General features: G+C 39.6%; 5 protein-coding genes across 19 annotated transcripts; 1 reads left to right on the top strand and 4 right to left on the bottom strand.

Annotated features, from left to right (window-relative positions):
* Positions 1–13,573: 13,573 nt before the first annotated feature.
* On the top strand, positions 13,574–78,010 carry PPP4R1 (protein phosphatase 4 regulatory subunit 1). 6 transcript variants are annotated; one of them, XM_088055589.1, is made up of 20 exons: positions 13,574–13,740; positions 14,010–14,054; positions 28,091–28,175; positions 35,262–35,368; positions 48,868–49,015; positions 50,397–50,538; positions 52,084–52,191; positions 52,957–53,022; positions 55,147–55,305; positions 56,506–56,636; positions 57,778–58,298; positions 65,548–65,723; positions 69,677–69,772; positions 71,046–71,231; positions 72,696–72,857; positions 73,445–73,545; positions 73,914–74,034; positions 74,136–74,270; positions 75,273–75,414; positions 76,960–78,010. In XM_088055589.1, exons 1-20 carry the CDS (start codon positions 13,734–13,736, stop codon positions 77,121–77,123), a joined length of 2,802 nt encoding a protein of 933 aa, XP_087911715.1. In that variant the 5' UTR covers positions 13,574–13,733; the 3' UTR covers positions 77,124–78,010. The 6 variants fall into 6 exon arrangements, with proteins under 6 accessions (XP_087911715.1, XP_087911705.1, XP_087911713.1 ...); XM_088055579.1 differs by having other exon boundaries at positions 28,040–28,175; XM_088055587.1 differs by lacking the exon at positions 14,010–14,054 and having other exon boundaries at positions 28,040–28,175.
* A 6,183-nt stretch (positions 78,011–84,193) lies between these two features.
* RALBP1 (ralA binding protein 1) lies at positions 84,194–117,054 on the bottom strand. 6 transcript variants are annotated; one of them, XM_005517257.2, is made up of 10 exons: positions 116,941–117,054; positions 100,192–100,485; positions 92,646–93,104; positions 90,508–90,857; positions 88,904–89,065; positions 88,306–88,437; positions 87,649–87,756; positions 86,781–86,902; positions 86,244–86,367; positions 84,194–86,007 (listed from the first exon to the last, which is right to left on the bottom strand). In XM_005517257.2, exons 2-10 carry the CDS (start codon positions 100,433–100,435, stop codon positions 85,744–85,746), a joined length of 1,965 nt encoding a protein of 654 aa, XP_005517314.1. In that variant the 5' UTR covers positions 100,436–100,485; positions 116,941–117,054; the 3' UTR covers positions 84,194–85,743. The 6 variants fall into 6 exon arrangements, with proteins under 6 accessions (XP_005517314.1, XP_087917916.1, XP_014112550.1 ...); XM_088061790.1 differs by having other exon boundaries at positions 116,891–116,962; XM_014257075.2 differs by lacking the exon at positions 116,941–117,054 and adding an exon at positions 114,870–114,993.
* A 4,539-nt stretch (positions 117,055–121,593) lies between these two features.
* TWSG1 (twisted gastrulation BMP signaling modulator 1) lies at positions 121,594–144,554 on the bottom strand. Its single transcript, XM_005517256.3, has 5 exons — positions 144,419–144,554; positions 142,264–142,429; positions 135,183–135,282; positions 131,266–131,532; positions 121,594–123,857 (listed from the first exon to the last, which is right to left on the bottom strand). Exons 2-5 carry the CDS (start codon positions 142,384–142,386, stop codon positions 123,676–123,678), a joined length of 672 nt encoding a protein of 223 aa, XP_005517313.1. The 5' UTR covers positions 142,387–142,429; positions 144,419–144,554; the 3' UTR covers positions 121,594–123,675.
* A 2,066-nt stretch (positions 144,555–146,620) lies between these two features.
* On the bottom strand, positions 146,621–205,126 carry ANKRD12 (ankyrin repeat domain 12). 5 transcript variants are annotated; one of them, XM_014255956.2, is made up of 12 exons: positions 204,989–205,126; positions 185,615–185,752; positions 179,172–179,319; positions 172,351–172,497; positions 171,138–171,338; positions 167,762–167,904; positions 166,455–166,602; positions 159,351–164,029; positions 153,115–153,213; positions 150,813–150,956; positions 148,243–148,338; positions 146,621–147,902 (listed from the first exon to the last, which is right to left on the bottom strand). In XM_014255956.2, exons 2-12 carry the CDS (start codon positions 185,699–185,701, stop codon positions 147,717–147,719), a joined length of 6,078 nt encoding a protein of 2,025 aa, XP_014111431.2. In that variant the 5' UTR covers positions 185,702–185,752; positions 204,989–205,126; the 3' UTR covers positions 146,621–147,716. The 5 variants fall into 5 exon arrangements, 4 of the variants coding, with proteins under 4 accessions (XP_014111431.2, XP_014111437.2, XP_014111444.2 ...); XM_014255962.2 differs by lacking the exon at positions 204,989–205,126 and adding an exon at positions 204,269–204,362; XR_001331755.2 differs by lacking the exons at positions 146,621–147,902; positions 148,243–148,338 and adding an exon at positions 156,506–156,563 and having other exon boundaries at positions 150,824–150,956.
* Positions 205,127–211,067: 5,941 nt separating this feature from the next.
* On the bottom strand, positions 211,068–222,756 carry NDUFV2 (NADH:ubiquinone oxidoreductase core subunit V2). Its single transcript, XM_005517254.3, has 8 exons — positions 222,591–222,756; positions 221,481–221,543; positions 216,226–216,288; positions 216,023–216,139; positions 214,265–214,433; positions 212,945–213,054; positions 212,143–212,219; positions 211,068–211,221 (listed from the first exon to the last, which is right to left on the bottom strand). The coding sequence occupies exons 1-8, from the start codon at positions 222,630–222,632 to the stop codon at positions 211,128–211,130; spliced, it is 735 nt and encodes a 244-aa protein (XP_005517311.1). The 5' UTR covers positions 222,633–222,756; the 3' UTR covers positions 211,068–211,127.
* Positions 222,757–269,690: the final 46,934 nt, after the last annotated feature.

Genomic DNA, 269,690 nt, shown 5'->3' with positions numbered 1-269,690 from the left:
GGCTTGGTTGCTGGCTGGGGTTAAACCATAATAGCCAGTCAACACCAGCTGTTGAGGTTGGACAAAGGAATCAAGTTAGAGCTCTTTCTGCTGAGATTGAAATTGTGATTTTATTAAATCAGTCCAGCAAAACCAATCCAGTTGCTGCATCCTGTAAATTCCTTATCATGCATGAATTCATTCAGTCAATTCTTGATGAAAGCTCTGTATCTTATTATCAAACTCACTTTCTGCATGAACCTTATGAAAATACTAATGTGAACTCACAAGGCTGCACGAGTCCTTTGTCATGTATGATTCCATACAAGACCATGCCTGAGCATGCAGGTGTTTGCAGTGTAAACACCAATCCAAACAAAAGGCTATTGTGATTTCCTGTAACAAGGCACAATATAAAAGAGGGGGTCACTGACTGAGGGATATTCAAGGGGTTGCAATTTTGTCATGTCCATAGCTCTTGTAACATGTTCCATTCTGCAGGTCCTCATTTTGGGCTGCCAATTTTGAGAACAGTTTGTAAAGACAGTGTGATGATTGTTCTGAATGAGTCCCTGGAGATGACAAGAACTGTCTCAGTTTACTTTTGGTGATGCTGGCATTGGTTAGCTTGGTTCTTTTCATGCTCCTGGCATAGGTGACACCTGTTACTTGCTGCTTGAAAAGGGAATGTGAAGATCAGCTTCACCCAACTATCAGTTGTCTGGTTGGAGTGATAACTGGAGACCTCTACTTCAAAATTCAGGGAGCCTTTGCAGCAGGTTGGTGATACCTTCTTGCCTTCCAGCTCACTGCAGGAGCAGCTCAGAGAGGTTCTCATAAATTACAACTGGATTTACTGAATATACATGCTGCTTCCTTCTAGTAGTATATTCCACAGTACACTATTCTTGTACAGAGTGGTGCAGTATCTGGTTTACCACCATTAGCTTTGTATGAGGTGAAGGAGCCTGTGTTTACTACCAAATGAAAGGAGAGCATACACAATTCTCCTTTTAATTAAGCTTAGCCTTACAAATGATGAAAAGGGTTTTATATTAAGGCCAAAGTTTTATTGTTGAGCAAGCAGGCTTCTATTGTGCAAACTGCCAAGGGGAGATAACAGGGCTCTTATACTCTCAGAAATTTGTCCTGCCAAGTGAGCATCAGGTTTGTCTAAAACACACCCAGTGTGTTTTGCCAGCCAGAGAAGGTTTGAACTTCACATTGGTTTTTCTCATTAAATCTGCAGGCAGTGAATGCACATTGATGGTGCTTCCTCTGGTTACAGAAGACCCAAACAGGGACCTTCAAAACAAGGCTCAAATGAAAATTTTCAAATGAAAATGCATCTATCCATCTTGACCTTATGGTAGTAAAAGCAGTGAGAAGGGTGTCTGTAGCCACCTTGTTGTGTCACTCCTATCTTTTTGTCTGTATCAGTGGAATTGGGTGTTCCTTAGGAACAATCATGAGGCAACTGCAAAGGAAAAACTAAAATCCAATTGTAAGCCAGGTGATGACAGAGAAGACTTACCTTATGTCTTAGTCTTTAGTCTTGCATACTAAAAGTTGATTCCTTTGTTTAGATTTAGCAGTGAGAGGGATCTTTGCACTCCCAAAATAAAATAGGAAAACAATATGAGAAAGGAATTTCAGAGGGAGAAAAGTCTGATCATTTTGATGATGAGAAAGAAATTCTCATCAATCCAAAAAAATCTACAGCATTAAACGATAGAGTTCCTTTTTTATTTTTCTTTTATTTTGTTTCTGCTATGAATAACATTTTTATGTGTTGAAATGAGTTTGAGTTTGGGAGTATGACCTCCCCTCTTCCCACCACTAGTCTAAACAGCCCTGCAATGCAAAGGATTTTTGATGTAAATTCCAAATTTCTTATTTGGATCTATGTCCCTTATGTGGATGAATTAACCCTTAAAGAAACCTGCAGTTTTGCAAAGTTTTGACCACACAATTTATAATTATTTCTGTTAATGGTGATGGCATTTTTCATTTCAGGACAACCCTTTGCTTAATATTTATTCCAATTTCCTTGTACAGCAGTGGTAGTGCTGCCTGTTTATGGACCTCAGAATCTGGCTCCAACACAGATAATCTTAGTTTGTTCAAACCTAGAAATAAATAAGAAGTTAGTGTGCTCTGTTTTGTAGGGTTTTTCAATATATATTAATGAAATATTTTATAAGGGGGAAAAGAATGCACTTTAATTTTCTAATTAATTCTAAGCTTTAATTTTCTAATGAGGAGTAATAATAATCTCTTCAAATAAGCAATAAATTGTCAGGACCTTAACTGCACCAAGAGGGGCTGATTACCCTGACATTACTGATAGCTAAGAAACTATCTTGAGAACAGAAACTGGAAATATGCACAGTGCAGCCTGTTTTATCAGTCCAGCTATTTTACTCTCATTCTCAATCAGTTCTTGTAGTTTCTTTAAAGATGATGGGTGCATTAGGTTCAAAAATCCTGCAGTACACTAGGAGGCTTTAAATGTTATTTTTAGGGCAATTAAATGCAAAGGAAAAGTTCTCTGCTAAGTCTGCACTCTAAGGGTCTGCAGACATACCTTCATCACACATAGATCATGGAATCATATCTCTCACTTTCACAATTAGAAAAGTTTTAAGAATAGATGAGAATAAAAACGTAATAGAGTAGAAAGTTGTGAAGGAATAGCTTAAAGAGAACTAGCACTAGTTCTTGTGCACTAGTTCTAGAGCAAAGGAATTAGCAAAGTGAAGGTCTATCTGCAGAACAACCTTAAAGAGAAGCTACCATGGTCATAATCTTTCTTATGATACCAGGAAAGTGGTAAATAGGATTAGAAAACAAATCTGATGCTCTGGCAGAGACAAAATAACATTTCACCAAAACCCAGAAAGAGTCAGAAATCTCATTTTGGTGTTAGAACAGATAAAAATAATTCTAATTCAACTCTTCAAGCCTTGGTTGGAGTGAGTTTGAGCTGATAGTGCCAAGTAATTCCTTTCAGTAGGACAGGTGTCTGGAATGGGGATGTGGTCCCTGACCCCCTGATTCAGCTGTTCATGTGGTCATTAGCAAGGGAAGAGTGTAGCCTGTGAGCAATTTGGACTTTATGTGAGCCACTACTGTTGACTTAACTTCTGGACATGTGATTTGACTGTAATTCCTCTTCTAAAAAAGCTCAGATGAACTGCATCTTGGTGGGAATATCCCCTTTGGCTCCTACATGGAGAATGGGAGCACTTGGGCATCTTGGGCTAGGTCATAGCAATCTCCAATAGCCAGAAAAGTAAGGAAATCAGACCACTGGAAATAGGAAAGGATCTGGGAAGCTGGGTCCCAAATGATTTGCACAGAGGATGGGGAAAAAATTGAACTACTGTCTAGCTTTATCCTGCAGGAAGGGAAGGTTAATGATACTGTGGGAGTTCAAAGACTTCCATCCAGATGCAGAGCTGCCCGGGTGTGCTACTCCACAACAACAGAAAGTTCATAATGTCTTATTTATTCCAGCACAGGAGAGAGGACAAAAAGATGTCTTTTGAGGAGGACGTCTATGGCACACCTATTCTTGGACTTGTCACCCAAAAAATAAGCTCACACTGATTGATTGATTTATCTGTCACACTGGTTGATTGGTTTATCTAGTCCAGGGGAAGAAGTATGATAGGCGTGTAATCAGGCTCAATGTACATATGCTGTGTTAGTGGCATATCAGGAGCAAAATGTGGAAGAAAAAAGAATGCAGAGATTTTTGAAGATGAGATTACCTAAATCCTACCTTAAAGCAAGACATGCTGTTTCCTGCTCCTATCTTCATGAAGGATCTGTCTGCAGATCAAAGAAACAAAGTCACGCTACAGCTTCTTTTTTTCAAGATAAGCCAGATTTTCACTGCCTCTCTAACTTGCACTGGCATGCTGTACACTGCTTGCTTTTGTGTTTGCTTATCAAAAAGTACCATGAGATAATTAATGCATATAATCTATAGCTTCTTTCCAGGAGAAATAGTTTTTCCTTTATTCTCAAGTTCTTAATATCCCAAAGTTTTGCTCCATGACAGTTCTGAGAACTTTACAGGTTAACTTTTCATGGGTAGCTGAAGGACACCACAGCAAGTGCAGCCTTTTATTTCATCTATTTCTCACTGAGGCAAATTACAAACTAAAATCTTCCCCGTGTATTTAATCTAATATAAATCTTAAAACACAATTGAGGGAAAGGATGTAACACATTATTTAAAACTAATCCATTAACCTATAGGTTAATAGCATTCAAACCCTTAAAAAATCACAGTTGGTAGGAAATTCTGAGAACTAAATAACATCTTTAGAATATTAGTTCTCTATACACAGGTCTTGCAAAACAGCAGACTACTTTTCAAAGCAAAAGGTGGGAAGCCCTTTGAAAACGTATCTGCCCTGATTGCTGTACCGAATCCTTTCCAGCGCTAGGGGCAGACCTAGAGTCCTTCTAGCTCCTGCCAGCGGGAGAGTTCACCTTGTCCCATTCTCTCTGTTTTGTACGAGCGTGAGTCTTGCAAGCTCCTTCTCCTCCATAAAACTCTTCCTCGTGAGACAGGGTGTCCACAGCCTTCCTTTCGCTAGTTTCCCGTTCATTTCAGTAAGCTGTCCTAGCTCACAAATGCGTGTATTTTGCCAAGGGAGCAGGTAGGACCAGGCAGGGCCAGACTAACAATCTCGTTATGCCCTCCAAGTGCATCTGAGTGGAGATAGCAGGGATAAAGGCAGAATACTCTGTTCCCACTGCTTAGCAAGCAGTATGTGATTAAAAAAAGACGTCATTCTTGATCAGGAGTCAAAGAAGAATCAAACGTAATATATTTAAACAGGTGTTTCATAAATGTAACAGCTTGATTTTTAATAATGGAACTCAGGACAGGATTATCCCTCTTACCAGTGTGAAGCCCTCTAAGTAGGGCTCAGTTTCTCAGTGTTAGAGCTCCTTGTTCTCAGTACGAGTGGCTTCTTAGTCTCAGAAACAAAATCAGCACTGTGGTTTTCAAAATACTGCCTGGAAGGAGATGCAAACAGGAAGAGTGCAGAGAGGACGAGGTACATGCATGCAAATGTACAGTCACAGCATACCCAGCTCAGTATGCTTATGGATGCCCAATTAACAGCAAAATTGCATTTAAATTAAAATGTTGCAGCCACTCTGTTAGGGAACAGATAGAATTTTCTTCTGTGTTGCAACTGCAGACAGTGTCCCTTTAAATCAATGTTATTTTTATAAATTTTAGTAGTTTTCCTGCCTTTTACGTCCAACAAGTCTGACTGTAGTCTCACTGCCAATGGAATATCTGAGGGTGAGTGATGCAGCTTTTTTAGTTTAATATTTTGAAAGGGGGGTTCACTGGAATAAATGACAGTTGGAAATATACTTGGGTTCTCATAGGATAAATCCATCTTCGTTCAGAGAGATTTCCTTTATGCTGTGCTTGACAACATATTACACTAAATCAGCACTTTGATCCCACCCAAATTCCAATACCACTGTGCATACTTTGTCTGTCTTACTTTATGAATCACTCAATAAAACACACCCAGTTCAAGATATTATTGGCAATGATACAGTGTATGCACATTAAATCTCATTTTAAACAGAAACCTTGGAACCTAGAATGTTGCCAGCACTTAAATCCAAGAATGTGAAATGCATAATGTAAAGCTTCTTAATATACCTGACACCTTTTAACTGTTGCCAGTTAAAAAATATTACAGCTTACATTTGTACCTCAACCAAGCACCCAGCAGGTCAAAGCCTATATGACTGTAAAAGAAAAGGAAATAATCATTTTTATATCAAGTGAGCAAAGATGATTTGGAAATTATTGAGAGAATCAGCCTAGTCAGGAGTTGCTTTAGGGCTGTAATTGCTCTTTCACATCTTAGCTAATTTAATTAAACAGAAAAACTATTTTTGGACCAGACAGCTCTTTAAACTTTTTGGTACCTTCTATTACAAACCATCTGGTGCATAGTCATATTTCTTAACTCATACTTTATCACTGTCTTCTTCAGAAATTATACATGGGATTTTGTTTCTATATGTATCCCCTCTAGTTTTGTGTACATTTATTTCAGATGAAAACCTTAATTCTCTGGATTCCCTCCCAGTTTAATAGCTGAAAATTTTGGTGTAGGAACCAGCATATGTCAAGAACCAGCACTCAGTTCTTCTCTTTATTTTGGGCAGCTTTTTGGTGGTTGTTTCCTCGTTATATAATCCTTTCCTCATAGTCTGTAATCTTTTTCTAACACTGTAAATAGGATAGTCTGTAATCCTTTTCTAACACTGTAAATAAGATAAGCATTGAATCTTTTTGGATATTTTCAGCCTCCACTTTGAGTGGAACAACAGTTTCAGTTTTAATTATTTCTTCAGTGAGAGGACCTCTGCTATATTTTGCATATAATTGACTAGTCTCCAAATGTTGTGCCACAGTCTGTCCATACCTCTCTCTGGGCTCAGCGCTACATGAAATGTAATTACACAGATGCTGATTGAGTTGGAGCAGAAGCAGGATGAGTTCACATCTACCCTCAAAAGACTGTACAAACACACATATCTGAAGGCTGCCTCCTCCAGAGGTCTAAAATACATGTGTGTAACTGACCCTGAAATTCAGTGTTCTTCCTGCAAGAGCCAGGGTTATCTAAACAAAGGGTTCTTAGGAAGTAACCTCTTGACTTCTCCACCCCTCACATTTTTAAGGATTGACAGGTCCTAGCATTTGCACAGACCGGGATAACAAGCTGTGTCCAAAACCAATCATTCTCCTGACATGCTTCCCACTGGCACCTACCACCCTTCAGATCAGCAAAAAAAGAGCTTGGCTGCCTGTATAGGCATGTACCCAGTCCTCCCTGACTAAATGGATTACACCGTTGTTGGCTGAGTAGGGTGCCAAGAGGACTTCCAGCCAGCTCGTATTCATGTGGGTTATGAAAGAGTGCTACTCCTGAGTCTGACCTAAGTCCAGTTAAAATATGACAAAGGTCTGTAGACAAGGTGCCAGACTCCACTTCTGCCAGGATTTAGGTTTTGTTTCTGTTTTATTTTGGGAAAATGCAATGTGAGTGTAAGAAAATAAGCAAGAAGGTTCAAAAACTGTCAACAAGAACAGAATTAAATGTGCTGTACACAGGAGCTCTCTGAGAGGAGTTTGGGATGGGGGCGAGTGGAGAGAGGAGTTTGGGATGGGGGCGAGTGGAGAGAGGAGTTTGGAATGGGGAAGAGTGGAGAGAGCTGGTGCTGAAGTAAGAAGAGAAAGGATCTTAGGAAGGGACCAGTTGGAGGGATGTGAAACTCATGGAAAAGGAGGTTTGGGAGTAGTGATAATTCAGTCCCGCTTGTCCCTTTGAGGTGCATTCTGGGATCTCAGTAACTCATCTCTGGTTCAGAAGAATGTGAGCCATCAGCTTACATGTGTCAATATTTAAGTAGCTCTAAAGAGATGCAAATTTAAACTAAGTAGACCAGGAAGTAAAGGAGCGAATAAATGCAAATATATTAATCTGAATATCAGGTTAGGTATTTCCAGGCAGGGACTATTTGGGTGGGGAAGGGAGAATGTGTGGGCTGAGGAAAGGCTGGAGAGCCTGGCTGGCCCAAAGGCTAATCTAACAAGGAGGGTCTGGCCTGGCATACAACTGAGAGCTGGCACATCTGGAACCATTCATTGGATTGCTACTGTCATATATGCTACTGCTACATATGTGCTACTGTGCTACTGGCATCAGATAGCAAAAAATAGCACAGAAGACTGACTTTTTTTTGTGTATTTTATTTTATGCACTAATTGCCATCTCAAGCACATCACTTTGCTTCTTTTGTTCTCGGTTTCTTTTCCTGTAAGATGAGAATAATTTAGTTCATTTCAAAATGATTTGGAGATCTAGGATGAAGGGTTGAGGGATAAACGTATCTACTGCAATAGTATCCCAGCTGCACATATAGGTGGTTGCTGGAATTTCTTGAAATAGCTAAAATTCACCATTTTTTTTCTCTTTTCAAAGCAAACAAAACTAAAATAACAAAACAAACACAAATGCTTCCCCCCACCCCCCCAGTAAAAAAAAAATCAACAAATTCCCCCCACCCCAGGCAATTCAGTGAGGAGAAGATTCAGTTTCTTGTTGCTCAGTCTTGTTCCTTTCTGATATGGCAGTGAGATAGACACCTCTGAGAACCAGGAAATGCAGAGCTAAGGTAGAGCAGTACAACCTGAACTCTGCATTGTTTGATCAGTGATTCAGTCTTCCTGTAACATACATATGCATGACACCGAGGCTTCTGAAGCAGAACATCTCAGAGCTGCAGCACTTTAAGCGCTCTTAAAGGAAAGCCTGTGTCCAGGTGTGTGCTACTAAATGAGGAATCCTACACATATGCTGCAGTCAAACTCTGAGACCCATCTCCTTGAAACAGCCCCTGATGAAGCAATTCTTTGTGTTCTTTCATCATCAACTTCAGCACCTGAAGGGTGAGATACAGACAGGGAATTTAACTTCACTGCTATTGAGATGACAGACCACTCTCTCTTTGGTCTTTGGCCAAAGGAGTTGGATATCATCACATTTAATTGAAAAATTAAAAAATGAGGCATCAGGACTTGTCACCTGACTTGCATGCCTCTCCTCCTTTTGCCCACACAGCTGCCATCTCCATGCCACCAGTGCAAGAGATTTGTTTGCAAATTAATGCCAAGAGCCACTGCAAGGTCCAGGTGCAGCCTTAATTCTGCACTGGGATGTACCTCAGGTGGGTATTTCCTAGTTTTAAGAAGATTGAGCATCACTTGAGCTTGTCACAGAATTTGCTGCTGACCTGGAATGACATGAGGAACCCACAAAGCAAACTTTTTATTAACCAGGCTTTTTGTCAGCAAATTTAAGTGTTAGTTTATTCATGGTTGGTATATTGTATGATTAAAATACTTCTGCATGGCCTTCTCTGAGAGCAGTGGTAGCTGAACTTTAATGCTAAGGTTTGCCAGGAGACACCAGCTCAAACTCTTGCCCAGGAAAAAGGAAAAATTAAATAAAACTGAATTAATTTTGGATCTTCCTGTGTGCTTGTGATCTCCAGTGGTCTCCAGTGGTCCAAAATAAAACTGAGTGATACACATTTTGCAACCACAAGGAATATATATATATATATATATATATATATTTATATATATATATATATATATAACAACCTAAAACAAACAAAACCCCACCCCCTCCAGTATTTTTATTGGAGAGGGAAAAAAGGAGTAAGGAAGGGAAGAAGAGAAGGAAAAGTGAAATGGAAAGGAGAAGAAATTAAACATTTTATGATGAACACCTCTTTTTAGGAGAAACGCTTTACTATATTTTCAAATGGAAATCGACTACAAATCCCAGACTTCAGCCACTGGGTTTTCATATGTATCCATACATATTAAAGGGATGTGTGTGCTTATGTGTGTATATGTATCTTAGTCTGTATATTTAGTTATGGGCCAAATTTGGTTAAACACTCTGTAAAGAACAAAACGATGGTCTAGAAAGCAAAGGATGAATGGTTGAACCATCAAGGACAACACATGCAGATGGAATCCTGGGGGCGGCCAAGAAGATGATGAGTCAGGATTATTCAAGAAGATAAGCAGTTGACTTGGTGCACCAGCAGTCTAACCCTGATCCATTTCTTGATAGGCTTCACAGGAAAAGAGTGTTTCTTGGAGGAATCCGAAGGCGGACAGAGAGATATGGCTGTGCAAATATTTATGGGAAGCTCTTCCCACACATGAAGGTAGCCTGGGAGAAATGCAAAGCAAGTTAATATATGGACATTGAAAGCTGACGCTCTCTGATCAGACCTGCTTCTTCAAGCAAATGAGAAAAAAACTATAATACCTTAGATAATAAATAAAATAACATGGGTGAGTTCCATGTGCAGCAGAGTTTTTGAGCCTGAGGTCCTTATATCCCAGAGCAGTTTTAATTGAAAAGATGTCACCAATCAAACTACAGAATAACGCGTTGCAAGTATTTCTAGGTGGATGTTTGGTATCTTGTGTTTAATGTGAAAGTTTGAAAGGATTTATGCAGCACTTTATGTAAATACTTTTACTTTCTGGAAAGCACTTTTACTTTATAGAAATGTCTTGCTGATTGCTATGGACTTTTTTGAGATACATCACATAGATAACAATGTAGTGTCTTTTATCACATCAAAGGATTTTGTCAAGAGTCTTCCATTTGTATCCTTCCATCCCGAGTTTGAAGCAGTGGTGTAATGTTTGTAGTGTGTTTTTCCCTTGAGATAGATTGTGAGAATGTGAGCTTATCATTCTTCAGTTCTTTACTTCCCAGCATCTGTAAGGGTTCTTAAGCTGACTATGAGAACTCCAGCACAAAATCTGCTAGAATGTTTTGGCAAGTGTTATATTACTTGCTCCTTAACACGTCTCGTCTAATAAAACAAGTCTGTCATGAAAATTTTCTTCCATAATTAGGTGTGCTGGTTTGGAACAGCCACTCATCTGCAAGAGTCAGCATCTGTCCTACACTCACAAGGTTCTCTGTCTGCCTCATCTGTACCAGTGGCAGGGAATCTTACCATCAACTTGAACTTTGGATCAGGCCCTGAAGGACTACCCCTGGATTTACTGAGGCCAAAAAGTTTGGAAATACCTGGTTACTTATTCATTAAATGGGATTTTTCATTGCATGTTGGCTTGAAGCCTTTTTTTTTTTTGTTGTTTTAAATACATTATTTTCCCCCTACCATGCATGTGTCACTGTATGAGCCAAAGGTTTTGCCAGAGCTCCTACTCATGGGGGAAGAGACCTTTCCTGATGGCTCCTAGTGACAGTGCTAGAACCAACTGTGCCTGAGGAGCAAAGTCTGATGTTCTACAGGTGACACCAAGCGCAAAACCCCCAGCAATTCCTGAACAATTATAATTTGTAACACAGATCCTTGTTACCTTGCTATTTAAATATCACATGGTCCTGCCTACAGAGAAAGAACCAAAGACCACTGGAGATCACAAGCACACAGGAAGATCCAAAATTAATTTATATGATCTTATGTTCAGTATGACTGCTTGCAATTCTCATTGCTTTATTCAAAAATCATACTTCCTCTCTTTAAAACAATACACACATAGAAATAACTAAAAAAAAAAAAAATCCTAAATACTCTAGAGGCAATTATATATGGGGTAATAATTAATTGATGATAATGAACACTATTAATAAATTTTTAAGAGCAGTAATTCTGATCATTGTAAACCCACTTGTCATAGATGTACCTCGTTAAGTTCTCCTTATGATGATAACTCTAATAATGCTTAAGGTAGCTTTGATGTTCTCAGACCACAGTAATTTATGGCTTGTGAGCATTAGTGCCTTTTCCTAAATGGTTGGAAAGAGGAGTCAGGCTCCTTGATTCATTCAGTAAAATGAAGTGCATCAAATTTGTTGTGAGAGAGATTCTTAGATTCACTTCTACTGAATTCAGTGGGAGAAAAACTGATTGTGGTGAATGATGCAGAGGATATGTGAGAAAACTTCCTGGAAATAACTTGCAGTAATAAAGAAAATAAAATGGGATCTTGAAGTACACCTAACTTTTCTGTTCTAAGTCTATTGCTATCACATCCAGTGTTGCCAGAGATTTGTGATGTCAAATATTTCCTCTGAATCTTTTCTTAAATTACACTGGCAGAGAATAACATGGTTCATGTTATTAACATTCATGTCATAACTTAGTCATGGTGAATTTACTTGATTTACTGAGATTTTGAGGTTATATATCTGAATAAAAGAAAATGTTAGATAACCAGTATCCAGTAGGCCCCAGTAGCTCATCCAAAGATTGAACAGGTGTGAAATAGGACCAAGCTTGTTTACAGGATTTTAAGGAAAGGGATGTATAGATTTTAAAAGAAGATTACACATTTTCATTCACCATGGCAAAGAGAATGAATGACTATAAAGGTTTAATCCTTGTACAATTTACCAAATAAAACCAAATATTGTTAAAGAGCAGCTTAGAAGACATACTGTCAAACACACGGTTAAAAACGGTGCTAATGAAATTGCATCTTTTTTTGCAAGCCAAAAAGAATTTATTTTGCTTTTCTGTGCACTAACAACTTCATCTCTCATTATGGAGATATAAAACAAGACTGTGGAAGACTCAGGTAATATTCCCAGGTAGCACTAATACCCGTAATGGTCATTTCCTCTATCAAGTGCCCTGGTTATCAACAGAATAGAGCATTTGTTTCATCCAAAACTTTAAATATTCCAATTTACAGTGGAAAAATTATATCAAAACAGTTGAAATGAGAACCATCAGCAGAGACCAAAAGGTATAGCCAAAAAAAGCAGAAAATTATGTGCACCTTTGTGTCTGTGTACAACTAAATTGCCTGTTTTTAAAGCAGAAGTCAGAAGGCACAGTGGGGCAATATCCTGTGTGTTTAAGCCACAGGATCCCAGCTGCAGAAACTTCACGTGAGGAGGATGCTCATGGGCTTCATGGTGACAGTAGGACGGCTGCCTGTCACAGAATCATTAGGGTTGGAAGGGACCTCTGGAGACCATCCTGTCCAAACCCCTCCTGCCAAGGCAGGGTCACCTAGAGCAGGTGAGACAGGAACATATCCAGGTGAGTTCTGAATGTCACCAGAGAAGGAGACTCACAGCCTCCTTGGACAGCTTGTTCCAGTGCTCTGCCACCCTCAGTGCAAAGTTGTTCCTCATATAGAAGCTCCTTGTGTTTTAGTTTATGGCCATTGCTTCTCATTCTGTCACTGGGAACGACTTAAAAGAGTCTGGAACCATCCTCTTAATATCTGCCTTTGAGATATTTATATGCATTAATGAGATCTCTCAGTCTTATCTTTAGACTAAACATGCCCAGCTCCCACAGCCTCTCCTATGAGAGATGCTTCAGACCCCCAATAATCTTTGTGGCCCTCCACTGGACCCTCTCTAGTGGGTCTTTCTTGTACTGAGTAGCCCAAAACTGGACACAGCACTGCAGATGTGGCCCCACCAGCGCCAAGCAGAGCAGGATCACCTCTCTGGACCTGCTGGCCACACTCTTCTCTTTGGTAGGTCACGGAACCTTTCTCCCCAGGTAACCCCACGACGCCGGTGGCAAGGATTTCTGCGGCCCCGCGTCTGGAAGCGACCCTACGGTGACCACGGCGAGGAGCACCTTGGGGCGCCTTCCTCCAGGCGACCGACCCCACAACACCCAAACTTCACGGCAGGGCAAGCTCCGTGGCCTCGCCTCAGCCCGTCGGCGGGCGGCAGGAGGAGCCCGAGCCCAAGCCCCGATTTGGCGGAGGAGCGCGGAGAGCAGGTGAGCGGGTCGGGGCGTGTGGCCGAGCCCGGGCGCTCTCCAGCCGCAGGGCCGGCCCGGGCAGCTCCGGTCGTGACTCAGAGCGCGGAGAGGGGAGGCGCGGCCGCCTGAGCGAGCGAGCAGCGAGCGAGCGAGAGCGGCTCCGCCGGGCGGAGGCGGGGGCAGCGTGTCCGGCCCAGACCCCTCCTCCCGCCTTCCTCCGCCCGCTCCCTCCTCCCTCCCTCCCTGCGCGGCTCTCCCGGGGACGCGGAGAGGCGCCGCCGGGCCCGGGGCCTGGACCGCAGGCGTGCCCGCCCTCTCCCACCGCCGCTCCCGTTGCCCGGCCGCGGGCTGGATGTAGCCGGGCGCCCCGCGGGGGCTGCAGCAGCAAGATGGCGGGTAGGCATCGCCCCCCTCCCCCTTCCCGCACACGCCGCCTCCCCGGCGAGGCGCCAGCCCTCCCTCATCTATCCCCCCTCCTTCTCCTCTCCCCCGCCCCGGCTTCGGCAGCGCTGCCCGCCGCTGTCCGGGCTCGGAGCGCAGGGGCTGCGGGGCTGGTCGCGTCGGGGGGTCGCAGCCCGCGGGCGGGACAGGGTCACGCGTGGCACCGAGGGTCGGCGGGCGCATTGGCACATGGTGCGTGTGTGTGTGTGTCTCCCCCACCGCAGATCTGTCGCTGCTCCAGGAGGACCTGCAGGAGGAGATCGACGGATGTGAGTGGGGACGGGGTGGGGGGGAGCGGCGGGGCGGCTTTCGGGCGAGGAAGTGGTTTCCGCGGGGGAGCGCCCAGGGTGCATTGTGGGAGGCGGCGGGGAGGAGGAGGAGGAGGAGGAAGCCATGGCCATGCTCCGCGCTTCCCGGTGTCCATGACCCGGTCCCGGTCGCGCGTGGGGCTGCGCCGGGCGGTCCCGCGGGGTGCGTTGGGCGGCGGGCGGGGCGGGGGCGCCGTTAGCGGCCGCCCCGGTGGGAGCGAGGGAGGGAGGGAAGGAGGGATGGAAGCAGGGGAGGCTCTGCCTGAGGGGCGGCGTTCCCTCATGGCCCGGGCACGGCGGGGCGCCGGCGGGGAGGAGCAGGAGGAGGCTAAGGCTGCTACATCTGCAGCAGCATGTGGGTTGCTCGTTCCTTTTATATCTCTGTATTTTGTATATAATTTTTGTGTCGCCAATCCTGCCCCCCTCCACCCCTCCCATCAGGCGCTGCCTTCCTTGTGAAGGCTCTGGAGCACATGTCCTGTGAGGAGCGGGTGTGGGAGCTGGGGATGCTTAGCCTGGAGAAAAGAGGCTCAAGGAGGGAGCTTACTGCTCTTTACAGCTACCTGAAAGGAGGTTGTGGCCGGGAGGGGGTCGGTCTCTTCTCCCAGGCAAGCAGGGAGGACATGGCCTCAGGCTGCGCCAGGGGAGATTCAGGCTGAACACCAGGAGGGATTTGTTCTCAGAAGGGGTGATTAGATACTGGAATTGACTGCCCAGGAGGTGGTGGAGTCACTGTCCCCGGAGGCATTTCAGGAGAGTGGAGGTGGCACTCAGTGGTATGGTCCAGTTGACAAGGTAATGTTTGGTCACAGGTTGGATACGACGATCTCATAAGTCTTTTCACACCCAATTGATTCTGTGAGTCCTGACCCCTCTGGAGAGATCTGTGGAGAAGAGTTAATGTCAGAGTGCAAAGTAGCAGAATTGTGGCTGGGGTAGTGCAAAAATTACAAACTCGGGGTGAGAAGCCTTAGCATGGCAGACTGAAATGTTACTTAGGTGAGGAGGTGTCTGTTGATCGTATCGATGTCGAGGGAGCTTCTTGGAAGCAGAAGAGGGTGAATTTTGGGAGGAAAGTGAAAATGGAGGTAGAGGCAGGCGCCTGCTGTGGGTGTGCAGACCCCCTGGTTGCTGCCTGAAGGTGCTTTGTCTGCCGTGCAGTCTGCAGGGCATCCCCTCACCAGAGCTGGAGTATAGGAGAAAATCCTCGTGTTTTGTGGCTTTCATTTTTAGAGGAGAGCTATTTAAACTTTTCAGGATTTAACTGATACGTCTTCTTTTTCACTTTTGTCAGCTGACATTTAGAAGGCTCCTATTGTGCTTTGCCTTGCACAAAGAGAGAGCCTTTCCCTCAGGCTTTTTTTTTTTTTTTTTTTTTTTTTCTTTTTTTTAATTCCGCATGATAAGTTGCTGTTTGAAAACTGTGATTACAGAGGACTTTTTCCAAAGGGACACATTTAAAAAATAAATAAAGTGCATTCTTACTTTTCCACTTAGATTATGGTTTTAGCTGACTGGAAGACAGGAATTGAAATTATCTGTAGTCATTGAAGGGGTGACTGAAGCTGTGGGTTCCTGGTGCTGGTCTTATGTTATGGTCTTTAGAAATGAAAAAAAAAAAAATATGCTTGGAGATATGACTCAGTCCAGAAGAGAGCATCATGAAGGCAGAAGCTATAGAAATATAAAGATTTGAAACCTCATTAAAAATTACTGAGGTTTTGATGGAAGTAGATAAAAGCAAATGTCTCAGTACATGTGCATGGTATTTTAAGAGAAAAAAACAGGAATCTGTATGAATCAGTATGTGCTGTCTGGATGTAGTTCAGTCACACAGTGGCTTTTATAGTTCTAAATTGTACATGATTTTGGTTTTGGATGGTGTCTGTGAGCCAAAGAAAAATAGTACAGATCAAGGAGACTGAAATACTGTTTCTTGTGCAGTATTATTTGAAATAGTTGTGTTTTGTACCCAAAAACTGTTTCACACAGTTATGAAAATGTTTCCAATTGATTGGTTTCACATATGAAACAGACAGTTAAATTAAGACGGAAAGTTGCAGCTCCTGCCTGAACCGCACCCTACAGTATCTCTATGTTGTAAATATTTCAAATGTTTGCAGCTCTTTCAAGTAACAGAGTTAGACACTGGTTTAGAGGTGAATTACTGGAGTAGTAGAATGCAATAGTGATAAAACTGGAAGTGCTGGCAGTTTTTATGCCTGTGTGATTCTGCCAGCTGCATTCTTGCTATTAAGTGTGTTGACTTATATTTAAGGACAAGTAAGAGAGAAATACTTGCAGGCTGTATTCCTGGTCATATAATTTAGGCGGAGGAATTAGATAAATATAAAATGACTGGCTCGTTTGAAAAGTGAACTATGTTTTCAATAAATTTTTGGGCTTTCAACTGAGCTGATATCAAGTAATAGCAAGACATTTTTGTGGGTGTGCTGGAGAAATCAGGACTGTTTAAGACCGGATGCATGTCTCAAGCTCTGGATTGGACATCTAAAGCTGAGTCTCTGTGCATATGGCTCAGGACATTTCACTAGATTAGGTATTCATCTGTAGCTCATCAGTGAGCCTAGGTTTGAGTCTGAATCATGAAATTTTTTTTTTGTTGTTATATTGTTTGTTTTGGTTTTATTCCTTTGGGTGATGAGAATTTCCAGTGTGATTCAGTGTTTCCTCCTAAAGAAGGAATCATTAAGGTGACTTAAGAGATACCTTTTGTTGGTCACGTTTTAAAGCAATAGGAGAAAATCCTGGAGCTGAGCAAACAACCATGCACGATTCCTGCTGAAAGTAATGAACCAAGCATCTGTGCAGCTTTTAGACAGGCAGAGTGAAGAACAGCTGTTTTATGATCTTTGTCTTTTAAGGTTTCTATAGTCAAGTGTTTTACTGGAAAGTTGGAGTTCAATCAACAACTTGTACAGCTGTACAATTTGTTCTTCTCCTCATTTGTTATGTCAATTTGTTGAATGCTAATTAACCTGAAAACATAGTTTTACAGAAGAGTAAAATACTATATCTTCAGAGGACTGGTTTAATAGCTGCTTGTGAAACAAAGTTTATCTTTTCTCTGAAGAAAACTTGATAAATATTTAGGTTAATGATACATTTCTAGATTTCAGCAGAGAGCAGTAAATCAGCTGTTGGAGTAGTGGAGACCTTTAGAATATATGCTGTGGAAGGCATCTATTAAAAAAAAAACAAAACCAGCCTTCCTTTTGTTGATTTGTTTAAGAGGTCAGAGATTAAACAAGAGTTTTTATAAGAAAGGCTTTCAGAGAGTGGTTGATAAACCAGCTGGATTGACTTTTAAATAATTAATTTCAGCTTTGGTTTGCATTTCTATTTTGAAAGCTTCATATTATTTTTCTGCTCTTGGTTGCTTGGTAACCACTGGAAAGCTCTGATATTTTTTTTCTTGAGGTAAATGCATACTTTGCACCTGGTACATTAAACAGATGATTGCTTTAAGTAGTTACATAGCTTGCAAATGGCATTTAAATATTTTGATTTTAGCTGATATTTCACTTCTGTAGACATAGCTCCTGATGTCAAAGGCTGTCATAATAATTGAAGAAATTCTGGTTCTTCCAGAATTCTTTAGCCAATAGCTTTTGCTTATTTGCTTGTTTGAAGTAAAAGGAAAAATAACCCAAAACCAAGATGGTGACTGTACCCTGGCTAAACATACAAAAAGGGTATAAAAGAAAAATTAATTCCTAGATGTCAGTTCTTCTAATGAAAGACAACTTAATTGACTCTAACCCCCCCCAAAAAAAGGAACATAAAATTGCATTTCATTTATGTGAAGATAAATCTAAGAAGAATCCATGTGTGATATTATCCATTAAAGAAAAAAAAAAAAAAGACACCACCCTCTAAAGAAAATAGGGTGAAAATTAAAAAATTCAAAGTGGAAGCCTGAAGAAGTATCTTCATCCCACTACTTGGATTGTTGGCTTCCTTGCTCTTCTGTCTGAAATCTTGCACAGTATGCGAAAAGTCAGGGAAAATCAGGCTTTTATTCAAATCTTTTGTTTTGTGCATGCAAAATCAAAATAGAGTAGTATAACTGTCTAAGATAAGTATAGAACAGAAAAGAAAATAGGCAGCAAAAATGGTTGAAAAGCAAACGTGGGCTTGTTGAAAAGAAAGTGTTCTTTATGACTCTTGCCAGACAGTTTGTGTTCCCCCCTCCCCTGGCTGTTTCTGGAGGCTGAACTGATCAGTACAGATAGATGAAATGAAACGTACCATGATGATGACGTCTTTGAGTCTGACCATTGATGTGTGCAGGATGTGTGCTCTGAAAAATAGAGCCATCTGCAATTAGAATTCAGATTTGGAAAGGGAATAGCTTTATTCAACTAACTATTTTAATTGTGATTTAAATCAGGAGAGAAAAGAAATTTTCATCTGATAACTGGTTTTAATATTGTTTTACATTTGTTTTTGGAAAAAGCCTTTGTTAATGATAGCTGCATTTGCATGCAACGTCAGGACTTCTGGTAGTTGCAAGTATATGAGCATGCTTTGGTGGTTATGTAGCTTACTCAGATTTTGAAACTTTACCTTTTTGCCATGCTGACAATGGTGAATTTCCTTTTTCTGTACAATTAGTTTCCAGGTGTTTTAACTAAAAATGCAGAAAAATGAGTTTTAGTATCTACACATTATTTAGACAGTTCTAGTTTATAACTGTTAAATGAATTTTTACATACACATGCCTATGTTTAAACTTGTTTCCTTTAACACAAGTGCTTAATGGTAAGATAGATTTAAAATTCAGCAATAAGGTAGTTTTTACAATTGGCAAATCTAATGTTACTGTTTGGATTTTACTAGTGGAGAAACAGTTCTAGAAACTGAGAACATAGTAGTGATGATCCAACATAGCTCTATTTTTATTATTGAGTTCTTTTCCATTGAGTAAAAGGGAGGACAGGTTTTCCTAGCCTCTCCTCCCAGCAGGCTTCTCAGTGAGTGAAACACTTATTTAGCTGAGTTGAAGAAAATTCTCTTTGTGCATCTGCAAATGTCAAAAGCTGTTTTATCATTGATGCTATGTTCTTTTTCCAGGTGATGAGCAAATCTTCTGGCATTAGCAGTGAGCTTGTGTTGGTTGAATGCTTTTAATTAAATTATTCTCTCAGACTTTGAGTAGTGCACAAGTCTCTTTCCAAATGGAAGCTAATTTAAATTTAATTTTTTTAACCTTTTTTAATTATAGTTTAAGTCGAAAAATGTGGGTTTTTTTCTTTTATGTTGTTTTGTTTTTATAAAATCAGTCTGTATTTCCCTGTGGTGTCAAATCACAGTCACAGCTTGATGCTGTGTTGTAGTTTTTATTCTCTGGCAGTGAATTATGCTGGCATAACATGTGTTGAGTATGTTAAAATTCACCTTCTCTTTTCCACAGCTGCACGTAGTAATATCAGAAGCTTTTGCACTGTGGTTTCTTTGTTCCTTCACCACAGAATAAGAATTAACAGATTTTGTTACGCTGGTAGTTGTTTTGTATAGACTGCACATTGTGTCACTTTTTAGACTTAATTCCAGCTGTGAGTATAGCTAAATTTCTAACATCATGTTCAAATGCCCTGTTGCAGTACTGACCTTTTGGTCCCATCAGAGTCTGAGCTCTTGTGAAAGAGTGCTGAGATAGTTTGAGTTATTGGGTTGGCATTTCAGCATTGCATAAAAGTAATAACAGGAATTAATGGCAGACTTTCTGTAGTGATTGGAATCAGTTCTCTAGTGTGACTGAGATCTGCTCCTTTGGGAATCCAGTAACCATTCCTTAATGCTAATGAGGCACACGTGTTAAGTCTGTTGTTTTCCCTGGAGATCAGGGTTTAATTCTCCCAACACTTCAGTTCATTTCTATGTCTTTTAATGTGGTGATTGACCCTCACAGAAACTGGGAGACTCAGGTGGATGGCTGTGTCCCCATGGAATTCTGGTGTTAGTGGTCTCAGGTGGGTAATGGTTAGTCTCTTTCTCTGGCAACCTCTTAGGATCCTAGAGAAAAGAAGATGATGTGAAGAAGAGATTGTGCTTGATTTGATGTAGGCTAATGAACATTTCTAATGCAGCTGCACATTTTTTCTCCATTACACCTAGTAGAGGATTGAAGAAGAAATAATTTTCTAGGCTTTCAGCTTTCCAAGGCCACAGCATCACTTCTGATGTGGGAATGTGCTCACCAGCCACCTTTCATTATCCCATCTCTGGCAAGGATTCTCAATTAAGGTTGCCAGATATCTTTTTTTTTTTTTTTCCCCCTGTCTCATGGTTTATCTTATAGGGCTTTGGGTATTCACCTCCTTCTCTCTTTCTCTCCCACTTGCAGCTGAAAAACAGAGGGAGTGAAAGAGTCACGAATGAGCTGGAAATGTTCAAAATCCTAGGCTTGAGATAGTGAAACTTTGGTGCTTGCAGTTATTTCTGGCTGCTGACCTGTTGTGGAGGTGGCAGACTGCAGCGTGTTGAAGATAAAATGCTTTTCTTTCCTGTGTGTGTGCCTTTTGCTGCTAAGACTTTCCCTCTGTGTGGGCAGGAAGTTTTCATTGCAAGAGTTATAACATGAACAGGACTGGATGAAAGGATAGCTTCTGCTTTGAGAGCTGGAGGAACAGTTCTCTCTTTGGAAGAGTGAGGCAGGAACAGCTGCACCTAAAAGTTGCCAGGATATCAGGGCTCCTCTGTCTGCTTTAGAAGGTACAGTGTAAGAGAAACTAATGTGGCTGTTCCTTGGTCTGAGAGGGATGCTGCAGTTCTTTCTGGCAGTAGGGTGTTAAAACCCTACCGGATAGGTTGAAAAATTGTCAAAGGGTGTTTGTTTGCAGCAGTGGAACAATGGCACTGACAGTTGAGACCACTGGTTTGGTGGGTTTTTCATACTGTTTTTAAGGTAAAATAGAGAGACAATTAGTACCATAAAGAGGCATTATGCTCTGTACAGAGTCTGGAAAAGCTAAATAGGTTAATGTATAAAATGGACATGGTATGTGAGTGATTTTGCAGACTGTTGAAGCATTTTTTTCTGATAAACAGATCTACTTAGGGAATTTTTCTTGTGGTGTTGCCAAATGCCTGAACAGTTCCCAAATACTTGAATGGAGGAGAGACTACCTTTTCCTTCCTCTCTAGGCTACAGGAGGAACAGCTTGATTAGTCTGTAGGGATGCTTGCTTGTGCAAGTAATGTAAACATTAAATTACATTGAAATGAACACCCATGACCGTTCCTACTTTTTCCAGGAGTGAATCCACAGCATTCTGTACTGCTCAACTTTCTCCCACAGACCAGTTTTATACTTTATACTGAGCACAGACAGGAAGTGTGTGGAGAGTTGCAGCAAGAATTTCTCTGTATACCCAGAAAACACAGAGGTTTATCCCAACATGAGTTTTGAAAGCTGTCAAGCAGCATGTCAAGAGCATTTTCTGGGATTTAGGCAGAGAAGAGGAAAAGTGCAGTTAGGAAGTTGAAAGGGAATTACATTGCAAAGCCATGTTTCATAGCTTATGGATGTACTGTAGTTTTAGAGCTTGCCTTCTCTGCAGTGTTTAGCCTAAGTAAGTATATTTTAAATTACTGTGATGATGCTGTCGAAGTACTGCACAGTGGAACAACACTTCATAGCTGATGTATCGTAACTCATGGTGTCACATCAAGCGCTGAAAAGCTTGCACAAGTCCTTAGAGTGTTTGAGCTTCAGCTGCTTGCTTCACATCTCTCTTCCTTCTAGTTAGTCCAATGTTTGGTGTTTTTGTGTGTACTAAATACCCAGTTGTGTGGCAGAATTTGAGCATGGCCCCAAGCACATTGAATGCACGTGTCCTATTGTAGGACCAGAGAGAACATGTTGGCTGAAGATGGAGATAGGATTTTCCCCCCAGTGCTACAAAATTCTCAGTCAGTCATGCAGTCAGTTAAAAATCCCATGAACAGCAATACTGTGCAGAGAGAAAAGGGATACCTTTCTTTGGCGGTAATGACCTTGTAGAGGAGAAAAAAGTGCCTTAGAGGAACTTCTACTTGCAGAAGCTGTTTTTTGCTTCACTCCAACTTCATTCCACAATTCTTAAGTACATGCAGTTGTTTGGTAGGGGTAGAAGACAGGGACTTAAATAGCAGGGAACTTGAGTGCCTTGGTGATGGGCGTGACATGCTCCCTACAGGAAATAGGCAGACTGAATATAAACTGTTGATTGTTTTAACTGGTAGCTTGGATATCCTTCTCTTTGTTTCAGTTTCCTTTGGAGCAGCGTTTGTGGCAGGTCAAACTATTAACCTGTAGAAGGTACATTCAGCTGTTGTGCTAATAAATGACTAGTGAGCAATATGAGATAGAACTAGTCCTTTTTTTTCCAGAGCAGATCAGGATTTTCAATGCTGCTTGCATATGCCTGAAAGAAGCAAACATGTGTAGCTGCACCTCTTCTCCTTGCTTAAGGAATTTTGTATTGCCCCTTGTTTCCTCTGATGCTTAATGAGAAATGCAACTCCTGTGGCAGCTTGATAGCTGTCTTTTTATGAAGGCCTTTACTAAATGAAAATATTCTCATAGCCTGTTACATTTAGACTACTGGGTCTTTGAAATTTGCTGTGCCATGCTTGCATCAGTTCTGTGTGTAAACAGCTGCTGATTTTTTGATTCCTGTGTATTTCATCTGATACATACTCCCTGTCCCTTGCCCCCAAAACCTTTACTGAAGCTTTATTTTAAAGGATTTTCTTTGTCCGCTTCGAGCTGTTAGCAAGGTCTGCTGTCAAAGTGCTACATGGGGGCTAGTATGGTAATTGCATCAGAGCTGCTTTGCATTTCCACCTTTCTTATCTTCTTCCTTGCTCCTGCTTTTCTACTCCTTCTGCCCCACCCTCAATCCCAGTCCCACCAAACTTGGAATTCAGACAACAAAGTCTGTGTATACAGGTGTGATAACTTCACATTCGTAAGAAGCTCAAGTCTGATGGTGCTCCACGGTTTGAAGGGCTAATGAATTAGAAATAGTTATATATCGAAATGAATGTGTTTGCAATATTGAAGGGCTATACTTATTGAATATTGAAGAGGATTCTACTTCTGCTCTGCAGAAGTCTGAATCTAAGGTGAATGTATTCTTTTGTAGCATGGAGGGCAGTAATTTAGAACAAAACCTGCTACTGTTATTTTGTGGTCATGATATCAAATGTCTGGACCCATAAGATTACAATTCTTGCTTTACAGTTAAGCAGAAAAATTACTTGCCTGAACAGCAGAACAGGACTTGGTTCTGCATATAAGTGCTGTATTATCTTGAATATCCATATGCTAACAATTGATGTAGAGTGTAATAAGTAGCTTATGCTAAAATTGAATGAAAATTAGTCCATTTTAGTAGATGTATCTGCCATATAGATTTTGCAATAGGTCTTGAGGACTCTGGGGATGCAGAAGATAAAATGAGAGAACTGTTAGGATTAGCTGGAAGTCTCAAATCCTTAAAGCTGTTTGTTGTTCAGCTTTCAGAATTGAATTGCTTATTTTTTTTAAATACACTTCTTGTCACCGAGTTTCTATGCCAAAACAAAGAAGAATGATTCTGCTCTGGCGCTCATAGCAAATACAGGAGAACAAAAAGAATACATATAGGCCTTGTTACTGAGCAGTCTATGGCAAAGAATTGTTCCTGCATTATTAAATAAGAAAAAATAGTTATTTTTTTTCAAATGTGATTTTGTGTGCCTCTCTGTAAAAGATTCCGTATGAGAGACCTTTGTGAAGGATTCTATGAGGATGAGATATGTAGTAGAAAAACCAACTGCCTTGAAAATTGGCCTAGAGGCTGTGGTTTTGTAGGGAACTGAGTTTTAAATGGACCTCTGTTTTGTTGTTGTATGCTCAGCCAAGCTTGGCAGTGGTTGACTAAGCACCTCTGCACATAGTCTGCCTCGGCAGGACTGCTGTATAGTTCATGTTAGTTAATAACTGTGTCAAGTTATTGTTGTATCCTTGCCATAAAACAGAGGAGAGCTTCAGGGAAACAGGAGAGCTTGAAGCAGGGAATGTTAATATATATTTTCACACAGTACAGTATGGACCAGATGCAAGATAGATAGACAAGCTTGAACAACTTCTCAAAAACACTCAAACAAATGTTTTGACAGGAAAATGAAGGTACACAGAGGAGAAATCACTTGGCTTCTGTAGTACATCAGGTTAATGACAGTCAGACATGGAAGCAAAAGGCAGTGTTGTTATGTGTTGTCTTATGTGATGCTTCCTTGTGTTTGGCAGTCATTGTGTAGAGTTTTGAAGAGAAACTTGCAAACTTTGTCTGGATAAATGATGAATGTATTAATTTTGTTCTACTTTGGTACTTGAATATACAGAAATAGAAGTGCTGTGATTGCTTTTGACATCACTGTGCAATTGCTGTTTGTCCTCCTGACACCACTAGTGACTTTAAACTCCCGGGATAGTGTGTTCTTATGGAGACGCCTGTTTTGTCTAGCTCTACTTCTGCATGCTGGTGTGAATATGTAAGACCAGATTAGAAGGTAGTTAAGGCTCTACACTTGCATTAGTTTTCAGTGGTGTCTTGTAGTTTATATGCTTTCTGTGGATTTGAAAAAGTGGAGAAAAATAAGAAAATTGACCCATAGTTTTTCTGCAGTAGATAAGTAATATATGGTCCTATTGCCTGTTCTGTGTTCTGAAGCAGGAAGAAATTTGTGTGTTCTTCATTTGAATTAGCCAAAATTTGTACTGGTTTTGACTGGCATAGAGTTAAATTTCTCCGTAATACCATGTATGGGACAATGTTTTGGGTTTGTGCTAAAACTAGTGTTAGTAAATCACTGATATGTTAATTACTGTTGAAGACAGGGCTTAAGCACTAACAGGACCTTTTCTGTTCCTCATGGCGCTCTCCCAGTGAATAGGTTGGAAATGTGCAAAGTATTCCTGTATAAGCTACTCTGAAGAACTTTAACTCCATCCCAGCCAAAACCAGTACACTTGTGTTGTTTAAGAGTGTGTTTTGCATTTGTAAAATTTACAGATGTCCTGTGGTACTTAATCAGTGCTCAAAGTTGGGTAGAAAGCAGAGTAGGGCTGAAGAGGCAGTACTCAGTTAACAGCCTTTTTGGTATAATGTGGAGGGAATAGCAGAGTGACTTGGTTTATTGAATAATGCAAAGTATGTCCTTTATGCATTTTAGATGAGAGGTGGTTAGATGTTGGTGATTTGTGTTTGTGGCAAGTGGAAGACAAACATCCACTTGAGGGGCTTTGTTGGAATGGGAGTTCTTTGTTAGAATGGACTGTCTATTTTGACTTGGATGGGTGTCATGGAAGTGAAAATGAATATGTAACGTAACTGTAACAGCACTTTACTAGAACTATAAACTGTTCATGTGCTGACTGGTTTATTTTTGCCACCCTTTTCTTCCCTGTATTATAGTTGTGTTAATCAAGATGCTGTCATTTGAATGATCTCTTCCGTGACTACGAGCTGAGATGCTGGAATTAGTTAAATAGTAATTGTTGCTTGGTAGCAGAGACACATCAAGCTCAATGCAGTGCTAAGCCTAATTTTACAATGCATAAACTCAGCAGAGCCAAGTCCACACAACTCAATGTTTGAACTAGTAGGAGGCATCAAACAGATAAATTGTGAGCAGATGCTCATATTTTTATCATTGGTATTTACATCTGATATGAGTGGATTTAGCAGTTGGGTTGACTTAACTGGTTTCATGAGGCAAAAATTGTAGAAAAGTAAGTGTAGGGGGTACAAGGAGGAACATAGAACAAAGCTGAGGTTGAGAAGAGAGAAATGGAGTGAGTAAAATTGGTGGTGCATGTAATGATCAGCATTTTATTTTTTTGTATTCTTGAGTTTGATAGCTAAATAATTGTCAGCAGTGTAGTTACTTATATGTTGGTATTTTGACATCATTTCTTCAATTTATGTTTTAAAATTTACAGTATGATCAACAGACACTGAAATAGAAAAATAGAACCCTGACATAGAACTAATTTCACTGTTTAGTTGGAGAGAAGGAGGCTGAGGGGTGATTTCATCATGTTTTGTAGATTCCTGAGAATGGGAAGCGATTTAACTTCTGTTCAGCCCTGAGGTGGTTGGGCAGTTGGACTGGATGATAGCTGAAGATACCTTCAACTGAAATAGTCTAAGTGAGAACAGAACTAAAAACACAGAAAAATCCCTGGTCTCAGTTGGATTGATGGGTTGAATTAAAGGCCTACAAGCCTGTGAAAGGATGTAGCCTGTTCCTTGTTAACTTAACCTGGCATAAAGTCCTAGCTTGCATTATGAGTTCATTTTTACTTGCCTCCCACTTCCTGTGAAAATAAAACTGATTCTTGCAAAGAGCCCAAACTAAACAACAAAAGTTAAACCCAAAGAAACCCACAAACCCAAACCAAACACAAGTTCAAACAGTTATGTAAACCTGGAGTTGCTAAACACTTTCCCTTTGTGTTGCAATAGCTTTTTGCAGCTGATCATTCTTTTCAGCCTTCCCTTCCTGCCCCTGCAGTTTATTATTCTATTCTCTACCTTAGACATATCTAACACTACTAATTCCTCTTCTCAGATTGCTCTTCCATTTCCTTTGGCTCCTAGTACACTTTCTTCCTTTCTCCCATGTCTTAAATTGTTCTTACACACTTGCTCTTTCCCCATCACTTTTTCATTTGATTTCTGGCAAGAATTTCATGTTCTGTCAACGACTGCAAAATCTGGTCCCTTGTGCAAGAATGGGATCAATTGATGTCCATGGATTCTCTATATAGAAAATGGGATCATTACTTTGTTGTTAAAAGGGTGCCATTAACTTAGTTTATATCTAAAAATATCACTCTGAGAGCTCAGTGTTTGTCTTTTGACATTTGCAGTACAGTAAGGAAGATATTCAGGCAATGGTATCTGTTTATGTATTCTGAATGTTGAGTATAATGACACACTATTTGGTAAGCAGTTTATATAGCACAGCATAATTGTATGGAGAGTAAGAGGACAATAATCTTTTCCTTTTGTAGAGTTCATTTAAAAAATCGTTGTTGGACTTGTAGATCCGTCTTCTGATCTCTATTTGCAAGTTTTGAAAAGGCATTTCAGAGGATTTGGCTAGACTGAAGAATAGGGGTAGTGTACTGCAGTGTTGTGTTTTCAGGACTAATGGAGATGACCTTTCCAACAGGGGATCTCATTTGCAGCCAGAAGTGTGTGTTTGCTACAGGACTGAGTTTTAGAGCAGTTTTGAGGGCATATGGAAACTAAAACGGGGGTAATTCAAATCCTAATTCTTAAGCAGCTCTTTAGAGCAGGATTGGACTTCTTTCCATGTCTTTGTTTTTGTGTTGATAAAGGGGTCTGTATAAGAATTCCCTGATGATTTGCTGGTTTATAATTATGCAGTAGGTGAATTGTGCCCATTTTATTTGGTAGTCAGATCTAGCAACACACTCTGATTTTGACATGCTTTATTTAGATTTTTCTGGTTTAGAACAAAGTATTTTTGGTCTGTCAGATCATGTTGTATAAACTCTGGGCTACCTGCATCTATGATTTGAGTATGTGTTTTCAAAAAGCTGACTTTACAATTAGATAGAGGTCATTTGCTTGAGAAAAATATAAGGTATAAAAATACTCAGGAAGATTAGTGATGAATCTTACTTGGGAACTTAGATAAAATGACTCAAAATCCATTTATACATCATCAGTCACATTTGTATAGAGAAGACTTTATGAGGGGCTGGGGAAGCTGGTGGGAACAATGTGATGCAGTTATTTAATATGCTGTCAATGGGACCTTGCCTAGACTTCTGTATTTCAGACCAACAACAGACATCAATCATTTTAGTGTCAAACTACTGTGATTATAAGGAATATTTCTGATGTCTCTGATAGTTGGTGTGGATGACTACAGCTCAGAGTCTGATGTGATTATTATACCTTCAGCCCTGGACTTTGTCTCACAAGATGAAATGTTGACGCCTTTGGGAAGATTGGACAAGTACGCTGCAAGTGAGAACATATTTAACAGGTACGCTTTTTAAATGTCCTGTCTGACTAATGGTATGCAGACTGTTCATGTGATTCAAATCTGACTGCAGTTAATTTGCATGGAATACAAATAATTTCAAAAAACCCAGCACCTCTAGGAATCTCTTCAGTTTCCACCCTTCCTTCTGTTTGCTCATGTGCCTCCTGCTTAGAGAGAGCAAAATATTAATGATAACAGAAAAATGTTAGTTCACCTTTTAAGCAACTTGTAGTAAAGGACTTGAACTTCTCCATTAATTGGAGCACATCGTTTAGGTTTTTTTGTAGATGCTAACATTCCTGTTGGCACAGGACTATAAGGTGATAGTAACTCCATACATAACTCTGTGTGACAGTGAGCTTCAGAAAATACTTTATGAAAGGTCAGGAGAGCATAATGAACAGCAAAGAGTTTGCCAAGAGAAACCCAAGAACTATTTCAGAATCAATCTCCTCTGTAGTTTATAATTTCAGTATTGCTGCTTCTAGTTATTGTAAGTGAACTTGCCCATTTAATACTTTGTTCTGCATTTTCCCCTTTTTTATTTCTGTAATGCCTCTGAAATGGTTGCTTCATTTAAAAGCACAGGTATTGTAGCATACTTCAGACAGACACACATCCTACCCCACCCCCTTGCACTCAGATGCTCTGCACTTGAATGGAGAAATTCAAACCCGTGGTTTATTTTAATTGGACCTGTAAACAGTAAGAGGACAACAGAAATGTATAAAATGAGATTTTCTGGTATTTTATTTGAACATGGTTTAGTTTGGGCTTCAAGTAAACTTTTAATGAAGTGTGTTTGCTTTAATGTTGAATTCTTGATACAGTAATACGTAGAACCAAAGTCTATGATCAGTCACCCAATAGGATAGCCTCTGTTTTGTTGTTCAGGGCCTGGGTTTGGAAAGTATTTAGCTCTGTTCTTAGCTTTAGTCACGTGAACTGTACTTAAAATTCCACACTACGTGTGTGAACATACCATTGAATCGAAGCTAAAAATTGCAGAATGGTTTCTCTTTGTTATAACCTGCATAAACCTGTATGCACAGATGAGTTCTGAATGTACGCCTCATTTTCAAATTTTGTTTTTTCCTCAAATCCAAAGTTTGCTGTATTTTACAATTTAAGATGAAATTGTCACTTATACTACCAGAAGGGAATTTTTGTAAGTTTTGACTTTTCATGGTGAGGGAGGGAAGAGGAGCCTTCAGGGCTCCAGATGATAATTATGTGATAAAAGATAGTAGGGAGAACAAACTCAGAAACTCAAGTTGTGTATGTTGAATTTTAACCAAGAATGCTGGTCCTAATATTTTAGTTGCCCACCTAAGCAAAATCTGTCTGATTTCTCAGTATGGATTGCATTGGATATGGGGCATGCATAAACTTGGAATCTCTTTAATTGCTCTATCCAGATTTATGCATCCTGTGCTTTCCTGCAGGGCAAGGTGATCAGAGTAGCTGTAGTTTTTCCTGATTTTTTTTTCCTGTGTTTGCTTGTTTGGATTCTTTTTGCTGGTACAAACATGTTTTTTTAATCCTAGCTCCCTTTGTAGGCCTATTGTGTTATGCAGCATAAGAAAACACAGGAAGTAGCAAATGATAATTATTAGTGGTATAACTGTGAGTAGCACTTAGATCACAATAAATGATAGTGACAACTGCAGTCATTTTATGATGATTCAGCATTAGTCAGTCTGAGAATAATAGGAGGGATTTTTGCTAAGCAGAGGAACTGGAGCATTTAATAGGAAAATGATAAATTAAATTACATTTGTTTATTCCTATGTCTTAGTATGGTATCAGCACATCCAGTTACTAATGAGTAGTTTAAAAGTTTTAAAATACTATAATTGAGTTAATAATGTTTCGGTTGTTTCTGTGACCTGGAACCTGCATTTCTCTGGAAGCTTCATATTACACATTCCAAACTCTTGAAACATAATCACTGAATCTGGGTAAATTAGGGTAAGATGGATTTTTTCCCCCTTTAATTGGATGAATTTGCCTTTAATATGGCAGTTTTTAATCTTTACATTTCATTTTAGGTATTATTTCTCTTTGCATTTGGTTTTATTATCCTTTTCTATATCGTTAATCATCTACCTGTGCAGCATATTTGCAGTCTGTGATTGTACTGAATGATTAAAGTGAAGAGATTTTTAACAACTGCTGCAGAAGTCTAGTCTCCTAGATTTAAGTGGATTCCTTGAGCACTCATGGTTTCTCAGCCACTTGCTGAGATGGGACTGGATCAGTGTCTGTGTCCTAAAAAATTTCAGGAGATGGGGCTTGGAAATAGGAATGTCTTCTTTGTTTAAATATGTAAGATTTTTGATAGGATTAACTGAAAAAGATAGAAAGGGGTAGGGAATCCTCTAATGGCTTCCCAAGTGGCAGAAAGAGTTGCTTTGTGACAGCTTTTGGTATGTTATGGTTTACATTTTTACTGGTTTAGGTGTTGCTCATAAGCATCACAGATATTGCCTTAGTCTATGAGAATGGAGGGGAACCTTACAAATATTACAATGAATGACCCCTCTTGTGTCTATAAAATAAGGCAAGTGTGGGAGTCTGGCTGTGATGTGATTATTGAAGGGGCAGCCTCCAGACCAGATCTGAGAAGCATCTCTAGCATATGCCTTAATAATCCAACATCACATTGCAGCAAGGATAGATGTGGAGCAGAAGGCCAAAGCCATCACCTTAAAACACAGGGTCATCTTGTGTCTGGTAGCACTGGTGTGTGTGCATATGAACAAGGACGATGATTCCCTTTTACTACTTGCTTTAAAAACCAGTTGCTAGTTGCTGGTGCAGTTTGGAGCATAGTTTTTGTCTCTTTTCTTTATTTGTGTTAAAATCCCTTGTGGATTCTTCTAATCTTTATTGCCATGAACTTGCTCCCATTCCTCATTAAGAAGGCTCAGAAGTGTAGAGCACTCACCAATAAATCTATTTGAATAGTGAGGCAGTTCCTGAACGCTGAGCCTTCATTTTCATAAGCCTATGAGAAATTATTGCTGCTTTTTCTCTTCAGACCAAAGCACATCTTGGCAGGAGGCTAATTCACAAGTATGGTCAGTCTTGGTTATCAAGACTAGATCTGCATATGAATGTAGATAATATGAAGCTGTCCTCTTGCCAGACTTCTTTGAAGTATGTCTGCTTTTCCCTTGGGAGAATACCTGAAATACTTTGAAAAAAGTTTTTTGGCAACGGTCAAATTTAAAATAGTCATAGAACAGCATTAAGTGAGGATATGTTTGATCTCAAAGAGGGATTAAGCATATGTGTGTACTCACAGCTTATAAGTAATGCTTTCACAGGAACTTCATTTAACTGTGTATTTCAAATTTGGGACTTGAATGCATGAAATAACCTCACTAAAACAGAGGAATGCTGTAATTACAAGATCGCTGCTGTAATGTATATGAAAAACCTCTCTAAGACAGTTTTGTCGGATGTCGAGACTGGCTTGCCTTATTTTTATTTAGGTATGATCAGATTAAATTTAATTGACAATTTGATTGTACACAGCTGCAGTTGTTTTTCTCTTCCCTTCTGTCCCTGCAGCCTAGCCCAGTGTAGTTTCTTTCTTGGGTATTTGTGTACTGACAGTAAGGAAATGCTAAATTCGTGTTGAAGACATGCAGGTGAAACTATACTGGCTTTGTTCTGACAGGGACATTTCTCATCATTTTAGTATAAATTAGGTTATTTCTTCTGATCTCTAGCTTTACTCTGTTACTGTCTCAGTGTTTCTGATCCTACTGTATGTCAAAAATTAAAATGTTGTAAAAGAAATGAAACAAACCTCAAAACATTTTTTTTTAACATTAATTTGCAGGTCTCTGTATACCAAACAAATTACTTAAATATAACAATATAGCTTGAGAAATTTTACCTTTTAAATGTGTGTTAAAATGATTTAAGCTGAACTAACAAAGGACAGAACTTTCCCAAAGCACTATAGAAAAGTTGTAATTAGTTCAACAGTGCTTGAATGTACCTCTTCATGTTTAGCCTTTCTTCTTAAGGGTACAAAGATGTTGATTTTAAAATTGGGAGTTTGTTCTGAGTATTCTCTGAGCTTGTTTGGGGAAAACACTGGCAGGCTCATTTACTGTTGCCAGTATTAATTTAAACACAAAATGTTATTAGTGCTCTCGGGCATGTGCTGTGACTCTTTGGGATGTCTTGTCCAGAACTTGGAGTTGGACTGAATGATCCTTATGGATCCCTTCCAACTCAGCATATTCTGTGGTTCTGTGAAATTTGATTTACAAGTTCTGAAAAAATGGGAAAAGAAAAAAAAGTATCTTTTTCCTTTTATTTTTCTCTGGTTTTGTTTCAGTTTTTTTAACATATGCTTATTAGCTATATGCACTCCTTATGCAGATGAAGTAATTTAAATTCTAAAGTAAAAAATTATTAAAGGGCAAATGAGGTTCAAAGGAGTTTGACTAAGCAAAGCAAAATTACTTATGGTTCTTCTCAGAGTATATTCTGACATCATGTATTATGTCTGTGTGTACAGTCTTCAAAATACCTGTCACCTGCGTGTGGCATAAAGGCAGGGTGTTTGTAATCTATTCCCATTTTGTCCTGCTGCCAATTGCAGTTAAGTGTACCTACAAGATATCTTACCAGTTTTTCCTAATGTTTGACAGGCTCATGAAATTCTGAATTTTGCTAAATAGCCTCCACTTCTGCACATAATATTGGAAGTGCTTGTACTGCATGCTACATTGTAGCCTTTGACCTCTGGCCTTTCTTTAGTGTGTGAACTGTTTAATGGATAAATAGATGTACTGCTGCTTAGGTGGCAGTCACAGATCAAGCACACCTTGGCAGAACTAGAGCACAGCCTGTAATGTTTGGAGAACATGAGTGGCCATCATCGGATGGATGGATGGATGGATGGATGATCAAACTGAGTTTTGTGTTTACTCTGTGATTACTGGCTACCTACCCAGTTAGGTTTGCTGAAGTGAATTTAGCTTACCCAGGTACCCTTCATTGTTTTGCTTTTTACCAGAATCTGTTTATTGTAAGAGTAGATCCATTAGTTCCTTTACAAGCCAAAGAGGGAAATACCATCTGGATGAAGGTGGGGGTCATCCTACATTTAGTGCATGGAATAAGTTTAATGGGTTTAATAGATAGGTCAAGTCTACTTCAGGTCAGGATTTCTGTGTTCTCCTCCTCTTGAGCAGGTTTATGGCCTTCTGCATAGCCACATGTCCAACCCACAGGAACTAGTGAAGACGCTGAGATTCAGCCACTCCGGTCCCACTCTATGAGGAGATTAGAGTCTTCTCAAAAGCATAGTAGAGAGCAATTCCATAGTACCCTGGAGTCAGAAGGGATTTTGAGCTGTTTGTTGGATGGGTTATAGTTCTGTTTACTGTGGTTCCTTACTTGCTGAGACTCAGTGGGTTAGTTGACTTTCCAAGACTACATTTAATATCTAAGAGACACATGTCCACACAGGCTGGTTTATGAAATTGCTTTATCTGTTCCTCTTCTCTTTTCAGAGGTGTCCAGCCCTTTAAAAGACCAAGTCAACTCTGCTTCTAGGTTAGTGTGTCATGCAGTCTGTTACCCTCTGTTAGGGTTTTGATGGCTGAGTTCTCAAGAAGTACAGAGATGTACTTCTGTCGAGTTGAAAGAGTTAGGGAGAGGAAATTTGAAAAAGGCAAACAAATGGTTTCTTCAATTTGTTTTTTTTAGATTTTATACATCTGTATGTCAAAACAATTTAGTTTAAAATAGTTCTGCAAGTGGCCAATGTGAAATGTTTGAATTACTGATTTTCAGTGGGAGAAAATGTGTGCTTAGCTTTGGGAATTCATGGAAACCTCCTGCTGTTCTCCAATTGCATGGAACTGTGAAGTTGTTGAGCTTCCCTTGTGCACTAGGAATGTAACCATCTGTTTTCTTACCAGTTGCTTACCACTGCTCATGTTCACTGCTTGTAGTGAACTTCATAAAGTTTAGGTATGCCTCTGCTCTAGTCTACAACAGTGCTTCTACCTAGGCTACATCCTAGGAGTGTTTCTGTCCTTCAGTTTTGGAAATACCTGGCACCTGACACCTTCAGCATTTTGTTGATTTGCTTCAGGGCATTACCAGATCTACCAGTGTCTTGGATGCTGTTCCTTGGCCCATTCCCTTTCTATTATCCAGGGATAATTCTGATAGCTCTCTGAACTGACGTGTAATCCATGTTATCCAATAGGGTGAGGAAAGATTTATGCCATTGCAAGCTGGTTTTGAGGAGAAGGGTTGATTGCCAGCTGCATTTAGGGCTGTCTAGGTACCTGATGGGTATGACTTTGTAGCATAGGCTGCAACAGAACCTCGGCGGACAAAATACCAAATCTGACTATGTCTCTTCAGTCATAAATTAATCCATAGAATATTTTCTTTTGCATTTGAAGTAGTAATTGGGTTGATTATGACTTATTTAATATTTTCTTAATGTTTTTCTACTTTGCTTAATGTACGTCTCAGGTACACATGGGTTGAGTAGTGTTATTTTCACATACAATATGTACCCACCACTCACAGTATATACTTACAGCATTCACATGAAGTCTGACTTTTAAATGTCACCATTGGTATGAAAATCTTCAACTTGAGTCTTCATGCTTTTGTGAAATAAATTCAGAATTCTGTTTAAAAACATTTCAACGATACTAGTGTTATTTTGTATGGAACAAGTCAGGGACTCCATAGATGAGGATGGAAGGCCAATTCTGACTTCCTAACATTCAGCTCCTGTTTGCCCACTTAGCAGATGATTACTGTTTCTGGTCTTGGTGGCTGGTTTTTCTTATCCTTGTAAATGAAAGGGATACTTTTAATGTTACATTTAAAGCATACGGTTCTTTAAGATTATGCCAGGTATCAGAAATAAGAATTCCCAAAGCAGGGCTAACTAAATATACTGACTTTAAAGTGAATACATATAAAATTCTATTTGATGTAAGAAACTTGTATGATTGCACAACTTTTTGATTTATCTATATTTCCAGACACAAATAATGCTGATTTTTAATCTCTCTTGTAAACTAGGCAAATGGTGGCTCGAAGTTTGCTGGACACTTTGAAGGAAGTCAGTGATGATGAGAGAGATTGTATTGCTGTGTTGGAGAGAATCAGCAGATTAGCTGATGATTCAGGTAGGTAGCACTAAACATTTTACTGGGTTGATGTGGGAAAGTCAGAGGTGCTGAACTTGTGTTTAGCACAGGAGCAGTATGTTCTTTCTCCAGTATTCAAACTAGGCTTCTGCAAATTCAATAAAATAGTGTAAAATTTAATTTTTCTTAATCAACCCCCAAAGATGACTTTTTTCCTTACTATTTTCATCAACAGATTTACACCTCTTCAAAATGTAGAACTGCAGCTTTCCACCAGTACATTTTTTAGTAACTTTTATTATGTACTTTTGCTACTCAAGAGATCTAGATGATTATTTTAGAGTTGTAGATCAAGATTAGTTTCTTGTCTTCAAAATAAACTTGGAAACCATCTGTGCAAAACTCCCATAAGTTTTGATAGAATTTAAATGCTGAAGTTGTTCCTTTAGACCTTTTTGGGCAACCAGGTATGAAGGTAGGTAAGAGAAGCAGCAAGAATTGATAAATATGAAATCAGAGAATGGTTTAGGTTGGAAGGGACCTGCCATGAACAGGGACCTTCTACAAAACCAGACTGTTCAAAGCCCCATCCAGCCTGATCTTGAGCACTTCCAGTGATGGGGCATCCATAATTTCTGGGTAACCTGCTCCAGTGCCTCACCATTCTCACACTGAAGAATTTCTGCTTTGAATCTAATCTAAACCTGCCTTCTTTCAGTTTGAAGCCATTACCCCTTACCAAGTCACTACATGGCCTTGTAAAAAGTCCCTCTCCAGCTCTCTTTCAGGTGTCCTTTGGTACTGGAGGGCTGCAGTAAGGTCTTCCCAGAGCCTTCTCCAGGCTGAGCAGCCCCAGCTCTATCAGCCTTCTCTTGTAGGAGAGATTCTCTATCTCTCTGATCAGTTTCATGACCCTCCTCTGGACTTGCTGCTCCAGGTCTATGTGCTTCTTTTCTTGGGGTCCCCAGAGCTGGATGCAGCACTCCATGTGGGGTCTCACCAGAGCAGAGAAGCAGAATCCTCTCCCTCACCCTGCTGGCCATGCTGCTTTTGATGTAGTTCAGGATGTGTTCGTCTTTCTGTGCTGCAGGTGCACATTGCTGGGTCATGTTGAGCTTCTCATCAACCAGCACCTCCGAATCTTTCTCCTCAGGGTTTGTCTCAATCCATTCTCTACTAACCCTGTATTGGTACCAAGGTCTGTCCAAACCCATGTGCAGGACCTTGTTTTAGGCCTTGTTGAACTTCGTGAGGTTCACATGTGCCTACTTCTCAGGCACATGTCCCTGTGGATGCCGTCCCTTCCCTCCAGCATGTCAATCCCACCACAAAGCTTGGTGTAGTGCTGAGGGTGCTGTCCATGTCACCAAACAAGATGTTGAACAGTGCTGGTCCCAATATTGACCCCCAAGGAGCTCCAGTTGTCACTAGTCTCCCCTTGGATATCAAGCTGTTGACCACAACTGTTTTTGAGTGCATTATCCAGCCAGCTGCTTATCCACTGAGTTGCCATCAGTCAAATCCATGTGTCTCTGATTTGAAAACAAGGATGTAACAAGATAGAGTCAGATGTTTTGCATAAGTCCAGGTACATGATGTCAGTTGCCCTTGCCTTATCCACCAACACTTTAACCCCATTGTAGAAAGCCAAGAAATTGACCTTAGTGAAGTTGTTTTAGCTCTTACACATCACCTTCTTAGTTTCCATGTGCCTTCTTAGTTTCCAGGAGGATCTGCACCATGATCTTGCTAAGGCATCAAGGTGAGACTGGCCTTCAGTTCCCTGTGTCTTCTTTTTTTCTCTTTTTGAAAATGAGGGATTTGTTCTCCCTTTTAAGTTTGGTGGGAACTTCACTGGACTGCCACAATTCTTAAATGTGATGGATGGTGGCTTAGCCATTTTCTGCCAGTTCCCTCAGGACCTGCAGATGCACTGCATCAGATCCTGTGGACTTTCAGGTACTTTAGATGATCTTGACCCTGATCTTCTTCAGTGGGCAGTTCATCATTCTCCCGATCTTCACCTTCTGGGTCTCGGGTGGAGAATTTGCAGCTGGAGACTGAGGGAGAAACATCATTGAGTACCTCAGCCTTCTCCATGTTCAGGATAACCAGGTCTCCCACTTTTGAATCTCCTAGAGAGAAGTTATATTTTCCCTAGTCTTCCTTTTATCACTGGTGTACCTACAGAACCTTTTCTTGTTGCCTTTGACATCCCTGACCAGTCTTAATTTTTTGGGGGCTTTAGCTTTCCTAACCCAGTTCCTGGCAACTCAGAGAATTTTTCTGTATTCCTCCTAGTTTACCAGTCCCTGCTTGCACCCTCTGTAGGCTTCCTTTTTTCGCTTGAGTTTGTCCAGGAGCTCCTTGTGCATCCATACAGGCCTCCCAGTGTTTTTGCTTGACTACTTCTTTGTTGGGATGCATTCCTCCTGCACTTGGAGGATGTGATCCTTGAATATTAACTAACTTTCTTGGGCAACTGTTCCCTGCAGGGCTTTATCCCATGGTACTCCACCAAGCAGATCCCTGAAGATGCCAGAAGTCTGCTCTTGACGTCCAGTATAGTGAGCTTTCCCTAAAGAGCACCACCTTGTTTGCTATGAGTAGGAGGGCTCTGTAGATCCAGTGTGTCTGTCTCTATAATCAATCAAGTCCCAATCTATATATTGGGACTGCTGAGTGTTTTGAATAAATGGCAAAAGCAAGAGAAAAATGAAAAACAAATGTGAAAGAAAAGGAGTGCTTAAGAAGTGGTGGGGGAGTGGATGAAGGGAAAAATGGTGTGGACAGAGCTGTGACAAAATTGTGGCTTAAAGATGCTCTTGAAAGAATTAAGGCCCTGATTTCAGCATAGCTGATATATTTGACACACCAGAAGGAAGAAAGTCTATCAGCAAAACATCAGAAAAGATCTGGTCATTGTTTTGTTATTGTTGGAGTGCTATGGGGAAAAATTTATAGTAAATCTTGAATAAGAAGAAAATGTTTCTTCTGTTTGATGTCTTCTAGTTTTCCTCCCTTCTTCTGGAACTGCAGAAGATAATGCTTTCCAAAAATGTATTCTGCTGATTTCTGTTATAACTGTCTTAATTTAAAATGCATGGTTTTATTTTTCTGGGGGAATGTCCTTGTTTAGCCAGGAAAAGTAGCCTGCTGTAAGCATTACATAATGATACTGAGTACCTCTCCAATGATTCTTTAAAAGGGAAAGAAAGTCACTATTCACTTACAATAAAATATGTCTTTAATTGAGAACAGTAGCATGCTACTGTTTATAGAGTGCTTTCCTAGCAAAGCTCTGCTGCTGAAATCTGCATATACAGTTGCCTGTTTTTGTGGCCCTGTGAATAGTTTTGAGCATCAGAGATTTCTGAAGCTCCACTTCAGTTTAGAAAATAGGACAGATGTGTCCAAGGGAAAGTGGCCTCTTGCAGCAACTTGTAGCCTTAGGCTTTTCATTGGTGACCAACTAAGTGTGTCAAATTGAAGTTTATTTAGGCAGAAGAGTAGTGGAAGCCAAGAGTTGAGCTCAAATCAATTTGTTGCCTTTAACAAGGGTGGGGTAGGTTTTTAGTCAGGGCTGGTATTTTCTCAGCATCAGTAAAAGCAGCAGTTCAGGCTTTTCCTGCACTGTTAAGTTGTCTCAGATCTGCCAAACTAGTAGCGCTGGATTCTGCAGCTGCCCCACAAATTAAATTTCTGCAAACTGTGAGTCTTGTGCCTCGAGCAGTTGCAGTATTGGACTTGGCTGGTTTCGGTAAGACAGGTTATTAGAATATCCTTGTGTTCTAAACCATGTGAAAATTCATTAGGGAACTAGATCTGCTTTGTATCTTCTTAATATATGAGCTTGACTATTATTCAAACTGTAACACAATGGGTTTTGTTTAATTTTTTTTGTCTTGGCTTTTTGGTTTTGTTGCAGGGGTTTTGGTTTTTGTGTGTGTATGTTTAAGGTAGTAACTATTAGACTTATTAATTTTTTGTCTTTCTTCTTTCCATTTACAGTATTTTTTTTCCCCAATTTAAGCATAAAACATAAAAGTTCCTGAATTTGGAATAAAAAACATTGTAAAAGTGCCCGTGTGTTTTAACTTCCCTGGTAAAAGCAAGACATTTGTATGGTTAGAGCCATCCTGAAGTCAAACCTTCATGTTTAATGTTTAAATAAATAAAAATAAAAACAAACTTGGAAGTCAAACTAAACTATGACTTAAGTATCTCAAGTTGTTGATGCTTGTCAGTCTTGCACCAGTTCTTTTAACATTTGGAGCTCTTTGTCTTCTCTTGTCAAATGAAGTTATAGAAAGCGAAGTACTTTTCCTTTTTCTTTTCAATAGTTGGTATAATCAGGTTGGAATTGAAGAATATACCCAGGATACACAGTATCTCTTTCTGGGCTGCTGATGCTGATTTCTAAAATAGAGGTACAGCAGTGAACTGGAAATACCAGCTATCCTAAAATTGCCAAGGGAGTCCTCTGTCCTGTTAATACCTTGCAATTTCAGAAGTCTTGTAGTTGGGTTGATGTTTTTCAGACATGGTCTTTGCTTGAAAAAGAATCAGTCTCAGGGTTTTGTAAAAATTCGTTGGGTTTGTGGTTTGTTGGTTTGGGTTGGTTTTTGGGGTTTTTTTGGGTTTTTTTTAGCTTTTTTCAGGTTTGTTTTGGTTGTTTTTAATACTTTTTAATAAGCTGGGGCTATGCTGAGACAGCCATTTCTGTGTTTAAAAGCAGGAGACTTTCTAATCATTTTCATTCTTCATCTCCTGTGATAAAACTTTAACAATCTAAATGTCATCTTGGTTGTACTAAATAGTGTATTAATGTGGAACAAAAAATAATCTTTACTAGAAAAATATCTGGTTCCAAATATATGATTGTATATGATGATGGAAGACAATTACGAGAGTATGGTTTGCTATGATTGTTACATATCTTGAGATACCAACTGGCTAGCCAAGACTCATTTTTTTGAGGTATCATAGCAAAAGTAAATATCAGCTCTAAAACTGGTTTTATAAAAGCTTTTTATAAAAAAAAAAACATTCTGGAAGAAATAGCTTTTGAAGGAAACTGATTTGGACCCTTTGAGTAGAGTTGTAGTGAATTGTATTTTGTGAAAGAGTTTTGAATGCCATTGCGTCTGCACATACAAATGGTATAAAGTGTGCATTCTCCTGACAGGGTAATTTGGACTCCGTTTGATGAATTAATTCCAGTTTACACTTGTAGCCTTAAAATCACTGTTGTGTTTCTGCGGGGAAAAAGATACCCACTTCAGGTGGTACTGGAAATGAGCTGCTCCCAGTGCTGGCAGAAGACAAGATTTGCTCTGCCCTGATGTCGTGTGCTGCTGTATGTACGTGGCAGCACAGAATAGCTGTTCCATGGAGGAAACCCATCAGTGGCATTGGGGAATAATCTTCTGCCCCCAAGGCCCTTACTTGCTTACGAAAGTTATTTTCCAAACCTGAGTTGTTTGGAAGACTTCAGTGTGTGTCTTCACTGCTGTAATTGGGGTGTTGCTGTTTAATCTGTTACTCTGCTGTGGAATTTGGGTATTTTTCAGTCCTAAACTGGACTTCCCTGCTGTCTTTGTTACTGAGTTTCCTACGGTAGTGACAGTTGAGAAAGATACATTGTACTGCTTTTGAATCTGCTGTTCAATCACTTTGTAATTTCTGTTTCTTTAGGGATGTTAGGTATGACTTTACACTTAGATGTTTTAATGGTGTCTTTGAATCTATACAAGCCAAGAAGTAGTTTGGCATATAAGCCCAGTGCTTGGCAAATGTTAAGTTATCTCACATAAACCCTTGTTAGATTAAAAATGCTTATCTTTGTATTAAGACAGCTGGGTGTTCTCCATTCTCAAATGTAGACTAGCCACAGGCTTGTGAGAGCTTGAACAAGGGCCTTGTGTCTGAGTTTTTCACTTAAGTAAATTAGTATAATTCATACTTTTTCTTTTTTGGTACCAGCTTGTGAATGGCTTAGATGATACAAGATTTCATCGTTGTGTGCTGAAGTGCATTAACTGGCTTTAAAAGTTGGCCCCAGCCAGCATTAGTACAATATTGGCATTTTGCTTAGAGTGCAAGAGGCTCCAGAAGATTTAAATCTTATTTTCTGAAGTTTCTTTAAGAGTCTGTATCTTCATTTCTGAAATCCATGTGTACTTTGGCTTACAGATATCTTTTTCAAGAAATGATGGGGGGAAAATAAACGTCCTGAAGGGCTGGTGCTTATTTGAGTATAGCCAACTAGGATGTTTTTCTTCTGAATGAAGAGTAATCTCTTTACTGCAGGAGTAAGTTGTAAATGCCATTTCCAAAACAATCTGATTTTGAAAACAATTATTAGGCTAATTGGTCATTAAGTTTTGAAGCTCTATAATCAGGCTTAATGTAAATGGCCTCACAACCCTAATTACTTAATAGTGTGCTTAAATGGTTTTATTAATGTAGGTTCAATTATTGCAGTTGGTATTTTGAGACATGCCAACATTACCTGTCAAACAGCACATATTGCAGCATTTCATATAACAAAAATGTTCATATGTATGCAGTATTAATGGGAATACTAATATTTGCCTTTCCCAGCTGCCAGTATCTCCAGCTGTATTTTCTTCCCTTCCCATCCTCATGTTTCAGGATTTTCACTATCTCATCTCCCACCTCATGCTATGCTAAGAATTTTCTCCTGTGCTTGATGTAAACCTCTTTTGTCTCTCCATGCATCTGATGAGTGACTAAGGGTGACTTTACCCTCCCTCATTAGTCTGTGTTTCACTCCTTGCTCTGCCAGTCAGTAATGAAATCCATTTCTGGAGAAAAGAGCCTGACTACTGAAGCAGCACATGCCTCAGACACATCAGCCTTTCTGCTGGACTCCTAAGCTAAAAAGAATGGGCTCTGGTTACAGTGTATTTCCACTTGTCTAGCTTTTCTTTTATCTTTGAAAGAGGTAGGAAAGTCAGAGGGAAAGATGAAATGGGAAATAGTAGAAACCGACAGGGAAAATATGTATGTTTGTAGAAGGAAAAAAAGAGGGTAGTGGAAAGTTATCTTTGGGAAGAGGAGAGGATAGATAAAGCTGTGTCAGGGGAGGTTTAGGTTGGATATTAAGGAAAGCTTCTTCACCCAGAGAGTGGCTGGGCACTGGATCAGGCTCCCCTGTGAAGTGGTCACGGCACCAGCCTGACAGTTCCGGAAGCATTTGGACAATGCTCTCAGGCACATGGTGTGACTCTTCGTGTTGGTCCTTTGCAGAGCCAGGAGTTGGGCTTTGATGGTCTTTTTGGATCCCTTTTAACTCAGGATATTCTGTGGTTCTGTGAATTATTCTTTTATAGAATGGAAGTGTTAATGCAAAGCCATGCACTTTCACCATTCCCTGTTGCTTACAACCCTTAATAAGAACAAAGGGCAATATTATTAATATTCAGATGTGCTAAAACACTTATAAAAATTGTCAGTTACAGAAGCTTTAATGTCATCAGTGGTTGTTCTTCATAAACAGTTTTAGAACACAAAAACCTTACAATCCCTCACAAATATAGTGGAATTTCACTGCTGCTTTCATTTTGGAATGTTCATAGTTGGATAATGAAAGCATTGCAGACTTTTTTCTAAATACTGTACGTTGCTGCAGAATAAAGCATTGTGAAATAAATCTAGTTGTTGGGTGGCTCTGGAATAATGACTCCATTTATAAATAACTGCTCTGAAGCAATTAGTTGGTATTATACTGTGCAGTTCTAAAATAATCCCCTTTTAATTCCAGTATGCAGCTGATGGTGATGCTTTACTTCCTTATAGCTGAAGTGGAATAGAGAGTAAACTGAAGCCTCAGCAGGGTTGAAATAAACATTACACATTTATATATACAAGCTGAGTGTATGTGCTAGGGGTAGCCAGGTGAACGTGCTGGCACTTTACATGAGAGATGGTGTCCGATTTTAGGGGAAATGTGTTATTTCTTGGATGAAGAGAAAATAGTTAATTACTTCTGTGATTTTGGAGTCAGTTTAGGATGTTGATTTGAATAGTCGTTTGTGTAATAGCTAAAACTGAGGGTTCCTTTATTCAGAAAAAAGTCTTCCCACTGAAGGAGGTACTGATTTGAACATTTTAATAATGGTTTTGTGTGGTCTGGAAATGAAGAGGTAGAACTGTGTCATTTTATTCTGGAAGCTTCTTTTCAAAATTATTTCATTAACAGAAGAAATGGAAGCCATTTTCACTGCCTTCTGTCATTCTCTTAATTTTGCTTGATTCTTAAAACTCAATTCAGTGTAATTCTGTATCTAGATAATACACAAGAGATGATAGAATGAAATAAAATGCTAATGAGTAAGGAAATCTAGTCTTTTATATTAATATTTCTTTTCAAAGTTTTTGTTTTAACAAATTGCAGGGTTTCTTTTTAGTAAATTGCTACTTTAAGGAATAGATAGACTTGTACTTTCAAGAGATAGTTTGAAAAGATCAGCATTTAAAAATACTTCCTCTACCAAATGGAAAAATTCAGGCAAATGTTATGTAGAACCTAGCTGTACACAATGTTTTTTCCAGACTGCCTAAGATAGAAACTTGACATGAAGTAGAATTCTGCTCCTGGATTTTGTTTATACTGTGTAAAATCCTGGTCCTTGACTATATTGTACAGTGCAAAAAACACAGAGTGCTGACGTATTCCCCGGCTGGATGAACTTCGGCTTTACGAAGCAACATGTAACTGCTGTGCCCTGTTCACTGTGTTGATAAATGTGCTGGTTTTGGCAGAAGTGGTTAATTTTCTTCATAGTAACTAATATTGGGCCATGTTTTGGATTTGTGCTGGAAACAGTGTTTAAGCTGCCTTAAATTTATGAGCATGGAACATAACGCAGGGTAATGCTCAAGTCTTCACTGCAAATGTGAGAGGAATTCATACACCACTTCCCATGGACTGGCAACTGTTCAGCCATTCCCAGGAGAACAGGGCTTCATCACACCTGACAGTGACTTGGGATGATAAACACCACCATTATGAACTTCCCCCCCATTCCACCTTCTTCCATCAGCTCTATATGATCAGCATACCACCATGGTCTGGGGTGTCCCTGTGGTCGGTTGGGATCAGCTATCCTGGCTGTGTTCCCCCTGTGCATCTCCTGCCGATTGCTGGTGAAGTGGGGTGAAAGGCAGAAGAGACCCTGGCTCTGTGTAAATGCTGCTCAGCAATAACTAAAACATCCCTGAGTTATCAACTCTGTTTCCTGCAAAAATCAGAAACATGCCCCCTACCAGCTACCCTGAAGAAAATTAATGCTGTGCCAGCCAAAACCAACACAGTGACCAAGCTGTAAATTTGGTTTTAAACAACAGGGAAGTTTAAACTGAAATGGCAGACACTTGTTATATATTGAAGCCTCCTGGAATCTCTGCTCGAAGCTGCCACCTGTTCAAGCTAAAGACAAAGCTGAGGAATAGATGAAGGGAATGAGAAAGCTCTCTGACTTAAGTGGATTTTTTTGGCATTGTTGCTTGAGTCTTAAGGAAACATAGAGCAAAAAAAAGCTCTACTGTAACTGCATCAGACTGCAAGATTAGGCTCTATTCAGTACACACTGGAGCATATGCTTCAGCCTTTGTAGAATTGAACTCTTATCTAAATTGGTAAGCTTAAGGTTCAGTTTCTTGCATAGCAGCAGTAATTCCCCAGAACAGCACAAACGCCTTTTGATGGTGAATTACGGTGTTGTGTTACACAGCCAGTTCCCTACACAGCACTCCTTGTTTGTTGCTTTGAATCGACCTTACAAAGATCCCAGAGCTGTGTACTTAGAAGTTAGGGAACATAAGAACTAAGGTGACTTTACAGTTCTAATTCATTCCTGGGCATGAATGTTTCAAATCTTTAATTGCATCGTCTTATCTGCCTGTGTTCTTCACAAAGACAGAGCTGACTTAGTGGCTCAAGAAGAAAGGAGCTCACTTTACGTCTGCAGGTCTTTAGTATTGTCAGGTGGCTGACATAATTGCTGCATAATAGATGAACCCTGTTCTGAAGGAAAAGGATCTCGTGGTTTTTGTACGTCCTGCACTCTTACTGGAGTCCTTCATAAAAAAATACATGAATCCAATTTCACAGCAGACTTTGTCAATTTGGGGAAAGGGAGTGTTGCCATTGCTTTATCAGTGGGTGGGCAAACTGTAGAGGTGTCAAAGAGGTATGGGAACAATCTCCCCATTTTGAGTGCCTAGTGTCCAAAGTATGTACACTGCTCTTGATATGCTTAATACAGAGTTGTTGTTGGCTTTGATTGCAGAGGTATTTGTAAAGCATCAAGACAGAGTTCAGACTGCAATCAAATGAGTGGTGTGCAGTTAGTTTCTGAAGAGCCTGGCTTGAACATTTTGCACAGCTTCACACTAGGCAAAGGAGTGAATTGACTTTCTCAGCATTTTGCTTCTTCCCCTCAGTTCTAGCGCCTTCTTTTACCACTGCTTACTTCCATCATCAGACAGTTCTGCTACTTGAGGGAATTGTGTGATTGCACAGGGAGATCAATATTAAGTGCCAGTTCTTGCTGTTTAATTATGCTGCTGTGGTGAAGTCAAAAGCTGCATCAGCTAGATCAGTTCTTTGATAGGGTTTATTGTCTGGCTTCATGAACAGTAGCATTGGCATAAATGGAAGCTGCAGGTTTTGTGTCTGGGATGGTGGGAACTGCCCGAAGCAAGTTCAGAAGCCATTTAAGAAGCGCTGCTGCCAAACATGCAGCCTCAGTCAGATTGATTTTGCTTACTCTCCATCTGCTTTCACCTTTGCCCTCCCTCCCTCCCTGTCCCCAGTCATCTTCTGTCTGCCACAAGAAATAAGGCATGAGTCCTAACATGGGAGAACAAGATTCTAGGGCTAAGTGTTGTTACATAAGTCTCTTGTACCCCTAGATCATGTCCTGGGCATGTTTTGAAATATGGGAAAGGTTGACACAAGTTCCTCCAGCCGTGGTTTTGGGCACTGGTTCCCATTTCTTGTCCATCAAATTCCCATCCTCCTTGCCCAGCCTGATGGTTCCTCATCTTGCTCTGTTTGCCATCTACACTCTTTTCAAACAAATGGCTCTTGGGAGAGGGGCTGTGTACAGCATGTTTGCAGAGGTAATGTCTTTCTTTGTCTCAAAATGTACTCAGGAAGGAAGGACTCTTCCATTTGTAGTTGCTCTGCCTTCAGTGGATACTGGGCAGCTGTAAATGGAGGGTGCTTGCAAGGCTTCTTTAACTCGGCCACCTTTGTGCAGGTTGTCACACAAGTGGAAAAAAACATACTGATGTGTCCAAGTTGACATGTAAAAGGACTCCTTTCTCAGGCACACTTCAAGCCCTCTTCCAGAACTGAAGAAGGTGGGCCTTGTCAGATAAAAGGACCCAAACTGAATTAAATGTAGGAAGAAAATAGATACCTTTGCCAACTTGACTCTTGAAATCACCCGATCTACTTTGGTTGATCACACACACACACACCCGCACCCATCACCTCATCCTAATGAACAGTTGCACCTTCCATGTGTTCTAAAGACTGCTCTGGCAAATTTTTATAAGGAAGCAAAAGATTGAGTTTCTACAATAGGAATATTTTCTTTCTTTGCATTAGTATGATATGGAGACTTCAACTTTCAGAATTAATAATCTTATTAACTGTTAGTTTGTCCTAGTTACAGGTGCATATTTTGGTCACTAGACTAGAGTTCAGCATTTTAAGGTGTGAATTTTTGTTAGATCTGCTAAAATGTGCACATAGTTTGTGTAGCATTCTTCAGGAGCTGAGTTCTTCAATACGAACCTCAGGATGTCTGTGCTGCTTATGGAGTTCAACCTGCATATGTTTCAGAACATCTGAAGTTTAAATAAAAATGTTTTTCTCCTGTGTGTTCCTGATAGCATTTGGGAAGAGATACAGAGCAGACTGGAAGACATTTTTTACTTTATTGTCATGAAAAGCAAACCTGTACAATACTGATTTATCTGAGACTTCATTTTGTATTTGCAACTTGGTCACCAATTCATAAACTTTCCAGAGGATCCCTGGAAATGTTCAAGGCCAGGTTAGATGAGGCTTTGAGCGACCTGGTCTAGTAGAACCCCCTATCCCCAGGGGTTGGAACTAGATGATCTAAAAGATCCCCTTCAACTCTGATTTTGGTGTGTTTTTCTATAGGAAAAGTAATTCAAGTCTGTAGTGAAAGAATTGGAGGCCAAAGGCATTTAGTTACTTCATGTGCAGTGATCTTCTCTGTTCTCATTGTCCTCAGTGAAGAAAAGACTGCACACAGCAGGGGACTTGCTTTGTCTTTGTTATGTTTTATTTAGACCTGAGTTTACACTTGTAGCCAGTGTTCAAGAAAGCCAAGTGCTGCACACATTTGCTGTGTTAAATACAAATGCATGTTGCATGCTTCTGTTTAACAAAAGGTTGTATTTTTAATGAATCATGTTAATTACAAGTATTCCAAGGAAGATGGTTCAAGTTATACTATTAAGTTTTACCTGAACAACTTCTAGGTAAAAATTCAGTAGGGCATACATATCTATCCTGTGACATATACATCTTATTATTTGAAGTATTGTAAATCAAATTAGTATAATTTGAGAGTAGTTGATGGGGTTTTTTATGTCTTTTTATAGGTAATCAGTAGACTTGTAGTAATAGCACATGTCAGCAAATCCTGAAAGGGCAGAAGTACTTAGTTCTGATTTTTTATCCCCATGGAGAAATTAGGCATGTAATAAGGTCCTGCTTCTTAAATTGAATCTGTTTTTCAAACAGTTGGGATTTAATCCATGCCTGTATTGCTTCTTTTGCTTCTTCTCTGATCCCCTAGATATATGTGCATATTCTGTGGGGATTAGGGTTCATCCAGGCAGCGTGCCATTTCTTGAATTTAAAAAGTGAATTAAATGTTTTCTAATTAATCACCAACTTTGGTGAGAAACACATCACAAAGGTTTAACAGAAGCAGCTGGAAAGATGCATAAGCTTTTTCCATCTGGCAATGACATCGGTGGCCTTGAAAAACAAAGAATGAAGAGCAGCATCTGTGGTTATGGCTGTCCTGTTCAGTGGGATCTTTCCTGTTTGAGAGGCTGTGGCCCAGACTCCCCTTCAGTTCCTTTCTTCTCACAGTGGTGCCAGTTCTGGGCTGACTTTCTGCGTAGGGGGTTTCTGTGAAGTAGGTGATGCACATAGGGAGTTTGGACAGTTCTGATACTCATGACGTTTGGTGGCTGGCTGTCTTACACCTCTTCTTGTTTTATTACTAAAAATGTGAGACATGACTTTTTAGTAGCTTGGCAGCACAGGGCGTAGTTTTATCTGGCTTTGTAAAAAGATGGTTAAAATGAAGCTTGACAAACACACACTGACGTGAACACTTGAGAACATACTTTGTATGTAGAGTCCTGTAAGAGGCTTACTCTGGCAGGATCTGGGAGCATGCTTGTTAACATATATTGTGCCTTTTTTGGTTTTGTTTTGACCCTTACAGAACCAACAGTGCGGGCAGAACTGATGGAACAGGTGCCTCATATTGCTATGTTCTGTCAAGAAAACAGACCTTCAATCCCTTATGCTTTTTCCAAATACCTGCTACCTATTGTGGTGCGATACCTCGCAGACCAGAATAACCAGGTAAGGTTCTTGTAGGAGCAGTCTACTAGCTGGTGAAATATTGCTGTGATGCCAAACTATTTAAATTTGGCATCATACAAGTGTTTTATATTTTGGGATATAAGGATTTGGATTGGACATGAAATACATGGAACTATGAATTTATTTTAAGGAAATAATAAAGAAAAACTTTTAAAGAAAATATAATGACAGTTTTTTACATCTAATGTGATCTGTCCTGATTTGGGGCCTTTTATCTGGTATTGCATTCGTATGGACAAAATCAGTTATTTAGACAAGCTTACATAAATTCTGGCAAAAAAGGAACAGTAGTAGTGAAAAACTGAGTCCTTTGTATAATTCATTTTTTAACACCATGATATATCTTCATTACCAGTTATTTGTATATCAGTCCAGTAAAAGTTTAGGATTGAATTCATGTGGTTTGTTTCTCTGAATGTATAAGTTAGCTTGTCCAAAGCTTTCTTGAGGCTTCTTCAGTCATTTCAGACTAGTCTAATGCTAGTTGATACATTATTTTCAATATTTTAGGCCTCTTGAGTTTGTCACTTTTTTCCCTGTCCTTTACATAGTAAAAGATAACTACCCAAACCTATTTTTCTTGGTAGTTGTTCTGCTAATTTGTGTATCACATGTATAGTACTACAACCATACTTTTGTTTGATATTCTCCTTCTAGAAGATTCAGTGGTTATTTTCATTGTTTGAAGCTCTGTTGAATAGTTCATTGGGCTGCGGATCTCTGAAACAAAGAGCACATAGGAGTTTCCAAAATTGCTGCATTGCAGTGTATGTAGTCTCTTGCTGTATGTAATGGTTTCTCTTCTGATGAAATTGTCCTTTTAGAGGCAGGGGTTAGCCAGCTATGAATGGGTATCTTACATGGGTATCTTAATTCTGTAAATTTTTTTTTAAATGAAACTAAGCAAAAATGTGTCTCAGAATTCAAAAGCATTGGAAATAAACACAATTTTTTCTTGCCAGCCTATTTCTTGTTAATCTCAGAAAAAGAGGATTTGTTTAGTAAAATTCATCTTCCTTAGAAATTTGTTCCGCTCCATTAGTTGTGCTGCTTTTTCTTCACACATTTGCTTGAGATTTGCCATGACTACTCTTTTTGACATTAAAACAAGTCGTGTGTGAACCCAAGAAACACTCTCACATTGTCAACTAAGGCAGGTGTCTGCCTCCATGCTTCCCAAAACACAGGACAGCAAATAAGAAGTTCTTGCACTTGTGGAGCACTTGTCCTCTAACTGTGTGCAGTTAGTACTGCTGTGTGTTGGTATATAGGTACAGGTTCCAAAATACAGAACACATGTATTTCAACAAATAAAACTCTCTTTGAGTTGCTTGGTTCAATTTTTGTCTTTTTATGGCAGGTAAGAAAAACAAGCCAGGCAGCATTGTTAGTGCTGTTGGAGCAAGAACTCATTGAGAGATATGATGTGGAGACCAAAGTGTGCCCTGTGCTGATAGATCTGACAGCTCCAGACAGCAACGACGATGTGAAGACAGAAGCTGTGGCTGTAAGTAACAGCAGTACCAAATCACACAGCTAAAAGTTAGCCTGAATGCTTGATAGTGCAGTGGTCATGGTGTGTTTCAAGTTGCACAGCCATTACTAAAAGGAAAATGCTATATTCCCTCTCTGTAACAAATCTGTAACTTCTGTGCTGTGTCGGTGCTGTACACTCTGGTCAAGTTAAGATTTAAATTCAGTAGCTTATATATGCTGTTAAAAAAAGTCTGGCTGGACAAGACAGTGCAGGGGATTAATTTTATTGACTCCTAAAGCATCTGCTGTGTTGGCTTTTCAGTTTTTTGAAGGTTTGTCTGTTTATTTTATGGAAGTTTAGATTGCCTGTGTGGAAAATTTCCATCAGTTCAAAAGCTTTAGTGCCTCAGTTCTATTGTTCCTTGCTGTATGTCTATTCTCTTTATTGATTTTGTTGTGTTTTATTGGACAAAGTAATAAGCATCTGAGTTGATTAACTCATGGTTGGTTGGTGGGGTTTTTTATGCATTAGACACAGCCTTCGTATTTAAAATGTATGTGTTGAATTAAAATAGTAAGCACATTAGTTAATTTATAATGTGGAAATAGCAGATGTATGCCCTTTTATTTCCTTTGTTTTTTTGCAATTTATATTGATGCTTTCTGCTGGGTGAATTTTTTTTCTTTTCTTTTTGCTTGAGAGAGACCTCATTTAATATTTTACTTTACTGCAGTGGCTGGACTGATAAACAATAAAAAGACTCCAGCACTGTTGCACTTGGCACAAAATTTCTACTGCTTCCTGATGAAGCTTACAAATACAAAAGGGAATAAAATATAAGCAGATTAGCTTTATCTGTCTTCATGGTTTTGAAGGTATTGAAACTTGATAGAAATTTCTGTACCTCATCAACCACCTAGAGGTTAGAAAAGTCATCATTTGTTACTAGAGGGGAATGAATGTAAATAGTTCTACTGACATGATTGGGAAGGATAAACATAAAATTATTTTTGCTTTTTAAAACTTTTTTTTTAAGTTTCAGTACAAATTAGAATGAAAGAACAGTTAGAGGGAAGAGTTCTTTTCTGGCATGATACATTTCTTTGGGAATTTTATATTTGGGAGTTGCATATATGCAGTGTAGTGTTGTAATTAATTTTAAACCATACAGGGCTCAGAAGTTTCTTAAGCATATTAATTGGCAATAATTTTCTGTTAATTGTACACATATGCATTTCGTATTGAAATAGTAAAAGAATCGTGTACTATTTTTTTAGAGGTCTCTTGGGTAACATAGAATAATTTCTAAGAGTCCAATTATCTTTGTTAGCTGGGAATTGGATTCAGTTTATTGGAAGATCAGTGTCATCTTCTACACCTGTGTTGTGTCATGACAAGGAAATGGGAAATTTGGTTCTCTGCAAAAGTGGCCAAGCCTTTTCAATACAAATTTTGTTTTCAATATTTTTCACAGTTTTCAGTAGAATGAAGAGTAGATGTAAAAACCCTCTGCTTAGCTGACACAGAATGGTGTGTTGTGCAGGCGTCTCTAATTAGTGTCTGTCTTGTCATTAGATTATGTGCAAAATGGCCTCCATGGTTGGAAAGGACATCACAGAAAGACTTGTGCTTCCCAGGTTCTGCGAGATGTGCTGTGACTGCAGGATGTTTCACGTTCGTAAGGTATGAATTACGAGCATCTGGTCTAGATTATCTCTGAAAAATATGTCATGTGCTTGGAACTTGTATGTGACTAAGAAACTTCCCTGGTAGATCTCATTTGTGACATGTGTAAATGAAAACTGTGGGGGTTTTTGTAGTTTGCATTTCCACAGGTTTTAATATTGACACTGATATCTTTTTCCAGAATCACTACCTTTATTACTAGAAACAAAGAAAGAATCTGCTTGTCCTTATGCTATAGATAGCTGCAGTGTAATTGGGCATACGTCCTTACGGTTGTGTTGGTAGCCAGGATAACATGAACCAGCTCTGGCTGATACAGCATCAGCCACCTGAGCTCATACCTCTGTGCATAGGTGGAATTAAAGATGCTCATATTCATTGAGGTAAACCAGTATTCCATCATGATGTTTAGGTGTAGAGGCTGCACCTTGATCTCATCCTGCCATTGAATAGCTTATTTCCCTTGATAGCTGCATGTATTCTTTAATTTGACAGCACTTTAAATACATTTTATCCTTTTTTCTTTTCATTTAAGTTCTGGCATTTTTCTATGATTAAATTTGAAGAAAAAGACTAGTTTTGAAGAAAAAGAAAATTATTTATTTTTTAAAAACCGTGGAAAGTGATGGAATGGGAAAGTAGCTCATAATGAGTTTACACCAAAACACAATTTTCTGATTTTAAAAGTCATTTTTTCCCCCTTGGATTTTGCTGTATTAAAACTGTGGTCTTAGTCTTTATTTCTTGCATTCTGTCTGCAAGGTATGTGCAGCCAATTTTGGAGATATCTGCAGTGTGGTTGGACAGCAAGCCACCGAAGAAATGCTGGTAAGCCATTTCTTAAAGGGTTTTTCTTCTTAATACAATTCAGGAGTGGAGCCAGACAAGCTACAGAAGAAGGGCAGTTCGTGAGAGCTTGCAGATACAGGGGGAGCATGGCTGGGGGGATAAAGTGCTGGAAGTGGTGAGGCCTATGTATTGATTTAATCTCTCCAAGTCAGTTTTCCTGCCTCAAACATCTGGAAAAGGAGGGAAAGAGAAAGAAAGGTAAAGGAAATAAGTGAATCTCAGAAATAACAAATGAAATAGAAGGAGGAGAGACAAATTTCAAAATGGAAAAGCAGGGAGCTGGATGGAGTAGTGAGAAGAGGATCCTTCAGTGGGATCAGTAGGATCAGTAGGAACTGTGCCCACATTCCCATGGTGGGTCTGGGGAGCCTAGTGGATGTTGATAATTGGGAGACGTGATAAGGCTAGGGAGCAGAAATCAGCTCGGCAGTCTCTGGGATCTCTCTTCAAGCTTTCTCCTCTTGGGAATGGGGACAGTGAGCTTGTTGAGGGCCAGCAGAGTCTGATGAATCAATGCTCTGAAGTAGTGAGAGAATTACATGAGTGGAGTATAAATGCAGGCATGACTTCAGCCAGAGGCTCTGCAGCTTTTTGCAGTTGTGGTGTTGGGACAGGTAGGCCTATTGTGTCTCTCAGGCCATTATGCTCTTAAAGCATTTGTTGCATTTTTCTCTAGCTATTGAGTGATTGAAGTCATTTGGTAGTGGAGTTTAGTTGTGTGGACTTACATCCCATATGCTTCCTGATTTGGGATGTAAATTGATTTTTCTCACACAACTGCCTTTTTAGTGATTAGCATAATGAATTTGGATTAAAACTTTGTAGAGGGTGCAGTTAGACTACTATGAAATAAAAAAGTGATGATTATTTCATTTGAAAGCAATAATGTGTGGCAGGACAGCTGGGGTTCTCTTTCTATAAAAGAAAATGCCATTTTCTGGTCTTCTGTGATTATTGTTAGGAAAAAGGAGGGGTGTAAAAAGCTGAATGATAAGATTTCATTTTCGAACCTAAAAGCTTTTTTTTAATTAGAGGCAAAGTCCAGAAAACTTGGCTGCAGAGAGCAGGAGCAGTTGAACATCAGTAACTGTGAACAAGGCTGTAGCAACAGCCATTGGATTACTCATATTTTGTCACTGCGCCTGTTGCAAGCCAAGGCAGCCCTGCATGTCTGTGCCTCACCTTGACTGTCCACCCTTACCATTATTCTTTCCAAAAAGCCCAAACACCTGAGCACCTTCAATTTTATTAGTAAAATCACTGCTCTGTTCAAATATGTTTTCTCTTGAGCAAATGCAGTCTTTCTCTCATTCCCCTGTTCCTCTTTGCAGTTCATGTCCTGCATTGTAGGATAGAGGGTGGTAGAGGCTGATAAATCTAACAAGGAGAAGTGTAGGTACAAAAGGGAGGTTTTTCTTTCTGAAGATGCTGTTCCTTTGCATTTCAGTAAGAATCTTAAAAAAAATATGAAGTGGTCTCTGATAGGTAAAATGTTAACCATAGAATCAAAAAATGTTCAGGTTTGGAAGGGACCTTAAAGATCATCTAATTCTAACCTCCCCTGTCATGGGCAGGGATGCTTTCCACTAGATCAGGTTATTCAAGGCCTTATCCACCTGGTCTTGAGCAGTTACAGGCTTGGGTCATCCACAGTCTACCTGGGCAATGTGTTGTAGTGCCTCACCACCCTTGTAGTAAAGAATTGCTTCCTAATAATGCATCAGTATTATTTTTCTTGTCCTTGCTTTAAAAGAATGGCGTAGACATGAGGTCTTGTCTTATAATGGGTTTGTTGGTCTTGGAGGTATTTTTGAAGTTGGGCTTTTTGGGGGCATTTTTTTGGCTATAAATCAGGTTGAAGAGTTAGTATTTTCTTGCTATTCTTCCGACAGGTAAATTTTCCTTATCTGTATCCATAAGTAATATGAAGGTAGCAGATTAGAAGCATGGCGCTACTGAATGTGTGTTTTGTCTTGCAAATGTTAAACTGTGCACCTGAGTATAAAGGTGGACAACCAGTTGAAGAAAATGAATGTGAGAACTTGTTTTGAAACAACCACTGCCTATTCAGACTTGCAAACTCACTGGCTATATTCCCAACAGCTGCCGAGGTTTTTCCAGCTCTGCTCTGATAATGTGTGGGGAGTTAGGAAAGCCTGTGCTGAGTGCTTCATGGCAGTTTCTTGTGCAACATCACAGGAAGTCCGGAGGACAAAATTGTCAACCCTTTTTATTAATTTGATTAGCGATCCTTCACGATGGGTAAGATTTGCTTTTTGTTTTTTTGAATAGCTGTCCTATTTGAAGGATTTTACTGCAATACTCCATGTAGGAGTATTTTGGGTGTGGATAGTCTAACCTGTTTCATGCACCTGAAGCAAAATTGTTCTTAGACTGGTTAGTTCATTGATGGGTGTAGAGAGTCCCTCACATTTTCACTGCAGCATGTAAGAAAAACTCTGTCAGTGGAGTAGCTTTTTTTAGCTACAGAATTGCCTGTGACTTAACATTGCTGAGATTCATTAGCAAAACTGGAAAACTGATATACCTGTACTTCTTTCAGTTCCCTAAGACCATGTCATTTTTAGGGGGAGGGGGTGCTGGCGTTTTTGGTTGGTTTGTTGATTGGGAGGTTGATTGGTTTTGGGTTTTGTGGGTGTTTCGGATGTTGGTGGTGGGGAGTTTTTTACTAATTAATTTTTTAATTGTTTCTTAGGTGATGGGTTTTTGGTTTTGTTTTTTATTTGTGGGGCTTGGGTGGGATTTTTTTGTTGTTGTTTGGGGGGGTTGGCTTGGTTTTTTGTTTGTTTGGAGGGTTTTTTTTTATTTGCTGTCTTGAAGATTTACTCTTAAACCTTAAATTTGTTACTGAGCAGACTACTTCCAAGAGCCAAGGATCATCTGCACAGAAGCATGAGTTCGTGGATCTTGGAAAATCCAAGTTGTAGCCCAGCAGAATTAATCAAATAACAAAAACTAAGAGAATTGTTGAGGAGAATGAATAGTAGGAGAAAGAAGGAGAAAATTCACAGCGTAGCCACATAGAAAAGGGAAAGAAATATAATGCTTATCAGTCAAATTTCTGAAAGTGAAATGTCTGTTTACTTTACATTTTTTTTTTCCTTTCGAGTTGTTAAAATTCTGAGCTGAGCTCTCAAATTTACCTGCTTCTATTATCTAAGCAGATTCTTCCTGCTTTGGTTGTGGGGAATAATCCTGTCAGTTTAGTTACCTGTGATTTAATTGGTTTCACCCTGCTTTTTCATTTTCTTTAACATTTTTTTTTAAACTTGGCAATCTGTATACATCTGGCTGATTCTTTCCAGATAAGAGCCTCTGCTTTTGGTTTCCTTAGTAGGCTGATGACCCTTTCAATTCCTAATAGCAGGCATTTTAGGTTTTATAGGACAGCAAGAATTACATATATAATTTTGTTTTTTTACCTTGGACCTTTTCCACTAGGTTCGTCAAGCAGCTTTTCAGTCTCTGGGGCCTTTCATATCAACTTTTGCAAATCCATCCAGCAGTGGCCAGTACTTTAAAGAAGAAGATGGTAAAAACCCAGAAGATTGTGGTTCTGCACAGGAAAACAGGTAAATTTTCTAAATCTACAAATTATTTTTTGCCTCCTTGTTCTTCTTTTGCATGAACTACATGTTAGAAAAATTAACTTTCTTGGATAAACTGAGTATTTGGTACATGGAAAGATCTGGATCTTCTGATTTTCACAGACCAGAATTAGCATACATATTCTGTGGTACCAGAATTAGGATATATATTCTGTGGTGGGATGACTGACTTGATAGACAAGGGAGAGCAGTGTATACTGTGTACCTGGATTTCAGGAAGGCTTTTGACATGGTCTCTTGTAAGACCCTTGTGGAGAAGCTGCTGAAGTTTGGGTCAGATGAGGAGATAGTGAGGTGGGCTGAGGACTGCCTGCCTGCCTGGCTGGGCCCACGGGCGCTGGTCAGCAGTGCGTAGTTAAAGGTTGCTAACTGATTGTGTGTGAGAAGGATCAGTATTGGCTCCAGTGCTGTTTAATATCCTCTTCAGTGATCTGAATGGTGGAGCAGGGTGTCACTTTAGCAGGTCTGCTGATGACATAAAGCTGGGAGGAGTGGCTGCTTCACCCTCAGGGTAATGCTGCCATCCAGAGGGAGACCTGGACATGCCGGAGACAGTGCACTGAAGGGCCACAGAATGACAGACTGAGAGAGCTGGGACTTCAGCCTGGGGAAGAGAGGGCAGGCTGGGAGGGGTCTTACCAATGTTTATAAATACCTGAGGGGAGAGTGAAAAGAGGATGAAGCTGGCCTCCTTTTCTGTAATGCCCAGTGACAAGACCAGAGTCACAACCCCAAACACAGGAGGTGCTCCTGAACATCAAAACCCACTTTTTTTTTTTTTTTTTTTTTTTTTTTAACTGTGAGGATGACTAAGCACTGGCAAATGTTGTCAGTGAAGGCTGTGGAGTATCCATCCTCTGAAATACTCAAAACCTGTCTGAACAGGTCCTGGGCAGCTGGTTCTGGTTGTCCCTACTTGTACAAGGAGGTTGGCCCAGGTCCCTTCCAACCTTGACCCCTCTGTGATTCTATAGTTTCTGTTTTGTTATGCTGTAAGTAAATTTACTTTAACAAATAAGAAGTTGATCGCATGTATGTGAATTTTCAAGAGTATAATAAGTCTATTTTATTTTTTTTAATGTCCATTTTCTTTGACACTCAACAGTGAACAAGTCAGGACTGCAGAAGATGTCACAACAGATGAAGAGCACAACAGGACAGAGGATCTGTCTTCACATAGTGATGATAGTGATGATTTTGCAAGAAAACTTGAAAATGTCATAGAAGATCAAAATACAGTGTCAAATAACTCTAAGAGGGAAAGTGATTTCCAGACTGAATCATCCTTCCATTGCACTTTGCCTTCAGAATCTTGTGGGGAAATGGCAGATGAGAATGAGCAAAGTTCTCATTGCTGTACAACAGATCTGCAGGAGGCTGAGCTGAATTCACAGGAAACCTCTCTTTCAGAGCAGGAATTATACAACTCTTTCCATTTCTGGAGGACTCCACTTCCTGAAATAGATATTGACTTTGAGCTTCAGCAGACTTCTGATATAAAACTCGATAGAGAAATTCAGGAACTCACTATGCCAGTGTCTCCAAGCATTCCTATGGCAACAAGGAAAGAATTAGAAGAAATGATAGAAAATTTGGAACCCCATATAGATGATCCAGATGTTAAAGGTATGGTAAAGATACTGAAGCATTTTTAGTGTTTGAAGATATGCATATGTTGCTTCAGCAGTTTGGGCTTTAACCTCTTAGTTGCTTTAAAAGTCAGAAGTTCTGTTTTCTCCTGGTCCTCAAAGAGATTGAGGAAAATTGATAGTGAGCTAAAAGGGAATTTGCATTTGTGCAAAGCTATTTAAAAGGAGTATAATTCCTTTTATGAACTGAATGCATGTTAGCAGAATAAAGTTGTGAGTGCTTGTTTTGACATTATAATCAAATAGATGGTTCAAAGGCATATGCTGTTGATAAGCAAGTTTATTTCTAATTAGCATACATGCAAAATAAGGCAGATTAAGAGGGTTGTTTTTTTTTTAATTATCAGTGTGAATAATAGTTTTCTTTTTACACATTATCCATTTGATTTTGGATTAAATAGTCTCCATTTTTTTCCTGCAAGGGCTTTGTTATTGCAGTCACATGTTGACAGCTTTAATGAGACAAGTTTGTCGGATCAGGCTGATAATTGATCCAAGATGAGTTCTTGATGTGAGCGCACATTCTCCATTTTAAAAGCTGTTGAAGAATGGAGAAGAGTTTCATAAGTTTGACAAGGTGGTGAAGCAGCACTTCAGAGACACCTCCTGAGCTAAAAGCACTTGGCTCTGGAAATAGGTTTTTCTTGGTGTTCATATGCTAAATAAATTCTAAGGCACATGGGGCTCGAGTATCACAGTCAAAAAGTCTGGAGGTACCACTGAGGAAGAAGCCATGTTATTTTGGAGTTAAAGAATCTCTAGGGGGAAAGCATGCCTCTATACCAGGAAATGTAGGAGGAAAAGAAGGGGCAAGTTGGGGAAAAACATTTTAGAATAAACTGACACTGCTTTCAACTAATTTTTATTGTTACTAGGTTGATAAGCTAATAACTTTTCTTAAATCCATTTTGTACTTTTGTTTAATCACTTGTGAAGTCAGCAGATAAAACTTTGCTTTAGGAGTGCTTTGGGTACTAAGGAAAGAGGTAAGAAAAAATTTCACCCTTGCTAATGACTTCAGTGTTCATATAACCCATCTCTGAAGCCAACTGCAGAAGCTTGCCCTGCTGTTTAGGTTTACTTTGTAAAACTGTTCTGTCTATAATTAGAGAACATATCTTAACACATAAATTTCAGTGGTTTATGTAAGTAGACAGTTTATGTAAGCATGTAGTTGTACATCCAGAATCATCCTGTGTTATGAATTTGTTTATCATGTGTGTTCATGTCTTGTTTCAGAGCAGGTTTTTGGAATTCTGTTTGTTTGTTTGTTTGTTTGTAGTTCTCTTGACTGGGTGTCAGGAGTATTTCTGTGGAGTTGTTGACCAACATTTGCGCATTTCAGTAGAAGAAAACTGTTACTAGGTTGTCAATACCATAGGTTCTCCAAGTCTGACTTGGTCAAGGCTGTGTAGTGAAGCCCCATAAAACACTCCTCTTAAGTCTTCTACTCTTCTTCCTCTTGCCTGTGCTCTCATTATTCAGTCTAAATACTTCAGAAGCTGGAATTTAACAACATGCCTGTTTCGATTTAGTAACATTGCAATTTTAATTTTGCACAAAGTGCAAGTAATATTAATTTTGCATGCTTGTCTCAAACACTGTGGCACACATAGAAGTGGTAGAAATCCAGACTTTAGTCTCTGAATAGCTGACTTAATGCCTGTGTGTTGAATCTTAGACTTCCTAAGTTGTGACAAAAGGTAGGCTTGCTGTGGGGATAATCCAGAAGATCAGAGCCCTGACTGTCTCTTTGCTCATGGCAATATAATCTAAAATCATTGTTGCAAACTGATGGTATAAATATTCAGTCAAAAGCTTACCTTAATTTGTTTTCATAGAAATTTTATGAAACTACCTAATTTTGCAGATAATTTTGTCTCTGGTATACATGGCTTACAAATGTATGCCAAACAGCCCTGGTCCCAAATGGCCCCTTGGGTCTTTCCCTGCCTACACTTCCCTCTCTGCAAAGCTGGCCATTATGTTTTTGAGTCTTGTACTGTGAGTAGGCTTTGCTTTGACAGCAATGACTGAGCAAGCTAGGAGGGTTTTTTTTCCTCTCTTTATTTCTTTTTAAATCCCTGTGATCTTTTTCTTGCACTTATTTTCTTCATTGGCTTGCTGTCACCTAAGTCCTGGACTCCTGCTTCCATGCTGTGCTCCTGTCTTTATTGCTGCATTCCCAGCCAAGGGATGGGAGTGGAAGATGCTGTGTTCTCTGTGGTGGGTAAGTGGAGGCTTGCCATACTGGAGAGCTTCCATGGGTACACATCTTCTGGCTTCTATAGCAAATTGGCCAGGCATCCTGAAGGCAAGCAAGTGATGGAGTGTGGTTTGGGAGTGAGACTGCGGTGTATGAGGTTTTGCATGTGTCAGGAAGATTAAGTTGTTCAGAAGACCTTGTCTCTGGCTGTGCCTTGACTCTCCATGTTTGACTGTGCAAGTTCAGCAGCCTTCTTTTGACATAGGTTTTTGGTTTTGTTTTTTTCTTTTAAGTGTTTTATAAATTTACGAAAAGAAGAAAATTAATTACTGTTGCATGGAACCATAATGGCACAGGGCTTTTGAAGTTTCTTAAGATCACACTGAATTTTTATTATTTCACTCTGCAGAATATGTAGTGATGGTAATAAGGTGCTGTTCTTCCCTGTTCAATCAGAAGAGGTTGATGATTTCTATTTTGCTAGCTGTTTCAGAGCCAGTCCCTGACAACTGAGGCAGATGTGGAGATTTGGTGCTGAAGTTCAGCAGGCAGTGTTTTTTTTCTGAGCCAGAGAAATATGATTTTGTTGGGGTTTTCTTGGTTTTTTTTTTTTTTAATTGCTGTTCCTTCCTCCTACCCCACCCTCTGCTTTGCACTGTACGTTCATCCCTAGCAGCTACTATACGTTTTTACCCCTATCCCCTCCCCTCCACATGTATTCCACTCCTTTTTCCTTTTTTTATTTTCATCTCTTTCTATCTGGGGTTGGCATTCCTCTACTTCACGTCTCACTTTACCCTTCTCTGTTGTGTAAGTTGCTTCTCCCCTCACCTGCTTGCATCATTATAGCAGAAGTATTGAGAAAAAGAATAACTCAGTTTTTATCTGAGGCGTACCTGAGTGTGCCATGCCAATGGGAAGAGTCAAAGGAAAGGCATCACCAGGTTGTGCAGTCTGGAGTATGGCATGTTCTGTGCATATCCTCATCTTCCAGATGTCTTGGATGCCAAGCAGTTACGGGATTACTGTTTACACACACACTGGTCATGGTTATGTGGTTTTGGTTTGGTGTTTTTGTGTTGGGTTTTTTTTGGGGGGGGGGAGGTGGGTGATACTGGTTTGTTTGGGGTTTTCTGCAGTGCACCTCAGTAGAGTTTCTGTTTCAAGCCTTAGATCTTTGCTTTAAGGCATGGAGACTGGTGAGATCTCCAGCAAAAACCAAAGACAATTTTTTTAATGGTAATCAGTAACCATCATAGAATATTTTTTCCCCAATCTTATCTCAAAAAAGGATGAACTGCTTCACATGAATCTCACTCTCTACCTTGGGGCTTTCCTTCTAGAACTAGCTTATTGCTAGTGATAAATCTGAGTAATAGGTGATTGAGCAGTCAGCAGCCAAGATAAAGACAGCCTGTTGTCTCACAAGCGAACTGCTGGCTAGCAGAGCTACACAGGCTGTACAGAGTTAAGCACTGGTATTGTAATCCCTGTTAAAAGGACCTTTCCAATCCACTGGCCAGACATCTGGAAGGTGTCAAACTGGGAGATGGGAACCTGCACGTTCCTGTGAAATATGCCAGCTTTTTAGAAATTATCACAGGGTCTTTTTTCAGGTCACGTTTTCCAGTTCCCTGAGGCTGCTGCTGTCTTTACTTCCTTCAGAGTTTGCTTTTCTTTCCTAAGATGTTTTTTATTTATTTATTTTTCTTTCCACAGACACTTTCTTCAACTGGCTTTATCTTACATTCTGCATAGAAAGGGCTAAATCATGTAATGTCAGCTTTCCTTAATATCATTTGGGGGAATAGAGGAAGCCTGACTTTCAGGCTACTGAGGGAGGCTAACTGTGGCTTAAGCCGGTTATAAGTTGCTTTGCTAAAAGGAGACCTAATAGGGACACACCAGCTCAGATGTGGGGTCAATTGATCCCATTCCCTTTTAAGAACTATGTTTATAAGTTAGGCTACTGACATTGCCTGCAATGAAAGTCTAAAATATGTTGTTAATGGAACAGGTGAGGAGTAAGTGGAGAAGAAAAATCTTATGTTTCAGTTATTTCATCTCTGTACCCATTATTGCAGCCCATAGCTTTTGCCTCTGAGTAAGAAGTGAGGGCAAGGAAGGCAGATCCTTTAGGAAAAAGAAAGAAAGAAAAATCAAAACAAACCATCAATGTCTTCTAGCAAAACATCAGGAGAAGCAGAAAACAATAATAAGGTTTATTGAAAGGCCAGAAACTCCTGAACAATCAGGAAATTCATTAAGACCAGATAAAATATGGTCTAGAATTTACTGATTGCACCAGTTATTTTAGGATGCAGGTACAGTAGCCAAGACTAAATACTTTCTTGTTTAAAAATACATCTCACCTCAAGCAGAAGTTGAAGAAAGAGTTAATTAATGGTCTGAGATCCGGTGAACATTGACTTTATCTGGGCAATGCGCAGTTCTGTGCTATGTGCAGAACTGACCTTTACACTCCGATTTTTACTGGTGGTAGTTGTGAAAACTGGTTAGCCAGCATATTCCCTTCTTGAAGCATTTCTTTGTCATTCATGAAAGGGGGGAGCCTTATCCTTTATTTGAATTTGAAATTATTTTCTGGAAACAATTGCCTGTCTCATGCCAGTAGGAAATCTCTTCACGAGAGATGACGAGCAGCAGCAATGCTTAGGCTTAGCTCTTCTTTTAGCTAGGACCTTAAGATGTTTATGGACTGCAGGTCATTCACCTTTCAGTGAATGGCAACATGAAGTTCAGTCACGAATAAGCACTGAAAGAAGAAAGAAGGCACTTGCCAGTCAGTGAAATCCTTGGGAGTTTGGCTTCACCTGCCCTTCATCCCCACATCTTGAGGTTATAGAATTGACAAGAAGCTGAGGAAATGCACATTTTTGTCATATTTCTTCTAGGGCAAGCAGAGGAAATCAGGATAGGTGTTGTCTCCATCCTGTAAAGCCCCTAAGCAAGGGTGGTCCAGAAGTGTGCAGGCTGACAATGGGGCTTGGGTGGCGAATATGACTTGGAAAATTCCCAATTACTGCTGTAGATACTTCTGTTACTAGAAGTAATCTTCAGAGCTCTGTGTGGATTTTCCAGAAAATGCATAAACAAGCAGTATGTGTTTACCTACTCAGTGTAAGCTTTCTTGACTTTTAAGTGAAGGTGAGAGGAATGTACATTTTTCATGAAGTTGACCTTCATGAAAGGTCTTCAAGAAAAACATCTCCTTAATGTGCAGCAGAATATAATAATTTTTCATTTCCTTGTTTCATTTCTCTAAATGAAAATGGTTTGGAAATAAGCCAGGCGTTTCTTGCCCTAGTATAGCCACCTATTTTGCCTGGTTTTGGGGGTGATTTATTTAACATTTAAGTTTTGGGGAAATTTATTAACCTTGATATTTTTTATTCTTACGGGTCTTAAAGTACATAAGTTTATTGTGAAATAATGCTTGAAGAGTAAGGCTGTAGCAGTCTCTTATTAATCTTAAAAATTGTAAAATTCCTTATTTTTATATATTTAAATTCTATTTTTCACATGTTTTATAGTACAAGTATTAGTATAATCTTGGTTGTACTTTTATGTTTTTAACAGTGTGTTTTTCCTGTTTCTTGTTGAGGAATACAGTTATACAGCAAGAATATCTTCGGGTTATTTTATCAGAAATTGGACACAGTTAGAGTTAGCATTGCATATTGTAAAGAATGGTCTTTCTTCCTGCTCATCAGACTCTACTAAGAAACCAGTGAACCCACAGTGTGTTTTCCAGTTTTTTGCTAGATTTTGCTAAGGCTTCTAATCTAATATTTTGCTGAATTAACAATTTTTTGTTTCTTGCAACAGTTGTATTTCATATCTGTTTCTTCTATCTACAAATGAGTCCAACTTTCTTTGTTTAGTTCTTGTTAACAACCATATTCAAAAAGCTAGAGGGAGAAATTCAGAATTCTGTAGTTTAGTATGGCAATATGGGATTAAAATCAAGCATATGGTTTGTTGTGTAATTTCACAGTGAACATTTAAAAAACCTTGGAAAAGACAAAATCTATGAGGAACAGATCTTCCGGATGGCTGGGTTAATTTAATAAGTGAGGAGATGATTCCTCCTTGCCTTCTTGGAAAGAAGTGGAGGAGGAGAGTAGCAGGGTACATTAATCTGCACTGAATTCTGTGTCACTTGCAGCTGAGATTGCCTCTGATACCTGATCTCAGGTCAGGCTATATCCAAGGAGCGTTGCTCAACAAAGCTTTTTCTAATTGGCAGTAAACAGAGGGATGGAAAGCAGAGCAGCCTCAGAACTGCTGGATCTTTTCCAAAAGAGTGGATAGCAGGGTATGAAGTGCTAATGCCTTCTTTAGATGAATAAGAGATCAGACAGTACAACCTTCTTATTTGTTTGGAGGATCCAAGGAGGCTGAAGTATTGCATCTGGCATCTTTCTATATAGACCTTGCTTTAGAGTTGCTATTAAAATGCAAGAATTTAATGAACATATATAGAGGGAGAATCAGCCTTCTAGAACTGAAATCCTTCATGTATTACTAAACCTTTTCTCAGTCTTTATTTGAATTACTTTGTCCCTCTTTCTTTTAGTCCCACCTCCCACAAATGGCCCAGTCTGTAAGTTAATATTAGTGGGCTGTTATGCCCCCAAAAAAACTACTTGCACCATTAATATTTACTAAAATTGTTAAAAAGAACCGATCCTGCCATAACAGCAGTCTCCTTATTCCTCTTGGGTTATGGGGTTCATTTGTTTATTTTAGCTTTAGGGACAAATTGCACTGGACTGTGGTTTGGTTGAGTACCATAGGAAAAGAGTGGGGTATTAATTTAGCACTTAATTGATCCTTAGTTTGGGATTTACCAAGAGCTAGTGATCTTAAGTTGGTTCCTCTCCTGTAGTTCCTCTGCCATCTTTCAGTTAGTCACTGTGTAAAAGTTGATCTGTGGACTTGCTAAAAGTTTTATTGCAGTTTAGTCTCTCACGTATTTCTCTTTCATGTACTGCAGCACAAGTGGAGGTGTTGTCTGCTGCACTCAGAGCATCCAGTTTGGATCCTCAGGAAGAGACAATGGCCAGTGTTGGCAAGGGAGCAGATTCGCAGACTGAACTAACCATCAACGACCAACAAAGTTTTAAACCTATACTGGGTGATATTGTGCCTTTAATTGGTGACACTGTTGAGGTAAGAAGAGAGTTTTGTACTTCATTTTTTTCCCATTAGGATTTTCAGGGCTCTAGTAAAAGAGCTGTAATTTGCATTCATGTGAGGATTGCAGCCAAATGCTTTCTACTTTTGGCTGGTGTGGCACTCTCTTTTGTTGGATGCTATTGAAGTGATAGCTACTAAAATAAAAATTGTGCGGGGTGCCTTTGTTTTTGCTAGTTCTGTGCTTGTCCCTGTAAATTCTTGAAACTGTTTCTGTTAAAATCTCTGGTGTGACTGTTTGAAGATGTTTTAATGCTACCACATTTCATTCATGTCAAATTGCTCTGTGAGCCCCTGCTGATGAGGGAGTCTTCAGTCCCTCTCCCATGAACCTGGAGAATGAGATACTTTGTTCCCTTTGCTCCCTGTTGAATTGATTTATTGTGGTTTACTGGTCTGTGTCAGAGAAGTTCAGGACCTGCAGTTGTGATGTTGTGTGGACTGCTGAAAGAGAAAGTTATTCTAGCAGTCAGTATCATCTTGAAGGTTTTGCACTTTCAGCCCCTCTCCCCGTTCCCTGCTTCACTGTAGTTCTGGCATTTGATATTCTTTTCTGTTCATTGCTGTGTCAGGCCAAACCCACTACATTCACTGCATATAGAGCCACAAACTCAGGTGGTATTAAATGCTGTTGTTGCAGAAAGCAGTGGTTCCAAAATAGGCTCCATAAAAACAGAGTGATTTGTTGAATCATACTACTGAAATTGTGTTTTCCAGATGAAATTTTGACAGACATCTTTGAAATGTCTAGGAGTTAGTTCAGTGCAAACATTTTCATCCTTCTTTAATTAGAGCAGTGTTTCTTGATGACATTTAATTAACTTTTTCTCTAAGATGTTGGACTACCATCTAGATCAAAAACAATCATAATTTAACTCTACAAATGTGGTTTGTTTCTAAAACACCACCCCGTCCCTAGTTACTTTATGTCAGGCTCAATATGCTTTTTTGATTATAGGATCTCTTCTTTCTAATGCTAACCTAAAATGACGGTGTACATTTATCCTCCATTCTTAAGAATTTTGGGGGGTGGTGTTTGTTCAGAGGGACCTGTTCTGCATTTCATGTTTTTGTATATAAAGTATAGTGCTGACGGAAAATTTAAGAACCAGTCACATAGCTGGTATATGTTGATTTTGCATGTTTCAGTTTTATGCTCTAAAAGGATGCTCTTAATCTGTCAGTTCCTTGTTTGTTACTGGCACTAAATCAGATCTTCATTTTACAAGTGAGTGGATTTTATTGAGGTGACCTAGAATTTTTGGAATCAGTTTCTGATCTGTTGAGCAAGTAGACTGTTGCCCCTAGCAGTGAAGAGACCTCTGATTTTCACAGGTGGTTGTTCAAGTTTTTCAGTTTAGTGGACATTTTTCATTATTATTTTTTTCTTCTTCTTGTCTTTTCTTGGGTTTTTTAAATCTCAGCATAGCAGTGTGTCAGTAGGGTACTGGAAACTGGAGAGAAATCAAGCTCTCCAGCATTTCATATTGGAATGCAACCTGCACATTTCTGCACATATACCACTAAGCAAAACCACAGTTTGCTTGTCCTTTGGCAGCTGTATTTTCTCATGGAGAAGTTAATGATGCATGTTAAAGATAGATTCTCTATTCAGATGAAAATAAATGAGTAATAGAGTGGACCAGTAAGATTTTTGGGACATGATGAAGCTTGTTTGTTGAGGGTAGCTGTTTATTTTTTCTCAAGAGGCACTGTTTTTATTTTCTTTAGGTTGTATGTTCTCTACAAGGTTTGATAAGGGGGTGGGTATTGGTCTGTTTTTATTTGGAGGTGGAGGGAGAAAGGAAACTGGGCTAAAACCTTCCCACTCCTGTCTGGCACAAGTACCTCTCTCTAAGAATAGGATGGATGCCAGGAGGAGATGGACCCCTGACACTGGCCTCTTCTTTGTTTGGGCCAGCTTCCTTGTCAGGAAACACCAGCACAACCTATCCTGGTGTGCAACCCTTGACACAGAGCAGAGATCTTCAGAGCACAACCCTGGAGCTCTTATTATATAGCCAAGGGAAGCTTAACCTTAGAGATCTGTAAGATTTTGCATTTGGTACAGAAGAGGCTTTCAGGCTAAACCCTGCTGAATTTTCATGTCCTGGATTTCTGCAGTGCTCAGTTTGGTGTGTGCATGGAAGAGAAGTACAGATGGAACTTCATTTTCAGGGGTAGAGAGACTATATAACCTAAATACTGACTGATGGCTGTTGTTCTTTACTGAAGCTCTTCCTCTCTGGAATGCATATTTGACTTCAAAAGTGGCTGGGTAAAAACATTCCCATCTGTGACACCCTCCGTTATATTCAGTTTGACTTGGTTCAATCCATAAGGCATCATTTTTTGAGCTTAAGCTTTTGGAACTGAGGTAGTAGGAAATGTGAGATGGAGTCCTTTCATTTTTATTGTAACAGTATGGATGACTAATCTCTGGTCCCATGCAAACTGGCAACTCATGGAAAGCACTGTGGCTAGGGTGTACTACCTGCCTCATGATACCTCGATTTGCAAGACATCAAAGCTGATGACTGGCAATGCTGAAAATAATCTCTTTTTCAGGGGGAAAAAACCCCAAACAAACAAAAGGCTGAAAAAGAGTGAAGGAGGAATTGACCGTCAAACCAAAAATCCTGTAGAGATACTTTCAGAGCCTCTGGAGGTTTTATAGTTGGAGCTGTGTGCTGCTGGGTACATTTAGTTACGTAGTTGCTTGCAAATATGTTCTTTCCTTGGCTCTTTAACACCTTCTTGCTGCTGCTTCCTAAGCCTGACAGGTGACATGGTCTGCTGTGCCAGAGATATGCAATTGCCTCACAGCAATGCCTGTTCTTTATCACCTGTAATTATATCTTAGCAGCTAAAGCTGCAGCCCAGTGCTTAGATGAAAGCACCTCGTGGAGAAGGAAAAAGTAACTGAAGTCAAACCAAGGAAGACAAATTGTGTCCTGGAGGCTCTTTTTTTGAAGAAGTTTGTAGTTTGCTGGAAAATTCTCGTTGTCAAAACGATCTGAACAGCTGGTGGAAGTAGGCATGCTTTTGTTCCTTGTGTTGCCCCTAGGAGCTCACCCTGCAGCATCTGTGAATAGATAGATACCTTGGCTCAAATCTAGCAAAAATGCCTTTGTCCTGTCCCACCACACAGCAGCCTGATCTGCTTTTCAGATATTCTTAGCACGCTGCTGGAAATTCATGGTTTGTTATGTGATGCCCAGTGTATCTGGGGAGCTGTGCTTGTAACAAAAGTGTCGGTGCTGCATCCCCCCAGCAGCACAGTTTATTGCAGTCCATCACACCTCTGCCACTGTTCTCAAACAGCCTCAGCCCTTATCCTCAAGGCCCAGATGTGCTAAAATGATTTTAGTAGGACTGCTGAGGGAGGTGATGACTCTTGTCAGCAGCTGTGGCCAAGTAGGACTCCGTTTTATAAGGTGAAGGTTATCCAGAGAAGATTATAGAGTAATCACCTTGAGGAAGGGTGCAACAGCATGAGTCTCATCAGGTTCTACTCTTCAGTGTGAGGGTGGCTTTTTTTGACCTTTATCTAGCACAAATCCAGCAAAATCAGCTAAAGGTGTTTTCACATTTTCCATTCAGAGGAAAAGCAATAGGACCCATATGTTAGTTATATTTTCCTTAATGCAGCCTCAAAGGTACTCCTTTCCTGTGATTTTCATTCCATAAGAACCAAAATGGAGCAGAGTAAGAGGAAATTTGTTTTCAATTTCTGTTTGAAATTGAAAGCAGATTTATCTTGCAAACCTTTTGAATTTGGGCTGCAGCAAAATTATATTAAGATGTGTATTCCTTTAATCTAGGAAATAGACTCTGAGGTGAGGACAGCACTTCTTGATGTTGGTATTTCTTTTGTGTTTAATCTTAGAGTGTGTTTTGCGTGACCTTTTATTTTCTATTTTTCACAGAGTATGGATTCTACACTTCACTATATTCATAATGATTCAGATTTGAGTACCAACAGTAGTTTCAGCCCTGAAGAAGAAAGAAAATCCAAAGTACAGGTAAATGACAGTGACTTCTGGTTTCCTTATATGTAGCAGATAAGTGATTTTTTTTTTTTTAATGTATATGAGGATTTCCTTTATCCCCTTTTTCATTCAGTCATTTCTGACATGATATAGTTTCTATTAAATACCTCTTAATTAAGTAGTTTTAAGACAGTCATTGTTTCCAGAGTTAATGGCTTAACTTAGCTGTTACTTCTGTTACATTTATGCATGAAAGATGACAGTATTTTTTTGACATGAGATAACTGTTGTCATAGATCTTCAGGCTCTGTTTCATTTGGTTTAGTTTTCTATGGAAACCATGCTGTAATGGGAATTAGGTTATTGAGGAAACAGGATGTTTTCTTTATTGCATGTTTTGAGAGGAACCACCCCCACCTCTTGATAGCTTTTTGCAGGACAGTTTTGAAAGCTGGAACTGCCTCTGGTATTTTTTTCCAAAAAGAATCAAATGTTTGTTTTTCCATAGTCCGATATTACGTTGCCACTGTGCATCAGTGTGATTCCTTGAGTGGGGAACCTCAGTCCCTCGCTTGTTCTTGTCAGTGGATGTATTCAGCAGCTGTGTTAGGAAAATGCTCTTCTGCACCCCTTAGTACAGTCAGTCCCTGACACAGCTGAAGCAAAGGCAATAGTGAAGTCAGCACAAAGAGGTTTTCACAGAATTTTGGTTCAGATGCTTTAATTCCTCGGTGGACAGAAGGATTGGTATTCACTGGAGACCTCTTTGTCTCTGGAGAAGCCTCTTCCTCCCTGTTGACTGTTCAGGGAGTTTGGAAGTAGTATTGAACACACTGTACTCTGTTCCTTCCTCCTCCCTACCTCCCCAAGGCATTTTAATTTACTGTTCTTCTCTCCACCTTCTCAAGATTTTGAGAGAATTATGAAAGGTTATTTTGAACATAATTTGCTGTTCTACCTGTCCTTATGGATGACATAAAATGGCCAATTTGTACAACTCATGAGCCTGAATGTGTGCAGAAAGGTAGAATGCAGTCTTTCCATTTCCTGGGCTCGCTTAGACTGGTCCACTTGTTCGTTGCTTATGTTGGTTTGTGTATTTTCAAATAACCACCAGTCATGTTATTGTTTCTTTGGAACCTTTTGGTGGAACTTAGCCGATACAAAACTGTTGTGCTCTTACTAAGACACTGTAATTAAATAATATTCTATCGTTGTGGGGAAAAAAGAGTGCCCCAGAATTATAGTGAGCCTTATGAGGAGTGAGTGAAAAAAATGTGGATGCTCTGCCTTTCTCTTGCTGCAGGATGTTGTACCTCAAGCCTTGCTGGATCAGTACTTGTCCATGACTGATCCGTCCCGCGCGCAAACAGTCGACACCGAGATTGCCAAGCACTGCGCCTACAGCCTGCCTGGCGTGGCGCTGACCCTGGGCAGGCAGAACTGGCACTGTCTGAAAGACACCTACGAGACTCTGGCATCTGACATGCAGGTGAGCTGAAGCACTGAACAGTCTGAAATTCTGGGGTGTGACAAAGACTAATTGGAACCTTTGTAGTGGTTTCTCCTGTTTACTGGGTGTTGGGCTGCTGTGCTTTTTACACAGAGCTTTCCATCACTGGTGTTATCCTATAAGGAATCAAGGTGCAGTGGTTGTTTCAGAGGAAGCAGGGGGTGTGTGGTGGTCAGGTAGTAAAGAAATGAACTGGTTAGAGTGGGAGATGGGTCTCCAGTAGGAAAATGAGGAGAGGTTTCCCATTTCCTCTGCATGCGTGAGATCTTAGGGCAGCGTCTGGGTGTCTCCTAGGTTTGAGAATCAGGGCTGTGTGAGCAGAGCAGACGTGTCCCTGCAGGCATGTCTGGAGCTCAGTGAGTCAGCCTCACACCAGGCCTTGGTGCCACATCCAGTTAGTCATACAGGAGTAACATCGCTATCGCCACGCAGCAGCACTGCTGCTTTAAAAACAAACCCTGGAAATAGCAGAGTTTTCCTTGTTGTCAGGTGGTAAGGAGGTGGCTTTCTGCATTTTGCTGTCTGTATGCAGTTGTTTCCCAGACCTCCTTTGTTTCCTTTTTTGGAGATGCTCTTTATATTTTTTTAAATACTCTCAGACTGCTTCACCTCTCTTGAACTTGCTACTTGCTCTGTCAGAGCAGCAGTTCTCAGTGATACATAGTGACTAATTTTATACATGGCTATTGCTCATATTTTCCAGGCTCCTTTACAGCCATTAAAAACAGCCTGCTAATAAATTTAAAACATAAGTAAAAACAAATTACCCTGTGTTCAGCAGTGTCCAGAATTTATCTCCAGTCTAATCTGAATTGAGATTGGATCACCAAACCAGGGCAAAAGAACAGTGCCCATGCTGACTTGAAAGTGCTGGCTAAAGAATATATACTATTTTATTTTCAAAATACTTACTTGAAATAATTACTCGAATTAAACAATATGCCCTTAATTTAGAGTGTCTGAAAGCTTCACTGGTCCTTGGGCTGCTGGGCACTAAGTGTGAAAGAAACTTTACTAATTATGGAAGCTAAAATATCCCAGCTGGAATATTATGGGATATATATCTTACTCATTTAATTTTAAAAACAGAACGAGAGAGTAGTAGCATGAAACTAATTTATGCTAAAGAATTTAAAGCAAAAAGTAATGTGTGCAAGAGCACTGATGTCAGGAGCACTATTTTGTACCTGGAAAATTGAAATATTTTGATGACTTATATTTGAATTGTTCCTTGATATTCAGGTGGAAGAAATGATACCTTGTCATTTGTCTTCTCTTTAATTTTTCTTTTCCCTTGAAATATCCAGTGTGATTTTCAGTTGTTACATGAGACACAGAGATATTTGTAAGCAGTGGAAATTGCTGGGACTCCAGCATGGATACCAACCCTCAGGTTCGACTGGAGCACTTTGGATCAGTAACACTGATTTATTTACGTTGCAGTGGAAGGTTCGGCGGACACTGGCATTTTCTATACATGAACTTGCTGTCATCCTTGGAGACCAGCTTACAGCTGGAGATTTAGTTCCTGTCTTCAATGGCTTTTTGAAGGACCTAGATGAAGTGAGGATAGGTGTGCTTAAGCACTTGCATGACTTCCTGAAGGTATGTCTGTGTTCAGCCCTTGTCAAGTGCAGTGACAGATTTTCTTTCATTTCTTTGTATTCACCTTTTTATTCACTTTTAGAATAACACCCATGTAACTGTGGGAATCTCTGCAGATATCTGTTGATACTGGAATATATGTTGCAGGAGATCTGTGTTGCTGCTACTTTTTTTTTTCTCCGAAGAGCTTTGTTCATGTTTATTCAGTATATGAATGTTTAGGGGTTTTTTTGAGGGCTCTAATCTGCCTACACAACTTACTTGTCAAATTTCTGAAGTTTCTCTGTAACTGCCTCATTTCTGGAGCTGAGAGACACAAATCCTAAAACTATCTTCGCTGTCTACGCCTCCTTCCTTAGAGTAAAAAGGAGACACTTGTCACATTTTCCTTTCAGTAGTGCCCCATGTGATTTTACAGCCTTAAGCATTACAGTTAAGCCCAGGAAAGCAACACTGTTGCTAAAGATGTAAGGTTTTTTTAAATAAAAAGGGTGTTTCATTAGTTGTATTTAAAGCTCTTGTTCTATCGTTCTATCTGCTGACTGTAGCCTGTAGTTCTTTATGTAAGTTTGTATTTACTGTTACAGCTTCTTCATGTTGACAAAAGACGAGAGTATCTTTATCAGCTTCAGGAATTCCTGGTGACTGATAACAGCAGGAACTGGCGTTTCCGTGCTGAGCTGGCTGAGTACGTGGTCTTCTGAATGATTATTGTGGATATTTAAAAATGTGAAAATCATTTAATAGAAGTTTTGCAGTGATATTCCTGATTTCATTTTTGATTAATAGATGGTCCTTCTCCACATGTTCCCCCTTGCTTAAAAATTCCCAGTAGTTGTGTTGTCATTATTGTGAATAAGTGGCAGTTTAATATTTAATAAGTGGCAAGCGACCCACAGTCAAGCTGATGGCACTGAGAAATAGAAGATTTTGCTTCTGATTAACTTCATTATGGCCACATTGCATATTTGATAAGTGTTTTCATATAAATGATGATACTCAGTTAATGCCTTTTTCTTAGTGTGATGTTCTTTCTTTGGTTCTTCCACCTTGTAGGCAGCTGATTTTGCTTCTAGACCTGTACAGTGCCAGGGACATCTATGACTACCTGCGGCCTATTGCTTTCAGCCTTTGTGCAGACAAAGTGTCCTCTGTCCGCTGGATTTCCTACAAGCTGGTAAAGCAATCTAAATGAATTTAGGATATCAGACTTCTGGGTGTTGGTGGTCAGGAGTAATTTTTGTATTTACTTTTTTTTTTTCTTCTCATTTCTTCAAGGTTAGTGAAATGGTAAAAAAGCTGTACATGGCTTCAACACCAACCTTCGTGGTAGACCTCATGAATGAACTTGTTGAAAAGTTCTGTAGATGCCACAAATGGTCTGGTCGGCAGACTTTTGTTTTTATTTGCCAGGTGAAATATATACATTCAAAAATACATATCCAAAAATATGTATTCTGGGGGTCCGGGGAGGTTGGTTTCTTTGTTTATTTGTCTGTTGTTTGTTTTTGTTTGGGGGTGGTGCTGATCAGAATTTAGGGGACTGTAACTCTCCAGCTGTCTATTGACATTATATTGGTGAATATTTGAGAACTCTTTTTGTAAGGGAATAGTTGGATGGCTGGTTTTTTTCTCTGTTTCTCCACAGATGAGCTTGACTGCATCTTTAGCTCAGCATATTGGCACTAGATCATCAAATCTGATACTGAATATAGAGCACAAGTGTAGCGAAATAATCTCTGAGTTGGGAAGCTGCTTTGTTGCTCAGCATGAAGTGAGATCATAAATCTTTAGAAATCAATCAGTAGGTGCTGCATATACCTCAACCAGGTTGTGCAGCTTGGTCAAAATCAATGCATTCTCAGCAAAACAAACAGGAGTTGAAACTAGCTGGGATCCCAAGGAAATGGTCAAATTTGGAGGCTGTAGCAGGCTGGGAGCCACCATGGCTGCTGTCCAGGTGGACAATTCTTTGAAGTGTTTGGAGAAATGTGAGCTTTGAGCTTATTCAGAGAAACATGTTTTGGTATAAGAGATGTTTATTGAGATGACTAATTTTTGTTTTAATGTAGTATCTAGCTTAAACAAAGACTAATTTTAGGGTTGTAGAGGTCGTCTGCTTTTCTCTCCTGTTTTCAAGTGGTACAGTGATTTAAAGGAAAAAAAAAAAAAAAGGAGTTCCAGATTTCATACAAAAGTGGACTTCTAACTGAGCCTGAATTTCCTCAAATCTAGTTTACTTCATCATGTCTGGGTTTGTGCTAGAAACTACTGTATTCTGAGTTAAGACTTTGTGGACACTACCTACTGTATAGGTGCTACAAAGGTAATAAGATCTGTTACCTCTGATTATGTGTTGAGATTTCATCCCCCCTGTGCTGAAATTTAATGAAATTGCCTCTGTGTTCCTGCCAGACTATCAGTGAAGATGACTGCCTGCCCATGGACCAGTTTGCTGTGCATCTCTTGCCACATTTACTACACTTGGCATCTGACAAGGTTCCAAATGTTCGAGTCCTGCTCGCAAAAACATTGAAGCAAACCCTTTTAGAGAAAGGTTAGTGGCAGAAGGAGTTGGGCTGACTGCATGGGATATTTTTTGTCCCTCAGTTTTCCTAAATTCAGCTGGGAAAGAAGAAGCAACATCAGATGTGGGCTGCTGTTGCTTTTGCAGTCTCCTTGGTGTGAGATACTACCTTGGCTGACATAAAGCCATGACCCTGTTATGGTATCTGACCTGCTGTTGTGTAATGCTGAGGAAATGAGTTCTTGCTCGTATGCCAGCCTGTTCTTTTGGTGTCATTTTCCATGAGTGAGCTGCTTTGTAGAGCTGTCATCAGAAAGTGCAAGTGAGCAACTAGCAACTTGGAAATTGTTGAACGGCGGTGCCCTTTATTTAGTTTAAAAAAAAAAAAAAGTTGATGTTCTGTGTAAGAATAAGAAAAAAATATACAAATACATACCACCATTTGTTTTCTCACTGGGGGAGAAGAGATGGCTGCTGTTTAGGCTTTATATTTTATGGTAGCAGTGGGAAGAAATCTTCTCTGGATTCTCTTTAGGGAAATCAGACATGCAATTCTCAAATTGTGGACTGTGCTTAGGAAAGCATTCCTGGTGCATGACAGGTGCCAGAAGAGTCAGCAGTGCTCAGAGTCCAAAGCACTGTTAGGGAAAACAGCATTAGAAGTATTAGGCTATTTTGTGAAACAGCAGAGCGTCCACACTTGGAATCCATTCATCCATTTCTGGTCACTTGCACTCTCAACACCGTACACTGGCTTGAGGACTGCTGAGCACTGGGCTGTTGGGAGCTGCCTTGTGCATGCTCACTCTGTGGAAGCATATGGAGACAGTTGAGATGGATCAGCTGATGGGCAGTGATGATTATCCTCTGTTAACTGTGCCAAGGATGTCACTGTTCTTCCTGCTCTCATGTGGCATTGGTATTTTTGTGTCCCCCATGTGGATGGTACACCTCCATTCTGCATTGCCACTACTTATGGCACAGGTAGTCCCTGCCTCAAAAGTGTTCTGTGTATGATTAGGGGAGGGTGGATAGTTTGGGAAAGGCAGATTTAAAAAATCAGTTCAGGAGTTTTTAAACCTCAGATCTCAACTAATCTTCCTGTGAACTATTTGTAGTTACACTGCTTTTATGTGCCTTGTGTTCTGTAGTTCATCGAAACTGTTTGAATGTTGGAACTTCTTCCACTCTTATTTCATGTTATCTTAGCTCGTATCATTTGATAATTGCTTGTCAAGGCTGGTGGGGAAATGGACTGGCATGGTATCTTTCCTCTGTCAAAACAGGCTTTTTCTTCCTCTTTGGCCATGGAGTTTGTCAGCCTTTTATACTGAAATCCCATGCTTGAACAGCATCATCAGAGCAACTGTGCTCTGAAACATGAAATTACTTTTTTTTAAGGCAAATTCACAGATATATTTGTAAGTGTCTTGTGTGCCTGCCCAGATATTCCAGCTGGACTGTAAGTGTGCACTGTCCTCTGAAATTTTGTATCTCATGAGGTATGCTGAGGTTGGCACTGAGGTATCTGCTGTCCTTTCCTCCCATAAGTTTTTTGTGCATTTTTTCTTGCAGACTATTTCCTGAATTCTGCCAACTCTCACCAAGAAGCTGTGGAACAAACAATTATGGCTCTTCAAATGGATGGTGACAGTGACGTCAAGTATTTTGCCAGCATCCACCCTGCCAGTACCAAAATTGCAGATGATGCCATGAGCACTGCTTCATCAACTTACTAAGTTCTGAATGTTGCTATAATTAAAAAAAAAAAGAAAAAAATTAAACAAATATCCTCAAATGCTTCTAAAATGGTTGATTTAGAGCAACCTCTTTGGAAGGAGGGATTTCTTGCCAGATTTAACAGGTGGATGTTATCTAAACCTGATAACCAGGGATTTTAAGTCAAGGCAAAGTAAACATACCTGTGTCAGCTTGACTTTAGAAAAACACTGCTCAGAGGATTATTTTTGCCACCGAAGCCTTAAATCTTCTGTCTTCCTGAACAAATGAAACTTGAATTGGCAGATCATTTTCATTGTAAAAAGGATGTGATGATTTCCAGAGACCTGCATTGTTTCTCCTGAGGAGTTAACTTAGCAAGAATTTTCCGTAGCGGCTGATAGGCGGGATGGCCAGAGAGGCGAGTTGTACAGGGACTGAGACCTCCAGTATTAGCGCTAAAGTTTTTATCAGTCAAGAACTTGATTTGTGTGCTGCTGGGCACACCCTTAAGTGGGAATAGCTTTGATGCTTGTAAATGGGAAAAATAGAAATTTGGATTTCTCTTAAGGGCTCAGTGCTAACACTAAACTAGAATCTGATTTTAATCCTTAAATGCAGCATATTGCTGTACCCATTAGCAGAAAACTTTGCTGAGTACCTGTGTCCTAATTATTTTCATGCTGGTCATGACCTAAAGGAAATTTATTAGCACATGTACTTTAAGTCAGGTATTTTTAACTTGATCATGATCAGCTCTGAAGGTGCAACTTTTTTCTTCATATACTGTACATATCTGTGAGCCTCCTTGGAGTGCTGCAGTCTTTAATCATGTTGTTTAAAGCTGTTGTGATACAAGTTGTTCTCTACTTGTCCAAATAAAATTTATTAATAAGATTGAAAGAAATCTTGTGACCTTTTTAAGACATTAAAAAAACAAGTTTGAATTTTAAGTGGACTTTTTCTTTCAGTTTTCTATACTTTGGTGGCTATTTCAGGGGCAAGGGGTTTGCTTAATGTAATGATCATGAAGAAATCTGCATTTTGAGATGGAATATGCTACAAGACAGATGTACTTTGACCATGTTGTTGAGGTTTTGCTGGATTCTTGCAAGTGTCCCTTTTGCTTGGGAATGTGTTGCCTCCAGTGTGAAATGACATCTTGGCTGGAAGTGTGAACATCCACCTCAGTCAGATTTACAGAAAACTCTGAGTTCAAACTGCCCTTAACCTGCCTGCAGTCCATTGACTGCCTTCCTTTCCTCTCATTTAAAATTACTGATCCAGTGTCTCCTTCTTTGTCTTCCAGGGACAACTTCCTTAAATCACCTTTCTTTCAGCCTATGGAACCCAAAGTGTGTGAAGGTTTTGGTTTTTTCCCCTGAGGAAGTAGAAATGGCTGTGGCAGCTTATCTTTGATGTATTCTAGCAGAACATTTCACTTATCTGTCAGGTACCTGATGCCCTGGCAGTTGAGCCTTAGGGGGATATCTTTTTTTCACCACCTCTTTTTTTTTGGAAAATAGATTATTCTGCAGTTTCTTCTCTTGTTAACAGAAAGTTGCTATTTAGTCCCCAGGGGCTGCTTTTGTACTCCTTAGCACGGCCATGGAGGTGGTTAAGATGCAGAGTTGAAGTGTTGGTGGGTTTGGGGTTTTTTGGGGTAGGTTTGATTTTTTTAAATTGCAGGGTTTTTTTCTTTTAGGCTTGAGGATTTTTTGTGGGATTTCTTTATTTATTAGTTTTTGTAGGTGTGTGTTTTTCATCTTTTTTTTTTTTTTTTTTTTGGTGTGGATTTTATATATGTGTATTTTAATTTTTTTCTCCCTTTTTTCTTTTCAAAATTGGCAAAATCCCCGGAGGACTAGGCAGGGTGACAGTGCTGTTGATGGCAGCAGGCTGTGTGGAAGCAGGGAGCAGTGCAGCTCTCCCTGCTGCCCGAAGGAGAGTCACCTGAAAGTGATTCATCTTCTCCCAGACCAGATGATTCCCATTTTAGCAGTGTAAGTCCAGTCAATTTCATCATTTTGTTAAGAGAACATAAATCCCTTCATCTAAGAGATTTTTTGCCTGACTGTAATGAAGGTTAAATTGTAGTTGAATCATGTGGGCAGTTCCTGAGGTGAACAGGAGCTGTTGAGACCAGAGGAGGGTTCAGGTCATCCTCTTGACCATGAATGGAGCGCAGTATTTGCTGGAGGAGTATTGGGGCGTAAATCCCAGTGTTTGGAGTCTGAATTAACATGGCCAACCTAATTCCATCACTGTACTCATGTACTCTTCCACTAGTCAGAAAAATGAAGGATTATATCTGATCCCTTTAGGAATTTTCTAGTTACTTGAAGATAAAACACTTCTATGTTGAAAAGTAAGACAGAATTTCTGGATGCTTTATTTACATAGTAGTGGTGCAGGCCTAGGAATATGAAGGAGAGTTTGAAGCTTTGCCTAAGGAAGACTTGAGTGTTCTCAGTTTCAGAGTACCTGAATTCCCCTTTCATGTAACAACTGAAGATCATCTTCAGTGAAGTCCTTTGTCCTTTCTCCTCCACCCAGCATGTCATGGATCCATCCCCTTTTCTGCTCCATTTGATGATTCCCAAGAAGCAGAGTGGAAGGAAAGACTTGCTTTATTCTCAGCATTTCCCAAGAGCATTTGATCTACAGCCTGAGGGATGTGGACTCTACTGCTGAACTCTGATAGGGGTTTTTCTCATGCCAGCAGTGACAGCAGTGTCAATAATTCAATCTTCATCGTGTCCCTAAGGATATGGGGTTTGGGGAAATGTGCATTCTTGTTCTGAGCACTGTTTCTTCTGTGGGACAGTGTCTGGGGATGCTGCCAGAGGTCCTGCTGAATTACCTCCTGAGTGCCAAAGGCAAGAGAAAGTTTTGAGCTCTCTACCTCAGTTCATTTCTCTTTTGGTCAGGATTTCCTGAGCAGAAAGGGAGGTGGCTCCCAAGTTGGTTCATGGTTTTCAAAAGCTGTATCATCACTCAACCTCCACCTGCTTGGTAGAATACCAGATTGGTTCTTCACAAGCAATTTTCCATTGTTTGCTTTTTAATCTTTTGGCTCGCTCATCTTGCCATCTTCATGAGAGTTCTTCGCAGGAAATCCCTTTAATTCCCATGTCCTGGTTGCAGCACTGCCTTACTCCCGCTTGCTGTTTCCTACAGCAGGTTCTCTCCCTTTAGTTGTTTCTCCCCAGGGACCCATCAGGATTTGGTAGGGCCATTTCCTCACCACACTTACCTGCAGATTTCATGCCAATAAAACTGGCAAATTTGGAACTTTGGGGGCGGGGGGAGTGTTTATAACCAGGAGATGAGCAAGGCTTGGAAACTGGTTTTTTGACTGCTCTCAATGTCCCAGATGGCTGCTGCACACATTCCTGGCCCCATGGGTTCATTAGAACAGCAGGGTACTTGTTACAGCCTTGTTAGTGCTTGGCCCCTTGTCCCTGCACTACCAGAGGTCAGGCTGCAGAAGTGGCTGACTGGAATTGGTAATGGAGGGACAGGAGGGCAAAGCCTGTCCCATGGCTCAGGCACTCTCTGACTGAGCTCCCTCCTGCTGGCAAAGTCTCCTGTTAGTCCCTTGTCTTTTGCTGGAGAAGCTGGTGCAGCTCACATCTTCTGACCTGGTTTCAGCCCAGGGACCCCTCTGTTGTGAAGGGCGGGAAGAGGAATCTGAGGCAGGTAGGTGAGCAAAAGCTGGTTCTGTGTTCCACTTGCTCTGTGCTCCCTGATACTGATGGGAAAGGCTTGTCTCCCTGTCTGCAGCAGCATGGAAAGGATATTTAAAGTAATTAATCATTTCTTTATATGCAGTTATGACTTACTGATAGACTGCCTTAAAAGATGAAGATATGACAGAAACCTCATTTAAAGTGTGCATGATCTTTCCCTGCCCAAGTGACTTCATATTCTGCCTGTTAGTTTTAATTAACATTCTATTTAGATCAGAAAAATAAATAAAGAGCCTAAGTCAATGGGATTATTTTAGGGTTCAGTTGCTGTTCAGGTTGGACTACACCTAGCTGATTAAAATACCCTGTCACTTAGCAGAGATAAATAATCAAATGTTTAAACATCTTACAGCTCTCTGATAATTGTCTGCTTGAAATTCTGTGACCCATTTCTGCAAACGTGTAGTAATGTCTCTGTGTGGGAAGTGCTTTAACGGGATTACCTGCAGGTGCTTTGGGATTGTGACTGTGACAAGTGAAGGTACTGAACACACTTCTCTGCATGTTTTTTAGCAAGGCTGAGAGGAGGAGAGATGCACTGTTTGAACATCAAAAGGAATTTCAATTATTTTTCAGGAAGTCTGGATCTGTGGTGTAAGAAAAACCCAAATAAACTCAATTTGAGTAAGGTGCTGACAAAGGTAGAAATGGTGGCCAGGCCATTTCTCCTGTACTGGTCATTGATCTCGTGATTTCTTTTGGTGTTTGGACTGAGGGTTTTGGGGTTTTTTTCAGTTTTTTCCAGTCATGTTCTGGACCTCTGATCCTACAGGCAGTGCTGTCAGCAGAAACATCCTACCTGTGTCTTCCTCAAGGCCCTGCACTGGGGTAGCACCAGGCAGTGGATCTCTGTCGTGGGCGTGTGCAGCAGCTGGAGCTCATTGGGACTCCCAGGCAGATGTCCTGTGTGTTAGCAAGTGGTGGTCATTGGTGCAGAAATCTGGGATGCAGTATTCCTGTCTCTCAGATCAAAATGCTGGGATTGCAGGCTTTCATGGTGATCTGCTGAGCTGTAGATGAACGAGGCTGTGGCTGTGCTCAAGGCTTCCTTCCTCCTCCAAGGGCGAGCCTTAGGACCAGCTGTGGTTCCTCTTCTGGACTAGGGAGTTCAAAGAGAAGAAGGATTTGGGAAGAGGAAGGTCCATGCTGTGTAACCCAGTTTGCAGGGTTGATCTGCTTCCAGTGGTCTTGGTGCGTCCCTCGTGACTGTACTGAGAACTCTTGCGGTTCAGATGAGGAATTATTCCAGGGTGTGGGAGTGGGGTTATCTGGTTTAAAATCATATGTTTGTGCAGTGTAATCCTTTGGCAGACCTTCTAGCTCATGCTGTTAAGGCAGCAACACAACCAAATCCAGAGGAAACGTGGCAGCAAGTCCTTTGTGTCAGCAGTGGCAGTGCCAAGGCTGAGGCAGAGTGCCCTGGGAGGGGCCTGTCCTACAGGTTCTGTGGATATCCACCTCTGTGAGAGGGCTTGGTCCGAGGGGCAGGAAGGACAGCCAGCCATGCTCTGGCACAGGGCACGGTGCTGTGGCTTCTGCTTGCTGGAGTGTGCTTTGAACAAAGTGGAAAACTTGTGCTGTTGGATATAAGCCATGTTCGGTCTGGATGAGGCATTTTTCCCTGTGCAGATGAAGCACTGGGAGTAAGAGCTGCTTGCTGAGAAATGAAAATACTGACAGATGAAGCTTGATCAGACCTTTTTGGCAGAGGTTCAGGTTGAGCCTATAATTATGTATTTTTTTTTAGTTCAAAGTTACATGGTCAGGTGTCAAATTCTTGGCTTCAGTGCATAGATTTAAAAAATTACTACTGAATTCATTTATCTGAGGGGACAGAGAGATAAAAATTAATCCCCCTAGTGCTAGTGTAGGAGTGGTGAATAGAGGTGGAAACCTTCTGTACAGGAGTCCTTTATGTCCATGGTAAAGGACAGTGAATTTCTGGAGGCCCGTCTGTGGTTCCCTGTGTTACACATCAGGGCTTTGGGCAGGGAAACCTCTACAATCACACCAGCACGGGCGGCTTCTGCTTCAGTCAGACTGAAGCTGAGCTGGCATTGGAAACCTGTGGGGATACCACAGAGCCCAGGAAACCTGTAAGGCCTTGGACACAAGCTTGTTCTTAGACTTCTGGTGGGATGTGATCTGAGAGCAGCACTGCTCATTGTTTATTTTTTTCTTATCTTTCAGTAAATAAAATAAACCCCAGTTCTTTTCAGCTGCTCAGACAATACCAGTTCACTTCAGGCTGCTGTTTTTCAGGGTACTGGGAGGGAAAAATGCTGCCTGGTGTGCCAGATGTCTGAGGCTGTTCCAAATACAGCTGCAGCATTTCAATGGGTATAGAAGCTGTCATGATTTCAGTAACCTGCTGTGGGCAAACCCCGCTCTTTGTGGCCCGGCTCACATTGGCACAGGAATGACAATGATTTGTTCACATGATGCTTCCTGTTCCCTTGGGCTTCTGACTGTCAGATGTGACCAGGTCTATTCCCGGCCTGTGTTGGAAAGGGCTGCCAAACCAAGCAAGATGTGTTGTTGTCACCTGTCCCATCACCTGTGCCACCTCTAGTGGAAGTGCTCAGATTTTCAAGTTGGAAGCCAAGTGGCCAATCACTCTCAAAAATGTTAAGTCCAGAACAGTGGAATTAATGTTGTGAGCCTGTTCTTTCAGTAAATGTGTATCAGTGTGATATTTTGTCCAAAAGGTTTGACAGAGATTCTGCTGCTGCACTTGGCACATACAGGCTCTAAGGTGTTGGAAAGTGGTTTATTGTAAATCAGCTCAAACGATACTTTGATTTAGATAACGTGGTCCTTCAGGACGTGTAGGACTGCTTTGTGCAGGTGGCCAGGCTGCTCAGATTTTTGTTCTATGGCCCTTGGGATTGGGAAATTTATAATGTGATCTGAACAGCACACTCAAATTATTGTGCTGTAATTACTTGCCACTTTATTTGAAATTAGCTTTGCCTTTTTTTGGCTAATGATTCACAACTGCCACATGCAGGCTCTCAAATGGCTGCTGCTCTCTCAGGCATTGGGGTGAGGAAGCTGCTTCTGTGCTTGGGGTAGTCAGGGCCCTCTGCAGAGGAAGAGCAGGTGCCCAGCCCCAGCCCCTCCTGTGCTGAGGCACAGAACAATTCAAAGAAACATCTCTCAGCCGGTTTGACACCAAGTTTCTGCTTACAGGAGCTGCGCTGCTGCAGGGGCAGCAGCTCCACCTCTGTTTCAGACCTTACTCTGACTAATTTTTCATAGAAATTTCTCAGCTGCAGGCACCCACTGAAGAAGAGTAACTGTGATCTGCATTATGAAGTAGATGAAGGAGAAACTACTTTCAAATGGCTGTTGAATTTATTTGCTTGATAAATACAATCCTAACAAAATAAAAGTTAACCAATATTAAGAGATTTGTCTGAAGAACATTAGAAAAAATTCATGACAATTCAATAGGAATTAGTGTGAATTAAACAAAGAAACAAAAAGTTTAAATATTGCCAGCAAATATAAAATGTATGTAACGAAGGCAAGGGAGAATGCTTTAGTTTACATTTGTAATCTGATCACATTTTCTGTGTTTATAAACTTTTTCCCAAATTTTAAAAAAATACTATGCTGTTTTTTTCTATAACATATCAAAGCATTATTTGTACAAAAATCAAATCATGGCCAATGATTCACAACAGTGCAATAGATAAAGAATACAACCACATCCAACAGGTGCTGAAAATAAATATCCAGATTAAAAAATAAGATAGCCTATATGCACTCTGTGGAGTTTCTGTCTATATATGGATTGAGGGCTGAGTCCAGTGAGCGTATCCGAAACATTAAAGGGCCCTTAAATGCCAGTGTAGGTGGAGGATTTTGAAGGGTAGAAGCATTAAAAACAGCCAAACCAAAACCAAGTCCCAGGTAGTGGTGGTTGGTTTGTTAAACACCAACAAAAAGAGGCTATTGCTGAACCCCCGGTGCCTCCCGTTGGCGTCGCTCTTCCGGCACGTTTGGAATCACAAGTGACTGGCATTTGTGCAGGGGAAATGCTGTATTGCTTGGTCAGGCAGATACGTCCTAAAGACATAACCACTCCCATCCCTGCCTACAAGCACTGGCTTTTTCCAAGAGATGGAAACATTTAAAATGGATGAAGACAAAGCTCTTGGCTACATGGCAGCAGTGTGAACAGGGCCTGCCTCAAACAGGTGTGATGAGGGTGGTTAATGATGAGTCAGTGGGTTACCTACACCACTAAAGGACACGGACATTTCCATCATACGGGGACATAAATAACATCTCTCAAGTTTTTACACTTATTCAGTACACCTCAGAACAGAAATGAAGCTTAAGGGCATGTTAGGTAAACACGATACCCCACAGTCTCCCACCGTTTCAGCCAACCCAGAATAAATTTAAAGCTCCCTTGTATATAATCTGCATCAGAAAGGTATCAAAGGCACAAGCAAGAAGTGACTAGGTTAATAAGCAGAAATAATGGTGAATGAGGATGAACAGATCCACAAGGTAAATCATTAGTAAGTGTGGGTGGGTTTTGTTTGTTTACTGAAAATGAGATCTTCCAATTCTGCTCCAGTAATGTAAATAAGGATTTTGGTTTGAAATAAAACTGTTACTGAATTATTTTAAATCACCTGAAGGAAACCAGTCTTGAAATAATCTGATACTAACTGGAAAACTCTTCTGGCCTCTCCAAACTCACCTGAGTCTGATGAGTAGAAGCCACAAGTATTAGAGACAAAAGTCTCCAGGGCTTAAAAGAAAAGTTTCTTTACAGAATGTACACAGCCACCAATAATTTGTGCAGTTTGATTCAAATTACAGTAATTTGCACAGTTCAGTTGATTTTATGCATAGCCAAGGAGCCGGATCAAATTGGAGTTTCTTTCCTGTCTTTACTTGGCGATGGCTTGACTTGCTGCTCCTTGCTTGCTTTTGGCTGCTCTTTGGCTGCTTTTGTCTCCAGGACAGTGTCTCTCTGCTGCTGAGAAACGGCCCCACGCTTTTCTGGCTCCTCTTCCTCCTGCCCCTGCTGCTCAGATTTTGCACGCTGCAGCAGGCGGAGCTGCACCCGCAGCTCAATGATGGCCTCACGCTCCTCGTGAATCGCTTGGTTCAGGTGATTGTTCTTGATCTTTTAAGGAAGGGAAAGAAATGTCAGGGCTCCCTCTGACACAGCAGTGCTGTAGCTCAGGGGTGTTTAGCACTGCTGGCCCAGAAAGCAACAGGTAGGATTTAAACAGCAGTGATTTAAAAGCTGTGTGTGGATCACAAGCCTGGGCAAAACTGATGTACACAAGCAGTTTGCACCTGTCCCATCAGGTAACCACCACGGGAGAGAACCAGTGAATGCTAAGAACCAAATCCTACCTCCAGTTCCTCGTTCTGTCTCTGCAAATCCTCCAGGATGACCTGCAGCTCCTCCTCATCTTCACTCTCACTTTCACTCTCAGAGGAGTATTCCTCGGTTTCACTGCGGCCATGCTGCTGGCGACTGAAAGACCAAGGGCAAATTCCGCTTTAAACACTTCCTCAAGTCTGCCAGAACTGTGGCAACATAAGACACTCAACTTGCATCCCCTCAATCATCTGCCAATGGTTTAAAGAGCAAAATCAGAATTTTGTTTCAAAGCTTAATTTAATAAAGCAGTGATGTCCTAGGGGTTTTTTTTTAGTGCACAGGGTCAAGTTTCCTTTAGATCCTAATTCCATTGTTAAAACAGTAGAAAATATCCTGCAAGATTCAAATTTGTTGAGACTTCAATAAAAACAAGTGGCTTTCAACTGTGATGTTCATTGGCTGAGCTTTCAAGTGTGGTTTTGAGTATTCTTTCAGCAAAGCATTTATGTACTTTTAATCATAGTGTGCTGTCCTGGCTGGGCTCTGCTGTGAGCTGTCCCCTTTACCTTTGTATTTCAGCTATTTCTGCTCGGAGCCGATCTATTTCTTCCTTCTCAGAGGCTATCTGTCTCCGCAGAAACTGCTCCATGGCCAGCAGCTCTTCTTGTTCTGTTAAAATCTCATTCTCCTGCAATGATCAGTTAGTTCACTTAAAGCCTTGACTTTATTTCCTACAGGAACATACAATAAGTATGAGATGATGCTGTTCTCTGAAATACTTTCAGTTACCATGTCTGCTTTGAACTTTGATCCATCAAGACGTCAAAGCAAATGAAAAGTTCAAACCCAACAATGTCTCTTCTAAATCCTCAAGATAATCGCCATACTGAATGGTGGTGGAGATGACACACCAAATCCTGGCATGTTTGGCTGCCTTTCCTTAAATCACAGAGGAAAGCTCTGGCCAACCAGTAAAATAACTAGAGAAACAGAATTGTATGTCTTTGATCTTCTCCCCTCTGTACTTTCCTCCTTATATTCATTTTCAAAGCTACTGGGGGAAGCAACAGAAGGCAAAAAAGCCAAAATAGCTGCCTCATTTCCTTTGATCAGCAGGAAAGCAGTTAACGGAACTGAACCTGGCTACATTGGGAAGTGGTGCTTTCTAGGTACACGAACAACAAAGGCCACTTTTTTTCTTTCAGTGTCTCCTTTCTGCTGTTAACAAGAGTCTCCTCAGCTCTGGACTCACTCCTGCAGTCAGCATTCCTTCCCTGCTCCACTGACCATTAAAACAAAGCTTTGCGGTTTTAATGGACACAGAGACCCCTCTGAGCCTGCAGTGTCCCCTCTGCATCACAAGGGACAAAGGAGTGTTTAACAGCTCTGAAATATAAAATACCATCAGGCAAACGGTAAGTGCCTGCCAGCTACCTGTGCAAGCAGAATATTTATAACTTCTTCGTTCTCATTCATTTCTTCTTTGGAGACATCCTCCTTTGAAAGGCTAGCAATTTCTTGTGCAATCTTTGTTTCACACTCCTGCCAGAGAAAGAAAACAACGTTTAAAACTACACTGGTCCTTCCCTGATCACTGTATTTACTAACTAAACCTAACCCTGGTCCTTCCCTGGTTACTGTATTTACTCTGAAAAAGACTTTTTTGAATGCATTATTTTCCAAATTTAGAACCACCATCACAGTTGTCTCCTAAATTTTAAGCATGGTCTGTCTCATTTGTGGAACATAAAATAGTTTAAAAAACACTTCTCACATTTGTTAACCTCAAGTCTTCCAGTAATTCCTCTCGGAACTCTAGTTTTAAGCATGTAACAAGCATGTGCCCTAGCAAACACTAAGGTTTTCATCACACACACATTTCTTTGTGAACAGCTGTGAAGATCTCCCTGTCCTGAGGGAGAGCCAGCTAAGCAGAAAACACAACTGCTCATCAGGCATGTAAAGTTAAAATGATAGAATCTGCAGCAAAGACGATTGAAAGGTGTTTTGATCTAACTGGGTGCGTCTGTATTGTTATGAATTAGGATCTGTGATTTAGCTGTCTGGCCAATAAACAGGAAAGTTACCCACCTGTCTCTTAGCTTCTCTTAGTTTCCTCTTAAGAGCTGTTAAGATTCTCTGCACCTCCCAGAGTCTCTCTTCTTTGGATAAGTCTTTTATCCCTGCCTGCAAGTCTCTGTGTAAACAGTTCAGAAGGAACTCCTAGAAAGATTGCCAGAGAAATTGTCTTTAAATATACTGTACCAGGGCAGATTGAAAAGGAAAATCTTTCTAGCTTTGTAGCAATGGGCTGGAAGTTCTGAATTTCAAACCTTGACATGCCCATGGTAAGTGTTAACACACACCCAGAACCGATCCAGAGCCAGCTGAAGAGCAATAGTGAAGAAACCACCTTCCCTAATGGGCTCTGACCTTCCTCCCACAACTGAAGTATTGACCTACATAGCAAAGCACTCCACGGATGAGACAGCTATGAGCATCACAAGACCATAACAACTTTCCACACATGAAAAAGGAAAGGAAATCATCAAGCTCTTCCCAGTGGTCTCCACTGATTGGATAATGGTGATGGGATTAAGGCATATGTTACAAACTTAGGAGAATTCTCTACTGAATGTATAAAAGCCAGGATGAAGAGAAACAGAAAAACACTCAAGTAATTGCCAACCTGTCGCCTGATTTCTTCTTTGATACTCTCTTGTGTTTCTGGAAGTGCTGGCATTGTTGCCATATTTGACCAGCGAAGAGGTTTTGTCACCTGCTTGAGGGTCACATTTCCAAAGAACTCTTGAACATGTGTGAAAAACACATACAGGACACGGTTGCTGATCTGCAAAGGACGGACAGACAGGATATTGGTTAAGATGATTTATTCAAGTAATCTTTATTTGCAAAGCACAGTGTCCTCCAGAAACAGCGGCCTTTACTAAACCTTTCTGTGAGCCACAATCACGTCGGTTTGTCTTTAGAGATTAAAATATGGATTGAAAATTATCTTTACTTTTAACAATGCAGTGCTGGCCTCAAGGGCTCACTTCACTCTTTCTCTTACCTGTGTATCTGAGGCATTTTCATACTAAACTCAGCATCTTCACATATGTTAACCTACCAGAATTATTTACATCACTAGTAGACAAAGAAATGCATTAAATCTCTTTGTACTCAAGTAAAGGTAGTTAGTAAGAGGGAACATCAACTGTACTGTGTTACACTTGGTGGCTGGCTGCACCTTCTCTCTTGTCCCCCAACCTTTAAGTATTCTCTACGGCTTCTCTCTCTGATGACTCAACATAGTAGAAAAAAGTAGTATGAAAGCATCTTTCACTATATTCCTTGTTTTAACCTGAGACAGAAGCAAGCATATTTATTTTTATACTTCAGCTTCCATTAAAATTTTAAAAAATTATCCTGGTGGTTCTGTCACCACCTGCACTTCAATTGCTAAGATCTAGCTACCAACAAAACATGATTTGGCCTGCATTCTTTTACCCTAATTGTCACTTCTTTCCTAGCTAGAAAGGTGTCTGGCACAGCAAAAGAGCCAGGAATAACACCCGGCCCCTATGGGGTCTCCACCTGGACTCATAATTATAAGGTCAGGCTTTTCTAACTTGTAAGGTTTGCTCTAGAAGACCCACACCCAATAATGCAACGTTTTCATTATGCACAGGACTAATTCTGAGCACTGTTTAATTAAGTATTTCCAAGATGTCTATTAAGGAATCAAGCAATCCAGAAACCACAAAATCTTACTGGAAAACCAAGTCAGTTGTTATTCTGTAGCCACTTGGCTGCAGACAACAAAGACATTTTACCTCTGCAGACAACAAAGACATTTTACCTAAGTTACTACTGCACCAGGAAGATCTATGTGCAGGACAGGGTTCATTAGCTTGATATTAAAATTAAGCAACAATATCTTCACTAAACTATTACTGAATCAAAACCCCCCAGAAACTGTGTATCTGCATGAATGATTGAACAAATTCAACATTAAATGACTTTTCCTCATGACAGAATTGAAAGACAGCAGTCTTTGTGACACTCTGAATAATAACCCAAATATCAGACCCACAGTATGTAAGCCTACATGCAGAAAGTCTTTTGTTCCCCCCTTTCCCAGCATTTTGGGTTCCTGAGGCATAAAGAGGAGCTGTAATTTAGCTGAACTGTATCAGACAATACCCAATTCCCACCTGCAAAAAAATTCCTACAAAGACATCTTTCTTGGGCTGCAGTTCTGCTCTAAGCCTTGCTGTGTGGTGCACGTACCTGGACAGTAGGGCTGAGCACTATAGAAATATTCTGGATGTTCATTTTTGTTTCCAGTTCCTTTGCAATAACATGGTCCATATGCACAATCAGCCAAGAAATCAGGAGATGGTTACACTCTGGCAGCTCTTTCAGCAGCCTCTGGCACTCCTGAACTTTCTCAGCTTCTGTGCTCTTTCCACAAGCGTCTTCAAAGCGGGGCATGAGCTCTTTGGTAAGCAGATTTTCGGGCAGTTCCCGTAGGTACTGTTTGAGCAAGCTGGCGACTGTATTGGGCTCATATTCTTCCAGGTTTGGAGATTCTTCACGATCATAGGCTGCCTTCAACTCGTCAACTTTTGATTTTATTCCTTAAAATAGTTAGATCAGAATTAAGAGAAATTTTGACTGTAAATGTCTAATAATTATATTTAATTTTTTTTTTTTGAGATACATTTATGTCACCTCTCCTTACAATTTAAGATAATTGAGAAGCACCTTTTAAAAGGCATCCACATGTAACAAAGTGAAAATCGTGACTCAAGATTACACGATCACTGATTCTAAAAGCACTGACTACTCCTATGAAGCAAAACCAAAGCACTGACAGAGCTCTGAATCAGAACTGGTGCCAGCAGTCCCTTTCATCAAGGAACATAAAATAGGGTGAGGAAAGGTTGGGGAACTCAAGATCCATTGTGTATTTGCATTAAGCTTCTTTCTGGCTGTTCAATTATCCATCCCTAAGCCAGGCAGCAAACATGTTTTTAGTTCAGATGCTGTGCAACAAGCTCTACCTATAAGAGCTTTCCTTTGTCAAAACAAACCCCACACTTTTTAGTTTCCAGATTTCCAACTGGCCCTCCTCAGCGGAGGAATCTCACACGGGATCGCTGATTTGAGGCACCACATGAATAAAAGTGTGTTCACATAATTATTCAACTCAGCCAACGTTTTCCACAAGGTGTTTGTATAAACTCAGTGACATTCCAATCTTCCTAAGCTTGGGGAAATTTCATTCTTGCAGTTCAAACACCCACTCAGGTTACACCAACTTGGTGCACAGCCCTGGCTAGGGTCATACTCAGTGAGCACAACTGGGCACAGCCAGCCCCTGGAAAATGCCAGGAAAACACACTCAGTTTCATGGCCAAAATGAGCCATCACAACAGCTGCAGGCTGCTAAGGCACGGCAGTGCTCTCTCTGAGCTCTCAATTTAAACAATCCTACACGCACAAGAGGGAGCTGTTGCACTGAAGAACACCTACAAAGGACACAGCAGAAATTAAGGAAAACACACCTGTGAAAACTCCCAACAGGTCCTGTGTGAAAAAACAGCAACCAGAATGTTTCACTAGGCAGGACTGAGCAGCTGCTTAAGGTGCTGCAGTATTTTTGCATGCCTACCAAACACCATGCAGATGGACAGCATGAAGACAGCTAATGAAGCCTTTAGAATCTTTTAGTTATTGGTTTACAGTGCTGGGTAATTTGATACAAAATGCTTTTCCTGAAATTCCTTTCCTTGCTTGTTCTCCTCCCCTCCAATGTACCCAGAGAAGTACTTACAGGAGCTGCATTTCTGGTGCAGCTCACAAAGAAAGGGACTGTTTTGTCTAACGTGACTAAAACTAAGGTTTCACTTATGTAAGCTGGTGTTACACAACTACCACAGTTAATTAGCTGCAGTTGCTAAGCCTAAACAGTGAAACTTGCGTCTTCTGCTTATTAGCCAATTTTCCATAAGAAAATAAGTTTTCAAAGAAAAAAATACACAATGGGAGTTACTTGAAAAAGCTATTTAGTGGAAAGCATAAGTAATAAAATTATTACAGCTCATCTTTGCTTTTGCAAAAAGACACCTACCATTGTATTCCTGAAGCAGAAGAAAAAGAATACAAGCTGGCCATACTAACATGTTTTATTCATTGCTACCATCCCATGACAAAAGGCCAAAACAGGTGTGTTTTTACTGCCATTAAGCAGTACCACCACATTAAAAATTTTTCCTGGAACTTCAGACCAACAAGTTTGCTTAACTTTGACTACCTGATTACCTTTTGGATAATTAATGGAACTATAAACAGTATATCTAAAAATAACAAGAAAATTGCAAGTAAAGACCTTAGGAACCTGCATGTCAGTGTGCCCTGAGTACCTGAAACTCTGTAGATGCCTTCACATTTCATGCCATACTTCTCTACATAATCTATACATTCACGGAAAACTGCTGGCAGGCGGATGCCATCATACATCATGGTCCTGTCTACTGCATCAGACAAAGGAATGCCAAACACGGGTCTGTGACTTGGAACATCCACTTGAGGTATCTCTGTCTCTTGAATTGGCTTTTTCTTTTTCTTCTTCTCTTTCCACTGTTTTACAACATCTGCTGCAGTTAAGTCTTTTGATTTTTTCTCTTTGTGTTTGTCTTCCTTATGTTTTTCTTCCTTGTGTTTTTCATCTTTGGGCTTCTCTTTTATTTTAAAATCCTTCTCCTTCTTTTTGGAAAAGCTGGGTTTCTTGAAGACATGTATTCCCTTGGACCGCTTCAACTTGGAAGGACTTTCAGCTTCATCACCGGAACTGTCCTCTTGAAAAGCAGCATAACCTTCCGCTGTTGGGCAAAGCAGGAGAGGGGAAGGGGACAGCTGTGAGTCTGTTTACTTTCCAGACAGCAACAACAAGAAGTTGCACGTAAGGAGGAGAGGGAAGAAGCAACATGAATTAAAAAAACAGTGCCCGTCTGACTTCTCAGAAGGTTTTCTTTACTTGTTACACACTCAAGTGGACAAGGATTAAATCAAGTTGTATAATTACATCAAAGATAAGCTACAGAGCTCCTGAATGATCTAAACAATGAATACTTTATATACTTACTCATAATGGCAATGTCCATCTTATGGGCTAGATTCCCATCTAATAGTCAAGGAAATGCAAAATAAAAACAACTGTCTGGCAACTTCTCTATGTTCCTGTAATCAACAGTATAAGAGTTGCTGTTAAGGACCATCTACTGCATACACAAAAGTCTAACAAATTTCAATTAACAACAAACTAAACTCCAGCCACTTAAAGCCCCAATCCTTTTCCAGAATATTATGAATTTAAAGACAAGTATGAAGTTAATAAAATTTCAGCCTCAAATAAAATACAAAATCCCACCCCAAACCAAATCCAAAAAAAGCACTACCACTTACTTTTCACTAGATGAATAACAAAATTCCAGTAACACTAGAACAATACCTGCCCATGAAAGTGCAGATTTGCCTTAAAAAGCACATGGGAGAGATTCAATCAAGTCCCTAGGCTGAGCACACCATTCCAGCAGCAAAAGTCCAAGTGCCGTCTAAAACATGCACCAGGTGCTTTTAAGTCACTACGCCTCTGCAGTTGGCCCTGCCTCACCTTCAGGCAAAAACACAAAAGTCTTTAAAGGTGGATTACAAAAAAAACCCCCAGCAAACACACCAACATAAAAAACAACCCACAAACAAACCCAGCAACATGCAACCAACACAACGTCCAAGTCCACTGATTCTAATTTTGCATACACAGTACCCCATATCAGAAAAGTAAGCCTGAAACCTGGTCAACAAAGGTGACATTTGACATGCCATCTGCACCAGCCAGACTCCCCAAGGCACTGGGCAGCAAGCCCCCATTACAGAGACCCTTTGAGGCTCTTCCACTACCTACAGGCAGAGCCTCTGCTCGAGTGAGGTAGCACTGACAGCCAAGTGCTCTTGCTGCCTGAATAGTTTTGGGTAGAGGAAAATTACCCCCTTAGATAACATGCGAGCACATCATGCACGAGACTATAGGCTGTAATTTTTTCAGAGTGGAATATCTGCAGAAGAACCAGGGGGCATTCAGTCTTTCAACCTTCCAATTCTGAACTATACCAGACTGCAGAGTTTCTCAGCATTATTTCAGCATATAAAAGAACTGTCTCTATTTTGAAACTTCCTTGACTGCCCTATAGAAGACAGCTTCTAATAGTCTAACAAATATAAGAAATGTATTACAACATGGAACTACCATAAAATAACTACAATTGTTGGATCAGCTCAGTCTTTGCAGCTGATACTCCTTCCTAGGACTACCAAACACACAATTTCCTAGAAAAAGACTGTAGAACTGTTCCTGTCCAAGTGGATTTTAACATAAAAATGCAAACATTAACTGAAGGACAATCAGCAGCCGGGTCTTCTCCTCCCTGCTTACTGGTTGTCATTTACTGGATTTTGTAAACTGAACCCAGAAATGGGTAAGATTCAAATCTCACTCTGGTACAGAGGCAACTGCAGATCCACCAGCTACAGCAAAGCAGAAGCACACATCTTCACTCTATGAGACTGAGAAGGGGCTGGCACCAGGGCTCAAGATGAACTTCAGAGATGTAATTTCCAAACAGAAAGCCAGATGTTCCCCAGACAGAGCCCAGAACAATCTGCCCTCAGTTTTTCCTCCTGGGTAGCTGTGACAGCTCCCAGTCACAGAGCGTGGTGTTCCCACACGCACATCAGGAAGCGTCAGCACTGGGACCCAAGCTGGGAGGTCGGTGCCACCAACAGAGCACTGCTCACATGTCCCAGCACTTCACACTGCCTTCCCCAGCGCCTTCCTGGATCTGTGGTAATGTAACACCAGCAAGAGAACATTACTGAAACTGGTATTTCTTGAATTCACAAAGAAGACATGAAGGAGCAAGTTAAATACAAACATCACCTTTTAAATTTTGTTTCAGTAACGTAAGACAGCAAAATCTAGAAACATATACTAATACAGATTCAGACAGAATATCCCACCCATACCAAGAGAGGCTTTGCATGTCTCTCAAGAATAGCCCCATTTTCTTTACTATGGTTGTAAAATTGCTGTAACCCTTTCACCAGTGATACAATACATTGAAATATAAACAACTTCAATTTATACAGAAGAAAAATTACTGAAAGTGTTTGAAAAATCAGGTAATTTTAAATATGGAAAGAGTATTACCTAGTGTATTTTTGTTCACCATTTCCTCAAGACTTCCAGTTCTAATAAGTCCCCATTTTCCCATCACTCTATGTCACTGACATTTTCCTCCATCCATATGAGAACAGTACTAATGTAATAAATACTACAATTTCACCAGCATAATCTGCTAGTTCCTTTTGTTAGACCTTCCTTCCATAAGCATGCCTTCATTGCAGTAATTTTAAATGTAATGCTTCAAGTATAGCCCTTACCTTACTGAGTATGAAAAAAACTTTTAAAAATAATAATAAAAAAATTTCAGTGTTACTCTGGAAAAATCTGGTTTACAGGCTTATAATCTTTGTCATGCAGTGAGTCCACTGTCTCTATTAGTCTGCATACTTGGGAATACTTCTCCTGTTTTCTCACAACAAAGCACTAGTCATGCTGTAGTATTTATTGTTAACTCCAAGGGTGGCATTATTCAGAACTGCCACTTATCAAACCTAATGCAAGAGACATTTTGTCTATCAGGTCTCTGATGGGTTTTCAAGTAATTTATAACTCTACAGCTGATTTGGCTCCCCAGGGAAATCTGCAGCATCTGTAATTAATTCACTGAAAGAAAACATGGATGGCTTTTATATATGAAAGGATTAGTAGGTCAAATATGACTGAAGTGCAATGCAAGCATTAGTTACCTAATGTCAGTTCATCAGAGGCATTGTCATCAGATTGTACAGCATTTCTAAGTAAAACTGAGACACACAAATGCACAATGAGCTTGGATAGAAGGCTTCTACTTCCTCTCCTTGCCCACATGATACATTTTAATTATTAACAGAAACTTCCACTTACAGACACTAGGAGCAATAACTATCCAACTTTTAATTAGATCAGTTTGTGTTTAACATTCACTTGACTCACTGAAATCAGCACAGCACTCCCAAACAAATTCTGCATTCAGATTACTTGGCAGCACCGTGCCAGCAGAGCAAATGAAGCTGAAATTAGAAATTCGTTACTTTATTCTTATTTAAAATAATCACTGGCATTGAAAGGCAGATTTTTAAACTATCTGCAAATGGTGCTTTGCTAGATAAACACACAGTAGTATATGGAGATACACAGTGATTTGTCAGCAGAACAGGATGTAGTAATGCAACCTATTTATCCCAAAGATAAACCCTGATATGAAGAGACTCTAATCTTAGGTGTAGAAATTCTAATAACTTCCTACTCTGTAGATCTGAAAGCTGTATTCATAGCTTCTCCACATACCAGACAGTAAAAATAATGTTTTGTTTGCAATAGCAGTGGTTTGGTTTCAGTCCTCATCTACATTCCAAAGGAACATACAGGACTCCGTGTCCAATACATTAAGGATCTGGTCTTCAAAAATATTCCCTGAAATTTTCTGAAGAGTTCATATGAATGATCCTACTAACCTTTCATGTGATATTTTAGTACAATTCAAACAATTCTCTATTTTCCTGAGAATTGTACAAAGAAAATCAAGATTCTTGTAAATAAAAAAAATCCTACCTGCATATTAAACCCATCCTGCCATCAGCATCAATCTCAGAAGTAAAATGAATAAGCAGAGTGAGATCTACTACATACAGACTCTTTATCTACAGAAATTCTAATGGGTAGAAGAGCTTCTTCTGAAGTATTTTATCATAACATTTTTCTTCTGCAAGGAATTGCATATTTTATGGCTTTATCAACATGTGATTAGTGACAGGTGGTTAAACATTTTCAAAAATCAATTACAGTGGTTGCTGTCTCAGATAATCCATTACTGCTTAACACAGATCCATTTTTGCTCTCCTGCTGTCACAGGACAAGTTCTGTTTGAGTCAGGGAGCAGATCTGATTTAAAACTATTCCAGTAAAAAGGAAATTCCTTTTAATCCCTAGTAAATCCCCGAATCTAACTCACTCTACAGCCAGCCAATACCCAGTCTATCACAGAAGAGTGGAGAATAAAAATTAGTGGCTGAAACATTTTTCTAGTAACTGATATTCTACATAAAAACAAACATTCCATTGAATTTGCTATTAGCTCCAAAACATTTTTAGCACTTTTTCCCCAGAATAATTGCTGTATATTATTAGGTTACTGACACTAATATGAAAAAATCAAATAATTAACTAATTGTATCTATATCAATATAAAAAATATGGGAAAAGTATTTTGATAGCATACAAAAATGCTTTTTTGATGTAGGTGATAATAATAAAGCTAAGAGTACATTACTTTTGCAGAAATTATTTACCTGAAAAACTAACCTGAGTAAGTTTGGGATTATTTATCCTCCCCTTCCCTGCTGCTCTTCAAGTACTTCTGAAGTTTACATTTAGAGTATTATGAAAATAGCTCAAGATTTTTGTGGGATTAAACTTAGATACAGTTTCAGGTGCTAGAATGACCTTGTCATTAACTCACTATTATTGCAAGTTCAACAAACACTCACTCTGTCGTAATGTTAAATTATCTTTTTTTTACTGACATGTTCAGTTATGTTTGTTTATACCCCAAACTGCATGATCATGGCAGGTCATGCACTGTTCAAAACCAAAGCAGGTAGCCAGAAAAAATTAAAAACAATCTGAAGACATACAAAAGAATTGAAAAAGTGAAATAAAATGAAGAATCAAAAGGATGGGAGGAGTAACAAAGGCCAAATCTGGAAGGAATACTCTTAAAAACCAATCATTATAAGCAACTATACAGAACGCTTGTAATTTAGACAGGTAAAATGTCTGTTGAGGGTATATTTACAATATTGATTATCTTTGAAGTGTATGAGATGTACTGAAAGCTTGATATGTAACTTACTCTTTATCTGACTGGAAATTATATGACAGACATGTATTAGGGCCAAGAAATGCTGAATGACTTTGACATTAGCATTGCAAGAGATGATTTTGTTCTTTCCATGTTTTGCATTTTTGTGTTCTTTAAGGAATTTTTCATACCTTTAAAGTTTCTTTTAAGTAATAGAAATTGCTTTACATCAGCTATAAAATGTGCAATCTATTGTGGAAAAAAACAGTTGCAGTGCCAATGTGCACAGACCTGTGTGGATTTGCTGAAGCAGCATTTTTCCTCCTAAACAACAGCCTTCAGCTACACTATCACCATGAGACATCCTGAATTCCATACAAAGAAATCCACATGATGCAAAATGTTGGCATCCACCAGTTCCAGATTTAGAGGAGTGCAAAGCAGAGCTCTAACAGAAAGCTGGTATTAGTAAAAAGGCGACTACTAATAGCCTGAATTCATCAATATCAATACTAAATTTTCATTGAGAATCCAGTAATCTGTAATAGGCCAATATTGCTTACATTACAGAAAATCACTAAGGAATCACTCTTCTTAAAACCTGTAGGAATTTCAACTGCTGGTTTTAACTTGAGGATGCATTTTTGAGTTACAGTATTCTTTAGGCACAGAGTTTTTAGTGAAAATAGCAATAGTGCTCCTTAACTGTGGCAGAAACAATTCCTGTATTCCAGGAAACTGGTTCGATTAAAAGCAGTGCAGTGGCAGCAGATTCTTAAGCAGTGATTATTTAAATATGTGCATGCGTATTACACATAGTCACCATATTAATTCTAACAGAATATGTTAGTGCTATATATGTTAATGTGGGCTGTCTCACTGTTTCTGATCTTCCAAATTCCACATGTAAGAAGTAGCAGGATACACTGGCATTAGAGATACAGACATTATGAAATTTTGCTAAAACTAATACCACTTACAAAGTACTAGCACTTGGGCTGTGATATTTAGGTTTCAGAGACTTGGACAGGAAGGGTCTTTGTCGTACTGAGAGTGCTCAGTATGAGCTTAGTACTTCCAAGTGCTTTCTTCTTTCAGGTTATGCAGGAAAACTTTCTTGAATAAAAACTATTTCATGTTTCAAAAAATTTCTGTACAAATCGAAAAGTAGGAAGGAATAATTCTGTTGTTTTGGAGGAGGGGTAAGCCTTTAAAATGAAACTTTCATTCTGGACACTGATACACTGCCAAAGGATTCTATAGTCAAAGCTTTACTTTCTTCTAACCTCTGCTCTGTGAGTTCTAGAAAATTCAGATCTCAGTGCTGGTTTGCATATTTTTGACCTCTGCATTAATACTTTGGCAGTGCTGGAAGAAACTGCAAGATCAGACTAAACTGAGAAGCTAGAGAAAACAGAGATTTTATGACTGCTTTAATAATGGTGCAGAGTATGCACACGAAAACTTGGGATGGTACACAAAAGCAAACACTGAATAAGAGACACATGGGAAAAGGGCTACTGTTGTTGAAACTGCTTCTTCCAAATGCACAAATGTACATATCAGATCAGACATACAGTTTTATTCTAGCTAGCTACGATTAAAAACGGATGTATTTGGAAACACATTTGAAATCCTCCACTTAAAATGTAAAGAACCCCATGCCAGGATTTACCAATGCATATGAAAGGTTTTGGATAAATGCATTTATTAGTAATTCTGGGCACATGCTGGGCACCTGTATCTGCACAACAAAAAAAAAAAGTTAAGGTGTGGAAATTTTTGCAAGAGAAACAGGTGCTGCATGAAGTCTGTTTGTAGCAAGTTAACTTCCTCCACACTGAAACAAATTTAAAAGAACCCACTGGGAATACTTAGCAATTTTGAGAGAGAAAAAAGGAAAGAGAACTTGAAAGCATAGAATTAAAAAGAGAAGTTGTCTACTCACTTCTTTTTTCTTTTTTCTTAAATTTTCCTTTCTTCTTCCCATGCTCCTTTTCATCATCAGATACTATATCTGGAGGCTCATGTAAGCTGTCGTGAGGTGGTGAAGGCTCACCGGTGCGGTACAATCCAGGGAATTTTGTAGGACTGATTTCTTCAGAGCTGGGAGTACGAGCAAGTCCCCCACTGTGTTCTACCCGACGGTGTTCACTGGGGCTGCTAGTGGGAGGCAGGAAGCACTCGGTCATTCTGATACCCGGATATCAAAGTGAAATCTTCTGCTACCTGTCCATCACACCTGCATCAGAACAAAACAGAAAGAAAACCCACACTATTTTAAGCAATGGGTTTCAAAACACCTTGTTTAGAGCGCTATCCTGAAATCTTAAACAGCAATACCTTCTACAATGAGAGTTCCAATTTGTGTCAAGACACAGTAACATAATATCAGGTCTTAAGCTCAGTATTTGCAGATTTTTTCATTAACTCCTGAGCCATATTAACATGAGATCTGCCATTTTAGCCATTTCTACTTTATGATATATAAAACATATATATTAAGTATCTGAATATTTTAACTGTTGAAATAATTCTTACAAAATTCATAGGCAGCTTGCATACTGATTGGTACTATTTACCACAAATTAGTTTGCTAACTTTAAATTTTTTTGACATCAAATAGATTTGCCTGGAAGCTCAAGAGTGTTTGTGAGCACTGCCCTTTAAGGCAAAGATCATTTTGTTCTTTCCCAAGCATATTTTATAGATGCAAATAAGAACTTGCTTAGCCTGTTGCAATAAGGGGGAGATAAAATAAATACAGCTAAAGCAATCCATCTTTTAATTATGCTAGTGCAAATTAAAGAAGGTAAAAAAATAGTGATTATGCTTTTCTGGTATATTACAATTTCCCCTCTGAAGAGGCCGTATCAGGTCATCTGCACCCAGATGCTGGTACATTGTTTGCTTGAGAGTTATGGCTAATTAAAAGCTTATACAAAAATTGCTAAAGGAAGGCCATGCATAAATTCTCAGCAGTGGAACTCATAAGCAAAAAACTCTTCCTAGCACAGATAAATTTCAGAAACTCCACAGAATGGATATGCTGTATGGACCACCACACCTCTGGAGTCCACTTGGCTGGATTTGGCCCCTTGTGTCTAAATGGTCACAAAGGATACATTCCACAACCCTCTTCAGCAGTTTCACTCAGTTACTGGGCTTTTATTTACAGATTAGTAGCATACAGAAAAAATAGGACATAGTGTTGTATTCTACCCAGTTAATAATTATAGATGAGTCCAGCTAAGTGTGTTTTGGGGAGGGTGGTTTGTTCAGTTTTTTGGGGGTTGGAATTTTTTAAAATTTATTTTGAATTCTTATCCTTCAGCTCTCTGTTTACAGATCAGAGTGAAATTTCAGAGTATGTATGCAACAGTATCTCCCTACAGGAGATCACTCACAGTGCTTATGGAAATTACCAGTAACTCAGATCAGAATTTGAATAGGGCACAGTAAGACACAGCATTATGATGAGAAAATATCAATGAAATCTTTATTTAATACTGTTCATTCCTTATTCTGGCTAAAGTGGAGGCACTGGCTAAAAATTAAGGCAATAGGATGTATTTGCAAATGCAACAAATTGAGACCTTACTCATGTTTCTTATTTTTTTATTTTACAGCTTCAAGAAAGCATTACTTTCCTATATGTATAATTTCCTAGGCCTTTAAATAAGGGAGAAATTCTATGATGCTCAAATTACATCAAGACCTATCAGCAGAAGAGAGCTTTTAAGCCTACTGAAAAAACCTCTTCCACTTTTACTAATGGATGTTAATGTTCTACTGCCATATACATCTTTACATTTCCTCTGGCTTTTACCATTTTCTTCCGACAGCAGTAAGAGGCAACACTGAAAAAATCATGGACCTTCTAGGCATTTTAAGAAGGAACATTTCTAACGGCTTGCTCTTCTGCCAGCTCCTCCCTCTCAGACTTTTTCTTCCCAATCTGTTACTGCTCCAGTCCTGCCTCTCCTCTGCAGCAGTGCCCTTCCCTCAAACTGCTTCTCTTCCCCTGTGCAGTTCTCATTTGTCAGGAGATTCAATAACTCACTGCTGCCACATGAGGAAGGTCACACTACTCCCCCCATTAACTCCCCTCTGCTTCCACTTGTAGCAGTTTGCTTTTTGAGATGATTCAAGTTGCTAGCTGCTCCAACAGGCTTCTGCTGCTGAGATGGCTTTTGGAAGAGCTCAACAAGCACTAACAATGAAGAGCAGAGAAGTGGCAGAACCACAATGACAGGAGTGCAACTGCTCTCTTTGGGCACCCTTGTTTGTCATACTGCACACACAGCTTCATCTTCTCAGATTTCAATTATTTCTTTGTATTTATAACTTCAAGATTTGATTTCTTTACCACTGTGTCAGTACTCCCATAGCTCTTGTTTTGACTTACTACTCAGCTTCACCCTCGGTGTATCATAGCCAATCTGATCTTCATCTGCTTTGGTCTCTGTGACTCAAGCTCAGTTTCCAACTGCCCCCCTCATCTTGTTTTTTATTTGGGCAGTTCCTATTTTCCTGATGCACACCACTTTCCTGCAGATGAAATTCTCTTCTTCCTCTGTTTCTTCTAACTGACTTGTTACCAGTTCCCACCGCTTCATGAATGTTCTCTGCTGCTGTTTTTTGTTACCTTGTGATTACCTACCTAATCTTTTCACCTTGTCCCCATTTCTTCCACTGACTCTCAGTCTCTCCCCTGTATCACAAGAAGTCCCTTCTTACCTCCCTGCCAACAGCAGGCTCCGTGACTCCCACCACTTCTTGTTCACTTCACATTTGACCCTTCTTCCACAGGAGCTACAAATGCTCTTACATGACAGCATCAGAGAGCTTCTCGCAATTCAAGCACCTTCTTAGACCTAGCTACTTTTTTCAGTACTCCCAAAATGCAGTTTCTTGAAGCATCTTCTTGCTCAACACTGAGTCAAGCCTTCAGAATAACTGAATGTCAAATAGAAGCCTTCACTGAACATGGGCAGAATTGTGACCTTTCTTCTATCCCCCAAGGAAAGACTAAATTATAAGAGATTTTACACATGGAAAGATGGTACTTCATTAACACAAAATCTCCTAGCCATCATGCCATCACCACCTTTCTAGACCATAGACTAAGCAGAGGAAAGGGGGTTGGGGGAAGAAAGGAATATGCCTGCACAGGCAAAATAATATGGTTTTTCGAACCTCATTTTTGAAAATAACTCAACTCTTTCCTAAAAAATTCAGTCTGAGCTGCATATTTGGTAAGTAAATATGAGGTTTGGAAAAAACACAAAAAAGGGAAGACAGATATGACAGCCATCTTTAATAGATCTCACTTTCAACAGTGTATATCTAAGTGGGCATGAGAACACTAAAGAGAGGCACGGTCTGAAAGACCAAATCCACAGCTCTTTCATTCAGTACAGAAGGCTCCATTATTTCTGTTTTGCACAGAGCCTGTACTGTGACTTTGTGCCTTGTAACCAATTGCAACAGCAGAAGCAAATTAGAGCAGGTGATTGCATGCACGGATGTTATTTTGTAAAGCTTCTGGGTGGAATGAAGGATGTGGAATTTTTCTGCAACAAGTATTATGCAAGACCACATCTGAAGCACAGTGGGTGTCCCCAGTCATTCCATTTTTGCCACAAACAGAAACCCTCTGAAAAAATGGGTGTTACATTGAAAATAGTCATAAAAAGTCACTAATCAAAGGATGGAGGCAGAGTAAGGACACTCACTCAGCTACCAATACCTGCTCTACCACAATTATCCAAAAGCAAGACAGAGAGCACAGCAGTACCTCACTCATCACAGACCTTCAGTCCAAAAGATTTGGACATGTGTGAAGGACCTCATTCTTGTAGAAATGAGGCACACCATATTTGGACAAAAAATATCCTAGCAGCAAACACAGCTCCATTTTGGAAAGTAAGAAACCATAAGAAGAAAGAATAAAAAGTTATCACTTGTGGGCTAAGAATGTCAAAACACTTCAGAAACCATGAGTGGTACTCGTGTAACTGTTGAGACTTGAATAAGATGAAAAGATCGAGTAAGAACTTATTTACCAAGACTATACAAGGTCTGTGTCACATCTAAGTTCTGTACCTATGGCATTTTTTATAACATACTGAAAAGCTTAATACAAATCACAGTTTTCATTTGAACACTTCTTAGATGGCCTCTGACGTAATTTTGACATTTAACTGCATGGCAGCATTTCAGTCTGTTTCATTTAATAAGCAGTGGCCAGGTATAAAATCAGTGCCCTTTCCTTTCTTTCATAAGGCAACACAGACATAAAAGGAGAAGGAATAGGGAAGTACTTCATGTAGACAGGCAAAGCAAGTTCAAAATTTCGCAAGTCACAAGTAATCACAAAAACACAGCATTAAGTAACTCCCCTGTGAGTCACACACTCTTCATAATTGGCAAAAATTAAACACCCAAGAAGGGATTTCACAGAATTTTTTTGATAAAATAAAATACAAATTGCTTATCAGAACTCAGCTCCTAAACATCAGATTACTTTACAGGATATGTGATGCCATGAGAATGCTGGAAAATTTACTTCAAAGGAGGGTATATAATCATACAGTTGAATTCACATAGGAGCAAGCTGTACATTTTTCAAATCATGCCAGCATCAGATCACCTCTAAAAGTAACAAAACCACCTTTGTGTGGTCTCTCATTTACCTGCAGATGGATAAAGTCTGCCAGTTACAGCACCATCCAAAGCATTTCAAGTTCCCCTCTGAGAGTCCATTCCAGCTCAGAAGTGATATACAAACAGACAAAACTACTTAGCTCTCGACAGTCAGTGAGCTACAGACCACATCCATATCTGAGCGGGCTCTTGGAGGAGCCAGCTCACATTTAGAATATGCAGCTGTATCCAGAATACTCCCTATTACTGAGGGTATTCCAGCTCTTCACTAATCTAATCAGTAGGGAGCCAGCCTTAAAATAAATAATTAAATAATACCCCAGACATTTTAGAAATATCAAAAAGAGGGTTTCCAATCCCATTATGATAAAGTCTTGTAATCATATGAAGATACAATCTCCAGATATGTGGCAGCACATGCTTTCCAGTTTGGTTCACTTCAGGGAAAAGAGTATTACAGCACCTAGCCTACAAAATTCTGTAGAGCTCCATCAGGATGCAATTCACAGGCTGTTTCCAAGAGACACATTCTGGGAAAAACAAAAATTGGATCCCTGGAAGGGGATGGATGGTTGAAAGCTTTGCTCCAGAAGAGAGCACATTGAAAAGAGATGGACCAGAACTGCCTAAGAAAAGCCCCTGTCCCATGTTGCTGCCTCTTGCACTGGCTATACTTTCACAATCCTATTTTGCTGTAACATCCTACTTCCCTGGAGAGGCAGGCTGTGACAATTTACATCCCACTACTCCAAAGCAAGAAAAGTCTGCAAGAAAAGTCTGGGTGCAGATCTTTGTTACAGGGTAACAACCAATACCTATACAGAGGGTACACAAACTATGCCCCACATGTGGCTCCCCTCAATGTGGCTCATTCTATCCTTCAGGGATATCCCAGCAAGTCCTCCCACATGTCCTTCCCTGGCTGAATCAACTGACAATGAAGCACTTTCAAAGCAATGCCCTACATCATGATCACAGCCAAATATATGAGGCATTCTTACAAATAACTGTCCAGCTTACAAGCTGTTTAATTGCTTTGCTTGGCAGCTTTCTCAAGTAACAAGCAGAAGGCCTGAACTCTGCACCATGAGGCAAATGGGCACTGCACCCAGACCAGCCTTCTGCAGGAGTATCTTGACTATCAGCCACCTGCACTGCAACTGCTACTGCCCACCCTGAGAATAATTTCTCATTCTCCAAACTTCTTGACAACGTGCTACTCCACTGTTCAGGATTCTCTGTTTTTACCCCCAGTAAATCTGGCTCTTGGTTGCCATGGTCTTATCAGCAAAAAGTAATCCAATACCTCCAGTAATAGTACTCAAGGCCAGTACATTAGTTTCCCACTCCATGGTTTAGTCACACTCTTCCCCAGGCTCTCTCTATTTGCTTCCTCATCTTCTTTCCTGCAGTCCAGTTCCTCCACAATCAGGACTGCACCTCCTCTATCTCACAATCTTTTCCTCACCAAGCAGGTGTTCACAACCTAGACCTGTGCAGCCCTAGTTTCACCACTCCTGTTCTCCACACCCAGTGTCTCATCTAACCTCATCTCTTGGCTGCTCACTGTTTCACAGGTTTCCCTTACCACCTTCTATTTCTCCCACACTCAGTTCTCACAAAAATTTCTGCAGATTATTAGCCACACACAAGCAAGGCAATCTGGGAGGTCTTCAGCCAAATTTAGGTTTCCCCTATAAATTACAAGTAGCACTAAAAAGGTTTGCCTGATTACCAAAACATTATTACAGAAAAGAGATATTTTCTTGCTAGCTGAATTCTCATAAATAGTTTGAAGAATTTGGTCAGTGCTTTTAAAAAAAAAAAAAAAAAAAAAGTACCAACCTCTGAAACAAAACTTTCCAGTCCAAATTAAAATATGGTAGCTTTTGATAAGAACAGAATTACTGAGAATTTAAATGAATACTACAACTGTCTTGCTAACTTATTGAACCCTCCTATACTTCTGAAAACCACCACAGTGTGCAACATATAGAATACCCACTATTGCTTAGACTGGCCTTAGAATTATTCCTGGTGTGATAACCCCACCCCTTCTTCACTCTTGTCCACCTTTCCAAATTCTCACTTTTACCAGCACTAATGCTTGTAAAACAGAACAGCAGAACAGAAAGTTTTATTACGTAACAGAGGAAGGCAGAAAAATACAACAAAAGATATGCAGTTTACTTTCTTAACAATCCCTATAAACATAGTATCGCCACTGGTTTTGTTTGTCCTTGGGACAAACAAGTTTTTTTACAATTCACATTCTCCAACAAGTCCTTCAAAGAGTTGTCTAGTCCCCAAAGGTCTGCAGCAAGTCATATAGCGATTATGATTTAGCAAATTAATACTAATTATTATACTTTAATCAGTTCCTAGGCTGGATCTATTTAATAACAAATTCCCCTGATCAGAGACTTTAAACTACAGCATCCTTCAGTCACACTCCAGTACCTGAATGCAGCCAGCTTGAGAACAGCTGTCAATTTAGTGGAATCAGGGGAAAAAACCAAACACCCTAAACCCATGACTGGTTGAGCTGAATGTACTACAAATACCGTTTAAAAAGCAAGTGCTATTCAGAGTAAAAAATGCAAAATTAAGTAGAAGAAAAACCAATGGATTTGGCATAAAATATTTTACAGTTTTAAGCATTTCTGCTGTTCTTTCAAGAGCATCTGCAGACTACCTGTGACAGATCAAACATCAGAGAACAGAATCTAGTTTTCCAGAAGGGCCAGAGCTCTGCACACTCAGTTCCAGCACCCAATAAAAAACAACTAAGCCTGTAAAAACTCCAATTTTGTGGTTTTTTTTTTTTTAAGAGTGTCTTAGCTAACACATGCTAAGATACTAGAAATGGCAAGGGTAAGCAGCAATTAGCAAAGACTCTTTGCTTTGGATTTAACAGCGGCAACAAATCTGGGAGTGCCCACACACCAGAAATGAGTGCTATAGTGCACTGACCTTTCTGTAACAGCAGTAATTCACCTGGCAAATTCAACAGTGGAGATGCAGCAAGGCATTGTGAGGCTCCTGCCAGCAGTAGAGTTCAAGCTCTGTGGAACTCTTGGGAACACACACAGCTGACATGTGCAGCAGGTGCCACTGCTCCTGCACCACCATTATCTTTCATACCCACGCCAATTACAACGAAACCAGGACTGGTGTGTGCCCCTCTACAAATGTCACTTCACTGGTGTCTGCTGGTTTGCCCTTCGAGAGCCACCTGCTGCCACCCTCAAATACAGAGTGCCATAGGGACAGACCCTTGCCACGCTCTTGCAGTTGCATGAACGTGCTTAACACAGAGGGAATGGCAGAGCATGGGTGCTGCATGGAGAACTGCACACTGAGTCCAGACAGTGTGGCTTTTTAATCCAGTATTGAGATACCATCTTTCAGACTGGATACAGAAAAAAATCAATTAGAAGCATCACGCTTCTTCACTGAATTGGGTGAATTGTGATTATTTTATTCATAGAATTTTCAAACTGCATTAACTTTGCAGAAGTCACTGGGAGGTCAGTACAAACAATCCAGTTCACCTTACCAAAGGCAAAGACTATTCAATTCTATGACCTTATCATTCCCAGAAATAAGCAATTTCTGAAAGTATATTAATGACATACAAACCTCCAGGGCTTGAACTGTGAAAATTAACTTTCTTATGCTTTACATTGAATTTTTGCCACCATGTATTGAACACAGATGGAAAGATCTATCAATTACAGGATGTCACTTGAACTGACAACTCTGTAGCATAAGAGGAAGTAAAGAACAGCTTTGCTTGGATTTCTTCACAGTGTGATACACAACAGAGATGATCAATTTCCATGTATGATTCTTTCCATGTTTAAAACCCTGCATGTTCCAGTGCAACAATGGTAAAACATGTTCAGCTTCTAGTGAATATTAAATGGAACTATGGTGGTTGAGATAAAACCCGTTCTACCATAACAACAAAAAGGAAAAGTGAAAAAATACTTCGATCCAGAAACATTGTTTATATAACAGCTTCTCTTATTATTTTTAGTGATTATTTAATAACTGTGTCTATCAGCTGATTATTCTTAGTGATTATTTGATAACTATGTCTATCTGCATCACCTTTGCTTTTGGCTTAAGAGTCCTGATTATTAACAAGCTAACATCAATGGCTATTGACCTGGAAATCAGCCTTCACTGGTTGCTTTATTAAGCCCAATTTGAGGAATATCAAGCACAGACTGGGCTGCACGCAAACGTTTTCCCAACTTAACAATAATGGATTGATGTGTAACATTTCTGTGCTCCCAGCACAGCAGTTTTTAGTACAGCCTTGTTGTAGATGCAGTTCTACCCACCAAAAGGTTTTTTTCTGATGTAGCTTGTTTTATTTTGAGATCTGTTTTGAGACATGCCAACAAAATAATTGTTTTGCTGATCCATGTTATGTCTGCAGCAGGAACCTGAGGGAATAGATGTCAATGTCTTTCAAACTCATTTTATATGGAAAACAAAATTTTTATTTTTAGCATGGTATGTTAAGTTTCCATACAAGAGTAGGGCTATAAGATCTCTTCTTCCCAAACATATTCCCATTAATGCCAGTGACAACTCTCCATCAACACCACATAAAGGATTTAGCCTTTCAGCAAATTTCTGAATTTTTAGTTATTTTTTTCAGTACCATGTGTAGAGATGGGATTAACAAGTTCTGTTTTCCATGTCTGTCCCAGATTCATTCAATACCCAAAGGGGAAAGTCAATTTTAATATTTACAAGCTCAGCAGATTATTAATTATGATTAACATCACCACCTCCAGGGCTGAGATGTTGCAAAATGTCACGCATGTGAACACAGAAAACATTCACAAATACATGCAAGGCAAGGTGCAGTACCACCCACCATGGGGTAGCTGCTGGTCTCTGCCGAGAAAGCAGAAATCTGTCATCCATTAAAATGCCAATTACTGGAACAGCAGCAGGACCCAAAAGTTCACAGTATTTGCCTTGTCTTCTATGCCGATTTACCTAGTCAAACAGCCTTAGAAGAAAGCTTATGTGAAACACTGCCCTTCTAGAAAAATGTATATACATCCTTAGAATTTAAAATTAAATTCACATATATTTTCTAAAACAGGCTTCATTTAGGTCAATCTGTAGCATCTACTAGCAGCAGTTTTCAGCAATCCTACATCTTGAGAATTTCACAAAGAAAACCCTCATACCTTAAGAAATACACTGATTGATGTTTTCAACTTACCTGCCAAATATAATAAAAATTAACTGAATAATAACACAGATACAACATTAAAAATACTGTATGCTTCACAGATGGAGGAAAAGTTTCGTATTTGATATCACAGGACCAAACAAGTTCTGACTGCCATTCCCAAATCTGTTGTGTTTCCTTGTCTAAACCTAAGTCATGCTGCTTTAATTAAAATTAGAGCAGATAGTTTAATGGAAGCCCCAATACATATAAGGCCAAAGATAGCCTTTGTCCTACCCCTCCCTTAAAATAGGATAAAACTGCTTCCATCAATGTAAGGCAATTTTAAGAGTGGTGAAATCCTTGCACGTAAGTACTAAAACCCACCAAATGTAATTACCCTGTCAAAATATCCACCAACAACTGACTGTCCTAATGATACCCACTAACTGCAAACTTCTTTGACATGTTTGTGTATCTTTTAGATGTCTTTGAAGTTTGACTGAAATAACATTAAAAACTTACTTCCTAAAGGATTTATAAGAAACAAGCAACCAAAAGAAGAAAGTTTGCCATAGAAAACTGCAAGCAAATTTGATCATAGACCAAATAAAATATAAAAATTGATATAAAATTGCAGCACAAAATGAATTATGTGGGTAAAACTATTGTGCCTTCTCTACTGCTTTTTGGTGGTGTATACAGGTTCTGGCATATTCAAAGGTACATTTGTAAAAGCCACTGCCAAAAAATTAGTTCTTAATTATCTTTGTGAAGAAACATGATTTTAAATATACATCCTAGTACATCAGTCACACTAATTTACTGAATCAGCAAAGAACTCCACATGTTCATCCCTTCCTCTTTCAGCTGGAAAGTTGATATTTGTTTCCTCCAGCAACCTTTCAAAACCTGACTACTTAAAACGCATCTGCTCACCACTGGTACTCATTGCATGAATTTTGGAGAACTGCAACCCAAAATTTCAGGATGAAAATTTCAGAAGCATGACCTGTGAAAGATCTCTGCATCTAAAATAACAAGTGGCCAGCACAAGGAACACTTACAGAATTTGTACAGACTAAAACACCTAAAGAACAAGAAAAGCTAAAATCACTAGACAGAAATAATCCAAGGAGTTTCTGGGTAAATCTGTTCAATCACTTGGTATTTTTCCCCCCAAGCTCTTACATTTTTAGTCCATTCAATCAATTAAAATTATCCCATAAAATATGAAAAGCTCTTTAGGCTATCTTTAAAGAACGGCATCTCCTTTGAAGACACCACAATTGAAACTCAGAAGAGGAAATTACACTTTTCTTTGAATCCAGTTTAAAAAAACAAAAATGGTATTCTGTATGGATTAGCATTACACTTTTAGATACAGCATTTGGTTCACAGTATTAAAATCTAATGGAGCAGTACAAATACAGTAAAATATCTGTCAACTTAACTACCTTTTATCAGTAATTATACACTACATTAATACACTCAGTATTAAGTATGCAAAAGCAGTATACTGGATATAGGAAAACAGTAACTGAGAATTATGAACTTCCATAGTATTCATGGTAGAAAACCACTACTACTAGTAGCAGTGGTGAAATGAGAGAGTTTAATTGCTGGCATGTTTAGTACCAGAATTTGCATTTAGTATTCAATTTAATTCATGCCCATAAAACTCACTGAAAATTTTCTTTTCATGGCAACATCCATAAAAATTCTGTGCCTGACTGCAGACCGTTGTATTTACAAAACACAACTGGGCAGGCTAGAAATGTTAAAGTTGCAACAAGCTTCACCACCAGGGTAGGCTAAATGTTAAATTTCACAAAAGCCATTAGAGGATAAACATTAAATCACAACTTCAAACTCATAGGTGTAACTCCTATTTTACAAAGTTTAGTATGATTTTAAAACAAAGTAATACCCTTGAAGAATTCTTACTTATTTTTTTATGAGAAAGAGAAGCTGCAATTTTTGTCACTGTGATATTCTTTTTTCCACTAGTGTCAAGTTAACAGAATTATCATCATATATTGTGTTTTCAAAAATCATTCTTTGAGCTCTGGTAGTAGAGTTCTATGATCAGTTCCAAGAGCTCCTTTCTGCCAGATGTCTTGTCCTCTAGTAAAAGAAAAAGCCAAGAGATCCTACTGAACTGTGAAACAGGAAGCAAGCTTCATGAGCAGCCTTCACCTAGATAACAGAAACCTGTGAAATTTTCATGCTAGAGAGGACAAAAATGTGTAAAAATACATTTTATCTATACATAACTATAGGAATTGACTCAAGAGTTAGTCACTGCTAAGAAATGTACAAAACAACGAACATGAAACTAAATTTATTTTCCTTAAAATAATTTTCAGTTTGGTCCAAACTCGTATTCTGATTTGGAATGTCAAACCTTACCATCCAGCACTCACTCCTCTTTCTTCCTCTCCAGCAACCATCTGGCCGTTCCCACCTCATGCAAACAGCCATCACTCATCCCCTGCTTTCCTTGTGTGCCTCCAGAGACCAGAATAGCCAGTCTAAATAAGTTCTGTTCCTTGTGGGTGAGAAAGAGAATAAAGATGGCAGAGTGGATATGAGGAATATGCTCCTACTGTTTGGGAAGCTGACCCTTCCACTGCACTGAAGGGTGGACCTATTCCTATGAAAAAGTATAGCCCCCAGCAGCCAAAATAGGGCATCTCAGCACCTTCACATAGGGTCTGCCCCAGCACTGTGATCCTGTCAGGTTGTAGCTGGCAAGAATCATTAACCATTCCCTGCTTCCTCCAGCAAAGAGAGAGACTGGATGGAAGCAAGGCAGGGATCACCTACAAGGTCATATCACAAATTAATGTAACACCAAGGATCGTAATCCTTCTTTTAAAGAAATCTTCTCCTTGCATTGATTGCATAAGGTCTGTATTTTTGCCTATCTTCCTAGCACTTACAACAAATTGACTGATGGTAAGCTATTAACAATTAAGGGCACAGCAGCATAGATGAAGTAACTTACATCACATTCTTCGATTATTAGTATTATATCAGAATAATTGCATCATTTTATTCTGCACTATTTCCTATTTCTGTAGGAAACAATAATAAATTTGCTTATTTAAAATATAATATTTTCTCTACAAATATTTATTAAACTGGGCTAAGTATCATGTTACTATTAACACACATTAACAACTCACTATATGTACTGATTTACATTACTGTTTTAGCATGTGGCAAGAACTTTTCCTTTATTATTATAAAATGATGTGTTTAGTAAAAAATTAGTTGCTATTTTCTTGTCAGAATCCCACACAAAGTTGCTTCTGGAAGAAACTGGGACATCTTCATTATCTGTACTTTTGTTTACTTAGTATCACAGGAACTAGACAAGGAAAAAATACCAAATCATGTTCTCTATTTAAACACACCTTAATTAATTATCAAAGGAAATACTCCTTGTAGGTAGTGAACTGATTGCTCTAAATGCTGTGATCTGGTGGTTTTGAATTTACAGATCTCAGTCTCTGATGTATATGTGGAATTCATCATTAGATAAGAAAAAGAGATGCCTTCTGTGCTTTTTTAATGCATAATTAATAATAAACAACACTAAGGACCCAATTATACATTCCAGATATTTTTGGTCAGACCTACTTCATTCAGGTATTAAGTGTTGTTTTCACCTTCTTGTTATCCACTGAAGTCACTGTACCTCACATTTATCTTTTTCAAAAATTCTAATAGTTGACAACTGTCACAGCATTTTACTGATGAAACCTAAATAATTTTTTTCCTAGTACATTATCCGCTAGTAACAGGACAGAATAAACTAGAAACTCCTTGGATATATTTGAGCCAACTTACTGCATGAGCCAACTTACTGGATCACCACTCCTTACTTGGGTAATACTGTATAAATCCTCCATTTCCCAGCAGCTTCCCCAAGTAAGCAGTCATTCCCCAGTTTTCACTGCAGCCTAAAGAAAAACTGGAAGCAGGAAGCACTGGATCCCTGCAGCTATTCAGCTTTGCAGACTTGCTGTTGCTGCCATCATCAGTCTGTTTCACTCTACTATACCTCCATGCCTTCAACCCTGATATCAAGCCCAAAAGGTGAGGGATGGTTGGGATGAGAAGGGTAAGTATGGACAGCAAAGGAGTCATACCCTTCCTTTTTCTAAACTCAACCTGCATCCTTACCCTTCTGGCATGCAGAAGATGTAAACCTTATTTGGAGAGCAGTCACCCCTGAACACCACTATCTCTGGGGATGCAGCCTAAGTAAAACTTCCTACTCCATAAGGTACTTCCAGCCTAACTGTGGGCCCAATTGATACACTTTTAATTTTTTCTTTTTTGAGCAAAAATTTGAAAACTATGACCCATGAGGCTCTAGGGAACAGCAGGAGTTAATGAAGGATAACAAACCATGCACATAGCAAACCATGGCTAGTTGTAAGGGTAGTGAATCATTCACTGATTCAATGTAATCAGATACATTGGTTCAGAGACAAGCTTGGTAGATTATGTTACACTGTACTACCATAAACTGAAGGGAAATATCACAATATATTTTGGCATTTTGAGGCTAGCTACATGACACCAAGCTTTACAGAAGGAAAGTAAATTAGCATTTGGTGGTATTTATTGGTGAACAGCAGCATCTTCCATATTAGTCTAAAAGCTGTCCATAAGAACCAGCACTGTTTACTCAGGAAATATGCAAATCTTTTCTGTAAGAAAATACAGCTAAAACTTACTGGGAAGAGTGCCTGAAGGGTACAATGGGAATGAGAACCCCAAAGAGTTAGGTGCAGTGCTTGTGCAGAATCCAGCCGTGCAGCTCTGAAGCAGGAACGTAGTTACCGCAATTCCAGGACAATATATTCCAGTGTAGATGTGCACATACAGAAATGGAAATAATTTGCCCTATGGAAAAAGAACTTTCTTCCTCACATAACTACAATCACACCAGGGATTGCACTGTGAAATCCTCACTTTGGGGAAAAACTCCACCAATCCAAACTACAAAATATGCCTTCCTACCCCTGAATACACCTTAACTAAGACAGAACAATGCCAAAGTTGCATATGGAGTATTAAGACTTGAAGGCAGCTATTCCTATGTTCCATTTCAGATGCGGGAAGACTAAAGAAAACTTATTTTCTCCAAGCTAGAAATGAGATCCCTAGGACAAGGAATGTAAAGTTCCCTACTTCAACATAATAGACACTCTATTCTTGATGTAGTTAGCTAGAATATTACAGCAAGGGGGTTAATAAATTTCAGACACTTAGAAGTACTAAATGCTAAAAACTACAACAGTCTGTAAGGGCTTTTTAAATTCCTATTTATTTCTCTGTAGAAAAGAACCCCCCAAGAGCTTGTCACACTGACTGTATGGATTATACACAGACTGCGCTGAAATGAACAGAAGCACAGCACTATTCACCAGAGCTGTATGCAACACCTCAAGTAACATCAAAACCCAAACCTAAGGGATCTAAGGGATCCCTCTGCCATTCTCCTGCAAGCTCATTAATAAATTTACATCCATTACCATCCTGCGTCATATCTAATGGAGCCTTAACATCACCCCTGAAAGGGTGGGTTATGGCAATGAGATCACTCATGATAAGCACTTCAAGCTGTTTCTAGATCAGAAACCCGTTTAAGGACACAGTTAGGGCTGTTTTCCTGTGCTGGAACAAGGGAGTTGGACAAATCACCCTGGTTTATGCAACTGGCAAAAAGGTCTTAGCCTGTTTTTTTTTTTAATGATTATTTCCCATCAACAATTATCATTAACCTCAGGGACATCGGGGTGGGGGAAATCCAAACCACACCACCATGAACAGATACTTTTGAAGTAGATTGCTGACATTTTCTTTGCCACTTGTTTTAACATCTGTTAGCACTTAAAAATAAGATGTATCTGCTCATACATCACCCACTAACATATCCTTGGAAGTGTTCAAGGCCAGCCTGGATGGGGCTCTGAGCAACCTGGTCTAGTGAAAGGTGTCCCTGCTCATGGCAGAAGGATTTGAACTAGATGGTCTCTGAGGTCCCCTCCAAACCACGGAATTCTGTGATTCTGTGATGAACAGTAACACACACTTTCTAAACAACATTATCGGGTAGGAAACACGATATGCTTAGAACGTGCTAATCGTACTAGATGAGGAAAAATTACACTAACAGTAAATTTTCTGGGTTTTAAGATGAGACTTCTAGGTAAACGAATAAAAATCTCTGACCTCTCCTTCCCCACAAAAAAAAAAATAACCCAAAACGACCTTGCGGAGAGCCAACCCACAGCCCAGACCGAGCTGCAGCGAATCCCGCAAGCTCCAAAGGGAGCAAACCTCTAAGGAAAGAGGGCGCACAAGGTGCCCGGCGCCTGTCCCCGTAAGGGCAGGAGGAACAACACGGCCCGTAAGTATCGCACAGGGGCCGGACACCCGCCCGACTGGGGAACGGAGGGGAGGGAGGAAAGGAAGGGAAGAAGCAAGGAAAGAAATGAGAGAGGAGGAAAGGAGAGAGAGAAGGAAGGAGGCAGGGAAGGAGGGCGAGCAGCGACCCGAGGGAAAATGGGCGGAGCCTCCAGAGGCCCCGCCCCTCCCTATCGAGCACCCCGCGACGGCCCCCCCCCCACCCGGCAGCCGCGCGCGCCGCGGGGCGGTGGCGGCTCGCGCCGCCAGTTGTGTCTCCCCCCCCACCTTCCTCCGCCCCCGTCCGCCCGCCCGCCCGGACCCGGAACGGCCCCGCGCCCCTCACCGCGGTGTCGGGCCGGGCCGGCCGCCCGCCCCCCGCGCCCCCGCACTGACCGTCGGGGGGTCCCGCTCGCCCGCGCAGCGGCTCCGCCTCGGCCTCACGCGCGGCGGGCACGCCCCGCCTCGCGCCCCATCCCGCCGCCGCCGCCGCCCGGCGCTCGCAGGGACGGGCGGGGAGCGGCGCGAGCTCACACCACCGCGCATGCGCCGCTGCCTCGCTCCGCGCGGCCGAGAGGGCGGGGCAGGTGGGGCGGGCGGGCCCGGTCTCCCCTCGCGCGGAGCACGACGGGAGCTGTAGTTTTCCCCTCAGGAAATTGCCGGCAGGGGCACTACAGGTCGCTGGCCGCACTACAGATCCCAGCGGCCAGCGCTCAGCGGGGGTGGGGTTCCAGCTCCTCTGCCCCCCCATCGCTGTTGAAGCCCCGGGCCCACGGGAGTCCGGCTGCCTAAGGGGATCCCGGCGAGATACGTATGTGAAGCTCCCTCAGCAGCCGCCGAGAGCCGGCAGGCAGCATGTCCATCGCTCCTCTGGAATCAAGAGGAACCTAAGCGTCACTGAGCCATGAGCTGGCAGTGGCCCTTGTGGCCAAGAACGCCAGTGATATCCTGGGTTGCAGCAGGAAGAGCGTTGTCAGCAGCTCGAGGGAGGTGATCCTGCCCCTCTATTCAGCCCTGGTGAGGCCACATCTGGAGTGCTGTGTCCAGTTTTGGGCTCCTCAGCACAAAGGAGACATGGAGCTCCTGGAGCAGCTCCAGTGGAGGGCAACAAAGATAATGAAGGGGCAGGACTGTTACCAGGGAAGACTGAGGGAGCTCGACCTGTTCAGCCTTGAGAAAAAACAATTGGGAGGGGACCTCGTCGATGTCTATAAGTATCTGAAGGAGGGAGGATGCCAAGAGGAGGAAGCCAGGCTTCAGTGGTGTCAAGCAATAGGGTAAGAGGCAACAGGCAGAAACTGATTCACAGGAAGTTCCACCTGGATATGTGGAAGAACTTTACCCTGCAGATGACCATGCATTGGAACAGATCGCCCAGAGAGGTTGTGGAGGCTCCCTTGCTGGAGATATTCAAGCACCATCTGGACACAGTCCTGTGCTGTGTGCTCTGGGATGATCCTTCTTGAGCAGAGAGGTTGGATCAGGTGACCCACTGTGGTCCCTTCCAACCTGATTCCCATGATTCCCTGAACCCATTCTCTGATTCTGAGATTCTTTTGGCCGTGATTAAGGATGGATATGGCCTTGTCAGAGTGGGAGGTCAGCAAACACCACAAGTCATCAGTTTCAGTGGGAGCTGACACAGCCCCACAGGTGGGGACACCTGGGCCACCTTCCATATGATGTTACTGCTGACTGAATTCCATGCCCTCAGTTCACATGAGAACAGCCACTGGTTTCAGCTTCATCCCGCATAACAAACCTGACCTCCTGAGAGGAGATACCCACTCCTCTCTACCACTTTCTGGAATGCGAGAGAAATGGAGAAACACTCTGGATGCTGCTTGAGGTGACCCGTGCCTAGGAACATATCCCCATCTCAAGAAGCATCCTGTTTACAGTAACGTTATAAGGAATTTTGTGGGGTTTTTTTGCCTCTTACAATGCAAGTTTCTGTTATGTTGAGCACCTGCGTAATTTGAATCCCTTTCAGAATTGCTCATCAACAGGGGAATTTGTTTCAGTCAGAAGCAGGGCCGATTCATTCCCACAGCCTCAAGCATAATCCCCGGCCTATTGGACACATTAATACTGTGGCAGCGTGCCACCTGCTCCATTTATTCACTTGAGACTCAATGCTGCTTAGTCCCTGTCGAATGAGCTCTTTGTGCCACCTCCTGCGGTAATGTAAAAGGTCCCCCACAGGAATTTGTGCTATTCAGTGGAAGCTACAAAAGGGAGGGTTGTAAACACTCCGGTTAGTGTTGGAGCACAGGGATATTGTCTTCTCCACGTATTACATAACCTTGTAACTTTTAGTCTCCCTCCTCCTCTCCAGAAGAAACAGTGTAACAGCAAGGGCTCACCAGGCTATTTAACTTAACATCACAGCTAATGTGTTTCTTTTTTCATTATATATAATGGCCACCTTACTCTTGGCACAAGAAGAGAGAAGGGTTAGTTCTGTAACATCCCCCAGTAATTACAGATGACTGCCCATGAGGATCTCCACTTGAAGTGACAGTGGCCAGAGGCTCTCAGCTCTGAAGAATGTGTATTATTAGAGGCCACTGCCAACAAAAGTTCATGCACAATGGGCCCATCAGCTAATGAACCCAGAATGAATCTTACCCCAGATTTTGAGGACAAACAAGTGATTGTGTGCAGTGCTGACTATACCAATTTACTGCCATGTGAAACACATTTGGATGATTTCTGACTTGCAAAATTCACTGTGGTCTGGGGCCAACTTACACAGACTGAGGAACTTTCTTACACCCTTAGCTTGCCCCACATTCAGTCCGTAAATTCTTACTGCTTTCAAGACAAAGTAAAGGAAGGATTCTGAGGTGGCGAGATCTCTGCTTGGAAAATCAGTCTCGCTCATGTTCCTGAACTTCATAAAAGTAATAAAATAATAATGGAGGCGAGCTTCAGAAAGCATCTGGTCAGGGAAAGAAAAGGGAAAAGGCATAGCTGTGTTAATGAATAATTCCTACTACTACTACTACTTCAAGAAACCGGTTCTGGGGTTGAGTTAGTCTTGGAAAGATAGGAGTCTCCATGGGCTGTACCATTCTGGGATAACTTTAGACATACTGTGTAATTCTCCTTAGCAATAAAGGAATACACAGCAGACATAAAAAGATTTAGCTTAGGAAAGAAACTAGATGGCCACATACTGAAGCAAACAAGTGAAACAATGAGAGCTGGAAGATATAACAGGAAAACCTAGAAGTCATAAACTGATTGCCTTTGGGGGAGAAAGTATATTGTTCATAAAAATTACCACAGAGCAGGAGCCAAAAAAGGTGTATGATGCTGAACTCTGCCAAAGCAACTCCTATGAGCAGTATTATGGAGCCACAGAATTACAGAACAGTTTGGGATGACCATCTATTTCCAATCCCTCTGCCCTGGGCAGGAACATCTAGCCCTAGAACAGGTTGCTCAAAGCCAAATAATTCCATGTTCTCTGTGATGAGAAGAACATTTATAAATACTTAAATAATGAAAAGGGTATAAGAAAACTTGAGCCTTGGCCATCTTTACATCCTAGATATATTTGTCTGAATCAGGTTTGCTCTGTTTCTAGAAAGATTTTGTATCTAAGTGTGTTCCCCCATGTGAGTAGCACAAATTTTAACAATGTATTGATGATTTGGTGAAAGATGGCCAAGGGAATGTGTCAAATCTTGGTAAAGGTGTTCCTTTTGCCAAGCCCAACAGATATTTCCATCTAACAGGAAAATGTTAGGCTGTTGTTTGGCTGTGCTCTGGAGGTACCTCATCAGCATGGTCTTTCTCATTAAACTCCTCCCAGGCTACAAGTATCCAGGCTTTGCCCCTGAAGGTGTAAGTGCCAGCTTACAGGGCAGGGCACCATGGGGCTGGAGAGGCCGGAGGGTATCTGTGTTGGGTCTGTGTGTCACTGTGCAATCACCAGCCGACTTCACGTCACTCCAGCCAGCAGGATGAGGGGCTTGGGAGCCAGCTATCAGAATAGCCATAATTTTGGGAGGGACAGTGGAGTGACCATAGATATAATATTAAAGACACAAGCAGGTGTTCTTATATTTATTTTTTAGGAATTACATGTGAAATCCATTAAGCATACTAAAAGCAAGCCAGGAACCTTAAGAAATGACAGGAAAGCAATGTCACGTTATGACCTTTGTACTCAAGTGCCTGTAAGGAAAAACCAAAAAAATCCTAACAAAACAAACCCAAATCCCAAAAGCAACTAAACAAAACCCTTTTTTACTTTTAAAGAAAGAATAACAAAAGGGCCCCCAACCTTTTCAGTCAGACTGACCCCAAACACACTAGGGATTTGTATAATTTCTTACTATATGAATTACCTCTTTGCTTCCCTTTTTGTGCAGTGATTTACAATTCTGTCTCAAAGGACAGTGATGAAAGTGGCCAATGCTTTACCTGGAGAATATTCCTGACTGAAAGAAGTTTTAAAAACGTGTCCTTATGTAGGTGATGGTTTGCTGATTATTCAGATGTAGGGTGAAATAAGAGACCCCAAAATAAATTATGATTTTTCCTGCAAAATCAGTAAGACTAAATGAATAACTTTCTAAAATGGTTAGTTTTTTTAGAAAGAACATTAGAGTATTAATCATTCATGTACAGAAAAATACTTCAAAGCAACACTTACAGTAATGGAAAAAAAACTGCTGGAGAGTTCATTCTCTGTATTATTCTATTCAACTAGAGCAGTAACTTTTGCTATATGCTCCCTGGTAACATTTCCCTGAGAATCTCTTGAGAAAGAAAACACAAGAACCAGTAATATCTTTTTATTAAAATACCTCTCAAAACACTCATCATCATAAAATACACTGGGTGTTGCTGCATGACATTTGTGAACACACAACACTTTCAGCAAGCTCTAGACAGCATCAGGAATTACAAAAAGTAAGGCAAGCCCCAGAAGGTGTGCACTACCTTCTCTCAGGCCACTACAGACAACTGTGTTTACATTTTTATATGCCACTCCCCACAGCATTTCCTGGACACCTGTAAGGCCACTCCCCCATCCCTCCCACCCCCCCTCAATTTGACCTCACAGTAAAATTCTGAGGATGTAAATGGAGACAGTGTCACAGATCCATGGGGCAGCAGGTGCCTGACCAGAAACATTAGCCCTGCTCCTCCCCCAAGAAGATTCTGAACTAGCCTCATATTTCCAATAATTTAAGACTGCAAAAATCTGAAGCATGCTATTGACCTCCTCCTTCCTTGATCGCTACGTGTCTCCTGTCTCAGTCAGGAACATTGATGCATCACCCTCCAGCTACAGTCACAGCTAGTCTAACATATTCTTCTTCTCCGTTCATTTTTAGGAAATTCTAGCAGAAGAAAATATAACATGAATTGTAAAATACAGGATGAACAACTCCTCCATTATAAGCTAAGTTTTTCTATTCTTGTCTATGATCTTTTATCACTTAACTGTAAGTTTAAAGTATGAAGACATTCCATTATCCTCTAGTTCAAAACAGTAACATTCATCTTTCAAGTACATCTTTAGAGCTGAAAAAGACACTGAAGAAAGTAACATTATTTGACATGAGTAGATTTCTCTTTTATTATCATCATTATTATTATTATTCCAACTTATTGAAAGAACTGTATAATGAGAAAAAAATTAAAAAACATTCAGGCAAATTTTTCAACAAAATAAATGTAATATGACTGCTTTCTTTTGTACATGGTACAGATAGACAGGTGTAACTAGAAAACAGTTTAATCCCTCTAGACTGAGGTTAATGAGAGAAAAATTGTCAAATTCTTTTTTGTATTTGCATATGCACATATGCAAAAAAAAATTCAAGGCGTTAAAACCCACATTATTATAAATACGAAAAGCTGATCATTAACTACTCATACACTTTATTCTTGTACTTAGTACCATTATCAGTGGAGCCCTTAAATGGGTCATAGTAACTGCTATGTAACTGTCAACATATAAAAACTCTTACTTAGAAAAATGGACAATGTTCTAAACTCAGAACACTTTAACTTTGCCTTTGCAGACACATATTCCCTTCTTCATAGACAAAACATTTATGGGGGGGGAAAAATAAATTTAATAATAATAAAAATGTTTTGGAATAAATATTCACAGGAAATTACTAAATGGGAGCATGCTTGCTGCCAGCTGCTCAGCTGGTAGACCTGTACCACTTGCTTGTTCCTGTCATTTCATTCTTTGTTCCTTTAGGCATTAAATCCATCATAGTGTTTCTTGTTTCCTTTACTGGACTAAATGTTCAGGGTGTAACAACCCTAAAGAACAATGCAAAAGGTGGGAAATGCAACTGCACTTAATAGCTTTATTTTGGGATCTAAGAGAAGACTGAAAAGATTATTTTGTGTAACACATAAATTATGCATCATAGGCCCCAATGAAAAGAGAGAAGGGCAAATGAAACTTGGAGGAAAAGTGTCCCATACATGGTGTTTTTGTTGGGCAGCCCTTCTAAGAAGTTAGGATTTTATCCATGACAGCCCATACTTTGAACTTGCAGAGGAAGCATGAATTTTTATTTTTCTCCAAGTACCATTCCACAATAAAAAGCTAACCTCAAAAACTGGAAGGTAATAAAGTTAAAAAACAAAACCAGAAACTAAATCCCAAAAACCCAGCCCCTAAACAACATCCACTCTCCCTTCAACCTAGCAGCCATTTATTTATTTGTTGAATTTAGATAATGGAAATCTCATTACCATATTCTAGAAGTTTCCCTAGTCTAAACTACACGATAGAGTACTATGTTCTGAAAACCAGTATAGCCAATACTTTCAAATCAAAGGAAAACAATCAGAACAGCAATGATGAGCATGACTGTACCATTTGAGCAAAAATAAAGAAAAATAAGTTTAAAACATAGTGTTTAAACATCTACTAGTTAGCCTTGCTTACATGAATTAAAAAAAAAGAAAAAAGAAAAAAAGAAAAATAAGTTCTTTGATTTTATACATCCTCTTTTCAACCAGGGACATTTAATTGCAACCAGCAGGCACTCCACCAAAACGCAGTATTTGCAATCCCCGTCTCTTTAACCGAGAGAGATTACTTTGGCCTCAGTATTGCTATATTACAGTTTTCCTGCTTCAGAACATGCAGTTCATACATTTGACAGTTTTACTGCCGTAGTCGATGCATTCTGGCCCAATACACTCACAGCAGGCGTTGTGAAACCATCGGTATTTGGAAGCTCCCATGGACTCACAAGAGATCTTGCACTGATGTATTGACATGCAGTCATCAAAATACACCACAGTACACATGTGTTCTAAACCAAGAGGGGAAAAAAATTTGGTTTAAAAGGTCTTAAAGTGTTTTTAAAGTTCAGCTAGAAATTAATTAAATGAGCAGCTTTAGAAGTATGATTGCAAACTAACAGGACTGTGAGGCATAAGGAAAAAAAGGTGACAGTAAAAGCAGAGAGGCAAGACAGAGAGATAAGGTAAAATTGATCAACTTCAAATTTTCAGCATCTATATCTCAACCTATTGTCTGATCTACTGGATTAATTTACTTCTATATTCACAGGCAAGAATGTTTTTGAGTTTTGTCCCCCAGTTATGACAGCCAAAAAGAGTAAGGATGAGCTATGTAAAAATTACTATCAAGAATGTGTCCTCTGAAGGTAATATGCTACATATTGTACATATTATGTACATACATGTACATAATATGCTACAAAAAACTTCAGGTTTAGAGAAATTACATTAAAAAACATCAAAACCCACTTATTTGGACGTAAATGTTTCTTTCTCCCCCCTCTCTTTTTTCAAAAACTCTTCAGCCAGATTAAATCACAGACCTAGAGAATCCTTTTTCATCAGCACAAAACTGCACACTTTTTTATTCCTTTTCCCTTTTTTTTTTAGCAACATCACCAGCTTCACTACTAATCTTGAGAAATCCCTTCAGCCTAAGTGTTGACTTCGTGCTTGTAACACCCATGCAATAACTTGAAATGCCATGAAGTTTGGTGTTGCAACATCAAAATGGAGCTAAGATATTCACCACAGCTATAAAATAAAACTACTCCCCTGCACCCCCCAAGTCCACTTCCAATTCTCCAAGCTGGTAAATTCCACCATCTTTGGTCTGTACTGACCAGGTGATTATACCATAAAACTTTGTTCATCCCCCAAAGGACTGTGATTACATAAGATTTTCCCAGGGCACGCTCTGGGGAAAGCACAACTGGCAGCTGTCCACAAACAGGAATGTCTCCCTCATGCACATCAGACAATCAGCTTGTGAGCAGGAGATGTCAAAAGGGCTTTCTAGTCTGTTACTGCTCATGGTGCACCCAGGAGAAACCCACTGATCTACATTCCAATGTGGATTAGAAAAAAGTAATCCAAATTTAAATAGTAAATCAAGACAAGTGTATTTGGCTTGTTTTTTTTTAATGACCAATTTTAACCACTGTCAAATTGTTTTGCTGCTACCAAAACAGCTGCAAGAAGGTCAGAGGATGTGCTGCCAGCCCACTGAAAGCAACACTGCCTTGCTCAGGCTCCAAACTGATGTACATGCAGACACACCGTATACAGTGCGATAGGGATCTTGGGGAGGAGAGGAAGAACCAGACCTGAAGCAGTTTCTGCTCCCAGAAAAGCTGTGCTGCAAGTAAACCTGCAGTTGTCAAAAAAAATCTTGCAGTACCTGAAGTACTCAGAGAACAAAACCTCTACCTGAAAACAACCAGCATATCTACAGCTTCAGTAAGGATGTTTGATTCACAGAGAGGAAGAGGAAAGACCTGAAAAGAAGTGTATCCTCCGGTACCATGTGCAAAGAGTGATAGTATACAGCTAAGGTGCTCAGCCAAAGCTGAAAAGTACTAGGGAGATGCAGCTACCACAGCCTTAAAGGCAAGAAGGCATTCAGAGGCCAGACAGCAGCTCCAACTTTTATGGGGAATACACAAGGACTTGGCAACATTTCATCACCAGTGACAAAAAGCTCAGATTGCCATAGTCGCAAGAAGAAGCACACATCATCCATTCCCAGAAGGCCCAGGTGGTCGCAGGTATCTGCTCCATTCACTCCTTACAGGAAGTTTTCAGTGGAAGGGTAGGGATGAGGAAGTAGAAGCAAGTCTCCAGGCAGTATTCTCATGTCCCATCAGTCATCCAAGTCAGTGCTGGTGTTTGAAGCACTAGAACCTTACAGAAGCCTCTGTTGCACATTACTTGTACTCTTTATATCCTTCTGCTTAATCTCTAGTCAGTCCTTTGACACCTTTTTAGTAGTTTCCTACTGAAGTGTTACTACATTAAGTTTGATCTTAAATTCCATACATAGTCTTAGAAGGTGTCAGCTGAAGGCACAGAGCCTCTGCCTGGAAACAGGGAATCCTGGCTAATCTAAAGATTTCTTCCTGCAAAATCACCTTTTGGGATGCCATCTCCAGCCGACTGACTTAGTGTCTGGATAAGCCTTAGAAGGCAAACCGATTCATGGCTATTGCCAGATTGCAGAGGAACAGCTCTTTAAAGGAAGCAACCATCCAAGGGGTTGCCAGAAGGGCTTGCTATCTGCTGATCAAGGTACTCCAACTTGCAACACACAAAGGAAAGCCTAAGGCAGCCCAGGGAAGTTGTCAGGAAAACTGTGCACACTCTGAGGTGTTCTAACTGGTCCCAGCACTTACAGGCTGTCTTCACACCAGAGAATGCCCAGTCCCTTCTGTATCACCTGCTCACCTTCATGTTAACCTCATCTCTGACAGCCTCAGCAGTGTTAGTACTGCTTCACAAGTCCTGGCGAAGACCCTCCAGAAATGAAATAAACTTCCTGTGGAAGGAGAGCCTGTGATTCTAGGATGTAAAGATCAACGACATTGAACAGGGAGACACCTCTCCGGGTAAATGAGGCCAGAGGAGCAGCAGCACCTGGCAAAACTAGGTGGCATCAGTCAGCTCCTGTGAGACTGGTCTCCTGAATCACTCTCCCAGGATCAAAGCCAAAATCCAACCTTATAATGGTGGCAGCAACAACCAAGGACATTCATCTTGACTGAGTGGGGATTGGAGAATAAAGTTTTTTTCCACCTGCACACAAGTCAAGAAGATTAGGTTCTCGAGGACGAGTACAAAAATGTTGCAAAGGGGACAGAGCAGACTGCATGTGGCAGGCCAGAGCCAGCAGTAGATCCATCTGGTCCCAAGTAGCTCTTGTAAGCAGCTGGAGGACATGCTCCATGTATATGTTCCCAAATTGTTTCTGACTTCTTGCTCACTGAAAGACTTGCCAGGTCTGAACGAGTCAGATTGTCCAGGGTGCACTCTGTTTGTCACAGGGCACTCCTGGTCCCCTCCTCAGCAATGCTTCTGTGCTCATGTAGAGGCTGAGTTACTGAAAATTCCTCCCCTCAAGCACTAAATCTTGCTCTATAGACTGCAGAATTACACACGTTGAAAAAAATACCTACAGGCTCAGCCGGGATCTGGGAGAGTACTTACATTGTTTCACAAACCTAATTACAGAGTCACCACTTGGCTCCCTCAGTGTAGATGAAAACAATATTACTTAGTGCAGTAACAGCTTTCTCATTTGCATTTTGCCAATTTTCGCACACTAAGGACCACAGACAGCAGATGCAGGGAGGGAGAAGGATGCAGCAGCAAACTTTTCACCAGAACATTAATTTCTCACCTTTTTCCCCCTCACACTTCATACTCAGTGAAGGCTGTGTAGTAGAAACAACAACCAAATTAAAATTAAAAATGAACAAAAGAAATTACAGGCTTTGCTATAAATCTATAATGGTGTAATATAGAAGAATTTAGTAACTCAGAGAACCCAGTTAATGATAATTTGTTGTGGGATCTTTGAAGTTAAATGTGCTACGTAAGTTCAGCTGTCTGCTGGCCAGTTTATTGGTAGCTCTAAAAGCTCTTTAAAAAGATAACTGTCCATCCAGCAATCATACCTTTTTATCATAAAACGGCCTGGGTTGGAAGGGACCTTAAAGATCATCTAGTTCCAACCCCCCTTCTGTTGGCAGGGATACATCTTCCACTAGAAAAAACACTAGTCTGGTGCAATAGTGCCAAGAGAGGAAAACAAGAACAAGGAGATTAACCTGCAACTGATTATGAACAATCAGTTTACATAATCTACTACTTTTGGACAAGTCAATTTTATGTCAATCAATTTATAAAAAGAAACTTTTTTAAAAAAAGCTCTTCCTAGACTACCTACAGAGGTAGATGTCTCTTCACTGGAATTCTAGCTCTCCTCTCCCTGTTGCACTGGAGGGGAGCAGAATTGCAGAGCAGACACCATCCCCCGTGTCACCAAGAAGTGTAAGTCAGAAACCCTTAACTGCACAGATTTTGTTTTATCAATTGCCAAAAAAATATCTAGTTCCCCTCTCCCTCTCACCAACATCCTGTCATCATCTGCAACAACTAAGCTTATTTAAACCTCTGAACTCACAATTCAAAGCTCTGAGGGTATCAGCTAGAAGTAAAGCAAAGACAGTGAACCACAAATGTAGCTCCAGATTAATAACCATTACAATCCTCTCTGAAGTAGAGGCTCAAGTGCCAGAAACAACTGATACAAAGAACTACAGCAGCTCCAGCAGCGCCTGCATAACTTTGGCAGCATTACAAGTCAGTTCACAGGAGGAAAGGGAAGACACTCATTAGGAAAATAACGGGGAAGTTCAGGGTCTGGCAGCTGGGTTCAGAGTAGGCTGGGGGGGGGAGAAAGGAATGCTTTATATCCCACCGCACCCCACCTCCTCCCAGATCCACAGCCGCTCTCCCTGGCGGTGGCTCCATGCCACTCAGGCACAAACCTCGTGCTTCCCGTGGCTGGTGCTGCTTTTCCTGGCACTCACCCAGAACTGCATCAAGCAAGTCTGGCACCCTGGGCCAGCTTTACAGTGATCCCTGCGAAAATGCGCAGTAAAGCTAAAATCAGAGCTGTGTTACACTATGTGACAAGGGGTATTTGTAAGCAGAGCCTTTCCAAATGTTGGAATGTATTCCAGAAGACAGCAAAAACACATTTACTGTCCCCCTAAAAAATCTGCCTCTCATTAGCCCCTCTCCCTTTACAGGCCATGCCATCGGCTGCTGCCAGCACACCATGTTGGAGGGAAGCATGCAAGGAGCCACAGAAGAACCACAAAATGGAGGAGGCACAGCACTGTGAAGAAAACATAAGGCATCTGTGTTCCTGCTCACAGGAATATTCTTTCAAATCCCTGATTGTCACAGTCCTGAAGACAACTGCTTAAGGGTGTCTCCATTTGCAAGACCTGCCCACAAGCCTAGCAGCATTTTTGGGGAGAAGGGTAAAGCCATGGTCTGTTTCTTCCACTGCAGGCTATGCTTTACTGCCACTGAGAACACACATACATGTTCACAGACCCTCCCTCTCTTCCAGTGGTTCGAACACTTGTCAGCTTGTTAAAGCAGTGACACAATTATGTGACTGAACTTTGCATGGGCAGAAGCCATCGGGCTCCAGGAACTTCCTCAGCTAACCTCACTGTGCCCATGCTCATAAGGCTCTTCAGTCCCAGCCTACTACCCCTCCACCTTTTGATTAATGGCTTCCCCAGTGAACTCAGCAAAACAGTATTAGAAACAATGCTACCCCATGGCTCACACAACATCCAACACTGTTCCCCAGCTGTCCTGCTTCCACCATAATAAATATCAATGATAAAAATCAAGGCTAGATGCTAATTTTTCTTTCCACCTCCTCTGTTCTCAATGCTCAAATCATCAATGTTTTTATAAGCAAAATTTCATATGACTTTTGAGAAAGCAGAGCACTACAAAGTTATCTTCACTGTGACCAAGAAAAGCGACTCTTCAGCAGGCTTATGTATTTAGATACTTAAAAAGTATAGGAACAGGATGTGGAAATTTTGTCTTTTCCCATTCTTTACTGGTCACTCAGATGGAGAAGGCATAGCCAATGATTACAAGAACAGCTCTGACATTTATTTCTGTTTTAAGTTTCTGCTAAGGCCTGAAAGGCAGTGGCATTTGGTAACTATTTCCAAATATAACTGTTGGTTTTGGACTGTCATCATTCCAGTAAGAGCTCTCTCAACCTAATCTCTAATATGTTCCTAGTAAAAGAAATGAAGGAGACTTTTGACTAAGAAAAAATGGCAGTGTTATGTATTTGTCTGTGTTGTTGAACTCCAAACTGCTCCACACCCTTGAGATGCAATTCAAATTCCAAGTTTAATCCAAAACTATCATTACCCCATCCTGTTGGTACGGCAGAAAAGGATTGTCAGGGAGCAGTCAATTGGGTTGCAGTACCTAAGTACAGTGGGATATATTCAAACATGATTTTTTCCCTGAGTTTAATTTATAACTGTAAGTACTGTAGTGTTTGCACACAGGGCTTTTTGTGGCTTTCCATTTTACATGGTTTTGTAGATTATTCTCATAACGGCAAGCAAGCATTTTAATAACATCAAAGACACATGAATGAGATGCTTTCTGCCCATCTGGTTTCCTAGTTCTGGAATTAATTTATTTTTTCTAATGTGCCTTAGCCAAAGGAAATTAGAAAAGTTGCCATTATGGTTCCATTTAATCAGCAGCAGTCCTACTCAGAAACACAAGTAGGTCAATGGTTCACACTGATACGGAAAAGCAGCGTGTCCATCAATTAGGGTATCTTTTATTGATAAGATAAAAGGGCCATCACAACAGCAACATATGGGGTTACGAATATCTGAAGTGTATGTTGGGAAGGAAGCAAAGCATTAATTGCACTAATAAAACAAATCAGATGCTCTTTTTCCCCTATTAAGCAGCAATTTCACTATGAACTGTTTATGAGATTCTCTAAAGTCTGACGTAATGATTTGCAGGGAAAAGTGTTTCAGGTTTAGTATGGAAACCAAGAAACAGGGAGTATTTTTTTAATACCACTGTCGACACTACCTCAGACTTCTCATCTTCCCCCCACCCAGCCACAGCAAACAGTATTCTGAAGTCTGTCCTCTAAACTGAAGGTAAGAATATAAAAATCTTCATATAAAATAGGAGGAATGAATCTGTAAGCTAAACCCCTACCACCAAGTTACTTATTTTGAAGACAGTCTGTCACATATCCTTCCTTCATCAATCCTTCTAATCTTGCTTAGGTTTACTATTAATCCTGGATTTCATACAAAATGTCCTTCTAAAGATTTCGAGTTATGCCAGCTCAGATGAAAGATATAAACAACAGCTCCAGATAGAAGTGCTTATGGTACATGGTTTTCTCAGACCTCTTAAACCATGTTTCAGTTGCCTATCTCTGCACTGATACATGATTTGGATTCAGTTTCTGGTCTGTCCTGTCTCCTAAGCTACAGGTAACAGTTTCTAGATCAGAGAACACACTGTGCTAGTGCACATGAAACTACACGAACTAACTGCCTCATGCCACAGGAGTAATTATAGAGATAAACTCACATGGTTCAGTGTCTCCTAAGAGCATCAGTCATCTTAACACCATCTTCCATGTTCCTCAACACCTTTGCCTCACTCCTTCTGTTATGTCATGCTCAAAATTAGGCTGAACTTTTCATACATTCTTATGGGAAAAGAAGAAGCGAGCACACAGAGAAGCATAGGATATGCACCGAGAAGGCTCCTGGAAGAGAGAAGAGGCGATGCTAGGGATTTAGACACTACACTCATTACCTTTGTCACTAGAGTAAGGTGTGTGGACATTGTTGTTTGGAATAGAGACATTCTGATGCTGTGGCTGGTTCACTGTTTCTAAAAAGGAGACGAGGTTCTCATGGTGTGATAGTTCTTCTGCCACAGGGAAGGAAACAATATTCCAGTTCAGTTGAGTATCCCCTTCTGTCAGTGCCCGGAAAAGGGAAGGAATTGGTTCATGCAACTCCTCAACAGTGCTCTTGGATGTTGGAGGTGTGTCACTGTAATTGCGAGGATTGCACATACCTGCAGAGAAAGAAAACAATAAATTACACAGAACCCCCTAAGCTCTTCTTCTTGGAACAGGCAGAAATATTAAGAGAATTAAAATTGCTGGGGTTTTTTTTTGTTTTTTTTTTTTTTTTCTGAAAAGAGCACAAGAGAATTCTCTCATATCTATCCCACTCTCAGCCCAGTAGCAGAAATGCTATCAAAAACAGTAGGACAAGCTTTCCATAACAGCAGGTTTTGGATTGCTCAGATTTCTACAAAACACACCTGTGACTTGTGAAAAGAAAAACCTCATCTAAACAACATTTTGTTTCCCTTTCAGTGTTAGCATTACAGCTTAGAAAATGGAGGGTTCAGTGGAAGGTTTGTTTTCCCTGGGAGAAGAGACAAAGCACAGTATAATTGATAGGAGCATAAACCTGGAATGCAAGCTTAGGACTGAAAAAAGGGAGTATCTTGATAAGTCTGAGGTACGTGAAACTTTTGATCACAATTCAAGTATTTCATCTCATCTGCTGCAGCAGTGCACTAGATCTTTTTAGTCATCTGCCAGAGATGCAAAGATCACTATCAGGACAGAGCATGAGTCTGAATTACTTTACTTGTGCAGAGACAGCCAAGATGAACCTCATTTTGCTACTTAGCTGGAAGGGCCACAACAGGCAAAATACTCATTTCTAGATTACTTCTTCCTTATTTTTCAACATCTTCTGCAGTATCATTTTTTAAACCTTGTAATCTTTTTTCACTTTGCCAACTCCTACAAAATGTTTTTGATATGTGATGACGGAGCCAGTTTTTCGTTAACCATTTAAACACTAACATTTATTACTAACAATGAGACTGAAGGGCATCTCAATTTAAGTCCATTCTGTGGAAAAAAACAAGATTAAAAATAAAACTTGTATCTGCATAGGTCTTTTAAACTCAGGAGTCATAAAAAACTGTAAGAAGTCACCTGTCAAGAGACAGGCAAATCCATTTTCCTCATGTACATCTGGATATAATTTTGGGTAGTTTCACAGACACAGGTTTAGACAGCTACAGCTGCAAAGCACACCAATTTCTGAAGTATAAAAGTGATATGAGATAAGAATGTTCAAAGTCTACCTGCCTCACAGAGAAGTATCTCTTGCCCCATAGATCCACTAGGACTCCAGTTTCACAAATAATTGTGTTTAACTAGAGACTTACACAAACCCATAATCTTCTCAACCTAAGTAGATGGATTTCCATAGTGAACAAAGCAGAGGGAAGTTTGTCCATGGTGATTAGCATGAGATCTAGCAAATCTTAAGCAAGTGGTTAGCATTACTAGCATTTGGTAATAGGAATGCTCCACAGCAGTCTGCTCCTATAAAAAGGTGAGCCAAGTACAGAGTAGGAAAAAAATAAGCCTCTTTTCCAAACAACCTCAGGTCATACAAAAAATAATTCCACTTACACAAACATCCTACTGTAGATGATTGTTTTCCTACTCCTCTCAATTAGGTTTGTTCTTCATGGACCTTTCTAGACTCACTGCTTTAATAAAAAATTCCTATCCCTTCCTTACCACCTTTTAGTAAGCACTAATATTAACAATACTTTAACAAGCACTGTATTAACCATACAATTGCAATAAAGGATGCCCACATGAAAATCAGTTAGGAAGATATCAAACCAGGTAAGAGTTTTGTACAGATACATCAAGGGATATATGCTTTATTTGATGTCATTGTATTAAGCTTGTGAAAGAGAAACCAGTGGGCCTTTCTAGACCTGTCAGACCAGACCTCTGCCAGGTAGGATTCAGAAAATAATTTTGCTGATAAAAAGGACACACAAGAGGAAAAAATATAACATCAAGATTGTTTACCAAAATCCTGCAGAATGTATACAAGTTTGTGTGCATATCAATATAGTATGAAAATATTACCTTAAGATGGTACCAAAAAGTCATTGGTTATGGTTTAATGGGTAAATGCTTATCCACAAAGATCCATCACTCTTAGTGTTTTTAAAAGCATTTGAATTATAATTATATTTTTATGTAGTAAATATTATAAAATAGCAGCTTTGGTAAAAAAGAAAATTTAAAAGTTTAACTTATGAGTAACCTGTAAGGATCAAACATGTCTACACTACTGCTTTGGAATGGATGAGAAGATGCAGAAATGGGCTATTAAAATGCTGGAAGCAGACAAGCTTTTACACAAGGGACTAGAAGAGCTTAACTCAAAGGGAATGGAGGACTTGCTGCTGCTCTCCCTCCTCCAGCATGTTTTTCCCTATCAGAGAAGGGACAGAACATACACAAAACACGGAGCACCAGTACAGTTAGTGGTGGAGGATAGGAGGTAATTCCTGACCTCAAGGCAGACATGATCTGTAAGACACAATAATCTATCTGCTTTTACATTAGACATGGTCAGCTTATAAAGAAACTTAAATATCAGCTCAGGTATCAGGGAAAAGCTGTGTCTAGGGAGTTAGGTATGGCATGTATTCCTGTTTCCTCATTTGAATAATGCTACAGGAAAGATGCTCCTACCCTGAAGAGAAGAAGAATAGGACCATGTCATAGAATCCAAAAAGCTCTGAGGCACCCAAAGAATAATTAACACTTCACTATCAGGAGAAGTGTTAATTTACTCAGTACTGGGAAACTGAACTTGAAACCTTGTTAACTCCTCTCCTGGAAAACACTATGGGAAAGAGCTGCAGAACAATGAGTCACCTGCAGATTTATGAAAAGAAGCTCATGTGTGGACTTCACAATCCCAAGAGGTAGGTTCTTTCTCTCCCTAGAGATCACTACACTATGCCTTACTTTCTACAGCAGATAATGGTTCTAAACTAGGGAAGTAACCTGCACTGAAAATGGGTATTTTGACATTAATAATTTTCATGGATTCAGAGAAAACTGATCCAGAAAAGCTGCGAACAGGCAACATTCAAGATGCATCCCTTTCAATGGAAGCCAGGATTTTGGAAGCACAGGGAGACTTACAATAACCACAGGAAGACAAAACTTTTTTTACATATTAAACAAGAAACAGAACTAGAATGCAACCTCCTTAAGCAGGGATAGCACTTGCAAAGATCTGGGGACTCTGATTACCACCTGTCAGCAGCAATGTGTCCTTTCTAAGACTGCCATCTAGTACTATAGTAAGATCTTGTCTGCTTCTTTCTTACCCTTCATAAAGAGCTCTTTTTGTAAATAAAAGAACAGTGGAAACACTAGGCCATGCATATTTACTAGTAGTCCCAACTCTGTCCTAAAGGTGTCTCAGTGCTGTACCTGTCAATGCATCCTTTACAGGTAGAAATGTTCACAGAGCATCCAACCCCACAAAGCAGGTGCTATGGAGTTTCCTCAAGATGACAATTCAAACAGGAGTTTTATGTTTGGGAGACAAAGTTAATAATCAGCTATGATGACATTTAACAAGCAATACCTGGACTACTGCCACCCCGAGCTCCATAGAGCAGACACAGCCTTCAGATGTTTGGGTCTCCACAGTAATTTATTCCGTACCCACACAATGAGCTGTAAGATGCTTAAAGCACAGATTCTGTCCCAGTGTTTTACTTCTATTTTAAGACTATGAGCTGAGCATGTGGCAGGAGAAAGCAATATAAAAAAAGTGTGAAGTCCCCCCTCCAAAATGCAAACTTACCAACACAGTCACAGCACTCATCCCAAAGTGTGCCCAGGCAGAGCATGCACTCCTTACAGCAGGAACAGTTCCCTTCCCCAGGGCGGCACTGACACAGCTCCTGGAATCAACAGACGCTCATTACACTGCAGCAATCCCAGATGTAAAATAACTACACAGCAGAGTGATTTTTCCTCAAGCCACAACTGAAATTAAGGCATTAAAAAAGCTTAGTACACTAATACAGTGAGTAAACGGTGAAACAACTCCAGCCAAAAACCAATCCAAGTTTACAAAAGGATCTTTTGCAAGTTTGCATTTTTTTTTTCCTTAAAGGTGACATTCTGAAGAGAAATCTGAAGCAAGCATTTAAAAGACAAAAAAACCGTATTCATGGGAAAAGTGTGTGCACTTCTGTGCATGCCTAAATCTAAAAAGTTCTTTGAATGTTTTTCCCATCACAACAGGAAGCTTGGAGAAGGATGCTTCTTTATATATAAATAGTGACTGTACATTATAATTTAGCTAAAAAAGAAAGCTTCTATAAGCCACATGTGCTCACTCAAGACATGCATGATGTCTACCATCACACCTAACCCTGGATTCTAAAAGGAACTTACCCATTTAAGTCATCTGACCACAGGATTTTCTGCATCTCCAAAGACTTGTCACACATCGCTCTCCATTTACAACATTAGTGACCAGATTTCCCCCCACCCCACATCTAGATGATTAATTTTCACTATTATGAAAACAACCATATGCTTTGTCCCTCCAAACTGACACCTTGGGATACCTACAAGACTTCTAGAGCCTCTAGAAAGTGAAATGACCTACACATGTATTTTTTCTTTAACCATTAATAACCTAAAAAGATGGAAAATGAGTGGAAGCATAAATATTTCTCTTTGTACTACTTAAACTCAAAACCACTGGTTTAGCAGTCCTGCTTGAAACACACTCTTGTGGACCTCAAAGCATGGAAAAAGCCTACATGGATGAAGAAAATCTAAAAACCAGGTGGTCTCCTTCCCTCTAACTCAAATCCATACTAGTAATTCCAGTTTGGCCAAAAGACTGTGGCTACTTGACAATAATTCACAGCCTTCAATTACATCATAGCGCAAAACACAGACAAACCAAGAAGTCCCTTTGGTTGTCCTGTCTAAGAATTAGGTTTTGATGACGTCTGTCTAACTATCACATTACACACAACTGGGGAGAAAACAAAATCCCGTTACTGGAAACACTGACCATGGGATCTTTCCACCCCTGGCTTTACTGGAAGGGCCACTGGCAAATCTCTTACACACCAGGCCAGGGAGAAGATTATGCCCATCCCCACTCTTTGATCCCGTTATCCAGAGGCAGAGGAGGGACACACTGCAGGAGATGCTCACAGAGAGAAGGGAAGGGCAGGAGGTGGTTTGGTTTGAAATTCTCCTATCCTGGAGTCTCCACCCATGGTTCCACCCCAACTGGGTCAGGGGCGCCTCTCCTTACAGGCAGGCACCAGTGTTGCCTGCAAAATGAGGTTTCTTTCTGAAGCACCTTGGGAAGAATCTCAGGGGGAAAAATTCCACTTTTTAAATAATTCTTTGCTTGCTATTGTTAAGAAGCAGAAGGTAGGGGAGAAAGGAGGCATTTTTATACCAAATGTCAGGAGCACATTTGCAAGGCAAGGCAAGGCAGTTTTGCATCTGATGATGTATGACCCCTGATCTTTCTTTACTCTGCAAAACTGGCAACTGCAGATATCCACAGCCTGTTGAGCTGCACAGTGGCCACCCCTCGCTCATGCTAATTCACAGAAGACCAAGGAGTGCACTTCAGGGGGGGAGGCCAGAGCTAAGCCTGCCTGGGGACAGGTCTCCAGAATACAGCAAATGGAGCTGCAAGGCTCCCAGGTCTGGACTAAAACTGAACAAGCCCTAGAATGTGCTGCAGACAAGCTACAATGTACTAATGAAGTATAAATCCACTGATTCCTTATTTTCACATTCCCTTCATCCCAGATCACAAGTTGTCTTGAATCCAGCAGAGAAACAAAATTCACCAGCTATTGCTTGTGATACTTAATGATGAGAAACCCTGATTGTGACCCTTTTGCCCCACTGACTGATCAAGAGTGAACCCTTGCTCCACACACATTTCTGCAATAGGCAACCCTCATAAGTATTGAATTTTTACTTACAGAGTGAAAAACTACTGAGATTTATTACTTTTTCATCCTCAAAATTTATGAATGGCACCTATCACTGTTTCCACACAAACTGTGCTGTTCCCAAGTAAAAGATGAAAAACAGGCCAATTAACAAAATATGTACATTTTTCCACAAGAGGAGACACCACAAACTTAGAAAGATGATTTATGTGAATTAATGATACATTTATAAAATACTTATTTTACCATTTGATACACAGATTTTGTCAGCCATTAGAATAAAAAAGCCTGAAAAAACCAGCTTTAAAAATAACCACAAGTACTGTTACTTTGGCCAGAGAATAATACTAACATGTATTAGTATTAAAAATATCCTATTTATTCTTCAACAGTAAAACCAGACAAACAACTTTTCCATTTTAAAGACACCAACCGGCCAGCATGTGGGAGGAGGCAATTCTCGCTAAACTTTTAAATGTAATGCATGAATAGAAGCCAGAAAGTTCACAAAACTAAAGTTGTTTCAGTTTTCTGGAAGAATATTCTCAGAGAATTAAATGTAACCTTAAATTCTGCACTTGCAACCTGATAACAAAAAATTCTGCTTAGCATCCATGTGTGTAAGTACTGACTTGGAGACAGCAAGATTACCTACTATTATTGTAATAAATTTGTTTTTACAGGAAGGGCTTATGAGCAATGCAATATTTAAGGGTTTTTTTTGTTGTTGTTGCTGTTCGGGGATTTTTGTTTGGTTGGTTATTTTTTTATTATTATTTCTTTATTTTACAGTTGGAGGGAGAGGAAGGAGGAAAGAACAACCTAATTAATTAGTCTTCTGCCACTTTGGGGCAATAACTGCATGTTTTTCTACATATCTGTTTGCACATCCATGGTTTCCTTAACCAGTTTTGAGTCCTCCTGCCTGACTCATCCACACTGGATACTGGTACAGGATACATCTTTTTAAAAGAATGCTTACATGAGACGTGGGTGAAGCAAGGCAGAATAAGGAATGTTCCTTGTTGATAGCTGGGGGTGGTGAGGCGTCAGTGGAAGAAAATATTACTCATAAGACAGCTTGGCAACTTCCCAAGCTGAGCTACCGAAGGTGCATTGGAGAATGTATTTTGCTAGGCAAGAAACAAGCCTCACAGTTTAAAAATACAGTATTAAGTAGGAAGTAGGCATGTTTGTACAATAAAGGTACTCCTGCTCCAGAGAACAAACAAAAATTTTTAGAAGATGTTTAACACCCGAGTTTTTTTCAATGCTTTCTTGAAATTCCAGAGAGTATTTTCTTGGTGCAGGGAGAAGCAGGACCTGGAGACATTGGAAACCTCTCTGCAAACTGGAAGGGGGAGTGAAAGAAAGCTTTTTTTCCTAGAACAGTTTAATAACAGAAAATCTCCTGGAAGTGAACCAACCAGAACTGTTTTGTTAACCCAACTGGGTTACATACTGCAGCTACAAAACACACACTGGAAGTAATTTTTAGATGCTGAAGCCCTGAAGTTAAGGAGTGGCGTTTATTTCATACCACAGGGCTAAAATGTCTTGGAAACCCTTTCAGGCTGACAAGTTTGTACACAGGATTAACAGGAGGCAAAAAAGACAGATGAAAAGAGTTTTTAATTTGGAGCGGTACCACACCAGCTGAGGTGGCTGAAGGTCTGTAGAGTTCGGGAGAGAAAATCCTGTTTTCTCCATAAAACAACCTCTCTTTAGAAGGATTGTAAAACCATGCTTGAATCATAACACCATTTGTTTCCTATGCACAGCAACAGTTTAAAGCACTGATGAGGCAGCAAAGCTCAGCTTCCAGCTCAACACCGACATTCCACCCGAGCCTGACTCCTGCAGGGAGCTCTTCACCTCAAGAGCCAACCTGGGACTCGCCTCAAACCCCTTTGCTGTGAACAATTGTGGGAACATCTCATTCTCGAGGTTTCTGCCTTCAAGGATTTCCTCCATGTTGCAAGGACACAATATGCACCTCCCCTCCGCCCAGCGAGCGTAACTGGCCTTTTCATCTCCGCCACACATGGAAACATCAAAACAACCCACGCGGCCAAGTCAACAGCAGATGTGCTGCAATAAACACGGCAGCACACGCTCCGTGTGCACCCAGGGCTCCACCTGGGCAACAGTCACTCCTACACTCCAATTCCCCGGTCCCAGGGACATGGGAAGGAGCTACGGCCAGAGCCTTGATGGGAACTAATTTTGTGGACTCACTCTCTACACTCCCAAGTCTTACCCACAACTCTATCAACAACTACAGGAAGCCACAAAGTTTCTTAGCAAAGGCTGAGCTTATGCAGAGAGATGCCTCAAGCTATTTTCTTACAGGCCTTTGCTTATGGAAAAAAGAGGAGCACCAATGAAGCTAGAGCCCAAGATGCAAAGGGAAAGCTGAATCCATGCGAGTTGTTGATCTCATGCACTGGTCTGGATCTAACAAAATAAATATTTATGTAGGGACCACCCTTAAGCAGACCAGCTCCTAACGAGTGGCAGTAATGACTGTACTGACTTTTTGCCATGCTGGCTAAAATATTTATGTTAACTGTATGTTTTTTGAGAGAGTAGGTCTCTGTCTCCAGGACAGGCAGCCTCGCTCTCTGCACACAGATGCAGATGGAAAACATTCACAATCTGTTTGCTCCCCCACTTGTCTCTGAGTGACATTGTCTTGGTTTCAATATATGGATTTTGCTGAACTTCAACAGCAATAAAAGTCAGCGAGGGAAAAATTTCATGCAATAGTCAAACAACCTCCCTCAATGTGGCATTTTATTTTTAAGTTCAGATTCCTCCAGAAGAGTTTAGAGGGGAAAAAAAGTACATTGATATACTCTACTTGCATACCTATCCAGGAATGAACACGCATTTCATATACCAGTGCAACACTTCTGCCACAACAGCACTGAAGTTTTAAAACAAAACAAAAAAAAAAACAAACAAAAAAACCAAAAACAAAACCAAGAAGAAAGATGACAATTGCTTTAAGTCAAAGCTTTAGGATACTTCCTATCCATAATCAGACTAGTCTGACCTGATCTGTTCTTCTATAAAGAATGAATACTGACTGGTAAGTCAGGCCCGTGTGCAGGAAGACAGCAGCCAGATGGTGGAAACAGTGTAATTCCCCTGCAACTGCACACAACTCACACTGCCTAGGCTACTTTAGGGTCTCAGAGAACTGCATGTGATTTTGATTTTAGGGAAATGCTTTAAAAAGGGGCTCTGCATCACCTGTACAAAGTAAGAGAGAGCACACTACCACGAGTAAAGCAATTCAGTTGGTTCTCTGCACGTACAGTGCTGTGTTGCTACAGAGATGCCAACATAATCCAAGGAAAGCACAGCTGTATGAGCCATTTCCATGCACTGCTGAACCTCAGCCATTTATTGCCAGCTGAGTAAGGACTCCAGTAACATTAACTCCACCCCTCCTGGGCTGAGCTCTATTCAGACTAGCTCATAAAAATAAAGTTTAAATGCTTGCTGTCTCAAGCTTGACTCGATAAGAGATGATTACTCAAGGAGGAGATATCTGTTCTTTCAGAGATGGTGGACTCCATCAGTGGCACCACAAAAGGAGACACATCTTCCCTGTTCTTCCCTTCACTTACAGAAAAACAAGCAGCAGACCAACAGCTTCCAGGGCTGAAATCCAGCGCCTTGACCAACAACTTTCCCCTGAATCAACAAATCTGTACCACTGGATTTGCTATTTAAGTGCAATGTACTTCCAGTGCCACAATTAGCAGTTATTTCTTACAGGTTTCAATCCTAGAGCTGATTTTTAAAAATGCAAGAGGAAGGGTTTATAAATGCATCAGTTTGTCGCAGTGCACAATGTCTAACATGCCAGCAAAACCACTGGAGATCTGTTTGAAAAGGTAAAAATCAGAAGTCTCATTCTTGCTCCTCTATTTAACAGCTCCACAGACCGTGGTGGGGCTGGAAGAAGCAGCAATTTCCTTTTTATTTATTTTTAAAGCAAAGACAGTGCAGAACCCAGAAAGAAGATGGTTCAGCCTACTGTCAGCCTTCATTCCACAGGATGGATTTGTGAATCTGGCAAGTGTTTTTATTTGTAACCCAGACAAATTTTAAACAGAAGTCAGTGAAATGAAGTAAACGTGGAAATGCTTGAGTATACCTCTGCATCTCTTTTCAGGCTGCGATCATGCATTTACAGTAAGTGCACTTGCATGTTACTGCCATATGATCTTGGTGTTCTCTGTTATTGCATTTCCAATCTACAAAGAGGCAATAGGAAACAGTTGTTTTTAAAGAAGTTGCAGCTGACCACATGAAGCCTCCTCTGTTTACCATTGCTAAAAAAATACTTGGTAGCTACCAGAACTGCTTGTCATTTTGCTAAAAAGGCCCTTTTGTTCTGCTGCACACCACATCTCTTAACTTCTGCTCTAAGAAGAGCAACCTGGTCTCTGTTTTCTTTCTCTGTACAGACAGGCAGTGCGTGAAAAGCAGCATCTGAACTTAACATCTATTTCCTACCAGTTCAGCTCATAAGTATTTGGGTTGATTTTTAGGCATCTTTTAATTCACTGTACAAACCTGATGCTATGGAGAGCATCAGGTGTCAACTCCTGACCCTGTGCTTGAGATTTAAGGAACTGGACAAATTGAAGGTCAAGGGGAACATCTCAGACAGGACGTAATCCTTGGCTTGAAAAAGTTTCAATTAAAAAAAGAAGAAACATGTCCATATAAACAAGTACTTGGTATTCTCTATCTATAAAATGGTTGTTGATCTGCACTTATATGGGTAGGGGGCCAGACCAACCTCTTTAAAGAGACACTATTGAACATAAAATACCAGTGATTTGTATCTTTTCAGGATGCAGTTTCAGGACTGTTTTTTGAACACTCAAAAGCAGATGGAGGACACAGGACTCATACCTGTATCAGGCATTTGCTGACGTCGCTGGCACAGAGAGCCTTGTTGCAGCCTGTTGATGATGGGATCCACAGCAGGAACAGAAGGACAGTGACTGTGGGCGCTGTGATGTACTGTGACCTCATGTTTTCCGCAGCTGAACAATTTTCACAAGTACTTCAACCAGCACTGAAACAAGAACCAGAGACTGAAAAGGCTATTGGAACACAAGTTAAATTCTATTCCATTCCCCACTTTCAATTCCTTCAATAAATATGCATATTTAAAAAAAAAACCTCAAACTGGGCTTGCACTTAACAACAAACCCAACCCCTCCTCCTCCAGCTAACAAAAAGCTAAAGCTTTGTTTAAACAAAGCTTTCTGCTATTGCACCTTCGGATTAAAGCGGCAATAAACTTGAGGTGAGCAATCTCAAGTTTGCAAAATCAAATATGACATCCTATAAGCAGCAATGATAAAAAAATGCCTCAGATGAGAAAACCCACCAAAGGAGACCTAATTTTGTAAATGCCTAAAGTAGACAGATGGGTTTTATGTAGTATCTCCTCAGGCTAAGGTATACTCAGGTCTGTAGGACCAAGGCCATACAGCAACCTTTTACAACAAGGCGCTGTCATCTTTAAATGCAGACAAGCAGTCGTTTTCCCATGGACCCTCAGACGTCACACAAGCTTTCAACCCAATCACAAAGTTGTTAGCTTCTTTTTTAAAAATATACAGAAACCAACATTAAAGAAAAAAAGTACCAGACACTTTGAACAACGTAACTTTCAAGAGCCAAGCAAGTTTCCAAGGTCAACCAGAGACGACAAGCATCTGCTACATCAAACAGACAGAGGATCCGGGTTTGTTCAAAGCATTCCACCTTTTTCCCTTTGTGAAAACCCAGCCTGACGGCAGGTGGTATTTGTGACAAATATATCATGATTAGCAGTGTGCCACTCAGTTTCTACTTGAACTGAACCCGGCCAAAAGAGGACCTATTGCACCAGGCACTGTACCAATATATAATAAAAGGCAGCCCATGTTTGGGCAAGCTTACAGTGAGCCTGTATTGTTCTCCTAAGAAAGAAAGAATGCTAATGGAGCACTGGATTGCCTTCTTTTGGTATCTAGAGATGTTTTTCTGTTTTATGAACTACAAAACCCAACACCCTCAATGAGAAAACACGTAAAGAAGGCACGATCTGGACATTGAAAGTCTGCGTCCGATTAGCTCCTCTTACAATAGTTGTTAAATGCCTCTGAATCTCGCTGTGCTGGGCGCGCCGCCATCCGTACCAAGCAGGGCTGGCGAGACCCCCCTGCAAGACCCGGGGGCACGCACGGAGAACATGGGATCTTTTCCCTCACCGCTTTCCCTCCTTGCTATCCGGAGCCAAGGACGCTTCCTTCCAGCGGCTACAGCTGCCGGCCCGGACCCGGCGGGGGTCGCATCCCGGGCTCGGGAGCCGAGGCGAGCACGCTGCCTGGCGAGGGGAGCGACCCAGGCGTGCTCCCGGCACGGCTGGGGCGCGGGGCTGCGTTACATAAAGGGTCCCGAGCAGCGGGGCCGAGCGATGCCGGCTCCACGAGCACCCCTCGGATGCGCACCGGGGTCGGGGTGCCCCTTGCCCGGCCTCCCCTCGCCGCTCCAGTTCCGATTCACCGACCGCTGCTTTCCCAGACTTTTATCCGGCGTGGCGCCCGCCCGGAGCAGGACCCCCGCCCGCCGCCCCGCCTCTCCCGCAGCCCACCCCGGCGGCACCGGCTCAGCATCGCTCCCCCGCTCCGCCCGGATCGTCCCCGGGGCGGAAAACACCCAAAAAAACCCCTCTGGCCGATCGACCCGCACTCGGCTCTCCGTCCCCGCCGCAGTTCCCGAGAGGCCCGGGCCCCAAAGATGGCACTGCCAGGGGCCGGGAGGCCGGTGACAGGGAGGGAGATGTGGGAGAACACCCCCCACCACCGAAGTGGCCCGGGGCAGGCGGGGCCCCGCACGGGGAACGGGTCTTCTCCGGCAGGCACGCAGGCAGCGGGGCGGCCGCGCCGAGCCGCACCGAAACTTTCCTGCCACAAAGAAGCAGCCACGGCTCCGCCGCCTTCTCCACCTCCTCCTCCCCAGCCACCGGCTCCATCCCTGCGCGCCCCCCGCCCACTCCCCCGGCGGCGCCCACCGGGCGGCCCCGGGCCGGGCACCCCGCGCTCTGCAGGCGGCTCTCGCTGCTCCGGAGGCGGCGACGGCGGCGGCAGCAACCCCGCGCCTCGTCCCACTGCTCCCCCCTCGGCCGCAGGCAGCGCGGAGGCGGCGGCCTCGCATCATCGCCCCGCCTCGGGGCACCGTCAGGCGCCGGGGCCCTCCCCCCGGGACCCTCCGCCCCGGCGGGCGCGGCTGCGCGGAGCGGGGCGGGAGAAGGAGGAGGCGAAGGCAGGGGCCGGTCGGTGGGAGCTGCCGCCGGACCGCGCCTAGCGGGACGGCACCTGGGGCACGGCCAGGCCGCTGCATCCGGAGGGGCTTCTTCAGGGGAGGACGAGGGAACATTCCCCCGCTACCCGAGTGAGAGCAGGGAGAAACTCGGGGGTTCTTGGGCAGGAAAGGCAGCCCGGGGAAGCCGGGGTCGGAGGAGCGGGGCGCGGGGATCGCGCCGAGAGGCCGCTGCGGGGAGCAGAGTGCGCCCGGGGCAGCGCTCCCATGCCGGGGGGTGGCAGGAGAAAAAGAACCGCGGGCAGCGCCGCTGGACGTGCCAGCGGGGACCGCGACGAACTTCCACAAAGGCTGAGAAGGTGCAGGTGCCCGGGAGAGGGCAGGGGCCGCCCGCATTGGGAAGAGACCCTGGGCTTCCGGACATCTTCCCCAGGACCTCTAGAACACGTCTGGGAGGTGGCTTTCTCCTCCCACGTGCCAAGCTCTAAGGGACCGAGGCAACACGTTTGGTGACGAAGAAAAACACAAGAGGATCCTGGATGGGCAGCCAGAGACTCAGAGTAGCTCTCAGGCTTCCCAGGAGGCAGTCAGACCCTGGCGAGGGAAACGGGGCCACCGCGCCAACGAGTTACTACCGTATTTCGTGTCATCTCTTCTTCCCAGCTCCCGCCACTCTGGTGAGGGAAACCCACAGCCCGGTGTCCTTAAACAACACATGAGGTATCATCCCACAGAGTAAACTCGGGGAAGAAAAAAATAAAAAAAGAAAGAAAAAAACCAAAACAAAACAAATCCTGGATTCAAATCAGAGACGCCAAGAGATCATTATCTATGGGATTGAAACACTTGGAGCAATAAAACTTCCTAAGAAGTAGCAATTGTAAAAACTCTGTTGCACAGACCCTGATACTGGGAAATCGTTTATCTTTATAAAGAAGACACAGGCTAATGCTAAGAAACATCTGTCTTCAGATGTCCAAAGATACTGCCAAAATATTTTTCTTGTCTCCTGCATCCCAAGTACTTTTGTCACACACTTCTAACACAGCCAAGACTTCTGCAACTCAGTTTTTTCTCTGTTCTTTTTGCTATCACTATCTCCTATTTTTGCCTCTTCCAGTCATGTTTTTACTACTCTAGTAGTATCTGATAGAAGTAACTTGTACCCATTTACTAGTTAACACCTTGCAGCTTTATCCATTTTTCCTCATCTTTTCAAGCAGATAATACAGATTTCTGCAGCCTTTTAAGATTTTACAGCAATGTTCAGAAGAGTATTTAAGAAGAAATTTGCTTTTTCCTCAATAGTTTCAATTCTGAATGAGGTCAGGAAGATATTCCTGTAGTAAAAGTAGGAGCACCTTCTCCTTCCACAGGTACCTAACAAACTAAAAGTGAAAAAAAAAAAAAAAAAAAAAAAGGGAGAGGGCAGGAACTACATATTAATTTGCTTTACTGTGCTTGAGTTACTATTTATTCTAAACTGGCACTAGCAGTGATGTGCAGATGGAAGGATCCAGCTGTCCACAGTCCTGTTTGCCCTCTGCCCCAGGAAATGCTCCTGGACATTCACACAAGAACAAGGAAAAAGTTCTCTGTGGTAGCTCACCTGGTCATTAAAAATCAGTTCAAACCAAGGATTTTAAATTCTGAGTAACCAGCTCTCCTGCCCAAGCATCATTTCCTTCAGAAATAATTTCACAGACATCAGATCCCAAGCATTCTTGAATTATTTACGGCCTGGAGGGTAACAAATCTTTTTCATGAATATCTGTAACCTCATACTAATAAATAATTAACTGTCTGCTCAATAACAGTACTAAGAATAAAAAAGCATTAAATTTCACAACATGGACAAATTTTTTTGTAACTTTTCTGTTGAGTCTGCTTATATATTCCAGGAATGCTAAGGTTTGATGTATCAAGTGTTCCAATACTAAGAAATTCCAACTAATAACATGACCAATAAAATTTATTAAGTATTATATTTACAACTATTTACATATCCCTTCTAGAGGTTAATATTAAAATAGACAATATACAATTTAAGAATTTTAATTCAAAGGCATTTTGTTGGAAAAAATAGGCTCTATTACGAGACCACCATATAAGAGCAAAAGGGTTGGGTTTTTTGTTTTACACAAAAATATTTTCAGAATAGGAAGTCGTAGGTATGGCATTACAACAGCAGACTAATATGAAGTATGATTTTGTAAGTATTACAACAGTTTAGGTATCAGTTATTGAGGGGAAGGAGTTCAGAGTCCTGTGGAGCATGCAATACAGTTCAATCCTTTTACAGTTATGGTGATGAAACAAGCAGCTAAATCAAACGCATGCCATACGAAAAGGAACTGCCAACCAGGAACACACTACACTTAATAAAAACAACAACTTTGGTCCAATAAAACATTAGACAAAAACAGTTTTACAGTTAAAATATCTGTTTTATACAGGTTTGAACATTAATTACAAGACTATTTACATTTGCACAATATGTATAAAATAAATTATTTAAAAATGAAGACAATATTACATCTTTTTCCAAAAAGAAATCTGTACAGTAATTTACAAAACATAATAAGATTGATAATTTTCCTCCAAGTCTTACACTTTCTTCCACGGGCTTTCTCATCATTCTTCTGTGGGAGTTCAACTGTTCAACTGTTACTGAAGTTTCATAATACAAAGCTTTATAGCAGATTTTAAGTATCATTTGCTTTTTGGTGGATGTTTTAGTTATTAACAGCTTCCAGCGCTGTAAACTCACCAGGTTTTGTCATCTTTTTCAGCAATAAGCTCTAAAGCTACAGGCAATTTTAATAAACAGATAACAGCAGTTACTGGAAATCTGAACTTAAAATTAGCATCCATCTTCTGTGTTTGAACAACTGTCTGTGCCACACGTCTCTGTAGGAACACCTGAATTATTGAGAAAGGTGGTGTTCCACAGAATTAAGTGCTGTCTCAAAAGTAAAATACCTTTGTGCATCACTGCACCTCAGTCTCTAGCTGTCCACGGGGAGGGGAGAGCCAGATGGTGCTGGTTGTCATATGGGTGTCAATTCAAAGTCATCATTAACATCAACAAGAGGAACATAAAACTCTTGAATTTCATAAATGCTGATGGATTTGTATGTAGCAGGATCAAGCTCTTGCAGTTTAAGCTGCCACTCCAGTCTCTGCACCGCGTTCAGCGCTGCTGCTTCGTGCTGCTGCCTCATCAAAAGGCACGTCTGGTTTAAAATCGAGAAAGAAGTTATTGAAATATTTGAAAAAATATTGCAACAAGTTCAAACACAGGAATTATCTCTAATAGCCTCTCTGGTGATAGTAAATAATACTAAATAATAATAAATAATTCCCCTAGTATATATTTAGAAATTTGCAGAATATTCCATTACACTACATGGCAACTAAAGTCAGTTTTTTTCTATACTGATAGACCTTCCTTTGTGTTGCACCCACAAAAGCCCATGATACTGCACATAAATCTACTATATATTCATCTCATCTTCATAATGACATTAATTTTGGTTTGTTTTGTTTTCAAAGTGGAAAGACCAAGGAGTGTACCTTTAATTTGTCAAACTTATCATCAACGTCCTGCAGCCATGACATGAACTGTCTCGCATTAAATCGATCCCTCACCGATGCTTTGCTGTCATCAGTCTGCAAAAATCAAAAATTTATTCAAAATCGATGATTCAACCTTAAACATACTTTAAAACACAAAACCTACTCTGTGGAACATAAACAATCCCACAAACAGTGCTTCCCATGGAAAAACAGATTCAAAGTACAAAGGTATATAAAAGTATAAATGTTGACCCAACACTTCCACTGTGAGCCAGCTGCCCACTAAAAACAGCTATTTTCAGATTCCCTCAAGCTATTTACTGGTTTTGAAATCCAGAGTGGGAAGCTTAAAGATTTATACCTTAAAGTCTTAACTAATAAAGTCAGATCCTTCCACAAAATTACTGTCTCTCTTTTTTCTCTTCAAAATTCAGTAACAAATCAAATCAATAGCCTTCAGGGAAAAGCAAAACATTTCCTTTATTAATAAGGAAAACTTGAGCAGCCTGGTTTAACTGACTACACAAGTACTGAATGCAATTACAAAAATATTTTTTCCATCACAATCCCCAAAAAGAGATTAAAAAAAGTGAGCAGACCTGTCTTACGTCCTGCTTAATGAAATAGTTTTTTTTTTTTTTTTTTTTTAAATTCCAACCATTGCATAAGGATTTGGAATGTCACATCTGCCCACTCTGAGAAACTAGATATACTCTATACATAGTCCTAAAGCCAGACTGTGCCAATCTAACATTTCAATAATAACCACTAAATACAAGAAGCTGCTGTTCCTCTTTCAGGGAGAAGACACTGCAGGAATTTGTACACTGTAGCAGAAGGAACAGAAGCCAAATCAAATGCACCATGATTGACCCTTCTACAGCACAAAATTAGTACTTGCTAATGGGGTAACAGGAATATGGCAGAATGCATTACAACACAATGTTTTCTTATGCATCTACATTCTTCCCGTTAAACAGATTTAAATCAAACCATCCAAAGTTGGTAGTATAAAAATTTATTTAAACTACATTAAAAAATTATTTAATAATTTGCTGAAAATTATATGTAATGTAATTTCCTAAGAAAAATTACCATAGACTGAAACACAAAACCACTGAAGCAGTGAGGGGAAAGGACAGGCATTTTATTACTGCTCTTGCTATTATACAGATGGTCCAAAAAATGGCAATACTTGGGGGAGACACACAACACCTCAGTATCTCTTCCAACAAGGATTCCTTTTGTTTCACAAAATTCAGATACAGAATCAGCTTACTTAAAACAAATTGTAAAATGTTAACTACAAAATTGCAGTTATGTGCACAACTCATGTACTCCTCATCTCTGAAAAGCTCAAGGCCTATGAATTGGAGCAGAAATAAAGCAAAGGATATTTGGAATTTTAGAAAAGAAAAATTTTTGCCCTGTCAGTTAGAAGTACTAAGGAAACAATGCTTTAAAAATTTATCTGTGTAAGCGGGACAACAATACAATCTCCATAAACTGCTATCTCCTGCTGAATCACCTAGTTGGGCATAGCTCTAGTTCTTTAAAGACTGGGGAAAAATGTAGTAATTGACTGAAGAAACACTGGAAGCTGTAATAATTCTATAAAGAGCTCCAGAACTAATGTAAAATCTCCCATATGTTAGAAATATATGTGTTTCATTTTAAAATGCCCAACATCCAATGCATCAACACTTCTATTACACCCAAAACATCAACATTTCCTCCTTGCATTACGTGCTTCTCTCACAGTCACTGTAACAGGTGTTGAACGATGGTTCTGTGCTTGTTGGAAAAAGTGTCCACAAAATACCAACACCATGAGATTATTTTATCTTAGAGATACAGCTGCAGCCAACTTTTGAGTGACAGTCCATACAACATACACAGATTATGAAGCACATTGCTTATTTTATGTTTTAATCAGGACTAAATACCCATATTGAACATGTAAATAACATGGCACAAGAAAGTCATGGAGCCTAAAGTAATTTTGAAAAAGGTTATTTCATCTGGTAGCATTTAACATTTCACTGTTGGTCATCTGTTTTTTATGGTACAATTCTAGTGACTGCCTTGTACAGAGGAGGAAAGTATAATGTGGATATGTCCACAAAACATTTCCAAATTTTATAAATTAATTTCATCACTTCACACACTACTGCATTCCAATTATCTGGATTACTGATAGGTGTGGTCTTCTATGCTGGTAATTCTTTGCTCTTGTTTAAACTGTATTTGTAAGCTTCAAAAACATGTTCTGTTTATGACTCAAATATGTTTTCTTGTAAAAAAATCAGCAGAGGAATTTTCTTATTTTATCCTTCTCATAATTCCTGAAGGTGAAAGAAAAACAGACACGGTACAAACAGAAAAACCACATACATACACCTATATCCTCCTATTACTGCACACCCATTTGAGGCCCTATTTAGTGGGCATAATCTTAATTCCAGGCAAATCAATGACAATTTTGCTGTGGGAACAGAATTCTCTCCAAATGATTGAGCCAGGCAAGCCAGACCTTTTGTCTGAAGATGTGAAGGACAAATCTTTACCTGAGCATCCAGAGGCACATTGTACACCTCAGCATCCAGCAGCACAGTGCAGGCACTGAAGGGCAGAGTTTGATTAGCCAAGGTCCTGGCTGCTCGGTAGTGAACACGTAGAACCTCTTGCTCATTAGAGACAATAAGCTTTTCCTAATTAAGGTATCAACATATAAATACGTATTTAGTAAGTTAAGCATTCAAAATAATGTCCGCTAATTTTAAACATTTCTTTTTAGGGTTTACACTTTTGAACAGTGTGAGAAATGGGCTGCTGAAGGTAGGAGAGATCGTTCTTCTAATCAAATCTGAAATTTCAGTTTAATGATGCAGAGTGTCCTGTGGATGTCAGAGGCGAGAACACCTCCTTAGCCCCAGCCTCCACTGAAGGCTGAATACTTCCACTTACTGAGGCAAGTTCTGGTTAATGAGGGTGGTCGAAGATGAAAGGTAGGAGGAGCATAGGATTGGGATACAGATTTGTGAATGTTAAGTGTATGAAGCCTTTTACTCTAGGCACAGTGGCCAAGCAAATTGAAGCAGAAATATTTTCAGGAAAATTTTTTTTAAACAACATGCAATATCTCCCTAAATTCACAGCTCCATAAATATTCTTTCCTAAACTGAGACAAGAAAAATACAACTCACTTGACAAAGCTTGACTTACAGTTGTATAAAGTGGATTTCATTTGAAGAACAGCCCATGTGAGCAAAATAACTATGAATATGCACATTTTTTTAAGACACAGAAGAATGTTTGTATGTGTTTACTGCTCTGCAATAAAATAGCTCTAATTTTTATCAAAATAAAAGAAGGTGGATTATAATAATATATTTCCTGTTTTTCAGAAGACAGGGAAAGAAGCACCTCTCCTTTGCTTAGAACCATAGAGTCTGGGTTGGAATGGACCTTAAAGATTATATAGTTACAACTGTTCAGCCATAGGCAAGAACACCTTCCACTAGACCAGTTTGTTAAGGGCTCCACACAGCCTGGCCTTGAACACTGCCAGGGATGGAGCATCCACAGCTTCCCAGGGCAAGCTGTTCCAGTGCCTCACCACCCTCACAGTAAGGAATTTCCTTCTTAATATCTAATCTAAATCTCTCCTTTTCTGGTTTACAACTGTACCTCCCCTTGTCTTATCACTATTTGCTTGTGTTAAAAGTCACCTTCCTTCTTTTATATAAGCCCCTTTCAATACTGAAATGGCCCAATGAAGTATCCCCAGAGCCTTCTCTTCTCCAGGCTGAGCAGCCCCAGCTTTCTCAGTCTGCTCTCCATAGGAGAGGAGCTCTAGCCCTCTCCTCAGTTTCATGGCCCTCCTCTGGACTCACTCCAACAGGTCCATGTCCTCCTTCTGCTGGGGACCCCAGAGCTGGATGCAGCACTCTGAGGGGATGTGTCTCACCAGATCAGAGGGACAGAATCACCTCCCTCACCCTGCTGGCCACAATGTTCTTAGTCGCAACTGATTTCAGTCAGAACTTAACTATGTTTACAAACTGCGTGCTTCTTATTTTACATTTTTCACTGAATTACTAAATTCAAGTAAAACCCCTCCCTCAGCTGGGTTTTTTAAGTCACATTGAAATTGTCAATTGAAAAAGCATCACACTGGGTTTCATGTGGCAGCTCCTTGTATAATTATGTGTAAATCCTTATGATACATCCGTGTCAGAAAGGGGTCCTGCTTGTGCCCACAAGCTATCTGGCTTATGATATTAGCATCTAAAGTTAGGTTACCAAGGAAAAAGGGCAACCTAAAAATAAAGAATACTCCTAAAGCAGGAATATTTTCTCTGTTTCTGTGCTCAAAATCAGTGATGCCTACAGATGTAGTTCTAATATAATTTTAGGCAGTTTCTGAGCAGAATGTTACCAAACATATTTTAGTCTTAGAGCCACATGTGTCTCCTCTCAATACAGAATTTACTATGTCTTCAATTCTTTTAACTCAGTCAATTTGGTTCTGAATTCTACAACCATCATTAGCTTTCAAAACTACAGTGTGACTCTTCCTTCCCACTGCCTCTAGGATAAATCTGGGACACAGCTCAAAGCAATTAACAGGAAAAAGCTGCTATCTCACCAACTTGAGGGTTCTGCTAACAGCTGTTCAAACCATTTTTCCCCACTTAGAAGTTATTTAGAATTTAAACATTTAGAAGTTTCTCCAATTAATACATTTTGATAGAAAGAGGATTACTTTTAAACATTGTTAAATTGACAAAAATGTAGTCTGCACATTGAAAAGGCAAAAAATCCTAAAGCTTAAATCCAGGACATAAAAAAATAAATTAGTCTTACCCTTTCAATACTGTGCTGTAAACGTAGTTTCATCCTTACAACCTCCTGTTGTTTAAATAGTTCTTTAAGCGGGTCTGACAGTGATGGAGGTGGTGTAATCTGTGGAAAAAGTTTTAGAAATAGTACAGTGAATATGTATTTAACATGTTTAGGCACTGCTTATGTGATCTATTAAAAAAAAAACAAACCCAAGAAACAATAAGCAAGGTGTTTTTTTAAGAAAAAGAAGAGCTTTTAACTTCCATTAATTATGTGAATTCAATGTGTTTGCATTTAAAGATTTTAAGGATTCCATGCTATAAAATTAATAAACCCAAGTAAAAAAGGCATTTCAAGCTGTTTAGTGCTTTTATCCAGTCGTTATCAGCATTCCATAACTGTTCTTTTTAAAAGGCTGTACTGTAGAATATAGTAAGAATACAACTTGCTTTCAGCTTTAAAGACTCCTTACAGCACAGATGTTCATTCTCAGAAGGTAAAAACTGCCTAGCAAAATGCAAGAGCAAAGTAAAAAAAAAGTATCGCTAAAAAACCCCAAACCACTTGATATATTTATACAATGGCAACAGCATTTTTTACTGCACAAAAGATAACCAACCATATTCCCAATATCATCAGTTGCAATCACTCAGAACACAGGCAAGCACAAAAAGTAGACTAGAGACCCAAGCAGTAGCTTGAAAAACTGTTTCTTCCTGTCAGTTATTCAAGGAAGTTTTTAAAAAAACTTAAAAAGGAGATAATTAAAAAAATCAAATAGACTTGAGTGACATATCAATGCTGTTATTGATTTGCTATACTGTAAACATTTTGCATCTTCAGTCAATTATAGTAAACAATCAGAATTACTATCTGGTCTGAGCTGTATGAAAAACACTGACAAGGCACTCCTGGCAACTGCAGAAATCAGATGCTTTTTGAGACGTAACTAAAAACATCTTGGGAGTTTTAAGGCTCCACCTAAAGTTTACTTCTCTTTATGCCAGTTCTATCTGACAGTTCAGCGTGGGCTTTAACAACTGACAGATCTAAGAGCACTGATACTGATTTGTAAAGACCCATTCAAACTAAATGAAACACTGCCTACTACCACTGATACTCAAAAAACCACAGCTCAAATACATACCTGCAGTTACTATACCCCACCTTGTATCTAACACACATAGAAGATAAATAACTCTTTTCAATAAAATAGATCCTTCAACTGTCAAGAAGTAATAAATCCGTTATGGAAATACAAACACTGTAGATTAAACTAGATTGATACTAATAATCTTGCACCTATACATTCTAGTAACAAAGTGATTTATGTACCAGAAGTGCTTGAATTACTATTATATCAGAAAATTATTTCAGGACAATTTTTTCTCCAATTGGAAGTCAGTCATTCCAGTCTCTGGAATTATGGAACATAATATGAATAACTGATTGCAATTCATTCCTTAAATTATTATAAGGTATAAAATGACATTCAACTCCTTTACATTTCAAACTGCAGAATAGGATACACTTCATTTTTCTTAGTGAAAACAGTTTCGCTCTCAAACCAGTAATGCTTATGGCATATGCCATTTTGTGTAAAACATCAGTATTAAAAACAAACATACTCCCTTATAGCCTAGTTTTTCCTGAAAACTTTGCATCCATGGTATGGTACAATAGTGCTTTCAATAAAATAAGACAGAATGCTTGTAAGTAATATCAAGCTTTAATTTTAATAAACCCAAAACATCTCCCAAAATCTGTTCTTTTGCTTACAGAAAAGCACACAGATAAGAAGCAAGACAGAGAATCTGACTATAAATAAGCTTTGGGTTTAGGCACCTAAATTCTCCAGAAATAAAAATTTCAGAGCTGGCAAGCATCCATATCAACTGAACAATTTCACAGAATCACAGAATGGTCTGGGTAGGAAGGGACCTGAGGGGTCATTAGTTCCATGCCTCCTGCCATGTGCAGGGATGTCACCCGCTAGACCAGGTTACCCAAGGCCCCATCCAATCTGACACTGCACTTCCAGGGATGGGGTAGCCGCAGTTTCTCTTGGCAACCTGCTCCAGTGTCTCACAGTGAAGAATTTCTTCCTAATACCTAATCTAAACCTGTTCTCTCTCAGTTTAAAGCTGTTCACCCTTGTCCTGTCACTGCATTTCAAATATTTTAAAATGTTATTCCCTTAAATTTACAGATGGCTTAACTGCACAACAGAAATAAGAATCAACACCATAGAAATAACCTGACAAGGAGCTGATCATCTACACAGCAGAGCTGTGTGGACTTTTATTTAAACATGCAGAACTCTGTTTCAGCAGATTATATTCAGCCCTCAGATTACATTCACACTTGTGTGACACTAACAGGTCTCCATGACCCCAGAGATCCCTAGTGCCACTAGATATATCCATAAACTCTTCACTCCTGCCCAGCCCTGCATCACGTGCCAAAATGTACAGCTAAATATTAAGTTTGGTTGCAGTCATTTATGGAATGATCTGTTTTTTCCTCTCTTCTTGGAAACTTGGGAAGAGTGAGCCTCAGATCCTTTAGAGACCGAACACAGGATCTGGGCAGTTGCACACCACCTGCTGGAAATTCCAGCTTGTGAACCAGCACTCGATTCAGACAAAGGAAATTGCTTTCTTTGAGACCAGAAAGTCTGCATTAAAGGTTTTGAGGGAGAAATAGCTGGAGGAGCCTCTTGGACCCTCTAGTCAAAGGAACTGTTACTAAACAGAACACAAAAAACTGTGTAGAGAAAATACAAACACATAGGTTGGACTTGCAAGAACAGAGCATGAAACTGAACACCACAGAAAAAAGGTGCCTTCTGTTTTTTGCATAACCAAACTACCAAACTATTTTCTTAAGGGCCCACACTCCATACAGAAGAGAGGGAAACAAAGGGGCCCTGCCTGCTCCAGAGAAATCTCCGTTCCCAGTCTGAGAAATGACCCAGAAAAGCCAGACAGAACTTGGCCTTGTGCCTCTGCTCCACCTCACTTGGAGCCAGCCATCAGAGCAGGTTTGATTGGCAAGAGTTCATGTTCAAGACATGCCCTTCCCATCTCCAATACACCAAAATCCATTAGAAAATTTCCTGCAGGCCTTGCATCCTTCAGAACAACTACAACAAGAGCATTAACTCTTCACTCAATAAACCTTCAATCCTTATTTGTGCCTGCTACAAACCTGCACGCTTCCATGGCACTCAAACAACTGGCCTGCTCTAATGGTCTGTTTCAAGCATTTTGAAAACAAGTTTCTAGCAATACCCCTAAAATTAGATTTTACCACTTGAGTTTCTACAGCAGTGCCGGGGGACCAGTCAGAATCCCTTTTACCAGAAACACAACTGCTAGATAGCCATTCTGGCAGTGAATCATCCTGGTACCTCCTCTCAGGAGACAATTCAGATGAAGATGACAGAATCCTGAAGAACATGGAACAATCTGAAAGGCAACAGAGCCCAAGCACAATTGAAATTTACTCTGTTAGAAGATTCAGACTTGTTTCCTTCTATTTTGAATTGACCTGATGTCTCCTACCTTATGTTTTGTATTTGTACTGGTGAAAGAGAAGCCATAATTCATACATGAATACTCTCACAGCCTTAGGTGATCCAGGCTGTAAATTTATATATAAATATATAAACAAGGCTGTGGAAACAAGGTTTTAGCACACCACCTCCTGGTTCCCACCTACAGCATGTTTGAAGTTCATCAGATAAACTACAGTGCATGATTAAAATTCCAATGCAAAGAACAGTATGTTACACCAACCATTCTGAGCCTCAGAGTGTCAGAGCTAATATATGGTCTCCACATAGACCTGCACAAAGGATATCTGTAACACAGGAATAATTAAAGAAAGAGTATCTACTTTCTTTCTACATAAATTGATGAGGAAAAAATTTGGTTAACAGAGACTCATGAGAGAATCTAAGGAAAAAACTGTAAAACAAACTCGACAAAAAGGTAATTTTTACAGTTGCTAATTAAATTTTGCACTATAAGTGTAACAACATGTTATTAATATTTCACTATTTCAGAGAGACTAAGACTAGCCTTTATTCTCACTTTGTTGGACAATGTGTATAATAAACAAACACTCATTTCTGAATATGAAATGATCCTTGGTTCAGCAACACTTCTTTTTATGGTATTTGTAACAGGAATTATTATGATTGTGATTTTCAATGGTGACAAAATAAAATTATTAAACTGTGTACACAAGCAATTTCTGCCAATAAGTTAAATCTTAACTATTACTAATTTTTTAAGGAATATATTTTTTCTGAAAGGAAACATGAAAGTTTTATCAAAATTGTACATTTACACAAGTGACAGCAATTAGGTAAAGCACTTAGTCGCATTGGAGATTTTTCAGACAAACAAAACTGAATTCCTTAGATTGTCTAAGCAAAACTGAATTGCTTAGAGTATCTTCTTATTTAGAAAAAAAAAATCATGCTTTTTTTTACATTTTAATTCTAATGAAAATAACCACTAATTTCCTCGTAATTTATTTTGGCTTCTCAAAATTTATCTTCTTCCTTTTTTGCTTCTAGGAGCTTGAAATAAAAAGTTCCACCTGTTCTCTCTACATCTGTAGGATATTACCAGGACCATCAAATTGTATACAAAACAATTAACTGTTTGAAACATCATTACCAACAGAACATGTATGAGTAAGGAAGCAAACCAGAAATCTAAATTAGACAAAATTCAGTAACTTCAATCCTTCAATTACATATTTACATTTTTATCAAATTTTTTTAAAGAGGTTTTTCTTTTCTACAATTAATTAAAAGCCATTGAGAACAGGAAACACACATCTATCTCTGGTATTTTCTGAAACTGTTACTTGAGACTTTGCTCTCAAATACCTACATTTATTTTCATTAACTGCAGAGTCCTTATTATACACAGCAACAGAGACAGGAAGGAATTATAAGGCAGTGCTTAAAGATCAAGTCAAAAAAACCCTTCTCCTTATGGTGTCTACACACAGTGCCATTTCTGATAGGGAATTGAATTCTATTGCTCAGGTAGGAGATGGGCCAGGGAAAAATATATGCCATGCTTTTCTACTTTCCACTTATCCCAAATTAAGCACTGAAGTGTGATGCCAAAGCAGTAAGCTGTAGCTTGGAAACAGTATGTACTTGACTAGCAGCAGCTTTAAAAAAAAAAATTAAATCTATGCTTCCAGTGACAAAGATATTACAGAAGCTGCCACAGCTACTGAGAAAGATTTTTAGACTTGGGAAGGCTGACAGCCTGGTACATTGTGGTGAAGCTTACCATACAGCCTTGGGCACTTACAGTCCTTGTCTGTAAGTCATCTTACCCACAACTTTCCTCAGACTATAACTGGCCTACTAATTCCAAAAAAAATGCTACAAAAAAACCCCAAAAAAACCAAAACCAAAAAACAAAAACAAACAAAACCCAGAGAACAAACAGCTTGTAGAAGGAATTAAGACTAGCTGTGTAATGAAGCAAACATATGTAAATGTACACATTAAACTTCCATTCATTGCTTCATCAAAAAATCCTCAACTCTACTGGAAAAAGCTAAAGCTTTTTTACTCTCAAGTAAGGGTGAGTTATCCGAGATGAGCTGACATAATAACTTGTGCATTCAGAAATGGAGAGCTTAGACATAAAACAACTGTTCTTCAGTAAAAAGGAAAAAACCTTGACACTATTTAATAAAATTATGAACACTTTAGATTGATAGATTTTAAAAGCCAGGACATAGCAGATTACATCTGCTGCTTTTGAGATAGCTGTCAGGCACTCTCCTACTTAAAACACTCAGTGATGGACTTAGTATGTTGAAGCTCTGCACATCCACACCCCTCCAAATGAAACAGCTTTGTCTAATTAGTTTTAATGAAATTATTGACATCAGAAATTTAAAGAAGCTCTCAATAATTGACTTCACTTCTGAAAGAGTGGGCTTTACCTACTCTGAAATACAGTATTTGTCTGTGTGCCCCTTACAGGTGCCACACATGGTATGCCTTATAGTGACTGTGGAACCACCATTTGTATTTCCACTGAATGTGGCCTTTAAATATGATGCTATTAATCAATATTAATTTGACATATGTCAACTTACTGCTTTCAGCAGAATATTCAGAAGCAAGTTAGGAAGAATATGGAAGTTACAAAAATAAAACCAAAACATGCCTTTCATTCCACTGCATATTGAAAGACCATGTTACTTACAGTTGGGATGCATATCTTGCTCAGGGGATTGCCATCCAGCAGGTAGGAGCCGTTGAAGGTCACATATTCATCGTAATATTGAGGTGCCTGAGGAATAACACTGCATAGCAATTTACGCTTCTCTTCTATTTTCTTCCTTATGTGCAAGTATTCAAAATAGGGGTTTGCTCTCTCAGAACTGTATGGCTGAATCTCTTCAAGTTTCAGAGAATCAACAATAGCTGCCAGTGACTGCTGGGTCTTCTCCTTGGCCTGCAGCAAAGAAGGGTTCACTTGCACAGGTTGAGGCACGCGTGACACCTTCCTTTTACGTGGATGATGTACCTGAGCATCATCATCTTCAGTTAATCTAATTCTTGCTTTCATAGATGCTGATGATTCAGACTCTTTTTCTGATGTTTGTGTACAGCCAAGAGGATTCTGCCTGCCCTGGTTAGCAAGTAAATTTGCTCTGTTCCTTGTGATTCTTTGTGGTACTTCTTGCTGTTCCATCTTCTGATCCTCAGCAACTTCTTCTGCTTTAACAATTTGGCTGTATTTATGCACCTCTTCCTGTGTAATCTGTTGTGAACTGTTTTCCAAACTGGATAGAGAGGAGTACTGTGGTGGATCATCTCCCAACACATTTTCTTTGTCTGCAGTGCAGGGGCTTTTATTAACCAATTCATTTGTAATTCCCTTTGACATTCCTGAACTTAGTTCACAGAGATCAGCACTGGCTTCACTATCAACAACATGCACAGAGATCAACTTTTCTTGTTGGTCTTTTTCATTTCTAATATCTGAAGTATCTGCTGTGTTACCATCCACTTCTCTCAGGGCATTCTCACAAACTTTATTGAATGAGTAAAAATTCACATTTAACTGTGAATTGCTATCACTTTCAGGAGCATCTTTCTCTAATGGTACCATTGGTAAATCGTTCATCCTTTCATAGCTCTGTGAAATATCTTTTGCTGAGCTCTCAGAATATACAGCCATGGGTGCATCAGTCTTCTTAATGGTTGAAGGAAAGAAAGCATTTTCCATCTCTCTGGTACTAGTAGCATCTGTATCCAAAGCAGAAGTTGTAGTCTGAACTATATTTTGCTGCTGTACAAATGACGAATCTTGACTGCCAATGCCTGGTAAAGAAACGTGTTTTGACACAACTGGAACTGGCTGGATAGGTAAAGAACAAGGTGACTGTGAAGGCAAAAATGATGCAGATTCTTGAGAACTGGAACTTCCCTTAATTTCAGGGTGCTGAGGCAAAAATTCAGATACTTGTTGCTCTTTTAATGTCCTGCTCTCAGAATTATGCACTGCTATAATGCTTTTAGCATCTTGCTCTAATGCACCACAAGCCAAGCTGTTAGAGTCATTGTTTAATGAATTAAGTCTGTCAAAAGGCACATCCCACAATTTGGTTTGTTGAGTCACACCACTTTGATAACATGGCTCTAAAGGCATGTTAGAGTCTTCTGAAGGGCTCATCTGAGCAGTATCTTTAATGGTACCTGTCCCTGTTGTTGCCTGCTTGCTGCTAACAGCTCTATTTGGCGATGATGTGAAGTTTGACTGCAGAACAGTCACACTGCCTTGAAAATCTCTTTCAAGTGTGCTGCACAGTAGTTCTGGTTTAGGAGAAGTGCTACTGTAAGTCTGAACTGATGGCATAGTGTTCTGGTTGTTTTCTTCTGATGTTCGAGGTTGTTTGCTGTGTTCAGAAACTGCAGCAGGCATGCTGCATCTTCGAGCCTCTGTAACAGCCCTACACTCATTTAAAACCAACTTAACATCTTCAGCAGATGCTGATCTAACATACATTTGGGGAAGCCTGTTTGTGAAAGATGGCTTAACACGATCTGGCAACTCAGCAAGACCATCGGCCTCTTTTTCCACAAGGGCTGGTGATTTGGCACTTGCAAAAAAAGGCGACTGTGAAAAAGACATTTGGGAATCAGAACCTTCTGGCATAAAGTCTGAATCATATTCTATTACAGGCCTTGGAGTAGTTACTGTGGTATGGCAAGAATCCTCAGAGCTTGCAACAGAAACCATGGACAGTGACCTGGAGCTCAGCCCCATCTTTTCACTTTCTGATTTGGGGGATCTATTTAAATTATCTAAAGCCAATGAAGGCTTTGCAACATTGACACTTCTAGTATCTACTGACTGTGATCTATTACTGGTAGCATCTTTCTGCTGTTTTTCCTTCATACAAACATCCGGCAACTCTGAACTTTTTGAACGAATCAATTCTTTGCCTTTGACTTCAGCTAATGAGTGCTTGGGTTTGTCCTTCATTTTGCTATGCTCTGAACAAGTGCGGTTTCTCAAACGTTCCTTCTCTTTCTGTTTTATTTTTTCTTTATGCTTTCTATGCCACTGCTCTATTTCCAGATCTTTAAGGCTAAGCATTCTTTCGAAACTAGTTTGCATTAAATCATCGTTGACTAATCTTTTTTCTTTAGGCCGAGCATCCTTTGGTGCAGGAGCTGGTTTAGGCTTAAGTTTCTCATGTTCAAGTTTTAGTTTAAGCAAACTATTTTGATGCAGTTTATGCTTGTCTCTCTCTTTGTATCTGTCTATATCTTTATCCTTTTTATCTTTCTCTCTACCATCTGGAGTTTTCAACAAATCATCTTTTGGTTTTTCTTTCAAAGATGACAATTTGTCATGAACTGTTTTATTACTTTCAGTAATAGTGCACCTCCTTTCCTCTTGCATGTGTTTTGAGCTTGCTAATGATGAGGTCTCCTTGTCTTTGGATTTGTCTTTTTTTTCAAATTCCTTTTCTTTAGTTCTATTTTTTTCTGATTTAGTATATTCAGATTCTTTTTCAGACTGTTTAACTTTTCTTTCAGTACAGTGTTTTTCTTTGCTTTCAGCCCAATGTCTGTCTTTATCAGCCTTTTCTTTATCATGCTTCTTATCAGTTTTTTCTTTATTTCTTTCCTTGTCATCAACTTTTTTAAGAGCACCCATGCTTTTTACTTTATCATTTTCCTTATGGCACCTTTCTGCTTGCTGAAAACCGGACTTCTCCTTTACTTTCTCTGTATTTTCATTTACTTCCGCTTTTTCTTTCTCCATTTTGTATTCATGCTTTACCTTTTTCTCTTTTTCTCCATGTTTCCTTTCTATCTTTTCAACATCTTTTTCTTTGATTGAGAATCGCTTTTCTGTCTTTTCTTTATTTTCCTTTAAATTCTTTTCCTGCTTTTCAGTATCTGTTTCTCTTTCTATTATATGCACGCTGGCTGCCTCATCTTTAACACCAAAACAGAACAATTCTATTTCTTTATCTGCAAGCACAACTTCTTTTTCTTCTTTTGCATCTTTTGTTTTTTCATCCTTTAGAAACTTCTCATTTTCTTTTTTGTTCTTCTCTTTTTCTCTCTCATCTTTAATACTTCTCTCTTTCTGGAACTGTCTCTCCTTAACTAACTTATCTTCTTTTGCCACACTTTTCTCTACCTTTGATTTTCTGTCTGAAGAAAGACATTCATGTTCTGTATTTATCAATGTATCATCATTTTCATCACTTTTGAAAAAGTTCTCTTTCCAAAATTCTCTGTCAAACTCAGTATTTCTTTGTACCTCTTTAACATTATGTTTGTGTTTCTCCTTCTCCCCATCCTGTTCCTTTTTGTGCTTTTCCTTTTCTCTTTCTTTGTGTTTTAATTTATGCTTTTTAAGCGTTTTACCTTCCTTGTCAATTTTTCTCAAAGTATACTCTGAATTCTCAAAAGTTGAGCTGTTATCTTCCTCTTTAATTTTAGGGCTAGATTTTTCACCAAATTCCAAGTGAAAATCCTTTTGATGATGCTTGCTTTTTTCTTTGTGCTTGCAAGATTTGCCACTAGAACTTTCTACCAGATAATCAGAATCAGTGCTGTGATCATACCGAACTAATTCGGACTGCAATGTTATTTCAGAACCTCCTGGTGATAAGCAAGTTTTGGTGTTTTCTTGCTTTAATGGTGTTGATTGCTTTTCACTTAACCCACAGGGATGCTTTGGAGATTTTCCAGCAGTGATATGAAACAGTTGTAAAGAAGAATCTTCTTTTGAGGTGAAAGACTTCTTAAAGGTTTCTTCCTCTCTAGCTTTATCTAAAGAATCTAATCCAGAAGTAGCTATATTTGTTACTCTAGCATTTTCTTTTTCTTGCTTTACTTCTTGATTCTCTTTATTTTTGCTCTGATTTTTTACTTTCCTTTTAACTTTGCCCTTTTGCTTGTGTTCGTTTGTAACCATATATTCTTTCTTCACTCTGACATCAGAATTTGATGTCTCTGAAACAGAGCAAGGAGAGACTATCTTCTTGTCCTGAAGTATTTCTTCATCTGAACTTTCAGAACTTGAATACAGAACTCTGGAGGGTTTCTGCTTTTTATTTTTGAATGATTTTGAAAAGACAACTTTTTCTTGTTTCACGAACAAGTTAGTCTTTTCAGCTTCAGTCTCATCTTCTTTCCTTGGGTCTTTTCTAAGAATATGTTTGTCATCGATCATTTTTTTCATTTCATCTTCATCATCATCTTTGAACTCATACTCATCTAGAGCAGATGGAAGTGGTGCCTTACTAGGGACTGTCTGTTTGCTGTTGTTGGCTACAGAGTCCTTTTCTGCTTCTGAATCAACATTCCCATCTACACTGGAAGGATTTACAGATGGAGCTTCTTCAGAATCTAGAGTAAGGAAAGCAAAAATTAATTGAATACTCTTGGGGCACTTGTCACACTTCAGGATAAAAGAGTTCAGTTCAGCAGTCACCTCTTTACAAATGAAAAAAGAATAAAAAACTTTCTTAAACACACAACAAAAGAAGGCCTTTCTCTGTTTTAAGAGAAAACAGAAGGTCATGAAATCAAAGTTCTCCCCTCCCTTTACAGCTCTCACCAAGGCATGTAAAAATACTAATTAACATTTATATCTAATAAAAGTAATGTACTTCAAATTTTGAAAACCTCACCCATTGTACGTAACTCCTGTATGACCTGACTCTTTCAAAAGGACAATACCCTGCACAGACAGACTGTTGAGGAATCAATTGCTAAACAGTAACAAGTTTCTATTACACATATGTAAAAATATTTGTCTTAAGATTAATGCTTTCACTAAGCTGAAGTTGATTCTGTGAAGTGATGCCACAACTGTCCCTTAGAACAGAAGGACCATGCACAGTATTTCAGGTTATTCTAATGCCAAAGAAGTTAACACTACATCAGAACATAGGGCAATATGACTTTTTTTGCTTGAAGTATAATGAAACTTTGAATAGAAAACATTCCTAGGGGTTGAGTTTTATTTACTTGTCTGGGAAAGAGAAACCAACTTTTACAATCATGTGACATGATGGTCTTCTTCATGTGTTTTTCACAGATCACGGAATGGTTGAGGTTGGAAGGGACCTCTGGAAACCATCTCGTTCAACCCGCCCTGCTCAAGCAGGGACACCCAGAGCCAGCTGCCCAGGACCATGCTCAGAAAGCTTTTGAATTATCTCCAAGGACAGAGACTCCAAAACCTCCTTGGATAACCTGTGCCACCACTTGGTCATCCTCACAGTGAAAAAAATGTTTCCTGCTCAAAGGGAACTTCCATGTTTCACTGTGTGCTCATTGCCTCTGGTCCTGTCACTGTGCACAGCTGACAAGAGCCCAGCTCTATCCTCTTTGCAACTTTCCCTCAGGTATTTTTACACATCAGTAAGATTCCCCATAGCCTTTGCTTTACCAGGCTCCTCATCATCTTTCTGGTCCTTCCCTGGACTCTGTCCATTATGTCAATGTCTCTACTGGACTGGGGAACCCAGAACTGGACCCAGCACTCCAGCTGTGGCCTCACCAGTGCTGAGCAGAGGCAAAGGATCACCTCCTTTGACCTGGAGGCAAATGCAGGAGAATTAGGCTCCTCCTAAAGCAGCCTGGGACACCACTGGCCTTCTTTGCAGCAAGGGCACACTGCTGGCTCACTGTCAACCTGGTTTTGTTCACCATGACCCAGGGTCTTTTCTATAAAGCTGCTTTCCCAGCTGGTCAGATCCCAGTCTGCACTGCTGCTTGGATGGTTCCTCACTAGCTGCAGGACTTTGCGCTTCCCCTTGTTGAACTACATGAGATTCCCATGAGCCCATTTCCCCAACACAGCGAAGATCCTCTGGATGGCAGCACAACTCTCTGATGCACCACTTACTCCTCCTCAGAACCCCCAGTTCAGTGTCATTAGGAAACTTTCTGATGGTACACTCCACCCCAACCATTAATGAAAGTGTAACACAGGGGTGGATGCAGTATTGAGCCAAGGTACACAGGCAGTTACTGGCCTCCAAATAAACTTTGTGCCACTAATCACCACCCTTCTGGCCCAGACATTCAGCCAGTTTTCAATCCACCTCATTTCTTTTACCTAAAAGATTCTGAATTGTTGAATATTCTGTGAAAGCCAAATGAAAAGTTCCTGTCTGGCACTCAAATAAGTTACTCATGGTCAAGAATCTTTTGCTTCTGAGGAGGCAACAATTCTTTCTGTGCTCCAAGAGGTGTTACATACTCCTCCAATCTGCAGAAACACAGGAGGGACCAAGAATTACTGCCTCCACTTCAGCAAGTTACTTACCTGGTTGCCCACAGAAACCAGTAGTTCCCCACCGGCAGGAACTTTTCTACACCGAGTAACTAAGTTACACCCACATGAAACACTGACTCCTGATTCATCTACTAAAGGTGGGAAGGAAGTGACTTTGGGGATATTTTTCACCATGAAACAAACCATCTCAGAAAACACACTGTATCATAATAAATATGGTGCTTTCCTCTGTATCTTTCTTTCATAAAACTGCCATTATGATATAGAGTTGATTTGCAAAGCGAGAATGGCTTATTAAAGACAGAGAGAAAAGTAAAAGAAAAAATAAATCAGAAAACACATTTCAGACAATTCAATTGAAAAACTTAATGTACTACCCCTAAAAATAAAAGTGGAAGACTACTTTAGCAATCTCAATTGTTACCTCCAGCAAGTCTTAATAGCTAACACTATGCAAAAGATTAAGGCCACTTAACCTTAGGTGAAATGATGCATTTAAGTATGCAATTAAATAGCTACTTTTACCTGAGCAACTGTCCTCATCATCAGAGATGGGCACCTCTCTTTTCAACAGCATTTCCAATTCTTCAGTTTCAGCAACATCAACAGGTCTTTCCCCATGCTTATTGGCTTGAAATGGATTTCCACCATGTCGAAGCAACAGCTTCACAATCTGTAGCATTAAATAAATTACCTTTTAGGTTATCCACAACATGTTACTTGACCAGCATAAAAATCCCTGTTGCACACAAGCTGTGAGTAACATGATACGCAATCCTAAGTCCTATCTATGATACTGAGACTGGAAGGCAAAACTTCAGCAACTAAAACACAAAGTCCAGGTAGTATATACATAGTCTGCTCCATAAAGGAAGTGAAGGGGAAGACCAGAGAGAGCTGCTCTCTGTTACACAGACACAGCATCATTATAAAAAAAAAGAAACAGGGGTCTTTTGTTCTTGCTGTTCTAGCATTTCTTCACACAACTTATCTGGTTCCCCACCTACCAGGCTCTATACTCCTCTTGCTCCAAATTTTATTACACTCAAATAAGGAACAGATAAAATTTTACAAGTTGCAGTACCTATTGGTTTCCCCAGCAGTTCCAAAAAGCCCTGAGAGAGATCAAAGTATCTTACTGGAAGAACAAACCACTCCCACCCACAACTGCATGTAATAAATCAAAATCATCAACTTGTCCATCATCAAGGGCAACAATTTGTTGACGTTACAGTGATACCAAGGCTACTGCATTTTCAGCACAGTGCCCAGTATTAATTACTTTTCCCCCCCTCTATGTGTAAAGAATGTGAAAATTCAGCAGACAGTGATGTAAAGTACAGAGCTCCATTTATCTTCTCCACTATGTGCTGATTGGTAAAATAAAAAATAATAAGAATATATATACAACAATTCTCTATTTCAGTGCCATAAATAGTATTTAAAAATAAATATAGGATAAATACCCTTAAATATCTATAAACATGCATGTATAACATACACAAATCCACAGTATACTGTTGGGAGACATTTTTCTTTGGAGAATTCTATACAGTAAAAGTTTCTCAAAAAAATTCACTTAAGTACTTATTTACTAAGAAAGTAAAGGTGAAACTTTTAAATATTTAAGAAAACAGGTACTGGTAGAAAATATCTGGCAATAGAGGTCAGATGAAACAAAGACAATCAAAACAATTTTAAGATGCTCCCAAAACAGCCGAAGCAGAACTACAAGACCATATGACTGCAATGAGGACAGTTAGGATTTGTTCTGCAGCTTCAGCACTTCAAACCACATATTTATCCCCCTCCCACTCTCCCAGAACACTCACGTTTCTATGTCCACTACTAGCAGAATCATGAAGTGGGGTATCATCATCCAAGCCCTGCGTGTTCACATCTGCTCCTGCTGCTATCAGAACTTTAGCAACATCATAGTAACCAACGTTACAAGCTTCATGCAGTGGTGTCCAACCTAGAGTGAAGAATGGTAGGTTTAAGACCAAGATCAAAGATCTGGTTTTTTATTCCTGTGCTATAGATCTCTATTGCCTCCAAACATTTCGAAACACACTCTCATACACAGTACTTGGCAGAACAGAACGCCATCCATCTGATGAACAACACTGCTTTATGAACTTTAAACCTCACATCAAATTCCAAGTTTTTCTGCAATTAAACTGAACACTGGAATCACAAATCAAATAGCAAAAGACAAAATCTGGCACAAAATCCCCAGGCTAAACATGTTAGAAAATCTTTGACTAGTAAACATTTGAACTTGTTAGGTGTATTTGTTAGGTGTATATATAAATAATATTATAATATATAGAAACCGTTTGAAAACCACACTATTGGAAACAGTAAGCACGGCAAATCACCATAGCCAGTGCTTCCTTAGAGTTACTGAACATGTACTAGTAATCATTAACAATACTAGAGGCTAGATAATAAGCTATTAACAAATAATGACAGAGAACTTATTCTGGTATTTCCCAGAACACTAGTAGTTTTTTGAAATTTTGATTTCTGCAAGTTCACTTCTTATTTTCTGTAGCAGAATGCCAATTGAAGATGACAACCCACACATGCTATATTCCTTATCTCAATTTCCTGTCCCCAACTTGATGACTTCCACTTCATAGCTGACGAACTGCTGTTGATGCCTTCTCAAAGCCCAATTCTGGGGAGGCATTCAACTTCTGTTTCCAGCATAACCAGCAGAAGAGTTTAATCATGTGAACTCTGTGTCTAATCAGTAGCAGTCTTGTACATCTGTGAAGTGGAGGTTCAAGAAACCTCTAACTTATCTAATTCTTCAGTAATGGGATTTCTCACCTTCATCTTTCACTCAACTTCCAAGCTGCCACTCATTTAAATTTTAAAAAAAGCTATAAAAAAAAAAGAAAAAAAAAAAAGGAAAAGGGAAAAAAGAAAAGATCTTCTAAGTTATTCTAAAGCAAAACACTTTCTTTCTGTTCTTCATACACTAAATTTCTTCTTCAATCATCACTTGCGTTACTCACTTCCAGCACTGTCTGGCTACTACCCTCTTCTTTCGATTTTCTTGCCATTTGCCCTTTTCACACTCATCCAACATGATAACACTCTTCTGCTTTCAGCCTTCTGATCCCTGTCTTTTATTCTCTGTATTAATTATCTCCATAAATTATTTTTCTCCATGTTGTATTGCTTTGCTTTTCCATCCTTTCACAATGTCCAGCCTGCCAACTCTAGTGCTGGCTTGCTGTCAAAATCTGTTTCCTTTACTCTTGTTCTCACATGGCAGTATCATTCTGGCAGATATCCCATAAGCAGGGTTACTTCCTCCATTACTAATTCATTTTCTGCTCCTTTAGTTCTGCCAAATCCTTAGCTAAAAGACCTCTAATTCTCTAAACTACACTGCATCCTAAATTCCTACTTTTCTCCACTCATGACTCACTGCTTCAATCCTCCCAGTCTTCTTGATCTCCCCCTCTGCACAGTATTTTGAAGTTCAGCCATCTCTGCTTCTCACTTCAGTTTACTAATAAAAAAAATCTCACTTGATCCCAAATACCTCCTCCAGAATTTTGAATGAAGTCTCCAGCAACTTGTTTCCAACTGATTCTCAGAACCAGCTCTCAGCCATTGTCCTTTTCCTTTCATCTGCCTTCAAAATTAAGTGTCTGCCCTAGGTCAGACTGGGATGAAGCTATGAAGTTAACTTCCTTCAAAGCAACCCATACAGTAATGTACAATGCATTTGGGGCTACACCAGTACTCACAGCATGCTGCTGTTTCGGCTACTGCTGAACAGGGATTGTAAAGTGTCATGGTTTTCTCTCCCCCCTCCTGCACAAGAGTTTGGGAGGGACATAGCCAGGACAGCTGACCCAAATGTATATTCCATACCACAGGATGTCATGAAATAAAAGCTCATTGAAAGGAGAAGGAAGGAGGATAGTTTGTACATAATGGCATTTGTCTTTTCAAGCATCTGTTACACCTGCTGAGACCCTGCTTCCTGGGAAGGGACTGAACATTTGCCAGATGATGGGAAGTAGTAAATAAATCCTCTTCTTCCTTTGCTTGCACATGCAGCTTTTGCTATTCCTATTAAATGGTCTTTAACACGACCCACAAGGGCTTTTTTTTAATCTTATTTTCTCCCCACACCTTGTTGAGGAAGAGAAGTGAGAGAGCAGCTAGGTGGGTGTCTGGCAGCCTGCCAAGGTCAACCCACTACATGTCTTCTTCAAGTGTTTCTATTATTCTGCCAGTGATTTCTATGGGCCCGTCTTCCCCTGAACCTCCCACACCTTTTCTAAAATTGCTCTTGTCAACAAGTTCTTCTCATCTCCCCTCTCAACTTCTTTGAAGATCTCACAGTGTTCTACTTCTGCTTGTCTTCTTCTCTTCCTCTACATGCCAGTCCTGGGCAGCTTCATGCTCAAATACAAATTCAACTACCCTCTTCAAACCAAGAAATTACCAATCTATTTCTTACCCAAAGTTAAGATTTCAGTTCATCTCATTAACATCTTCTCTTGATATCAAGTTTGAGCCGACAACTAATTGTGCTATATAGTTTTTAGTTTCTCCCACAGTGGCCTGCTACCTCAACTCTTCTCAACAATTTACACTGAGAATGTAATTCAGACCCACAAACCAAAACCCATAAACCTAAAAATACTGTATATGTTGCAACATAACAAAGTTCATCAATCATTGTTTAAATCACAGCAAATACTGACATATCAAAGCCGTCATTAATCCAGCAGGACTAGATGACAACTGCAACCATACCACTCTCATCTGCCTTGGTGCATATCAGCTGTCCCAGTGGAGACAGTGCACATCACAGCATCACCACCTCCACCATCACTAAACTTTGTATCTCCTCACATAGCTCATGGTCTCACCATTACGCTCTGCCCAGCATAATCCTACCAAGTTCAGCAAGTGTGCACAGATTTCTACAAATACCTACTGCGCAAAGGCCCGGGACACAACTGAAACCTCTAGGTATTAAAACACTGTTCTAGTAATACACTATGTGCTGTAGCATCCCAGTACTACCACTGGAACTGAAAAACAATTTTGGGAATTTCTACGAAGTTATATTTTTTCATTTGCATACAATATGAACCAAAAGGAAACCTCTGTTAACAACTTCAGTGTTACTTTTAATTCATACAGTTAAGAGTACTCATATTAACTTACCTGCAAAATCTTTTACATTTACATTTGCACCTAATCTGATTAGCTCCTTGACCTGTTTAACATCCCCTCGAATGGCTGCCATATGTAGAGGAGTTTCCCCTCGTTCATTTCTCTTGTTAACTTTGTCTTTTTGTCTTGAAGAAGAGGTTGGAGTTTTCTTTTGTGGTGTTGTTGTTTGTAAGGAATGATTTAAGGTGGAATCTACAAAACAAGTTTTAAATTGTCACTGTTAACTAAAGTGAGGTGAAGTAAAAAGATTGTCAACACTTGCCATCAAAGATTACAATGACCAGTTAATAATTATATTTAAATAAGAGACATTTCACCCCTCATGCATGTCAGCACAATGCTGATTTTCAATGGGAAAAAGGACATTTTGCAAATTCTTACTATTTTAAGCAAGTTTCTAGGACAGATGAAGTTTCTCCAAACTACAAGGTTCACATACTCTGGTATAAATTCTCCTGAATCAAAACAGGGTGAGATCATGCAGATCAGTATGTACCCTGGTTCCCCTTCCTTCAGCAAAATTCCACTATATTTTTATGTAGTGGGGTGCCAGTTTAAGGAATTACAGTCTGTATTGTACTACATACAAATCCTCAGCTGTACCAACACAGCTGGGTGGACTGGATAATTCCTAATGAAACCCAGCCATTTGCTTTTAAACAGCAATTCTGTAAAAACTTTACACCTGTAGAACATATACATAATGCAAAGATTCTTTTAAATGCAGCTGGACCAAGGTCAGTTTGAAATGTTGAATTAAAAATGTCTCCCTTCTCCCATTAAATCAGAAGGAAATGGTCCCATTTCCTCCTAAATTAAAGTCCCGCTCCAAAGTGAGACAATGATATAACAGTTAAGCTCCAATAAAAATTAAAAATAATTAAATAAATAATTTAGGAAAGTACTTCAGGCTTTAAATTATCCATAAGATCATTGTCTGAGAGGCAAAAATAAACAAAGGAAGAAATTAAATTTTCAAGTTTTACAGCTATCACAGTGCAAGGCTTTTCACATAAATATAGAAGTTCAAAAATTTTTCACCAGGTTAATCATCCATGTGAAATAAATTTTAACAGAAGTACAAATGATTTAAAATATGTGAAAAAAATCAAAGATTGCTAAAAAATATCAGTGTTCCGAATATTCTGACTGGGACAGAATTAAGCAGGCAGGAGGGAGAAAACTATTAACTCTGTAAGATCACCTGGACTGTTGTCTCTTGCTGTCATCTGCATGAGAAGTGCCATCTGTTTGCGCTCTGACAGAGGGTAACCAAAAAGAATGCTAACGGGTGCTGATTTCTTATTCCCAGCATCCTTCTTCATTTTCTTTTTCTCCGGACCTTCCTTCTCTAGAAATAGGAACATGTCAAGACTCAAACTGCAGTTCCATCAGTGTATTTTTCTAAAAATAAAACCATCCTCTTAAGGTATGTAAACTTGTGATTAGTGGCAGGTGATGAAAAAACAGGAATTACACCTCTTATTTGCATTGTGTTGGTTACCTGTTCTAATCATATTAGGATAATAAGCTACTGAGATAAAGCACTTAAAGCTGTAAGCAGGATTACAAAAAAATTCTAACAGTTGAAAAACCTGCTTCATAGAAGGAATGCTGTGTATGTCACAACTTTAATTCTCAGAGATAAAAGTCAGGAACTTAAAATTTCTGTAATTTCAGCTGGTCAGCTTTCAACACTGAACACAGATCTGAGACTATGCTCTCTTCTACTTCTCTCAAAACAACATGTTAAAAATTAGAATAAGACTATTTAATATTGGTATCTGCTAAGTAATTGGTTAAAAGATCGTTTCTCTCAAACTCATCCTGTTATTTCATCTTAAAGCAATTTCTTCTCCATAATTCATATCCTTCAAAAACATACAGCTATTTTATATACATAACTTCTTTCCTTTTATCAATATTTACTGAAGCTGTTTAATAGTTCATCTCCAAGTTTTAAACCAGGAGCTAAAATTACACATCTGAGTAAACACATCAAAAACAAAACAAAACAAAACTCCTACCAAAACCAAGAAACCCTGTCATCTGCAGAAAGAGAAAACCTTAAAACAGAGGATTCCACTGAGAAAAACTTCACTGGCCTTCTGCAGAGAGGTAAAAATTGGAAGTTTAAGTCCCTTTACAGTTCCTAGTTATCTTTTCACTTTCCACAATTCTGCCTTCTTTCTTGTTCCATGTGTTTCCTCTCAACTCATTTTCTGCCTTCTTAGCCTTCTCTAAATCTTATTTTCTAGGCTGCATTACAGGTACAAGTTCTAGTAATGCAATGCTCTTGAGGCACAAGAAGGTGCATCAACAGTTCTTAACTTGAATTCTGTACTGACCCATAAGGAATACACAATTTTACAGGCTGAACAATAGCCAGCAAGAGTATTTAAGAATGGAAAGCTACAGACCCATGTACGTATTTTAAAAACCTCTATAAATTTATCCCATCATGTTTAAAAAGGAAACAAGATCCCTTTTACAGAATCAAAGGATGTTTTTTTTTCCTAAACTGCAGGCAACTCATAGTCTTGAATATCTACAAAAACAAATCAACATTATTTGTGTTGTGCTCTACTGTTAAAAACATCTGCACAGGAAAATAAGAAAAACCCTTTAAAATAAAACTGTACTTTCAACTTTCAACAGCAAGCATGCTGTTCTCTCTGCAAAGATAATGTACAGCATACTCTTTACTGACTTACTTAGTACTTCCATCAAAATAACCCATTTCAGATTGACCAGCATAATCAGCTATTTCTTAGCAAACAAAAACAAGACAGAAAAATAAAACCAAAACAAAAAACAGGAGCAAGTGAGTAGGGCACAGCATACAAAATAGAAAGTTTTATACATCAAAAAATAAATCAATGTTCCAAGAATACCATCACACAGTACACTACACCTTAACAGGAGAAGACCAACTTAACATTTAGGAACTTCAAATTTTTAGCTATTCTTTGTCTTAAGGCAACAGAAAAATTTTCACCACTGTGAACTTGATGTTTCTACGATTTGAACAGTAATAACTTCCCTAGTAAAGGAACAGATTAAGTTTAAGATATTACATTCAGGTAGAATTTAAGATATAAAATTGACTATTAAACTCAACCAGCAGTTAGAAATGAACATAAGGGTTCAAAATAGAACATAAGAGTTTTTTTCACTTCTTATTAAAAAAAACCCAACAAACTAGAACTCTTCAAGTGGCTTCATGTTCAATCACCTTTATTAAATACACTCCATAATACACAGCCAAATCCCCCTGGAAAATACATCTTTAAGATTTTCCTTTGGCAACACCAGCTTTTCACTGAAACTTAAAAAAATTATTTCAAAATAGTCAAATTACGTCAAACAGGAATTCAGGAGCATCTGAGCACTTATGTGTAAAAGAGCTCAATGAAATCCACTCACAGTACTTAAAATGTATGGGCAGGAGGAACATCAGAGACACTGGTGATTATTTTAGGATAATTTATGCATGACAGATTTTGTCCCAAGGCAACCAATAATGTATCTGCCTTTTTGCTTGCTTTTTTTTCCAACTGGATATAAATATCTACTCATGTAATTTTTAATGTTTTGGAAAATTAAATTATTAAGTAATGTAATATGCAGATTTCTCAAAACAAATCATGCCATACTAACAGAGTATTTCATTTGGTAAAATAATCATCTCAGCAGATAAAGGAAATTAAGCAATAAAAAAAACCCAAATTCAAACTTCAGGGCTCATAATAGTCTGTTTTCATGTAGAAGACACCCATTATAGTCCAAATCATAAAGAATAAGAGGATCAAAAAATAGGACCATGCAAAATTAAAATATTAGCTGCTTGAAATGCATGTTACAAAGTCATAGGACTGAATGATGTACAACCAAAGAATAATATGTTCATTGCTAGGTCAAGACTAACTCTGCAGATGATGAAGTTCAGAGACAAAGTTTACTTAGCTCTGCATCATCACTGCAACCTGACTCAAGTTATTTCCAAGAGAAACACATCACAACTGCCTGTGTTTCCTACTGTCAGGGAAAGAGAAAGCTTAGAATGCGATGCAGAGACCCAACAGTGCATTTAACAATGTAGAGATTTCAAGGTACTATTGTGATACATAGTTAATCAAGTTTATGACATAATTATTTAATGAAACAAACACACAAAACTACCTCCACTTTCCTGCCTGTAGCCCAAACAACAGTTAAATAAACTTGTTATAGTTGAACAATAAGCCCAGATCCAGCAAGCAGTGTGTGAACATTCCCTTCAACACCCCCACTAACCTCTGTAACTACAAAAAGCACAAGCACAGGAATTGTAACTCTGATCCTGTGTATCCCTGCAACATGAAGAGGTCAGTTTTGCTCTTCTGGATGTCAACTAAGTGCTAAAAGAAGTATGAAGTAGGCCATGTTTGGACTACTTTGAAGACTGAAATTGAAGGAGTCAGAAAACAAAACTGAGATCCTGCTATAAATGGTAAATCTGGAGAACATAATTTCCAAAAAAGATTAACAAATTACCACATTCAGTTTAATTTTAACTCGTTGTTCCTGAATAATCAACTGTGTAACAAGACTCTCTTTACAATGAAAATACTTTTAGGATCTGCAGTTATGTTTAATTATTATGAAAATTCCAAATTTCTCTCTTCAGACTAGTAAGGTGGAGAAAACAAACCTGACCTCTACAAAATCAACACTTGTCTATTGTTCTTATTCCAATAAACACATCAGAGGCTACTTAAAACTAACCAGATTACTTAACTAAATTAAGACAATTTAAGTAACTCTATTTAAGTAGTCTAAATAACTGATGGCTTTTCAATCAAATTATGGTTTTGGATTAGGAGACTTAAAATCAGAGGATTTATTTTTAAAGATATGAAAAATAATTCTGCTTCGACCATCCAATCCAGCAGTCTCAATCAAACTTGTGTGCAGACTCCTCCCTAAGGTTTCCTTATAAACAGGCTGAAGCTATACTGCAGCATAAATAAATTTGCCTGCAGGATGTATACATTACATTATTTTTCTGTGGTTGCTCTGACCAAGAATGGGGATGTCACAACAAAGCCCTCAGTTCTGGGAAGCCACCACAGCCAGGGGAGTGTCACAGCCCTGCACAATGGAAGAAACACAACAGGATGCTGCTGATAAAGAAAGGGACAGAGTGTCCTTCCAGGTGTGTCCTGTTCCCAGGGGCCTCTTCAGAAGGCCACAGCTCTCCTGGGACTTACATTATCTTTCAGACCCGTGCAGACTTTGCAGCTCCTGCAAACATCTCAACTGGCACTGCAGGACTGCCTTTACACAACTCCATGCAATCTTCATGGGTATTAAATTATTAAGGAAGTAACTAAAAGGCTCAGTCTTAAAATACTGAATACAAATTTATTGCAGCATTTTCTTAAGAAAAAAAAAAAGTTTAAATTTAGATAAAGAGGCGGGCTATATTTGTTCTAGACTCTTACAGTACTCTACAAATGCTGTTTGGTTTCAATCTTGCCAAAACTGACTGGATGTAAAATGTACTTTGTGTATAGTGTTCCAGAAATCAAATGAAAAAAAAACCCAAATCATTTTGGTGTTAAGCCAACATTCATTTTGACTGTCCATGTTCATTATCACTTGCAATATTTAGACAATACCTGAAACAAACAAACAAAAAAAAAAGCCCGCCTGAAAAAGGAACAAAGGAGCAACTTTCACAAAACACAGTAAAAAAAAAAGGACAAAATTTTAGTTTATGGAAGACCCTGGAGCTAGAACCAGGAAAGCTCTAATAATATAAAGTTCTAAAAATTAGATATCCCAATTCTTTGACTCATTTACATGCCTAAACAGGATGAAATCCAAATATCATGGAGTTTGTACAATCCTACAATCAGCTAGTGACCCTATAATATATCCTGGGGATAAAATATCTATTAAACTATTAAATTATTTTTTTTTTAAGTACCTCTAGCTGCTTTTATATTTTGGGGAGTTTTTCAACTCAAATTTATTTTTAAAGACCTCTAAGCTGTTAAGAAGCTTTTCATTACTTTTTCTTTTTCCCCATGTCCGATTACACTCTCATTTCCAAAAACTTACTTTCTTCTCAACATTCACCATTCTCTGTACAGAGCTATCAGGGAGACACTTCTGTCAGAGGTAACAGTTTAGCTCAGTGAGAGCAAATCTTTTCCATGTAAAATGCAAAGTTTGTGCCAGAAGCAGCACTGCATTTCATGATCACTGATGTCAGTCCTAATCCATGTCAGTGACAAACTTGGCACGAGTGTAAGTGTCTAATTCCCAACAATCTAATCTAATTGGTTAGGCACAGAATCTGCATTACAGGAACAGTTTTTTCATCCTAGTATTGCTCCTGCTCTAAAGTTTCTGGAATAATTTATGTACCAATTTTCCCACCTGCAAAAGGGCAGTTGCTCTAACCTCCTTACCTCAGCAGAAATGAAATGTTCACCAAGATGTGATGTTTGCTACCATAGTAAAGAGCCACTTGCCTTCTACTTTCATGTTAAATATTTCTTGCCCCTATTTGAACTATTTCACCTTCCTACTACAACTTCGGACAAAAAAAAATTTTGTAGTGTGAACATTGTCTTCTTGTGCATGTTTTAGTATCTGAAGTAATCAATCTTGTTTGTGGCAACAGCAACAACAGATGCTATAGCAAAAAAAACACACAAAAAGTTCTGCTACTTTACAAGATGATTGGGACAATGACTTATTTAAGGTTGATGGGGGTGGGGAGACATGACAAAAGATTTTACACAGACAAAACTTTTGATAAATACTAAATACTACATCTAAATACATTTAATTCCATTATGGAAAAACAGTTATGGTCTAATATCAAGCAAAAAATTTAATAAAGCAGGTGCTGGGAGCATGCTTCTAATTTAGACATGGTCTTTTCAGAATCAAATGGTATCATGAATAGTGTAGGACTCAAGAATGCTGTAAAACCACTGGAAGCAGAACTAAAGCCAAGAGCACTGTTTTGTAATGTGACTATTTCAGGTATGGATTTCATACTACAGTCTCTTTACAGTAATAAAAATATGTATGTAATATCAAGGAGTTGAATCTTCTGCATGAAGTCAATCCTGAACAAAAATTAAACATAAACTGAGGCATACACTTCTACCTTGCATTTAAATCTAAGCATATTAATGGAACTACCTGGTCATGAAAATAGTCAAATGTACAATAAGCAATGTATAAAAAGCTGTAGCACTGAGCCTTTGTTAAATCTGGGGAATTTTAATGTGTTCTGCTGGCCATGGAGCCTGGTTACCAACCAAACTATTACTGCACAATTACACAGATAATGAATTACCTAAACCCAGAGATAACTGTACCTCTTGGAATGTATCCAGCTCCCTCCATTTTGATTTGAAAAAAACTGAGTTAAGAATGGCGGTTTGAAGCCTTGAAATCAGTTCTAATATAGATAAGCTTAAGTTGGGAAGAACTTAGCCTGTGCAGAAAAGGTACAGATCACAGGAACTCAAACTGAAAACAAAGTGTACTCTCCACACTAGTTTAGTTACCTCTGTCACCTTAGCAACCTTTTCTATGAAGGACAGTACATCTACCCATCTATCCTATCTTCCTCCCCAAAAAAGGCTACAAAAGGCTGACAGCTGTATCTCAAATCAAGGCATTCACATGGTTTTTCATCTGTTTACTCGTTTAAACAAATGGACATCTAGAGATGACAATACAAAGAAAGATTTGTTACTGAAACAGAAGAAAAGAATGAGGTTAGGAAACAACTAGAGAATATAGATCAGCTATGGTGGCATGTTGGCCATTGCTAATGAGAGGACGAAAGCCTATCAGACTGAGATGCAACAATCAGAAGCAAGCAAGCAACTTTTATACTTAGTATTCTTTTTAAAGAGAAAAAAAATCAAAGTAAAAACATAATATACAATTAATTAAGTTAGGACGTAATTTACCAACAAATAATTAGTTAAGGAAATAAAAAGGTTCTACCTGTGTCTGAATTGCGATCTTCATTTCTGGATGGACTAATAGTAAAAGGAAGTTTACGTTTCATGGAAGACTTTTCTTTCATCTCCTTCCCCACATCACTCCTATCCACTTTTGGAGTTTTGCTGTAGGATGCAATCTTGTCCTTGCTCTAATATAAATAAAAAGTATACTAAGTAATTTTTGCATAAAGCGGGGTAGTCTTATAATGTATACAGACTGAAAAGACTGATATGTGAGAATGTATGTCCTTGTGTATGTGTATTACAAAATTTTTTGAATAAACAAAATAATCATTTGTCATTTCTTTTCAAAATTACTAACTTCTATGTTATTTCTACTTTAAGATACAACACTGAAGAAATGCTGTTCACTATTAGAGGCTTAATTAATTAGCAAAGGAACAACACAAACTGAAAAGAACTTGCCAAGTCTTGATGACCACCCCAATTTCCTTCCCTGACCACAACAATCCCATTAAAAGCACGTTAAAAGTCCCCACTACAATTCAGACTGTGAACTGTAAACCCCCAAAAACCCCTCTAATTACCCTCCCCTGCCTCCACTCCCACCCTGTAATCCATCAATACAGAACTCCCTTTCTATTTATAATAGTGTAATGTTTCATTTGAGAAAAATCTATGAAGAAACTTTTTAAGCTGATAATCAAATTTAAAAAAACAGTACAAGCTACTCGAATTCTTCAGTTGTATAAATCTAGAGATTTTGGCTTATGAATTGAATTTCAAATTAACAGAGAAAAACCTAAACAGGCTCACTATTAACTTGTACTTGATTACTTCATTAATATAGGAGGAAAGAATGTAAAAGATACCAGGGTAGTGTAATGATTGCTTGAGAGAACCCTCTGGAAACCCCAGCATCTTAGCCTACCAATCAAGGATGCAATGCAGAGACATGTTTTCTGTTCAATACAGAAATAATGTGCAGAAACACATTATCCACTCTGTCAGCTAGCACAACTCCACATCTTTATACCATTCTTAACACAAGATCAGATGAAATTACTAATAGATTAACTTCCTAAAGGCAGAAGAAGAACATACACCTCCTTGCCAATCACTGAAAACAAAAAGGCTGGTCCTTGGTACTTACGAAGATTTATTCTGATTGAAGGAAAACTAAAAATAACTTCAAGTAAAGGTACTTTTCTCAAAGGCATCTTTCCTTTTTTTTAAAAAAAAGAAAAAGCCAAACTCAGGTAGGAAGATATCATTTGACATGCTGAGTTCAAAATGTTGCCAAACTGCAATATTCTGCAAAGGCAGAAGTGATTAGAAAAAGAACCTGTAAACAAACCTACAACCTTCAGAAGACAAATATCTGCACAAGGGAGATGACAAAGAAGGCAATAATCTGTGTTAACAGAATTCCTGAGATATAAAGGTTGCTGCCCACAAAGAACATCTATCTTCTTCACTCCAAGTTTAGAAACCCAAAAACCAAAATTCTTAAACAAAATGCAGAATAAAAACCACACACCAAAACCAAAGCCAACCCTCCTTCAAAACCCCAAAGGATATGATACCCTCTCCCCTTATTTTTTTTACATGATAGAACAAGAAAATCTAAAAACCAAAATCCCTTAAGACTCCCCTTGTCCCATACAGTGTCTGTGGTGTTAGTTATGAAAGAAGTTAATCCATCTAATGCAAGTCATCATTTCCAAATGCATCTCTAAGTTAGCAAGGGCAGATCCAAACTCCATTAAGCCTCTTCCCATCTCTTCCACCACACACGTAAGTTTCCCACTTGAGTCCAACCTCACCAAGAGCTTTCTCATCCCTTGTTTCAAACAATCCAATTATTTCTCTTATCTGTGTACGTGAATTTCCCACAATATGATGAAGTGACATCAAAATTTTCTTTCTTTCTCTAGAATATTGTTTTATGTTAGGTAGTATGCAATAGAAAGGATGAAGTAAAATTATTTAAAATTCCTAAACAGAAAACATTGGTTTCAACTTGTTCTGTAGGAAAAGAAAACAACCCACAACTTTTTGCAGCCGGTAATCTTTAAAAATAATTCCTTTTTTGGGGGCACTCAGTCAAATACATCAGGTGCTCACAAAGAGGCACAAGCTGCTTAAGTAATTTGTTAGCTCTACATTTATTCTTATATTGCTTATATGTATTAAGTTTAATATTATGACTGATGCACTAGTTCTTAAATAATGACTGAAAATTACTTCTCTGATAACCTAATTAGGAGGAGAGAGTTCAAAATGCATACTTTCAGCTAAATATAAACACATTAGAAAAAAAAAAGGCTATACATAGAATATACAGAAAGTGGAAAAAAAAGAGGACTATTTTTTTCCTTAGCTACTGTGGAAATAAGCACTCAACAGGGGATTTTCCAATCCAAAAGATGCAATGAACAGGGTTTTGAGAAGGCTGTACAAAGTTGATGCTATTTATTATTTTCAGAGACAACGCTGAAACGGAGATACAATCAGATATGCAGACATCATCACAACTGAAAGACAGGGAGAAGTAAAGAACCCTGGCAAGGAGAACATAAAATGACTGACTGAACTGAAAAGCAGTCTTAATACAAAACAAAATAGGAAAAGCAGGATAAAACCAAGGTCCTACAAACTGATAAAAATAATTAACTGTACAAGCACAAAATACTGTGTTGATAGAAAACTCTTAATGGCATCCTGGATTCAACTTCAAGCAAAGGAAGTAGAATTAGGAAGAAGTAGAAACCATGCAGGTTAGACCAGGCATTCCATTTTAAAGAGTGAGCATTCACTGTTCCAATTGCTCCTGGTCACTGCAACAGCATGGACATCTCTTTTTCAGGATCCAAGGCAAGGATCAAAACTCAGCATCAACAGGTCTGTTGCATTACTTTAATGTGACTTATGGAAACAACCTAAAATGAACTTGACGTTTTTTTATAAAATAGCCTGTAAGTCCTGTGGACTTTCGAAAGAGGTTAATTAATTTAAAGTGAAAACTGCTAATCAGATAAAACACTGAAGACATGCTGATGTTCAGAAAACTAAACCATGGCTGCAAAGTGAAAAGCATTACATACTTTCCGTGTCCACTACAGCCAGAGAACGTTTAATGGCTTTAGACTGAAACAGGAGACTAGCAAAGGTTATTTATCCTTTTACTAAGTATCAAACTCTATGCCAGTCAGGATAATTAAGTATCAGAATAAACTGCCCAAGGAGACAAGAATTTCCATCAGGCAAGCCTTTAAAGAAAAGGTCTGGCAAACATCTGTCAGGAATTGAGTACGGCTTATTCTACTCTGGGGCAAATGGATGAACTGGATCTTCATGTCTGAACGTTTAATGCATGCCTCACTGGAGGATGTAGTAACAAGGAAGAATTTTCCTTGTCAACAAAACCATACTAGTGTGCTATGATGAGGAACACATTTTTAATCTGCTCAACAGGAACTGTCTCAGAAGGCCAACAAACAGCAGTCTGGACAATTTCTTGATATCCCATTCCAGCTCTATTGTCTGGTACTGCTACAATCAATGACAAGACACAAAAGGAGACAACAGAGAGCCATATAATCTAGCAGATGTACCAAGCCCTGGGAGAACAAGCATTCTTTTTCTGCCTATCAAAGATAATTACATACTCAAGCATGTTCTGTATGGTATTAAACAGTTTTGGGCACTATTGCTGGAGTCTTTCAAGGAGAGAATTAATTCTTACAAACTCGAAATGTGTTTCTCCTTTGGATGACATATCCATGGTTTACCTCCTGAGTTTGGCCATATGAAGTATAAATTCAGATAAATTAAAATTTCATCATGTTTCTATGTTTACAAAATATCTCATGCAAACATTAGATGGTCTAGCTGCTGCATACTCTTGCAGTATGTTTTTATGCTTACCAGAAGAGCAACTGAAATAAAAATACATGTACCCTAATGCATACATGATATGAACTCAGCTCATTAACTGCAATGTTAATTCTAATGGGGTTTTTTTTGAGTTCTCAGAAGACACAGTTGATTCACACAGCTACTCATTGGTTGTTACAGCTGCATAATAAGCATTAATTTCTGGAAAAATTTGAAAGATTATGTCTAGTAATAACAACAACAGTAACTTCACTACATTTCTCTGTCAGCAGCTAAGAGTGCACAATCAGAACTAGCTAAACAGTATAAAAACTATGAAACGGAAATAAAATCCTGCAATCCTTTTATCTTATGTTAACCATTGGAATAGTCTTATGCCATTTAGGTCATTACAATTTTTATTTTGTGAAGAATGAGGATTTTTTTATGGAGTGGTATTCCTTAGCATTGCTGTTCACTTCTAAGAGGCAGTGTTTTTTATGAACATTATTTCACACTATGTCTTAGCACTTCCTAACATCAATTACATTAGCTAACGAATCTCTTAACATTTCTCATACTTCTTATGCTTTAAGAACTATTATTTTTAAATTCATGGCTGCAAATGCTTATGCATTGAGAAAAATCTTTATTTGCTTTACAGGTATTTCCACTACCTTTTAAAGATATTTCATGAAAATTATCACTGTTGATTTGGCCTGGTCAGTCTTTATTTCAGAGTTCTAATGTTTGTGTATGTAGTATAGATTTGCCTTCATGACTTTGTGTTGCTCAAACTCACACTTTACTCTAAGCCTATTGCCTGCCAGATTTCAAATAATTTTCCTGGCTGAATCTAAATGATGACATTTTGGCAATATTTTTCTAATTTATCTTTTCTAATGCACTCTGAAGGGTGCAGGCTAGTCAAAGGCCAGCTGAACACTTCTGACAATTGTCCATATGTTAGAGAACAGGTATGTGACAGTTCAAGTGACTGTTTAACATAACCATGCATTCAGTTCTTCTCAAAATATGACAGCTCTATTTATTATGCTAAAAACCTGACTACAGAAACATTAACTGTAACACTTATACTCTCTAATAATAATAATAATAATAATAATTCTTCCTTTTATTTAGGAACTTATATTATACATTGCTTTATATCATACAATGCCAATCCAAACCATACATTATTTTAATCTCAAGCTGCACACTGTATCAGGGTGGACAGTGAGCAACATTGGCTAGAACAGTGCAAGCAGTTTTATCAGCTTACTTTTTGGTATCAACCTAATCAGTCCATCACTGGAATTCCATATTCACAGCCTTTGTGAAACTTCCACTCCCTACTCTTCCCTTAAATTACTGAACGACACTTCAATTAACTTGACCATATCCCAAACAACAACCAGAATAAACAGGAAAAAAACAAACCAATATTATTTCATCCCTTTACTAGTAAGCAAATTTCCTTTCCCCATTTTGCTGTGTTATCTTCCTCTTCTTATCTAAGTAGTTCATCAGGGTGAGCAGAAAGAATTACCTTTGCCTCACTTTACTGGGACCAATGAAACAAACTAGAACGAGACTAAAAGGTCTAAAGGTTTCTATGAATGTTTTTGGAAGGAAGAAAGTTACATATGATGTAGATGCCGAATCTTCTAATCTCTTCCTGTTTTTTAACCTCTTCCTGTCATATCCATTCATCAAATGGTCTTTCATGCAAAGAATACAGATTTCAACAAAAGAGTAAGCATGATCACACACACACACCTTTTCTAGAGAAAACAGTTCTAAACATTGTTGGGAAACAAACAGGCTCTCTCTCCTTAGGGCAATATACATGTTACTCATCATTCTTAATGCAGAGTATTATTCCAGCTTCTGTTATTCATTAGCAGCACAGATAAACCTGTGGTCTATTGCACAAGTGTACTAGGCAGACAAGCTGGAGAACTGGGTGATTTGAAATTTGTCTCCAGAACTCTGAAAATCATGGGATACTTCACATTTATAAACAACAAACCACCCTTCAGTATGACTGTATTTTCCATATTCCTTCATTCTCCACCACTCAAAAATAGATTGTACAATATTTAGATAAGACCCCTTGTACAGGAGCTACTCTTAAGCTTTGTGCAGCATTTGGCTTGTAAGTCCCTCACAAAGGGAACAATTAACTGTGTTATAAAGAAATATCGGAAACTGGTATTTTTCTTTGGCCTGTGCTCTGTCACAGGCCTTCACAAATGTTTTGTGTGTTTGTTACAGAGATTAATACACTGTAAAATAAAATTAAATACAGATTGTTGTTCTTGTGAGTATATGAAGACTTCATATTAACTAAGATAAGGAGACTGTATACTATCTTTCATTGAATAAAACCAAAGCATCCAGCTTATTTTTAAATTAACTTGCAAGTTACAATAAAAGTAGAACTCTGTCCCACAGTTTAACTTACAGTTAAATCAATGTAAAAATGTATAGCTTTTCTCAATATTGAAGATATGAGAAGACAGATTCATATTTTTACAGCAACAAAAATAATGAAATATGATTCATTTTACTGAAATTAAATGGGCATAATATAATTTTTACCTTTCTGGCAGTTGTTTTTTCCACCATGGTGCTATTGCTGTCAGAATTTTCAACTTGAACTGTTTTTGTAGACCCAAATTTGGGCATTTTATAGCTGTTTAGCTAGCTGTATCTTGTATCAGTGGGTTCATCCTGTGTCTGAAAAACAAACAAACAACATTACATAAATATACACACTGCAGTGTCATTTCAGGACAAATGTTGCTGCAGATGGTAGCAGAGCTTAACAGTACCCCAAAAAAGATGACTAATAACGACACCTGGCTTCAAGCATCTTCCTCACGTGCAGCTCAAGCCTTGGGGCAAAACCCCACAAGGTCTAACACAGCTGTTGCTGGGGACGGTGTCATGAAAAAAAGCACCAAGTCAGCTGCTAAACTGCCTCATCCCTCTAGCTTACCTTTTGGAAGACTGAACATTTTTGGCTATTCTAATAGGTTCACAGGTTCAATATCTCACTTTGTGTTAAATGTCCTAAGGCTTAGAAAAATGAACAAGATTGCTAGCAACACTGGGGAGAGAAATTAAGTTTCCTAGCCTGGGAAACTGAAATATTATATATTCAAAGTAGTATGGAAAGAAAGTCAAGTCTTGTGGTTTATTATGCTTTCTCTTGGATCAAGAGATGCCTGTTAGAAGAAATATCTTCTAAAGCTTAAACCCAGAACTAGAAACCTTAATTTCCACTGTCTATCAAATCAATCACATAAGCCACCACTAGAGACAGGGATATATCATTATAAAGCTCCAAGAGCTGTGTAGTGTTTCATCTCCAAGGTATACCAAATGAGTGCAATTACAGATTCACATAATGGAAGACGTCTGACTTGCCTCTTCCACCGAAGGAAGCACCACCCTTTTTGCAAGAATGGCTGAGAGGAAAGGTCACACCAAAGGTAAAACTGCATTTGAGAGCATTTTAGAGCTGGTGACCTTTTATGGGTGTTTTTGAGTTGATGTACTTTGTTACAAGTATTTATGTGATCATGATCTTATGAGTTGTAATTTTATGACTGACCAAGCCATCGTTTCAGGCACAACACTTCTATTGTTGCATATCATTAAGATTTTGGGATCATCATGCACAGAATGTGTTGCTGTTTTAGGACCTTGGCCACTATTTTGGTTTGACACAGTTAACTGACAATACATCTGGTGCAGATGACTTTGAGACCATTTTGCACACTACACCTGACATACGAGACGTTGATATTCAAAAAAATTTCTGCATCCCACCCACACATCCATCCCCCACAAGGCTTAAACTATGGAAAATTTGCATATTTGTCTGAGATTAATACTGTTGTATACAACAATGTAATACGCTACTTTCTTAATCTTCCAGAATAGGAGGGAAGAAAAGTTCAAAAAGCTAAATCCTTGAGAGAGAGAAGTAGGAATTGTTGCACTAAGGTCTGCTGTTTTCCTCCCTTCCCCCTACACCTGAGGAGGCTTTTTTTTTTGTTTTGTTGTGGTTTTTTTAACACTAACCACAAGCTTATTAAAAAACAGGAAGAGATTAATTAGAAACAATCTCACATTCTATAACCAGAATCTTGTCTCCACTACAATACTTGATACAATATTGTGAAATTCATATTGTTCTACTCTTACCTAAGACAAAAGAAACATTAGTATATTCCCTTAATTTATGTTTTGTTAACAGGATTTATTCAGCCCTAGTGATAGAGAGTAATTGTTCAATTTTAATGAAAATCAAAGTACGTTGTTATCAGCCTTTTGTTTTTAGTTGCTTTTTATAACTGCTGCAGGAATAAAAGATGTTTATTGGTTCAAAAAAGAGAAAGAAACACTATCCTGAGTTTCCTGTAATTTATAAAACACTTTCCTTAATCCTAAAAGAAGCAACAAGTTACTATCTTCACAGAATAGTACTGTGCTGATTAGACCAAACATAATATATAACCATAGTAGCAAATATCTGTTTCCATGGGTTTAAAAAGTGACAAGTCATAAATATGCTTTTGCTCATTTAGCCTCTCAAATCCCCTGTAAGTTTCATTTTAACAATTCCTATTATATATCATGATTACAACTACTTGAAAAAAAACAATGGGTCAAAGTTTTCTTTATTATTTTAATCAGAATACTTCTCATTGTATATGCTGCTGTTTCCTTTCCTTCCTTTTTTACGGCTACCTGGCTCCCTGAAACTACCTCCCTTCCTGCTTTGCTTCTCCTTCCTTTCCTGGTTTCATATGCCATTCCCTGGTGTATGACAGCAAGAAGCCAAACTTCATGAGCTTAGTAAAATTTATTAGCTTAGACTTGGCTCTCTTGATCTCATTTGCCTCACCAGCAGGGGCTAAACCACATGAACTGGACAAGAGCTGCTCTTCACAAAAGGTCCAGCCTCCCTGCATGTCTTACCTGGACAGCAACAGTTTATTTTTTAAAATGGTAGAACAAAAATACCTAGCCTCAAGTATTGTACAGGGGCAAGAAGATTATGAAAACACTTGCAAAATATCTTTAATTGAAATTTATTTTTAATAATACCTTTTAACAGTTAGCTTAATATACAAATAGAAGTAAATGAAAACTGAAAGCATAGGATGTTTCAATTTTCTTTACCAAATGATCAAAAGGCAAAAGCAGAAGTGCAGGAAGCTCCACCTGAACATGAGAAGAACTTTACTGTGCGTGTGACCAAGCACTGGGACAGATCACGCAGAGAGGCTGCAGAGTCTCCCTCACTGGAGGTATTCAAAAACCCTCTGGACACAGTCCTGTGCTGTGTGCTCTGGGATGGCCCTGCTTAAGCAGGGAGGCTGGAGCAGATGAGTCACTGTGGTCCCTTCCAACCTGACCCAGTCTGTGATTCTGCGATGAAAAGTAAATGTGAATTCACAAAATTCTTGACCCAAGCCAAATATGTTTTGGAAAAAAAACTGCTTGGGAAGGTCACTAAAACTGAGTGTCACATATTAGATTATCAAAGCAGAACCATCACATTGTAAGACTAACAAATGGCACTATTTCCATAAAGTGTTTCACGTACCAGATTGCTGTTGCATAATCGCTGTGCAAAATTTAAAACAGACATGAAAAAAAAATTATATTTCTTAAAATATCATTATGATAGCCCAGAAATTAGGCAAACTATTCAACTGGTGGTTACACACTGTATATAACAAAAAAAGTTTCTGCTGAGGAAGTGATTTTACTGACATTTTAACTTTTATTTCCATTTGTCTGGAGTTCAATGCCACTTCAACTCAAGTTCTAAACACAAATATTTGCATTCATAGTGAAAATGTAGAACATTAACAGGGTCTTCCATGGAAACCTAGATGTGTCTGTCTGCTTTGGGTATTTCTCAGAACCATTTTTTAATGCAATTACTGGTTTATAGGCAATCTTGATGGCACAATTTAGATCACCAGAACCCTAAATTAAAAGTTGAACTCTTTACATTCAAATTATTCTCCTCTGTCACAACAAGCAGTGTCCTCACTTTTCATCTCACATGCAGGCACAGTTATGCTTTCTCTCAAACAAACTGTTTTCAAGCTTTTCAATATCTGCTTCCTACTAAAATAAATTTCTCTCTGTGTAATAAAATCAAATATTCTTATTTTATATTTGGACATCTTTCCTGTACATTCATAACCAATCATGAGTCATACTACTGGAAATATTTTTGAACTCTTCTGTCAGTCATTTTTCAACTAAGCAGCTAAAAATTCTATTTTCACCTTGAAGTAACAAAATGTAAGCATTTAGACAGATCTACTGGAAGTGACATAAAATTCTAGGATTGCTTCATACAAAAAACCCTGGACATAAGAAACAATCCCAAAAAAATCCCACCAACCATCAGAATTTCAGATACAATTAGCTACAGAAAATTAGCAATAAAACAAATCTCTAATGCTAACAAGTTAGCATATTTATTTGTAGAAGCTTAGATCTAGCACTGATGAAAAAGCTTGTCTTTACCTATGTAAAATCCATGGGATTCATGTAGTACTACAACAGTGCTGCCGCCACTGTCACTCATTCCTTTACACCTTTCAGTCTGGTCTTCTGAGAAACTAAGGCCCATGTGTTTGTGTTAGATGCATATGCATGATCCACTAATGACTTCCAAGTCTGTAGACAGATTTTCTTTAAATCTGACAGCAGAAGAAATTTTCAAATATATATGAAGCACTCACAAATTTCATGAAGAAAAGTAGCCATATATAAAAGTGGATAATAAGAATAACAATAATAATCCATCACCATTTTTTGCATGAGAAGGTTTCAATATGAGCCTCATGACATAGTGCCTGTAAGAAAGCTACACGTGAGATGGCCTTTGTAAACCACTTTACTTTTTTCTCTTAGTTATGGGGGAGAAGTTTCTGTTGAGACCTGCACATTACCAAAGTCAGTCCACCGCAAGACACAAATTACTAAGACATTAAGCATTATTAGTTCTGGTGCTCACCGAACTACTTGTTTCCTTTCTGGTTGAGAGTGTCTTCCCTGAAACACCTACAGCAAAATATTACAAGATGCTTTGGGAAGGTTTTCTTTGGTAGCCCTTGAAGATCTTGAAGGTTAGCTGACCACTAGTACTACATTAAAGCAAGGGGGCTTTGATTATTCTTCTACGAGAATACCAGTTAATGACTTAATTTCCAACACACTGCATCTACCCTACTTCTCCAGAAAGCCTTTGCATATAAAAAGTAGGGATACAGAGTAAGGCAATCTTCTCAACTACCTCTGCTTTCCTGTATTTCCCACAGCTTACTTCATCAGCAGGGAAGAAAAACAAAAACAAGAACAACAAAAAAAATCCCTCTCTTTCAATAAGTATTTACTCCAGACTGGGAAACAGTGAATCAACTATACCGAATTTCTGCTACAAATAGTTGACAGGAATGCTTCAAAATGTTTTAATTAAACTGTTAAAATTAAACTACTAAAAGTGACAACTATGGCTAGATCTAAATTCGCAAGAAGTAAAGAATTATGAAGAGTGGATCTGTAGAGTGGAACAGCTGGTAACAAAAATCTCAAATTTACAGTAGTCACATTTAGCAGATTTGCTCTGGACTACTTCTAGAGCAGTTCCATGTACCAAATGCACATTAAAGGTTGGAGCACATTCAACAAATTCCTAAACACATCTCTCAGCTTAAACCAGGAGGAATCAAGCTCTGAAAACACTACACACAGCAAACTAAACTACAGTGAGGGGGTAGTCACTGATTTAAACTAAGACTGACCTGATTTTGTCTTAGCAATCTCCCCCTTCCCAGCTCTAGAAAATTGTATCTTCCAAGTTTATTTTGAAATGAGTGGTATGATCTAGATCTCAAAGCTATTAAGAGTCTACCAAAGGGGAAAAAAAAAAGTTAGTGGATGAGTACAAGAGAGAAGTCTACGAACAGCTGAACTGAGGGAAAGGCAGGCAAAAGCCAGCATTACATATTCTGTTCAGAGAAAGCCAGCTGGCCAACCCGTATGTACACACTGGCTAATTAAGAAGTATGTAGGTAGCTCACGCCTAGCCATACCAAATGTTATCTGCATTCTGGTGGGAGTGTGTCAGAGACAGATGAGGTTAACACACTAGGAGAAAGGGAATGGGTACAGTACAAAGGACCAAAAAGCTACAGAAAACTGTTATTTTTAAATCCTGTAAGAAACAGAGTTTAGCAAAAAGATGTTCATTTAACTAAGTTTAACACTCTGTTCTTTTTTCTTCTTATCAGGAAAGTGCAAATGACTTCAGTATTTTATTTCACAACAAAAGCACCCTTCAGCAAACAGCTCAGAGAAGTGATTTCTTTGCAAAAGAGAGGTTAACTAATTATTAATGCTAAATGAAACGTGTGATGGGAGATGTAACAGCACTGCCAATTATTTTCTTCTTATGGAACTCAGTGCTTCTACACACAGTTACTCAACCAGAGCCAACTGCTACACAATGAAATGGCTCCTGGTAAATGAAGATACTATCAGATCAGCATCTACCTTTTCACCTACAGAGTCCAGTAAGAAAAAAGGGCTTGAGACAGAACAAGAGATTATTCAAGATGTTACAGTTAGAGGCTGGGGATGTGCTAAGAGGCACAAGAACAGCAATTTGGTACTGCGAGGAAAGAGGCCATTCAGGTTACAACACACAGTAGGAAGGCAGTGAAGCCCAGTAGTACCGGGCCAGTCTTTTCTGGGTTGCAATTTAAACACCATGTCTACAAAAAGAACATCTGTATCTATTTTATCTCCCACACAGAAATATGTCTAAAGCTTCAGATTAGCCAAACAACAGAATGTGACTTTGACAATGAGGCAGCACAGAAAGAGACTTGGAAGGACAATTCTCTGGGAGGAAAGCACAGGGAACTCCATGCACACAAATATTTTTTCCCCAGAACACTTTTTTCTGTGTTACAGAATGCAAATCAGAAGCCTTTAGTCTTGCCATTCCTATGTCTTATAAAAAAGCATGAGTGTTCCATATTCCTTTTGTTTAAATGGAGAATGACCATCCCTGTGGTCCATTTCCTACTACCTCCTTGGACAGACATACTTGCAGAAATGAAGTCTCAAACATTGCTGATGTCTCATGAAAATATCAAAATGACGGTAAAGGATGGGACACTGACGAGAGCAAGCACTTAAAAATCTCATCAGAACATTACACAAAATACTGTTCTGAATGGTCAAATTTCAGTGACTGCAGCCAGAAAAATATCTGGATCAAGGTCTTCCTTGCAGAAAACTATATCAACACAGCTATTCTATAATCATTCAGAGCAGTTTACTTGATCTTTACAATGAAGACACTGAAAAGGTCATTAAAGGCTTTATTTGAGCAGAAATAGTTTTATGTTTCCTGTTCAAGTCCTATGAAAACAGTGTTACATGGATCCCCCAAAAAAGACTTCCTCTCAAACATTTAGCAACTGAGGGTGCTGCTGTAGAGTCCAGCACATATTACTGCTAAGTAGGATTAGCAAATATTTTAACTGCCTGGGTGCTAAAGTCAGATTTGAGTAGGTACAAAATCTAGACAGTAAAATATTTTTTTCTAAGAAGCTGATAATACATTAGATAAATGCAGTTATAATGGACTAAATATACACTACAGTACATCCCTACTGGCAAGCCTGCCTCCTGCTGCAGGCTAGAACCATATTATTCTTTACAAGCTCAAAGGAAAACACATTCTGTATAAGAAAAGATTAAATAAAAGGCTATTTGTGTACACTGTATTATTTGAGATTGTATTTTTACCATCACCACTTCCTGTATGTGGTACACACTATAATACTTTCAAATACAAAAAACAGAACAATTTACCAGGCTCTTTTTACCCTGCACTCCATGGTGTCTCATTGTACTCACAATTCAGCTCTCTGGCAGTAACCAGCAAATAAATTACTAACCACTACTGGCTTTAGGTAGCACAGCAATTTAGTATGTTAGAGAGAACACTGTCTGAATGATACAGGCAGCAGCTTTTACAGATGAAAGGTGACAAGAACATTTTTATTTGGAAAATATTCACAAGGTCTTTTCACACCATTGTGACAGTTCAGGGCATGCACATTCCAGTGTCAGGGTTATGATGAAAGAGCTAAGCCCCAACACAGTCTCAAACTAATGTGCCTAAGGCAACAGTCTGTTGCTGTATTAAGTGCAAATGCAGTACCCAGCACGGACATGAGTCACAAATTTGGCAGATTTTACAGCATTTGACGATAAAAATATGACAAAACATTCTTGGTTCAGAAGTGAGAAATTATTTTTTATTACAATCTTTCTTTAAGATTTGCACAATACTTCAGACAAATTTGTGGCTAGAACACACAATGCTGAGATCAGTTTACTCCTTTGCTATACCTATTGTGCAATCTCAGTGCCTTACCTCTCCCCTACAGCAGTTTTCCCTACCAGATTTTAGCGGATATATCAAAAAAATTGAAGAAAAAAAGCATCAGACTAATAAACATACATTTCAGAAATATGTAAAATTGTGTAATAAATATAAATATGTGAAATAAAAATAAATATGTGAAATATGCAAAATAAATTGGACATATATATATTTATATATAAATATACACATATTTTGGAGACTCCTCAGATACAAGCTAATAGACAGAACAGACTCATTGTCCTATCAGAGAGCATTCCTACATTTTAATTTGAAATGTTCAGATGCCAAGATCCAAACCTAAGAATTGTATGAATCTTTCTGCAATAAGCAAAATAAACTACTTATCTGAACTCCATTTTATAAAGGTATCCTTTATGAAATAAAGTATAACTGTAAAACAGGCACAGGCAGTGACCACTCAATATCCAGAAGAGTTTTTAATATACTCTGAAGTACCAACTCATTGCAGGCCAGACTATACAGGGATAGGAGGAAGTTCCTAAAAATCAGCCAACATTCAGACAGCAAGAAAGATTTTCCAATACTTTAGCTGGAACTCACCATTACTTCCTACCAAAATAGGGAATGTATCTCATAGTCTAGGAATTTCTACTAGGAAGAGAAAAAAAATGAGAGGACATACAACTCTTTCCTATGCAAAAAACAAACAAAACCTTTGCTGCAGTTTTGTTGCACTTGCCTGTATAGGACCTAGGGTTCCTACCAACAATCTCTGTTTTAAGAGCCTGAGTTTACCTGTGCTTGGTTTCAAATGCCAAGTTCCACAGATTTCACAACACCCTTCAATTCATTTCTGAGGTAGTAGTAGCACCTAGACTTGTCAACTTCTTTATAACAAATATTCTCTATTAAAGAACATGACTAAATCTATAGCTTTCTAATTAACCTTCAGTAAGATTTTTCTCCTCTTTTATTTTAACTAAACACAAGCTTATCAGAGAATACAAAACTTCACTGTATACAGAATTAAAGAATAGTTGAGGTGAGGAGACATTTAGAGGTCCATTTAAGTCTCTGTCCGTCAGACATTTTCAGCTTTAGTTGAACTTCACACAGACCAGGTTGAGTTTTTAACTTGAGCAGGAAAACACAGTAGAAGAAATCTGGAAAGTAAAAACTTCCTAACTGTAGGCACCTATAAATCATGCAGCAGCACTTCACAAGCAGCACACTGTGGAAGAAGAAAAAACTTTGGCCCAAAATTTAATTTACAAAATCCTATTCACTGATTGAAAACACCACACTCCAGTATGTCTTTAAGATGTGTCACGTGGAGTGATTGGAAGTTTAAAGGTACTGTGGGTTCATACATATGGTTCATTAGAGAGATCATGCTGCAGTAACAGCTGTTATCTGAGCAAGAGTCGACTCCTCTTTCATGGCACAGCTTGTTTTTAGAAATACCCCTGCGCATCTTCCCAAAGGTTTTCTTGCAACTCATTATATTAAATGTCAACCAAGTAAGGACTAAAACTTTTACTGGAGTAAGTTGGACATTTTCTGCCTCACAAATTCTGAACTAAAATTCCAAAATCTACCTGTCAGAATGAAACCAACATGCTGACAACCTGGTGAAGTTCTGAGGAACCAACGACTACAAACAGATGCAGCAAGTGGCTTTACCTGCTCCTAGAGAAAGATAATCTATTTTTCACTCTTAACATGATTCCTGCTATTTCTGCTTGTCTTCATTTCTGCCTTCTTAAAGGGAAGAATTTTCTACCACACCTTTTTTTAAAAAAAACCCCCAACATCCTAAATAAAAAGCAGCATGTACCCCAATCAACTCCAAAGAAATTACTATTCATAAATCAAAACGAGGAGTGCTCCATCTCCCTTCACAAATATTAATTTATTTTCACAATATTGGTAGAAGATGAAAATGCATTATTTCCTTCATTTTACAGATGGCAAATTAGGTTAACAGAAATAATGAAGGGAAGAAAAAAATGAAGTGAGGAGTTTGACCGATTTGCCACACTTGTAACATCAAAGACTTTATTTTTCAGATTATTTTGCATTAGATAGTAGTTAATACTTGGTTTGACCATAGCTACTGACTTAATTTTCAACTTCTGCAAGCAACCACTCTTTCCTACCATTGCAGAAGGAAAAAGGTCAAGCAGTCTCAAAGCAAATATCCCCATATGAGGAAAACACTTCGCATGCACTCATAAAAAGCCCGTAGCTCACACAAATTCCAAAACAAATTGAAAACAGGTAATTTTCAGGGTCAGTGTTCAACTTCCTTCAACATGAGACTCTCTGTTCCTGTAACCTTCTCCTAAATTAGAGAACTTATTCCAGCTTCTGCCACAGGACTCTCAGAGCAGTAACCTAGACTGCACAAATGCAGATAATAACCCCAGAGAGTCATACAGTTTATAATTTCAAGTGGAGTATCAACCAAAAGCCCATCAACTCATGATGCAGTTCTGCTGTGTGCAGCAGGGCAAATGAGCAGTGCTGCTCTAATACAGAGCAGACAGCATTTCTGGCACAGCAGAAGGTAAAGGTTAGCCACACTGTAGAACATAGCAAGAAGTCATGCAAATACAGACAAGAAACACTTGTTTTACTTCTTTTACAACACACTCCTCCCATTTCCTTCCTCTACTTTCTCTGAAGTTTCCAGTGTTCAACAGATTCTGAGATCCTCCCACTGCAAATGTCACTACACATATCAAGATTACAAAAAAAAAAAAAAAAAAAAAGAAAAAAATCAAAGCAGTTTGTTGGTATCACACTTCTAAACTCATATGGAATTAATTACTGTTTATGTCTTTCCAAGGCACTGCAAAAAATGCATAAAAACTAACATTTTGTCAAAATATCCCTGCAGGTGCTATGTCAACCAATTGAATATTGTTTGGCATGTAAGACCTAAAATTACTAGCAGAGCATGACAGAGGAAAAGAAGAAGGATTCCAGGTATCTATAAATGACCTTTAAAGTTCTTCCACATGGATAACCGAACAAGGAAGAACTAAAAAAAACCCAAACAAAAACAAGTGTGGTAGGCTTTACTTTAACATCTCACAGCAGTTTACTGAGTATTGAAGACCAAGTATCCAAAAAGGTAATTTTCAAAGGATGGAACACTCTTGGAATGATTATTTAGACTCATGGACTCTAAACCTGCGTGAACCCATCTGCATCAAGACCCATTCAAAAGACACCATGAAGCTGCCAGCAAAGCCTTGTAAGATGATGAGAAAAGGTAGAAAGCAAAAGAAGCAGTGAGCAGATGAATTCTCTTCCTAGATGACTCTTGTACAGCTCCATTCTAGGATGTGGAACTCCTTCCTTACTTTTTTTTAAGAGAAAAAAAAAAAAAAACAACTTAGGAATTAATCTGTTTACATAATGTTATTTAGGGTGAAAAAACAATGTTGCCAAACACAGCCTGAACAGACAGGATGGCACAACCCTGAAAACAGGTGAGTGGGGAAAATGGTGCTTTGCAACAGGGATCCCTAAAAAATATTTGATATAAAAACAGACAGTTGAAATAGGAAAGCACTGGATGAGAAGGTATCTGAAGGAACAAGAAAGTAAGATCAAATACTATGTTTTCTTTTTTAAATTTTTGAACAGAAATAGTTTCACAAGTCTGAAATCCTAAATATTAATTGTTTAGCAAAAGAAACACACAGGCCCAATGAACTCTTTACAATAAGTAGTCTCTGATTTATACAGAAATAGTACAGATTTGAAAAAGGACAAATTTTCAGAACAGCAGATCTACCAATTTAAGATTATGGAATTCTCCATTATTTCAGAGAAGTTTTTGAAGGGCTGTGGGCTTGCTTAATAGTGAAGTGTCTAGACTGAATACATTCATTACAAATCAAGTTGCAAAACCATAGTCTTAAGTAATTAATAACTTTCACAACAGGCTTGGAAAAGGGCAACTTTTTCTAGAAAAGCATAAAACAGTAGGACGTTTGATATCACAGTGGCATCCCAGATTGCACATGAATTAAAAGAATCTTTATCAATAAGCCAGTATTATCTTGCAAAGAAAGGCAGACCATTCTATTACCACTATCTATTAAATCATATAATTTCCTCTCAATAACCAAGGAAAGTGCTGCATTGAAAGCATTTACATTTTATGAAAAAACTGATTTTAAATTGAACAGTTCAAAGTACAAAAGCTGGAAGTTTGTGGAACTTGCATAACATAAACCAGATATTTTCATCAAAGAATGGTTAGGAATTATTTAAAAGCAGAAACTCTTTCCTGATTCTTAGAGACTTGTGTTGAAGCTTCTCTTTATGTATAGAGATACACATTCCCTACCTCAAAATGTGAAGGATAAGATATAAGAAATGAACGTTTAGGAATGGGGTTACCTTCAGTTATCAGTTATCTCCTAGCATTATCAACAAACAGAAACAAAACAAAAACAAAAAAAAAGCACTGCCTCTCCAAGAATGGTGACAAATCTTCCTGTCAGAAGTCAGACAGCAATCCTCATTTCAGTGAGGCTCCCACATAGTGACAAGGGGCATCATTCCTTCTGAAGCACTTATACTATTTCTACAGCAATCCTTCATGTGGGCCAGTAAGGAACTGAACCGGTGCCAGAATTCAAGATGAATCTGAAGGACACTTGTCAGTATTGTATTATTCTCAAGTGCATTTCTCTATTCTCAGATTAACACTTTGTCTTTTCATGGTGGATACTAGCACTATTGTTCTTACACAGGCTGGCTGCTCCGCAAGGAATCACTGGAAAGAAACAAACTGAAAGAACTACAAACAGAACAGCTTGAATAAATAATTGTTTTTCTTCTTTAAAGAGTTCCAAAGGATTAAAAAAATTACTAAGTTCCTTTGCAGATTGTCTCCATATTCAAGTAATAATTTCTGAATAAATTCTCTTATTGTTAATTATACTTCAGCTACTTTTCGTATTCCTCCTTCGGCAACAGAAAATAAGATAGTTTCACTTTCAGTTTCTCACTCACAAGCTTACTCAGAATCAAGCACCGGAAGAGACTTTTTCCATTAAGTTACAGCACAAGTAACAGAAGACATAGATGGATTTGTCTTTCATTAAAAAGAAATATCAGAAACTGCATTTTTAACAGGCGAAATGAAGGGCAAAGAAGTCTTACTTATGCAACCATCTAATTAGTAATTTAAATATTTTTTTAAAAATTATTTTATTAAGGATCTGTATAGCAGAACTTGGTAGAATGAACCACAGCTTTACAAGACTACCACACACAGGCAGTACAAGAAGAATGCATCCTTTGACTATTAAAAATTAAATTTGTCAGGAAAAATACATTAACCACAACAGCTGAAAAATACAGTTCTATCACATATTTGAATGAGAAAAAAGTTTGACAGTTTTATAATTTATCAAGCCTTCAACAGTAAGTTCAGCAAGGAATCCCAACACACTAACCAAAATTACAATATAATATTTTACTTGCACTATTGGGCCAAATTCCAGGTTCAACTAACTGGTGATGGCCATAAGCACACTTCTCTAGCTGAGCCTGCAGGGAACCTGGGAGAGACTAGATGATGGGGTCAGATGGTGTGAATCAGAGGAGCCTTCTGACCTCAGCTAGTCCGTGATTCTGTCCTATGAATCAGAAATGCAGATGTTCTTTACCTCAGCAGCAGGATGGCTATGGGCTATTTTCTCCTCCCGCTGACATGTTCAGCATAGGACAAGGTTTGTGTCTTCTACATTCTCCACAGACTTATGCTATGTAGTCAGGACAGTATTTATTCTAACAAGTCCTTGCATATGTGGCCAGAAGAACCAGTGTATCTTGTATGATACTCCAACCATATCAGGACAACTGTGTAAAATGCAAACATCATATTCCTACTGAGGGAAAGACCTAGGTGTCAAACATTTATATGTAAAAACCACCTCACTTCATTTTATAATAAGACACAGATAAGTTTTCAGAGTGTCTGAAGGGGATCGCCCTTTATTCTCAAGAGACTCTCAAAATAAAGGAGATTTTTGACTCTACAAAGAGGAGTTCCATTCCAGGGAAGTAAACTAATATGCTAGACCAATAACTCTGGCTCTTAGGAGACAAAGACACTTATTGCAAAATCTATTAGTCCTCCATTTTAATCTACAAGTCTATAAACTTGAATAATGTTCACAGGTGCTTCCTCTTGAGTCTTTTTTAGGATGAACTATGGGTTCAAAGGAAACACCTGCATAGTTTAGCTTAATATGATACACTCTTTAAACAACATGGAAAAGTGGAGATGTAAACATCAGGTTTTATCTACTGTTTATTACTTAAAGATGTATCCAAATAAACATTTTTCAATTAAGAAAGACTACTGCATATGCATAATCTACCAGAATGAAACTTACAAGCCTTTTTATCAGTACTTTGATAAACATAAGATAAGCAAAACTACTGCTAAACAATTTTCAACTCCTTCCACCAGAATCTACTTTCTCTCTGGAAACCTACAGATCTCCAAGACAAGAGATTTCATAACTATGCCATACATTCTTACTAGAACCTCAGTAATTTCTATTTAAATCTTCATAAACTAATGATAATTTGTCAATCCCAAACCAAGAAAACCCACAACTTATCTGCAGCACTGCTAGAAAGAACATCACTTCAAACACACACAGAGGTAGGAACAGATGAACTCCCAACACCTACTCACAGTCCTTCAGCTATTAGCAGGATTCAGGACAGGTAAAGCACGTAGCTGGAGTGATACCATTCGTAAGAAGAATCTAAAGCAGTAGATGCAGGACAGAAAGCAGTCTTGGTTTAGTCATGAATTCCTAACTGGATAACAGAGGTTTTTGTCCTGGTTAAATCATGAAGACATGCAACATATTCAACAGGCTTTATTGCCACCTCTTGGCCATCAGCAAATCTCACAAAAATAACAACAAAATCATCTGTCAGCTCCTTTACAGAAATAACCTTTCTTTGGGTGAAAAGATATAGCAAGGGAACAGATGGAGTGGAAACAGAGAACAAGCAGAATGCCGTTTGCAGACAAGTATAACTATTTAGGGCTGTAAAACTACAGTGAGTACTGCAGTTAACTTTCATCTAAGTTTTACTGTGTCATCTGGAGAACTGAAGGAAAGCAAAGAACCAGTTATTTTCAAGACAAAACCCATGATTTTTTAATTTACTTAAAAAAGGTAAAATGGGTGTCAAGACACCTGTTTCTTCTTGAAGTCAAAAAATGAATAGATTAGTACTACCCACACACGAAAGAGAATTAATACTAAATGAAAGGCCCATTTTCCTTTCATTATTAAACTAGTAGTAAGAGCCCAGATGAGTAGGTTACTGAAGAGTACAGAGCACCACAGAAAATTGGTTTCTCTCAGTTAGTTGTTTGTTGCACACAATATTGAAGGAAATAAAGAAGGGAAGACATTTCCACAAGTCAGCTAAGAAAGTTACCTGGCCAAGAGAGCTTGAAAGGTTTGATAGCTAGACACCCCTTAAGTGGGACTAATGCAAAAGGCTTGGAAAGAGAAGGGAAACCATAGGAAATGTCTTTACGCACAAGCTCATTTCTGCTGTCATCAAACAATGTAACTTTTTAAGATCTAGCACAGAACACTTGGAAATGTGTTAAGAGTTATTTGGGGTCTGTTGCACTGAATACATTCTGAAGCCCAGAGAGGAGAAGTGTTTTCTACCTCTGATGCTTTCCAGCCTCATGCATTTAAGACATAAGGCAAGGAAAGAGTTGTTGCAATACTCTCTATCTCCAGCAAGCTACTCGTGGGTAGAAAGCAGACGACAGAACCAAAAAAGAAAATATATAAAGTTTTTCTCCTCAGAGTGCATTTTTAGTTTTTGCCTCTAATATAGCCCCTAATTCTGTCTCTAATGTTGCTAATGGAGTTTCTTAACATAAACCAGTGTGAAATCAATCCTCTTGTGACATTATCACTACCTGGAACACTCTGTGTAGAAGCCATGAAACTGAGGAGCATTTATTAATTTGTTGCTTGTGAAAGATAAATGCAGTTGCAGCAGACATAAGGATGCTTCCTCAGATCCAGGGAAATAATCTAAAATAAACTGAGGCAAAGTCATACTTTCAAGGGCTTCATGTTTCTACATGAATATTTAGTCTTTAAGCAAGGTGGCAATAAATGTCCTCAACTGCCTCCATAAGCTTACAGAAGAACTTTTAAGACATTTCTAGGTCCTGGAATAAAAATGAACTGACAAGAAAAAAACCTAAAGATGTTACCAGAGCTCTGACTTCTGTTATTCTGTTAATAAAATCATTCAGTGTAATAACACAAAATGCAAGACTGAGCTTGTGCTAATATTTATTTCATACCATCTGTCACTGGAGTCTAATGATGTAGTTAAAAATTAGTTTGATTTGAAGACTAAATGACCAATCAACATTTATAATACTCCATCTGCAACAGAACACAGAAAAGAAGAAACACCAAACAGTCATGCCCAGTCCATCAATTTGTAAGATAAGATCTAAAAAATGTCAAAAGTAGGTTGTTCTGAGTGTGTATAATAACAGTGCGGTAGCAGGTTAATCATTACATATTTTGTGATCAATAGTTTTTTCCAGTTTTAAAGAGGGCCAACTGCACTAGTCTTTCACGCAATTTCGTCAGCTTAAGATTGTCTAAACATGGTAAATCAGTTCAACAAATACAATTTGTTTTCCTGCCTGTATGCCCAATACTGAGGAATAAGTTCTGAATACTGAGGAAGAAATTCTAGCTCAGTCCTATCTAGGTGCCTATACTTCCATTAAAAAGGATATCCAGGACCTTCTACCTAGTTAAATTAAAGCTGCAACAGCTTATAGAGTTTCTAGCAATTTAAACAGACATCTAAGAGTGCAAAGAAACTTTTTTGAGAATGACTGCTGACCACTGATGTATAAACATAGATATTCAACTTTCAGTGTATGCTTTTAATCCTACAGTAAAGTGGTAACATAGCAGTACCTCCTCTAACTGATGCCAAGCAAACAGAAACTTCACACAAGCCCTCATTTAGCCTGCTTATTAAAAGGCCCTCTCCTCTAAGAAGTCATCTATTGTGCAAGTCTGCTGGAAGAAACTGCACACAGACTTCAGTTTGTGGCATGGGGCTTGCTTTCTTACACAACATCTGTCCTAAGCTTTAATGTCTGTAGTATTCTGAGTTCACAAACAGTTTTGAATAATCCTCTGTGTGGGAGAAGAACACACAAAGAGATGGCAATAGAAAGACAGAAATATTTATATTTGAAAGATTGAGCTGTAATTTTTGTGAAAGAGCCAAAGGCTTTCTGATCAACTGCCCACACTCAGTGATTACTACAGAAAAGCCAGGAAATAGGAAAAGGGACTCACACACCAAACACTGAAAAACTGACATTGCCACAAGAAAGCCATCATGGTCCTCTGGGTGCCAAGAAAAATATTGGTGCTCCTTGACATTTTAGCTTGCGAAACATATATAGAGAAGTAAAACTATTAAGGGAGTGGGGTGTAAAAACATACAGACAGACAATGGGTTCACCATTACCTTCCCACAGAAATATTGTGTACCTCAAACCCTACATTTTTATTTGAACTGACCATTTCTCAAGCTTGCACAGAAACCTACTAAATTCACAGAGGGTGTCATTAAGGTCACCAGCTCGTCAAGTCACAAGGTCAGCAGGGAGTCTGTTTCCATCTCAAAGAATGAAGAAAAGCAAAAGACACCCAACACCTGCACAAACCTCAAATAATAAGAACAGTTGAAATACCTTGACATGTCAGATAATGCTGAAGATCTGTTGCTCTGGGGACTTTTACCCAGTGAACTAAAGCAAAGGATTACAGCAGAAGAAGAAAGCACAGGTTCCTTGCAGCTACACAGCACCTGCACAGCAGCTCACCATGTCCCTACCTACAGTAACCAAGACTTGAGGACAACCAAGCTACCATCAACTTTGTTTATTGAGCCTTGCTGTTTCAAAATTAGAGAGAAGGAAGTGCCCCCAGCCTCCAAATCATGGCTTGTCAATAAACATGAATTATTTTAATAATAGCTAATGATTTCTTATAGACATAATGATCTCACCCTTCCCTAGCATTCCAAGATTAGACAATTTTTTCCTGGAACGTAAATACATTTGGACAGCTCCACCTCTGTCCAATAGCTTTTTATTCCTATAAGCATCACCACTCACTCACTTTTCTCCATTAAAGATTTGTTTTATCCCATGAGTTACCTTGTAAGATTCCCTTTCTTCCATATCACATGGGCCACAGAAGAAAGGCATGGAACACAGTGACTGTGTCCGGGCAACTTCCACAGGAGCTCTAGCTAATAATACCAATATTAAATAATAATACTGATATTGGAATATACTGCTCAGGGAGGTGGTGGAATCAATGTCCCTGGAGGCGTTTAAGGAAAGACAGGACATGGCACTTGGTGCCGCGGTCTACTTGACATGATAGCATTTGGTCACAGGTTGGAACTCAGTGACCTCAGAGGTCTTTTACAACTTGATTCTGTGCTTCTGCAAAATATTTATTTTATTTGGGAGTTTAAAGTAAAAGAAAAAAAAATTTAAAAAAAAATCCTTTAATTTCTTATTGCATACACACAGTCGTTACAGAAAAAAAAAGACCAAAAAAAACCCAACAAACAACCCCACAAAAAATCCTCCACCAAAACATAAAACCCAACCAAACAAGACTGAATATTATCAATGGTACCTCGAGAGTATGACAGAAACTAGAATGAAGAACTGAGCAACTGAGCCTGGCATTCTCTCATTCCTTGCCCTTCCTTTGTTGCCTGCTGTCACCTGTGCAGCGCGAGTTGCCGCGCTCCATTCACATCGGCGGCTGGCTGTCTCTGGCAGGGAAGGCAGGGAACGCGTTATCCTGCCGAGCAGCCAGGCAGCCTCGGCGGGGCCGGCACCGGCGGAGCAACTCCCGAAGCTGCAGGGAGCAGCCGAAATTCCCGACACGGAGGCGGGGCGTGTGTGTTATGTGCGTGTGTGTCTGTGTGTTATGTGTGCTATGCGTGTGTACACTGCCATGCCGCGCACGGCACCCGCGCCCCGCTCGCCCGTGCCGCCTCCCTACCTTCTCCGCACATTCCCAGCCCTGCCTCGCGCGGGAACCTCCCGTAGGCGGCGGGCCCCTCACGCCGGGCGGCGGGGCAGGGGCCAGGCTCGGCGGGCCAGGCGGTGACAGCGGCGGCCATGGCTCCCGCCGCGGCGCTGACGGGCTGACAGCGCGGCCGGACGGAGCCGGGCGGGAGGCGCGGTGCCCGCTGCTCGGGGGGACACGGCGGCAGCGGTGACCCCGCCGAGGCGGGCACCGGGCGGGCGCTCCCCGGGCTCAGGGACAAGGGGGCGGCACCCCGCGGGCACCGGGTGGGGCCGGGGGTCCCCGCCGCGCGCCGGGAAGGTGCGCTCCAGTCCTTACCTTCTCCCGGGAGCGCGGCAGTGGGACGCGTCCTCCTCCTCCTGCTCCTCCTGTGTCTGTGGACGGCGCGGCCGCGGGGAATCGGGCAGAGCAGTGAGTGCTGCCCGCAGCGCCCAGGGGCTGAGGCTCAGCCGCGGCTCCGGGCGCCGGGGATTGCAAACACCCCGCCCGCCCTTTTTCCTTTCTTCCTTCCCTCCCTCTCCCTGTCTATATCTATCTCTCTCTCTGTCACCCGCCTGCCTTCCTTCTTTCCCTCCTTCTCTCTCTCTCTCGCTCGCTCGCTCGCTCTCTCTCTCCCTCCCTCCTTCCTTCCCTCTCTCTCCCTCCCTCCCTCCTTCCCTCTCTCTCCCTCCCTCCTTTCCTCACACCCCGCGCCGCCGCTCGGCTCCCCCCGCCTCCCCTCCCAGCGGCGCTCCCATTGGCCGCGCGCCGCCCACGTGGGCCTCGCGCAGAGCACGGGACGCGGGCGAGCGGTGCCGCTGCCAACGACAGAAGGCTCGGGGCGGGGTGGGCGCAGCACCTCTTTTCTCCGTTCCCAGTGCCATCCCCATCCCGAAGGAGACGGGCGCGTACGCCCGCAGGGCGATTGGAAATAACGGGCTTGCGGGATGCCACAGACGGACAGGGCTGGGACGGGGGGAAGAGGGCGCGAGCATCGCGCATGCGCAAAAGGGATTTTAGGGATTTTTTTTTTTTTTTTTTTTTTTTTTGCTGGGGCAGCCGCGCATCCTCTTGGGCTGCGGCCGCTGGAACCTTCTGGAAATGGCGGCGGCGGCGGCGGCCTCAGCTGGTCACGGGGTGAGGTGGCAGACGAGAGCTTTTCTGGTCTTTGCCACGGGATAGGAGCCGACCTACAGCCACCAGCACCCCCCGCTTTGCCTCGCCCCGTCCTGCCGCTGCCGCCCCCTCCCCGGGGAGGGGTTTTTCCGGCGGTGATGGCGCAGTGAGTTTTAACTATCCGGCGTAGTGCGCGTGCGCGGCGGGCGCAGCCCGTCCCTTTCCATCTTATCCTCTTCCATCCCTTCACCGGGCGCTAGCGGCTGTGGAGGGGCTGCCGCTAAAGGCCCCGCAATTTTTGGGAGAAGCCCCCGGACGCAGGTGCGTGTGGCGCGGTGCTGGAAAGCCCTGGGTGGCCGTTCGCTTTCGCGAAAAGCTGTGGGATGCCGATCCCGCCGCGCCTGGGGGTCTTGTCAGTGCTGCATTGCCCCCGCCCCCCTCCACTCAGACACACTTCGCATCCGCCTGCCGCTGCAGGACAGGACAACTTCTAGGTTTCCAAACTGGTTTTTTTGGGAGTGCCTTGCTTGCACAAATGAGCTAGACGTCATATGAAGACATCTAAGGGGTTACGGAATTGACTGGCGATGTAGCCCTGGTTGTAGCCTTAGAAAGGGGTCATTCATCTGCACTTGTAAAAGGTTTTGCATCTGCTTGTAACAGTAGTAGTATGTGGCAGGACTTAAGGAACACACGTCTGGTGCTATAATCGTGGGTTCTGGAGTAATGCTATCCAGATCGCTTCTGGGAGGTGCTGAAGGGCTGCCAGCAGCTAAACAAAGCCCTTTAACATAGTCTTAATTGCTGTGGTCACTCTGCTGCTGGATTGCTTTAATCTGTTACTGGGTAGAAATTCCTTAATACTTCCTATTCATCAGAAAAGTGATTTTTTTTTTCACAATCAAAAGATTACTTTGATTGAGGCCACCTATTGTGTAGACTTGCCGTATATTCTGATCCCCACCGATGATGTACCAGAATGGATAGAGGATGGCTTACTATTCAGACAAACTTCTCTCGTTTGCTTTCACAGTCTTCTTGTACAAATGCTGGTACAGATCATTGGTGTTGTAAAGCAACTGCCTTCACTTTCATTTGATTCTGTTAGTGTACAATGAGTACTGTCTGGTGTCCAGGAACAGCTCTGTCAGCGTGGGTGACCATGTAACAAAGGAAGTTGCCTTCACAGTCTTTTCTGTTTGGTTGATGGCAGGGGCTATCTCTAGAAGTGGCAAACTCATTGAATAGCAGACAGCCTATGGAAAGTCAGCGTAAGTAGAGTAAGAGCAGTTTCCAAAGGCAGAATAATTTTTCTTTTCATGGGATTATACAGGGATCCACACTGGAAAACATGACAGACTACAGGTGTGGCCTGCATTGTGATACTACATTTTTATCCTTGTGCATGAGTAGTGTGTAGCTCCAGGATTTTGGTTTGTATTAGGTGTTCACTACCAGCAGCTGAGGTAACAGGGAAAGGAGTTTCATGAGCAGTATCTGCAGCAGCAGATGTTAAGATCTGATAATAATATCTCAGTAACTGGGAAGAATACTGTTCCTTAAGCCTTTTGTAAGAACTACTGTTTGGACTAGTGAAAAGCATCAGTCAGTTGACTGCTAGTTGCTACCCCTACGTTTGTTTCTTGCCCTTGTTTCCAGCAGCCCTTCCGTTATACATCTAGCACAGCTGCAAGATGCTCGTGTACCTGCATGGTGTTGGTGTGCATAGGACTTCCCTGGATTTGCCCTCCCCAGGGGAACATCCTGTGTCATCAGCCCTGTGAACTACTAGTCTTAGGACAAACAGGTCCAGCATCTGGTTGAACTGTGTCATTGCTGAATTCAGTCTAGTCTAGTATCTGAAGGACTGAAAATTTCAGACTGCAGTACAAAAGTCTGAAGTAAGAACTTGCAGGGTGCCACACAGGTGAAAGTGTGTACCCCAGCCTCTAGGAGGTAACAGGCAGGTCAGCATATGGCCAGGAAACATCCTGCACAGGTGGAATGGGATTTCACTGCTTCTTCCTATTTAATGGCAGAACACTGGTCCAGGTAACATTTTTCTAGCAATGTGTGGTGGTCATGGAAATCCTTTCTGTTATCCAGCATCACACACATCATTTGGTATCTAGAATTTCCTATTATTCCATACTTCCTTCTGTCTTCACCAGAGGAAAGAATTGTCACCTCCCACTCCTGCAGTCTAGCAGATTCTTTTGGTGTCTTGTGCTTCTGTGTCCTAAATCACATTTCCTTTCTCAAGACTACCTATTTTAAAATCTTCTCAAGGTAGTCTTTTTTTTTTTCTTCCCCAGTTTCTTTTACTTTTTTATCTTCCACTTTTAGAAAATATAGTGTGTGAGTTTTTTAATTATCCTTTCATTCAACGAGACGAAAACACAAAATCAGTTATGTTGGTGCTGCAGTACCAGTTTCAGGAATGTGTTGACTGATGCTGTAGTTGACTCATTTTTTGCTTAACTCACCACCCAGTACTCTTACAATCCAGGATATTAACTGCTCTATTGAAACTGCAGAATTGCAAGTGTGTAATTATTTGACAGGTTAGTGCTACTGCCTAGAATTAATATTAGTGACCCTCTGCTATAGAGGATAATGAAAATTATGGCCTGTTAATATTTGTTACCAATATATATTAATTAATAAAATACTAATTTAATATATATATACTATGTTGTAAAATATACTGAGTTTTCTACTAGGAAAAGCAAGCACAAGGTATTATCTACAGGTATTTAAAAATGGAAAAGAGAACTTGGATGTATCAGTTCTTACTCTATTCTGGAAGTCTTTCATAATGATCACCTTGTTAATTCTCATCACAATCTTGCATAAGTTAGCATTGAGAAAGTAATTTATTGTATATAGTAAACAGCTACATGTAACAATGCAAAATAGGTATTTCTACTTGAGATGTTTGAAATGTTCAAATTTCAACAAAACCTGAAATAACACAGGGTGTGATTTTTTTTCTAACTGTTTCATACAATGATTGCCCAAACTCTTTAATCTGGGACCATAAAGCCTCATATAATTGATGAATGAAGTGGGTAAGATGAGATAGGTGTGTAACAGTTATTTTTTTATTTCTCTGCAATCATTTCACAGACCTGTAGTTGCCCTACAATACTTAAAGAGCAATGTATCAGATTTGTGCCATGCAGTAGAGATAATGTAAATTATCCTGTTCTAGTCAAGTGATTGGCAGATTCTTACATGTTGCATCAAAATGACTGACAGCTTGTCGGTGGAACATCACTAACAATCTCCAAAATATGGGAACTGTTGAGGTCCGTGTTCTCCTTATGAGACAGACTTCAAAATTGTAACGTGCAGATGGAATAAATTGGGGAGAAAAAGTGGATAAGGCTACAAATTCTGTCTGGCTTTAAATATGGGCGGAGTCTGGCATTCCAGAGCTTTGTTTTTGTATAGTTGGAAGTTTCAAGCTTGGCAGGTCCAAAACTATGTTTCCCTTCAACATGATTATGTTGAATCCCATGGGATTTCACTGTTACAAGACAAAACCATGAATAACTGTAGCACAGTATAGTTCCATAATGCATGCAACATCCTCACTTGTATTCAACAGATACTTTAAGGGTTAGAATAAGGTAAGTCTGTATGAACTAGAGTACAGCTTTGTTGTTAAAATGGAACAAACAGCGCAGTCAGACTGGGATACTAAAATGAGTCTGTCTTTGTATAAAGATGTGAGATGCCGTCTGCCTCATGTCATGTCTCTAGAGAAGTGCCACATAGTGCCAGATGCCTGGCCTGCTACAAGGCCTGAGGCTATTACAAACATGGAGTGACCTTTCAGAAGAGCATTCAGGAACTTTAAATGACAGATAAGATTTCAATCCATGTACTGTTTTCTCCTGTGTACTATGTTCTGTACTACTTCTACATAAGATTTTTTTTCATGTTTGTTTGGAAACTGCTTCACTCATGAGTTGTATGTATTTATTGAATTTTCCACTTGTATGCATTCCAATTATTTAATTTTATAAACACAGTAATATGGCAGCGATAGCAAGTTTCTTATACAAATGATTTACAGACATATTATGTTCCCAGAACTACCAACAGTAATACTATTTTGTTAATGGCATGTGAAGGAACTTCACAGAGCCTATATAAATAATGGTGGTGCACAAATAGACTACATGAGATAGCCATCCATTTTACAACAGCCATTTAATAGCCATTTTACATTAATCTGTAAAAACAGAGTTTAACTCTGAAGAGGGAGAATAGTTTGGTTTAGTACTATCAATCAGACTATGAAAACAAAACTAAATATAATATAGAATTATAAATTATACAGTTAAGCTTCATCTATCTCATCAATTATAATGTAAGTTCCATAGCAGGTTTTAGAAGAGACAGACACAATATAGTCTTAAGTGACTGATGTGTCCACATTTCCTAATATACATGGAAATATATGTCTGTATAGCTAAAGCTTTTGCCCAGTTTTATAAGCATAGGTATTAAGTGTCAGTAGGCAGTCAATTTTTAAAAATACTATCTTCAACTTTTTTATATTGAAAGAAATTTTACACAGATTAGTTCTTGAGAGAAGTTGGTGCATAGTAGTAAGGTCAAAGAAGGATCTGTGACTCAAAGATCCAGTGTCAGATATTACTACCCTCAGGCACATGTTGAATTGTTCTGGTAGATTCTGTCTTCCCCCCCCCCCCCAACTCCATACCTTCTCTGTACTAAATAAACTTGCACAAGAAGTTGGTTTTTGTTGCTATTAATTCTTTTAGTAGAGTACTACTGCACTTAGGGGCTTTACATTTTTCCTGATTACGAAGTGATATTAAGAAGAATTATGCTTACGAAGAACCACTTTTAACTGAACCTGTAAGATTTTTTACACAACCTAGCTCAGATAACCTTTCTTATTTGTGTGTTTGTTTATAAATTGCCAATAAAAGTAACATGATGAAGTTTTGTCAGATAATCTCCTTTCAGGCTGGTTCCTTGTGCACTTGCCAGATTTGTAATTTAGTGAGATTTGTTGCTTCTTCAAAGAGCTTTAGAAAAAGCTGAAAGAATTTTCAATGGCAGATCAAAAGACACAACTTTTCATCGCTTATTGACCATAAGTGGACTCTTTCAGGAAATTACTTTGCACAGCCTACAGAATCACTTTTCTTATTAACCTGGAATTACGATTAAACTGTGCTGTAGTTAAAACCACAGTAAGTTGGATAGTCTAATTGCAGTTATGTTTTATTTTTAAAACAAAACATTAGAAGGTACATAATTACTGAGATTGAAGATACTTTATTCTTTTCAGACAGTTCATCTTATATTACAAAAATCCTTAGAGGTCATCTCGAACTCCAAAACCTGGTCCTTTGGGTGGTTCAGTCAGGGAAGTAAGGCCACCAGCTGGCTCACAAGAAAAACGTCCACTCCTGAAAAATCAAAGCAGTTTATTCATTGCTGGTATTGATAAAACCTTAGATTATGCTTAATTGTTGGATAGAAGAGAGTAAAAAAATCTGACTTAAGCCTGAAGCCACTATTTTTCTTTTGTTCTTCCCATTCAACCTTCAGCAAAAGTCTGATGTAGCTGTTAAAATGAAAGTATTCCAAATTCAAGTAGTGACAAATAATTTTGTAACTGAAATGCAAGCTATGACCACTTGTTTTCTTTTATATTCATTTAGAGGTTGGCCAGACAGCATCAAATTTTAGCAATCATAGTTTTGTTGTAGATGCTTCCCTGTGTTTTTTTGAAACTGTAACTCTTTTAAGATTACTGTTCTTGTATTCAAAACATCTTTATAGAAACAATAGGAATAGGTAACACCCTAGTCAAATTAATTTCCCCATTGACACAGACATAGGTGGCCTAATAAAGAACAGTGGGAAATAACAGATAAAAAAAGTTCAGCAATAACCCTCATCACTATCCATCTTTGTTTTTTGACCAAAAGAAATTAGAAAAAAAACAACACAACCAACAAACCAACCAACCAGTCAGCCAACAGGAATTTGTTGGTTTAAATGATCTAGACAAAAATTCCATAAGGTGACATCATTCATCTGTTAAGTACTAAGACAAACCAAAATTCACATTTTCACATTTCATGCTTCTCTGGTCAGTCACCAAGAACATGCAAATTCTCAGTTCTTTCCAGTTTGTTTTGGCTTTGAATGCATGCATTTCTGTTTAGTGAAATAATTAATGCTTTCTAGCTGTAGGCTGTGAACTCAAATCATTGCAAAAGTAATTTAGTTTCTCAGAAGAATTACCCTTCATGTAGGTGATCAATATAATATATATAATTTATAACTACATGCAAGTATAGATTATTATAAATGTAGCATACCTTGGGCCTGGTTTGGGAACTTTGCCAGCCTTTAGCTCATCAATTATGTCTTCAATGTCTTTGGGTGTCAAATCTTCCTGTAAAAAAAAAAAAAAATCATTGACAAAACAGACATCAGTTACGCCAAATGCAACACTTCCAAATTTACCAGATCAGTGTGACCCTAGTGCAGGTAATTTTGATCCTATCTATTAACACACATAGTGGCTTGAAGAATGACGAAAATTGAAAAGTCTACTGTCATTTTAATGTTGAGACTTCATATTACATGTAGTTACAGAAATCATGTTAAACAGCGTTAATGCAGGCCAAGGGTTTGTGTTTTTAGCTTCTTGGTATTAGGAAGCTGGATCTCTGCCTACCCACTACACACATGCCATGACACATACTGCAGAATGGTGTTGGCTGCAACAAAAAAAATTTGGGTAGAATTTCAAGACAACGCTTCTTAAATTGGTATCATGAAATCATACTTTCCAACACAGGACTTTAAAGCGCTTTCAAAAACTTATCAAATACCTATTTAAAAATTCCAGATTTACGGGCAGACCACAATCACAAAAGTGCATCACTTTGCTTGTATACCCAAGACAGGAACTGAAATGCAAAATACACTGATACACCTGATACAAATGAAGTGTTCCAGCAAGAGGCCAAGAAACTAAAAGATGTTGTAGGTAGTAAGTTGTTCCTGCCAACAGGAATTAGAAAACTGACCACAACTTCACAAGCTGGAACAACTGGAAAATACAGGTAAGCCAGCAAAGCAGCTTAATCGCTTAAAAGGAAATGTCGTACTTACATAGTAATTGTCATTTATTTGTACCATCGGTGCGTTCACGCACGCACCTAAACATTCCACTTCTATTAGCGTGAAGAGCTTATCAGGTGTTGTTTCCCCAACTTTAATACCTAAACCAATAAATTAATTAGGCTCAGCAATGGTTATGAACAAAAGTAATAAAGCATGAATCTAAGTACACCATGGACATTGCATTACTTGTATTTTGGCTTTAAAAGCATTTGCAAAGTTAAACCCCTTTAAATGAGTCAAAATGTTTCCTTTAAGCAGAAGTTTCTACAAAAGCATTAAATCGATTTTCAGATACATTTTTGAGACCTTGCTTACAGGTATGATTCTTTGAAAAATAATCATGAAATGACAACTCTAAGAAACAAAAAGATCTACTCAAGAACATTTTTAGTAATCAATACAATAAAATGGAAAAATAGGAACACATAACTTTTATATGCTGATAGGAAATACATTAATATACAGTGTTGAATATTCCCAAATTAACCAACTTCCAAGTGTTGTTAGCTGCAAATTCATAAACAACTTGCAAGTTTATACACAAAGGATGATTTACTGAACTGCACACATACTTATCATCCATGGCATGTTACTGTTCTACTGCTAGAGATACAGACATTCCCCAGAGATGAGTCAGTTCAAGTAACATCTCAGAGTCTGATCTCTACAAAATACTCCATGGAAGGAAGAATGCTGAAAAGCAGTTTTCCTCCATTTACTAGCAGGAAGAGGTTGGAAATAATAGAAGTTGTAAGTAAGGCCTGTCTCAGTAAAAACTACAGAATCATCCTTACTGCTTTGATTTCTCAAGCTGACAGTTTCAGTTGAAATTAAGCTATCTATGCAGTAACAAGACATTTAATCTAAATATGCCTTTTTCAGACAACAGAGTATATGAAATGACAGATAACAGGCAGCTGTTCTGCAGCTCTTATCAATGGTTCTTAGAAAAAGTTAACACAGATTTTCATAGAAGGGGAAGAGTTGTCAGTTGCTGATCTTGCCCTCTCTTCTTCCCCATAACCACCCAAAAAGGAGGAAAAACCCCTCAACTCACACACAAAACCCCTGAGTAGTGCTTGTATGCACCATGATGCACCGTTCTCAACTGACTTTTTGGAGAACTCATAAATTATGTTAACATCATGTTATCATCCAGAGGGACCTTGACAGGCTGAAGAGGTGGGCCCATGTGAACCTTATGAAGTTGAACAAGGCCATTTTCTTCTACTATATGAAAAATTTTACTTCAGTATCATTAAATAAAAGTAAAAAATGCAAAAAGTGTATTACAAACTTGTGTCATACCAAGTTTCTTCTTAATGGCTTCTAAAATGCTGTCAGAGTCTCGCAGCATGCACGGTGTGGTGGTGCAGACCTGAATGTGGTATTTCCCAACAGGTTTGCGATTGTACATGGTGTAGAAGGTTGCTACTTCATAGACTCTCATGGGAGGCATATCTAAAACTTCAGCAACCTGTGACAGGAAAAACATGCTATGTTGAATTCTCAGATGGGAGCAGTAAAGGCATTTGGCAAACCATTTCAGTGAAGTCACCTGTCCTGTTTGCAGTAACAGTTAAGTAAGAGGGTGGGTGTGGGTATCAAAGCACAAATGTATTCCACGTGCCAAGACCAGACAGTGGAGTTCTGTGACTGGCATCAAACTCCATGAAGCCACAAATCAGCACAGCGAGGAGCCAAGTCAACTCCCCTCCAGCATCTCTTGTCAGACACAAGGGGGATGCGAGGAGTCAGCTGGGTGTGGGCTTTCCTTGTCAGCTCCAGCTCACACTGCACTTGGGCTGTGTGAATGAACAAGCCTGTACGAGCCTGCCCACACTAATCCATGGAAGCCTTTTGGTAAGGAATACTTGCAAGCTGGTACTGTGGTTATCTAATTCATATAGAGCAAGTCTCCCTCAGGTTCTGTGACACACCAGGGCTACATCTGCAGATTCCTGTCACAGCTAATAAGTAGGGAATGAAGCACAATCTCCATGGAGCCAGTTCAAGTATCCCTGATCTCATTAACCTGGAACCCTGGCAAACTGCTCAAGTTGAGAACTGGCTCTGGTTTCAATAGTGTAACTGTTTAAGGTTCCAGTTTCTCTAGCAGACAAATAACAAATCATGGAAAATATTTGTTCACTTAAAAGCCTTAAGATCATTTTAAACATAGTATCAATCTGAAACTTAAATAAATGAAGACACACTGCCAGCATTAATGAGTTTTGAGGCTTTATGTTATGCTGTAGAAACTGTAGCAGACGTAAATTCCCTTTCTTTAAATGCTAATTTATCTTCTTCAATCATTTCTCTAATGCTCACAATCCTCACCTTAAACTGAATTTAAAGCTTTACACTTTAAAATTGTTGATATTCCAGATGGTAGCACAAAGTACAACAGATTTATTATGAATATTATGAAGATTAATAGAAACCAGATTTTTTTATTTCTTGGTATTTGGTTACTGTCACGCAGCCTCTTACTTTGGAGCAGTGTAGTTGTTTGCCTAGTTATTTTGAAACAATTTTAATAATTAACCTGACAAGTCTTCTGGTTGCTTTCTGTGAGGTAATACCCAACACTCTTAACATCTACTACACCAACACTGCTCTGCAGTCCTTACAGACTTAGAGATTAAGTATAATCCAGGCAATGTGTGAAATGCCATTAATCTGTGAGGAAGAAAATTCCACTGACATTGCATTTTTTTCTTTCCCCACATTCAGCAGTGAACAAAATCAAGTGTCTGTTCCTAATTCCAGGATCATTTTAGGAGAAGAGCCTATCTGAATAGGTTTTATCTAATTTTTGATTTTGATTTGATTTGTTTGTGGTTTCTAGCAATGACCTAATATTATGTAAACAGAGCCCTGAGTTTTCTGCATTAGTCTTCCCTTTTATTTTTAAAAACCTAGTCTCATAGGGAATTCTCACAATTGTATGCCACATGTAAATTCCCATGTTAGTAAGCTTTCATTAATTAATGTTAATATTCTAGTAAGATATTGAAAGAAAACAATAAAATTATGCTTGAAAGATAATTAATTACTAAATACCTTGTTCATAGCTGATATGGGCAGCCATCCATGCTGTCTTTGGGCCAAATCCAGTACTGCCATGACAGCTGCAGACTTGTGTCCCTCTGGGTAGTTGTTTATGATCGCTTCTATTCGCTTGTTGAAGGGAAAGAAGGAAAACAAATCAGTACTGCTCTAAAGACAAAGATGTCTGTGTATTCAACTTTTTTTTGTCTGCATACCTTTAGGTTTTCAGATGTGAATTCAAATGGAGTATCTGGATTGTTTTCAGGACTATCTCTATGCTGCAAGAAAAGAAAAACATGTAAAACTGGGTTGCCAGGAAATCATTTGGTACATATTTACTGTTGTAAAATACAGCAGTTACACAGTTACAGTTGAACTGCTTGAATAAAAACTATATTCCACATAAAAATTCTGTAATACTACATTGATGAAATATATTTGGGACAGGTATCAAAAATTGATAATTATTTAATCATTCTTGAAAATCATTACCTATTCCCATTACTTCCTATTAAAAAATTATTTACTGAGAAATACATGAAATTATATATTGAGGAAATGTAAGGTGTTGTTCTCAAAATACACATTTTTAACACTGTTAATACAGTTTGACAATTATGCTGAAATTTACAACAGGCAGAGTAAGAACACCCTGGTTAATACCTTAACAAACAACAGACTAAAACAACAGTTCGTTTTTCCTTTTACCATGAAACATTAATTTAAAAAAAAATAAAAAACAATTCATCAAGAAGTTTGTTGTAGAATTAAAACATCTGCACATTCAAACAAATTATTAGTCCATTTTAACATATTGTTTTGATTTTTAATGGATTTCAACATTTTCATTTTATATACAATTCTGAATCAGAATGTAAGAAGCAGAATTTTGAATTAATATTTCAAAAATAAGGTATTCTAAGTTATTCTAAGTTATTTTTAAGGTGATCTTCTGTGGAAACATCAAATTATAATTTGTCCTTCTGTATTCAGACAATAAAAATTTGGAGGTCATGGAAAAGTAACATTTTCCTGTACTAAAATCTTAGTTCTGATGAAAATCCTTTTCCACCAGAAAATGTTCCTGCACAAAAAATTTAGCTGTCTCTAAGCAGCTCATTTTGGTTTCCTTTAAATACCTGTAATTAGGTTTAATTCAAAACTTCATATGGTTTTCAAATTGAGAAAACTTCAAATTAAATGCAAAGTTCTTGGGAAAACACCAGCTATATTTGAGGCTTTATGTTAAAAGTAATCCACAACCAGCCAATAATAAAAGCTTTAGAAGTGTATTTAGAACAAAGAAATCCCCTCCACTTCCATCTGGATCATTTCCTCCAATAATCGAGGGCGATTTTGCAGTTGCCACACTACACTCTTCTTACTGAGCAGCAAAGGATTTAATGAAAAGCCTTAACATTGCCAAGACACTTGCATGCTGAAGTGTGTTTCATCAGTGAAGAACTTAGAACATGTGTGGTCACAGCTATGCTTGGATTTATAAATTTTAATATGGAAATATTACAAGGGCAAATACTTCAATTACATCTGTTGGTCTGTCCAGGGATTACCTTTGCTTATCCTGTCTACATCCCAAAGTAGACAGACATCCCACCAGTTTGAAACCATTGTGCCTTCACCACAGTTTCCATATATAGTCCAACATAAAACTACCATTGATAAATACTTCACTAAGGATGACTTTCCTATAAGAACAAGAATTACTGAAAAATGACTGATGCCCTTTGAACATGCTAATATTTTATTAAGCGTTAATTTCTTGCTTATTGTGTTGTTTACAAAATAACATAAAAGAGCTTTTAGGAACATGATTCCCATTATTTTAGACTGACCCTTCCAGACAAAGGATTTGATGACTCAGTGTCTTAATGAGTGTTTTCTTCCAATTTTAACGAAGTTCTCAAAAAGAGTTTGATGGAAGAAAGGCTGGTTGGAAATACTGTACAACTTTTATTGTTTTTTTCCCTTAGAGACGTTTCCATGTCTTAGCTGCACAGATCAATTCCACGATTCATGATAAGTATTTCCATAACTTAGCTTTTCCTTCTCAAATCTTCATATCTATTCTGCTATTATTTTGTCTTCTGTAGTTATTTGATAGTTAGCAATTGTATTTCGTCTCAATTTCCTTTGCAAATAAATGTACTTGATTTATTAAAACTCTCTCTTTGTCTGGAGCAGCTGTTCTTTTCAGTGTATCATCTTTAAACTGATATCCTTAAATGCCCTACATGTGAAGAGGAATAATAAAGACATATGGTAAATTACAGAGTGGCTGAAGTTGGAAGGAACCTCTGGAAGTCATCTGGGTCAAACTCCTCTGTTCAAGCAGAGCTGCTTGCCCAGGACTGTGTCCAGATGGCTTTTTCTGAATATATCAAATAATGGAGATTCCACAACCTATCTGGGCAACCTGTTCCAGTGCTCTGTCACCCTCATAGTGAAAAAGTGTTTCCTGATGTTCTCTGAGGCCATTGCCTTTGGTCTTGTCACATAGCACCACTGAAATGAGCCTGGCTCTGTTTTCTTTGCATTCTCCATCCCCACAAGTCTTTTTCCAAATATCTTTTCATGCTCCCCAATTTCCCAAAGTCTTACGTGAAGTTTTCATTCCATTCATACATTGACTGTATCACATTTCTATTGCAGAACAGAGCCTATTTAAGTAGGAACACCTTCACTGCAAAGGCTACCCAAGCCACAGATGCCAGTGCACTCCCATGGAAGCCACTAAGGCTGCTGAATGGCCACCTCATACTCTTTTTGCTACACTGACCTGGGCAATTTTATTATTATGCTTTCTTTTTTTCCCAGTGATCTAATAATCTCTGCGAAAAAGTTGTCCTGAAACTTGACCTATACCCTATGGTAAACACCAGTTGAAAACACTGTAAACCAAAATGAGAGAACTGGGTGGTCTGCAGGGACAATGTTCAGAATCCATATCAAATCAGCACTGAAAAAATATGTATTACTCCTCCTCTAAAAGGAAAAACCCTACATTCACTGCTCCAACAGAACTCAACATATAAACCCTTCTTACTTTAAGAATGGTGAAAGTGCTCTCAAACTCAACTATCTCACTGACCAACTTCACAAGTAACTAAAACTTGAATACAGCAATTCAACCTTTTGTGCTGAACTCCCTGTGCAGCCCTATGACAAAGCCCACATCAGGGCTGTTGATGTGTTAAGGAAACTCAGTCCATGTATTGAAAACAATAAAGTAGAAGAGTTAAGTTTTAGCTGTTAAGAAGGCTAAAATCATGTATAAGTCAAGTAAAATCAGGTAAAAGTCAAATATAGAGAATGCATGTTTTAATGAAGAAAGGTAATCCTAATAAATGTCTCTGGAATTAGGCCTTCCCCAGCCATCAGAACATAGAGATTTGGAGCATCACTCTTACATTTCTACAGGCAAAAAACCCACCTAATTTTGTACTTGATATCCTCTCACTGGAAGTGTGATGTAGCTGCCTGTGATGGCACCTAGTTGAATTTAATGATTGAGAGAATGGCTCTTCCTGAGTATTTCAGAATACAAAGGCATCTCAGCGGAAGTTCTCTTATTTCTGTGTGTTTCTGCTACCATGCAACATGTTTGCAAAGGGAAGCATAGGCATGCAAATCAGAAATGCCTTTTAATACTGGATTTTATGACAACCAGGTCCCTTCCTAGCCTGTCCTCTGCTATTACAACACAAATACTCTTCATGCATTTTCCTTCCTCACATACAGATTTTATACATGAAAAGTGCAATAAGTAGCAGCAATAAGCTTCGTAAAACAAACCCAAGACATTTTTGTGTAAACTGACACACTAAGAGGACCACCACAACAAGTCTGAGTCACTCCCATTAGTCCTGCACTCTTCAAACAAACTTTGAACACTTCCGTTTGTAATTAAAAAAAAAAAAACACACCAACTTTTAAAAGTTGTTTTTTCCTCTACAGAAATCCAGGGGGAGTCCAGTTTTCTGACTGTATATGAACACCTGGTGTTGATTAAAATGCCTTCATCTCAAACCAGCAGGACAAGTTTCCCTTGAAATTTGCTATTTCAAGTAACATCTGGAATTCAGTTAGGGCAAACAGTGACATGCACATACAGTGACATCCAACTGTCTTCTTCCCTTTACTTCAGAGAAGAACAAATATTACCTTATTAAAAAACAATTGAGAAAGAAAAACGGAACAAAATAACAAGAAAAAACAGACTCCCACAGAAACAAGTTCTTATTGCTCCTCTAGCAAAAATCTGCTGTGGAATAAGTCATCAATGATGCCATTAAATAAACATCTGCAAAGCACTCAGCTTTTCTACTTGCCTTTCTCTGTTATCAGGCTCCTTCCTGCAGCAAATAATTAAAAAACTACATAAATCTTGAATTTACAAAGCTATGTAGCTTCATATGTCAGACATCAACAACCATTAGGGTGCCAAAGACATCTTTTGCCTGTCTTCACCAACCTCCAGCTACACTTGAAGTTTCCTAAATTGCCAGACTACAGCATTCCCTCTATTCCTTGAACCTCAGCTCTCACCCTGTAAATCACCAATTCCTGCTCAGATTTCTGGAAAAGTACACAAAGCATATACTGAGATCCTATTAACTTCATTTTATGGTTAAAGCTGTAGAGACAGCTGCAGAAAGGAAAGAACAACAACAACGTGTCCAAAAATCCTGAGCACCTGTTTGCAACAGTGGTCAACTCTCTCATAAAGGGCTGATTTTTACCAAGGGTTGGGAAAATGCCAAATTATTCAGCTGTTAAACTGCAGACCAGCTAAAGCTCTGAATGGAGCAGAATGGGACAAAACACACTCTCGAGATGCTTCAGTTTCTCTTCAGAGGTAGACAAACAACACAGCTGCTTTACACACTTCAATTCAAGGGCTTTTTACTTTTTGCAATCACTACTACTGTTTCTGCCTTTTATGACAGTGCCTAATGGTTTCCTTGTACAACCTGCTGTATCACACAGAACATGAACAAGAACTATACTTTTCAACTCCTGTAAACACAGCTAGGATGTGAGCCCATGGGTAATTCTGCAGCAAATTTCAAAAAGCAAGTTTTGCAACAGCACTTGCAAAAAGTTTAACGAGATTCAATTACAAATTCAACTCAAATAAATAAAGGAAACAAGAACTGGTTCATAATGGAATTTTAAGTTTAAGCAAAGCCTCATCTGCAATCACATACAAATTATGGAGCATTTTCACTATGTAAGGCAAGAAACATAAGAGCCAAAAACTAAAATAAAACCTTTCGATACTCCATTGCAATTCTAGTAGAAGGTTCTACAGAAAAAAAACCCTCATCTTTGTAAATGCCAATGGGTTTCTATAGCAAGGTTCTGCCCATCAGCAGCTTTTAGGCAGATTTGAAAAAGCGTATGTCAAATTCTTCTGACCCATCCCCTTACAGTAAAGCAGATTATTTACCACAAATAAGGCTCCAGTGGCATTGCGCTCTGCTGTTCCATGCAAGTATCGGATCTGTCTTACCTACAAGCAAAATAAAGTGTTAATAATGCACATACTGCTAGTGGCTGCTTTCAGAACCAGTCTGATTTCCATTCTAACTGTAAGCCATTAATTCTACTGCCATCACTAATAATTTAAAATAAGTCAAGGAGAGACTGTTAAGGGGTTTCCTGTACTATTAGGAGAGTATGTCTCTTGACCAGTTCAAACAATGTAGAAATTAAAGGATTTAACTCTGCTACTGCCTGATTTAAGTGCCTTGAACACAAATTCTCATCCAACATTTCATGAAGAATTTCCTAATTTGTGACTTTATATCCTATATGCTATAAATTTTGCAGAAACCACTGCTACTACTTAAGTTCTTCTCCAGTAAGCAGTTACATGCCTCTTCAGCATTTATCGAACCAAACACTGAGAACTGGCATAAGAGGGCAAATGTAAACACAAACCTGAAGAACGAACAGAACACAGACCCATATTCAAGTTCTGTTCAACTATTCTCTGTACTCTGACGTGCCAGAACGGATCAAGATTTCTAGATTCTGGCCGGTATTAGTAAGATTTGATCATTTTACCGCATGCGTTTATTGTATTAAAACTTAATTTTGTATTAAATGACGTTTATTTGTACAATTAATTCTTGAGCAATTTTGAGATTTCTTAAAGTAGAATCACAGAATGGTTTGGGGTGGAAGGGACCTAAAGATCATGTCGTTCCAATCGCCTGCCGTGGGAGGACACCGTCCACTATACCAGGCTGTTCAGAGTCCCATCCGACCTGGCTCTGAACCTGGCTCCCAGGGACGGGATAGGTCATATGACAGGGAAAGGCTGCAAACATCCTGTGTCACTGCAGTGCGGGTGCAACTGCGTGATCCGCTGCTAGAAAGACTGAGCTGCTCAGGCTGTCATTGCAGAAGAGCCTGGACTGTGCGTCCGTGCTCCACACACTTGCATTCCAGGCACCGACCTACCCCCAGGCCCCCCTCCCCACGCCACGCCGCGGCCTCCCCGCTCTCCCGCCGCCTCTCCGACTCCCGGCCGGCGGGGGCAGGGAGCCCTTACCGAGCGTGCGGCCGCGGCGCGCAGGGCAGCGCACAGGAGCATGGCGGCGGCGGCGGGAGCGCCGATCCCCGCTCCTGCTGCTCCTCCTTGTCCCGATCCCTCTCCTTGAGGCCTGGGCTCGCCCTCCGCGCAGCGACAAGGAGACCCGCGGTGCGCATGCGCCGGGGCGCGCCCGCCGCGCGCGTGCCCGCTCTGGGAGCAGAGGCTGTCCCGGCTGTCCCCGCCCGCCGGAGCCCAGGGCCCGGGGAGCCCCGGGGAGTGACTGCCTCAGGGTGCCCGCGGGAACTCCAGCCTCTCGTGGCACGCACACGCTTGAGAAATACAGATTCCTTCGGAAACAAGAGCTGCCAACAGCGGAAAATCGCAGGAAACTAATGAGGTTTTTTTCAGCCGTTTCCCACCTTCCTACCCACTTGTTGTTTGGGGTTTTAGTGTTTGTGCTGCATGCGCCTATGTTTTGACCTCCTTCAGGAAAAATAATAAACATTGATTGTCTTTTTGTCCTCTGATAAACATTTTCGTATGACACCGTAATCCAGTTATTACAGTACAAATGCTGGAACCGAAGATGACAGAATCACAGGATGGTTTGGGTTGGAAGGGAACTTGAACGCCATCTGGTTCCAACCCCTGCCATGGGCAGGAACACCTCCCGCTAGACCGGGCTGCTCCATCCAGCCTGGGCTGGAACACTGCTGGGAATGGGGCACCCACAATTTATCTGAGCTGGGTGTAAGTCACAGCCTCTTCCTTAGATGCAGCTGGTGTTTAGGGACATGGTTCACAGGTACATCCTTATGCAGAGCCTTGATCATTCAGATTTTGTGATGGGGAGTGCAAACGTACCCTTCTCACTGTCAAATCAATTCACGTTTTTCGAATAGCGGCTAAGAAGGAGGTCTTTTATTCCAAGGAGTACTCAGCATTCCAGATTGGCAGAGCATCATCTGATGTTCTCACAACTCTTACCATATCCTCCTTCTCTTTTAGGAGGAATCTCCCTTGCAATCCCCACCCTGTAATCTACCATGGCTTTCAGTGGGGCAGCCTTAGTAATTTCATGAATTTCACGCTGAAAATCTATCCATGTGTATTTTATTTTTACAAAAACTCTGATGATTTGCTGGTTGACACTGCGATTAACAATTACTTCTAGTAAATACACAGAACAAAAATTCTGCTTTCCTTATGGTGTTTTCCTTCATCCATAGCATTAACTTACTTTTTCATCTGCTTACTTACATTGAGAGAACCTCTTTTTTTTATATATAAACTTTCAAAAAGTCAGGATTAACTGCACTATACCAAACTGAATTTTATTAAAAATATTTCATTATTATGGTATGAATTTGTACTGATGAAATGATCCATCAGGACACTTGTTGGGACAAAAGACCAGGTTAGGGAGAATCACCGTGGCCATTCCTATGTAGGTGCACCCGGAAAATAAAGGTTTCCTGTAAAGAAACCCATGTGTACCAGGAGACAAGTGCCACAGTACATCTCAACAGATAGCTCTAGAGAAAACCCAGAACACAAAACATTGCACATATTAGGACATTTTAGGGTACTTATTACTCTTTCAGGTTTTTTGTAATTGTATGTATACTTACAGGGATATGTATATATGTGCACAGATATACTTGGGAGCTGTTATTGTAATTAACGTCTTTATAACAGAATACTTTTCATTTGCAATGAGGATCAGGCAGGATGTGCTACTAGCTGTGATTAGATTACTGCCCTTTACATTTGGGTTCAGTGTAGTCAGTGGTGGTGGTGTTCCTGCTGCTCATCATTTTCTCAATACTGACAGATACTATCAGCATTTGTAATTTAAGTACTGCTACCAGTATTTGATATTTTAATTGATTTCACTGTTTACTTTCTCATAAACCTAATTTTTCTACTTGCAATCAAATAATTATTTTCTGTGTCATTGGAATATTTTTATTAGTATGCATTATGCCAAATAATTGTTGTCAGGCTTTTGACTTAAATGGAAATAATAGTAGGGATGTTTAATGGGTGTTACATTACTCTCTATTTTGAAGTACAAAAATAAACAAATCAACTTTCATTGATCTTTAATCCATTATTCATGTACACATGTACAGGCATTCACTGTATATTTTCTGACATTCAAAAGTAGTACTTTCAGCCATAGCAGCATAAGTAATATTAATCAATCATACATGAAAATGTTCAATTTTTATTATATTAGAATTATAGCATCATAGCACGGTTAGAAGGGACCTTAAAGATCAGTTCTAACCCCTCTTCAAGAGCAGAAGCACCTTTCACCTTTCAGAAGGCCAGGTTGCTCAGAGCCCCATCCAACCTGGAACACCTTCATGAATGGGCCATCCACAAATACATGCTCTAACATTAAGTAATATAAATAGTATGTAATTTTCAGTGTGGTCACTGTGAATGTTGGCAAGCCAATTGAAGAGATCCTTTTGAAAGCAAGTCATCTGGAGAGAACCTAAAATCTATCAAATGGTATCAAAAGCTTTTTATCCCATTAAAACACCTTCATCAGCTCTGCTGTCAAGTATGTAAAAGAGAAAAAATAAAGGCTATTAAGATCTCTCTGGTCCTTAAAAAAAAAATAAAATATTATGCATTAGTATGTTCAAATTTGACCAATACAGAGACCTGTTTTAGGAAGTGTGAAAACACAGAGGATAAATACAAGAGATCATATTAAATAATTAAGACCATAAAATGTTGAAAAACAAAATTTCAGTTGCAATCTTCATGTTGCAGCACTGTACGGAAAACTGACCTCCATCTGTATACCCAGGACTGTTTCAGATGAAAAAGTGTTGTTTTCAATTTGATATATTAGCCTTAATTAATCAAAAAATTATACTTACTAAGAGCAAAATTAGTGTAAAATATGACCTGAGACCGATTTCTGTAAGCAAAGTAAAGACAAAGCAGGCAATGAAGTAACCGCTTGTTTAACATATTCACTCAGGTACTGTAAAAATTAGAATGGGTATTTATCAGCATAATAGAACTCCTCCAACAAAAGATGACTGTATGGGTAGTGTAGAGTTTGTACATGGAACCACTCCCACAGAACTTTTTTCTTTAGAGCAATAACTACAAGAGGACAGAGACTGAAAAGAAAATGAGAAGGCACATGGAACATGGAATTAAAATACCCCACAATTACTTTTGTTAACTATTTGCCCAAAGGTATTGTACACTTTTATAAGTCCTTTGATTTTATTTGGACTTTCTACAAATGCAGTTATTTCAATATGCTGTAGCAGTTTAAACTTTAACTTTTATGTGAAAGTACATTTCATATTATATATGAATGTGCAAATGTACTTAAAGTTTAAAAAGAATCCTAATTTAAGCTACTACTCAGTTTATTTAAAAATATGTAATGATAACTTAAATGTACCCATAAAGACAGTACTTATTCTGGGAATAAAATAATCATAGTATGTAATTAAAACTTTGTTACCCAAAGGTGAAGATTTCTTTTAGAATGTGACTAGGAATTATTGAATTTATTTTACAGATAGAAGAATGTGAGGAAAATGTGTACTGACCCCCAGTAAGCCACTGTAAGTCACCAAGAGCTGGAAAAGAACAAAAGCCCACCAATTCTGTGGGCATCCTATTTTGTGGGTTATGTTTTTCGTCTAATCTGAGAGAAATTCAGTTCATGGTGAGCAGGCATTCATAATTCCTGATTTGCAGCATAGGAAGGGCACTAGGAGCAAATTCTTCTCAATGAATAGAGAGGGATGAGGAAGTAAATACATTCACACATTAGCATTAGACACTTAAATACCCAGGCTAGGGACCTGCACTCTTTCTGGAGTTAACTGACCCTTGTGCTCCCTATGTACAGAGCCTGCAGAGCTACTTTCCTAAATTAGTCTCCCAAGTCAAGTAGCAAAAGCTGTAAGGAAGAGCATCTTCCAAATAATGTATGCAATTTAATTTTAATTCTTACATTGCTTCTGTATTCAGGCTAAATATTAATTTAAGCTGAAGAATGTTTTGATGTGTAAATAAACTGGTGTTACAGACACTCCTTCTCTCTTCAGCAAGGCTATGACAGGCTGGTGTGGCTTCCTTTGGCATCTCCTCACTTTTTCATGTTAATAATCTGTGAAGTTCAAACACTATACAGAAAAGGGATCAGCCTCTTTTTGCAGTAGCTTTGAACTTTCTTTATTCAAAAGGGCAACTAGAACTATAATTAGGTACAGCTAGCTGTCATTATTTAGCTCATTCATTATTTATATCTTCCTCCCACAGTGCCTGTGAACCTCACATCTTGTGTTGGCAGTGTTAGGAGTCTGAATGTTGCTTTCAAAAGCTCCAAGTAACACAGTACTCCCTGTGGTATGGCCCTGGATTTGTAATCTGGGCTTCAGGGTGCTGACCTAATGCAACCAATGATGTTACAGCCTGTAGCATCCCATGCTCAGAATTTGTTGAGGCAATCTCTCTCCACCTTTCAGGCAAGCAATCAGAGATGAACCCTCCCGCAGACAGCTACTCCCTGCATGACTCTAATCCTTGTCAATCCCTCACTGAGATCTCTCTCCACCTCATGCTGAGTAAATTATTGTTTTGATGTTTTGTGAGTTATTGTATTACCAAGTTCTGAAAGTTTCTGGGAGAAGAGTTAACTGTAATTTTCAGTGGAGACAAATGCAGGAAGACCATAATTGGACAGAGGTTTAGCAGTTTTCTTTTAAGCTCCTGATGGTCAGTAACACACTGTCCTACTACAAAAGCCCTGCATGACCAGAATGGTCACAGCTCTAGTAACAAGTTGCATTGCTTTGTCATGGTCTTTAAGAACAGGTTTCCTCTTTTCTACAGTATGCAGATTAATCTTTCTGGGATGCCTTCCTCTCCAAATCCTTCTCTGTGAAGGATGGAAAAGCAGGAACTTGAGAACAGCCTGGTGGGTATTGAGTGGATGAGGTTAAGGTAAAATACAGTAGAATTGCCGAAATAGATTTGAAATTTCTGTGGAGCTTTTTCCCTGCCCAACACCCCTCCCCCCCCCCAATATCCCCACCATTTTAAAAAGAATAAATAAAAGCTTAGACTACAAATTGTTTTAGAAAGAGGGCAGTGCAGAAAAGGAAAACCAATGACCTACATAAAGAGAAATTAAAATTCATTACACCTCTTGGGGTTGAGGTTACAAAAAATAGTAACAAAAAAATGCAACACAATGAATGTGTTTATGAAAGGAGACAACATCTTCATTTTGCCCCTAAAGGCAGCAAAATTCTACCAGGAATTAATTTGACTTCTGGTCAAATTATTATTATGCAGTTGCTATTATTATGCAGTTTAAAAGGCTGATTTTACTTTGCCTAGTAAGACTTTTAGGGCACTGACTTTCTAATGCATTAGTATCTTGTCGAAAAGCAAATGCTGCTCATTCTGTCAGGCATCCTAAGGCACAGTAAATTTCTGCCCTCCTTGTCTACTATCCTGTCTATTATAATAATTATACTGTATTTCAGTAACTTTTCTCCTGAGTGATTACACAGACACCCTCCTAAATGACCAAAAGCTGTTTTTCATTTGTTCTTTAATCTTTGATCTGTTCACCTTGGATGGTCCTGGCAGGACTTTATGCTTCTGTTGGCATAGCTCTTGCTATCACCAGGTCAGATCTGCCTTTCCCTTGCATCAAAGTGGATCCTCAGGGAAGGAACCTATTTTATCTAATGTAAACCAAAACATGCATTCCTACTCAGAGCTACCTTCACAGCTCTATGGATAATAATTACAAATGCAGGAATTAAGTTTGTCTTTTTCCAAAGCCTGGAGAGTAATTCAGTGTGTTGGGAACAGATGTGCTGATTTGATACCTTAGTGATTTGTTAGAATCCAGCTGTTCCACACTTCTGATACCTGTGGTGAAACAAATCTCTGCCAAGCTGACAGGAGCATCCTGGTGCACAGATCCTGCTTGCAACACGAGAGCCTCCCACAGCTGTGTTCCCTACACACTCACACCGTTCTGGGATCCAGCACCCAGTGCAGGTGCCAACAGCGTGACTGCTGGAGCCTGGGTCCCGCTTCCTCATGAAAGCTGACACAGTGATACATGCTCACACTGCAGAGCATGAGAAGAGACAGAGGAGAGTTCCAGACCCAAAAACACATATGCCCTTACTCATCTGCACCTTGCTATTCCTGCCACGATAGACACTGAGATTTTAAATTTGCCATTTGTCTTCCTCTTCTGACCACGTTCCTAAGAACTTAATTTCATTCTCTTAGTTTCTGTTGCGCATTCATCACACTGTCTTTAATCATCATCAGCCCTTCTAAGTCACTCGTCTTTAGGTTGTCTTCCTCACAGATCCAGGCATGATTTAACCCCTCCCATCTTAAAATAGTGCCCATGAACTCACTTCCTTTCCTGTTTGGTGCTTTGTCATCCTTTCTCTTTATATCTCTCAGCATACAGTTCCTATCTGGGGTTTCATCAAAAAGATTCCCACTTCAGTGCAGCTTCTGCCCTTGTACTTTGCTGACTTCTAAGTCTATTATGTATTTCTGCCACTCTCATACTCTTTTCTCTCTTCTGAACAAATGTCTAGTGATTTTAATCTTTCTCCATTCACAGCCATTCAGAATATTGCTGCAAACACTCTTTCCCTAAATTTGGCCACAAAATATGTTCTGACTTGCCTTTAGTCTCCAAAGGATTGTTTTTGCTTTCAAGACAAGCTGCATTTGGAACAGTTTCTTCTATTTAACCCCTGCAATTATTTTGATTCAATTATACAACAGCTATTTTGAGTCAGAAACGGAGTGACATCATAAAATATGGGACCAGCAAAGATACCAGGTATCATTTTGCATCCTGGACCCTTCCTGACTAAATCCATGGTTCAATCTGCACTACACTTGCTAACTGTCAATCACTCCTCAAAGGTAAGCAAGGACCTACCTTGGCACTAGTTCAACAGAAATGCCTGTCTCCACTGCAGGTGCTGTCATACAGAGAATGCTTTTTCCATCTTGGACACTGTCCTTGTGCAGTGACAAGAGATCACCTGGCTTCAAACTGCCAGCTCAGGTTTGGCATCAGTTCAACCACCTGGGCTACAGAAGGGTGAGTCATGAACAAAAACCAAGTGCATGGGATTTCCTGGGCAGGCCCTTGTGCAGGTCTGGTTGAGGTGGGTTCTGTGGAAAATCTATTACAATATGCATTGTCCAACTGTTTAATCTTTGCCCTGTGCTGCCCACTAGGAAGAAATTTCCTGTGTGTATGAATATTTAATACAACTTTTAAATTCCTTGTTAAAGTTCCTCTTTGCTCTGATGACAACACTTAAGACTGCTGGAACTGATAGCAGACACACTGGTGGGTACTGATGTGTCATTTTCTTGCACTTGCCCATCTGTCCTCTCCTGTTTAATGCTTTGATTGAACCTCCTGGAGGTAACATAGAACGTAAGAGAGGCTTTACTCAGAGGAACTGTTCCAATGACCAAACTAGTTCTAACGTAAAAAAGCTATATTGGAAATTACTGTTATGACTTGAGTGGAAGAGTGATGTAAAGGAAAGGAGAACCAAATCCCAGTTTTGGCAGATGCATTCTTCTCTCTCACAGTTTCTCCTCCATTTGTAGTGTGGATGATTCTAAACTGCCAAATGTAATATTTATTATCTCAAAATCTGCTCAAATCAGTAGATGTTCACTGCTTGGAATGCTGTCTTTCCTATTTTGCACTATCTAACTGTAATTGGTGTTAAGTTATTCTTATTTATTATGGAAATACAAAATGTGTTACTGTGCTCTTAATCTGCATAGACTGAAACCATCTGCTGTGGTTCACAGTTGAAGAACAGGAGATTATAAATTCCCTCTAGTATTTGTATCCAGCTCTCATTAAACAAGTAATCATTACTGCTACCAAGTTGTAAGTCAGAGAAGTGCACAATCATCATCTTAACATTAAAGCATATGAATGACCTATTCTTTTTTGTAGAAAATCCAATATTTACATCCACATTTACCTTTTTACTGATAGGAGAAGGCAGCTTACAGTGGCCCAGGTAGAGGAGGAGTAGAGGGTGTTCTCAGATGAGTCGGTGATTAGCTCCATGCTGAGTGAAAGGTGATTTGACAAAAAAAAAAGAAAAAGGAAAGTCATGATGTACTCAGTTGCAGGATGACCTAGTTTACCTATAGAATGTCAGGAAACAATACTCAGCAGGGATAACTTTTGCAGTGAGAAGACCTTTTTGAGAAATATATTTTGTTTGTGTTGTACCCAAATATGCTACAGGTCTGCTTGAGTTAAAGCAGAAACATGAGGCGTCCTGATTGCCTTGTACCCAGACATATCACAAGACTGTTTGACTTAGGAAGTGAAATATTGTGTAATGCCTGTTTGCTCAGCATAGTTATACAAAAATAGTAGAGCTGAGATAATCGTACCCAGACTGCAAAGACCTGAATCAGACGGTCAGCATGCAGTCTGCAAAACACCCACCTGGAGAGGCTGGGCTGGACCTGCACACAGAAGGGTGTAAAATCTGTCTGGCAGACAGAACAGACTGACTCTGACCTAGAAAAAGAGGAAGCAAACCTTTGGACCAGACTGGTCTTGATCCACAGGAAAGCTGTGTATAACTGGAAGTGATACACAGTGGAGATTGGGGAAGGGAGAGCATGCCCCCTTTAGTTCTGGTTTCCCATGGAGAAGTTGGAGAGCTGCCAAACTCAGCCACCACTGCCTTGGAGGCTAAGAATTGTCAAATGATATAACCATCAGAAATCACAATGCAGCAGCAGTGTCACAGTATTGTAGATCTAAGGCTTCATGTTTAGGTCTGTATGTTTGAACATTGCTTGATTTTTATTTGTTAACAGGAGGTTTGCCTAAAAGCTGAGCATAAACAGATGCCTTCTTGAAGCATTGACTGACTCACCCTCTCAGATCTCTTCCATTACAGTGGTCCTTGGAGCTCAGTTGCAAAGTCAGATAAAAGCAGATTCTGGTACCAATACCAGTTTACCAGGCCTTGCAGGATCTGAGAAGAAACTCCTGCCAGGGGATATAGTACCACACAGAAGCTGAGGACAGGAACAGGGTATCTGTGAGTCCAGTGACCAGTCTCTTGTGAAAGAAAATACTGCAGGGTTTTTGTCCATGTATTGAACACTAAGAATTCTCACTAGTTTCGGATATTCAATATATGTAGATAGATTTGTATCCTGCACTTTACCCATACCCACTCTGTGTCATCCTCTGGCAATCAACATACTGATTCAGCCTTGGTCTTAAATCCAGCTGAGTTAAACCAGAGGTGAATTTGGTTCTGTCTGATTGATAATTAGATTTTTCTTATGTTCTAAATTAAATAGAGAAAGAAATAAGAGCAGCAAGGCTAAATTTGTTAGAACAGATTTGAATCCTTATTTAGCTTTTTTCCATGATGCAAGTCTTCCACTCACTATCTACCCTTATGTTTCCTAGAACATATTTTGGATGATGCTGCTGCACTCTTTCTGGAACTGTTTACTCAATGTATTTGTTGTATTTGCAGAACATTTTACAAACAAGGTAATTTTTTCCTTGTTGACATAATTCAACAGACTTCACATAGGTTAGCTGGAAGTAATGTGGTCCAGTTAGTTTTGTTTACAGATTTATTCAATATTAATTTTAAACTCTAGGTTTACACCTAGCTTTCTGTCTGACCTTAGGATGGGAAAACGCCAAGGCCCATTTTTCACTTGTTAAAAATTACATCTGTGAATAAATGTAAGAAACTTTCAGGCCTTTATCATTAGATTTTAATTGTATTTTCTATTAAAAAAACCCCAACTTTCAACCACTGGTCTTTAAACTGTTTTCCAAAGAAATGTCCTTTTTCCTATCCATTTAAGGGAGCAGGTTCACTCATAATTACCCTGGCCTGACTTCTAGAGGAAGCAACATACTAAGATCTAAGCTGTCAAAAGGAGGAACCACAGAGCTTCTTGATAGATTTAGTCTAGAGTCAGTTCAAAGAGGCTGAACCTTTTGCTGACTTTAAATATACAACATTTATTTTCTATCATAGAAAAAAAATTTAGAAAAAGGAGGTGATACAAGGCAGTGTTGTGACCCTGTGAATGCCTCAGAGAGTTTTCAACAGCCTAAGTTAACAGGCAGAGCTCCTCAGGCACAGACACCCTCAGAACTGGGTAGGTGTAAAACTATCTTCACACCTAAAGATCTAGTAAGATGACTCAAGCATGGCACAGAATCTCACCTCAGTGCTTTATATCACCGTATTTCCCATATGTCATAATGAATATAACTCTTCTCCCTCAGTCTGGAAAGGCCTGAAATAATGAGCTTTATCCTCACAGCATCTTTATGCCTGGATAAGTATTGTGCTAGTTTGGTTCTGAAGATCATAGCCTTTGTAGCCAAGCCTTATAGATGCTGTAAAGACCTGACTTCAGAGAAGGTATAAAAATAATTGTGACTCCTTTTATCATGATGCAAATAGCATACCTAAGTCAGTTTGGTTAGGCAGCCCTCTTATCTGACTTAAAACTGTCAAACTGCTCTCCTTGTGTCTAACACATACTTACATTCAGAAATATTCTTTTTGTTCAAAGTAAATGGAAATAGACCCCTTTTCAAACAATGTGTACTTCAATGTGGAACATACTGCCATGCAGAGTATCCAAAGGCAGATTTTATGCATGTTGAAAAGACGGAAATGGAACAAATCCATTATTTTTACCCCCACCAAATAAACAAAAAAGCCACCAAAACTATGAAGCACAAACATCACCTCTGTGTGAGTGCCTGAGCTCCAAGCTGCTAGGAATGGCAAGGGTTTGTCATCAGTATTTGGTTGCTCCATTAAAATGTGACATACTGCTGGCCACTGCTGGACTGGATGGGTCTTCAATGTGACCTCCTGTGGCCAATTCCATGTTCACACACTATGTTTTAAACATACAAGTGGACAACAAAGGCCTATGCTGATACCGTGTTTTAGAAGGCAAAATCATAAACAATAAGTCCCTGTGAGGGTTCTTTCAGATATTCAGTTCACTTCAAGTAAGTTCACTTCACAAAAAAACAGAGAGATTTTTAAAGGAAGTTTTTTTTAAGATTAGCATTTGTTAAAAGATTAGTTTAGAGTCGTGAAGAATGCACCTAGTCTTGAAAGGTTGGCATTTGTGAGGCTGCACTGTTACATACTAACAGATGCTAAATTTGCCATTCTCTGTTTCATTATGGTGAGCACTGAATTCAACTAGGTTTGGTCAACAATTGCATTAGAGCTTCTTCGTGAAGGTTTGAGTGGTTGCTTTATTCTGACTTGTTATCATGAAACAAATGGATGAATTAAAGGTCAGGATTTGTTATGAGAGATGGACAGTCGTGAGCAAAGTGCTGACTGCTGTTGGGGCAGTGCCTTGTTCTGCCGCAGCTGCTGGCTCCATCCTGTGATCCAATTGCACCAAGAGGAGTACAGGGCTGCACTTGCCATTTGTAAAGGCCAAGCTGATGGAAAACATCCAGCTGTGGTTCAGAATACCGCGAGGAGTGCGGCAGCTCCGCCGGCAGCACCTGGTAGGCTTAGGGAGGACGCGGAGCCGGGCGCGCACACGGAGCTCGCTTCACGCCTGGTTATTGAGTGCCACCCAGTGGGGGCTGCCTTGTCCGGGAATGGAGCTGGGAATACACAGATTCCTACAGGGTCAAAGCACACTGGGCTGGTAGAGCTTTTTTTTTGTTGTTGTTGTTTTGGTTTGGGTTTTTTGTTGTTTTTGGAGGGGGGCTGCTAGTTAAAAAAAAAAAAAAAACCTGAGGACTACTTATTTTCATATTAAATATATCAAATAGAGTGTCTGCTAGCTGTTACTGTGCAAAGATTCTGTTTGCATTCATCTGTGATTTTGTCCAGTGATTTCTATTTTTGGGTTCATTATGGCCTTGTAAGCAGCCTTTTTAAACTATGGGTAATAAAGTATTTCCACTTTAACCATGGTAGCATAAAGCAGCCACACACGTGTAAGAGATTTTTAAACTATGGGTAATAAAGTATTTCCACTTTAACCATGGTAGCATAAAGCAGCCACACACGTGTAAGAGATAGTTTGTATATTTTTAATAAATAAAGCATACTGGAGCAGACAGTTCTGTTGTGTATTTTGCAATTTATTACATTACCCCTACATTTTTGTTACGTAGCTACTAAATTAAATACTAGAGACAACCAAAGTAATTGCCTAACATTTGAAAGAAAGTCCTGTAGAGGCTTTCTAGATCACAGTGCTTAATAGCTGAAAGAGTCACACTTGGAAGCTATGAGGGTTAGGTGTTTTCCTTCTCAAGATTGTGTCTGTGAAGTATGGCACTTGCCAAAATAAAAACTTGTGAACAATGCTGGTGTTCAGAAGGTGGCGCATAAACTCCCAAAGCATTGTGAATGTCAGAAGGGAGACATTACTGTACCCCCCAATAAATAGATGGCTCTATTCTCTGCCACTTGGAGCAGTGTTTTGAGAAGGACCTCCATTCAGGCTGTCCATTCCTCTGTACTTAGGAAAGATTGGTAAAAGGTGATAATTGTCACAAGGCAAAAATCCACTTAAATAAATTTTAGATCATGTCCTGACATGCAAAACACATGCCTGCAGTAGATAATGTACAGTATTCCCAAGCTAGAGAACATAGGACACAGAGGAAAGATGGAGACTGAGGAGATAATGTTGTTCTTCACAAATCTGGAATACATCCTGGAAAATCCTTGTCTATAAATTTATGCTCTGATTACAGCATGCAAGATAAAATGAAACAGATACCAGACACTTTATGCTTGATCTTGTGGCTCCCTTTGTCAGAATAATTTTCATTATTTAGAATGGTTCTTTTAATGGAAATGTTATTTAAAAAAAAAAATCTTACTGAAAAGTTAAGTGCTATTCACACAGGTTAAATGTAGCCACGGAAAGTAGCCTCCTTTTGATTAACCTATATCCAATGGAATGAGATAACTTTTTCTACAATCTGCAACAGCTGAAATATTGTGTAAATGGAGTATAAAAGCAGCCCTTGGAAATTAGAGCCCTGAAAAAGAGCTAAGAATATCACTGACAACTACAACCATATTCATAACTTTAAAGAAAAATGTGTGCATGCTGCTCTGACCCTGCAAAGTTCTGGCACAAGATTTTATGCTCAAGAAGAGCTTAGAGCAAAGTGTAAGCTCTTATACAAACTGGTCTGCTTAAGGAAATGTTGTGACTCAAATACATGGCTATTTGAAAAGCATGTTCTTTCCCTTTTGTTGCCTTGTGACCAGGAAGATAATTTATAGCAGTTCTTTTGAAAGACCATGCCCTTCTTCACACTGTTTAGCCAACAAAAGGACAATCTGTGATTTTATGGGATGATTCCACTTTAGATGCCTGAACAATCCAATGTGACTTTGGTGGCTCAGGGACTGCAATGATGCAGCAATGTTTTCAGCCAGCATATGATGTTTGGGTATCTAAGTTTCCCAAATATCGAGTAAATTTTTACCATTTTTATGAGCCTAAAGGAGATAACAGATCAGACAATATATTATTTATATTATATTAATTAATGTGAACCAATCTTTCCAGGAAACTGAGGCCTATAATTTGATACAAAGCATACTTACATTTTTACCCTTAGTGACAACAATTTTCATGCAAATAACAGATACTAAAACATTCAGCTGCAAGGACAGCTTTGGGTTTTGCACACATAAGCACAGATGTACAGATACAGAGCTCCCCTTATTGACAATGTGCTCCAGCTAATGCTCTGGTTCATATAGGAGCAAGAATTAAGAGGCACTAATTTGCATGTAAAATTCTACGGATGTGCAGCTTCATGTAATAAAATTTTGAATCATACTAAATAGTAGGAACATACCGTCTTCATGTGTAAGTCCTATGTCACCAAATTAATTCCAAAACATTTTCTTCAGCATTGTAGCATTCAGCATTGTTAATGACTTCCGTAACATCTGAATACACCCATACAACTTCAGACAACTTAATGATTTATAAATTTACAAAGATTCTTTTCTACTTGATTTTTATCTTTTGAAAAACAAAGTGTTGTCAGAAAACTGTAAAACCTGGCCAAGTAAGGAACTCAATGTTACCTGCAGCCACAATCCTTTATTAAGGATTATTATTGTTATTGTTATTATTATTGATAATCCTGTGTAGTCCATGGAAGAGCAGTCACTGGTGGGACAAGATCTCTGCATAGATGTTGGGTATCTGATTTTTCCAAATTACCTTGTCAACCAAGAACTGGAACTTGACTTGTTTCTTCCGTGCTGTGCCCTGACTACCCTTGGAAGATGCCTCAGAGGAAGTACTGAAAACAGACATTTTGTAAAACAAATGGAAGTATTTTAAGCAATTTTTCTATCTTCACAGCCCTTAGAGTTTCCTAAAAATCTGCAAGCAAAGCTAAGTAATTTTTTTTCAGAGCTCAGCAATTTCTCTTATTTACATATGTGTGAGGACACCCTCTTAATCTTAAGAAATCTGAATGTAACCGAATCTTCATCCCCAACTGGCAAGGAAGAACAGTGCCTAAGTCAGCACACATTTTTATAAGCTAACCTTTGCAAGGCATTGACTTGTGAATAACAATTTCTCATCTGCCCTGCTATGCTGCAATTTTGTCCTCTGGGAAGACATTTTAGGTAAATTTACCAAAGACAAATGTAATGATGATGATGATGATATATTAGGAGCTCCCAAGCTGGTTAATTTTCAGAGGCAATGGAAGTTTATCGAGAGCAGTGGAACAGCCTGTGCTAGCCTCTGGTCACAAGATAAAAAGGGTTTATTTTTAAAAACACGAGTTAGGATTGAGCATCATAATCTATTTTCCACACTATTGCACCCAGGTCAAGGAACCTTTGGTGTTGCACAGGGAAAATGCAGCAGCCTGGATGCCCAGTGCTCCCCAAACACCAACAGAGTTTCAGAGCCAGAACTGAAATAAAAATCCCCAGTAAGGTGAGCCAATGGGTTCCTCTGAGATGCCTGTATTCAGAATTGTCATGTGGATGCCATACCCACTGTTTACCCATCTCATTCCCTGGGGTATAACAGCTTAAGTGATAGAGAGTTTGTGTTTCACACACTTTTTTTATTAATAAATTTGTTTAAGGATTGTTTCCTCTGGGGAATTTTTTAATCTATGTTAGTTTAATTTCATCACCTACAGTGAGCTAATATTAGTCTTCTTGTGAACCTTTATGTGCTTTTAAGCTTGTTTTCATTTTGGCTTGGAGTGCTTTTGAAGAGACATATATTGAGCTGGAAAGATATATTCCAAATCATGAGAGAAACTACCTACAGAAGCTGTCACAGTGTCAAAAATATCAGCATAACTATAACTGTGTTCCTATACCTATATAGGTAATTTCATTTCACAGGCAAGTTTCTGCTTTGTAGCAGTGACTCTATATCCAAAAATACTCTCATTTTATTTCCCTGGGGTAGCAGTGGTCGGAAGCTCTGCTATGACTTGTGAGCCAGTTACAAGGTAGGGAGGGAGAAGAGTGTTCATCCAGCACATAGTAGAAAGCTATGTTGGCTATATAACTAATTTCACTAATGGAACATAAATCTTCACTAATGGATTCCCACCAGAAATATTTTAATAGGTAGCAGCTCTCGTAATACACAATTTCTGTCTGTGAACAGTTGCAAATTACAGCGGGGCTGGATAATACACCAGAACAACTGATTCTCTTTCAGCTCAAAGATACCAGATGCAATTACTATACATAAAAAGTCATGAAAATAGGTAGATTAAAATATAATCTACCTTTAGACAGAGCCTTTACTCCAACAGAGTGACATAAGCAGCCTGAGAGCAGGGAGGACAAAGTTCAGAGTAGCAATGGCTGCAGACAGAGAAAATTTGGAGTTACTTGGGAAAGTACTAACAGTTGAGAAATGAAAAGATGTAACCCAGGAGTTGAACTCAAAACATTAAAAGAAGTAAAAATGGATATATATTCTCATATTGTTGTAATGCTATTTGCCCATGAGGTAGATAACTCTAATAGATGTAACAACTGAGTGGATGAAAAAAGATCAGAATTTGATAAATGTAATTACTGCTTCAGGAATTGTGAAAAAAGCCTGAAAATTTGAAGCATTATATTGTAAACATTAGTTTAATTCCAGAAATGACAGAAATTAAAAATATTTCATCAGAAAACTTGCAAGCATCACAATTTTTAAGCAGAGAGACAATCTCCTAAACCAGACCTCTGCTAAGTTCAGAAAAAAAAAGAAGTATCAGAAGAATGTGTTTGGAAAAAGGCATATTTTACTTCCTCTGGGTTTTGATTGAGGATGCAATATATGCATATAAATACATAAAATAAGATGCAAATATATGAATATTCTTATTTATAAGTCCAGGATTATATTTTACAATCAAATAATAGCAACATCTAGACAATGTTATTATTGAAACATCCAGCTTCAGTCACGACTTTGGTATCTACATATATAAATACATGTACATGGAGCTCTGTCTTCTGGAAATCTGGTGTTGACAAAATTCTTGGTCAGGTGGGAGTAAAAACAAGAGGCACCACTCTGCCTGTATAATCCTAGAGAAATGCAGCCCGTAATAACATTAATATGGACTGTACTGCAAACAACTGTAGTTGCAAAAATTAGGGTGACCACAGGCTACCAATACAGCTATTTTCTATCACAACAAGGAGGTGGTTTAAAATTTAATCAGTCCAGAGACTCTGTTGCTATGGCAGCATCAGCTCTCCAGAAGTCCAAATCAATGTGATGCCATCCAAGTCCTTCCTCATGTACCCATTTTATTTCACAATATGATGTTGGAGGGCCAGCATTTAACCAACTAACACAACCACTGTGGGTATTGCTCTTAGGAAATACATTTCGATGGCACTTAGCTTGATGACAAGAACCATGACTCATAAAACTGAGGAATGTTTTCATGGTTAATAATAGGCTGGAATTAATATTTTTCCTGAAAAACAGTTTCTGCTGTTACATAAGTCTCCAGATGATGATCTCAGGGACTACAATGATATTTTTATTCCAATCAGTCAGATGGTAGCATATTCTATAAAGTGGAAGTGGGTGTTATTTATACTTACATGAGTCTTATTACTGGAGGTGCACCTTTCATCATCAGGATATTCATCCCCTCTCTGTTCCTGAGAGTTGGGACAATGTTAACTAAAAGCTCTTGTAAAATTGTGCATATTTCTTACCAACCTCTGAAATATTTCTGCAAAACATGGCATTGATACATGTGACATGTGTATGTATATTGCCTCAGCCAAGAAAAACTGTCTTTTTTCAGATTTTCACACTATTCACCTGTTTTCCTCTGTCAGGGAACTCACAGATATAGACTGTAAGATATTTTTATGGAGGCCTGCAAGCTCCCTGGTTTATCAGCTTTCCATTTAGTGCTTTCAATCTTAGAGACTCCTGTGTTGTTTTCCTCCGAATGAGGACTACTTTCTACATGACAGCAGCGGTATATAATTTTTACATCCTTACAAGCATCCTGGAAACACGTCTTAATTTCTCAATCAGTAACTCACCAGGTCCTTTGCTTTTAGATCAGATTTTAGTATATATTTGGGTTTTTAACTTTATATAACAACATTTGCTGCCAGGACTTGGCAAGTCTTTGTAAATGCAGCAATGAAGACATGGGCTTCTCAGCATGTTGATGTTAAGACTGTACTGCACTTTATTCCTGTCAATTTCCATGAGAGAAAAATGGCATTTGGCTTCAGGTTCTAGGCTTGCAACCCTCTACCCAAGGAGGGTTTGGAATTGCTAAAGAGAAAAGAAATCTCCATGTGCAGATTATATTGAGAAAGTATTTATCTACCACATATAAGATTTGAGATGTAAGAGAAACTGGAGGCAAAGTAGAAGAGTCATGGAACCATAGAATGGTTCAGATTGGAAGGGACTTTCAAGATCATCTAGTTACACTCTCCCTGCCATAGACAAGGACACCTCCCATCAGACCAGGCTGCTCAAAGCTCCACTCGGCCTGGCCTTAAACACTTCCACGGATGGGGCGTCCACAGCCTCTCTGGGAAGCATTTTCTTTCCCTCATGACTCTAATATTAAAGGATTTCTTCATAATATTTTATCTAAACCTGTCCTGTTTCAGTTTAAAGCCACTTCCCCTTGTCCTATTCCTCTGTACTCTTGTAAAAAGTCCCTCTCCATCTTTCTTGTAGGCTCCCGTCAGGTATTGGAAGGTTGCTATAAGGTCTCCCCAGACTGACAGATTACTGAAATTACTGGTTTTAAAGTGTCCACTTGAACTGCTCTCCAGTCATGAAGTATATATTACTGATTAATTAATAATTTATATCTTTAATCCTAGACATTTATTTAAATTAATAAAAAGGGTAAGAAAGTTGCAGCAAGGATACTTGCAAGAATACAAGCAAGGACTTCCTTTTTTCCATTAAAAATAAAAGCAGGTACTTCAGCAGTCTTTAAAAAAACTACAGAATTTGTTCTGAAGGCAGTAAATCTGACTTTGGTATCAAGCAAATTTGTAGGAACAATAAGAGAGAATAAAATCAGACAGTGGGCAAAGTGTAAATATGAATACAGGGTAAACATCATCTCATATTTCTTTTTAGTTGCAATTTTATTGAAGTCTTTTGAAGGTGTCAATGAGAAGATGATTACAGTTGTTCATACATACAGATTTTCAAAAATTTTTCAAAAATATTTCTTACCAAAGGCATGTAAAGCTATCATGAGATAAACCAGAAGACCTTTTTGGGATGAATAGCATATTGAAAAATAGGAAACAAATGTAGGACATTAACATTCTGTTTTCACAAACATATTTCATAGGTAATTAAATTCTTACCATTGATCTAGAAAGGGTCTTAATTGAGCTGGGAAGGGTGCTGGTAAGAATAGCAACACTGATCTGCAAAATGGAGCTACTCCTACAGAAAAAGAGTTAGCTATCTCAAGACCATCTACTTGGAAAACACACTGTGGGAGGGAAGGGGGAGAGATGTGTTTAAATTTATAATACCATAAATAATACAAAGAAGGGAGTTGAGGAATACGTGTTCACTATTTCCCACAGTATAAAAGCTACAGAATAGTCAGTGAAATAATTTGGTATCAGGTTTAAAAGCAAACAAAGAGAGAAGTCTGTGGTGAGACCTCATTGTGGTCTTCCAAAATTAATGGGGGTTTAGATTATAAGAAAGATAGGGACAGACTTTTCAGCAGGGCCTGCAGTGATAAGACAAGGAGTAATGGTTTTAGGCTGAAAGAGGGTAGATGCAAACTAGATACAAGGATTATTTTATCTTTTTTTTTTTTTTTTTTTCCTTTGGGGTGGTAAAACACTGGAACAGGTTGCTCAGAGAAGTGGTAGGTGCCTCATCCCTAAAAATGTTCAAGATAAGGTTGGATGGGATCAGCAACTTGATCTGGTTGAAGATGTCACTGCTCACTGCAGGGAAATTGGACTGGCTGACCTTTAAAGGTCCCTTGTGACCATTCTGTGATTCTAAGACACTGTCACCTTAGTGAACACCTGTAAGTAAGCAGACTCCAGTGATTTGCATTGCATGACAAATGTGAAGGCCCTTACAGACATTTTGAGTCATTATTTGTGTTTTATTGCTGTGAATAAGTAAATACATGCCTCTTACTCAGCTTAATTCCACAGACACCTTTCCACACAGCTACATATGATACGTAGGACGGATTCCAGATTTTGTTTTGTTGTGGGCATGAAACATTACAGATTAGCAAGTTCCTTTTGAGAGACTCAGAGCAGATGTCTTTATATGGCTGGAGAGCCAAACCAAGTACAAGAATCACTCTGAAAGGTTGAAGCTAGGAATGTTGGTGAAAAGAAAGACAGGCTTCTTTCATCTGCTCTGGTTCTGTTTTCCTTTCTTCCCTAAGCCAGACAAAGGATATACTTTTACAGTTTATTCATTTGTAAGAACTATTAGCTCCTAAGGTGGAAAAAAGCCATCCCTTGGAAGGCATTAAATTCCTGATGCATCCAGCTGAGCTGCTAATGCGATCAATCTCCCACAGTAAACAGTGCTGAGCTCAGCATCATTCTGCATTCAGTCTTATCAGCCTGTTGAAGTTTGGTCCCTCTTGCAAATCCACAGGGTAAAGGTATCATCTTATATTGGCAACTCTCCCTCCTGTGTAGTGGGTCATGTCTAAATGCATCCAAATGTACCATCTGGCTTTTGAGTTTAGCAGCAGGTATTGGCTTCCTCTGAAGAGAAAGAATTCAGTTAAAAAAACAGCCAGCCCTTTGCTTATTTTGGGGTAAAACTGAGGTAAGTCCACAGATTTGTTAACCTAATGACCAAACTAGCTTTGGCAAATGAAAACAAGACAACAATGCTTTGAGTAGGATTAATCTATTTTGTGAAGTGTGTACATTAGGTCTCCAGAATGACATTTTAATAGGGTATTTTTCTAACATGCTTGTGAAAAGCAGATAGGTCTCTTTAACTGATTTCCACCTGAACTCAGACTTTCTTACTCTTCTCCCTGACTATTTTCAGCCTGGCTTTTCTCTCTTGCAGCAGAATCATGGTTTACTCTTTCTCATCTAAGCATCTATTCTTGACCTTATTTTTAATTCATACTCTTACCCATCTTATTTCACCTCACTAAAAGCAATTTCACATTCTAGATCTTATTAATTATCTTCCTTTGCAACTCCTCTCCTTTGCAACTCCTGGCTTGTGGAGCATTTGTCCAGCCCACTGCCTTCATTATTCCAAGTCACACCTCAGAACCAGTGCTCCTTCATTTTACTCAGCCTGGTCTAGGGAGGTAGACTGAATTTTGTAATGGTTGGGATGTATACCCAAGTACAGGTGGAAGAGGAAGACAGAAGCATCCACATTTTGACTGCAAAGGCTGCTCCCAGAGCCAGGCATCATGCTTATGGGCACAGCCACAACCTCCTAAAGTGCTAGCATCTGATGTATACCCCATGGTCCTAGGGTTTGTGGAAGGTCTTAGAGTGAGTTTGTGCTAAGGAACTACAGGGTGGTCAGATAAGATTTTTAACCACTGGGACAATTTCATTCAACTGGCACACCCTAAAATTGCTTAGAAGATGTCAAAAACACACAGTGGGAAGCTGGTGGGATGGAGAGGTGGATCAGTATCCCTTTTAATGTTTGTTCATATAACTGAGTGGTATCAGTGACTGAGGAGTACTTTGTAAAGGCTGAAAACCTACCTCTTTAATAACCTCTGAAATACTGAGATTAACAACTAACACTTGGGGAAAGGGAGGGAAAGTAATCTTATTTTGCTTTGTAAATCAGAGTAAATGTAGAATCTATTGAAGAGTAGCTACTGTAGAATATCAATCTCTTTTTAGTTTTTGACTAAAAAGTGTCAAAAGTGACACTTTTTAGTCACTGCTTAGGGTGTCATTGACATTTTGAAGCCGCTACATATCACTGTTGATTATAACAACTGTTAATTAAATCTGGTTGGTTTGATTTGGTTATTTTTTGTTTCTTTGTTTTTCTTTTTCTTTTTCAGAAAATCACTAGTGTTTTTTTTAATGCATTCAAGTATTCATGACTCCACAGATGTTTTATTCTTTCTGCAGAGTGAGAGCATATGCAGACACAAGCAGAAATATCCTGAGTTCCTTGGATAAGAGGTGGCCATACTTGTTTATCACCTGTGACCCAGAAAGGGAGGAACCTGCCTTCTGCACAGCTTGAAGCAGGGACAGACCTGGTCCCTGAGTGAACGTAGCAAATGTAGCTGTAAACACTGCTGCAGTGCAGAGATTACAGTCCTGCAGCCTGAATAACCATCATCACAACACAACATCAAATTGGGAATGAGAGACCTGACAGAGGAGGAAGAGGGAAGATGTCATTATCTGGGGATCAAAATTAGGATCCTAATCCTCCCCCTCAACTGTATCACTGCTTTTCTTCTCAAGGGGCTTTTAATGGTGAACACATATTTGACGTAGTTGTTAGTGCTGAGAAATTAGCAAAGGTGTTTGAACAGTCATGCTGTCCTTCAGGTATTATCTTACCTAGAAGATTTTAAAACAAAATTCCTTAGCTTTTTGTCTTGAACAAAGGTGACTCAGATGAGATCTTTACCCTTGGGCTGCAGATTACATTTCAGGCTGCCTGCCTGCAGGGAACATAAGAACTGATTATTCCTTTTACTGGAACAATTAAGACTAATGTGCAAGGTAAGAGCTGAAATGTCATCCTAAAGACAGGCTGTAAGGACAGCTATAATAGCTCCTTCCCCTTGAGCTATTAATCCATAGGGTAGATATCCAGCTAATCCCTTGGTCAATTATGCTAATCTCAGGATAGAGACTACACATATATTTTATAAAATCATAGAATTATAGTAAGACTTAAGCTGGAGGGGATCTCTAAGGGTCATCTAGTTCCAACCACCTGCCTTGGGCAAAGATGCCATTCTCTAGATCAGGTTGCTCCAAACCCTATCCATCCTGGCCTTGAACATTTACAGGGATGGGGTGGCCACAGTTTCTCTGAGCAACCTCTTCCAGTGTTTTACCACCCATGAAGTAAAGAATTTCTTCTTTATGACCAATCTAAGTCTATCCTCTTTCAGTTTAAAACCATTTCCCCTTGTTCTATCATGTAGGCCTTGGTAAATGTTGCCCCCCTCCTCAAGCCTGTCAAGTTCCCTCTGGATGGCATCCTTTTCCTAAAGTGCATCAGTTTTAGCACTCAGCCTGGTGCTGTCTGCAAATTAGCTCAGGGTGCACTCAGTGTCACTGTCCATGTCGTTGGTGAAGAGATTAAATAGCATTGGTCCCAGTATAGACCCCAGAGGAACACCACTTATCACAGGTTTTCACCTGGACATTCAGGCATTGCCTGGAACTCTGGACACAGCCATCCAGCCAAATCCCAACAGTCCATGCATCAAACCTGTACCTCTTCAATTCAGAGATAATAATGTTTGGGGGGACCATATCAAAGGCCTTACAGATGTCCAGGTAGGTGACATCTATAGCCCTTCCCTTGTCCCACTGATGCAGTCAGTCCATCAGAGAAGGCCATGAAGTTAGTCAGGCATGATTTGCCCTTGGAGAAACCATGTTGGCTGTCTTTAATTGACTCCCTGTCTTCCATATGTTTCAGCAAATCCTCCAGGAGGATTTAGTCCATGATCTTACCACACATGGGGGTGAGTCTGAATAGTCAGTAGTTTCCAGGGTCCTCCTTTCACCCGTTGTCCCTGGGGACTTTTCTTGACTACCATGATTTCTGAAATGTGACAGAGAGTGGCTCGGCAGCTACATCAGTCAATTTCCTCAGTACCCTGGGATGCATCTCATCAGGTTCAATAGATTTAGGTACATTCAGGTTCTGCAGGTGCTCTTGAACCTGATTGTCACATAACCATAGGTTCCTAATCAGCATCAGGCCAAAACTCTTTCTTACTCAGAAAATAGTAGTTTTCTGAGTTTGATTTCCTATTTTCTTAGTATGCTTAAATCAGGTATTCTATAAAAATCTATGATCTGTTGGAATCTGAGAAGATAGCTTCTTTCAATTTTCATATCTTTTAACTGCACTATATGTCTAAAAAAGTTAAATGAGAGAAAACAGATAACAAATTCTTAAAAAGTCATTGTAAAAATACTTTTTCTCATACTTTTCTCATTATCTTATTCCTGTATTTTTCAAAAAATAACTCCATCTGAAATCTGGTTAAAATCAAGTATGTCAAATCAAGAAATACCAAGGAAATTGTAACATGCTTGCCCAATTTGGAATAAAGTCAGGTGATTACTATAAAAATATGGCCATCAAAATGTATCATGCCTTTAAAAACAACAAAGAGGCTTGTTAGTCTCATAATTTAGCCATAGGGAAAAATATAAAGAGGGAATTATAAAGAGATTAGGTCACTTGATAGGGGGCAATCTTGTCTTTTTTCTGGCCTCAATTCACTGAAAGGTTATGGCTGTAATCTAAACCAATGAAAGCTAAAAAAAACCCCATAACTAACAAGCATCATTTTTCCATGGTAAACCTCAGTTTTCTCTCAGAGGGAAAATCTAAAAATCAAAATATAGTTTTCAGGGTGAAAAACCCCAGATGCAAACATGTCATCTTAAGCACCTCATGCAATGTGATTTCACCATACTCAGAACACTTTCACAGAACATACTGTTTATTTGTAATTCTTGTGTGATAAGAATGCATATTTTTTTCCTCCTGAAGTTTTATTCTTTGTTCCACAGTGTCTTTTTAAGTACTTTCTGAACAGCTCTTCTTTCACTGGTATTTTTATCCTTTCTAGATGAGACTGTCAAAAACTCTCAAACTTGGCTTATTGCTGCTCTTACCAGAGTCAATGCCCAAAGCACTCGCTGTTACAGCTTTTTGTCTCTTGAATCAAGTCAGTGGATGTGGCTGCTTGCCTGACAGGTGCAGTGGAAAATCTGCACTGTCCTTTTCAAATTCAGCTTTGTGTGGAAATTTACAACTGCTCGCATTTCTGGCAAACTGAAGCATCAGAAAAAAAAGAAGCTCACACTAGGATGCAGAAAATTTACTGTGACCTTATTTTAGAATTTCAAATGAAATGACACAATCTTGGCCAAAAAAATTGCAACAGCCTGCATCTGCATTCCTTCCATACAGTTTCACAAGCAGCACATACATTTCCCATTGTGAGAGCAAGGCCAACATATAAACTCAGTAGAGTAATTATTACTCTCCTCCAGAATGCCACTGTTGATTTTCAGTCAGAACAATCCATCCCAACGCCATGCATAATTTAGCCATTTTAAAGGTTTTGAGAGAGCTCTAATAGATTCACTTCCATGTAAGTAGTTAGATTACTTCTATGCTTTCTGAGTTCACCCCTCTCTGAACTCTGCCTGAGAGTTAAGCTATTAAGAATTAAGCCATTACCACAAAAATAATGATCTAGACTTCCAAGGAACCCCCTCTCTGTGATGGGGGCAGCTTGCTTTTTCACACTGGCTTCAAAAGTCTTATTTGCCTTGTTAAAAAGGAGTTGTGTCTAAAATACAGAGAATGTAGCAAATTTATACAAAATGTGTAATCCAAGCATCTGGTGCAATGAATATAAAGTACTTCATTCCCAGTGAACTGCTTAGTTCAATCAATGGTTTACTCCTATGACTAATACTCTGCACCTTTTTCTGTGTGCAAACTCAAAGCCTTCTCTTTAGAAAATCATACTAATTGAATGGAACCTTGCTAGCAAAGCATGAAAATTCTTTGTTTCTTGTATTTCGAGTTTAAGTTCTTGACAAATGAAAAAAATACAGAATTTTACTTCTATGGCCATGAAGGTGTATGTCTACCTTAGATTATCTCCAAAAATGACCAGTTTCTGATCATTCAAAGAGGAACACAGATTTTCCATTACTTCTGATAATGACCAAAATATTGGCCAGATACCAACAATCCCTTTTTATACTGTCTTCGGGAGGGAATGAGAAATCCATTACAATTGTCTGAACCAATAAATGATGTACAGTAGCTCTGAGGACACATAGACAATTCAAGGACTATGCTCTCCCAGAAATTTGGTGGCACTTGTTGCAGTGCTCACTTGATGACCCTCCTAAGCGCTTCCATTGTCCATTAGCAGTTTTGTATTCAAGCGCCACTTTTGGAGCACAGGTGCCTCTTTTGGAAGGGCCTCTTTTGGAAGTAAAGGAACAAGATATAAATCTCATGGTCCTGACTGAGTTTAGATCCCCTGCAGACTCTTCCCTCACCATCACAGGGATTTAGTGATCTATGTGTTGAAGGCCAGCCCTGATGTGGCGTAACTGTGTATCCCAGGACCGGGATGCTGTGAAGAGACCTCTGTGGGAAAGCCATGAGAAGCCTTGTCAAGAGCCTTCCTTTCCATGGCTCAATAGTTGCATTAAAGCTCAGGCACTCATCCCTGGTCGTTGCCTGAGCTACGTTGTACGTCAGTGCCTGGTCATCTGCTACAAGCAGGAACAAAAAAAGGCCCTGCTCGTGATGGCAGTCTGCACAAGGATCTCACTCCAGTCCTTTAAACTATTGCCAGGAGCGCAGGGCAGAAGTCTGGCAATGAAATTTGTGGCAGCTGAAGCCTTTGTTTTGCTGGAAAGAAGCCTGTATTTTAAATATCCATGCTAGGAAGTTGTGTCAAAGCCAACATTATTATACCCAGTTGTGTCTGGAAAAGGAGAGAAAGACAGATATGTACATAAGAAGCAGGAGCCATGAGCTAAGAAAGAAGACCCATAATGAGTTCAAATTATATTAAATTAAGGAAAGCAAAGTAATGCTTTGGAGAAAAGGAATCCTACCTATGCTTGTACAATGATAGGTTTTTAATTACCTATTACCACAACAGGAAAACACATCCTGCAGTCTCTGCATTTACCGCTTTTAAAACATTAGTGGAAAGCAAAAGACAAATCTAATGACAGGATTTATTATGGAAGGAAGAACTAGTGAAAGAGGAAGCATCATTATGCTCCACCATAAATCCATTAATTAGTCCCATAAATCCATTAGAGATATCTAAGAAGAGAGACTGTAACTAAAAAAAAAGAAAGAAAAATAGAAAAAGGATGATCTTTTTCTTGCATTAGCCTTGGTATGGTAGCAAACAACTTACATGCTTTTTGTCAATGGCCTGGATATGCATTTTAGCTGTTTCAATCCCTTTGAAGCTGGCTTTCATAGCTGTGAGTTGCACTTCATGTTGAGTTTTCAGCATTTGGGCTCTTTCTCTCCAGGCCTTAGATAGTAATTTTTACAGTATTCTTAAGGCAATTCTTCCTAGACTGAGTTATGATTAGTACTAATTTTGGAAAAAGTAAATTAAACATGCAGCTGGGAAATTATTGAAACTGTCTGTGGCATGTCAGCTACATAAATAAGATTTCCATTTTTCTTTTCTTTTACTAGCAAAACACCACCAGGATGCAAACTCATCCTATTTAATGGGAAAATTTCCAAGCCCTTCTAGATAGCAAATATTTCTCAGAAACTCTCCTGAAGCAAGTAAGAAATGTGCTTGCAAAACCAGCAAATATTGGAGTTGCAGCATCTGCAAAGTTTCTGCACCAGTACAGTCTAATACTTAAAATAAGAAGCAGCAAGGCTAGTCGTTTACCTGTCTGCAAGCTACTGGCTGGCTTGTTCCCACTTGTTAGAAAACTCAGCAGAAATACAATGCCTCTCTTGCCCAAGATGTATTTACAAGAAACGGTATCACACATGGCTGGGAAGCAAGATAAACAGATAAAGCCAAATCTGGAATGGGGTTTTCCTCTCATATTATCTCCCAAATACATTGACAGCACTTGGGCTCTCCAAATGCTGAGCATTACCTACACAGACTTTTATGCCCTGTATGGGCACTCCCATGCAGAACAGACAAGGAGGATGCTTGAGTTACCAGGGATATGGAGCACAATTGCAACAACAATCCTTTCTGGTTTATGGAATTTCTGATTTTATTGCAAGGCAAGTGTGCTCAAACTAATGTACTTACGCACTTCATTAATATTTTAAGTAAATACAGACTAATAATAGTTGTTCCTTTTTTGACTAGATCTTTCTCATTCACCCAAATCAGGAATCTGATCTCACGTTTTTAAAACAGGGTAGGTTCTTTCTTTTAAAATTTAAGTTCATCCTGATTTATACAAGAGCAGCAGAAGCAAGAACTAAGCCTCACATTTCCAGCTGGAGACCTGTATAATAAAGTTGTCATTCTATCTTTCTCATTCCCTGTCTGTAAATTTACTCACAGCAGTTGCAATATTAGTCCTTATAAATGTTTTCACAGCACTGGGGAAGCTTCCAATAGTGAGCTACCAAGAAAAAGAAAAGCATATTCCATTTTTTAATGTGCTACTTGTAACCCCTCCATTAAGCAGGTCAGATTTTTTCATCATCTGCTGTGCTCCAATGCACAGCAACTCGACAGAGAATTCTAGCAGCCAAAAATGGGTATCTCTGACAGTTAAAAACCAGGTAGATTTAAAAATAATCCAGGGAAAATATTCTGTGAAGACATTACTCTGGTATGTGTGATACCTGGCAGGTCGCAGATGGATCCTTTTTTATTTATCAGCCAGTGAGGTGCCTGCCTACATGTCCCCAGCATTATAATCAGCATGCAGTAGTAATCAAAAAGCAGAAATAGCTGTGAAATGGAAAGCAAACTAGATCTTTGTTTTTGGCTTTGCCAAGGCAAATGTTCATGGCATGTAATTCATGGCATGTAATAATTCGTACTTTGCTGGGACATTTAATCTATATTCAAGAGTACATCCCCTTCCTTTGGGGATGTCATCACTTAGCAAGATGCTAAAAATGTCTTGAGAGAGGATCTAGCATCACTACTGCACTATTTTTTCCTCTCTGTGTATGCATGTGTGAAAACTTTGGCAGCTGCCTTGGAAAATCCACTGTACATTTTTCCTCCAAATTATCTTCCCCCCCACACCCCTTTCCCCTAATTTTTTGTACCAAGGGTTTCAGACAAAATTAGCTCTGCATAGGGCAATTGCTTGTGTGGGTTCAGGTGAAATAATACTGAGAAAACAGGGTTTTTCTGCTTATTTCTACTGATACTAAAGGTGCCAAATTCTACTTCCTCTGCTACTCTTAGCTCAGCAAATGGCCCCAGGCATTTTCAGACATTGCAGGGGGTCACTAAATTTGACTTTGTGAATTAGAACAGTGCGAATTGGAAAGCATGCAAATCAATAGCAAAGACTGAGGGGCAGGACCCTCAAAAAGATTTAAACCTCATATTCAGATGTCAAAACAAGATATTACTGGATATATATTAAAAAATATCCCCTGTGAATAAATGATTTAGATGGGAATTCAGTTTTTATTCTTAGAGATTACACAATGGAAGAGATACAGATTTAGGTCCAAAATAATTATACCATAGTTTTAGAAAAATCAAAGTGCAATCAATCTAATGGAAAAACTTTTTTAAAGCAGTAAATATATATTCCAAAAATTCAGTGAAAACTACTACAGTTCTAAAATCTCTGGTTTTTTGGAAAAAAAAATAAAAAGGAGGTGGGGGTAAATAGGACAGATCTGAACTGTGAGAAGAACAGAAAAAGTATCTAAAAATAGCCAGCTGCTATTAGCAGTTGCCAAACATGCCTTGGAACTGTAATATAATTCTGCCTGGCCTGGAAAAGAACCCTTCCTGCAAATCACAGTCCCCGGGTGGCAAGGTAATAATGAGAAATGTTAGAAATCGTACAAAAATAAAATCAGATGATACCATGGACACACTGAGCAGGTGCAGAATTAATGGCACTTGGAGGGCTCCATCTCAGGATACTCACTCCAGACCAGAGAACACTCTGAAACCTGTACCCAGGGAACCAGGTATTCACCAGCTTTTATCCATTTTCAGGTAGATTTGATTGAATCAGTAAGGCAGGGAAAACTTGGGAATTCAGTAGCTGGAGAGGCTTACATGGGTTTTTGAAGAGATTTGGAAGTCATTAAAGAGATGGGAGTGGGGGAAAAAAATTGAGGTCTCTGTTCTTTGTGTCACTGTGATCCTGGGTGTTGCAGGGAACTTGACATAGCAAAGAGGAATCAAATCAGGGGCAGTTTCTCTAATGGTAGATTTGCTCAGCCACAAACAAACAAACAAACAAACAAACAAACAAACTTGTTATTCTCTCAATAGTGAGATGTGTTTTAGTTAGTGCCTGTAATTAAAGTCATTGTAACTTGTGGGTCTGGATGGGATTCACCCAAGGGTACTGAGGGAGTTGGTGGAAGTGCTCACTGATCCACTTTCCCTCATTTGTAAGCAGTCCTGGCTTACCAGGGAGGTCCCAGCTAACTGGAGGTGAGCAAATGTGATGCCCATCTACCAGAAGGGTGGAAGGAGGATCCAGAGAACTGCAGTTCTGTCAGTCTGACCTCGGTGCCAGAGAAGGTCCTGGAACAGATCCTCCTGAGTACCATCATGCAACACATGCAGGACAGCCAGGGAATCAGGCCCAGCCAGCACAGGTTGCTGTTTACAATTTCTTTTACAATGAGAGGGAGGTGCTGATCTCTGGTCTCTGCTGATAGGATGCATGGAAATGACTTGAATCATCAGGGGAAGTTCAGATTGACTGTTAGGAATAGTTCCTCCATGAGAGGGTGGTCAGTCACAGGAAGGAACAAATGCCCCAGGGAAGAGGTCATGGCCCCAAACTTGGTGTTTGCAAAATGTTTGGACAACACTTTTAGATATATGGTTAACTTCTAGGCTGCCCTGTGTGGAGTCAGTAGTCAGTAGTCAGAGTCAACCTGTGTATCTCTTCTTACTCTGTATATTCTGTGACTTGATTCTATGGTTCAATGCTTCTATTTCAGCATAGCTGGGGGAAGGAGCTGAGATCAGAGTGACACAGTGGTAGACATAAAGTAAGGGAACAGCCTGTAATCTGAAATGTTACAGCATGGCAGGGTCTGGGCAGAGCTGGAGGTGAAGATCCGAGGTCAGGCTTGAATGATGAGCTGTCTACAGGGTGAGTATCAGTAGGTGAGTTTGGTGGTGAGGGTGCTATTATAACCAATGTGGGCTACTGCAGGATTCAGTTGCCTAAAAATGGGCTCCTGGCGCTATGTGAGATGTCCCATCTCTGGAACATCCATGCAGTGTTTATATGACATGGGACCCTCAGGAGACATTTAATCTTCTGGAACAGCAGCAGGACACCAGGCAAGATAAGATACTTCTAGTGTAAATGCATGACCAGTGTCTATGAATCCTCTCCATGTCTCCTGGGGTGCCTGCCCCTGCAGTGGATGGATCTAGAGGATTGGATCTGAATGGATATCAGCGTGTGCATTCCCAGCTGAATTGACTAGAGCTGTGATCCATTTGCCTGGACAAGGACATACACATCATCATTTTATCACCCTCAAATATGTATCTTGTGCCAGTTGAGGTGGCCAGCATGCCTTGCCTACATAAGCATATTCATCTGTCATTTCAGATGGGCACATGTCCCCCAGATGTCCTCTGCCCTATCTCCTAGTCTTGTGCACACCTGGGATTTCCTAGAGCAACTCAAATGGCTGGATGCCCATATGTGAGTGAGTAAACAGAGCCCCTAGCCCAAGGTCATCCTGCCTGGTCTCTAGCAGGATCTTTGCCCTGCAGCAGGACAAAAATTCCCTGTGAGCTTTCTGCAATAGCTGCCCTTGAGAGTCTCAAATAGCACAGGACACCTATGATTTAGGAAGCTGAGCTGACCCTTCAACCTTCTCTATGTATAAAGATGCCACAGACAGCTGCCTCATCATAGACAACTACACTGTTCACACCTAAATTTAGGTGCCTGAATCACATTTTATAAATGGATTCTAATCCCATCACTAATGAATGTTACCTTCTTTAGTTAGAACACCTCACTGTTCCATCTCAGCTTCGGTAGCTGCGTAGCACCAGTGTTATATAAATCGTGCCGAGCTCCACTTTAACTCATTAGTCCAGCAGTCCTCATGGGACCTGTATGAAGGCACACAGGGAGTACAAGAAGGAGTTTGGAAGAGAGTCTTAGAGCCAGTCTGTGAGTGTATGATTGGAAAGCTATCTGCAATCAAAGAAATTGAGGAAATATTTCTCCTTGCTAAAAAAAGGCAGCCTTTTCCTTGTATTGTCCCACACAGTTCATGAAACAAATTAATGGGAAGAGCTCTGTATGACTAACTTGCAGTGCAATAACATGTTGAGATGTGAGTTGTTACATAAGATTCTTTGAATTTTTAGAAAGCGTTTTGAAGGTGCTTGTTATGATTCAGGTGTGACAGAAGGATTTATCTAACCTGGCATGCTATGCTACCTTCCTAAGGATGCCTAAGGATCTGTTGGAGAGTCACATTTTGAATCTCCCAGCTGCTCTCATTAGTGGGAAGCCTGTCACTGTGATGGCATATTTCAGTTTAAAGCTGTAGGTGGTGCTTTTGGGAAGCCCTGTTTCTGCTGTGGGAGGGACTCATTTCTCCCATGGGTGGGAAGGGCTCTTGTTGAGACACCAAGAACTTGCCTGCCATGGATTGAGAACAAAGTTGCCACACCATTTTCTGCACTTCAGGAAGCGTTAGTTTGCATAGCAACTCACTCCAACTGTCAGGAATATGAATTGGCAGAGAAATGATTAAATATTTATCATCATCACTACATGGTCAGGTGTAGCTGCACATGGGACTGCTCAAGTATACCAGAACACTCCAACTTGGGCCCTGTGCTGTGGGAGGTATCTTAGCCCTCCTAATACAGCAAGAGATTTCTTAGTACCCCAGCTCCCTTTCAAAGCAGAAGAATGAAGTTAGTCAATCTAATTAGCTTTAGAAGTGGCCAGGAGGACTTGGTCCAATAAAATACCTGCTTGGAATGACTCTCCTACCTTGGTGCCACCCTCCAGAGCTGGATGACTGACACAGGTGCAGTTCCTGGCAGGAGGTCTGACACTCCTAAAAGCTGGTGTGACTACAAGGAATGGCTGTGATGGTGGGTGTCTGGTACCATTCCCCTCACCTCCAGTGTGGAGCAGGAACTGTCCACTGTCCAAAGCTGTGATTTCTGCAGTGCTGAGATAAAGGCACCTGTGAAGTCTTTATGGCAGCCTTGTGTTGATGAAGGGGAGCAGAGGAAAGCTTTGTTGGGTGACAGAATCTGGCCCTTTCTGTTGACTTGTCCAGGTATAATATGTAATGCTTCCCTAGTGAATGGATAGCATATTTGTTTTTTCCTTAACCTGTCACTTTTAGTGTTCTGAAGTATTCCTTAAAGGTAGGAGATCACAAATGTACACCGCCAAGATTTGTGAACTTCTTCATAGAAATCCAGAATTTTTCTTACACTGAAATAGCTGTGGTGAGTTCTGGAAAAAGCAGAATGATTTTGTCCCTGTTGCTGCTATTGTCTGTTACAATAGTCTAAAGTAAAGTAAATTTATTGAAATTCTTTGCTTAAACATGAAAGGCTTTTGGCTCAGTGAGTCTCAGAACTTTCTGACATTTTTTCATTAATTATTTCTATTTATTGTTTTAAGACTCTAACTGCCAGTAGGACCCTTTTTATTATAAAATCATAGAGAAAATGTCTCTTCTCTGAAAAACTTACTGTTCAAATAAGTGAAGAAGACAAGTGTTTTATATTTTTTTCTGTATTTTCTCTAAATATATGATCTGTTGCAAATTTAGAACGACTCAGTAGATGGGGCTGGAATGATTTGCAGTTGAACTAAAAGCCCAGTCAGTCTCCATAAACCCAGTCAGCAATATCTTTGTGGGAAACTATTTTTAGAGGGATCTCACAAGAGATATTTGGAACTACTTGCTCTGTTGTGGAGATGATTCTGTCACAGAATACTGCTGGACTTTGGATTTTGGAAGGTTTTTATTAGTGCTTGGGCTCTGAGTGATTTCTGGATGATAAATGAGCTGAATAATATGATATATCATATGATATAACATGATATGAATAATATTACCTGAATAATATGATGAAAGGACAACCTGCAGCTATCCTGTTAATACTTACATAACAGCTCCTTTAGCCACTGTGCTGAATTGCACACAAAGTTAAATGATTTATGCAAAAGTGTGATTCTGAAAGTTTCATGTTCAATTAACATATTCATAACTTTAAAAATTTTCTCATAGAATAATTACTTTTGTAAAAATATTTATATTTATAAATTTTATTTATAAATTATATAATATTATTTATAAAAATATTTAAACAGAGCTACCCAGGAGCTGAATTATCCAGTTCATACAGTTTAAAAATTTTTGGAATTACAGTTCAGTATAAAACATGGAACATGTGACGAATAAATTGAGCAGTTTCTTACTTTTGAATAGAGAAAAAAAAATCTGTAAATTCCATTTTATCTATGCTGGGATCATTTAACGATTTCTCAAAATTTTCATAATGCTTGCAATTTCTGCCTACCTCCTGTGTTTCTCAGCTGTTTCTGCAGCAGAGCCTTACAGGAGAAGAACCATAGTCTTCATACTGTAGCCACCAGCCTTACATTTATTCTTATCCTTTTTCAGCTTTTTACACAGATTTATTGTTGCCGTGCTGTTTTAAAAATTTTTTAATTTTTTTTTTTAGCAAACTGCTCTTTGTCATGCAAATGTAGAAATAATGAGGTTAATATGTGGGTCAGATTCAACGCTGAAGAGGAAAGCTGTATACATTTCCTGACAGTATAAATTCCTTTGAACAGCTGGATGGAGCATGGCAGCAGCTCACCACAAAGAGAAATGGACAGGAATAAAGAGAGCAGGGATAAGGTCTGGTCACTGCTGTATCCCCTGGGAACAATTTTGTACTCCCTGTGAACAAATGCTGCCATTTTTGCCTAATGGCAGGGAGCTGGGGTACAGCTTGAAGGCACAGGGGTTAGGCTGAGTCTCCCAGGCTGAGTAGACCAAAAAATTGAGGCAAAATGAGGACATGACTCCTGTCTGCAAGAGGGTTTTGTTGTGCATGAAGCCTGATGTGTGAGAAGACAGGACTACGTTTTCTCTTTGCCATTTTTTGTAAGACTTGAAGAAACTCACCATAAGTAACTGGGTTGTTAAAAAGAATCACACATCAAATAGACAAGACACAACTGGATTTGTCTCATCATGACTAAAGACAGACTGAAGCAAGTGAACAAATGTTTTCCCAGACCTAAGCCTGTTCTCCTCTAATAAAATCCCTTTTAGGGCTCATTCTATGACTGCATCCCACAAACCCCCAAAGAAGCTCCAGAGCATGTTGCAATGTAAGTTACAACATGACTAATTATGAGCAACTTGCCTTTAAATTTTATATTTGCTTTTAAATGGATGTTTGCCAAAATTGGTAATGGGTATATGAAAACCAGGAATCTTCCAAATAGGAGTGCTCATATGTACATTGAGATAAACTCAGAGCAGTTATTAAAATGTGGTTTTGTCAGTTAGGGTTCTAAACCACATGTTTCAATTACTACTGAAATAAAACCCAACAAAACAATGGTGGGCCATAAATAGGACTTTTGGATAAACTTTTAGCATCAAGGATTACTTGATTTAGCCTCTAATTTCCAACATCTGCTTTAGATTATCAGCAAAGATATTCAATACTAATTATTTTGAGGTTTAGCAGCCATGCAAAACATATCTGTGAATCTTGGTAATTTCATGACTCCTAGCCTTCAACTTCTGATCTGTTCATAACCACAAGGCATTTGGTTGACACTTGGTGCTTTATTAAGTTTAAAGCATATGCAGATTTGGGACAATCTTTTGATTTTCCTCCTGATTTCCTTCAACTGTATTGTTGTACAGTTTACATTATTTGACCCAGCAATGGGTAAATTTTTTTTGTGCTGGTGACCTGGATGAAAACAAACCTCAGAGAACTCTCTATGAAGTTGACATTGAATCCTCCTGGCAAAAATGACAATGGTACCTACACGGGCACAGTGACCTTGGTGTCAATGACAGCATTCACCAAAGATTGGAGGCAAGGTAAAATGATAAGTTCTATGGCTTTTTGCCAGCTGCAAATGTAAGTTTTTGTAGGACTAACTCCATGTGTATGAATGTGGAACTAAACACAGCAAAATGATTCCCCTCCTGGGTCTCAGCTAGAGGAGAGACAATATGTGATCAGTGTGATCAGTGCAAAAAGTGGCAGTAGGAGATAAGAGTAGAAAAGTTCCCGGGCATGTCAGAAACCCCTGTTTTAGCAAGTACTTCTCAAAGTAAAGAGAAGTATTGCTCTGTGTGGGTCACCTCCTGGTGAAGTATTGAGGACCAGACCCTCCCGTTCACGCTCAAGTTCAGCGACGTATCTTGTTTCTAGTGATCATCTCCATATAGAAACTGCAGATACAAACTTGTAAATCTTATTTCTCAAAGAAAGTCCTTGAACATGGAAGGGTTGTCACAACAGAAGCATTCTTGCGAACAAGAAGTCACATCCTTGTCCTCAGTATGGCTGGTGATGAAAGAAGCTATTTAGGACTTTCCCTGCAGTTGGAAGTGTTGTGGAATGTGGATTAAAATTCTGCTTTCCATCTGACCTTGGGAGCTGTGCTTAAGAAACTCTTTAGCATCACTGCCTTTAAAATCATTAGAGATGGGTATGACAGAGATTGACTCCAGGTCAAGAGTCCTAAGAGCTGAGGGGGCTCAAAGTTCCTCTGTGAAGAACCATGTAAATTGCACTCTGAAGGGAAAGTGGTTGTAAGTAAAAAAAACTTTTTCTGGGTGAAGTAGTCGATGGTGCTCAAATGCAAGCCCCATCACTTATGAAGAAACTGCAGCTAGAGAGAGAAATAATCAGAAATAAGAAATGTAATAATTATACTATATCATAACAGTGACATTCAATAGAATATCACAACTCCCTGCAGAAAATTATGAGTCTTCAGCCTGATTACAAAATTAAAAGAGAAAATATTTATTTATATATATATATATATATATATATATATATATATATTTTTTTTTTTTTTTAATGCATCCTTGCTGATTAAGACTTTACTTTTCTCTTAAACATAGCAAAACCAGAGGGGAAGTATAAATAGATGTCATGGAGCTGTGATTGTTTCTAATTCATTGGACTGAGTAGCTGTCAGCAAAATAAATGACTCATCCATAGATAACTCATATTGTCATATTTATGTGAGTGGGATTGAGAAAAGAAAAGAAGTCAATAAAAATTAAATTGAAAAGGAAAATATTGCTGCAGTACAGTTTTCCAAATGCATGTGACAAGTGAAAATGAGATGTGATAAAAAGTGAAATATGAAATGTTTTAGGTTTCTTTACTATTGTTTATATGTTCTAATTCTTTATTGTTTATATGCCAAGCATTGGCTCAGCACACGGGCTCACGAATTTTATCTGGTTTTTATTAAAACATGAGATGAGATGAGTGACATGGGTACAAAATTGGTAGATTTTCCGAATAACTTTTACTAGCACTAGTAGCAATGGAAAAACAAGTTCAAATTGAAGCAAGACACAGTCAGGAATTAATTTAGGCATTTATACCAGGCATTCTGGGAAAAAAGAATCCCATCCTCTCAAGAGAATACATTATATTTAGCAAGTGGGAAGGTGACACAGAGATGATTAAAGTATCAGACTGAGGGTTGTTGGAGAGAGAAGTGATGAACCAATCTGATCAGAAGGGAATAAAGGTCCCATGCCTGAGCAACAGAAAATATCCCAACTTGCCTTTCCCTCCAGCTACATGAAAGAAACACAGACAAGCCTTGTGCACTGCCACACTGGATATATTGTGTGTCAAATCTCTTTGACCAGTTTTCCTCTTTTTATTCTTGGCAATTTTGTTCTAACACCAAAGCAGAATCCTAATTTGAAAGGCTTGAGATGTTACAGCCACAAAAGAAACATTAATCAGATATTGGAAAATAACATCTCCTCTACTGTACGTGGCAGAGTGGATATTTGTGTTGAAGACTCAGGAACTCAGATGTCTGAAGTGTGGGATGTGACGTTCACAGACATGAAAAACACTGAACAAGCTCCAGATGTCCATCTCTCCATGAAAGTACTTCTGTAGCCCAGTAGCCACCTCATCAATGGTGCTGAGGCCAGAGGAAGCAGCAGGAGGGTGTTATGTTACAGTCCATCACACGTGAGCTTTGGAGGAGAGGGTGTAGAAAGTCTGAACACAAAACCCACCAGTCAATGAAAGAACTTTAAACCATCCTGAGACCAACTTCCCTCTGTGTGGATAAATCAGACAATACCAGAATTTTGTGAGGGGGAGGGGAACATCTAGTGGGTGGCCTTCCAAATCACCAATATAATGCAGAATTAACTTGTTTAAAAATCATATATCTTTACATAAAGAGTACTGCCTGTTCTAAAAATAAGAGGCCTGACTCTGATCCCATTCATAGCTCAATGAATCAAGGACACTCCCAGCAAGATCCACAGAATTTCTTTAGTGCAGAACAAGTCAGTGACAGACTGCATTCTGGATGCATCCTGGGGGCTGAGCATGTGACCTATAGCTGAGTCTTTTTCTGTAATTGTAAATGGCTTTTTGAAATCCATTTAAGTCTATTAGTGCTCCCAGAAAATTGTGCACTTATTCATTTTTGTCAAAACAAATATCCTGGACTTAATGGAGTGTAGTGTCCTTTCACTACCAGTACCGAAGAACTCAAATTATGCATTATTAAGCTATTAAACTGAACTGAACAAGAAGATCTGGCACTTACTGGCAAGACCACTGTTCTAAAATGCTTGGTGATAAGCTATGGAAACATTAGCAAGTGGTTATAAAAGTGCCATCTCCTACCAGCTACTATAATTTTGTTTCCTCTAATAGTTAGAACATATTTCTGAGCACGTCTTATGCCCACACGTATCTGCACAGAGGAAGGCACATGCAGGGATCTACCAGTGTTTTCACACACTGGGCTGGCAGGGGATTTCAACAAGCCAGCTCATGCTTGAGCATGTTGCAAGCTGGTTCCTGCAGTATTTCTTTTATAAAGCCAGTGCTCCCCCTAAGCAGTCTCTAAAATGCCCTCTGAAATCAGAGAGCTTCACAGCTTCAGGATGTAAAGTGAAAAACCTTCCCTGAGCCCCCAGATAGCTAGTGACATATTTTGATGACAAATCAATAATTCCCTGAGCTTCTTTGTATTTATTGTTCCATTTGCTATGCATGGAATATGGAAAGGGAAAAAATGAGACATTGTAACAGATATTGTTACACTTTTGTGAGGTGATATGATCCATAAACTTCAGATTTTCAAATAAAAAGCAGATGGCAAAACTACAAGAGGCTTCAGGGGTGTGCAAATATCACAAATGATCATTTAATGCTTCATCTGTTTGAAAAATCTAGCAAAACCAAGTTATTTTTGACTTCAGTGTTAACCTATTCAGTCACTTGCTCTATGCCTCTTACTTAGGGTGCTGTTCAAGACCCACAGACAACCTCCAGGAACTTTGCTTCACACTAGACTTATGGCAAAGCACTGCCTTCATTGCTTTGTCTGCAATGCTGACACCCATTATCACATATTTCATTTATTTTATCACTCTCTCTATTTTTATTTTCTGACATCAATTTTATAGGTGACAAACATTCCCTTGAGTTATGACTGAGTTGCCTCCTTACTCTTTCACTAGTGCTTGCATCAAAACCACATGTTTAGATCTGCTTGCTCAAAATTGCCACAGTATGGAGTGAAAAGAGCAAATAAAAATGTTAATTAATTTTGCAGAGCTGATGGTGGAACTAAGCCAGAGCTGCTACCCTTCTCTACTTTTAGCAGGAGTTTTATCATCAATGAGCCCAAGAAGAAAATACATTCTCTTGAAAGGGTATAATAAAATGTAAGTTTATAACTGTCCTGGGCTGATTATGATGTTAAATTGTATCCCCATTCGTCCACCTAACCCAGACACAGGTTTTGTATTCTTAAAATTCCATCTGAGAGTAAAAGTGAGTGGAAAAGAAGCACCGAGTCTGTTATCAGAGACTGTACTTGCTCCCCCCGCATCAGGAGTTTTGACTACAGCACAGACAGACAACAAGACACAGATCGCCTTGGCTTTCCAACTAGCCGGAGCAGAGAGGTCTTCCTGGACTGTTTTCTTTCCCTTTTTTGAAACGAATCGAACCTGCTCTGGACTGGGGACTCGGGGGAGCACCGGGAGCTTGCACCCGTGGACTACCGGGAGCCCAGCCTGGGCAGCGGCATTTTCCAGCGCCAGAGGGCCTGATAACAGAGCGAACACCCACAGGAAAGAGACCCTCTGAAGTTTGTCATCTCTTCTGAAGGGCGAGAGGTTTCGTAATTTGATATCGTTCATTTTTGTGCTGGGTAATGCTGTGCCTGTAAAATAAACAGGTTTTTTCCACTTCTCTCAGAGAAATCTCTTCCCGAACCGGTTGGGGGGTGGGAGAAAAGGGCCACGTGGGTTTGCTTCCCGGGGGCAGCCCCACTGGAGGTTTTCTCCCAAATTTGCCCTGAACCAGGACAATAACACATAAAGTTGTAAGGAGTTCACAACTGTGCTGATTCCATCAATAAGTAGTAAGAGATTTATGACTGCAAATAATATTTTTCCACTCAGGGATGAGCTCAGCACCCATTTTATGAAACACTGGTATGGGCCATTATAGCTGAGTACAATGAACTAAGGCAGAATCAATTCACCTGGAGGACTGATGGAAAAGCACTGAACCCCTTCATGCACCATCATGCAAGGAATCTGGCTAGGGCTACAATTTCCAAAGCAACATCCCTAAGATTTGATATCTGAATTTCTGCTACATGCTTTAAATACAAGTAGTCTGCTCACATATTTGCTGAGCGCTTATGGTCTCTGCCACCATTGAAATGACACACTGAAAAACTGCCTTTGCTCATATTTGTTCAGGTATGTGGTCAGCACGTCTGAGTATATGTCTGAGGCTTCAGGCATTTGTTTGGTTGGTGCCATTCTGGAATAGGGTAGGAATACTGGCTTGTGAGGGCAGCATCAAGAAGACACATCTGGGCTTCTTAACTTGTTCCAGCAGCCTTTTTTTTTTTTTTTTTTTTTCTTTCCAAGCACAGAGTCATGAAATAAATTTGATATATTTCAAAGCAGAAACTCATGATAATCACAACCAGAGTATCACGTAATAATGGAAATTACGTATTGGAATAAGGCTAAATGCACGATCACTGATTGAGGAATGTGGATTTATTGTTCCATTTTATCAGCCATTAACATTAGGAAAAGAGAAACCCTCTCCAAAGAGTCAAAAAATACAGATGTTCAAGTGAACTTTATATTTAATAGTTAGTTCAGCTGGAGGCAACCAGACATTTACTTTTAGATTGCAAATAATTCTGGGACATTATAAAATGATGTACATTTTTATTGTATACCTTGTACAAATAAGTACATTGTATTATTTATTGAGGTAATAAATTCCCCAAATCTGCTCATCGAGTTCTGATTAATTGATGTTTGACAAAGTGTTTAGTGTCATAGATGTTTGAAGATAAAGAGCAGAAGAAGAAAGCTGAATGTCATGAACTCTCCTGAGAAGCATTTAAATGCATAGGAATTAGATGCTCAGGATCAGTTTATTATAAATATACTCTTCCACCTTCTGTGTATTTTTGTTCATCCTTTCCCAAACCTGCTTTGGCTTTCCCTTGGAGGGATGTAGGAGACAAATATATCCAAAGGTTAGTGGAATTAAAGAAATGCTTTTCTGAGATAACTTGTAAAAATGAGATAATGATGCTATAACTAAAGCGCATTTTCAGTCACATTAAAATAAGCCTCCACCTTTTCCGTGGGGTAATCATTTAGCCTTTCATCTTTAACGCTTTCCTCTTATAGATACTTCTGTACTCCTAAGTTTCTTATTTGCTCCATTTCATTTTAGTCCTTACAACGTTTTTCCATTTAATAGGCATTTAATTCTGTACTCCAAGGGGTATTTTTCTCTGTTCTTTAGGACCAGAAGTCTACTTGGACTGGTTAACAATGTACCTTTTGCTTCTCTGCGCTGCTTTTTTGCCCCCCAAGCACTTTTCAGAGTTCTGAGGAGAAATGCCCACTGGAGGATGATTAGTCTCCTGTGTAGCTTTTAACTCTGCTATCCCACTTCTTCAACTCTTCCTTTCTTTTTTGTACCACCACTGAAGACCCCAGTACATTTCTACCTAGAATCTTGTGCAGATGCTTATGGTCTGGAAGAAAAACGTTTTGCTTGCAACAAACAAAAATTGCTGAGCAAAAAGTTTTTAAAAAAACATAACAAAACAGAACCAAACAGGTGCAAGAGGTGGAAAGAAACGCTCTCCTGTGAAAATGTTGCTCCTTATTATTACTTGAATATTGCTGCTGGTGTTGTTGCACTTAAGAACTTGTTGGACACTGGACAATGCAGATCCTGCAGAGGTACCACAGAGCTCTCCTGATGGAACTTCCATACTCTTGCTAGAGATTACAGGGAGTATGGAGCACAGTAGCCTGTCACCTCCATGGGGTACCCGCATTTGTGTTCATCTCTTGGGCCATATTTTTGGGTTGAGTGAAAAGATGGAACTGTTTTCAGGAAAGTAGCCCTCCTTACAGCATAATCTCCATCCCTACACTTCTCCTGGTTCCATCTTCTGTCAAGCACTTTAGTCACACTCCTCTCTTTGGCCAGGTCTTTGGGAAATGGGAAAAGTGTATCATCAGAGGGTATCCAAAAAAGCAGAGCTTGCCACTCAGACGGGGCAGCCTGCCTACAGCCAGAGACCCCTCTGCGGGATCTGTCCCTGCTGCTGCGGGATGCGGCTCTGCCCTTCCCTCCTGTGGAGCACCTCATTCCCTCTCAGCGCTCAGACCCGGCCTGACGCTCGCCCCACCGCCTTGCACTGCCCCGTCCTTGTGTCCCCGTGCCCCTATGTCCCTGTGTCCCTGTGTCCCTGTGTCCCTGTGTCCTTGTGTCCCCGTGCCCCTATGTCCCTGTGTCCCTATGTCCCTGTGTCCTTGTGTCCCCGTGCCCCTATGTCCCTGTGTCCCTATGTCCCTGTGTCCCCGTGTCCCTGTGTCCCTGTGTCCTTGTGTCCCTGTGCCCCTATGTCCCTATGTCCCTGAGTCCCTGTGTCCCTGTGTCCCTATGTCCCTATGTCCCTATGTCCCTATGTCCCTGTGTCCTTGTGTCCCTGTGCCCCTATGTCCCTATGCCCCTATGTCCCTATGTCCCTATGTCCCCGTGTCCCAGTGTCCCAGTGTTAGCGTTCAGGAACACATAATCACAGAATAATTATATGAAGGCGCTTTATTAAGAGCTCTGGGTGTCAGGGGTACACATACCCAAATCTGACCCCACCTGGTTTTGAGCTGAACATGTTTTTATACTCTATCATTATATAACTTACATATTAATTACTAAACTTACATTGTTCTATTGTACGCATTGATTTTACCCAAGCACGGATTTCTCGTGATCCCCCCAAACCCCTACCATAGTTTCTCATGATTCTTTAAACAATAATTATATCTAATCACATCTAACAATTGTATCATTTATTATACACTAACTACACAGGTGCAGTTTCACATGATCTTTAGCAAGCACAAGGCCTAACATTTCCTAGGGCCTACTTTTCCCAGGGCTTGCCAAGCCTAACTTTCTTTATAACTCCCCGAATTTTCTATGATTTTAAAGCTTTTTACTATCACCAGTGTTCCTGTGTCCGATGTCCCCGTGTCCCCGTGTCCCTATATCCCCGTGTCCCCGTGTCCCTATATCCCCGTGTCCCCGTGTCCCCATGCCGACACGCGATGGCGCCGCAGCCCCCGCGCTGCCTCCGGACCGTGTGGCGCTGTGGCGGCTGTGGCCCGCGGAGGCCTTCCCGCTGGGAGAGATGCCAAAGCCAGGCGACACAAACATCCCCAGCTCTGAGTGACCGTCAGGCTGCTGGCAAAGGCGGGCACGAGCTCCTGGATGTCCTCCCCAGTGCTTCGTGCCCCTCAGCTGCTGCCGGGGCAGTCGGAGCTCTCACACAGCAGCGGAGCCCACCAGCTCAGAGGGCTGTGCCGGCTGGGGAGGCAGGTTTGCAAAAAAGAAGAGGGAAGGATGAGGTTTTTTCTCCTTCCAGAAGCAAATTTCCATGAGGGTCTGGGCCTGCAGAAGGTGTCGGAGGAGTTTTGTGGTGGAGATATCTGTGGGTTACCTGCCTGTCCTGTCCCCTAGGGGCTCACCTGTAGAACAGGAGAGACCCGGGTGGAGAGATGGCATAAAGCTGTGTTAGCTGAACCGTGCTTGCTGGGCTGAAGCAAGCACACATATATAAATGTAATGTAGTCTAGGGACATAATTGGGATTTAAATGCAGGGAAAAAAAAAGACTCAGCTCTTTTTTTTTTTTTTTTTACAAGCCTTCAACTTCATAAGCTTCTGTGCCTTCAAATACATGCAAAGTAAGGTCTAGAAAATCTTTTGCTGCAAGCAAAAATCCAAGGAGCACTCTGAATGAACCTCTGCACTTCCCTGCTGTGTTCGCTTTTCTTAGCTGGGTTAGGTAAAATCTCAGCAGAATTTGCTGTCGTGCCTCTGTTTCTCCAAAATCTATTACCACTGTGGAAAGAGGGAAGGAGTGAAGGGGAGAAGGGGCTGTGTAATGCTTCATATGGCAAGAAATTCAGCAGGGGCAGTCTGGGGTGCAGGATGAAGGCAGCTGTGTCTTTATCTGAAGGATTTTGTAGTGCCCCTCAGACTGTTAGGCAGCAGGAGACAGCGATGCCCTGGATGTGAGCTGAGGAGGATCCACAGCAGGTTTCCTGCTGCTGAGTCTCTGCCCAGCCATGTCTGGCACTGGGAGCCAGGCACTAGGGCAGGAAGTGTATAAAAAACTCCAGTGACTCCATGGATGTGCACTGCTCTGATAACAGCATGGCTGAAGCTGTTGTCCTAAAGGCATTATGCGTGCAGTACCAGAGAATGGGGATTTGGGCATAGTCTGGAGATAAGAAATGCAGTATTTTGGTGGGGAAAGGCCACCATTAGCTGAAATTTGCCATAAGCAATTGCCATTTTTGGAAAGAGCCTGTTTGATGATATGGTACTTTTCTTCCCCACCTTTCCCTAAGTACAAAAATATCCCATTCAGCTGTGCCAATTTCCAAACTGAAGTCAAGCCTGGAGGAGCTGTGGGAGTTGCTGATATGTTCTCATTTGGCAAGGGTGGAGCAACATCTAGAGCTGGATTATTGTCAGTCAGGCTGACAAAGCAGAACAGAGCATCACCACAACAAAACCCTCTGACCCATGTTATGTAAAGCATTGTTTATTTGTGACTGCTGGGCTTCTGGTGAAGAGAAAATCCTAAGAGAAACTCAGTGGCCCTTTAAGGGGGCTCTTAAGAGGTTTTTTTTCAGCCCTGCAAATTATTTACATTAACAGGCTACTTGCTCATGTTGAAACTTGCTTAGCAGTAAGTTATTACTTGTTATTGTTATATGTTGCTGAAAAAGGAGTATGTAAAGACCTACATTTTTAAAGGGATTGTGAGAGGCAGCTGGATATAGTTATGTGGGGTAGAATTATGCTAAATGACAAGACCAATTAAAATCTAAACAGTGAATGAAGCTAGATTTCATACGGAGCCTTGCGTCTGGGGTACTGCCAAGCAGCCCTCTTCTCAGCTCTCTCTTCCCCAGGAGCTTCTGTTCCAGTCACAGGCAAAAACAGGGAAGAAAACCTTGGTCTTTTCTTTCAAGACATCATCAAAGACTTTCACTACATTGCCAAAGGGGGGCAGTCTCAAGCAAAGCAAAAGGCTTAAAGAAGCAAACCCCTGTGAACCTGAGTGTTTATGGAAAATTCTGAGAAAGGTGCTTCATTTGATGCTGAGAAATCCTTCTTGGTACAAGCCACAGTTACATTTTTCATAGCCACAGGATCGAAAGGGCTCTCCCCTCTGAGTGCTTTTATAGGAGATGGTGAAACAGCGATGCAAAATCATAATGATTAAAGTGCGATACATAGCAGACAGCAGAAATGAGCTGATAGTCTGGTGAAAAGGACAGTAAATAATAAACAAGACTATTGAGAAATATGAAAAACTTTGGCTATTCTGTAGCTAATAGATAACAATGACAGTACCCTGAGGATAAGGGTAGGAGAAAGCAATGAGTCTTTTCATAGCAGTATATCTTTTGTAGAATAAGAGGCAACAAAATTCAGTGAAAAGCCCTTAGAAGACAAGTTGTTTGTATGTGTTATTAATGCAGGAGGAAGAATTGAAAGTGTTTTTGGCCCCAGAGAGAGATGTGTGTGCATCACCCGTCTGCTTAGAATAAGGGCAAAAAGGCAAAGCACTGAATAGTGAAAGAAATTATGGATGATCACAAAACCCAGACATAAATCTGGTAGTGGGATGAAGTATGAGGCAGTAGTGGCAACTGGATAAAATTGAACCAGTGAATCTGAACATTAAATGCTTCTCTGGCACACCTTATTTGTTTCACTGGGAATACACAGGAGATGCAGCTGACAAGTGGTGTTTATTAATAAGCTAATACACTGGATTTGAAGACTGAGAGGGAAATAAAGAAAATGATTGACAGCACTGAACATTTTATCTTAATAGTTTCTGTAGGACACAGAGACACGGTATGTGCATCCCTCTCAGGCAGGTTGTTTAGGTCACCAAATGTTTCATGCAAAGAGGCAGCAAACCTATCCACTCCTCCAGCCTCAGCACCAATGTGCCTGCCCTAGGGAGCAGTTGCTACAGCTGTGCCAGATTTTTGGTGCCTGCTGCACTGTGCCACCCAATGACTACCTCAGTTTACAGTACAGTACCTCTAGGACCAGAAAATGTCAAACAATTTGAACATCACCAAATAAATGTTATAATGTAAGCAAGCTTTATTTATTCAGTTAGTGCTTCTATTGATACCAATGAATTTATGTTAAAATAAATGTTTTATTTAGGCTAGAGGACAACCCTAATTAAAAAGAACATAGTGCACGTATAGAAAGCAAAAAAGCCTGAGAAAACCCCCAAATGCAGGATGTTAAACTCTGTGATAGGAATTCAGATCTTTGTTTAAGAAAAATATGTGAATAGTCAAAGTCTGCAGTAGGTGTATACAGATGCCATATTGCCCAGTGAGGTGTCTCTCTTCTTGTATTGTTTCTGACAAAGATGACTTTCTGAGGCATGACACCAAACAAAACCCTTTGTCACTGAGGGTGACTGATGTTCTTACAGCCACACCTGCTTGCAGAAGCCGTCAGAGTGGAATCTGTATTTTTTCTTTTGCAGGAACATAGAGCTGGCTTAGTACAGGTTGGTTTCCATTTTAAAAACTCCTCCAGACCTGAGTGATGCTTTTGTGTAGGGTGGTGATTCTGAGCTGTCTGAATGCAGAAGAGCTTCCATGACATTTT

This window comes from Pseudopodoces humilis, chromosome 1, assembly GCF_049639895.1.
Source record: "Pseudopodoces humilis isolate 2021_Gansu_Grassland_sample_001 chromosome 1, ASM4963989v1, whole genome shotgun sequence".
NCBI classification, from domain to species: domain Eukaryota; kingdom Metazoa; phylum Chordata; class Aves; order Passeriformes; family Paridae; genus Pseudopodoces; species Pseudopodoces humilis.
Note: the sequence above shows the minus strand (reverse complement) of the source record. Positions and strands in the feature narration are given on the sequence as shown.

Bases quoted from the DNA above. Each gene is read 5' to 3' on its own strand.
- NDUFV2 (XM_005517254.3), bottom strand. From the start codon at position 222,632: ATGCTCCTGTGCGCTGCCCTGCGCGCCGCGGCCGCACGCTCG. The intron at 214,434-216,022 runs GTATTTAGTAAT...TTCCTGTCACAG, and splicing joins CCATATCAGCTATGAACAAG to GTTGCTGAAGTTTTAGATAT. The intron at 211,222-212,142 runs GTATGCTACATT...TTGATTTTTCAG, and splicing joins GTTCCCAAACCAGGCCCAAG to GAGTGGACGTTTTTCTTGTG.
- ANKRD12 (XM_014255956.2), bottom strand. From the start codon at position 185,701: ATGCCCAAATTTGGGTCTACAAAAACAGTTCAAGTTGAAAATTCTGAC. The intron at 179,320-185,614 runs GTAAAAATTATA...TATTTATATTAG, and splicing joins AAAAAACAACTGCCAGAAAG to AGCAAGGACAAGATTGCATC. The intron at 172,498-179,171 runs GTAGAACCTTTT...TCCTATTTCTAG, and splicing joins AGATCGCAATTCAGACACAG to AGAAGGAAGGTCCGGAGAAA.
- PPP4R1 (XM_088055579.1), top strand. The intron at 55,306-56,505 runs GTAAGATTTGCT...CTTTTCCACTAG, and splicing joins TTAGCGATCCTTCACGATGG to GTTCGTCAAGCAGCTTTTCA. The intron at 75,415-76,959 runs GTTAGTGGCAGA...TTTTTCTTGCAG, and splicing joins GCAAACCCTTTTAGAGAAAG to ACTATTTCCTGAATTCTGCC.
- RALBP1 (XM_005517257.2), bottom strand. From the start codon at position 100,435: ATGACCGAGTGCTTCCTGCCTCCCACTAGCAGCCCCAGTGAACACCGT. The intron at 88,438-88,903 runs GTTGGCAATTAC...CAATCTTTCTAG, and splicing joins AAGAAGAAATCAGGCGACAG to GAGTTCCTTCTGAACTGTTT. The intron at 86,368-86,780 runs GTAAAGGGGACA...TTGGTCTTTCAG, and splicing joins GAAATAGCTGAAATACAAAG to TCGCCAGCAGCATGGCCGCA.
- TWSG1 (XM_005517256.3), bottom strand. From the start codon at position 142,386: ATGAGGTCACAGTACATCACAGCGCCCACAGTCACTGTCCTTCTGTTC. The intron at 135,283-142,263 runs GTATGAGTCCTG...TGTTGATTCCAG, and splicing joins TCAGCAAATGCCTGATACAG to GAGCTGTGTCAGTGCCGCCC. The intron at 131,533-135,182 runs GTAAGTTTGCAT...CTTTCTCTGCAG, and splicing joins TGAGTGCTGTGACTGTGTTG to GTATGTGCAATCCTCGCAAT.